Source organism: Tympanuchus pallidicinctus, unplaced genomic scaffold, assembly GCF_026119805.1.
Source record: "Tympanuchus pallidicinctus isolate F22 unplaced genomic scaffold, pur_lepc_1.0 scaffold42, whole genome shotgun sequence".
In the NCBI taxonomy this organism is placed as follows: domain Eukaryota; kingdom Metazoa; phylum Chordata; class Aves; order Galliformes; family Phasianidae; genus Tympanuchus; species Tympanuchus pallidicinctus.
The window spans coordinates 746,434-1,034,004 of NW_026294761.1; the positions used below are offsets into that span (position 1 = coordinate 746,434).

A 287,571-nucleotide genomic window follows, 5' to 3' on the forward strand; every position below is an offset into this window, starting at 1 on the left:
TTTTTTTACTTCCAAGATATAAATAACTGTTTAGCCATGGCTTTTCCCCCCTCAGTTGTTCTCTGTAATATGCAAATCAACCTGCTTTTCCCCCCACCCCCATCAAAACAGCATGCACCCAGGTGCGTTAAATCAGAGATAACAGACGCAGACCCTTTTTGCAGCTGGTAACTTGCAGAACAGAAGGAGAAAGGAACCATAGATGGTTGCCTGAATTCAGCCCATCTCAAACCAGCAGGGCTCACAGAAATGATCTCATTTGCACAGTTCTTAGTCTAAATCTCAAACTAAAACCACACCTTTCCTTTGGCTGTTTTACAGGCAGCACATCCTGCAAAAGCAAAAACACACCCTGTGAGGGCTTCAAAACCCAATTTCATGCTTGGCTTTTACCTTCATTGAGCAAACACCCCCAATACTCTGCTCTAATTGCAATCAGGTTCTGCTGAAACACTCTAAAGTTCATCAAGGTTGTGGCTGATATCTATGAGCATTTCACATTGAGTTCTTTCACTCAACAGTAAGTGAAATTTCAGTTGTTCTACAACCTCTCAAGAAGGAAAGGAGCCCAAGCATCCTAGGAGAACCAACTGAAAAGGAGGGTGACCCAGCTACCAGAGTCAGGTTTTTTTTTTTTTTCCCAGATGCTTTTTAATCGGGAAACTCACTTCAATGAACAAATTCCATTAAACACCACAGTAAGATCAGGCAAAGAATCACACCGCTCAGATAAACTCTGAGGAAAGCCATTGTAGGAAGAAAACAAGCATTATCACTGCTATCTACAGCTTTTCTTTAACACAAAGCAATACTTTATCCCATACACAGAGCACAAAGCTAGCCCCAGGGCGACACCCCCATAAAGCACCCTCAACAACAGGCAGTGCATGGCTTCTACCTTTAGCAATCAAAATTATAATTATCAGATCATAAAAGCAAAGAAAAGACAAAAATAAGAAAATCCTTTCAGAGAACTCACCCTCTGCAGACCCGGTGCCAACTGACCAGTGCTGAGGAGGGAGCAGGCTGTAAATAGGGCTGATGAGCAGCACCTGAGCCCAGCCAGCCCCGCAGCTCAACAGTTCCCCTCCCTTGTGAAACAGGTGTGTTTGGGCTGATCACACAAACGTTTGTGCAGGGAAAGGTATTTTGCTTTCTGAACTTCGGCGTATCTGGAGTTACGGTCACTTCTGTTGTGAAGGGGAATGCTTGTGAACTTTTGGAGTCCATTTGGGGTTCATCACAGTCATTTAATCACTGCGCTATTGATTCCTGTGCACGTGTATACATTCCTTTACAAAGTATTGCTCTTTGACCGTGCTAAATGTCTGAAAGGGACAAGGGGACAAGCCAGCGTGTCCCAGCTTTCCTTCTCTCTGTGCGCTGTGCCTGCTGAATCTTTGGATTGCAAAGATTGGCTGTGCTGAGGTGTGGTTTTTGAGCAGCACTTTACAGAGGAAGTGCACGCCCTTGGCAGTCATGAAAGTCTGATTTCTCTACTTGTTTATTTCTTTGCTTGCCTTCAGCACGTCTAGCAAGTAATTGTGAAAGGAAAGCTCTCCCAGAATTGGAAGCTCTATGATATTTGAAAGCTGCATATATGTGTGTATGTTTGTATAGAACAAACAACAAGAAAGCAACAAAAGATCATATTTGCTTACTTCTCTGGAGAGATTAACTGAAGTCCTGCAAGTTAACAGCAAAAAACCATGAAGAGTTAGAAGAGGATAAATGGAAGGGAAAGTAGGAATGGTTTAGGTGTGCAGACTTTTTCCTCTGCTGAAGAGAGGAAATGAAATTGGTTCCTCTGTTTTGATTCTTCCTTGATTATGAGGGCACAAATGTTATGAATTCCTTGTCCCCACCTGCTGGTAGCAGAGCATTATGTATTTCCTAGGCAGGACTGTAGAAGATGTTTGAAATGGAAAACCAAGCGGTACGGTGATGTGAAGGAAGGGGAAATTTGAGATAGATCGAGGAGTTTGCTGAAGTGCAGCTTTGGCTGAAGCAGGTAAGATGCATGTGGCACTTGGGCTTAATCGTGAGTCAGGCAGGCTATTTTCCACAGTGACTTGCAGCTGCCCTGAATGAAAGCAGGAAATTGCATTTTTGCTATTTATAAACTGTGAGACTGAAATAACATGCATACTGTATGCCTCTCCCAAACCCCATCTGTAGGGTTTTATGTATCTCATAACCCCCAGTAGATTTTGCTTTTCATATCTTGCAAGGGCACTCTTATTGTACCAACTCATATTGTGGTTCAGTATAATTGCACCATTATCTTCCATTGTATTAAGTTGGAGAAGTTATCTTTTGGGTCGTAGCTCCTGTGGAGCTCAAGCTGAAGTCCTTCCTTTTATTTCAAGTAGAAGGAGCCAAGGATTTTGGAACCTCTGCTTCCTCTGCACTGACTTTGTTACCAGTGTAACCATGAACGACAGATATAAAATCCTAACGGCTACAACTTGCTTACAGGGCTTAGTGCTCCTGGACTAATTCATGCTTTGTAACTTCTTGTATATCAGAAATGCAGTATAAAAACAAAGTGCAGCCTCCTGTGAAGTCAGTGCAGTAATGATTCTCTCAAGTCACCCAGTCTGCGTGTAACTCAGCATGAAAATGTTTCAACGAGTCTGTGACGTTGCAAGACAAATGCTGGCAATAAAAGTGAATGGGTCTTTTCCCATTCTAAATGTGGGTTATTCCACCAGCTAAAGATCAATAACAGATTTGGCATCATGCTGCAAACAAACATTCAACTTTGGTTGGCATTACAGTAAGATGTACACATACAGACTGTGTACCTTGTGTAAGGAGCACAGCTTGGATTGCAAGCAAGATCCTATATTTTGTAGCATTGCTGTTCATTGTTATTTCCCAAATGAGTCCCCTATGAGAGTTTACAATGAAGCATGAGTTGTTGCCCAAGTGAGTTGTTCAAATAGATTATGGCTTGTAAAATTCCCCAAGTTGAGCACTGCTAACTAGAGACTCCGGTGCTGCACTGCTAACCAGCTGGGAAAAAACTGCAGTTCCTACCAGATATTGTGAAGTTCAGCTTTTCAGGGCAGAGAAATTCCCACAGGGATGGGAAAAGCTATGGCTGATGAGCACATCCATAAAAATAATTTAAAAAGTGCTTGTGATTGTATCGAGATAATGGCAGGAAATAAAAAAGGTTTCATGCACTGAACACTGCAGTATATTTAATCAAAATGTTTTGCCAAAATGGCATCGTAACTAAAAGCTTGCTCTGGCATTTTGGAGTTCGTGCAGTGGGACCTCTCCTGTGCTGTCATATGTAGCAATCAGCTCTATAGCCTGTGCAAATCTCATGCCCTTCCATGTCAGACACTTTTTCCCTGTTGAGAGGAAGCTTGTTAAGACTGATGTCTCCAAAGAAATTGGGAAAAGGACACAGTTTTCCCCACAATGCCGCATCCTCAGATCCCCCAAAATGCTCAAACCTGCTTTGCAAAGCAATGAAAAGACAGCTAACTGTCCATTAAACAGAATGTAACCTGAACATTCTGCTTGTAAATGGAATAAAATGGGAGAAAGTGTCTAAGGGAAGGGGTTACAAAGTAATGCTTCAGGACACAAAAAGAGCAAGCAGAACAGCCCAGCAGCTGAACATGCAGCTCCAAGAGTGTCAGCTGATCTAACCAGCACGGTGCAGTCCTTTCTCAGATGTTGCTTGCGAGCAAGAGCCCTTAATCTGACTTCTTTTCGTCCTACAGAATCCTTGTAAGAGAAGGCTAAAAGTTGCCTATGGTCTTTTGTTTATTTTTTCCCTTCTCTATTTGACAGCATCCAGTTTCAAACAAAATGGCCAGAGAGCTCTCGGCCCAGGGCTCTCATGCACTGCCCGACAGGACAAGCAGCGCGCAGCCATGAGGCTGTGGCTCGGTGCACCTTTAAACCAGTTAGATCAAATCAGAGTCCAGAAAGAAGTGATTACCTCCCTTCACTTAAACATCTATTCTTTCTTAATAAAGTATCTCAGGCATTAAGTTTCAGGCCCGGTGTTTTCAGGGATATACGGGTTATTTCCAAGCCGAGCTATTACTAGTGAATGCGGTGACATTAATATGAGTAAATGCAGGAAAAAGGATGAAATAAAACATATCCTATTGAAGGAAATGAGAGCTCCTTAAGAAAGAAAAACACACATAGGAAAGACGTGGGCATATCAGGATACAAATGGGACACTGGGGAGTGCCGGATTCCACAAGCATGATGTTATTGAAGTGTTTGATACCAGAGTAAGCACCTGCAGATATGAATTACATCCTTGTTCAGACCACTAACATCGGAGTACTGACATCTCAGGAAGTGCTTATGTTATATTTCAAATCCCACTGCCAACTGCATAAATATCAAATAAATCAATCATAGATATAAAAGACATTATCTTAAGGACTTTAAAAAGCTGAACAAGCCACCTCTCTTCTGAAAGCAGCACCGCCCTTAAATCATTGGGGCTTTTCCTGTCAGTCACACCTGAACAGCAATAACATTAATGCTGTTGACCATCAAACATTAACTACTTCACCTCTGTACCCACAGATAGAATCGGTATAGAAATAGTTAAAAACAGCAGCAGTTCACTGATAGCGACTGAGTGGCTGGCACGCTTTCCATAGCCTGCAAGAGGTGGAGAACCTCCCATTGCACACATGCAGAAACTGAGGCACAAAGCTATGAAGCGAGCTGGCCGGTATCAAAGAGCTCCAGAATGTCACGAGCAGAACAAGTGCAGAACTCAGTCCTTGTAATGCTTATCACAGGGACAGAGCAGAGCAGACAGAAAATGCAACGTAGAAGTGTTTTTGAGACAGAAGCACATTTTGTCCCATGCAAGTAAATATCAGATCAAAAGAGAGTTAAAACACAACTGCAGAGTTAATCTCACTTTAAAGAAATCTTGCCATCCAACTGAAAGCATCCATTTTGTGTTGAAAAACGGAGGTCTTGTGAGTCCTAATACATTTTAAAAAGAATGGAAAATGTACAAATATTGAAATATACACAGGGAAATTAATTTGGTTTTTAATAACTCTTCACATTTTAATAAGATTTTACTTGTGTTAAGGAGTTCTGGATTTTAAGTATGCCTTTCATTTTAAGAGCTTCCTCATAAGTTCTTATTAGATTAATTTGTTATTTTTCTTCGCTTGCCATGGGAGTCTTAATTACTATTGCTCCAAATGCAGCTACCATCCATCTTAATCAAGCTGGGACTATTTGGCCATACTGCTAAATCATCTGGTGCAAGCAGTTTTGAGAAGTTTGTTCTGCAGTGAAAAGATGGCTGAGAAGGGAAGCACGAGTAAATGTATCTTTTCACTTCTTGTTAACAGCAGCAGGAAGATTAAGTGACCATCCTACTAAAAAGTCCTAACAGTTCAGAATTGCTAAGCGATGTATTAAGAGGCACATTCTGGGAGACGCTGCAAAGGACAGTTGTTGAATTGGAATGAGTTTGTGCATTAAAACTAAAGTGTTGTAGAACCTAAATGTCATTACTGGTGATAATTTTACTCCAGCTCCTAAGGACACACATTCTCCGCAAGAAGCTAATTGCCAATCAGAAACATTGGTAGGATCTCTATCTTGCATGGATTTCGTGGGGAAATGCAGCAGCTCTCCTCCTACCTCATGGCTGCTTATGCTGTGCAAGGGACCAAAATCTATTTTCAGAGCAGCACCCACATTAGAGAATGCTAACATGACTTGTCACTTGCTCCAGAGATGGCATAAGTCTTGCAAACCAAGTACCCCCATCTGCTGCATTAGAGAGCTTGGATGCAGTGGGAATTGCCATTGTCAGAAGTAGGCACCGTTATCAACTTTGCTACATTCATCAGATGGCAGAAATGAGTCATCTACATTTACATCAAGGTTTGGGACTACAGGGCAAAGCACTGATGCTAAAATCACAGCCTTTTTATATTAGAAAACAGTATCAGTGGTACGTGCTCACCTGGAGCACGCTGCAGCCAACATGAGCATGTCCATTGATTTCAGTTTATCTCCTTTTCCAATCATACATTATCTACTGTATGACTTCATAACCGGAATCCAGCACACACAATAATTAGTGTGTGTATGATTACATAATTCCAATCTATTTTGGCAGAAGAATTTTACAATCCCATGCCAATTTCCAGTCATCAGTTTTACTACCAGTCCCTTAGCAGCTGGACCAGCTTAATGGTCCTCCTTGTTAGGAACAGCTAAAGTCTGCTCGTTCTTTGGGCTTTGTTTTAATGAGAAAAAAAAACATAGTTTAGAAAGCACAGATATCAAACAGGAACAGAGAAAGCATTTCCAGGGCTTGACCTTCCCTTTAGCCCCTTACAGCTATAGAGTATCACATCATTTGAGAGGGAGGATAGAAATTTAATTAAGCTCTTACTCCTTTTTGATTCCTAAGGAGTGATTGAAGGTGTCTGACAAAAGGCTCAGGACACAAAAATCATCTTTTTGTCCATCAGCCAAATCCGGGGTAGCAGAACATGTTTTACCATGGGAACATGACTCAGAAGTATTGCCTCCTTTCTAGCTCAGCTCTATGCACCATTTGGGCCACTCATGAACCACCAGCGTGCCCTGCCCTGGGGCATGTTTGTTTAGGAAGTTATTCTGGTAATACCTGCCTTCTAAGTTTCATTACGTGAGTATGCGTTTTCAGACCCTGAAATGCAACTGTATGAACTAAAGAGGAAGAAATTGAAAGCTTCCTAATCAAACTTGCACCTTGAGTAGGCTTTTAGATGCTTAATTTGTCTGAAAAACAAAATGCAGACCTTTATGAAACTGCAGGCTTACCAGGTTTCAAAGAACAGTTCTATGGAGTACAACTGCTGTATTTTAAAAAATCTGTTGATTTGCATCACTAAATATGAGGAGTACGTTCCTTCTTGTGCTATTTTCATTTGATAAAGGAAACCGTATCAAGTGCCTCCATCTCTGATGCAGAACCATCCTGTGCACAAGAGGTAACACAAAACTGTTCCAGCTCAGACGTTGTTCACAAGGCTGCCTTCCCACAAATCCACCCAAATCCCTCCATCCTCCGCTCTTCTCAGTGGTTCCTCTCATTTTAATCCTGAAACAAAAACTAAATCCGAAGTTTCCACGGAAAATATCGTAATTAAGATTTCGTTAACAGTTTGCATACAAGACAAATGCTCCTTTACCCAGCACTGCTGTCAAAAATGAGACGTTCTCTTATCAGAGTTCAGTTCACAAGATACAATAAGGGGAAAAAAAATAAAACCCTGTAATGACAAAAACAAAGCAGTTTCAAGTTTCTTTAAAAAAGCCTAACCACCCCCTACCCTCTCTGTTCAGCTGCAGCAAGGTGAAAGGCTAAATGTGGACAGAATGGTAATATGTAAGCGGTTTCTAAGCTTTCTGGTGGGAATACTTAACAGCATAAGTATGTTTCCCCTGGAGACCTTCTCCACCATTTGGTCCAATTTCTTACTCCAAGAACTGAACCAATTCATGATGTAATGCTCTAGGGAAAACATTCCTCTCAAAAAAGAGTATCTTCCTAGGGAGAAGTTTGAAGAAAACATCTTAATATTGTTTAAACAGCTTTTGGCACAGTCATACTACTTGCACTGCATTCAATGCTGAAAGCAGAGAAAAGCACACTAAAAATAAGGAAATGGAAAGTTTTAGGATTTAGTTTAAGACTTCTCTTCAACTACCACCTCAAGCTTCCAGCTCTTGCTGATCCTTAACGGAATGAGAAAAAAGACATTTTCAGGAGCAGAGGTTTTCTTTGTAATAAAAGAGGAACAATTTGTAGCTTTGGCTATTCTGTGTGTTAGCGTGAAACCACATAATTAATTCTGTCTGTGGCCTTATCATTTGCTTTAACTCCTGTACAAGAGTGCAATCCCAAGGCACTTAACACCAAAGCTCTGGTTGTGCCTTAAACTTTTTGTGGCTCTACTCGGAGGCACTATGTTACAGGCTCTGGAAGTTCCTAGAAGCAATGCTTCCATTTGCTGTCTTGTGTATACACGTATTTTCCATCCTACAACTGCATTGCTTCCCTTTTTGGACCATTGCTCTGCAAACCAACTTGTCACATTCCAAACCAGGGACAGCGGAGCGCTGTGAAACAGGAAAACTCAGCAAGGTACAACAGATGTCTATCTACTGCGAGAAGCAAGCAGCAGGAATGATGCAAGAGACCAAAGTACATTTAAGGTTTATATCCTCTAGCTTATATTATGCACTGCTCAGCATTAAGCTATATGTACCTTACGTACTGGTTATATAAACCTCACAAAACTTTCCTTGCCAAACGTGCCATGAGTACTCACAATTTTTTTTCTTGAGGGGAGCATGAAAGGACCTTTTTATTAATCATAAATTAATGTTAGTAACCACATAATTCCTTTTTCTCAATAGTACCTGTGAAGACACTGAGCATCTCCAAGTCATACTTCAAACAGGAATTCCAAAACTCTGTATTACTGACCTTCTGAGGATGGCACTGAGCACATTTGTTTGTCCAAATATTTGTATAAGGTTGGCAAATTATTTATGACAGAGTGAAGCACGACTTCAAAAGTATCTTCAGTATAACTCAGTTGCTGTAATGCTGATATTAGATTTCTATTTTTCATCCTGTCGCTACAATACTGGCAAATAAATGGAAAAAAAAAACAAAGCAAGGAAACTGAGTAACACTTAATTCAAAACCAGCATAAAAATCAAACCCTGACCTCAGAAGGACCAAAAAGCACAATCTTCCAATTCTGAGCTCATTTAATTTACTACATCATCAGGTCTTTCAAAGAACGACCACCATTTGTCCCAGCAAAATCTCTTCAGGTTTTGAGATACCTTGTTTGTATCTTCAAAGATTTCACCATAATGATTTTGAAAGTGAGGGCCATTTATCTACTTAAAAACCTTTGGAGTTTTGTATTTCATTTGCACAAAGGGATTTTTGCTTGGAGGGTGGGATTGTGAAGAACAGAAGATTTGTTTGCAGGGCTGGCAGGGAGCTGTTGTCCAGGTGTGGTGTCTGCTTTAATAGTTTATGCTTTCAGTTCTTCATTGTTACCATACCTGAAGGCCTCTGGGCATAGGTGTCTAAATTTAAAATTATTATTATTAATAATAAATACGGTTGCTCAAGCTGTAAAACACGTTGCACAACGTGAATTATCTCAGTAACACACAGCAAGGTCTTCACTGAACTGATTGGCAGTGCCAAAAACCAGCAGTAAGCCTCCACCATAAAGAGGGTATTTAAACTAAACTTTAGTGGAGTTGGAAGCCAGTCCATAGCAGGTTTCTGTCAAGAGGTTTTACTGCTGGTTTGCTGGGTCTCATGTTTGTAGAATTTTCAGTTTCTTGGTAGACCCTAAACTTTTAAAGCCTTGAATCACAGCTATTTATCACCCATCAGGGAGCTACATAAAGTGTGTTTTCCTTCAGAATGACTATTTTCTTTTTTTTTCCTTTCTTAAACCCTCATTTAAAAAAAAAAAAAAGAGAGACAAGAATATTTTTTAACATTTACAATATCTCCCAACCAACAAGGATTCTAAAAAACTAAACAGTATGAACTGCAAAAATTAATGCCACCTGCAAGCTGTAAATATGTGTATTATTTAATTTTTTTCCAAGTATTTTCTTTGGCTGCTACATTCAGCTGAACAAGGCCTAAAAATTGTCAAACTGAATTCTTGTTTAAGAGTAGAGCTCTAACTACTGCCAGTTTGAGTGAAACACACATCCAGGTTTAGGGAATATGTTTTGTTTGTTTTGGCTGCAGCACAGGGTAGAACATTTTCCATCCCATCCGAATGCAGTCAAAAAGGTTTTGAAATATTGCACAATAAAAGCCATTCATTATATCTGTCTCCTCTCCCTTCCAAAAACAAAAATGGCTGACCAGTTCCAAATCTGTGCAGGGGGCAGGAAGATGGGAGTCAAGGGGTCACTGGAAATAACCCAAGACTAACACCAGGTTTTTCAGGTTTGAGTTAGAGAATATGTTCCATACCCTCATTCCCAGTGCACATAGGTTTTTCTTCTTCTCCCTGCAAAGCTTGGTTAAAGTAGTTAATTGCTCTGTTATGCACAATTTACAGGACTTAATTACAAAACTAATACATTAGCCTTTTTGTCTATAAGTTAAAGGCACAACTTCATCTTTTCCACAGGGACACAGCAGAGTGAGACCTCACCTTACTGCAAGTTAAAACTGTGATTTGCACTATTTACCTCCTGATCTTAGAAGGGTGCAATCTGAAGGAATATTCAGCCACACACTGCAGTTGTTTTCCAAGTTATTTCCATTGTTTACATACCTGTTAGCTTGAAAATGAAATTTCTTCCACTGCCCACTCCTGTTCCTATGTGCTTAAGCTATACTTGGCATACCTCACTGGCTTTATTTTTTTTCTTCTTCCTCTCTCCATCTCCTTGCATGTAGATCTACTTTGTTTACTTCTTTGTGCGTAGGTCAGCTCATCACTAATTACTTCCCTGGTCTTAGTGAATTGTGAGTGCTAGAGGATGCAGAGCTGGAAAGAAAAGCTACAGCACGAAATTCTAAAGAACCACACAGTTATCACAATTAAATGACTATAAAATAGCAACATTTACATGCAGCACAGAGGCGTTTCAATATCCACTTTATCAAATTGGTCAGAAGCAAGGAGAGAAAAATAAACCAAAGCCACGAAGCTTTATTTACAATTATTTTAAAATACAGCTTATCAGTAAATCAGAAAAATGGCACAAGTTGTTCTCACTGTTTACTTTCCCTGCCTACAGTAACTACCAAGTTGAGAAAGTTGTTTTAATCCTGTTAAATCACACGTGAGAAAACTTGAAAATATAGTCTGCATTTTTGTAACCGATTCTTAAGTATGGCAAAATATTAGCATAAAATGATGACTGGGAAAGAATAACATAAAGACACTGCTCTTTCACTTTAAAGTTTTCTGCAGGAAGGGGTGGAACACCTCCCCTACAAAGACAAGCTGAGAGCTGGGGCTGCGCAGCATGGAGCAGAGAAGGCTCTGGGGAGAGCTGATAGCAGCCTTCCAGTATCCAAAAGGGCTGTGAGAACCAAGGGGGCAGACTAGCAGGGTCTGCAGTGACACAGCAAGGGCAGATGGTTTCAAACTACAAGAGAGGAGATTTAGAATGGATATGAGGAAGTTTTTAAAATAAGGGCAGTGAGGCATTGGCACAGGCTGCTCACAGAAGTGGTGGATGTGGGGACACCTGAGGTCAGGGGATGGGCTCTGAGCACTGATGCAGCTGCAGGTGTCCCTGTGCACTGCAGGGGAGTTGGACTCGATGACCTTTAAGGGTCCTTTTTAACTCAAATGATTCTATGAAAACATGTGTATTACTGTTCTTTGCATTCCTGACTCACTAACATAATGCAAATTTAAGAAAAGACCATCCCAAATGTGATGTACTTCTTGCTAGCTCCTGCATAGTCAGCTATCTACAAACACATGAAGACTGTGCTTCATAGGACAGAGTAAACAAAAGCAATATGATTACTTTTACTTATTAGTGACATCATAATTACATTGGACTGGCAAGATAATCAGCCTTTCTAGGACTCACCACTTGTTCTGTTAATCAGACCGTGATCGATTCATGGCAATCAGCTGAATACAGTTCCCTGGCAGTATCTACTCAGAGCTACTTGAAGCCATTTCATGTCTATGCTATGCAAAATGCAAGGGTGGTGAATACTGTGAAATACAAAATGGCCTTTTATAATAACCCTCTCTTCCTTTGGAAAAACAGGGAGAACAAATGAGAGCTGAAAGAGACTGTCCAACACCATAGATTTCTTTATAGTGCTGCAATAGCTGAAAACTAGAACTACACAGTTAAAACATCTTGCACACAATATACCTACAATTAAATTGCTATATCCTTACTCAGAAATACAGGCAAGAGACCAGCCTGGAAAGGACTTCTGCTCGCTGGATAAGGACTGCAAAGTTGTTGGTCCTTCAAAGACTAATGGTAACTCAGAACAGCACTGTTCACTCTGTGGTCCACACTTCTGTGTAACACCACAGCCATCAAATCATAGGTTCCACAATTGTTGGGGTCTGTAGAGATGGTTTGCCTCAGAAGAGCAAATCATATGAGAGCTGAATGTTTAAAATACTAGAGGACCGTTTCATTACCTTACTTGAAGGGCTCTTCCCTGATTCCCCAGTTAGTTCCCTTGCTACACAGCCCTCAAAGTCAGCAAATCTACTCCCTATTCCATGACAAATTCTGGCTCAGACCTTCTTCATATTAGCCAGTCTCAATTCACTTTGTAACCCTAATCTCTAGCAATCAGCAAACACAGCCAGAAGGGACCTTGAGAGCCTGTCCAGGCCCCATCCTTACCCCAAGGAAGTATCGTATGTCATTTCAGACAGATATTTGTTTAAACTGTTCATAAAAGCCTCCAGTGATAAAAAGATTCCACAGCTTCCCAAGGCAATCTACTATCTCTGGTGCTGGAGCTTCCTCTTGCTGCTTAACCAGATTTTTTTTTTTTCTCCCTTATTTAAAAACATTTATTGTACCATTTGGTAGTGACAAAGAACCAACCATTAACCTCCACCACGCTTCTGCATAACTGAAGACTTGCCTCCTCTCAAGTCCCCTCCATATTAAACCCAGTTACTGTAACCTCTTATTTTCTGCAGGTTCCAACCTCACCTTCATGTGAAGCAAACTGCCATTGAGTACGTGGCATCCAACTCTTTATTGACCATGTTGTGCCAGGAGGCAAATCCCAGCTTTGTTTTTCTCCTTACCCTGGCTCTTCTACTTCTGATTTTATTTACATTTCACATCTGAAGTGCACTTAACACATCCACCCAAGGAACCTCAGGGGAGAATACACTTCCACTGCTGCTGTGAGTGATGCATAGGACAGCAGCCCCACAAGAAGTGTGTTCTAGGCAGATTAAGCCCTCTACTATCATCCATGCTAATTTACTGCCTCTCCCTCCAGGATATCTCAATGCTTGACCTGTTTAAGGCAGATCTTTAATCTGACATCCACAGCCTCAAAAGGTTTGCCTTGCTGTGTGATTTAACAGCTAGACCTTAAAATTTCTGCTGCAACTCTAGAGAGCAATGCTGCATTTTAAAGTGCTATATGATTTCCACATGTAAAGTCATATCTGAATACAGTACCTAAGTGTTTCACTTCTCTGGTATTGACTAATTTCAGTGCTTAGTTTGTTATTTTGATTTTTCTGAACGTTAAATGGTAGCAGTTATTATTACTTAGTTCTGATGTCACACAGCATCTGTTCAAAGACTTTATACATTACATTTTCAAATTAATTCAGCTATGACCACAAAACTCATGTCAGAGTGCCCTCTCCTGGTAAGCCAAAATCCTGCTATCACAGCAAAGCAGCCCAAGTAACCGTGGCCATCTCTATTCCAAGCCTAAAAATTGCACTGTGACACAAATACAAAGCCCGAAATAAAACATCAGGGAGTCTGTTTTGACAACTTCAGTAATGTTTCTATACAAGTACAAGATGAACAGCATTTAATTAGTGAAGTTTCTTTCACGTTGCTTTAGGAGTTCTTGTCTCAGGAAAAGCTGATGATGTCTGTAGAGAAAAGTAAAACATGCATAAAAATGAAACTGTTCTGTTTGCTTTCCAGCTTTACAGAAGCAGCCAAGTTCATGAAATATTTTATTCCATCTCAATAATGGTAAAAACAAGGTCACAGAAGAGACCATTTTCAGCAGGAAGCTCTATTTACTCAAAGGTGACACAGGTATTTCACTGGGGCTGACAGAACAGAATGAGAAATGAAAGCAACATCAAGTATTTAAACAGGACCTGCAGTTACCATTTCTTATTTTTACACTGCTCAAACCAGAAGTACTGAAACAATAAGATGACAGGTCAGCTGAGTATTATGCAGTGTATGCACAGCACACACACAGGATTTTAAGGGCCAAGAAATGAAAAATCAGTTCTAAGTTACTCAAAATATTAATAAGGAAATAACAAGTAACAATTTAGGTGAAATAGAGAATTAGTATCTTATTTCTAGTCAAACTCACAAAAAGAACATAAGAATCTAATACTGACCTTCACTTAAGAAAATGAGAGGCAGCTGAAACCTCACTACGTGGTAATGCTATTTTGAAGAGGTATGTTCATTTCTTCAGAGTATTCTTGGCTACTGCTGTCTCTCCTATATACAGAATTTGTTGTGCTCCTTTTCCTGGTTTGAGACCAAGTTCTTGTTTCTTGAGGTGTGGATACACAAATGCTTTTCCTCCTCCTTCTGCAAGGACCACCAGCAACATGAACAGATTCACTGTTCTCCTTCCCTGATGCTGCAAACTGGATGAGATTTTCTTGATGGTGAGTATTCTCAGATTCTGTCAGGACAGATGTGCTTTTTCTTCTCCTGGTTTTACAGGCAGGAGCTAGCAGAGAAGGGTTCTGCAGAATCTCATTGGTTATTTCAATCCATGCAAGTCCTTCAATTTCTGCATCTTTCTGTAGTCTCATGCTGCGTCTCACCCGACTTGTTTCACTGCTCATACTTGACTTTCTTCTCAAGGGCTTTTTTAAGGAGTTACTTTTGAGCTGTGGAGCAGATAAAACTTCTTCAACATCAAAAGAAAACTGAAGGTCCTCTCCAGCCATTTCAAAATGAGACTTTTCAGTAGGAGGAATATTCACAGTACTGCTACTACTTCTTCTTGGTGGTCTACCTCTTGAAGACCTTTTAGGTGGACACTCAGTTCTTTGGAGAGTCTCATGTACATCAGTGTCCTCTTGGTTTGGAAATTCTAGCTCTGACAGCCACTCTTCCTTCTTTGGGAAATCTCCCTGTAATTTCTCATGTTCTATCAAGAAATCACTTTCTGTTTTCCCTTTTAAACATGCAGTCTCTTCAGCTTGCTGGAAATATGTATTGAGAACATCATTTGTGTCTGGCACATTTGGAAACTGCAAAGAAAAAAAATTAGAGGCAAAAATAATCCATACAAAATGTGTTTCAAACAGCTGATAATTAAACGAGCGCTCTAGATTTCCTCACTAAGTTGAGTCATTCTCAAAAATAAAAGCTAAACAACTAAAAAAAAAATAATCCAAATTCATGGAACCCCACACGTTGGAAAGAACCTGCTCCAAAGAGGAGTGCAGGTTATGCTGCTTGAGGCCTTTTCAGCCAAGTTCAGAATGACACCTTGCAAGGATGCAGATTCCATGATCTTTCCAGGCATCCTCTTTCAGTGTTTGACCATTAACAGCTAATTTTTTTTTTTTTTAAATATAACAAAACCAAGCACAAGACTTACTTTCTAGCACTAACATTAAGCAGATCAGAAACAGACTTCAGATCACCTGAAACACTGTATTGCTGGGGCTGCCTTCTTCCACAGCACCCAGTTCCTCAGAGCTTGGATACGCATGAACAACAGGGATGATTTTCTCTCTCAGTCTTTCAGTCACTTGCTCCTGTTGAACATTATGAACATCCCTGGGTGTGGAAAAAAGATCTAAAAATACAAGGAATGATACATGGTTACTTGGCTCCAGTTGTGAGTGCACGATTTCTGAAGTATTACAATAAAAAGTTTCTAGTATTTTACCACATAGAAGGCTACTAAATAAGCATTCCACATAAACAGCATTAAAAAAAGCTCCCCAGAAAGCTACTGCACATCATGTTCCTATTTGTCAGTATTCAGTGAAAGTACAGAATCTTTTTTTGTGGTGATCTTTTCACTGGAGCCCTGTAACAGTTAAATTTATGCAGCTGGAGACTAATAATGTATTAGATGCTTTGGACTCTGCTTTATTTATTTCCACTTCATTTTACTCCAGAAGCCATTAAAAGTGAAAAATGCATACTGGGCTCTTTATCTGTGCACAGAACTGTTTTGTAAATAGCTATGAAATAAAAGCAAAGGAATGACTAAGGCAAAATAAGACTAAAGAACACATCACCTGGAAAATATGCAATTGTCTTTGGTGAATTTGGAGATGAGGAAGAAGAGAAAACTTCTGGAATCTCAAGGATAGGACTCAGAAGAGGTTTCTTTGAAGCCATTTCTCTTTCCCCATATAAAGATTTCTTCACTTTTCTCTTTCTTCTTTTCCCAAAGGTTGCACGTTTTGTTTTCTGAAGAGATCAAGAGGACCACAATGCAAATATAAGGATCCTTTTGGAAAACACCACAAAGTAATTTGCACCATTACTGCATTTTATGGAAAATAATTATCTCCCTACAAATTATGCCCTGGTTGTTCTGCTCTCTTCATATTAATCTGAAAACTACAATATGAAGAATTATTTCTCCAATGAGATCTGATTTTTGACTTCACCAAATTAAGAAATCAAGGAGTTTTTCAGATCAAAACTTTCTATTTCCAGTTTTATTTGCTCTCCTTTCCAACACACAAAAGGCTCAAATACTTCAGAGGCCTCACACCTTTGTAACTCTTAAAGCAAATTGAAACACAACTGGGCAAGTTCAAAGAATTATCAGCTGTGTGCAGTTGACAAGAGAACCACAAGCTGAAGTCTCAAAAGTTGTGCTCTTCCTTTCTGAAGTGCCTTCTTTACCCTACAAGCACTGAAAGCCTGCCAGTCAGCCCAAACAATACGGGGTGATGGTAAGTCAAGGAAAACAAGAGACAGACATGGTGAGGAAAGTATTGGCAGCAACAGGAAACAAAAACATCCTTTAGAAAATCTCTAACATAAACATCAAAATAACCACGGAAAACATACAAGAAAGAAGACTGATTGTGTGAGATGTTGGGACAGAGAAATAAAGGCAGCATTCACCAATGTCACTGGGCTGTCACTTACTTGCTTCTTTTTGGCAGCAGAGGCAGTCACACTCTTTGGTCGTTGCAGTTCATTCTTCCTTGGATTTTTAACGTCTTTAGCATTCTTAGTGCTGGTTGTTCTGGAGATGCTACAGTCAGTCCCCTCGGAAATGGTGCTGTACTGTTAAGAGTAGGAATTTTAAGTTATTGGGGTGAATTAAGTGCATGCTTGTTTTCTCAAGAAAGGAACACCGTGCAACAGCCCTAAGAAGCCCTCTGTGACTACGTGTCAGTGGCTGAAGCCCTTGATCCCATGACAACCTATGGATATCTCTCTTCCAACTTTGCCAACTCTTTGGAAAAGTTCCTGCAACAGTTAACAGAAATAGCAAACTTAAGCATCAGATTGTAATCCAAGCTGCTTCTAATAACTGAAAATCCACTTCCTGTCAAAAATGAGATTTCCTTTGCTGCACCAAGTGGAGATATTTCCATCTACCTGGGTATCTATAATTCTCATATCTGAGGACGCAAAAGCTCTGATGTACTTCAACAGATATGCAAAAATATCCTTGTTGGAAGAAGTAGAGAAAACAAAACCCCACCACTGAAGAACCTCACCTTCCTTTTAGTAGAGGAACGAGTCGTTTTCATGTCTGATTTGTCAGTTTCTGTTTCTATACATTAAGAAAATAAGAATATTGGTTCAGATCAACAGAAGTCAACGATATTTTGAGAAAATTATTCACACCATTTTAACACTATGCACAGCATGTTTAGATCTTAGCCTTGAGTAAGATTTTGTGCACAAAAAGTTATCAAACATGGCAAGATTAAAAAAAACCAACTTGTTTTACAAAGTAGATCAGAACAGAACAAAACAATACTCAGTAACAAAATAATTAACACCAAGTTTTCTTTGAGACACAAAATTACAAATATCCTCCTCTATTTTCTTACAGCTTTGCTCACTATTTTAAAACCATCAGTACCACAATATCATAAATCCAGATAGTAAGCCCAGTTATTTGAAGCAGTAAGCCTGATTAGATCGGCCTCTTGTGCGGAAAAACACCAGCTCAAATAATGTCCAGTTAATCTAAACACTAGGCAAACTCTGGTAGCTACTGCAATGACCTTTACAGGAAAGGAAGAGCATTTAACTTCAGGCACAATACATCCCATGTAGAGCAAACAAACAAAAAAAACCAATACAATCGTGTCATCTCTCAGTTTTCAGGTACAGAAAGATGTAGAATCTAATGACAAAAATACAACTCAAGGTTACCTTTTGTATTTTCAACAGGTAAGAGCTTTTCTGAAACAACAGAGCCCTCCTGTACCTCCTGAGGAGGCTCAATACATTCCTGTAAGATAAAGGAAAAAAAGGTAATACGTTGAACACTTAAAGAGCTGTGAGAAGCTGTTGGTGCAGTTGTAAAGAAAACGAAAGCTTACATCACTGCAATCGAAGTTTGGCTGAGTTAATGGCTCCTCTGTGAGCCCTGCCCTCGTGCAAGGGCTGCCACGTGCTGACCCCGAGCGGCAGACCGGCGTCGATCCTTTGCGCAATGGAGTATTTGCAGGCAAAGTTTTATCAAATATTTCTGGGCTGAGATCTTCTCCAAAAGTCACTTTTTTCTTCTTCGTCCTTCTGGGGCTGCACTGTTCAGTTCTCTCCACTGCAATAAAATACAGTGACTGCTTAGCAGGCTTAAAGCAGAGCTTTCACAGAACAGAGACTTTTCAAGGCCTTTTTGCAGGTCTTAACATTCCCTTTAATAATCACCACCAACCAAACAGCAAAATATTGCCCTTAGACATCAATTCTACAGGAACTTTTAGTTTAGCATTACTATAATATCAAGAAATGAGGAAAAAAGAAAATAGAAGTCTAGAAAACACCAGCTATCTCTCAAGTTGTATCTGGTAACTGTAAAATCTCATGAATAACAGGATTTTTTGCAATATTGGTATCAATATCACTATTTTTTATATTAAATATTTTCTGAAGTGTATTTTTTTTCCTCTTGGTAACTTCATTTTCTACTTCACACCATACATTACCACTTACGAGCTACTTCAGTGGTGGTTAATCCATAATACCCTTCAGATCTTGCAAATCTTCCAATTTACAGAACAGCAGTGGAAGAAAAAAAGAAAAACAAAAAAGAAACCTGAATCAAACCTGTTTGCAGCGCCTCACAGATGTGATCAGAGAGTGTAAAAGATTCACCTCCTCCTCTGTGAGCAGCATTGTTTGAACATTCCTATCAAATGTGATAAGAGAACCTATTAAGTACCATTTAAGGACTGTCCTTTCTCATATCAAAAGCGACAATAACTCCCTCTGAAGGCAAACTTTATAATCAGCATAAGAAGAAAGCTTCAAACCGACCACAATACAAACAGAGAATCACTGATAACCATCTCCAGTGCATACAAATAGTCAGGAAGCATCTTAAAACACGAATCAATCCCACTGCCATGCGATTTAATTAACCAACCTTCACGCAGTCCATCAGTTGCTTCACTGGTGTTTTCTTCAGCACAGACCGCAGCTGGGAGCCGCTCGCTGTGGATTCCGTTAACGAAGCAGCCCTCGTTTGGAGCGGTGTGACAGGCGGCTCGCTTCCATCATATATCCCCACAGCCAGTTCTTCTGCAAAATTAACCTTTTTCCTGCTCTGATGTGGTACGACATTACTTCTGATTTCTTTACTGATACGGTCAGGACTGAAATCTTTAAAGCAAGTATATAAGAAAATTAAAGACTGAAGTAAAACTGAGAAGCCTTCAGCATTAGCTCCATGAAGAGCAGTGTACACCCTTCCACAGTGGCTGTCAACTACATTCAGTGTCTCAAGAAAAATCCATTCTCTGAATTTTTGCTGCTGTTGTGCCATATTTACATTCACATTTTGAGCAATTTATGAAATAAAAATGTGAAAATTGAGCATTACATGAAGATTTCTAGGGAGGATTTCTCTGCCTAGGAGTCTCTCACTCCCCTCTGCTTCACAAACACAAAATGCTCAAATGTATTTTTCCTTAAGAACGGCCCAAACAACAAAATTAAGGGCTGAATGGACTGCAATATGAAGTAATTTTTTTCCCTGTCATTATATGCTCCGTTAGCTTTTATCTCAAACTTATTTCAGGTTTCTGCTGCATTAAAAATTGTAGCCAAGATGATGAGCATGGAGCAAGTGCTTGTCAAACATCTCTTTAGATACATTCTAATTGTTTTTCTTTCTTTAATAAGAATATAACAAGATAGTAATAGTGATGAGTCCTCTTACCACGGCTTGTTTCTAAGATATCTCTAATTAGAACAGCCTCCGAATACTCGATAGGACCGCCTTGCTTATAAGTCTGTTCCTAGAGAAGTTACAAGAACAGAAAGATGATACAAATAAGCACATACATGATAAGGCAGAGGTCAAGCTGATCTGCTGAGTTTCGTGAAGCTCTTTACAAAACTGACATTTCTGACATCTGTGTTTGCCAAATGTGTGAATTCAACGTGCCACACAGTGACACAGCTGTGGACTCACAAGGAATTTACACATATTTAAATTTTACTAATAGCATAACATGAGCCTTCTTTGTAATTATCAGAATAACCTTGCTGCTTACAGCATTCCCACCATCCATAACACAGCATCTAACCAGATTTTGCTTCCCTCCACAAGGCAAATTCTTCCAAGGCAGATTTGCTGTGCAGTTTACTTTCTTTGCCCACACGTGGATAAATACCTTTGAAAGAGAAGCTGGTTCAGTGACATCGGGCTCTAAAGACAAGATGGTGCATAACCTCCTACCAGACTTATTGCTATTGCTCAAGTTTTCTTTCAAATTTTCTTTGAAATCAGCTCCATTGCAGTCAGACATGAAAGCTTCGCTCTTCTGATCCAGACTGTGTTCTTTTGTGACAGGTGCTTTGTTCTGAGCTACTGTGATTAAAAATAAACCACAATTTCAGATTATTCTGTTCATGCTATTTTTCTGTTTCTTCACACACGCACAGAAGATTAAAGAAGGTATTTTTTGAATTAGTAAAAAAAAAATTAAAAAAAAAAAAACCATGAAATTTTTACTTCTACTTTGAAAATAACATTAGCAAATCTTCAAAAAATAAAAAAGTTCTATAAATGTTATCAAGACCAGCATAGAATCACAGCAGTACAGCCTTCTCACAGTTGCCACAGCATTGCCCTGACTTGCTTTTGCAATATGTACTTTTTAAATTAGGAAATAAGGAAATTCACAGTAATGGAACCCAATTTCTAAATGTATCTAAAAGCTGTTGAACAGAAGATTTCACATCACATTGAAGACAGGTAAGAGTTACAATCAAGAAAACCTCAAGCCAAGCAAAAACTCCCAAACCATCATCAGCTCTCACAAAAGAAAACATTTTCAGTGTCGTTTAATATTTATTGGCTGAAATGAAGCCCTAACATTTAAATCAATGAACTTACAGCAGCCATCTTCCCGAAGAGCAGCAGATACTTGTGAGAGTCCAGAGAAACCCGTCTTCCCTTCAGCCTCTTGAACTGACTTAAAAGTTCTTTGAAAGATATCCATTTTGCTCCTCAGTGACCTGGCAGACTGACAAGGACTAGCCTGCTAAAAGAAAAATCAGTGTCAGCAGACACTTTTTCCAAGATGACAAGCAATTTTTTCAGTTCTTATTCATACCTTTGACATAAAGCACACTCAGGGAAGAAGCAAGTATTTTATCTCAGTGCTGCTTTACTCATATGGTCAAAAAAGGAACAGCATCAAGAAATTTGTTGTTCTCTTTTCTAATCTGTCCCCTAAGGCTATTTCCAGAATTTATTTACTGCGAGTCTGTGTTGGTTTGAATTAAAAACAAGCCTGACTTCAAATTAAACAAAAAAAGAAAAAAGAAACATCACTGATGTTAGTATTTACTTAAACCTGAACCGTCCGAGTTTAATTTGCCAGATATTTAAGTGTGGTGAATGCAGATAAATGAAGGTTATGGTAAGTGAAAATAGACAAAAAAGATTCCAGACTCTACAGAAACAAAACCAGCATCAAATTCCTGTTTTAAAATAAGGTGTCCAAGGAAAATGAACAAAATAAGGCCACAGTTATTTCTTCTACTGATCCCTTCCTTGGATTTTATTTTCTTTCTGCCAGCAGGTGTTAAATTGGAAGACTTGCATATTGATCCCTAGGGGAATTAAAATAATGCATTAGACACTTGAGAACGACCCTCACCTGTGCAAAATCTTCTTTTTGCCTGTTGCTTTTCTGCTGGGCAAGATATTGAATGAGGCTATTGTTTTCTGGAGACCCTCGGGCTCCAATGGCTGATCTTCGTCTCAGCTTTAGTGCAGCTGGAGACTTGGCTGAAACAGAGACAGGAGGGAAAAAAATACAGTGAAGATGCACAGCAGAACATTGTTTTAATGTTGGGTTTTTTTTAAAGAGTGTTTTATATTTATTTATGGAAACAACCTCATTAGCTGCTCGGCTCAGAAAACTGAACTCAGAAGCTTTTGAGAATCACAGAATCACCGAGGGTGGAAAAGACTGACAAGATCATCCAGTCAAGCCCTTCTCTTTCATGTTGTTCTTCAATCAAGTCCCTGAAAACAGATTCTAAAACTGCGTACAACAGAAAAATAAGACCTGGGCCTCTGTTTTTCCAGGTAAGAAAATAAGAAAGAATAAAAAGCAACCATACCGTATACCAATAGAGAATCTGAAGTGGTTTTTTTTTGTTTTTCAATTGCGAATTTAGAAACACAAACAATACTTGCAGGGCTCACCTGACTACTCCCATATTAAACTCACTGACAGCTGATCACCAGGACAGAAGAAAAGTAAAACAGAATTAGAGCAAATAGGGAATGAAGTCAAATTCCTACTGTTGGACTTACTCTAACTCAGCTGGTCACCATGAACCTGACTGAACTCGGAAGCTTTTGATAAGGGATTGGGCTGGACGGTCCTCAGAGAACAACAGACAGCACTGATCACTCCAGCCTTGCCTTACCTATAGATCCATTAACAAAGCTTTCTGGAGTAATCCCAAAATCAGCAGTCGTTACAGTTGCAAAATCAACACTTATCCTCCTCTGTTTCTCCGATAATCCACGGTACGATTTTTCTTCTGCTTTGACTCTTGCAGGCGTCGAGTAGCACTCATCTCCCAGAGGCACGGGTCTACCTGAAACATTCTCCTTGCCGCTCAGTGGCCAGGCAGCTTCACCAACCACAGCCCTTTTTGGAGTATCAGGGGGGCACTCTGTGCCCTGACGGCTCTCAGCATCCCCTGCATCAAGGTGCGATCCCCGCTCTCTCCCATTGCTTACATTCTCTTTCTCAGATGCCATTTAGGCTTTAGGCTCAGTCACTTTGCAAAGCTTCCACTCTTCTGACTGGGATCTCTTCCTTCACTGCAGGATTTCTGCTCTCATTGCTGTCAGCTTCCAGCACAGCATCTATCACCTCTGACCACAACGAGTCTTAAGCCTAAAAAACCGCCGACTTGCTCTTTGTTCTCCTACAAAGGCAGCTCCCTGTCAAAAAAGACAAGAAGTTTTAAGCTATTTGATAAGGAAAAGAGTCCTCTGACGATGTGAAATGACTGCAGAGCCAGGAATTCCCCGACGGGGGAACAGGGAAAGCCTTCAGCCCAGAGCACACAGAAACGGCCAAGGAAACAGGGCCGTGCTTTACTTCAAACGTACAAATCCCGCGTTTAAACACGCGTTTTAAACGCAATCACATCTCAATTTACAACAAGTACGAGCAGTTTAAAGGGGAGGGGAGGCTGTTTAGGACGCTCACATATTTCGCACTCGGTTTCTCAGATTTTAAAGCTCAGGGAAACGGGCCGGGAGCTTTCGTTTCCACAGCAGCCCACGCGGCGACGCGTTCGGTTCCACGGGCAGACGAGGCAGCGCAGGGCGGAGCGGCAACACGGGGCATTTTATTCCCGCACCCCCTCAGAGCTTCCCGCTCCCCTCACCACAGCCCCCGCTCCCCTCAGCCGCCCTCAGCTGCCCTCCGCCCCTTCAGCCGCTCGCGCCTCTCACGTTCAAAGCGCGGCGGCTCACTGACCGTTACTCTCGCGCCGCGGTGCCATTTTGAAAGCAACGGTCGGCGCCGCGAGCCGCATCCGCGTGACAGCGCGCACCAATCGCGGGCAGCGCTCGGCTTCAAGGACCCAACTCCTCCTTTGACTGGCTGTTAGCAGCGCTGTCCCCGCCCTCCAACCCGCCTACCCATCGTTTCCCCGCCCCGCTGGTGGAACGCGTTTCTCATTGGCCGGTGGCTCGGCTGCGATTGGTCTCCGTTCCCGTCGCTTAGGGAGCGCTGCCTTCCGGGTTTGGCGGCAGGAGGAGCGGGGCGCCGCCGGCGCAGCATGAGGCGGGTCACGCTGTTCGTTAACGGCAGTCCCCGGAACGGGAAGGTGAGGGGCGGGGGTTGCGGGCTGCGGGTGGGCTTCGGGAAGCTGCGCGTGGATTTCTGAGGCGTTCTGCTTCCCTCTGCTCGGTTTGGGGCCGGAGGGCTGGTCGCTGCGGCCGCGACTGGGGCGCTGGAGGCAGGGGTTGGGGCCGGGCCGGGGCTCAGGATGTGTGCGGGGCCGCGAGGGAGAGCCCCGAGCTTCTGGCTGCGGCTCTCTGCAGCTCAGCTCTTCTTCAGTGGTGCCGTGCTGATGGAGCCGTGCCCTGAGCAGGTCAGGGATGTGCTGCGGCCTTCCCGTGCTGTGCTTTCTGTTGGACAGCTGGTAAATAATCCTCCTTCCGCTCTGCTCAGAGCTGTGGGGCGGCGTCTGTAGTGAAAGCAATGGGTTTTAAGGCCCAACATTGTTCTGGGATGGCAGCAGCCCCAGTTTGGCTCCCTTCTCCTTGCAGGTGGTGGCTGTGTATGGCACGCTGTCGGATTTGCTGTCTGTGGCGAGCAATAAGCTGGGAATCAAAGCAACCAGTGTTTACAATGGGAAAGGTGGTCTCATCGATGATATTGCTTTGATTAGGTAAGATTGATCCCATAAATGCTGAATCATGGATGGGAGATGGGCATATCTAGCCTGAGAAGACTCCAAGGAGACCTCATGGTGGCCTTTCAGTACTGGAAGGGAGTTTACAAGCAAGAAGGGGACTGACCTCTTACATGCTGTAATAGAACAGAGGGGAACAGCTTTAAACTAAAAGATGAGATCTAGGTTGGGTGTTAGAAGAAGCTGCTTACTCAGAGGGTGGTGATGCTCTGGCAGTGCTGCCCACAGAAACTGGATGCCCCATCCCTGCAGTTATTGGGAGGGCAGGGAAGGGCCTGGACAGCCTGATCTGGGGCAGGGGGATTGGAGCTCCACGGTCTTTAAAGTCCCTTCCTAAGCCGTTCTGTAAATAACAACTGCTTTTCATAAAACCAGATCTTTTCCAGCCTGTATACTCAGTGGAATACTCACCTCAAGGAAAAATAATGCTGCCTACAGAACATCATATTTTGATGAATCTGAATTTGATGCAAGCTGCATTGTGTGCTTTTTAATGTCCCTCTGAGTAGATTCACAAATGCCAGGAAGTCCCAATAGTCTGTTCAGCTCTCGGATGAGACTTTCTGAAAAGGAGACAAACTGGCATGGCTTTGGCTTCATATAACATTAACCCATCAGAGTGGGAAGAAAAGGAACTATCTCATAAAACTAAAGCAGAAGTGATCCCTACCTGGCTGATATGGGTCTCTATCAGTAGCATCTCTAGTGCAGCTGGTAGAATTGCAGTCATCTGGAACCTGCAAAGTTAAGAGAGGGATCGGGTTCTTAATTCTAACTAATGGTATCCGATTGTCATGTACCTGAAACTGATCAGGAGGGGATCCCAATGTCGCTTCGATGAACAAAAAGCTGTTTAATCTTTTTTTTGTTTCTCTTCCCCCTGCCCTATCCCCTTCCAGAGATGATGATGTTCTGTTTGTCTGTGAAGGGGAACCATTCATTGGTAAGCCTCTAATTCTTCAGCCTTCTGTTTACATAGACAGATAGTGACAGGATAGGGGAAAGGGATTTAAACTGAAAGAGGGAAAAATTAGTTTAGATGTTAGGAGGAAATTATCTACTCAGAGGGCAGTGAGGCTCTGGCACTGCTGCCCAGGGGAGCTGTGGGTGCCTCATTCCTGGAGGTGCCCCAAGTGAGGCTGGATGGAACCCTGGATACCCTGATCTGATGATGGCAGTGGCAGGGGATGGGTGAGCTTTGAGGTCCCTCCAACCCAAGCCACTCTATGATTCTATGCTTTCCTTTAGTGTAAGTTTAAACTTAAATTTTCTAGTGTTTTCAGAAACCATATGGAGGATTTGGAAATGTTCACAATTCTCACATCTGCGTTCTTATCACCTGTGTAGATCCTCAGACCGATGCAAGACCTCATGAAGAGCTAACAGGGGCACACACAGACTGGTTAACACTTAATGTTGGAGGTCGATACTTCACCACCACACGGTAAAAATGGGGCTGGTTGAGCTGGGATTAACTTCAGTAAGGTTGCTGTAGCAGTTGGTGTGTGTTCAGGTAGTGAGACTTTGGATGCTCTTGAGAAAGAACAAGAGAAGTCATTTGCTATGGAGTAGGAGACCTTCTGCAGCTTATAATAGGCATTTTTGCCACCATTCTGAAATGAATGCTTAAACAGTTCACATGTGCTAACAGTGGTGAAAAGCCTGAACAGGCCTGCATTTATCCCTGGAACATTTCAGCTAACGAAGTGCTTTGTATTTAAAATACCTTTGATACGCCTTACATCAGAAGTGTGTTTTGTTTTCTCTTCTGAAATTAAATCAGTACAGAGTTGGAATGCATATCACACAGCACTGATTACCTTCTAGGTGCCAAGGAAATGCATTCCCTCCAGCAAATGGGTCTTGTAGCAAAACTTTCCATTTGAAAAATAAAATTGCACTGCCTTTATTTTCTAGGAGTACTTTGGTTAATAAAGAACCTGACAGTATGTTGGCCCACATGTTTAAAGATAAAGGTTAGTATCTCGAAGTAAAACTCACCCTTCAAGCTAACGAGTAGCTGAACAGGTAAAAGGCACTATTAAGTTAACGGTTATTGCTGTGTTAAAGTATTAAAAGTATGTTAAAGCATCAAAGCACAACATACAATCGTCTCATGAATTGAAAATAGAACTCCCACCCAGAGTTGATACTTCAGACTCTTTTTTTTCTAGTTTAGACTTTCCTGACTGTTGCGTTTCACTCGGTTTTGTGAAGGCCAAATGAGATGTGTTTACCAGTCTTAATGCTGCTTTTGCAAGGGTTCTTAGGCACATTGTGAAATGTGTTTTAGCTATTTATAGCAGGATGGATGTAAGGGAGGTTTTCCCCTCCACTCCTGTTTTCCTTCCTTCTTTCTAAGAAATGCCCTTTCATGTGAGAGGCTTCAATCCTGTAACCCCTTGGTGGTAACAATCTGAAACTTGAAGCAAACGCTTTCAGATTTAATTATGTGTATTTTGTGGCAACAGATGCTTGGGGAAATAAGCAAGATCACAGAGGAGCATTCCTAATTGACCGCAGCCCAGAGTATTTTGAGCCTATTTTGAACTACTTGCGTCACGGGCAGCTCATTGTAAACGATGGCATCAATCTGCTCGGTAGGTGTTACCTGTACGACACCTCCTACATTAATATTCTTTAAAGGTCTAACTTTGTCCTGAGGTAAATGTGATAAAATCACTGGGGTTTGTGTCTGCTTATCTAAATGTTTGGTGTTTTACTGTGGAGAATTTATTCTCAAACGGTGCCCTGGATTTGGTATCTTAATATCTGTATTTGAGATTCATTTTTTCTCCTTGACTGGAAGCTCGCTTTTCCTCTGTCCCATTGCAGTGTAATACGATGTGCATGGCTGACAGTTCTATTAGCTCATGCATTTGTTAGGCATTTCCTAAGGTTCAGCAGATGCTCTGTTCATCTGTTGGTTACTGTAGCTAAAAGAGAGTTATGACAAACAGGGGAAGTCAGTTGAATTGGCAGTCTTCTGATAGCAAGGTTGGATTAACCTGAAGCTTATGTTCTTGGCGTGGCTGTGCATTGCCTTTTCCAACAAGGGAAGAGTGGTATCTCATTTAAAGGCTCTGTGTAAATAACAAATAACTGCTTTGTTTTGTTAGGTGTTTTGGAAGAAGCCAGGTTTTTTGGTATCGATTCATTAATTGAACATCTAGAAATAGCTATTAAGGTAACTTGCTTGCTTTTATACATGATGTGCATGTCCTGCTCTTCCAGGCAATACATAATTTAGTCCTATCCGTATTAGCTTCTAAACAACTCTCTCAACAGAACTCACAGCCAGCAGAGGACCACTCTCCTATATCTCGAAAAGAGTTTGTGCGATTCCTGCTGGCAACCCCAACCAAGTCTGAGCTGCGATGCCAGGTGTGGAAATGCAAAGTGTGCCTCGGTCTGTTGTGTTGGTGTCAGGTGCTGGGATGCCCTGCAGCATCATGTGGTGATGTGAAATTCAAGAGTGTGCTTCCCCACCCCTGCCTTCCTCTTTTTAACTGAGCTTTGATTCCAAGCAGCAGAGTAACTTTAGTATGAAATTTGAGTGCAGTGTTTGGGCTGCTTTACTTCAGATCAGTTTGTTGAGCTGTTCTATTTAAATGTAGGATGCACTCTAATAACTGAAGTCAGTGCTTTACAGCTTTGCATTAGCTTTAATCTTATGTAATAGCATAGGTGCTCTTGTTGTGCATGCACGTATCTTTGCATGTAAGAAATGATGCTCTGAACTGTTCTGTATTCAGAGCTGCGCCTTACCTTCTGTGACTTTTGGGGTTGGTTTTGGTTTTAGGGTCTCAATTTCAGCGGAGCAGATCTTTCACGACTAGATCTTCGGTACATCAACTTCAAGATGGCTAACCTAAGCCGCTGCAACCTCGCACATGCCAACTTATGTTGTGCAAATCTTGAAAGAGCTGACCTCTCTGGTTCGGTGCTCGATGTAAGAATTGTGCTGTGGAAGGTTTGGGCTGTCCTCTTATCTTAAGAGGAATTAGGATAAGTTGGGGAGAGGGGAGGAGAAGGAGGGTGTGGAACAGCAGGTAATTCCAACCTGTTGTCCCAATGAAGTAACGCCAAGTTCTTACACTGCCTTGAAACAGTAAGGCTGTTGTGCTTTAGTAGATTCACTTCCTAAACATAAATGAAGGCTACAGTCTGACTACTTCTGGCGTTGTTCAGTTCTGCACTTGCATGAATTTCACTGATGCATTTATCTCTATCAGTGTGCAAACCTCCAGGGGGTGAAGATGTTGTGTTCCAATGCAGAAGGAGCATCTCTAAAAGGGTGCAATTTTGAAGACCCATCAGGCATTAAAGCTAATTTGGAAGGTAAGAGGTTTTTGTGTGTTAAGTATTTCTTGGAAACTGAGTTGCATGTGTTTTAAGATCCATATGTTATGTACAAGATTGAGCTGTGGTTTGCACAATTCATCTTTACATTAGAAGAGCTATATATGTACATAAGACTGAGTGCAACTGCAGAATCATTACATGTAGATACCAATTTACATGGCACTGAAAAAGCATTTCTCTGGAACTGTTCTTCCTTTGTAAAAGTACTTTTGTGTTCCAGGTGCTAACCTGAAAGGTGTTGACATGGAAGGCAGTCAAATGACAGGAATTAATCTCAGAGTTGCAACACTGAAAAATGCCAAACTAAAGAACTGTAATCTTAGAGGAGCAACTTTAGCAGGAACTGATTTGGAAGTGAGTTACAATTGCTTTTATAAGCTAAATGGTCAACTGATAGAATTCTGGGGATTGCTGGCATTTGGCAAAACCAAATCCAGTTGTTACTGTGAAAAGCAGTCACTGCCTTACTGTAGTTTTAGTTGTATCTTGTGACAAAGTAAGGACGTTGAAGTTACAGAAGCATATGTGGCTTCTGCATAAATGCATTAAAAGTTTTGAACCCTGAGTTCTGTGTGCATTCAACTAATACTCGATCTCTTTTACCCTTTAGAACTGTGATCTTTCAGGTTGTGATCTACAAGAAGCTAATTTGAGGGGATCTAACGTGAAAGGAGCTATTTTTGAAGAGATGCTGACACCTTTGCACATGTCTCAGAGCGTCAGATAAGGAAGAGAACATGCTAAAGACAAAGGAGTCAAAACATGGTGACTTTCTTCATGTCCTCCCCTCATTAAGTTAGAAGCATTGGTTATTAGACAACTTATATTTGCAGTAGTGCCTAAGTAAACTATTTTGATTGCTTTTTGGGGAGGGAGCTTTAACTGAAAAGGTAGAAATAGATAAATGCTGTTTCTACCTCTGAAAACAGAGTGAGGAAGTGGACTGGTTCTAGGATCAGCATGCGTGGCTTTTTGTTGACAAACATTGCCTCACTTTGGAATTCATTTTAATTTATAAAGCACAATATATGCAATTCTATTTATTAAATCTGTAGCTGCAATATGAATAGAAGATGTTTTTCATGTATAGTAGCATCAAAGATCAGGTTTACAGTTAGACTAACTGTAAATACACTAGTTTCTTCATTCATGCACAGTACATTAAGTGGAATGTGGTTTAGGTAATGTCCACACGATGTTTTCAGGTACTACGTTGAAAACAGTAGTTAACTGTCATCATAGGTAATATATTGCCTTGTAGTAGTTAGGATTCAGGTATAGAACAGCTTTATTATCTTCTAAATGTGCTGTGGAAGCTGCTTCCACTGAAGGGATCTGCATACACAGCAGATCTGGTTATAACAAAACCATCCTTGTTTAAAACTGGGATTGCATTTTTAATCTTTTCCAAATTAGCACACGATTGCACTATCAACTACAGCTGCTAAGGAAACATTCTCTTGCTTTCAAATGTCCTGTCCATTCCCAACCTGGAGTACCTGTACGTTTTCTTTGTTCTTGGTGGGGGATTAAATGGACATAGGAGAATCCAATCCACTGTCACCAGAGATGAGCGCTGCAGCCATAGCACCCACTCCTTTCTCCCCTGCCATGCCTCCAGTATATGAGTAAATGGCACTTGTTTCCCTTCCATGTACTATGCAAATACTGTTGTACACTGCATCCTTGACCACATGGGCAAAATCCTTTCCCCAGCCAGATGTCAGTATACCACTTTGGGCCTGCTTAAAAGTGGCTGTGAAAGCCTCTGTGGATGGGTGGAGTGCCCTTTCCACAGCTGCTTTACATGTGAGTCAAATATGGAATTACGTGACTTCTGGAGTGCAGAAAGTCTCACAGCACTTCTTTAGGTGGTGATGCACTTCGTCTCATAAGCTGTTTCCACTGCAGTATCAAGCTGAGTTCTCATCTAATGTTTATTTTGTACACAATCAAAAAGCACATAACCTATACCAAAAAAGGTGCATCAAGAACTCTTACCTCAGACGCTTCTTTACAGTACCCCAAAGTTGAAACTAACATTGAATCTATGAAAATAGAACTGTTACTGAAGTCCAGAACAGATGTATCCTAACACAGAACACGATCTGTTAGCAGTGGTTTGAGTCCCAGTTACTTTGGTGCGTTGTCTCTTACATGCAGTGCAGAATTTCCCATCCTCTGAAGTTGTATTTGTTGTCTCAGTGGTTGCTATGAAAATGCTGCTTTGCCATCAGTCTAGAAAGATTAGTTTAGGAACAGTTTATGATGTGTTTGGGGAAGTGTGGGATTCTTATCAAGTTGAGTTTGATGATACTCAGGCATATCATGTGAACTTCCAGGACTCAAAATCCTACAGCCCTGTGGTTCCGAATTGGGATTTCTTTTCTGGATTCCCTGGCCTCTTTAATTTGGCTCTAGGATAACACCCTATCCTTGGTCAAAAACATCCATAGGGAAATGCTTTGTGATTTTTGGAGTCCTGTCTCCCACCTCATCACTTTCACTGATTGATGTGTTGCAGAAAGAAGATTCCTAGGGCTAGAGAAACAAATGAATTATTTTTCTTTATCATATTTTGTAGCTAGAAGTAAAATATTGTATGGGAAAATATATTTTCATAATCACTGTGTATAAAATATATTTGAACTTTCACTGAAGTACTATGTTTTAAATAATCACTGCATGGGGCATCATTCATTTGCAGATGAATTTAAGGTACCTCTTTTGCTATGACAGAGCTGTACGAACAGCCTCCAGTGGCGTATTCAGAACATGCAGGTTCCAGCCTAATTCAAATTGCATTAATAAAAATGGGAAATACACAGGTGTCTTTGTCTTACTTAATTTCACTTAGAAGGACAAGAAGTTAGAAAAGACAGCTGACGTGCAAAACCCTGCTCTACTCTTTGATTTGTTCTGACTGAAGCTCTCCCAGACCTTGGATCAGCCTTCCACGTGGGCTCCACCTCTGCCACAATCGGAGTCCTTTGCTGGTTTCCTTTACGTGGGGCTGTGGAAATATTTGTGGGCAACCAGAACCAGCTGTAGTCTTCTCCCCAGCCTCCCACCTCCTTTATGTAACTTGGGCCCAGAGTTGAACATGAGACGAGAACAGTTTGCTCACCACTGTGCTTCCTTCTGCTGTGCTGCAGGAGCAGCTCTAAGGAGCCCCACTGAGGAGCACAGCTGCTGGCAGCCAGCGAAGGCAGGTTGGCAGACTTGGCTTCAGATGGTGGGTGAATAAGAGGTGCAATTACCTGGCTAAGCAGGCCCCTTCCCTTCTTTAAATGCTATCTTTCAGGATGAGCAAAATCTTCCATTTCAATTTAATGTTAATTTCTGCTAGGAAGAGCAGGGAAGGAAGCAGTCATAAAACAGAAAATCTCCCTTCTCAAGTGATCTGCCTACGCTAAGGTAACCTTTCTCCCACTGAAACCAACTATTTTCACAGCTTGATCAGTTTATCAGCTGAACTGCTGCTGGCTCCTCTTGCTGTGAGTAGGAGCATTACAGCAGGAAGAATTGCTCTTTGCTGCAGTCACTAAATCCTCCTTCAACTATTTACTTATTAAATTACATTTAATCCATTAATTTCAAAGAGGTCACAGGGGCAGGAAGAGAGGATGTTTAAACACCACTAAACATGATACACCCAATTGCACATAAACCAGTGCAGAGCAAGTCGGAACAGTGGCCAGGTGGATAAAAAAAACCAGGTTTCTGCCATCAAAATTATTGAATTTGACTTCTGAATGCAGATGGCGACCACGACCTCTTCAAAAGCTGCAGTGCATGAAGTCTCAACAAAAAGCTCCATAAGCGTTAATGCCTAACTTCACACACCCATGTATGTGTGCATCTGTATAGACACATATATCCATATGAACAGGATTCTCCATTACATGTATACAGAGGGTCCTATTCAAGCAAGAGAGCCCCTTCCTCAGCACTCACAACCTCATCATCGAGTCTATTTGATCCATTTAGTACTGCTTTGCATTTTGTAGAGCACAGAACACGAAGGCATTTTATTTAAGCATTAAGGACTTGCAGAAGAGCATGCAAAATGCCACGTGCTGGTGCAACCTCTTGTTTATGCACTGAAGGTCTGTTTCCTTCTGATACAGACAGAATAAACTGAATTCCTCATCCATTTCAACTCCTGTAAGGAACTCTTCAGAAAATCAAACCCACAGAAGAGCTTTTGCTTATTGCTAAAAAACCAGAAGCCACTGAAAGACCGTCTGTTTATTTTCCATGGGGCAACAGCAGCCAGCTAGGTTTGAACATCAGGTTTACAGCCTCTTAAAAGGAAAGCTGTAACTTTCATGGCTCTAAGAGAAAACAGCTGTAGGTAACAGCTACACCCAGCTGCTCCAATTATGTGCTTTACTTCTTTAGTACACGACAGCAACTTTAAGAACAAAATTGCAGTCCGTAGGATAGAATGAGGCAGCGTTACCTGCTGTGAAGGGTTTGGTGGTGGGGTGGCTGGATATAAAGGGAGACAAGAAGCCAACTCACAGGACATTTTCCAGCAGGGAAGCGTTGGAGCAGTTCTGCAGCCTCTCTCTGCAAGCAGGTAATGTACTTGAACAGCCATGTCCATTTCAACTTTTCAGTCCTTACAGATGCTTGCACTGGAAGGAACTTGCATTAGAAGGCACTGCAAAGAGCACTTCTTAGAACAGAAACTGGCTACACCAAACCTGTCTGTCAAATATCAACATGGATTTTCACTGAACCTTCGAGGTCCAGGGGTTCCTAAAGCTCTGAAAGGGCGCTCAAAAATCCTAATTTAGATCTCTATCCAAATGTCTCAGATGTCAAATCTCTTTGTGATGAGTTGATCCATGCTCTGAGGGGCTCAGAACCCAGCTGTGACCCACGCGTAGGCACAGTGCCACCGGGGTGATTCTGTAAGATAAAAATTGAGCTGTGATGATGCAGGATCGGAAATATGCTTTGTTCTCTCATCGCAGAATGGAGAAGTCCAGGAAGATCCTGGCTGGTGTCCTCCTGTTTACCACGTCTGTGGCAATCTGCTTGGCTCAACACTGGTCTTATGGCCTGCAACCAGGAGGAAAAAGGAATGCCGAAAATCTGGTGGAATCATTTCGAGAGGTAAGTTCAGGACTGTAAAACAGCTCTTGCTTTTGCTCCGATCCCTTTTCTGTACTAGATGCAAGCAAAAAGCCTCGTGGCACTACCAGAGGTGACAGACTATACAGGAGTCTCTCTCTCAGCACACTGGTGTGCATTATACAACACACGTGTAGACTTTGTGTCAAGTAGGAACTGGGGAGCAGACCGTGCTGTGGTGGTACAGCGACAGAGAGCCTTGCGCACACAGCAGTGCTTCTGTGACAGACAGAAAGCTTCGTCAGTTTGCTCTAAAGGAGGGATGGAAGCCTGATTCCAGGTCAAACCTGACTTCACCACCCCTTGTTTGAGCTGCCCTTCTGATCAGCTGCTTTGTGACAACATCCATCCATCTCCATGAGAATGTGGCAATGGCAGCTGGTGCGGGATTCGATGGCAAGTGCTTCACTGAAGGACTCAAACCACAGAGCAGATGGGAAAGGTTCTGTCCACCAATGGCTTTTCTGATGCTTTCTAATATTTCACACGTACTCCCTTGTAACCACAATTCCAACATTCTACAGCTGTTATAGCAAGTGTAACATGTAGGAAAGAAGTAAACGCAACTGTGCAGTAGAAACTTTGGCTTTAACCTGGGGAGATTTGCCTTCGGAGAAGAATCTGTTTTCATGAAGGCTGTGTTTATTCCCCATTCAGATTGCAAATGAAATGGAAAATCTTGGGGAAGCACAGAAGGTTGAATGCCCTGGATCATACCAGCATCCCAGGCTGAGCAATCTGAAGGAAACCGTGGTAAGTAGCGTGGTTTTTCTCTAATTGCTGTGGGAAAATCTCAGACCAGTCCAGGCTGGCAAAGCACGGGGTGCAGGGGTGCGAGTGGTGGGGTAGAAGAGGCAGGAAAGCTTAGTTCACATGTGGCAACCCCAGCTTTGCATCACTCTCAGTATGTCCAAGTTATGGTGCTAGAATATGACCACATTAATCCTGATGCTCCTGCTGTAACTATGTCATTACTTACTGAATTAAAACCAAAATAAAGTCAAGCACGTACTTCCTTCATACAAATGTAGGCAGCATTCGCAGATGCTTAACTTCAAAGGCACGCTTTGCCAGCTGAAGGATTGAGCCATATGGAAGTGCTGCTCCCAAGGTCCCTGGACTGGGAAATGTATTTTCCATTAGATGCTCTAATGCAGTGACAGCAGAGACTTCACATACACACGATCTGCCACAGAAACAACACTCTCAAGCAGAAGAGTGTTCTTCAAACAATACAGCAGCACCTTGACCTGCCCAGATGGTCCTCACTTTCTGGGAAATATCTCTGAGTTGTCCTAAAGTTGCAACTCTCCCTCTACAATTAATATTTGAAGCCCAAACAAAAAAATTTCAATTACATAACTCTCGCCTCTGAATACACGCTCAAGCACACGCCTGGCATACCTTGTTCCTGTGGTATAAACTGAAATGTGTGGCTTTCTTACTTCTAGCTGCTTAATGATGCTGAAAACAAATTAAAGCTTTTCCAGATGTAGGTTTTCCAATGTTAACACACTGCTGAAGTTGACACAGGAGCATTATGCAATGAGAGGGAAGGTGTCAGGAAACGAACCAGCCCATGGAAACAGCTTTGCAGGTTGCCTTCATCACTTCCTGGAGCTGCCAGTAGTGAGGACAGAAATACAATGAGCTGAGATACAAAAGGGAAAGAATAATATACCGAGAACTTCCACCCAAAACACCTTGGGCTCTCAGTTCCAAGGGAACAACATAAATAGATGCACAAATAAGAGACCAGGTCGAGCAGGATGTGACACAGGAGTTCTGTTTCCATTCAAAAAGAACTAATGTATACAGAGATGGGAACGGGACAACTGTCCCACCCTGTAACACTTCTGCAAGCACAGCTTTCTTCCCCTTGGTATCTTGGCCAGCTGCTTAAGTTGACGGACACATTTTGCATAGTGATGCTTTGTGTAAATTCATGCCAAAATGGAGTGTTCTGCAGCTGCTGGGCTGCCCTCTAAGAGCTGCTGTGGCGATGGGCCCCCTAACAGATGTAAAGCTGGTCACGCACTTTGGGATGAAAAGGGCTATTCTAAGTGTCAGTTACATTATACTGCATGATCAGATCCATGGGCAGGTGGCAGAGAGATCACGTCGGGTCAGATTTATGTCATTCTAATCCTCCTTCCAATGGAGACCTCAGTAGGAATATGTTAGCATCTGAGCAGGCTTTAAAATTCCATCATCAAAGTTCTTTCTTCTCTTTTAAAATAATATATGGTGTGTGCTTACAGGCAAGCCTGATCGAAGGAGAAGCCAGAAGAAAGAAGATTTAAATCCACAAAGGCAACAACACTCCCAGAATAAAATTTCAAAGCAATGTTGAAAACAGTTCCTCCTGCCTCTGCTTTGATTGCAATACGTGAATAAATACTGTGAAATCAGTGGGGAATAGTGGAGGATACCACTGTCCAGCTGACTTGCTTGTAGGTAAAAGAAAACACGTTGCAGTCCAGTGGAGGGGAATCAGCTCTGTGGGGTCGGCTCTGCATTCCATAATGACCGCTTTTGTCTGGGCATTGCCTGATCTCAACAGTAGTACAACTTCATTACGAATTACAAATAATTTTACTGCTGGAATGGAATTCTGCTCACACATCAGTAGACCACACATGAAAGACTTCTGTATGCTTCATTTTTTTTTTACTGGTTCACACATAAAAACTACATTTATATTAAAAAGGTATTTACAAACTTTACAATAGTTAATGCATTAAAAAAAAAAAAAATTATACACCTTGCTTTACAGTGAATCCTATGCCATTTACCCAGAGAGATGCAGCCTCCTTTCCCCACGTTTAGTTCCTACCCTTCCTTCAGAGCCAGTTTAAAAGCCATACTTTCTGCTGCTTCAACTGCAGAGGATGAAAAGAGGAAAAAAGGATTTGCAGTCTGTAGAGGTGGCTGTTTCCTAACTAAACCATCACACGCAGCATCTCTAAATGTTAACAAGGACGTGTCACACAACACCCATGTTCTCCTGAACTCAAAACAAACACGTCCTGTGGTTCCTCATGTCATTAAAATCTCTACAATACCAACAGGGAACGACTACATCCATTGACACCATGGATGCTGGGGTTGTACCACGCCAGGAACCTCACTCAGCTCCAACTGGGATATCCATCCTCACATCAAAACCAGTTAAATACACTCTGCAATGCACTGTGAAGATTAATGAGAACATGAACAGGAGCAGAATCGGGTGAACCTCACGTGCTTCTGAACAGCCCACCTCCTACTGCGCAAGAAATGAAATCACATCCATGTGTGGTTTGATTTTCCTGACTGAGTCCCAGGAAAAGCTCATGCCATTCCACTGGATAATGTACTCTGCAGTGGTAAACATAAGATAGAGAAGTTTTTAATTAAAAGAAACAAAAAAAAATAATAATGGTAGCCAGTAGTAGTCAGGAATGTTTTTACATTTGAGAAAAAGGTTACAGTTAAGTTATAGACATTTCAAAACTTCTTATTTCCATTTACAATTATAAAAATAAATAAGGAGAGGAAATCCGAGCCATTATCACTGCAAGTTCAACCTGCTGCTCGTGGGCTGCACAGCGTGGTGGGGGCTGGACACAGGTTCTCAACAACTGCTACATGCACACGATGGCATTTCTGCTGCTGCAGATCACAGAGCTGTTCTCAGTGGAATCGGTGTCCTTTCCTAATCCAATAATCCACTGAAATGGAAAGCTGTCTGATTCTCTCTTCCCTGATGCGGATTAGAGCCTGTAACATTTTTGAAGGAATTTATCACAGCGTGACGAGTTTTAATTACAAGCTCCAGAAAGCAAGTGTTGAGCATATTTCTCCAAAGGGAAAAAAAAAGATCCTCTCTGTGACTTGAAATTCCCCACTAGCTGTGGACAGCGTGGATCTGAGATGGGATTCGGATCTCGTCTCCTCCGCAGGCTGCACATGGAACTCGATCTCATCCCAAGCAAGGAGCTGGGCACAAATGCCACCGTTTGCTTTCACTTCTGCTGCGTGGAGATCGCCATTAGGGATCAGTCTTGGACTCCTATTTTCAGTCCTATGCTTTCAATGACATTGAGTGATGCGAAACACTGATTCTCATCTTGAAAATGAGTTAGTGAGATATTAAACAGTCTCTGAAGGTTAAATATCAGAACTTGTAGCAAAGAGCAGAACATTTTCGTTAAAAAAAGTTTTAAAATCAGAGGTCTGGTAGAATTTTGCACTAAATTCTCCTTAATTAAAACCAGCCAGGCCCTGTGCTTACACCCTTAAATGCCCAATTGCTTTTAAAAACCCAACACGGAGGACAATGCTGTTTTCCAAAACTGGCCCAAACAAAGGCTCACGTCACTCGGGCACAGCACAGAAATCCCATCTGTAGCTCTGTGGAGGCTCTGCTGACTTGTATCAGGTAAGAACAGAACTCTTCACAATCAGTAATACTGACTGGCAGGCAGAACCAAACATCCTCAAGTTCAGAAGCATTGCATAAAGGGACACCGAGGAACTATTCCCAAGGTCAGGCTTCCCCCAGGCCTTTCTGCATGGACCAGCTTCCTGCTGCAGGAAAAATACCCACTGGCTGCACAAGGTACATCTCCAAGTTCAAGTTAATAAAACAGATCAGAAAAGCAGGCAATTATGACTCAAATGCCATTTAGAATCGAATCGACCAAACCAGATCACTGTGCTGTCAGCCCATGAGAAGCCACTAGCTGGGCTTCCTGCTGCCTTACCAAAGGAGTTAAAAGCAAACCTCCTTTGGAAAGGAAAAGCACCTCAGAATGAGGGAACAGGCAGATACAAAGGCAAGGCACTGAATTACAAAAGGTGGTGTTAAGGTATAGGTTTCTATCACTCACACCTCACCCTACCTGAAGACAAAAGTTCTTGTTCAAGGGAAGAGCTTCAGAGGATCCTTCAGTTTGTGCAACAGCAGCAGAAGGGAGATACTGCTTACAAGAGGGAGAAGTGGACAAAAATGAAGGATGAGAAAACCCTGTGGTGTTCCAGTCAGGCAGCATCTGTGGTCAGGAATGTAACACAGAGCTGACAAGTCCTACACACACAGCAGAGGCACTGAAACATGCTCAGGTTGTCCAGAAAGGTTTCAAAGATTTCCCCTGAGAAGGCAACAGCCCAGAAGACAATTGCATGTGAGCTGCTGTGAGCACAACTGTGACTGCAGTGCAACTTCCCCGACGTCTCCATCCTGCTGTGATGGGAATCCGATCTGACCCTTTAATGAGTGCAATCTGTTTGCAGAGCCATACACACAGCAAAATAAATGCAGCTCCTGCAGGTTTCCTTAACTGGAGTCACACTGAAGGCAAAGGAACACATAAGAACAAGCAAAAGGGCAACTTTGGTCCTCAAAGCCAGAATAGGGTTTCTTTCTTTTTATCTGAAAATCAGTTTAAACCTAATTAAAGCCTATCTCAAACAACTTGAGTTTTTCAGTAAGGCAATAAAACTCACATAAGTCACGTGAGCAGAAGATTGGTGCAGTGGGCTGTAAGAAAAGAAACAAGCCACAGCAAAACAAAACAAAAAAATGGTATCTTGTGAGCAACATCCCCAGCAGGGATTTAAATGCATCTCCATAAATTATACCCAATAATCAGGAGCTTAATGACAGTGACAGGTAACAAGCAATATTGTTCGCTGGATGAAATAAATGTGGCACCAAGTGGCAGCGACAACTCTGGGGGGGTGTATCAGAAATAATTATGCTGCTTGAAAAGGTAACAGTGATGTTCCTCACAAGCAATGAGTTCTGAAATGGAGAGTTTAGGAAGGTCCTGCTCCACACAGCAAGAACGGGTTGCTGAAGCTATTGCTGGGATGATCAAGGTAATTCTGTGCTAGAACAGTGCTGAAATGCACGCTGCAAGACAACTTTCAATCAAACTTCCTTCCAGCTTAAGCACTGCACAAAACCCATCTGGGCCACATGGAGTAAAGATATTTGTGCTCCATCTGAGCTGAGGAAAGGCAGGAATTTTTAAAGGTTAAAACCCAAGATCAGGACATTTTTCTTCTTTAGAATAAATAAAATGAAAAGACTTGTTGACATCCTGAGAGAGCAGGAAATAAATAACTAAGAGAGAATAATTAAGCAGATTAATAACATACTTATAAATAACATAATTATCTTGTTCTCCAAGGCAAAAAAAGCTACAGAGCTGTAATAATCCAAGCAACAGGAAGCGTGGTGGTTGATTGTCAAGTCTTCCACAAATCCCAGGTCCAAGTGGTTCCTTAAAGTCTAGTGGCTGTGAACAACTCAGACCAAGGGAGGCTACAAAACAAAGTGCAAGTATTGCCCTAAATGGGGTGGGGGAGAGGGAGGATGATATTTATTTCTATTTGTGAGGATCTGGTCAGCCAAAGTAAGTGTTACAGTACACACTCCATCCTCCCCAAGTTGCTGGTATCAATACAGTGCTGGTATCAACACAACCTCCATTCATTCTAAGACATTCACAGGAGAAAAGTCACTTTCTACACCCTATTTAAAAAGCATGAAGACGAAGCCTTTGTCCCAGGTGCAAAATAAAGTAAGCAACACAACAAAGGAAGGGATATCAGCTGCTCCGTAGTGTTAAAACCAGAACCAACAGTGAAACTATGATTAAGTACTGGCAAACCTAAACTCTCCACTGGGAGTGAGCAACTGCCACCACTTGAGCAGAAATGGGGAAGGCAGAACGTCTGCACTTCATCTTCAATACATATGATGAGTAGCAGAAAAGAGGTTTCTTATCCTGCTCACAATGCTCAGGTCTCTGCCTGCAATCACGAATCTTAAGAGACCACACATCACACACCAACACCTGACGCTGCACGGCTGCGATCCGTCTCACTTCATGCAAATCAGGGCTTGACTACAGCAACAGGAGGAGGGATTTGTGCTTTAGCATAAAGCTGGAATGAACCCATGTGAAAATACTGCAGAACACATCTCATACTGGCGTGGTTTACCTCGGTGAAGCACTGGCTTCAAATCACTACTGTGATAGTTTTACATTAGGAATGAGCCGCTGAAATTGCATCAGCGAAAAAATTCAGGACAGACAAGGCTAATATAAGAATTCCAGTAGGCTGACTTCTTCCCTTCTGTAATTAGTGTCTCATTATTGGAAAAGTAAATCAGAGGTTGGGAATATAGTTACTCTCAGAGTTCCTTTTGCTATTTTCCAGGGAGAACTTCAGTGGAAGTAAATGGAATGGCAACTGAGATCAATAGTCTTTAGGGTAGAAAACCCCAGCACGTCAGTGAAGAGAAAGCAGCCATCTCTCTCTAGGTACTTGCTGTTAAACAAGCAAGTCTATAATCCTCACTGCAATCCTTGCTCTGATGAGAGGACACTGGATTTTCTGGTTTTTGGGGGCGGAGGGGGAGGTTTGGATTCACGTCTGCTCGGTAGTGGTGGAGCAACCTGAGAAGATAAAATGAAGACACACAGGAAAAACAAACCATTACCAGGCAAGTAAAGACATTTGGCTTGACCAAACAGAAGCAAAGCAAAAACTCCTGTGCTTCTTGATTGTTCTTTCAGGATCACATCTCTGAATTCATCCTTTCAGTTCTTCATGCCATCAATGAAAGGGCAAAGAAGGACACATCCCCCAGAGGTAACAAAACAGACATGTTTTAGTTGTTAGAGAAATCTTTAGCCGTTAAATATGCTTTGCTTGCTTCAGACCCACAGCCTGACCAAGCCAGTTATTTGCCCAGTGTCCCAAGTTTTATCAGTAAAATGGAAATAAACCCATTTCTCGGGGTTTCAGGATTCAACCATCTTTATCTTGCTGGCTTGACCTCCCAGTGAATTGCACCACACACCAAAGGGATGTAAAATGCTTCCAAATCAGAATGGTGCAACTAACTCCATAAACAGAAAGTTCTGCTAAAACAAGCCACAGAATTCCTGCCCAATTGTGGAATTCTTGCACAAAACCACTCAAAATGGGTCCTTTCAAGTTGTCCCTTTGCATATCCTGGAAACACACGAAAAATGAAGGCCAGGTGAAGAAGAAACTCCTGTGGTTCACCCCTTGTTTAGCTGAAAGCACCAAGATTTCATGATTATTTTAACCAAATGAGGACACGCTCAACTTTACATGAACAGCAAAAGGAGCCAAACGCCTCAGAAAACACTTCTACAATCTCTCTTTACAGCCCTTCAAATCCATCCATTTGGCTATAAGCCAAGGTCAACGTTGTGAGCCAGAGCATGTTAGTAATTAGTTTTCTTACAATACTCAAGGGAAGGGGGCTCTTTCATTAATCCTCTTGAACCAGCAACTCCCACAGGGCTGGCACATTTCCGCCATCCACACCACCTACATCAGTTCCAATGCCCCTTCTGAGAAAAAGAGTCTATTTGCAAATGAAGCAGAAAACATCCCACTTATCCCACATTTCAAAACTTGATGCCATTGTCAATGAGAAATAAATGATCAACTGCTGCACTGTCATTCTGTGATGTGGAAGTAACGTATTTGGGAAGTGTCATCACTCTTCAAATTCACTACTTTTGGTGAAAATCCTTATCTTGTTACTTAGGTACTCCACAATTGTCAGTAGCACTGGGAAAGACATTGCTGTCAGGGCTCCAAAAGGAACTGTGCTGCACAGTGGTAAGCAACTACTCTCATTATCAGAAGCAGCAACATTTCAGGAGCTGGTGAAATGGTTTTGAAATAACTGTGTCCACTGGATGTCTCCAATGCTGATTATCTGACATTTTTGCCTGGCTGAGGCATTTTACTCAAGGTTGAAGCTCTGCTTTGAGTTTCAGATATGTTGCTTTTCTTACGATAAAAAACCTTCCCAAGAGGGGATGTTTCTCTTCGAAGACCTAAGAATGCCATAAATAAGAAACTAAAAGGACAGACATCCCTGAGATGAGGCACAAATCCAGAACAGGAACCAATCGGAAGAGATTAAGTGCCCTTGTGCCAATTATGGATGAAGCAAGGAGTGGGATACATCCCCAGATGGCCACAGAAGAGCCCCACACAAGAGCAGAAGACTCAACTATGCTACATAACCTTGTTCTTACATAATCCTTTGAATATTTAATAGGTGTGAGTTATGCATAGGCATATAGTGAAAACGTTTTGACTACAAACAGAAGCCAGTGTAAAGATTCGGGGTGCTTGACTTATTCTGTGCAAGGCATGGGGTGGAATATCTCCACAAATCCATCTCTGGCAGTATGTAAACCAGATTACTGTACTATTTTACATGTTGATCATGTTTTGGAAACTCTTCCCTTCCCCATCCCACACAGTTTGCCTAATCAGGGATAGCACAGTCACCACCTGAAAATGGGGGCGTATTTGACAGCACTCTCTCAAAACTTCTTATTCTTCCGTGGTTTCAGGGGGTGAATCAGAAAAACGACTAGACAAGTTCCAAGCAGCACCATCTGAGAAGCAGCTTGGAAAATTTCACTGGTGTCTTTCTCAAATGCTGCCTTCCAGAGAAACGTCAGCTCTCATTTCCTTACCTCCACAGAGTTCCTTGGGTTGCTATTCTCATAGGGTTTGCTCTTGGGAGGAGGTGGGGGTGGGGTGCTCTGCAGGCTAGCAGCTGGCAATCCATCCGACTGCAATGAGGGAAAACCTAGAAGAAGAGTAAGACAAGACATTAAAGTAGGAGGAAAAGGAGTGGGAGAATGAATTGACCATGTATTTGTTCTAGCAGCCAAATCTGAAAAGAGATGTCAAAGTAGAATCAAAGTTTTATCTCAAAATGCCCCAAAGGATTCCATCTCCATCAAATGAATCTAAGCTTATGTGAAAAATGCATGCCTGAGAGAACAGAAAATTGAATCCATTATCACATCTGCAATGTTCACTGGGGTTTCCTTTCAGCCAGGGCCTCAACCTGAGAATTCACTTTGATTTTAACTCCAGTTGATGGGGTAGATAAGTACTGAAATTTCAGAAGAATTCTTGGGAAGCTGTCCTGCTACTAATGGCAATTAAAACTGCGTGCCATGAGGTTTTGTATTCCTTTCACAGATCTCTATTTACGTAGTATTTCTACTTTTGTTTGTGTTCCTGGTTCTCTCCTCCCTACTCCCTTACCCCAATAAGTACTTTTTGTTTTAAACCTCCCATACAGGTTTTATCTCTTCACTTTGTTATTCAGAAACATTGGATTCTGAATTTATATCCACATAAGAAGAAGATCCTACATACGATTTTCTATCCATTTAAGAAACAGAGCAGTGGTAGAGTGAGAAACTTCACACCAAGAACAGCAGGAAACCAGCAGTGGTGAGAATACAGCTGCATTTTTACCTTGGTCATTTATTCATATGTTGCTTCATTTATTCATATGTTGCATATGAATTAATGACACTGCCTAGCGGAGGTAACTGCTAATTACTCAGTTTGTTAATTCTTCAAGATGAACTCTTCCTACAAGTGCAACATTACCTAGGTGAGTGCCCAAGCTGCAGAGCAGTATCTCCTTTAAAATGTTTAACAAAGCCTGCAGGGTTGTGCTATTCAGCCAGAGATCTGCTCAGAAGCCAAATAAAACCACCAAGCAGCATCGATGCAGTTCCCTTCAGTGGATTCACTTCAGGTGTTCCAGTAGCACGTGTTGTCACCATCCCACTTGATTTACTTCCCTCTTCCCCTCCCCAGTGAGGTTACATTAACCCATACGGCTCAATTGCTGTATTACAGAACTTACTGTGGGTTCTCGGGGTTTTGGGAGTGATGGGAGGTGGGCTGAGAGGCGTCGGCTGCTGGAGAGAAGAACTCTGAAGCAAAGTCAGCTTGTTGTCTCCTAACTGAAGACTCTTTGGCCTTTGAGCTTTTCCTGACGTGCTCTGCTTAAAACAAAGAATAAACAAAGCCTTTAGGAGTCAGCAAAGTTGCTGCACACGTATCAGATCATCAGACCTGTCACAAAGGCACCAAGATGCTCCAGGAGAGCTGTGTGTAAGAGAGAAAGGTGCATTCAGGTGAAACCACAGCTCTGGCTAAGCCATGTCAAAAGGCATCCACTGTGCTCCTGTGACACGTTCAGAATTCTCTGGGACCTCAGGAAACGGGTAGCAGTATTAAACTGTTTTTAATGACATCAATATATACAGTAAATAAGGAAGATGCCAGGGAAGGAAACCTACAGCCAGTTGGAAGAGGAGCTGGCACCCAGCATCTTTGAGGACCTCTTCCCAAAGCCTTGACTGTTAAATGGCTGTAATGACATCCACGTACTGATGCCAAGGGGTAAAATGAGCCACTCCAACTGTCCCAAGTGCTACAGCTGTGCAGGGGTCCTTAGGTGGGCAACCAAACACCACACTCAGCTTGGTGGTAACTGCAGTGATAGGTGGTGCTTTGGCCAGCTTGACTCAGAGTGCCTCCAATTAGCAAACCGGCCTCCTCACAATGCTATTAATTAAAAGTGTCAGTAAGACAAGAGACATCAAAAGCTTCATTCGGCCATCTGAATTCCACCTCAATCCCAGTGCCCCGGTTTCCTAACAGCACTGCATGCCTGAACACAGAAGCAGCCCAAAGGACATTCCAGCCAAGTAGACAAAGGTGAAATTTATTCTTTCTGAACATGGGCTGCAGAGTCCTGAACTTATTCAAGCCTCTTTAAATATTATTTATTGCTTTACAGAGAAGGCTGTCATGCTTACACATGTAATTAAACTCACTGAACTCCTGGAGATCAATTCTCACTGAGCAATTCTCACTGCACATTAAGGAGTGCACATTGGTGTGCAATGAATATAAAATGAACAGAGCCCAAAGCTGCTGGACATACAGTGAGCCTTTGGTTCCCTCTGGCTTTCTGGCTCCCACACAGCTTATTCAAGAGCTGCATAAAATCACTCTGCCTGATTCCTGTGCTGCACTACGCAGACATGGAACAAACTAGCTATTAAAAAAAGCTTTCTGTATACTTTGCAACGTTCTTCAGCAGGAGTATAACCCTTAACTGCTCATATACTTCAGTGAGCTTATCACACATGCAACATGCCCTCAGAGAGCTGGTGAGAAGGGCGGGTGGGTGTTCTGGTTTGCATCTCTTAGCTCTCTGCAAAGCAAAGTCTTGCACACACATGCCTTACTGTCCCAGGGAAGCAGTCAATAAAACAGGCTTTCTGCCAGAAACTTTCCATCTAGCTTTACTTAATGAAGCAATCAGCAGCTGACCTCACGATTTGTGGGTTAAACCCATTTAATTCAACAGCACCATTTCCAAAGGCAGAGGGCCAGGCCTTCGGAATCACTAATATTTACAATCCCGGATTTTCCTATCAACACCAAATGGCAAGATTCTAGAACCACGCTTCCCCTTCTTCAGAAATATGCTGGCAGCATCACTCAGATTTGATGAGAATTCCTCATTCTATAGCAACAACCATCCGTGCCAGATCCAGCTGAGATCTGGTCAAGGAAAGGGAATCAGAAGAGCTGATGGGTTTTTATTATTTATACAACTTGTGTTATGTCAAATCACTGTCACTGAGCCACCAGCTTAAATACCAACACGCCTCATTGCTGCACACTCTCTGACAGTGCAACACAGTCTTAGCTGTAGGGGTATAATTCTCTTTTATTCCTGTTTTGCAAAAACTTTTCTCATGGAATAAACACTCCTGCTCTCATGCAGGAGGTCTGGAGCACAGTGCAGACTTGGAAAACCTGTTTCTCAAAGCGCCAAGCTAATGACCTAACTAGCATACCATCTTTTTTCATCTCCCCAAAGTACCAAACTGATGCAGTACATTTGATTTGTGCAGTGATGCTGACTGACAGCAGCTGAACATCTGGCTTACCAGCTGCATTTTTGTGTGGGCTAGCAATATCTGCTTGCTCCAATACAAACAGAACAATTCTACACAGCTCTGAGTGTACTGGAGTCCTCCATCTCCTAGAAGAAATGAGAGAACTGAGATGAAACATCAGTGCCACATACTTCCAGTTTTTGTACTTTAAGTCAAACTGCAGTTTGGTCTGTGACACAAATATTCCAAATAAAAAAGCAGGAATTACTCAGATGACCAAGCTTTTGGTATTTGAACCCCTCCCATTATTTAATGAAGTTCCCAATGACAAACATGGCTGAAATGGAAACACAAATCTCCTGCTGGGATTTTATTACTGCTATTCTTCTCTTGTTGTTGCATTACCATTTTGGAAGTCAGTTCCATTTCTGGCTCCTTCTCCACAATAACTTGGGACTTGCTGATACTCCATTCCTTCCGCTTCAGTTTACAAATCCTGTTATCACCATCTTCTTTCACGGGCAGTTCTTCAGCTCTGGAAGCTGTTGATATTCTTCTCTCCAACAGAGGCTCCAGAATAGATCTTCAGCCCAAAGGAGTGAAAAAACACAAAATATTACTCCATCATCAGACATTCCATGTGCTGTCAAAAAGCCATTCTCTCTTATTTTGCAGAACAGATTACCATGAAAAACTGAACTAGGACCACGGAATTTTCAGCAAAATTTGTTCTCCTCAGTTGCTTGAGCAATTTTGAGTTTTATTCTTTTTCTAAAGGCAGAGTGCAATCCACTGGCAGAGGGAGCCAGACAGGCATTTTATGATTAAACCTGCCGTTCATTTTAAGAGTAACTAATTCATACAACGACAGAACGGCCTGGGTTGGAAGGGACCCCAACGATCACCAAGTTTCAGCCCCCAGCCACAGGCAGAGCCACCAACCTCCAGGTCTGCTACTAGAGCAGGTTCTTCTAATTACAAAATTAGAAGTTAGACAAATCTCATCTTCTGAAAGAAACAAACCCACTCTAGCAAAGGCATCTCCCTGCGCAAAGGCTGACTACTCACCCATCTGAACCTGGCCTGGAGGAAGTGCTATCAGATGACGTGGAAGATGTAGAGACCACAGAAGAGGCCACAGATGTGACAGAGAGCCGTCTCAGCGTGGAAGACATGATGTAGGGCAACACGACAGAGCCTGACCTGCTTGGTTTCCTTTCGGTCAGGGAGGGAGGCTGCAGAGAAACACATCCACGACAAATCACACAAGGCGAACTCAGAAGCTGTATGGGCAGAGTTGTGTTTCTTCGAGGCAAAACATCAGACTGTGCTTACCAAAGTTATTACACCGTACTGCTTCTCCACCTTCTTCTTCAGCTCTTTGAAGCAGGCTGTCAGTCTGTCGTGCAGAGGCTTCAGCTGCTCTGTCAGCTTCTCGCCATGGATTCTTATTCCCTCTGCTAACAATGGCATCTGAGAGCAGGAACAACAAAGGGAAATGAAAGGGCAAATCTGATCTCCTGCTCCAGCAAGAAATCTTCTATGCATGTCATACAGATACAAGCAAAGGACTTGAATCAGTATGTTTTAAGTTTGCACAGGAGAAAAAAGCAGTCAAAGTACACAGTTACTGACTCATAACTTGTGATACTACAATAACCTGGCAGTCTATTTAATTATGTGTGTGTATTACCAAGAAATGTGAACCCCATCTACACCAATGGTTCCCTCTTCCATACTCAGATCCCATATTCTGCTTTGGAAAATAAGGCACGTTAAACATCCAGGCATCACAACTCAGCTTCAGAGCTGTGTGAGTGTGAAGCAGCTTTAACTGCACTCTGCTGTAACAGAGGTACACACAAATTGGTCTGTGGGGCCATTTACAGATCTGCAAATTTAGGGCAATTTTTCACTGCTATGCAGATGAAAACAGACAACTTTCAATGGTCAGACTGAGAAAACATTAGGCCTAATGACTTCAGGAAAAGTTAAAAAAAAACGCTTTGTAAGTTTACATGAAACATCCTAGGCCACAGTTTTAGAATATAACTGCTCTTAAAATAAAAATAAATTCTTCACATACAGAGATTGCTCTCAGAGTATCTAGTTGCATTTTCTCCCTTCAAAAACAAAGCTGGAAAAACACCTGCACTCATACATAGTGCATCTCTATCTTTGCCTACGTGGTACCTGTAGAGCAATCAATTGCTTAAGCAGTTCAATTTTATCTTGATCTTCAGGATGCTCTTGAAGATATTTCTCTGTGAAAAAGGCCTGAAACAAAGGGAGAAGATGATTTAGACATGATGCTGTTTGCAGAGCCAGCTCTTCAATGAAGATTTCATTGTATTGTCAGTGAAAATCCTAAGTTACAAAACTCCCCTCTGCTGGTATTGGCTTGAATAATCAAAGCTATATTACTTGCCACCCAAACACGAGCAGCAGAATCAGCCTCAGTGTGTGTTCTCTGTTTTTAGCACTCAGTGACCACAGTACACAAAGATATGCAAATAACTGGAGTCTCAGGAAAGTGAACAGGACAGTGTTCCCGATGGATTCCTTGAGATCTAGCATTTAAGTCCCAACGTACAACACTTCACGTGGGATTTGCTACGAAGAGTCAGTAGAAATAAGACTGCAGAGATGCTGACTCGTAGTTCAGCACCCTTAGTCCACACTTCCCATGCATCTACCTTCAGACCAACAGAATCTGGCAATGGTTTAAAAGCTGAACAAACACATATAGACTTCCCTCAACTGAAATCTTAAAACTGTGCCAACTCACACTATGTGCTGCAGAGCATCGCCCTGAAATGTATCACAGTTCCCAGTCAGAAGAATTTCATTTTTCTTTTCCTAGATAAAATCCCTAATAATTTTTCACTTGGTTTCAAAACACTCTCTCTGGTCTATTTCAGCCTTTGCATGCGTTTCTAAGTTCTGCACTCCATTAACTGGACTGCATGCACAAGTGTTTGCAGGGCTAGAGGTAGGATTCGGCGTAGGATGTCAAGAGGAGGTGAGCCATGAAGGGATGGCTGGGTAAGTCCCAATGGATTTTTCTTGAAAGTGTTTAATTATTGCAAGAAGGCACATGTTAAAAATGCAGACTTTGGCTTTTGGCTACAAAGAAACAATTAAAACTTAAGTTTTCAGCCGCCCACAAAAGCCGAATGTTCTGCAGTGATCTCCAGTTGAAATAGGAAAATGTGAACCAGAAATGAGTATTTCCAGATGTGGTTACAGATACTTTGTGTTTCCTAGTTTTAGCTGCTTTCCCACTTTTGTAATTCTAAACTTTATGTCAACCTTAATTCATGAAATGGGAGGATTCAGGGCCAAATTCACCACTGGTGAAGCATGCAGCTCCAGTTATACCCCAGATATTTCAGACCCTCTCCTATTCAACTTTTTCACTTCATTTTGTGTGACTGCAACACGTTTGAGAAGAATTAAACATCTTTTAACACCATCCATTCAGTGCAGTGAAATAAGCAATGCATTTCTTGCTTGGGAGATCATAGCTAAATATTGGGAATAAACAGCTTAAGTGAACATCACAGAAGGAAGGAACACACACCATGTCAACTGAATAACTGAATAAACATGGATGAGAAACATTCCCTCTCCTTTTTTTCTTCTTTTTCCCCCTGAAATACCTGCTCTTTTCTGCGACGCTGTAATGAGAGATGATTTGCTGGGCAGAAAAATCTTCACTTACCTTTCCATTCTGTATTAATGGAGAAATGTTAGCTATTTGGCTTCTGTTTCTTGCACTGCCAAGCACCTCACCAGGCTCCCACAAGGTAGGGCCACATTGTTACCACCAATGTAAATATGGCCTCAAAGAGGAGGACTACTCCTTAACTCAGCAGCAGTACACATCACTGAAACTTAACACTGAAACACCCAACACTACATCCGAGTAACTGCTGAAAACTCCACCTTGATGTCCCATGCTTCAATCCAGACCTCCAACACTGAGGAAGTCAAACTGAGCTACCAATAAATGTGGAAAAGACCTTTTCATAGTTGGTGTATCCCCCCATGACCGCCGGGTCCACAATCCCATTGAGGAGCATGGAGAGAGGATGCACAGGAAGGCTCCGGTCCCAGACGTGCTGTTGGACAATGTTGCTGATTTTCTCATTGGTGAGCTCCATCGTTTCTATGGCGTTCTCCAATGGGCTGATCTCTTCCTGGGAGAAAGCAGAAGACAAATGACTGGTGTGCCCTGCCACTGGTGGAACAGCCAGTCCTGAGTGTGGCAAGACTTCATTCCACGAAAGATCACAGAGGGTGAAAAACATTCTGTGTGCAGAACTCACCGTTGAAACCTGTCTGACTTCAAACCACTTGAGGATGCCTGGAAATGAATATGCTGTCGTGTAGGTTGTCCTTTCTATCCACATAGTCTAGAAGGAAAAAATTACAAGACGTAAAGAAAACATTGGTCTTGCAATTCAATCCTCTTCTGCACTACAGCCTGGAACGTGGGCTTCCAGCACTAAGCTGGCAAGATTTACACATTCATTTTCACTGACTGGGGTTTTGGCAACAAATGGTATCAACACAGGCAGCAGAAGGCAGTTGTCTTCCACATAAACCACTACTAGAGGCACAATTATGGTACATTTAGCCAGAGCTGCATGCAATATGCCCAACCACTGCATGTGAGCCACAGAATGCCTCACAGACAGCAAGGAAATAAGCTATTCATCTAAAAAGTTGGCCTGAAGTTGATTCTTCATAGTCAAATGTTGGCCTCGTTAAGGACAGCTACATCACCCACAGGCAATAGCAGGCACCAGCAGACACCAGACCACACTCCGTAGAATGTTATGGCTAAAAAACACAGTATTTGTGGATCCTACATCAAGGATTTGAGCACAGGTACAGAATACCTCAATATATCCCATTATCTTTGCATAAAGATCGCAACCAACGTGAACCGTAACCCTTTGCTCCTCCTACACCTTGACAGCCAAACTCTATTGCCACAGGTGAAAGAAAAATGGTTACAGTGCTGTTCCAAACGCTGCTGGCAGAATAAGCAAATGCACAAAGCAGTTCACATATAGCACTGACAACTGAGGCAGCCTGTACTAAAACTAAAGGACTCACAGCAAATTCGTTCTCTGGGTCCTTTTCTCCTTTTCTGAATGGTCGTGAGTGTGTGAACTGCTGTACCTCGTTTGCTCTGTAGTAGCTACAAAGAAGCAGAGACAATAGTGAGTTTTCTCACCACCCATCTTCCTCGCATCACCATTCTCCTGTTGCCCTCAAAAATAATTAAGTTTAGACTGGAACAGGATACGAGTTTACAAGAGACAAAAACACACTCCATCTTGTGACTGCACTGAGAAAAATACAGAGGATATGTTGAGAGAAAAGAAATTACTTTAAGATCTGCTCAGGAACAGGTTTGTCTTTATAATGAGGTGGCAGGTTCATCACAGGCTTCACTATAAAGCACTGCACATCTGAGATGCTACAGTTAAGGATGAAAAATTCTTTAGGGAAAAGAGAAAGGGGGAGAAAAGTGTCCTTTCTGTTTTCATGAAACATCAGATTTCTCAATAATTCCCTGTGCTCTTGTCATGTTTGAAGAGAAATACTTGGTGTTGATCAACAATAACAGAATTCATATTGCTTGTTGTGGTCAGTATGCTACCCACAAACTAAAAGTCCTGAAAAAGATAAGGGCTAAATAAATGCTTCCAGCAAGCTAAATTCCCCTGGTGAAATCCATGGGAAACCTGGGTGCTAAAGATTTCTATCTTAAGGACAGGAGAACAGGATTGTGTATAAGGTCCTGTAATGCATGCATCCATCTCTTCCCTCTACCTGCCCAATTATTCTTCCAGGACAGTAAAAATCTGTATGGAAAAGTGAAGTACAGAGAGTTTGGCTCACATTAACAGACCATTTCTGCCAATCCTACTCTGAAGAGGCAATATTTTACTGGTGGGTAGGGTAGCCCCTTACATCCTTTATTCCACCATGGATATTTCTATATGGTATTCTAAAAGCGAAGGCAAGGTCATTCTGCCCGCTTTGAAGAGCCAGCTGGATATTTGCCAAGCCTGACCAAAACCACACAGCTACAGTTGATCAAGCACTGAGCCCAAGCTAATATACTCCTTCTCTCAGGAGAGCTTATTAGCTTGGGCTTTATGCCATTGCTGAGCATTCTATACAGCTTCTAGCTCCAGACTGGTGGAAGAGTGGCCAGTTTGTGTGTGTAGGCATTCCCTGAGATGGTGAACAGCTTAATTAGCTCCAGTACACTGTTATGAAACAACCAAAGGAAGCACAGGGCATTATATCATATAAGTGCAGGGGAATAGATTTCAAGCAAAAGTTAAAAAGAGCCCGAGACCAAGGAGGTTTCCAGCATAAAACCAAACAAACATGAAATTAAAACTAACTACAGAACCTTCAAGCCCTGCCTAATATAACAGTGATTTGGGCACTCAAACCTCTCATCTTTTCAGATGGTGTTTGTAAGAGTCCGAGAAGAACCTGTACCACATCCAAGCTATGCAGCTGCTCCCCTTTACGATGGGGCCATGCCAAAGACCCGGAACCAAACACCCCCAAACTTCCAGGAGAGTTCAGATCTGGATCCAAATCTTGCAGTTCAGGTTCATCTCGAGCCAAAACCATTAGAACAAACACAAACAGATGCAAAGGAAGTAGCTGAAACAAAGCAGCAACAGAGAAGGCATTTTTTGATACCAAGTTTGGCCTTGAATGAATTTTAATTTCCTATGTGGATTGAGTGCTTGGCAGGCTTAGTGCAAGGGAAGCATCTGGTATCACTACTTGAGTTGCGCCTTTGTACACAGAGTTTTAAGGCCAAAGCAGACCATCAGATTCTCTAGCTTGGCCCGTACAACACAGGCCAGAAGCCTAGCAGCTTGGTGTTCACTAACATGTGTCTTCCAGGAGCATATCTGACACAGACTAGAAGTTACAAACAGAAGAGTTTGAAGCATCTTCACTCAATTGCACTTGGGCAAGCTCAGAAGAGAAGGAAGATCTTATGCCCAGCAGCATTCTGTTCAACCAGCACAAAGGAATAAGAAAAAGGAGGGCTGCTCACCCAACAGCTTTCATCAGAATAAAGAAATCATTTTATGTTTCCTACAAAGCAATTTATAGGAGGAAAAAAAAAACAAACAGGCATTTCAAAAAAGCTTGTGAACTGCAAGCAAGAAGACAGCATACCTCCCTCCTCCCACCTTCACTGCCTGTAATTTATGTCTTCCACCTGGACGCACCAAGTGGATCACACACACAGCAATCAGCACTGCCTGCTTGAGAGATGGGTACAAGAAATCCTTCCCTGCAACATGCAAAGCTCTCACTCCAACAGCAACTCATTTAATTCTCACAGTACCAAGTCATCTCCTGTCTAAGGTGACCACTACAGTTTTGGATCATCTTATTTTCATGCACCTGCTCCAAGGTTCTCCTGGAATAGCAAATCCCTCGCTTACTGATCTGTTGTTTAGTAATTCTATAATTCCAGGAAGGAGACAGATGTGTGTCAAAGCATTTTAGAACCAAAAGATACACTGTTTAGGAGAAGATTTGATCTCCTCTCCTGGAGGGGCAGTGCTGGTCATCTTCTCAGCGCTAGGAAACTGGGTGAGGAGCTTCAGGTTGAAGTCTTCCCTCCGTTCATACTCCTTGCCACGGTAGATAAAAATTTTGTTCTATGGGCAGCAGAAAAAAAAACACTCAGAATTAACATCAAAAGCACCGAGAAAGAGCTTTCCAAACATGCATCAAGAGGTGACAGAGGTTTAGATGGAAGATTTCCTTCTAGCTTAACAGTAGAAACATATGAAATGTAAATGTTCCCTGATTTTAAGTAATAGTTGGGAAAATGTTCTAGTATGCTGCACCCTGCCCATCTGACTCACTTTGGCTGGGTTCTCCTGTTACAGTTAGCACACATCCAGCAGTGCTCAGCAGCAATCTCAAACAGGAAGCATCTCTGCATTTTAATTCTTCTGCGTGGGACCACACTCTCACTAATGTGCTTGAGCAATGCAACGAGCCCTGTCCTTAAAACAAAGTTCAGACTAAAAAGAGATGGGCAAGCTCTTTACAAGCTGCACATTTTCTAACAGCAACAATAATTCTGAAGTAGCTTATAGGATACTAATACCAAAGGTAGACTCTGTTTAAGCTCATACGTCAACACAACAGCGATCTAACAGACCCAACTGCATTACAGCAACTTTAATAAAGCAGTTAATTAAAAAAAAAATTTAAAAAATCAGACTCTAACTTGTCTTTTTTTCTATGCTGAACAGTTTTGAAATACTTCAGGGGTTCCTATCTCTCAGTAGCATTCAAAGGACAAAAAGAGTTTGGCATCTGAATCCCCCTGGGGGAGTTCTGGATTTTAGGGTACCCACAACTCCAGATGTTGAGTACTGAACAACTCTTACCCGGAGGAAAGAGGGGAAACCCTGACCGTAGTATCCAACTGCAAAGTACTCTGGTTGAGGTCTCATTGCCTTCATAATGTTTTCATAAAAAGTAGCTCGTTTTTTCTGAAAAAGAAAAGTCAGCATTTTCACTCTGGAGAGCTCAGTGACATTGGCAGGCTGCAGCTCGCATTCCCAGTGACAAGAGCTGATCTACCAGCTCTCCCCTACAGAACACTTCCTACCATTTCTTTTTTCCTTACAGACAATATTTATCCATTTACTTGGTTAAATATTTGGTCTGCCTGGGCCACAATCAACTCTGTCTCCCGGTCTGCAGAACAATGCCATGTTTTTTGGGATTCCAGAAGGATACTTGGAATCTTTCACCAGTGCAACACAAATTAAAAGTAAACATATTCCAAAGCTGAGCAGACACAAATGGTGACAAATGTCAGAGAACTGGCAGAAATAATATCGGGCAGATGATTCTCATATGAAAAGACATAAAGACCATCTGGTTACATTCCTAGCAATTAGAAAAAGTCATTCAGAACCAAGGCCATTCTATAGGCCTGCGCTGATGCACAGCAATTTTACAGCAGGAATGAGAAGGCAATGAATTTATGGAGCCTGATAACACGCTATGCAAACGTTAGCTTATTTGATTAACATTAAGGATGCTAAACATCTTCACACAATATTGTCATGCTAATTGCAAGGTCAAAACCACATACTGTTAAAGACAGAAAACATTCAAGAAAACATTCTTCTAAAACACCCTATGGTTTTGGAAAGGTCAATATGTTAGTTTGCTCTTGACATAATTCTATCTGGGGCTTATCTTGCTCAATGATATTAATTTAAGCAATTAGCAGCCTGCAAAAAATAGAGGGAAAAGTTCTTACCAAGACATTACTGAGTCCCTCGTAATCGAAAACCTTGTTTTCATACATGTCAGCCAACTCTTTGCTTAGCTGAATGGCTTTTTCCCACATCTCCAAGAAAGATGAAGGGAGGGAAGTAGGGGAAGAAGAGCACAAAGAAAAGATTCAGTTAAAAGCATTCACCACCACAGGCAAGTCACACAAAAATTCAGCTGACTTTAATGCACGCAGCAGTTTAATGCACTGCCAATGTTCTCTTCGACTCCACGTTGTACATTTTTTGCAATGACTGCCACAGTCACAGCTTTTCACATTTGTCAGTCAGTAAATTAGAGAAGCCCATGTGTTCTCCTCCTGCACTGCATTATCCATTCACCAGGCTTCCCTGGGTCTGTCTCATTTAGACTTCATAGAACCATCCACCCAAAAGACAACTGACACAAGTTTGCTATCAGCCAGATAAACCACATTTATTGCAATGCAAAAAAAAAAAAAAACTAAAAACAACCACCATACCAGTAACAAAAGCCACCAGCCAGGAAAAGAAAGGAAAATACCTCTGGTTTTCTCATCTAGACAGTATTGAGAATAGGACTAATTTTACAACTAGTTAGTTCCCTTCAACTAACAAGGGAACAGGACTGAAACACATGAGACAAACAGGTTTGCTGCTCATGCCAAAGCTTGGTTTGTTTAAAAGCCAGGCCTTAATCATCACGGCTTGTTATTCCCATTGCAAACAACTTCTGGCAGCTATTTTCACCAATTTAAGCACCACTGAACCCCCAGAACACCACAGAAACTCACCTTGCCCCTGTCAAAGAAGGAGATAATTTCTTGGTAGAGCTTCTCCTTCAGTTCCTGTTGTGAGTAGACGTAGTAGCTGTCCCTCTGCAGCAGATGAGGGACACATGGCTTCTCAGACCACTAGCATAGAGGAAAACAGGCAAAGCTGAAAGAACTGGAATATATGCAGACGAATAAATCTTCACATTGGACACACTAACCTACTGCATGGATGCACTCATGACAAACCAGTCATCAATGCTAAGAGAGGACAAGAAAGTTCTGCAATGATGTTAAGTCCCAATATATCTGCAAAAAGTGTGAGATTGTGGCTTAAGGTCCCAGACTGAGACACTAAGTGAACTTGTCTGCTCTTTTACTTCACATCTTCCATAGATTAACTGAAGTTGACTTAAATCCAAATTGCAGTGACATGCTAATGCACTTACTGTTCACACAGAAGTGGAAGAAACAGTACCTTGACATGGGCATTTCCACCCAGCTCTCTACAGTTTACTGTTCACCAAATGCATGCAATAGATCGATGCTAATAATACTTTTGCATTTAGCTGCTACGTAATTTGCAACATTAGGAAGCTCCTTAGCAACCAGTGGAACCTAACTTTTGCAAAGTCTCTTTAAGAACAAATAGAAGAAGGAGAAAAAAAGTGTGCATTCTTTATTCTGCATGCACTTCCTCTAAAACCCACCCTCTGATAAAGGAAACTAAAACTGCCTTCAGTGCATTACCTGGAGCAGCTCTGCATGGAGGAGGAGGGTGTTTGCGGCCTCAGTGAAGTTCTCACAGTCCGTGTGCAGATCCCGGAGTTTATACAGGTATCTAAATGAATGAAAAGCAATTGTTACCTTATGTGATGGACTGCTTTGTAAGTGTGATGAAAAACGAGGAAGTAAAGGCTTCTGTGCAGGTCTATGGAAGGAGTCAGCCTACCTGATATAAATGTCCTCTCGTTTCTTCTCTTTGTAAAAATTCTGCCAAAAAGTAGAGAAAGAAACAGTGCATGGATCTGCATAATCATTGCTAGACAAGTAACTTATGGATCAATCTCAGATTTCAAAAATGTTTGCTATCACTTTGCCACTAAGAGGTACATACGCCTCAAATCCCCCTGACATAAGACGGAGCTAAAAAAGGGGCTAAGGGAAAAACAGAAAGCAACTCGTCCAAAGGTACACAATTATTCATCACAGTGGAGCAGGGAATGAAGCTCACATCTCCCAAGCTATCAGCTAGTCATTTTTCCTGCCCATATTTCAGGACCTCAGGTTACCATATAAGCAAGGCACAGACACGATTTGCTTTTGGGTTATATACCTATGTTTTATAGCTGCCAATAGATGGTAGCCTGATTTGGACCCACAATTACCCAAAAGGAACAGAAAATATTATTTAAAATCCTAAAAAAATTATTTTAGTGGCCTCTTACTTGATGGTTTTCTTCCTAGAGACCAACAAAGAAATTACTCGTCCAGTGAATTACTCTGCATGGCAAACTGAGCACCCAATCCACCCCAGGACCACAACACAAAAGCCAGGTCACTAAAGCTGCACCCCACCCAAACCCAGCCTTCCCATACCAGCACGTTGACAGTGCAGCTCATGCGGTTCTCCTTGCTTTCATCATGCATGATTGTTCTGTAGTCCAGCAGGTTCTCCAACAAGCTGCTGACCAGCCAAGCAAACTTTTCTCCAGAAGCAGAGAGATATTTATGCTTCCGACAGTGCTCCAGGAGGCTGCAGACAAAATCCAATGAGATGAAAGGCAACATGTCCAGGTCAGATATCCAAATTGGACGGGTCAAAGCTCATCTTGTCAAGCTCTACTCTTGGTGCTTCAAGGCCCTGACTGGGTTAGCTCTGAGCCTGGGTGGACTGACCCCAGGGTGTCACTGGCCCTCCTGGCCACAAGGAAGTCAACCTGTTGTCCACTGGGACACCCAGGCCCTTTTCCCCATCGAGTTCCTCTCCAGCAGCTCGGCCCCTGACCTGTACTGATGCATACAGTTATTCCTCCCCAGGTAAGACTCTATACTTGCTCACGTTGAACCTCAGCAGCTTTGTCTCTGCCCAACCCTCTAGTCTGTCCTGGTCTTGCTGAATGATGGTGTGTCAGTCACTCTTTCCAGCTTTGCATCATCAGCAAACCTGCTGAGGGTGGACTCCATCCCTTCATGCAGGTCGTTGATGTGGATGTTGAACGAGATCCAATCCAGCACCAACTCCTGGGGAACACCACTAGTTACAGGCTTCCAACTGGACTAGGAGCCACTGATTACATTAGGCTTTCTGTTTCTTTGCTTTAAGAAAATAGCCAGCTACACTGTAAACAAAGAGCCTCCATCTTCACTATAAAACTTACAGTTTCTCCAGCAAAATTTTGTACTGTTCATCCCCTCGGCCGCCCTCAACTTCCTGGTCCAGTCTGGTTATTAACTCGTTTTCAAACTGAAAAGGCAAAAAAAACCTGTTAAGTGGACAGCAGCTCCATAAGGCATGATCAGCAATGCTTGTGGCTGGTGCTCTGAACTACCATTATGCACTGGTTTTACAAGCCAAGCTAGAGAATGCTTTCACTGTTAACCAGAACAAAAATGCTAAGAAGACAAGGATTGAGCAGGGAGATACGAGTTCTCCCCTTCTCATCCCACAAACACTGGAAACTGATGCTCTGGGTAGTGCCTTCCCTTCTTCCCCATCAATCAGCAGTTCAGTTTTGCCATGAAGGAAAAGTAACTTTAATGACCAGCTATAGATGATAATGATGATTCACTCACCCTAAATAAACTGCTCTACTACCACCAGTTAAGGGCCAGTCACCAACCTCTGATCAACATAAAAGCTGTGACTGCTAATTGAAGCAACTTCTTATGCAACAAGAATAAGCCATGAAGATACGCTCTGCTACATAAAGCAAGTCAAGTACATAGCTTTAGCTATAAGTCAATTACTGAGGTATAAAACATTCCTGTTCCAAAAGATGAAGAATATCACAAATTTTACATACAGAAAATCCATGCCAAATAACCAGTTTCCTTCTACTGATTCCAAAAACCCCTGAGACCCTGGGGCCAACCATGCCAAACACTGATGACCTCAAGGGAAGAAAGATCCCAACACACACAGTGAAGCTGGGGTCTGCACTGGACAGAGTTTGGTGCTCAGGGAGATGCACATCACATCTGACAACAATCTGAAATGCCAAGGTGGCTGCCTCTTGGATGGATGTCTCCTATCCATCTCCAGGGAGAAGTCTGTCTACAGCATAACTAGAGGGTCCCCCGTCTGCCAGCTGAGACGTTAAGGTCTGATATCCCCAGAGGAAAAATGGAAGAAAAAGACCTTTGAAACTGCAGAGATAAGTTAACTTTAGTCCTAAAGAGAAGACCCTCTTTTTCTTCCTTTCTGTCTGGTGCTTTCTCAGTAGCAACAAAAGGGAACTTCCAGAGGAATTAGCACAGGGTTGGAACTCAGAGAACAAGTCCTGTTCCCTGCTCTGTCCTTTGACTTGCACAGCCTCAAGTAAAAGCAAATTGTGTCTGTGCTCTGTGTAACTGTTCCCCATTTCATAATGAGAGAAACAGCACTCACAACCCTTCCCATCTGCAAATACATAAAGATACTAAAACAGAGGAGTTTATTAACTATTAAAGACATGCAAGGTAAAACCACTTAATAATTACTTCCAAAGTGTTTAGCACAATGTTTGTGTGTTTGGTGGTTTGGATTTTTTTTTTTGTAGTTTTGTTTTCTTCTGGTTTGTTCGGTTTTGTTCAAATATTTCTCTTCTCCTTCTTGCCCAATGCACAGTAGAACATTTGCCCTTAACATATGGGGCTCCCTTACCATATGAAAGTTTCTGTTCCCACTGAAGTTGTACTCGCACTGCATCATATCAAAGAAGATGGGAATGGTAGCTTTCCGCAGCTCAGGCTCTGGGACCAAAGTTACCTCCAGGATTGGCCCCACCATTGCTGGAATGAACTTTATTTTGTGGGGACCTGCAAGAAAGGTGATGTCAGATACATCCTAACAGAACATGGTTGCTTGAAGTCATGTGATGCATGGATGTTCAAATGTGCAAAGCATTACTCAAATAAAATAAATACCATAGAACTCTGACATTTCAATTAGAAGGCATTTTTGTTGGTAATATTTTGTCATTCATGTGCTGCAGCTCCAACTCCAACACTCAAAAACAGTCCAAAAAAAGAGAACAGGACTGAATTGCATGAATAATGCGTATCACAAGGCTCCCTGGGAAATTCTCCTCCTGGCATTCATATGGTAGAACTTCCTTTGTTATGTTTTAAGGAATGTCTTGAAGATCATCTCATCAGTGGACGCCAAAAAGGATCAGCTTTTGAAGGTCACTCAGTGAAAAAGGAAAAGGAACTCTGTCCTTTTGAACAGCTGGACTTAGATGTATTTCCCCACATTAAATACAAAAAGCTTATATGAAGAAATAAGCTATAAGAAATCCAGCTTAACAGCTTGAACAAAGATAATTTCTTAAATGGAACTCACCCAGATTATACCACATATCCCTTATTTTGAAGCCAATTTCTTTCCTCATGTCCCCGTACCTAGAAAGAAGCAGAAGAAAAAGATGAAGGCCTATTTATTGAAGTTACCTCTGCAAAGCTGATGCCTAAAAATAAAAAGGTCTGGCAACTTTTTAAGTGTAAACTCACTTCTTGATAATTTTGCTGCGCTTGGCTTGTGAGAAGGTCTCCAGCTGGAGGGATTCGTGAGTGAGAAAGGCCACTGCCAAATGGAAATAGTTATTCCAGAGCTGTGGAAGAGAAACAAGTCCAAAATAGGAGAAGGAAAAGCTGCAAAGGAAAAGCAGCAAACAAAACAACAGAGACACACAGGTCCAAATGCTGTGGATCTCACAGTTAACGAGGAAGGTTACCAACAAATAAGTGCAGTAGCACAGATGAGTCTGTCTTGGCCAACACAGAATCTTAGGTTGAAAGAGACCCCATAGCAACTTAAAATCTACCACCCCTTTTACCTTGGACTTTCCAGCCTAAGGAAGTGACAATAAGTGACATCCCATAGTATTTTAACCAGTCAAGCACAATTCAGCTTTAGCCAACAGACCACTCAGCTTGACCTTATAAATCCTATAGCAGTTGCATTGGTTTGTGCTCACTGCTGCACTAACCACTGCTCTGTAATTCAGAATGCAGTGACTCAGTTGACTCTACAGACATTTTCCACTGGCAGCAGTGGGATTTGCTTGCTCTCCATGCCCCTCAGGAAATGCTGATGTCCAAAAGAAAATCAAGAAACAACAGAACTGTTACCTGGAGTTCAAAATTTGTTTGATCCAGGAAGAAGCGGTTGAGCACAGAGGTAAACTGGTTCACTGCCCGAAGGAAAACCCTGAAAGAGGTAAAAATATCAAAGAAAAGGTGACTTTTGGAGGAAAAAAAAAAAAAGTAATGCTGTATTCTGGGTTTACATGTCTCCTAAAGATAAGCTCAGTTGAAAAGAGCACATGTCTCCAAATGAGATTTGGGAAGAAATTCTTTTGCAGTAAAGAGACACTGAGGAGAAGCTATTCCTCTGTTTCTAACCTCGGCTGGAGGCAGATGAAGAAACAAAACACATTTTGGCTCAGTCTGTATGAATGCAGTGCTGTTCCAGATGATTCCTCCTCCAGAGCTCAGCCTACCCTCAACACTGATGCATTCAAATAATTTGTCACCTCCAAGTCCTCCTCCACACTGCAGCCCTATGACAAACTTCGTATCACAGGACAGAAATGAATCTGGATTTGCAGGCCAGCACACTGAATCTGTGAGCATGGAACCACCCTCCTTTCAGAAGGAAGATGACTCCAAATCAGACTTAAAATGGCAGCACTTCATACCTGCTCTGCATCATGTTCATGACCATCCAGTCAGATGCATAGACGTTTTTTCCAATCAAGTCCTTAAACATAATGAATGTTTCCATCAGGAAGTCCTGTTGGAAAAATAAAAAGCACAGGTTGAAATGAGAAGCCTTTTTATTTGCACAGAAGTATAGGGAAATGTAAGCATTTGCAACTGCAGTGATTAACTACTGCATTGATTACCTATCTATACCCTGTACCTCCTAAGAAGGATCTCTCATTGCAGGAATATATTCCAATAACTAAATTATTTCTGACATCTCATCCATTCCATTGCAGAAGGAGATCAGGTTCTGCGAAATTATTCCTGTTTAATTAAATCTACCTTTACTGTTCCAAATTAAGCCATGCTGTAATGAGTTCTGGTGCACAAGATGGATTGAAAAGGCAAAACCAACATTTGAGCACTTGTATCCAGAAGCCTGAATAACAGCAGCACAGCAGCTCTATGCAGTACCTTCTATAAAGATGGAAACCCAGAACTTATTTTTTGTTTCTCCAACCATGTCTTATTTTAGAAATGCTGTTACAAAGAGGTAATTAGCAGAGCTTCAGATGCATGGGTTAGCATATTATCATAGTAAAGATACAGTCTGCACAAGTGTCAATCTGCCCCCAACAATGTCAGCACACCTGAAGTCCTTGACAAGGCAAGGATAAGAAAAAAGGAGAAAGACAGGATGAGTGAAAGGAGATATATATATCAATAATATTGATCTCTCTGTATTGTGGTCTCTACAGACAAAAATGCTAACTGTGGAAATTTAAATAGATTCTGTTCTCTGCAAAGACAGATCAGCATTCAAAAACAGAGGGACACAAAGGTGACACAAGAAATCACCACCTTGCAAAGAACACCACCCAAAAAAAAATCATTCTGTGAGGTTGAACAGCTTGCTCTGTAGAATTGGCAAGCAATTTGGATGTGATGAGAGAAATGGGCATTTGGTGCTGCCTCAGTGAAAACCCTCCAGGCGTTATTAAATCAGAGCTTGACTGAAAGGTCTGGGCTTGTCCAGGGGCACCTTGAGGATATGAATTAACTTATTTGTGTTAAACCAACCAAGTCATGATGCTACGCCAGGGCTGAAAAGGAACAAAGCATGTAAAAATCAACAGTAAGCAACAGAAAGCAAGAGAAACAATTATTGCAATACCAAAAATAATGCAACTTTGTATTGGCATTAACAACTCGCACATCATCACAAATGGAGACTTGCTTCTGTAGAATTCTGAGATTCAGGAATTGTAAGTTGGTATTTTGGATCAATACCTCTTTAAATTATATTCAGGCAGCTTTAATAATTACATAAATTCCCTCTCCTGATATGTCTCTGTGCAGAAGCTGTACATAAACACACAGAAACATACAAGAAATACTCCATTTCAAGCAGAAGATGCAGAGCTGAAAGGGCCAAACAAGATGCACCTTGATTTCTGTTTTCTAATGAACTCTTCATAAAATATATTTGCAAAATATATTAAAAGCAGCTCTAAAACTAGATGCTGGATGCTCCTATTGACTATCAGCCCCGTGGGTGCAGAAGTGACAGAAATGTGCATGTCCTGTAGGTGGCTATGTTGCTCAACAGATTGCAAGCAATTCCAGCTGCACAGGGAACCAAAGCATCACCTTCCCATCCAAAATGAATTACAGCCCTTTTTGTGTGGGTTTTGATGTATCTTTTACAGGAAGAACACAACTCCTGGCTCCTTCCCAGGCAGTATCTCAATAAGCAAGCACCTTAAGTTGCAAAATTAGGAGCACAAAGACACGTTGTGCTATGGAGACTTGAATAAATCCTGCTTTTGGTTCTGACTTCTCCTAGAGCAGTTGGCTGACAAGCCTAGTCAGAACAGTTGGTTCTGAAGTCCTCAAAAACCAAAACTCCCCCCCAAAATCAAAGCCTGATGTGCCCCCTGGTTTTATACTGAAAGTCTCTGAGAAGACGAATTGTACACAGATGTAACAGGGAGAGAACTACTTCCACTGCCACCCACTAAAGCAAGACATTCTGGTTTAAATTAGAATTCAGTTTTAGGGTTTTAGCTATTATCCCATAGGACTTCATTAACAGAAGGCCTCCTGGTTTTCAGAAATTAATGCAGATATATTTTGAAAATTGCTGGCTTTTCTTTAGATGCACTTGAAAGCTTTCTAGTCTCTTAATTAAGCTGGGAGGTGGGATGAACTAAAAAGAAGTAGATAAAGAAACAATCAAAAAGTCACACAGTGAGAACATCTTCATTCTCTCCTTTGGTTCCTGACCTTTTACTTGCAGGGACCTGAAAAGTTATTAAACATGTTTTTATCAATGCTACCAATGCTAATATCTCAGACTTAAGTCTCAGCAACATCCATACCCATACCCATACCCAACTGCTCACGTCCAGCAGCGGTGATGTGAAAATATCCCCACTGGCTGTAGCTCTAGGAACACAGAAGTCATTGCTGATGAATGCATTCTCATCACTCTACAATGAATACAGTAACTTGAAATGACCTTTCAGAAGGAGAAAATAATTCCTCATGGACTAAGCTAATCCCTTAGCCAAGCTGACTTACAATAATGTCCTGCCTGGTTTTGAAAGTATTGATGTAATGGTTGTAGTGGTAGTCATCCATCTGCCTCAGGATGGCTGTCATGCAGGCCACAAAAATACCCTAGAATATAAAAAACCAAAACATTTGATTATTTTTCTGTATTAAGCCCCAAAGCTCAAAGTGCAGCACGTGGCTCCAGGGTTCCACCCAATCAAATATCACTAGGCCCAATGCTGCACATATAGGTCTGTCCTGGCACTGTGTGTCTGGCTGCTTTCTCCTCTCCCTCATTCAGTTCAATTCCTAATTTTCAAGAATTAAGTCAGAGTACAGCTTTCTTTTACACCCAGGGATCACAGTTTGCAAGAAAAACACATCCTCTAAACATCAGAATGAATATTTATGTATGTGTGTGTGTACATATATATGAATCACTACATTTTTAGTTGATCATATCCATCTGTAATTCCCACGGCTGACATGCTGGTAATAGCAACAACCTGAACTTAAACCTATGAAATGGCTGTCTATGCTTGCCCTTAATCTTTCCATCTTTCTACACACTTATACACAGTGCAAATCAGGACATAAAGCTTCCTACACTTTTAAGATGCAACACAGTAACCACAATTCCCATTTAGAGATGCCAAATCCTTCAGCACTTAGTCCTTTTTAGCAAAGGTGGCAAAAGAGCATTTTCTTCTGAGCAGAGATTCCTCGTGCATTAGAAAATGGGCTGAAACCAAATTCTCTGTGCATGGGGCCCAAAGGAACTCAGAATCACAGCCAACTGTGACTCAGCTGATCTGCGGCTGGAATGGAACCATCTGAGTCCCAGCACCCATCCACAGACAGCGAGCAGAAGCCATGCTGGAGCGGCACAGGAAGTGACGATTTCACAAACCACCCTACACACCGAAACCTCCCAGGAGAATAAATTCCAATATTACAGAGGGGAATGTAGTAAACGAAGGAAGGAAAGGGCTCTCACAATGTGTGGAGACTGTCTGTTCATTCCTATCACCGTGCGGTTGATTCTCCTCAGCAGGCGTTCCATGATCTGCTGGATGTGCTTGGCTGTGGGCCCCTGGGGGTGTTCAAAAAGGAAAATCAGACTATTTTCTACATATACTGTCCTATAGAGAGCTCCCTGACGTGGGAGGACTGCCCCAGCAGTGCTTAATTGCTATCTGAGGATGCAAAGAAGATGACTTACTACACAGCAACAGCTGATTTGAGTACTGTTGGTATAGACTTAGAGAAGAGGTAACAGCACAGTTCATCTGTTCCAGCTTCACTGGCTCATCCCAGCACAGCTGAGCTGAACAATTTTATTTGACATTTGTCCCTTCATTTCAAATTACTCTTTTCAAAGCAACTTAGAATTAATTCCCATGACTCATAGGGTGCATAACTGTACTCCCCAACTGAATGACCATTGTTTCTATTCAGTGAGAAACCAAATACTCAAATCAGTGGCTCTGTAATAATCCACCAAGCCACCAAAGTAACTGAGAACTGCATTTTGGTTCCTAGGAAGGAAAGAACTTTTCTTTGTACACAGCAATAACCACCAATTCAATCTCTGCATGACCTCTTTTTGGACACAGCTACTTTGTGTGAAGAGATTGAAAAAAAAAATACAGAGCAACACAATAAAATTTCTATAAGCATTGGGGTTTTTTTTGAGGAGTTAGGGAAAAGACAGAATTAACCTTAATTTGCACCCTTGAGAGATCATGCTCACCACATCTTTCCTATCCAGCACTTCCAGAATGCTGCTCAGTAGCTGTGAGCTGGCCTCGTGGTCGGGCTTGTTTGAGTTGTCATCCAACTGGCCGCTCAGCTGGTCTATCAGCAGAGGGAGAAGAGCATCTCTGCATTCTGAAAATGAAACACAGCACCATATCTTGTTGGTTCTTCAGCAGTCCATATAAACAAGTAGCACACTGCAGCTTTCTGCTCTTAACTTTAGCTCTGACACCAAAACATACACTTTAACCCACTCTGACAGACTAAGAGAGACAAATAATCCATAATGGTATGTGTTACACCAAACAGGTCACACTCTTCCTTGATTTTTAAACCAACATGCTCCATCAGGATCTCACCATAGTTAACACTGCATAAACACTGAACTTGAAACTGAAAAGTTTCAAGTTCTGGAGCCACTAAGGCGAGGAATATTTCTGCAGATGGATTTAATTGTGGACTACTGCTGATGATTGATTTAAATGCGTAAATGTGAAAGACATTTTTGTTTGCAAAGGTGCACAGCTCCACAAAGAAACCACTGACCTCCATTCACTACTCACCAGGCTGCTTAAACAGGTCACTCTCAACAATCTTGGTCATGCAGTTCAGCTTCTGTCGAACCAACTGGTTGTCAGGAATACTCTGGATGAAGTTGCCGAAGAGGTTGCTAACATGCAAACCACAGAGCAAACAGAACATCAGCATTTTTCACCCAGCGTGTTTCCATCCACACTTACACTGCCCTGCACCTGGGCAAGTTGAGCAGTTTTGCCCCTGTGCTGAATTGTTATTTTCTTATTAACTTGTTTTCTACAAACTTAGCAAAGCAATCAGTAGAACTGAACAGCACTCAAAAACTGCAGGCAAAAGGCTCTGAAAGTAAAGTTTGCAATAAACATGCCATAAAAGCTTGTAAATAGGAGGTACTGTACATCCTCCATTGCCAGGGTAAAATAATCATACAAAATGAAAGCAGAATTTTGCTCTGCTGAAGCCTAAGACACTGCTAGGCACAATGGCACATCCTTCCAGATGCCCCTTTCATGACAAATGATGACTCATGTTAATCTTAAGACTCCATTAAATTAAATTCCATGTACATTTGCTGTCTGTCTGCTGTTGAGAGCAAATTATCCATGTCAGAACAAGGAAGCATGAAAGGGAGGTTCCTGGTAAAGCTACGAACGCCAAAGAACAGAAGTTCACAGTGTCATGAATTTCTTGAAATAATACAATTTTTGTTTTGTTTTCTGACCAAGGTTGTGTCACACATTTCAGTCTACTTCAGAAGCAATCATTAAGAATTGGAAACTTGCACATTTCCACACATGGCTCTCCAGTCCTTAAATTTGGATTAGAACAGATTCTCAAAGCTCCTAAGAAAAAGCAATTGAATGGCATAGACTGCTTTGAAGTAATCTGAGTTCCTCCAGAGCCCTGGAAGGAGCTTCCTATGAAATCACGCCCTGCACACATGAGCACATCGTAATCAGAGCAGCTGTTTTAGGAAAGTTTCTTATTTTTTTCCCCAACAGATGAGTTGAGTTTGGAGGACAAACTTCATTTGCTTACCTGAGTTGAACAGGGTCAAAGACTAGTTTGACATCATTGATGATGCTTGGCAAATACTTTAAAGCTGCACCCTGCAAGAAAATGAGAGACAGAAAGCACACATTGAAACCGAGTGAGATTGGGCAGTTCATTCTGGAAGGGTGTAAAGCCTCAACAGCAATGCCCATGGCTCATGTGGCAAATCTAGTTCTGTCAAGAGCAAATACGCAGACACCTGCAAAGATCTGGCTTGACATCAAATCTATGCATCCAAAAAGCCTCCAGCAACTACACAACTGCAGCACAGAGTGGAAAAAGTGAAGGAGGAAGAATTCAGAGCCAAGTTGGTTGGATTTTTTTGCAAACATCCTGCAGTTCCAGGGATTAAGCTCCTTCAGCACGTCCACACACAGAGGAATATGTTAAACAGTTCCCACAATGTGGCTTTTATAGATTCTATAGCATCCAAGCACCTGGGTGCAACCGTAACCAAAGGCCTCTGGGTGATGCTTCATGGCTGCTGCCAGCAGGAACTCTGCTTATCATAAAATCAAAGCTGGACTTCAAATGACCCAAATACTCACTCGAAGTCTAGAATCAATCTTTCCTTTAAGCATAGAAAGGCATATAGTTAGAAGAACTGAAATAAACCATCTAGAGGACTCACTTTGCCAATTTAGCCAGGCTTACTGCACAGTTGCTCTGCTCCTCCTTGGAGCCCAAACACAAGGTACATAATCCAGTCCAGGCCATAAAAACAAGCAAATATACAACCTAAGATACTTTTAGGAACCATCTGCTTTTTCAGTACCTTCATTTCAGGATTATGTTCATTTCTGTAGTGGTGTAACATTTGCATCACCATCACTTGGCACTTGCGGTTGAAGAGCCTTTCATGCTATGCTATGTTACATCTTGGTTGTTAGCTTTCATCCTAGCAGTTGCTGTAGGGTTTTCAGCAAGAATCTCACATCTTCATTTGATAAATTTTATGGTTTAAATGCCTTTTTTCCTTTCACATTCAGCATTGCAACAGATATTCTGAAGATTCTGGTGTGATTCATCTGCATGGGATTATGCACCTCAAAGCTTGACCCTTTTTCTGCCTTCCCAAATGTATCAGTTGATGTAATAAAAGGCATTAGCTCTTCCTGCAAATTATGCATACCTTAATCTTGACAGCCTCCTCTAAAGGACGGTCCATGAGGACATTGAAGGAGAAGAACAGCTTGCGTATTGCATCATTAAATTCATCACCATCTTCACTTTTCCCATAAAACCTATAAAAAACAGAAAGCAATGTAGTTACACACGTAAATCTAGGCTAGCAGAGTCACAGCAGCTGAAATATCATTTTATAGTTCGGAAGAACATCTTATAGTTATCTGTTCTACAAAGAAATGAGTGCAAAAATGGCATTTGGGATTCTGAGTTACCATAGGAGTAATTTCCTGATGAAATCTGTAACAGAAAAGCTGCATTTCTCTAGTTGCCAATGCCTCAAAATCCACTTGGTTTCCAAGAATCAAGTCGCTCATTTCTGTCTTTAAATGAGTTTCAACAAAACTGAAGAGTATTCTCTCCAGTGATACTGACTGGAAGCACTGACTTCCATGAAGAGACACAGTGAAGATGGCAGTGACAAAGCTCACCTCAGGTACAATATTCTCGACTGAACGATGAATCGGAAGAGGTATTTCAAGGCTTTCAGAGCAGCAAACAGCAATTCTGTCTTGCTGGAGTCATCAGCATTTCCCACGTAACAGTTCAGCACTTTAGTGAGTTTCCTTTGGAGAATCAAAAAGGGGAATAAATAAAGACAGAGTTAAATTTCTGTGCATGTTCAGCTTCGTTATTCCAGAGAGGACCTACATCTAACAATCCCAAAGCAGAAGCTATTCTTTACAGCTTATTTTCTTCTGAAGCTTTTGGCTTCCTTGGGTGCCACGTTTTTATGACCAGCTCCATGGATGAACCACGGCTGCCACGTCTACCTACAAATCCCAGTTGTATTTTTCTTATTCCCTAAAATAAAGGAATCAGGGATTTGGAAAACCTATTTTGAAGTGGACTGACATCTTCTGCATGTGTCAGCTTTCTGCTACACAGAGCTCAAAGTGCTTCTCAAGCAACACTAAAGTTGCACAACACTTATTCACTATCCAGTCTCTCCTGAATTAAAGGATGGGAATCTTACTGTCCTTCAACCAAAATCCTCTTCATTAAACAACTCCCAGCACTCCAAGTGGTGTGTGAGCAATAGATAAGTATATGACAGCTTTTGCACTTGCTCTACTTCCACACTACCAGCATCCAGCTTTGAAGTTCAAAAATGCAACTGCTATGGGAAAACAAAATTACTCCCATCATCCTCAGCTGCATTTCTGAACGTGAAGCACTGCAAATTTGTTCTACGTAGTTCCAGCAGCAGCAATACCTATTAGATCAGGCTTTTAATGAATTTATCCTCTTTGATCAATTCCCCTGTCCCTGCAGTGACTTACAATGACATCTTCCATACAGACTGACTGCAAGAAGCCTTTTTTTGATAGGAAAGCAGGCTGATAAACACAAAGACCCTTTTGTAACACACACACGCACAAAATAAAAATAAAGTGTGAGTGCTGCAGGTCAAAAGACAGTCTGAATCACACGCTCTTAATGCAGCATTTGCCAAGCCAGCAGCATCTTGCAGAAAAGAATTCTGACAACGGAAACTTTTAACAAAGTAAAAAAGCTAACTGCAGGGTTTTTTAATTTCCTGGAAGCAGAGAAGAACAGGACAAAAAACAATCATCTGGGGTCTATGCTGTTGTGACCACATTAGTTTAATTCACTGTCAGTATCAGAGAGATGCTGCCTGGAGGTCAGTCTGTAGGTTTGTGGTTACCAATACTTACACGTATGCGAGAGTTGCACTGAAGTGTTTGTAAATGTAAGTTTCAAGTACAGGGTTGAAATGCTGGAACTTTATGTCTCCAATCAAAGAAATAATAAATACCTGCAAAAAAAAAATTAAGGAGAGAGATGATACAGAGATGCACAATCTTCAACTAACTGCAACACAACTTAGTCTCCAATCATGTCACTGGTTTTTGTTGATTTCTTTTTCTAATAACATCGATGGAAAAAGTCACTCACCAGTGCATCAAACACAAGGAAGTCATAGGTTTCATTTTCTGACATTTCCATCATTATGTTGAAAAGTGCATCAAGAGTGTCTTGCAAAAACTAGAGGAATGAATAGCAAAAGTGTCAGAAAGGAGCACTGGAACACTGCACAGGAGTCTGTTCTTTTGGATCATGGTTCCCCTCCAGCCCAGCTCAGTTAAACTGCATACACAAAAGACCATTTTTAAAGGGATCTTATGTTCATTCCTTATGTTCATTCACATGCTGCTCATGATGATCATCCTATTCTCAGCTGTAAGAAAAGATCCTCCTTGCTCTTATCACCTCTGATTGTCCCCACTTCATTTCTGTCTACTGCTTTTTTAACTGGCCATTATTCTGCAGCTAGAACAACAATTATCCCTAGCCCACACAAGGAGCTCTTGGGTACAACACAGTGATAATCCTTCAAAGTATCTGCACAACAAGGAGACTCAAATCTCTATGTATACCTTTACAATTTCTCCTCCTTCCACCTCCATTAACTTCCTGAGGTTGTGGGCAATGTTCTGAGAGTTGGAACGCCAGTTCAACAAACCCAGCAGGTCAACTAGCAAGGACAGAACATCAGCAATTAGAAACAGATTACAACAACACAGCTGACTTAATGGCTGTAGAATAGTACAGAATAAGTACTAGAGGTTATTTTTAGAATCAGCTTACAAGGAAAAGTCACACCGTGTTGTGCAGAAAATTACCTCGATGTGGCTCTTTTGTCTTGGCAAGAAAGTCAGCTTTGCTATTAATGGAAAACCTTGATGTACTTTGATAACATAAAGCATTCAGTAGACAATTCTGCAGGAGTCTCATTCACTCAGGAGAAGACACCTCAAACCAGGACATTTACAAGAGTACATGACTTTTCTTGTGCTCTGCTCTGTGTTTGCTTTAGAGCAGGAACTCTAAAGCAAATAAAGGCAATGCTGGTGCCAACAATGCTGGGACTGGGCTGTCGCTGATGTGTGAAGCAGCAAGATTAAAGTTAAAGCAGTATGCTCACATGTGCCACAATGCCATAGACATCTGCAGAAAGAAATGGCCCTTTTAAATTCAAATGCACAGCATGAAATACCACTGGGAGGCTAACAAAGACCTACCATTCTGGGTGAGTTTGGTAGAGCAGATTAAAGTGGCTATCTGGAAGCTGTCTTTTGTACTGTCTTTGTTGGGTGTAAAGTTGGCTAGATGGTGCAGACTCTTCCCTGAGGGGGTCTCCTTCTCCTCCATTTCCACTTTTGTATAAGGAAGAGTCAAATAGCACTTTGCATCTTCCATTTTCTTGTTATCACCCTGTTGGTTGACCACAAGAAAGAGGAGGGTTATCTCACACACCGAGCACTTCTCTGAACTCTTGCAGTTCTCATCTGCAGATACATTATCCACATAAACACTTAAACACAGGGACGGCCACAGAAGGCTTTCAACACACTTTCATGTCTGTGGTCATTTACTTGCATTGTTTGGACTTCTAACTTTAAGGAATAGAAGTTGCCTGCCTCCTGCCAATAAACTCAGCTCTTTGAGAGAGTGAATCAAGCCACACACTGTAGGAGTTCAACCCACCCCATCCCACTGTAGCTTTCTACAGCAATGCATTAGCTTCTTCCTCTTACTGTGATGAAAGGCACCATATCTCTCTCCCTGTCACACACTGATCTTCTAAATGAGGTGCTCACCAGGCCTGTTTGCTGCTTGCTGTCCAGTGAACAACGGGAGAAGAAAAGCATTGTACACACACTAGTATGTACCAGATTTGTGCCCAAGTCAGAAAACCAATCCCTTAAAGCTGTATTGATAACTTACAAAAACAGGCTACTCTGCCATCATCCCGAAAGGAATCATTTAACATTCCCACAATGATACAGCAGTGTTTACATTGCTTAGAAAAACATAAAGTAAGTCAAAAGAAACACTTTCATTAATTACACCAAAGTGAGGCCAGCAAATGCCAGAGCTACCTTATAAATAATCAAGTTGTGTTTGCCATCCTGTAGCGTTGTTCCGTCTGCATTCATCAGTTTCACAAAGCCCATGCCAAAAGCTCTCTCAGACTTATCCCTTGCTATAAGTATAAAGAAAAAAAATGTATTAGGAATTATCTTAATTATGTCCATGCTGTTCATAATTCATGAAGCATCTTTATTTAGCACCATCACAAGATAATGTGTTGGAGGTAGAATGCTTCATGATCCACAGCAGAAAGCTCATCTCAGGGCACTTGGCTGATATGTGCAATTACAGAAAAAGCTTCCTCTCTGAATCAATCTTCCTTCTCCACGCAATTTCAGTGGCTAGTTTTTTGATAGATGGACAAACACAATGTGCACACAGATTTTGGTAGGGATTTTCAAACTGACATGTGACTATGGATGCAGAAGCGTGTCACTGCATTTCTCAACTGCCTTAAAAGATTTCTTCCAAGAGACCAGTTTGACTTTAATGATCCTGTTTCACGTGGTTCTGAAGAAGTCTGCCGAAGTTTTGGCTCTAAATTTCTCATATGCCTTTCACCAGTGTAATCAGAAAACCTCCTGTAAGATCATTAGACTGAATGGGACTTAACTGTGTGAAGGTCTCAAAAGAAATTAAAAAGACAGCTATACACAGAGAAGCACTGACAAAAGTCTTCCAAGGGGGCTAATGCTCTGCTCCCTATTTAACTCCAGTTTTAGAACAAAACCAGCACTTAATCTTTTATTAAGGCTATAAAAAGCTTCAATGACTTGTCTTTGCTTCCAATGACATCCCAATGTTGGAAACAAGCAGAATGCAAACTGGTACAGCACTGCAGAAACTCAAAAATCTCAATGAGTAGGAAAAGGGCAGTGCTCTGTTGGGCTTCTCTTTGAACACTTACATTCCTGCGATGATCGATGACGAAAAGTGAATCTTAAGTGGCAACGACTGACTTCCTCTATTGCAATGGATACCTACAAATGATGGGACATCATCATCAATTTACAGGACATTATAGTTTTAAATTAGTTTTATAACAATTTTAATTAATTGATTTTAAATCAGGTCCTTTTTCCACGCAAAGAAGCAAGATTATAAATTATGCACTCTTACCTTTACAGTTTCATACCAGTATGGTTGCTTGACTTGATAATAAACAACAGACTTATACTCAGAGACACCTTCGTAACCAGCACCAGGATGGATAGCTTTCTTTGGGAAAAAAAAATGAGGGTGGGGGGGAAAAGAAAAGGTGAGGTCTAGAATGAAAGACAGGAAGCATTTGGGGTTGAAAATTTTCAAAGCATAGAGCTTGTGGAGTTGCTCAAAATCCATGCTTTCCAACCAAGGGATCTGTGTCACTTCATTTTTTACTCACATTTGATAATAACATAGAAAATTAGTGACTTCAAATTACTCATTGAGATCACCTCTAATCTCTCTTGTTCAGTATCATGCAGTCCTTGCTCACAAATTGAAGAATGAAAAAGATCCTATGCACCAGAGCTACCACTATCCAAATGAGCAGCTCTGTTCTCCTCTGCAAAGGCCATCATACCTCTTGGAGATTGCCATCCTCGTCATGTACAGACATGGTGACTTCTACATTCTTAGGAGTCTTCTTCTTCCCTTTGTCAAACTCTCCTTGTATCAGAGTGACATAGATATCATTTCGAACATCACCTAAAATCCACAGCACTCAATGAGTTCTTTTTACTGTATGGAGAGTCATAGAAGTTCCCCAGGTAATATCTAACATCATAGGGTAACACATCATCCTTTTCCTCTTCATAGCTATTGACAGCAGCTAATTCATGGCACCCAACATCACACCATTTCATCTTCATTTCCAATTGTAGAGAAGTTTTTACAACGTACCACTGTATTTTTATTTTCAGAGACCTCTGCCTTTATGCAACACCTTTTTAAATGCAGTGAGCTGTGTAGGTCTAAAGTAGTTCTGAATGGATAAAGCAAAGCAGGGTCAGAACTGTAAGCAACAAAATTATCTTTTCAACTAAAGACAGATCTTCCTCCAAGGAGGACTGATGCTATCATTTTTCAATATTTCTCAAAGAAGGCATTTTCACACAAAAAAAATTGGACATCACCTTGAAATATCACGAAAAGTAAAAACAAACTGGCTTTAAGCCATCTTTGAAATAAACCTGTTCATGGCAGAAACTCCAGAATTTCACATGTCTCTTCTACTCCACAGAAAAGTGGAAGAATATGGGACCTACCAGGAAGAATTATCTCAGGAAATCCCATTTTGCGAGCCACAGCAGTGGATCTGTCTACAAGGTGGGAAAAATCCTTCTGAACTTGTGCTAGGTCACCAGGAAGCAGCTTCAGGGAGACCCACAGACCTAAAAAAAGGAAGGGTAACATTTGCTCACTGGGGTAAAAACCAGACATACAAGAGCAGGAGAATCCAGTACAAAGTACCTGGAATACGCAGTCAGTCATGTTCACTTAAAAATATTTTATGCCCACAATTGATAAAACAAAATAAAATGACATAAGTTGCAAGCATCAGCTAGAAAAGGAGGGTATATTTTCACTCAAGTAAGAACAGATCCTATTTTTAATCTCTCTAGCTCCCAAAGTGCTGGGGTGGCAGCCACTGGTACAAAGAACAATGGTTTAGCTTGGTGAAGGTAGCAAACTCCAGTAACCATCGATCTCTGGACTTTCATGAGCCATTTACTTTCCTCTGTAAGCAAGAGGAACCTTTCCCCACACCAGCTTTTCACGTCCTGCCTGACTGCTGTACCTTGCCCTTTATGATTCACTTCCTTTGCAGCGATGACTTTGTTGAAGACAGAAGTGAGGGGCTCATTTTCTCCAATCACATGGGAAGTTATCAGCGGGGACATAATTAGCTGTCGCTGTCTGATGTATGTTTCCATGGCAATCCTGAGAAGAACAACAACAGACTGGGAAGTGGATAAACTAACATCACCATGTGCTCTGCGAGACAAGGGCTGGCCAACAGCTAACTGTTTTCCAAGTAGTGTAATTACTTCTAAATTAAGACTTTTTCTTCACCTGCCTAAACCCAACTGAAAAAAAACATCTGAACTCTCATCACTGCTAGTCTAGGATTAGGATAAATAATTTGTCCCTAGTTAAAAGCTCTGTGAATACATCTGTAGCATGCTGAACCAGCAGCCTTAAGGACAACCACAAAGGCAGCCAGTTCTACTTTGCTCCTTTTTCCATCCACAGACTGCCTTGTAGAGCAGCTATGGCTATGGGGAACCACGCAGCTCAGTAGGTGGAGTCTTTTGCTCCCATTAGATGAACTGAGCTCTGTCTTCATCTGGGCCTCAGAGCTGCCCCCAGGAGATTATGTTCATTAACCAGCCTTAAATTAACATGACTAATGACACCACAGGGGTGTTGAACATCTCCCTGCCAAACACACCTAGCGAGCCTGGATGTGGAACCAGATTACACTCCTGTTCTCACACCATCAACAACGAACTAAAGCATATAAACATCCCCACAGACTCCCCATCCCTGCAGAGGTAAAAAGATTTGGGTCTAAACTCAATCTGATTATAAGAAAAGAAAAACAGGGTTAAAAAAAAAAAAAGGAGACTCATGTTATTCTGCAAATTAAAATACATCCTTTTTTGCAGTCTTGCAGGTGCTAAAATGGTAGAGACATACAACAGTCTCCCCTGAAAATATCTTGCAACAACATAAGCTACACCAAATGGATCACTATATTTAGGACAGTAATAAGCTGAGTCTACCCAAACAAGCTCCGTTCTAATTACTGTAATGTGCTGAGAAAGTGAGCAATGGGAGAGCAGGCAGAACACACACAAGTTTTAACATTTCAGAAATGCACATCACAATGGGGCCTGAATTTCTTTTCCAGGAAGAGGGAGAAATCTCTTTATAACTCTTTTCTGACTCACCCTGAAAAGCTACAGGCTGGCAATGCCCAGGGAGCCACACAAGCTGACAAGGAGCAATGATCCCTGCCTGCTCAGGTGCTCCCCAAAACCTTGCCTCACTTCCATGACAATTTTTAAGGTCACATCCCCCAGACTCACATTATTTTGCTCTCTGCTCTTCTTTCCTCCTTCATATAATATGAATATCCACCAACTCCAGCAGCACTGCTAAGACTCCCTGAGTAACTTACTGTATAGACATGTAAATCCAGGGGAACAAAAGCATCAGAGGACCAACAAAAATCTTTTCCTGCAAAAAGCTGACTACTGCCATTAGCTAATCTATTTGTAGAGACCTTGGTCAGCTGCCAGGCTGCCGTACAAATTTGTCCTTCTCCGAAGGACAAGTGCCTTAAAAGAGCCAGATATGTGATGAACTCCAAAGTATGATACTTACTGCTGAAATGGAATAAAATGTTGCTTTTCCTCATCGTCCACCTTCCCATGTATGATATCTGTTATGTCCATCACTGAAACAACACAAACCCAACACACAGTTCTGCCAAGTGCCAAAAGAGAACACAGAGAGAGCTCTCCCTATCAGAATGGAAACAAAAGCTGCTTGTTTCAGTCCAAGACCACTCGTGACAGCAATGCAGAAGGCCACTCTCATCCTTTTAACTTTTTAACAAGCATATTTTTATTGGTGCTTAAGTCAGCACATGGGAGTGAATGTGAATATACGATACAAAAAAAAAACAACCACAGCTGGGATTCAGGCATTTGGAGACAAAAAAAAAAAACAACACCTCTCCAAATGTTTAGGTTTCAAATGCTGATTATTTTGAAATTGTTTTCCCCAGGGACCTCAAGCAAGGCTCTTCACAAGCCATCACAGCAACTGAACAGGAATTGGATGTCTCATTCACCAAAGCTCCTTTGAAAAAAATCCATCTTTATCCTATTAGTTGTGGGGAGCAAATCCCTCTTCTTCAAACATCTGAAAAGTCCACTGTACTGACAGCAGTGTGTTATCTATTCAGATGGAGACAAGCCAAAAAGCAAGCACTGACAGCGTGTCACCTTCACGTATGTGACTGAAAGATCTCAAAGGAGTATCAAGCAGCTCAGCATCATATTCTCAGTCCTCAAGAGATGCTGACATGAAAGAGTTAACAGGTTTGCTGGCATACAGCCTATGTTTCCTAATTCACCTCCCAAGCACTGGACCACGCTCTTCTCTCCTGTGTCTGAATTTGCCATACCTGCCACACCAAAGGGCCTCCGGAGTCCACACGTGTGTTTCTTCCCATCTTTCAGCTCCATATGCCCCACTCTCACAATCTGACACACCAAGCTGATTTTCGGCCTGATCAAATCCGAACTGCTTAAATCCTGGAAGTTATTTAAAATAAAGTTACATCAATCTGCTCTATAAACAGGGGAGAAGAGGACAGAGAGCAAAAAGCTTTTTGCTTTGTTAGACTGTACACATTTAAAAGGAAATTTACTCTTAAAAAAAATACTTCTCAGGAGCATTCCTCTGAGGCTGCCCATGAGATCTTAAGTGCCCATAAAACCAACCTAAATTGCCACTTCCACTAGAAGCAGAGGGGCAAGAAGGGGAAAGAATCCCAAACTCCAATGTCTGCAGCATGGGGAAGAATCTCCAGGATGAAAATACAACAACTTACAGTAAAGACTGCTTGAAGGTTATTTAGCTTCTCAATTTCCTTAGGCATCCCATTACTGCCCCAACGAACAAGGTAATTTTCACTACAAATGAAGCAAAAAAAAGCAAAAATCAACATCTAACATTCCAATTATCCCAGAGTAGTTTGATCTTTTCGGAGTGTTTGAAAAGCTCTGCCAAAATATGCAATGACAACATGATTCTCAAGAGGCTCGTTTCACTGAAGGCAGAAGCCAGGCACAGGGGGAATGGCTACTCTCAGCTGACTGCATCTTCACACCTGATAACTTCAGTGATAGAGATAGATGGTGCCTGACACCTAAACGCCTCCTTATACCTTGTATCCTCCCTGACTGGTACAAGATAGCCAGCTTTTAAGTGTGAACTTGCACTAATTTGACAGAAAACAATATGCATGTATCACATCAAAAGAGAAGCAATGAATCAAATGCCTCAAAACAGTGAAAGAAACAGGGAAATTAAAGAACATAAAAGACACAATCTGGGATTTCACTACTGTATCACAGAAACACCCAGCTTTAAGAAGCAGAGTACAAGTGCTCATGGTCTTCACTTCTTAGCTGAAGTTAAATAATCACCTTTCAAATCACTACTGGAGCAGCAACCAACAGAACTGAAAACACTTCTCTGCTGATTCTTGCTTTCTAACTTGCACTGGCTTCTTCAGAACAACTAAATTGCTCATGTGTACACAAAGAACCCCAACACCCTACCTGATGAATTTGGAGAGGTCAGGGTCATAGAGGCTCATTAAGAGCTCTGCATCTTCTCCAATATTACAGACAAAATTCTTGAAGTTTACATAGAGGCTGTAAGTGTGTGTTGTGTTAAATATTGGCTGCCCTCGGAGTTCCAAATTCTGTTGCAGGGACTGCAAAGAAGAACAGTGCTCCCATTAAAAACAACATAAATCATTTCAGTTCTGCTGCCAAAGTAGCACAATATCCCTAAGAGGAACGTACAAACACAGCAGGTACAAGTTCTGAGAGGAGGGTAAAGCCAGCAGCAAGAGATGTACCTTTTCTTCCTGGATTCTTTCATCAATCCTTTTGGATGCAGTTTCATGGGCCTTGAAAAGAGAGATTGTGCTGGTTTCATCTGGGTCCAAAATGTTCCCATTGTCATCTCGTACAACCAGGTCCAAACCCAGGATCCTGAGTAGCGTGCGAATCAGAGGACAAAAGCAGCAACACAGTATGTAAGAAGCAAAGGTGACTGAGAGAGCACAAATGACAGATCAAGCTGTGGGCTGCACCAGGCTGCCAATATTCATTGATTCTATTCCTTCTAATAATCACATTAATGGTTTTCCCACTCAGAAACAGAACTTCCTCATCCCCCATATCCAGTTTCCCCATTAAAGGGAAAAATAATTAGCCATGTAACTCTGTGCTAAGATGACATCTTGTTCTCACTTACGTGTATTTAACATAAAATGGTAGGTATTTCTATGAAGCTCACGGGTTGTGGCTAATTATTATTCTTTGCCATAAGCTTTCTTCTTAATTGACTTATTTGACCTGAATCAAGTCTGACAGGTAGATAAATGAGTATTGGAGACAATCCCTATTCTGTATAAACCAGCGAAAGATGTAGTTTTGGTGGCCTATAGGACTGTATTGCTCAGTTGCTGATAAAGCAGTTTAGTTCACAACCAGCATCCAAATCCCAGCTCCAGTCAGCCGGGCACAAACTGTGCTCCATGGGAAATGCAGCCATGTGCCAGCATCTCTGCAGAATTAAGACAGGTAAGCTTTGCTGCCAAATTTAAAGAGAATGCTGGCATATGAAGAGCCAACTGCTACATGCCCACCTGTCACATTAATCACGTTCTGATGGGAACAGAAAGCTGCAATCACCTCCTTTCCAAGGCAAAACGTACAGCCTGATTCACTGTTGTTCTTGTGTGCTTCTTTACACCATTTTGTATTAATAGCCACTTACATCCATCCTCAAAACAGTTCCAGAGCCTGCAGTGGGATCTGGGACCCTACCCTGCCCTCTGGATGTAGTTTGGAGTCTACCTGTTGCCATAGTCAATTTTAGCAGTGACTTTCTTCTTGAGTTCAGCCAGCTCATCTTTGGGAAGAGTCCCAGATAGTATCTGTGATCTCCACTCTATCAGGCTGTAAGTCAACTGTTGGACATGACGAAACTGTGTTGTTTTGTTATCCTACAGGAAGAAAAGGGACCATTTAAGCTCATAAATAATAAACTGAAAACTACAACCTCAGATAACTTCCTGAAGTGTACTCATCTGAATCCACCACACAAGCTGCATTTAATTAAAAATATCTGAGCAAAAGGCTTCATATGACACAACAAGATTAAACCATGGGGAAAACTGTCCAGCACTTTGCACTGCCAAGGTTTAAGTGCCTCAAGATTTGAGGTCTGTCACTCTCAGGAAGTGTGACATAGCCTCACATTTTTTATGCATGCTTCCCATTTGTTTCACCTATTTAGATACTAAGATTCTATGGTAAACTCTTTACCTGCAGAAGTCTAACAGTGACACCAAAACAGAAATAATAATGACACTGAAGCCCACATAAGCTTTCTCTTCACACCTTCTACAGCCTAAAGAACACTTCAATCCAATTATTATGCATAAAAAGGAAAATGCAGCAGTATTTGAGATACACTGCCACAGTATTTCAAGGTTCCTTTCCTACTCACCACTAGCTCACACGTGGATTGCTGTGCCCACGCCTGACCTCCAGACAAGAGTCTCATGGAAACCAGAGTAGCTCTGCTGAAACACAATCATCTCCCTGACTGGAGCCTATCAGCAAATAAGGGTGAAGATTATCTGCTCTTCAGAGCACTCGTTTTTGTTTGCGTTTGCACAGAATTCAGACTGCAAAATGCAGTCGTGAATCACACAATGCTTTTAAGCACTAGCAAAGGCAGAATGGCAACAGAGGTTTCTGAAAGTTCTATACACTGGTTGCTCAAAACCCACCAAGGCAGAGATCAACCAAATAATGTAATCAGACCATGTGACTGAAGGAAGCTCCCCAGATATCACCTGCCCAATCTGCCCAGGTATTCATCTGTCTTTGCCAAAGTGGCCGCATTTTTGTTACGAATGCAGCATCTGTAATCATAAAGAGGACATCGAAGCCTGCATTGTGAAGTTTCCTTCTCCCATTTCTACTGTCATCATCTTTGATTAATGAAAATATTTTTTATGCTATTAACTGGTTCCACATCTTAAAAATTAGTTACCCACACCTCCTTCATAGAGCTTCAGATTCCAAGGCTGACAGTGTAATTACAAAGTGGATAGTGATGTGATAATAACCATATTTGCAGCAGAACGTGCCTAGATGAGTAATTAAGCCTTTTAAAGCATCAGCTGTTAGACTGAAGGAGGAAGCCAGGCCCTGTCCTCACTCACCAGCACCCAGTTAGCTGGGCACTACAACAATTCTGACCCACAGCCAGCTGCAAGGGCAGCTCATTTTCAGAAGGAAGGTGCCATAAATCATCTTACATCAGCTCTACTGGGACAAAGTTTATGGTTATGCAGCTCTAAAATGGTGGTTAAGAGTGGGGCTTTTTTTCTACCACCAGCAAGCAGGAACTGGTCAATTGTGTACTGCAGGGACAGTCACCAGCAGCTGACTAATGGCAGCGTGTGGTATCAACTGTTAATGTTTAACTGTGAGCACCAACTGCTCACACACACCTGACAAAGAGGCTCAGTGAAGTTACTGCCCCATTCTGTAAAGGAGGCAGAAGATGAAATGACACCACGTTTGCCCCTTCAGAACAGAAACCCAAAGGCAGCTACGAACTGGGACCCATCTTCCACTGGAGTTGGGTGAAGGTGCTGGGGGAAGCTGGGTTAGTCTACAGTTGATAAAGAGAAGGTACAGCAGGTGTATTTAGGAAAGAAATAAAAGCGCCCTGTTAACCTAAAGTCGCCTAAAGGAATGCAATTCCGGTGAGCTTCTAGAGAAATTCAGAGCAGGCCTCAATTTGGCTGGCTAAACCTGAGTTATCTCTCCAGCTGTTTACTTTTGTTAACTGCTATTAACCAGCCCAAGCTAAAAGTGCCACCCTTTTTTGTATTTGTTTGCAGTAGAGATATACCCGATGGTACAAGATCTGCAGAAAAACACAGAAATTAAGGGGAAATAAAGCGCTGCCAAATAAAGAAATCCTCTGTATTTCCTTTCTGTCCTCAAATATCCCCTTCCTCCTTCAGTGGTGTCCTGTTTCTTTATTCTTCTTTCTCTTAATACATACTGCAAGGGAAAATAAAATAAATCCATCTCAAACCACAACATTTTCCAAGGCTATTTTAAGACTTATGCTGGTTAATCAAAGGAACGCAAAAGATTTCTGCTCGTAGGAAAAAGAGATTCTGAAACAAGTAATGCATTAAAAAAATAAAAGCCTATAAATAAAGCCAGGATCAAAAGTTCTGCTTTCACACAGTAATAATGTCACATACGCTTTCTCATTAAATTAAGAGGGTGGAATGAATTTTTGTGGTTTTGTAGACCACAAACAAAGTATCCTTGTGGCCCTACATTTTCAATAGGAAAGCTTGTTCTGGATACACTGAATGGTTAGAGCTAATTTAAAATAATTCTCTCATCTTAATTAGAGTCTCAGAGCACACACTACCATGCAGGCTGAACTCATTACTGACCAAAGAAAAATCGTTTGACTCTTCTTAGCATGCCTTAACAACCACCTTTGAAAGACAGCGAGTCATTGTGAACACCAGTTTCTCTGTGCAAGAACTTCACCTATCTGAGCAAAACTATAAAATCCATGCACTAACTTGGTTTGACTTTTCTATAGTGATTTATCACATGGCCAGGCCACTAAGCAGATCACCACCCCAGCTCACTTCTCATCCCGTGACTTTTTGGCCCGTAGGCACTCCATGGCAAGGGTGAGCCATTCCATTCAGTACTTACACTATGTCTAGAAAAAGAGCTTCTACTTGTTAAACGTTAAAACAACATGATGGGTTCTCACCTAACTTCACTGAGACATTCTGTCCTCATACAGAAGGCAGGAACCTTCATTCAGGTTGTAAACTGTGACTCGCACACACACGATGCTGAGTGTGACTTGTGCCAGGTCAATGCTGAGAGTCAAGTCTTCATCAGTGCTGCATCACCACCCAATTATTTACGTACAGTGAACACTTTGTAGCATGGATTGAAGCTCCCTTCCCTCGGTGCTTGTAGATCTTATCTAGAGGAGGGCTGAACATTTTCAGCCTTTCTTAAGAGCAGAAATGGACACACAGGTTCCAGCTGCACATATGGAAATAAGAGCCTTTAAAAGACTTGCAAGCTGTCTGCAATTCAACCTGCACGGCACAGCCCTTCTTCCACTTCATCCACCAAACACCAATCACTGAAACAGACTTACCACATATAACTTGTGCCAGATAACTGCCCACTCCCTCAGGGTGGAAGTAAGCTCTTGACCAAGTGGCAATTCACCCGGAATCACTGTTTCATGTTGTCTAAAGATGGAGAACACAGAAAGAGGGTGTTACAATTAATATCCATACCCAGTCATAAAACATCTTTCAGTTGTAAATACATAACTGGAGAAGCAGCCTAGATTTTCATACAATTCACTTATGAATTGTATGAACTCTACATAGTTTCTACATTGTTCCATTGGTTCTCCAACACATCATTATCCATTTTTAATGTGAAAATGATTCCAATTTCTTTCTGTCTTGTTACGTTCAATGGATCCTTTCCAGGAACTCACTGCTAAATGGACAGAAGTTCTCAGCAATCACTGCTTCCAGTGGTAACTTGGCCACATACACTTAAGGAAAAAAAAAAAGAAAAAAGTACTTTCTTAAATCTCTTCCTATTGCAACTGCTATTTTCCTCACACAGTATTCATTGCAGAATCCTTTATAAGAATCAAATGAGGAGTCACTTCCTACAGCGTTTTCCAAGACAGGAAGGAGTCCACACTCCTACTGGCTCCTTGGCTGTGAGCAGGAACACGTTAAGATTTGCAGGATTCCCCAGAGGGCTCCGTGTAACTTGTCTGTCCTGTCTTGCCACTAACTTGTCTAACAGACCTCTTTTATTTTTGCACACAGTATTCTCTTGCCTCTCTGCTCACAGATGTTTTGAGATGTACTATGCTCAGAACAAACGAGATCCAGAAGCCTAGCACAGTCTAGTAACAACACTCATGACAACAACCACTAAAGTTTCTGCTTTCTTTTTAAATGTGTTTTCTTAAAACAACAACAAAATGAAACGGTGTTCCTTTGGTTCTGTTCTCAGAGCACATCTCAAAAAGCTCCAACCTACCCCCGGTCCTTCACAGTTGCCTCTTTTAAGTGGATATACGTTTCTGGGAAAATGCCCTAAAAATAAATAAATAGAATAAGTGAAAGCAAACAACAAATCACACTGTAGCATATGATGTAAGTGCCTTCAACAAAAAAGCAGGGGAAGGGGTAACGAGCACAAGCAGCAGGTATTTGCTGTTTACCCACAACAGAAAGGTGTTAGGTCAGCCAGACAGGGCATACAGGAGAACTCTGCCAGTGTTTAAGCCTTCTGTTTGATGTTAGCACCCCAGCTAAGTTAATCTGTTGCTTCGCTGTGTTGACACTCATCTGCCTGTGCAAAACACCGTAAGGTCTTGCAGACTAGCAGTTGCACCCAATGCACTTGCTACAGAGCGGACTTGTGGTTCTCTGGGAAAGCTCACAGCTCATGACAGCATCTGTAGGAATCCCAAGCTTTAACAGAACTGACCCTTCTAGGAGCATTCACTCCCCTTTAGGGCTGAAAAATGGATTCAGTAAAGGATGTCACCACATGAGAAGAGGCAGGACTCCTATGGGAAAAGAGATTCCACGCATTGTTCAGACTGATTTTGCAAACCTCAAGCAGCCTGGCTGTGATCCACAGGTGTGTTATTTTTGGGATATTTTCTAAGTCAAATTAAAATCCTGATCTCACCATCATATAGTTAGCTCAATCATACAGTTACTGCTGGATGTGTTCATGTCCAAGACTGTAATAATGAAGCAATATGCTAGCATATACAGATATACAACAGTCAACTTCCCCACTTCAAACTGCACTACGCATGCCTACATTGGGGAAGTACCTCATTAACGGGTCTGAAACATTCACCTCAAGGGCATTTATTTCTATTGCTGAGGAAAAGAGGATGTTGGTCAGGAGACCTGCATACAACAGAAATACAGCAGCAGCACAGCCTTTACAGCGCTGGATGGGGTCTGGTGAGGTGCAAAATGAAAATCAGCTACTGACAAGTGAGCTCATACCTTCTTTGATTTATTGCGGAGCGTGTATCCTCGGTACCAGCCTGTCAAAGAGAAACAAAAGCAGTTTTTTTTCCTATCTACAGCAGTTAAGTACACATTGTCATTCTCAGTGCAATCCTACAGCATTTATCTCTTGATCGTGTTCACTCGAGATCTGCTACTGAGCAGACATTTCTGTTGTCTGTGGGAAGCTTGGTCCATAGACAGAAGGCTGCATGAACTGACATCCTCTATTTGAGTTACACTGATTGGGCTGAATACAACATCGGGCCACCCTGTGCTATCCATTTTCAGAGTGACAATCCTTGTTCTGCAAAGCTTATAAATTCCCAACACAGAATTATTGCTTGCAGGATCAGACAGAAGAGCACAGAGGCAAAGACAGCTATGCACACACAGCTCCTATACTGTTCTACTACAGAATGCAAACCTGCATTCTGAAAGTCAAGACACTCAGCAACCCCAAATCTGTTAGCCATGCTCTTGGAGCAACCCTTTTTGATTCCTCTGAATGCAGGTAGAGCCTTAGGAAACTGAAAACACCAATCCTACCTCTTGGAAAACATGAAGGTTAAAGATCATGGTGTTCAGTTATCAAGATAGACATCACCGATCCAAGATGATTATGATCAGTCAGCTGGCACAGGAAGCATCAAAATGGCAAGGAGATTTAAGAGAACAACAGGCAAAGAAGATGCCTTTAAAAAATATATACATTTATTTAAGCAAAGATTCAATTCAGAGTCATGGATCCAGAGTTCTCACTCTTGGAGAACAAACATGGGTTTGCTTTGTTTGCTGACTGCAGTTAGAGGAACAAAGACCTAAACCAGGAACATATTCGATGCAAACTTATTTGCATCAGGGAGAAGAGACTGGTCTGAATCACAGCGTGTGGGCACACATTCCTTCTATCCATGATGTGGCTATTTCCCACTTGCATGAAAGTAAGGATATATATTGCAGATTAGGGAAGATTCAACTCTGAACAGAAATGTACCCTCCTTCGCTCACCACCACTCAAGGGCGAACTTCCAGAGAAAGTGAAGTCTGCCCTGAAGAAAGTCTTCAAAGCTCTGAGGGCAGCAAGTTTCCTTCTCTCAGACTCTGCAGAATGATCCCAATCTTGCAATACTTAGCAAACAGCAGGATAAGTGCTATTTATCTTATTACCAAGTGGAAGAAGTCATTTTTGTACGAAGATCTCTCGCCCTCCTGCAGCCAGACGGCTATCCAGGGAAAGGAGGAAAAACATCACAGTTTCACTCGGCACAGAGGTCTGCACCACAAACTACACCCACGACTTTAATTCACTTCATTGCTGTTAGCTTCTCACCCAGCTCCTCCAGCAGCTGAGCTGCAGCACTGTTATGTCTTGAAGCTATTTGGCCAGCTGGGATTCAGATAACATTTGTTAACACAAAACTGAGCGTGAGCCTCAACCTTGCAGCCTCACTGTTAGAAACAAACTCTGGACTTCTTAAATCCAATTCTCCAAGGCCAGAGCTAGCCAAAATCCCAGATGCAGAAGATAGAGAGCTTTCAAGTGAAGGCTGTTTCACGCACAGATAGCCTTCACTGAACACAGAGACATTCTGACTTCAACCAGGAGGAAAAATGGAAGAATTTTCTAGACAACAGAGCAGGAAGGGAACTGTAGTACAACAGCCCTCTGCTAACTCACAAAGATGCTCCTGTGCAGTCTGACACAGGCAACAATAGGAAGGAGTAAGATTTTCCAAGTCACTGCTACCATTACACAAGAGCCTTTGGACAACCCTGACCCACTTAATTCCCTGCAGAACACACCAAGAGCTGCAGGGATAACTTACACCCGAAAGAAGAACTGAATGAGGCATCCCTGAGCCTTTCTTGCAAAGCCAACATCTTGATTAAAGGGAACTTTATTTTAATTGAGACTTGTGTATCCAGATAAGAGCAGCGATTACAGGAACAAAAACCCACTTTTATTACACTGGAGTTATGTTTCTAAGTAGACATCATTAGCATAAGAAGAAATAGGGAAGTATTCTTTTAAGAACACTAATTCTCAGAAACACAACCTACAAATATCTGGAAACAAAGCAAAAGAGACAGTAAGTCAGCAGAGCTTCCTTCCAAGCAGACTGAGTTCTAAGTTTTTAAGATGAATTATATGGGAAATCAGACCAGTCCCAGAGCAGAGCCACCATCTCAGAGACAATCTGTATTTTTTCTATTGGGTCCACAAATAAATGTGTGGCTCAAATTTTTGGCTTGTGTTTCCAGGAAAAGTATCTAGTAGTTCTGCAGGAATTTCTAAGTCCTCAGCCACAAGCCAGGATGCCACACTGATGGCTCAGCATATGAAAGCAACTCCGATGCATTTGCTTTCTCCAACAATTTACACATCAGTCCTCTCAGGCTGAAGTTTCAAAGTGGGACGTTTCAGGTAAAAAAGGGATCTATTCATTTCCTATTCTTGAATGTCACTCCTGTTGAACAGCTTATTACAGACCAAGCAATAGGGCTGAGCAACAGCCCCCCTATACAAAACAAAGAAATAAAATGCTCCAACATTTTGGATCATGCAAGATGCATCCTTTTCATTACAGCAGTTTTTACTGATAAAGCAGCTCCTAAGTTAGTTGTATTAAGCAGGATATTCACCTCCAGCTCCAAAAATACTCCCCACTTTGACATATATCAGTCTAAAAGCTAAATAGTCTGCTGTGCCACAGGGGAACCAGCTGCCCATTTCCATTGTCACAAAGAGAAACGGAAAGAGAACAAATTGCTCAACAAGCAGCTCGTCATAGCAGTGATACTGAAGAAATTTTGTACGAAGAGTCTCTTCCAAACCGATGCTGCTTATGAAAATGAGCACATTTTTATTTTGGAAAGAGCATTTAGACTTTGGGGAGCGCAGACACAACATTCCAAATGAAGTAGGTACTAGATTGTTCTTTAATTAAATGGCTTCATTCCATTCTTTCATCTACCACCTCCTTTGTGACAGATCAAAGAACTAATTGGGGTTAAAAGTTACTTATTTTTTTTCTTGTTTCAGCTGGATTGGTTCATCACATGACTAGGCACTGGGCCTAGCATAAGGAGGAGCTAAGATAAACAGGTGTGGTGTAAAACCAGGAATGAACTGCCAGAAGGGAAAGCATTTCCTTCTCCAACAGTGCTGCCTTGAGTTGCTGGTGAAATCTTACCTTGACAAACCTCTACCAGGAACAGCAGAGATGTGTATTTTAATACTCTTTAACAAAAAAAAAATAATTCAGCGCATCCAGCAAACGTCACACACCAAGCTTTGTGCATGGGAGATGTATCAGAAGTTCAAAACCTTGATCTGAAGTTTGCACCCTAGAAATGCTGAGTTGTTATATTTAGTTTCGAGAACACAGAGGGTGGTGAGGCACTGGCACAGGTTGCCCAAGGAGGCTGTGGATGCCCCATCCCTGCAGGCATTCAAGGCCAGGCGGGATGTGGCTCTGGGCAGCCTGGGCTGCTGGTTGGTGACCTGCACACAGCAGGGGGTTGAAACCAGATGATCTTTGTGGTCCTTTTCAACCCAGACCATTCTATGATTCTATGAACTACTGAGAAGTAGTAGGGAGTGATTCACAACCTACCTTCGTACATCTCCAAAATGTGAACAGTGTCACCGACCTGCAGGGAGAGCTCCACATCTTGGACAGCATCATAGTTGTAGATTGCTAGAAAGGAAGGAGATGGGAGAGAGTTGAAAAACACATCAGGAAACCTTGAGGTAATCAGATTCTGAGATCTTGTACCTTATCAGCTGTCCAAGGCAGAATAGGATTTTGGAAAAGTGCTCTAAAGTTAGTAAGCTATCCTGTATGTATGGCACACTGTGTGCAGCGTATCTATGTCCAGATTTCATCACTGGCTCCTGCAAGCTTCAGAAATATCCTTCTTACCAGCCCAGGTCAGTCTTTTACCTATAGGAATAAAGGCCCATGACAGCTGCCCAGAGGTCTCTATTACCCCAGGCAGAGGCTTTGGATCAATCAGATAATTGTCATTTTTTATTAGCATTTCACAGGGCTAACTATGACACAGCACTCACAAGCACAGGTAAAACACTATAAATATTCTGTCATAAGCACAAGTGGCACTGTGCTGTATCAAACAATTCAGGCTGTTTGCTACAAATGGGTCTTCCTAGACAAGAACCTCAGCATGAAAACTTGAGATTCTCTGCAAATTTAATCCCTACCAAAGATAAAGCTAATCTGAATGCTTATCGGATTTCCAGCATGAAGAGGATTAAGTCCAGAAGCCCATGCTTCTGAACTGCCTTGTCCCTGGAACTTTCCTTCCACCTGGCAAAGCAGAGCTGACCTCAGAGCTTCCTCAAGGCCTGACAAGGCAAGAAAGCTGAAGCTGAATTTGCTTCCCAACCAATAAAAGTAAAAAGGTGCATAGAGCAGCAAGGAAAGCGCTTTGCTGCTGTTGAATGAATTGATAAATCAAGTCACATTACACCACTCCTTAGCGACATTATCTTATGTATTCAAACAGTGGTGTGTAAGAACAGATGATAAAATCCACGTCTTACACGTAGCAACAGAGCCTTCTCAAATGTACTGCATTTACATCTCTAACTGCTTCTAGAGAGCTTTATCCCAAGAACAGCACAAACTTTTTCAGAGGACTTTGGAGAAATTCATCCGGCTTCAGAGGCTCAGCAGGTGAAGAACACTGCAAATTAAACACACGAACTTGGGCTCCTACGTCAGGCGACTCGCATCGAGCGCCTCTCGGCTCCGTCACGATGAGGTGCATTGCTTCCTGGCCAGGATCCAGCACAAACAAACGACTGTGGTTCACCACGCCGGAAATTATCTCACAGACGGTAACTTTCTTTAAAATACTGTAGCTATAAATAATCCAGGCGAGGCTGGCAGGCTGTGAGAATCCCCTGCAGGACCTGAAATAAACGCAGGTCACAGATGCTCCTACACTGCAAGGGCACTGCGTGCTCATGGTGGCTCCAAGTCATGCTGGCCGTACCCTCCAGCGCCTGCAGAGATCCACGTGTGCAACGTGCAATCTACAACACAGTCATCCAGAGGGCTATGGGTGTGTTACTGGACTTTTGCTCCTACACCATTAATTACTCCAACATCCAGGTTTCCCCTCCCTCCCCACAGCAGAGCTGTGAGCCAAGATAATCAGAACGGACTGCTGAGCTGCATATTCAGTTCAGACACCGAAAGGCCCCAGAAAAGGCCCGAAAGTAGAAACTTCCATCAATATTTTTGCAGAAAAACTTGTATAATGTTGAAGGGCAAAGTCAAACACAAACATACGCAGGAGGAGTTCAGAGTATTCCATTGAGATTTAGCATGTATTGACAGATGCCGAGGTCACAAATTAATTGGAGAGAAGAACTGGTTAACGTTGAATGCAGCTCAGTTAAAAAGAAACCATTCTGCTAGATGCAGCAAATAATTCTGCAAGGATTTGCAGAGGTCAGCTTAAAGTGCAGCGCCCAACCCGAAGGAGACCAAACTCCCCGCAGCTTTGCCTCCTGCTGCAGAAACCCTGCCAAATCACTCCTAGCCCTAAAGCAGGGCTGGATGGGAGAGCTCCAAATCTCCCCCATGTGCAGCAGGAAGTGGTGTGCATCAATAAAACCATTCAGGCTTCCTAGCTGGGGATGCTGCAGTGCTCAGGAGGTGTCGTTCCCCAGGTGGAGTTCAAGCATCAAAGCCTATGGACAGACAATGACAATGCTTCAGCACTGGCAGAGTTAGGAGATTTAAACCACAGCACCTCAGCCAATTTCCAGCTCAGCTGATTGCATTCTGTTCTCTGAAGTTTCCTCCTGTGGTTACAACCAGGCTGCCTCGCTTTCTGTCTTTAAATGCTGTTTGGAATTCTGGTTTCATGGCTGTGCTCCACTTTTTAGGAATGCACACATGCTTATACACACAGGGATTCCCACGTGGGATTTCTAGATGTCCTGGGTTTTTTGGGGACAAACAGACATTATATAAATGCAAGTCTGTATTTTTCCATAAAGTGCCACTCAGCTCTGGACAAAAGCAGTCTGACCAGCAGCAAGTGCCCAACAGAAAGGTGGGCGGGCATCAGAGCAGCCTTTCTTTGGAGAGCACAGACAGCTAATTCAAAAGCCAAGAGCACAAGAAGAGGGAGAAGCAACACAGCTCCCTTCTCCTCAAATAACACAACAGTCACAGCAGAAACAGCCACTGCAGCTTCTTCTCTCCCCCTGCTTCCCATGAAAGCTTTCCCATCCCAACAGACAGCGTCTATAAGCCAAATGAACATGCTTTCACCACCGAACATCAAAGAAAAGCAAGATTTGTAGCATCTCGCTTTGCTAGACTGAATTAAACAAGAACAGAGGGCCAGTGTACATAAGAACTCCTACCCAACAGTTATGTGCAAGGTTATAAAAGACAAATTGCTGGCATATTTTCCCTGGGAGCTTTGCTGTTTGCAACTGATGCTTCCTGCTGCTTCAAGCCAACCCCTCTGAAACAGTCCATCCACAGCTATTTGAACTAGTTAGCCTCTTCTTCATCGTGTGTATTTAATCTGACCCCTTTTCGACTTGAAAGAGAAAGGAAGCAGCACATAACAAACATTGTCATAACATGAAAAAATAGAAATTCTGTATAGAAAAACCTGATGGTGCAGCAAGAAGGGAAGAAATAAGGGACTTCTGCCCCAGAATCTGTAGGAATATTGAACATAAATCTTTTCCCTTCAAGCTAAACTTGCTGAGATTTTGTCCTTTGAAATTCACTTCAGAACAGTAATTGTTCTTTTATTACCCTGAAAGAAAAGCAGCATTGAAGTCTCAACAAATTTATTCTGAGGAAAGAGACAGAGAAAGAAATCATGATCCAGGTAAGAGATACTGGGTGGTTTTAATGATCACTACAGGCAACGTACGGCATTATTTCATTCTTGTGAAGGAGTTTGTTAAACAAAAAGCAAGTTTAAGAATTATTTTCTCCAGCCCTTGCACTGCACTGGCAGGGAAGGGCAGAGCAGCAAAACCTGGCGCTGGTTTGAAGAGGGCAGCTGATAACTTTATGGCCGGTGACAGCAGGCAGAGTTATGCAGGGAGAGATAAGGAGAAGCAATTTTCATGCTGGAGGGCAGAAGGCAGATCCCCAAAACAGAGCGGGAGGAGCTCCACCAGCATTGTGCAACTGGGATGGAGGGCTGGATGTTGGGACACGCTGCTCGGTGCAGGAACATCACCCAGCAGTCATCGCCAGCAACAAGGGCTGCAAAGGAAGCCCTGGAGGCAGCTGGGGCTTTCCAGCATTGCCAGGGCCCCACGTGAAGGCCAGCAGTGAGTTTCTGAAGGCAGAGTTTGATACAGGCCAGCACAGCGTGGGGTTAGGATGGGAAGAGCAGGTTTGGTTTTGTCACTCCTCCAATCGTACGAAGGCACTGCATTAATCACAGCACGTTCCTGAACAGTAAGAAGCCTCAGTGTCATGCATGGGGTGAAAAACCAGGCAAAGCACAATTATACAGATAGTTTTGGCAAATATTTCAGTGAAACACTGTCAGGCTCACTCCCTTCAGCTCGTAACACCAACAGCCATTTGGAGGAAGGTGGCAATGCAGCCAGTGCTACAGACACACCTGCCCTCATTGGAAGAGCCATGTCCTGCAGAGAGTAATTAATATCAACATGTCAGGCAGGTCGTGAGTCACAGAATGGCTTTGGGTTGGAAGGAACCCCCAGGATCATCAAGTTCCAACCCCCTGCCACAGGGGGGACCAACCTCCAGATCTGCTACTGGCCCAGGTTGCCCAGGGCTCCATCCAAGCTGGTCTGGAACACCTCCAGGGATGGGTAGCAGTTGTTCTCTTCTATGTGCAAAGAAACCAAGAAAAAAAAAACCTGAACAGCAAATGCAATTAATCTGAAGATAGCAATTAAAGATGAAAACCAACTATTAGTTCCTTAACCCTTTTTAATCTTAAAACCATAACTCATTTGCAGGACTCCTCTAAAGGGGAAGCTTAGCTATAGCATCTGAAACTAAAATGAAGGAGGCAGAAACTGCAGCATAGCATTTTGTGTACAATTTGTAGTAGAGTAACTTGCTTAAATGCACTGGAAATGTGGATTATTGGCCTGGAAAACACTGCAAGATCTGTTATCTCTCACTTGGCTCAAAATAACCATCCCTCCACCCATTACAAAGACACGATAACAGCTTCCAAATGCCACTTCTCTGAAGCCTGCCCTCACCACTATCTGATAGCAGAGGGCTGTGCCTTGCTTCCTCTGAACAAAGACTCGCATTCAGTGCTGGAGCAATAACCAGACTTCATCTCATTACATCTTTCAACAGAGGAGTCAAAAACTACTGTATGGAAATAGAAGTATGTGCTTTTATGCTGCACCAACCCCGTGTTAAGCAGCAGCATTTAGGCTGGACAGCCCCATTTGGAGAAGCCTGGTATGCTGTCTGTTGCCAAGACATATCCAAAAAAACAGTGGTTTTATTTAAAACCAAGGAACTGTCCAAGGAATTAATTCTTATTGGGAACAAAGGCTTTTTGATGTCGGAGCAAAAACCTTCTTGTAACTGCCCAGGAATTTGTGTCTGAAGAATTGAAAACAGCATAATTAAGATTTATATGTAGTTTGAAAAAATAAAAATAAGAGGATGTGGTTCAACACTGCGAACCACACATATTGTTATGCAAAAAATGACTACTCCTGAACTGGCTGATGTTGACACTCAGCGTTGATTCCGCAAAGTTCTGAGTGAATGCTTAGCAGTTTGGATGCAAACAACTCACAACAATGGCATTATTGGATAGGAATGCTTTCCTTATCAGCCACCATTTGGCTCCAGAGTAAACCATCTCATGAGCCAGAGGTGGGCTCTCAACATGCTGCACGTTTATTGCTCCAGGGTTGACCTCACACACGTGCACACATCTGGAAGGATTTGCACTCATTCATAAAATCATTCTGAGTTAGCTTAAAAATGAGCACTAAAAATCAGCTGAAAAATTAGACAAGATAGATAGCACAGGAGAACATGGCATGACCCAAGCTGAATTCTGTTACTGTTTGTTTCTCTATTATTTCCTTTCTTTTGAGAACTGTTATGATAGCAAGAGGATTCACACGGTCCTCAATGTGCTTCTGACGCTCAGAATTCCATCCTACGATTGTCAAAAACCAAATCCAAAAAAAGATGGCAGCTGCTCACCTGCCAAGCTCAGAAAAATGCCATTCTAAATGCACAGTAGATAAAAAGCATGCTAAGACTAACAATCTAAGGCTTAGCAGAGTCTGCCCTGCACAAATAGCCTCACTGCCAGATTGGGACTGGGAAAGATTTCCTCTTTCAGTCATGCCATCATCAACATTAGGATATTCCTTTCTCTCCCCACCACAGACTGGGGATCATATGCCAGGATCAATGGTTTAATCTCTTAAAAGTCTGCTTTGCAGAAACCCAACTTAACAACCTCAGCCCATGGGAATAGGAATGGCTTCACAAGCATTACACCAGCGTTCCAGCAGGATTATCTAATGGCCTCTTATGGCTTTCAACCTCACCGACTAAAACCACACTCCATACCACAACAATACTCTGCAGCAAGTGGCAGATCCAAAGACAAATTAGCCCATGGATTTTAATTAGAGCTCCTTAGTAGCTTCAGATCAGACAAACTGAGATAACTCAGAACCGCTGAAGCAAAGGACATACAAATATAAAGAAAAAAGAAATAAGCTCCATCTTTTTATGTCTACAGAATTACTGTTACTCATCTTTTCGATTATTTGTAGTAAATTGTTTACACCACAGTAGCTGCCTGAAAATAAAGAAGATTCTGTTCTTGTGGTACATCTATACTGCAATCAAGGACAGAGATATAAATCCAGAACATAATGCTTATTTGGATATCAAGCAATAATGTCATCTCAGCATAAGCTGTTCTGCCCACTGCAGCTGCTTCTGTGACCCGAACCACACTGATACCCCCAGCTACACTGGAAAGACTTCAGAGTCAGTTTTCAGATGAACAGTGACTTTTCTGGGCTTACTTTTCTATCAGTGGCTAGGAGAGAGACTCCAAAGCATTGGTTAAAGCATTATGACATGCTAGATCAGTGTGTGCAGATATAACACTGCAACAGCACGTCTGTGTCCATTGGAACAAGTGCATGCAGGAGCAGCCAACCTACTCACATCCAAGTGCATACAGATGACCACGCAGTTTGTTGGGTCTGGAAGGTGTTCCATGACTTTGTGGTTCAAAACCAGCTGCCAGAAGTTCTTTGCTCATTCATCAAGCCAGCTATCCTTCAGTTAACAAGGCAGAAAAGAAGCCAATGACACCAAGATGCCATTTTAATCTGAGCGGTACTCAGTTCTGAAAGGTGCAACAACAGCTGCCAATGTTGTAATTACTGCTGCACTACAGAGAAATCTCAGATCCCAGAGCTATCAAAGCTGCACCTTCCACCAGCTCTCACTTCACAGAACACATCTACCTGGTGTGTTAATTATTACTATTTTTTTTTTTTTTTTTTAACCAAGATACACATTCAACTGCTTTCATGGCAGCAACCTTCCCAAGATGCAGGACGCAAGACAGGACTGCTGCTTTTCATCTGGTTCAGGAACCAGACACCAAAGGACAGGTGCCCTATAGATCTTAGTGTTAAAGGGTGCTCACTATTTCTCCAAGGTCACATCTTCTGAGCCCTGCAGGTTTATTGCACTTCTTTGAGCCACAGGACCTGGCCTGAAAGATCCTCAAAACGTATCAAATCATAGCCTTGTCCTTTCGAGCAATCATTATAACCTTGCTTCATCTCTTAGGGGACCACAGAAATCAGGAGTTTTGCCACTGACTTGAACTGCACCAGAGTCTGGTTTACAAAGGTATCACAAGAGTTCCATATAACCAGAATCCTTCAACTTCGCAACTTCCATTCAGACACAGAAATTAGAGTAACTTCTGAAACAAACTTTTCAAGCAGATGTGTAGAAACAGAAACAAAATCCCAACACCAAAGCCATCCCTTGATAAATGGGACCACTCAGCTAATTCCCAACTTGAAAGCGTGAGGCACTTTCAAAAGAATTAAGTGAATTTGCCACCGGCTTTAAATTACTGTCCTAGATCTTACTGGGCAAAACATCAAAGGAAAGAAAAAGAGAACTTGGAAATACTACTGTACAGAATGCAGTGTTGCTATCTAATGAGTTTTCACTGTATGCATAACTTCCAGAGGGAGTGAGGACAGAGATGAGAGGAGGACTAATGAGTAAAACACTTGAGCACGGAGTCCAAGTGTGCCTACAGGCTCATCCTCACCATAAAGTTCACCTGAGTTAAAACTTCAGGATTGCATCTTGCTGGCATCACACCTCCACACAGCGATTCTGAATTGAAGCTGAGAAACCCACAGGGAGAATAAAGCTAAAGGATTCCATTCCACCAGCTGCAAACCCAGCTCATCAGGAAGATAGACAGAGATTTGTGTATGAGTGTTCCCAGGCTGCTGATAATTTCCTCTTCCCATCCATGAGCTCAGAAAGAGACAGACGAGCTCTGCCACAATTTGCATGAGATGAATTCATAGCACGGCTTGACCCTCTCTATTTCAAGAGAGAGGAGATGCTGCCAAAAGCCTCTCTGCTGCCAGCAGACAGCACCTCAGTGCAAACTCCCCTGAGCTAAGTCATGCTGGCAGGGCTAACACAAGAAGTGTTTCTAATAGGGATACCCATAGGGATTTCAGTTGGCCTCTGTACCTTCAGCATTTCCCATTCCACGTGGATCTCTCTCTCATGGATGCCTGTGGTCTCACTGATTCACATCTGCAGAACGACCCAGAGCCCACGCAGGGAACTGAGGTGGCACGGTGAGATACACAGCTCCTCATTGCCAGAGAGCTTCCACCACAAGCATTTTCACCTTGCCACGTGTCTCAGGTAACAAGCAAAGGGAAAACAGACCATAACTACACAGCACAAGTTGCAAGGAGATAAACAGTTTGGAATCAGGTACAGCAGCCTTCCGTTCATTTTCTTACGTTATTTTTTTCCTGCACATTAAGCTGCATCTCTAGGCAGCCCGAAGGTCCCATTACACTGTCAGAGCAATTTAAGTGCTGCAAGAATAAGGGCTAATTCCTTCTCTCACCTATTCTTAATGCGAGCTAATTACTGGTATGAAGAGCAAACAAACAAAAAACACTCTTTCCAAGCAAACTGGCCACTATTCATGACATTCTGAAACCATATTAGAACTATATAGCTGAAGCTGAACTGCTTTATCACTAAGGAGAATTAAGGTTCCAAGCTTCCCAAGAGCATGGAATTATCACTATTCCTACTGGGTCTCTGTGAACATTTTGGCCAGATTCAGCACTTTCCAAACCAACGTCCATTTTTATTGTAGCAACACCTCCAAAAATTTGAGTGTAAGAAGTGGCTGAAGACTCTCCATGGAACAATCACAGCTTGTTTTACATCCATCCTGACAACGTGCCAGACACCTTTCCAAGAGGTTCCAGAGGCTGCCAGAACAAGTCATCCTTCAAACAGCATTCTGTCCTCCACTCCTGGGAGATCCTTCTAGGAGGTACAATCTGTACCAAAAAGACATTCATTATCATTTAGGCTGAAAAACTGTATTTGCAACTGACCCAACGAGCACTCAGCTTCTTCAGTCTTTGAACTGTCTGCCTAGCAAGCTGTCCAGCAATTCCTATTTATGTTTTGCAGTTCTATTAGCACAGTTTTCTTGATAAATGGACCAAAATTAATTACATTATATTAGGTATTCTACAATAAATGAGATGCAGTGCATGTGAAAGTACAGCTCTCATGTGGTAGTGAGGGATAAATGCATTTATGTCTTCAGACTGAGGTGCATTTACACCTGGCCACGTTTGCATCTAACCATGGCAGCTTATACAGGATCCTTCCCAAAAAGCACTGACCTCAAACTGTCCTATCAGTCAAGTTAAGTACGAGTTAATTGGCAATAGAAAAGCTGATTTAAATTAAAGGAACTTTGGCAAACTTCCGTTGCGCATCTTTTAGCTTTCTAATGACACAGGAAGATTATTTTCCCTCTATTTCTTCCTGATCGATAAGCTCTTGGTTGAAGCTTTTTCAATTTATGAATTTGTCTTAACTTTTTTTTTTAAATTGCCTTAGCTCCTAACTGCATTTGTGCCAGCAAATACAGCCCCATAGCAAAAGACCTGCAAGAATATGCAAGAGACCAGTGTGAAATACAGAACCACTCACACAATCACCTCGAGTGGATGCAGATACCTACAGCCTGCTGACACCTCTGAATAATTAGGCTTGCACCTAATTAATAGGAGACGGCTCAGCAAAAGCCCCTGAAGGCAAGTGGCCATTTGGGATGCCTCACAAGAGCAGATCTGGAGGTTTGTCATTGTTAAGCTCAAGGCTTGCAGTCACATTTTAGGCTTGATATCAAAGAACTGAAGCACCCCAAAGTCACAAGATGCTTGCAGAAATATCACACCTACTTTTCAAAGTAAGAACAAGGCAAGGAATGGTTATAAGTCTTGTTCTTGTCAGCAGTGCCTTTGAAGTCCACAGGATTAGTTTCACAGGGAGCTACATAGGAAACAGTAATCACTGAAAGCAAGAGAAGGCAGACTCAGGCTAACATGGATCAACAAAAAAGAGCAAGGACCCTGGGAGCAAGAAGCCGTACAGTCAACTCACACACCAAATAAACTTCACACACAGCAGCTAAATTGAGAAACTAAATTAAAAGCATCCATTCTTCTACACGTAGCTGAGCTGTTCTGTTGGGGTAACTCAGAATTTCTACCAAGCTGGAGCAAAACTTAAAAATATGCCAACATGAAAAACAAATCTCAGGAGAGAGCTCAAGGCTCTCCCAGAATCTTCTATATAAAGACTTCCCATGCACTGGATGTGCATGTAGGCTCCTCTTTTACTGACTGAGCAGAGAGGAAGTTCCTTTCAGAGCCATGCAGAGGAGAAGAATGCCCGTACAAACAAATCTCAAAGCACACAAGTTTATTTTTTGTTGAGTGAAAGCCACTGGAAGGCTGTCGCTACACAGTGCAGAAATCAGGAAGGACAGCGTGAGAATGCTGAGCCTGAGAGCTCGTAAGAAAAGTTGTTAAAATCGCTGCAAATCTGCTTGTTAGCAAATAGTGCAGTGCGCTTTGCTGAATGAGGCTGAATGAAACAGAAGAGGATGACATCGTCCTCGTGGCAATGAGCAGCCCTTCAACTCTGCTTGAGTTTACTGCTAACTGATTAGCCTACAACAAAATAAGCCTTCAACTGAAGAATGATACTCATGCAGGGGTTCGCAATAATTTAAATGTTTTGTTCCTCTTCCTTCTCCCTTCGAAAGCAACATCTCACATGCAGCTGATGTGTAGCAGTTCTGAATTTCTACTTTAAGATCCTTAAGCACACTTTCCTGCAAAAGGTAACAGAGTTTTCCTTCATCTGGGCTATTTCTATGTGCATCTTCCTGGAGCCCTTCTCTCTGTGGGACACCACAGAGCGTACCTAAAACTCTGCAGCAGTCTGCAGATAGGGCAGCATGCAGCAAGTTGAAACAAATATGACATCTGCTCTAATTTGACGTGAAGTAGCACAATCAGCAGTGCAACTCCTGTGATCACAGGCTGTATTTCAAGACTACTTTGTGGAAGATATATGAAGTTTGAACACGAAGCCAATACCGGATGGCCAAATGCATCAGAAGTGATCACAAATCAAACCATTAGTAAGAAAATCTTCTGCACCACTCTCTCTTCCTCCCTGATCCTCTGTGTTTCTGCTCACATAAATCACAACCGTAGCTGGCAGGCACTGGTTTACATTTGAAAAATTACTGCCATTCCTAAGACATGACGCAGCCAATTGTAACTCAACCACCACATGGTATTTCAACAGAGTAAATACTTTTTTGCAGCAAGAGCAGTCCTATGTGCTGCTCCTTACAGCAGGGAGAAATATAATGAGTTTAAAAGGTCACCGATAACTACTAGGGGTAATTACCTGTCAGTTTACCCAAAAAATCTATTTGATGCCCCCCCCTAAATAAAAGATGATAGATTGCAGATGAAAGGCTGCTATTTGTGCCTGTAACAGGTAGTTTCTATTGGTAACATGGCTAGGGTATTTCAATCATAGCAAACTGGTTTCCTTTGGAACTGGGTCAAAACAAGCCATCCTCTCTCAAAGAGCCACCCATGAGTGCAGAGTTGAAATGCAACACAGAAACCCCTGGAATGGGATGTGAAGAGGCAGAGAAAGCTTGGGAAATAAAGCTGCTCCAATGTTCACGAGTCTTTTTCTTGCCTCTAAAATGCACCAGATGAGCCCAAATACTTTCTGCAGAGCTGCAGAACTGCTTTGCTCCATCAGCTCCCCTCCAACCCAACGTTTCCTAAATAAAACATTATGATTTAGCTCTGAGTCTAAAGATTACAAAAATACACTGAATTCATTGATACACCTCACTGACCAGTGAAGTTTTTGCAGGCTCATAATAATATATTCAGTTACACGTTTAACAGTTTGAGAAGACCACAGGCAGCAAATAATGCTTTTGGTTTCTCCGGCCCTTTGTAGGCAGAACAACACACATTGTGGCTTTCAGACTTCTGCTACAAGCTCTATATTTGCTGCTGGCTTGAACCATTTGGTGGCATGCGGAGTGAATGCTCCATGAGAGCCTCCAGCTGCAGAGGATCAGATGTGATAACCTGCCCAGTCCTCCCCCAGCCCCAGCATGCGAGCTCTATGGAGCAGCTCCTATTGCAAAACCAGAGTGCATACACATTTCAATAGACAGCCACAGCACTGCATGCAAGTGCAAGCCACCAACAAACTCCAGCTGGTTTCTCACTCTGGAAGACCATGTGAAGAACAGACACCTACCCAAGCCAACCACAGAACCGTACACAGCACTTCTCATCCTGTTTGTTCACACAGGTGACATGGAAAGCCTACGTACCTCATGCACTGTTACAGTCATCTGGAAACTGTTCTGGCTAGAAACTCAGCACTTTTTCTTTCTGAACTGGTTTTGAACTGGCTCAGTTCCCTGCGCTGGCTTACACCAGCACTGCTCCTTTTCTTCACACTGTTATTGCACGAGGTAGGAATCAGAAAAAGGGGTGCAGTGGCTTTTTCTGATAGCAGCCTGGATTTATACCAGAATAGAATAGTTAATGATTCCACAGACTCCAAACTCTCTCATATTTGGTGCTGAAGCCATCAGTACATTTTTTTTTCTCCAGTCCTCAAAGAACACTTTCATGTTAAGAGCAGATGATAACTAAAGAAAGAATTGCTTTTAGAACTGAAGTGCAATACTTAAGCTGAAGCTCATGCAATCCCGCGTTACAGCCAGCAGGAAAAAACAATTACGTTGTGGATTCCCTAAGTTAATGATTTTAAAACAAGCAGAAAACTGAAGCTGAAAACTGGGGCGTCATTCCGATATCCTTTCCTGCAACACAAAAAGTTGGCACGAAAGGCACTCTGCAGTGACAACTGTTTTAAAGAAGCCCCACTCCACAAACAGGCTATTTCATTTCATTTGGAGCAGACCATCCAACTTCAGCATCTTTCCTTCCCAAACCAGAGGTGAAGGACACTGCAAGGAAGCTTAATGAAACCCCATAAATCCCACTGCTTCAAGAGGCATAATGCTGCCCATCAGACCCTCAGCAGCATCTTCACCCCTTTACAAAGCTGAAGCTCCCAAACCCAGATCTGTTATTGGGTTGAAAATTCATTGGGAGTGAGGAGCTGTGAGTCATTTGCATCTCATGTATGTTTCCCTTTAGGATGCTGTGATTTCCAATTTTGATGTTTTCCAACCTCTCTGCTGCCTGCAGCTTCAAACTCAGTCCATACATCATCTGTATCAATGGTGCTAAAGGCAGTCTCTGGGCTTAACCAACTGAGAACAAAACTCCTGGAGGGCAGCAAACCCATCTGAACCCACAAGTAACAGATCTGTAGACTGATGCAGATGATCAACTATTCTGAACTGCAAACATTAGGCACATGGCACTGAATCACACGTTAACTTCTTGGAATTTCTTTGTGTTTTGGTATGATTTACAGGGTTGTGTTTTTCAGTATTAGTTTCCAAAGCACAGCTTGGTAACAATCACAGTATGTGTCTGTTGTTTCTAAAATCAGTGAACCTTCTGTATTCATACTTTACGGCCACCAACCCTCCCCCCTAGCAGCGAATGGAAGTTCTTACCCACACCCCTATGTTTTCCAGACAGAAGTGGACCTTTTCCATCTCATGGGATCACAGAATCACAGAATGGCCTGGGTTGAAAAGGACCACAGCGCTCATCTGGTTCCAACCCCCTGCTGTGTGCAGGGTCACCAACCACCAGAGCAGGCTGCCCAGAGCCACATCCAGCCTGGCCTTGAATGCCTGCAGGGATGGGGCATCACAGCCTCCTTAAAGGCCCTACAAAACAGCCATATACACCCCTAACCTATCTATGATGAGCAGACCCTACTTTTATTTCTGACAGTCAAATTGAGCACAGAAGCAAAGAGGATTGGCATCTGGGTGCAACTCTTCAGCACAGCACAGGGCACAACCGTAGAAGGGAAAGTGACAAGTCTGAGAATACCAAATTGACAGAATTAAGATTCATTAACACCACGTATCAAGCACTGCCTGACAAAGTTTGTCGCTGCATAAATAATTCTGCTTGCTGCCTGTGGGTTAACCCTATCAGCTGTGTTATGAAATAAAGGCAATGAACTCCACACCAGTTGGGCCCATGAACGCATTCAGGGACATAAGGACCAGCTGGCAAAGACACAGACCTACACGGAGAACTTCCTACCAGCACATCTTATGGTTGGTAACATAAGGGAAGAGGTAGTTTGTTCTCCACCCTGCTTACTCACCAGCCAATGCCCTTTGTGGAGAGGAGCTTTCATAATCAGCAGTTGGCTCAGACCAACAACACAGAAAAATCACCCTGGAAGCAAGAAGAAATGTTGACGAGAGGAGTGCCTCTGATTCATCCTCCTGCCCAAGGCCATTCTTCAGGTAGAAGAGCCTCAGAAAGGTATGTTTTAAAAACAACAACAAAAACAACACAAATAAAACACATCTCGCTCAGCCATTCAGATTACAATTCTATATGTGCTTGATTATAATACCAATATTTTTCAACCCTGACGTCCAGAGTAATCTCACCAAGTCATACGCGTGCTCTCCCACATACAAACAGGCTGTTCCCTACCCAGAAAGAAACAAAGTTCAGGCTGTAGGATATTCCACACCCTCACTGATACCTCGATAAGATTGCGCTGCATGCAGTTCCTCTGAACTTACTTAGCCAAACTGAACCCGCAGTCCTTGCAGAGCCACCTGGAAATAATTCACTTCAAGCTCAATGTGCAAACGTGCAGGACGGGGTTCCTCCCTCTTCAGCTCACAGACTGAACAAGCAACCTCATAGGATCTGAGGGAATCGACCCTTCTGCATGCTTGCAATCAAAAACTCTCCTTGCATCAGTTGTGGAATGCACCGGGCACAAACGATCACCCTTCGTTAAAAGATCTATAAGAGCTGAAATCGACTATAAGGGATTGTTTCTGTCATTAGTGGTTTCCTGCCTTCTGTTCCACGCCCAAAGCTTGCAATCGAGCTCAAAATTGTGTGGTTTTCAATTTGTCACGCTCTCACGAAATCGGGAACTTGTCTGTGGGTTTGCTTCCTCCTAAGGAAAACGGAGCCAGCATTCAGACATCCCCTGTGAGCCCCATGAGGAGGGCAGGGCAGCAGGCACAAGGTGTCATCCCAGCAGGGATGTTTCCGATCCTGACTTACAACCTTCTTAACCTGTCATCGCAGCTTCCACGCGCATCTCCTTTCGGGGAGCGCAGCTCCGTTCGTCGTCTGCCGCTGTTACAGCGCTGCAGAGCCTCAATCACAAAGGTCAGCGCTGAGCGCAGCTCCCCGGGCTGCAGCCGAAGGCGCACCATTGCCTCTATTCGCGCGGGTCCAAAGACTGCAAACGCGCAACTTGAAAGAGGAGAGGCTGAAATAAGCATCCAAAGGAGGAGAAAAGAGAGAGGGGCTGCGGCGGGAGCAAAGCGCCGCGCGGGAGCCGCGACACGGGAGGGGAACGGGGCGGGGGTCCGGGCGGGCACTCACCGACCCCGTACTTCTCCCGCTTGGTGGGGATCCAGCGGGCCATGCCGGCGGCCGCTTCCCCGACGGCTCGGCTCAGAGCGGCCGTTCGCCCTCCGCCCCTCCGCGCCGCCTCAGCCCGGGCCGCTCCGCCATGCTACGGAACTTCCCGACAGCCGCTCTCAACTTTGCAGCCTCCCCGCTGCGCCGAGCGGAGCTGAGCCGAGCGGCTCGGAGGAGGGGAGAAGCGAGGGGAGGCGGATCGGATGGGCTGTGCTCGGCCCGCCCCGCCCCGCCCCGCCCCGGCTGCGCTCCGGTGCTGATGCTGCCAGGCTCCCAGTCGAGTGTTTTAATATCAAACCCTAAATCAGTAAGAAAAAAAAAAAAAAGGCTGTTTTAAAAGAATTCAAAGCATCTGGGGAACAAATAAATAAAAGCGGTCACGGGGCTGCGCTTTGCAAAAAACAAAAACAGAAACCAAACACACAAAAAAACCCGGTGTTCTTGTTTGAGTTGGCACCTGATGATGTCAGCCTGCACTGAAGTGCGGTGAGCTGGGACGTGATAAAGTGCTTAAAAGTGGCGACAGGGAGAGAGAAGCTGTGTGCCTGCCCGGATCCTGCTGTGCAGGTCTGGGGTTCTGACCTGAACCAGACTGGCCGGCATCCAAAGCTGTGCTGTCTGTGCTGCGTCTCAGCACCACCCACTGCCGACAGCCTCAGCAGCACCACTGAGAATCGCACCGTCATTTCTAAGCCGGGGGTGCAGTGAGAATGTCCCGGTCCATACGGGATCCTTACATCTCCTTGGGAAGTAACGAGACCTCATCTCTGCCTTTGCAGCGTGCCTGGCAGGTGATGAAAACTGTAAGCGTTCTGAGTACCTGAAAACTCAACCACCTGTTTCATTGCACTGAAACATGAAAATCCAGGGAGATCAGCTTTTTTCATTACTTTACATTACAAGTCAGAAGCACTGGGGATAGCTCTTGTGCTCAGCTGCTGCACTGCCCTGGGCAGATCACTTCATGTGAGCCCCACATGCATCCCTTGTGCATCTTCAGAGCAGCTTCCCATACATACTTCTCCCATCTATGCTTCTACTGAATTTAATTTGCCTTCATCTTCACTGGCGCCTGTAAGTGGTAGAGAAATATAAATAATAATTAATTACTAGTAATTTGCACTCTCCAACAAATAACCTTGATCCTTGCCAGCCCAGCATAAGTACACTTGATATCATTACACGCCATAGTACCAACATACAACATTTTCATAATACCTGCTGATCTGGTCAGATGCTCAGCCCATGCACAGCACATTACTCATCCAGCTGTGATGCACTGCAATGTTACCCTCACTAAAAAGGCAAACCCTGCCTTGCAGTGACGTGCTTTGCTCCCAAGGGATGCTCACAACAGGACTGACCTGCTCCCAGCTATGCTTCTGAGCCACCAAACATTGTAACACTGCAGCTTAGAGGTTGAATGTGGACTCTTTCAATACCTGCACAGCACCTGAAGCTTCCACAGAGAATGTCAGTAGAAATTGGAACTGGTTAACTCATTTGTTTTTCATAAGCTTCCACAGAGAATGTCAGTAGAAATTGGAACTGGTTAACTCATTTGTTTTTCATAAAAATCTAACTAAACTCAGCCACCTGTGCATCAGATGCTGTACTGAGATGTACTTGAAGCCCTTGCTCTAACCCATAAAAGCCTGTAGTTGCTCGAGCTGAAGATTCAGTAATGCCACTGAATGTAGTCCCATAGAGATTCCATGGGGAGCTGAATGCTGACAGGAATTGCACAGTGCTGCCCAGCTCAGGGGCACCTGACAACTTCTTAAAGTTTGGAGAAGGTATATTGAGATATTTTACAAATCCTTTGCAAATTCTGGAAGATTCACTTGTTCCTTATATAAGGTTAATGCTGCAACCACTCCAGACCTTAATACAAAGAGCAATGCAATAATGCTATCAAGGCAGTCAAAGGGGTGGTAGTTGTTCTGAGCCCCTCTGCTCTGATACCAGACTGTCTGGATGAGGCTGTTTGCTCTTTTAGCAATGCCTGAAGTGTTCTTCATGTAAAAGCTTCAGTACTTCAAGCCAAACATTCCTCACATCATAACACCCAAAGTTAGTTAAAATTACTCTCTTTAGAAAGAGGGGAAAAAAAATCTCTTTCCTTGCTGGTAAACTTTGCTTCCTTTCCTTTTTCCTTATGCTATTCCTAATGGCTTTCCATAGCATCACACCAAATAAAGCAGCAGCTTGATGAGTGTCTCATAGATGACCAGGGAGGGACTGTGGAAAGTGGCCGGATCTGAGGCCAGAACAGCAAAGTGTTAGGAAGACAGGGGCATGAGTTTTCAAAAGAAGACCCACATTGTGGCTGCCAAGGCCTTTGGCTGGAGGTTCTCTAATGGAGAGTCTGACTGCCTAAAAGCTTCATTTTACTGTAAGATTCCTGTTGATAGAGTTAAGCTGACTGAACTGAGCAGTATTTTCCAGCCCAGGTAAAGCAAATTCTTGGCAGCAAATGAAAAACAGAGCAAAACATGAAAGACAGACAAGCAGCAACTAGAATAGCTGGAGATAGTTGAATGATTTGTTAAATACAATGATTTGCAAGTGTTGGGGGCACAGGGAACAGGAAGCTGCAGCTTCCACTGAAAGTAGCTTTTGTTGAGGAAAGGCTTTTATTAATCTTATTTCATCAAATATTTTTCTTTTATCTTTCAGTGCTTATGTGCTGCTTAAGCAGGGATGTTAATGGCAAAGTCTGGACCCTGTTCTTCTCTGCCCCTAATGACAGCAAGGTAGATAATTAAATTATCATCAGGTTTACAGCAGAGATTATCTCTCTTTACATAAATCCCACCTCAAACCCACAAGATTGATGTCATGTTACAGCATTTATGTACATTATGGACAGCATGTACATGTCAAATTTGGGGGCAATTTGGGTGACCAGGATTCACAGGCATTCATAGGCACTGAGAATGTTGTATTACTTTCACATTCCACAGTTGCCATTTATCTGACAGCTGTAAATCCTTTCTCTAAACTGAGCATTTCAGAACTTGAAGTTAGAAAGAACCCTGCATCCTACAAGCATTTCTGAAGCATTGCCTAAATGCATCTCTTGCTTTGTGCATAATTAGAGATGAAGAAATGTAATTCTAGTGCCCTCCTATGTTCCAAGTAAGAACTTCAATAGCTGAAGAATGTGCTGACCTTCACTGGATGAATGGAAACGGCAATGGAAAGCTTTTCCTATGGTAACACTTAGAATCCAGGCAGGTGACTGCAATAGTTCTCATCTTGCTGGATTCTGTGCATAGATAAAGAAAAAGGTGGCACTTGGATCAAGCAGCTCACACTGTAATTTTAGCAAAAGAAGAGAAGCAGTGGAGAAAATAATAAAACTCTTGTTCAGGACAGTTGTACGTGCACGACCACACAGCAAAAAACCCTTCTACCACAATTCAAGCCCTCCACCTGATGAATGATCAGGTATAGATCAGAAATGGGCCCTCATTTTCCAATCACCAGCAGAAGTCATAAATTAAAAACAACAGAGGAATATATAGGAATTAAAAGCAACAGAGGAATATATGCAATTAAATATTGTACACTACAATAGAAGCTTTTCTCTATCTGCCTGTACATGTTTTATCATGCAATAGTGTTTTGTTTTATCTGAAGATCTCGCAGCCCAGATATATGTATGTGTAGCTGACTATTTCACTGCATATTTCGTTACCCAAATAAGGCAAATGCTTGTATAACAATACTAGCTTGCATTATCACACTGTCATTTTGTTCATTTTGCTCATTTTGTTGTTCCGTTAAAGCAACAGTGATATTTCTAAGCAACTTTTCAACAAAACCACTGATTTCACCAATTATGTTTTTTCTGGATTGTTCTCTACCAACACAGCTGTGAGAAAGTGCAAGCATTCCTTATCTACACTGAGGTTTACAGCTGCCAGTACCCATCCTTTGATTATCACATAGAACTAAGGTACAACAAACTCATACAGAAATGTCCTCTCCGATTTAGGAGTAAAGAAAAAGCAAGATCTGCTCTTCTGCAAATACAGTTTGTTTTGTCTTCCTGCAGCAATGGAAGGAAACACTTCCTTCAGTGGAAAAAATACACAGCAGCTCTATGAGCAGCCCATTGACCCAAGGTCTGATGTGAATGGGTGTTCCCTGTCTCTGTTTTATTTATACACAGCACAAATCACTTCTTAAGGAGGGCATACAGTATTTGTTTGTAGAAGGCAGAGTAGCAAACTCCGTGGGAGATAAAAACTGTCATCTTGCATGATATTTTGGGTTGACAAATGAGGAGAAGAGTGGGTAAGCAATGTTTCTGAGAGACACTATAGAGAAGATGCTATGTAAAGTTATGGCTTTTGTCTAAAAATCCCAGAAGTAATGATGGAGTTTCCTTTTCCAAAACTGATGCATGTCTTGGGGACAGATTTGTAAAGGTGTTCAGATGCTTAATGACATGAAAGGTGTCTAGTAGGAATTTGAAAGTATCTCAGATGCTAAATCCTGTGGAGTAAGTTTGGAGTCTTGGAGGGGTCAAGAGGACTTGACTTCTCCTTAGCAGCAGCAGCTGGCATGACCAGCAGCCCCAGCGTGGGACAAGTCTGAAGCCACAAAGTTATGCAGTTCCACTGGATTTCCTCCACGCCACCCCTGCATTTCTTCAGTCCTGATGGTCAGAGCTGTTGATTTTGGTAGTTATGCACTACTGAGCTGCAGTAACACAGCACTGTGTAGCATAATGGTTCACTAGACAGGCTTATCACTTTTTTCTCAGGAGGAATTCCAGATGAAAAGTAATCATCTCTGTTTCATGATTTGGTGCAAAAAATTCCAAAGCCATCTGAGTACTGAAACCTGACTCTTTTTCAATTAGACAGGAATGGGGACTGTAACAACCCTTAGGCAGCTTTGGAAAAGTCTGCCTTGATGTATCCCTAGGTCAGCTGAACAGGTTCTGAGTAATCAGTTAGTTGCTGTTTCCATTTTAATAGCTTTGTATTTTTATGTCTGAGTTTATTACAATTTCAAAGCAGTTTCCCTACTCCTCCTCCATCTGTCTCTTAGTAAGGATTGATAGAAGAATCTTCCCATCTACTCTGCATTTTCTCCAGATGGTAATCTCTTCCTTTGTTCAGACACGAATCCTACCCATGCAAATCAAAGGACCAATCATGCAATCAACTTCTACAATTGCTGCAAAACTCCAGTGAAGCAAAATACGCCAAGGAAAGTGCAAATGTTAATAGGATGTCTGTAACACTTAAGAGTATCTCCACTGCTGTATGATGCACGGAAACATTTTCACTTACCTGCACCAATACAAGCAGGCCAAAACCTTACTCCTGTAGGTTCAGTTAAGTCCCACATTCAATGTTCCTGATATAAAATGCAAGGAGATATGGTACCACAAAGCGTGCAGCATTCAGAGATCTGGCTTTAAAACTGCTTCTAGCTATCTTCATCATCTGTAATTCACCTGAGCCCATTTACTGCTGCCACGTGCACTGAGAAAGAGCCCTGTGGGCCAGCATTAAATTCTGCTTTTCAGCTCAGGAATGAGCTACTGTTGGAAGCCTCGTTAGTAACTCATTCCGTGGACATGATCTTTGGTGGATGTAAATCAGCACAGCTTCATTGAAATCAATTGCCTTGTTTGCTTTTCACGCTTCATGCTCCAAATGTTGATCTCAACAATGACAGATAGAGTTGTGACATTCAAATGTTGGTCTCAGCAATGACAAATAGCGTTGTGACATTAACTTCAGTTGGAGATCACCTGACTGCTATGTTTCAACTTGGGGTAACAAGACCTTTCCCAACAGCTGCATATTAAATTGTTTTATCTTGCTTTCAAACTCCTTTTAAAAAGATTAGCAGAAAGCATAGGTAAAGGTTATCTTGCTGTTCCCTTTCTCAGAAAGATTGCTGCATGTTTGATGAAAGGTTTTGCAAGCCAGTGGCCCCAGGTAAAATCTCAATCAAAATTGCTAGACTTAAATTTGTGGTTATTTCTAGGGAATAACAGAACAAGCAAGTTTGACAGAAATAGACTTCAAGCTTTTATTGCAAAATCTGTGAAGATAAAGATCTCTGTAACCTTGTTCTGTCAACAATGGATCTGAAGAGCTATGTGTTACCTAAATGGAGCCTGCCATAAAACTGTGAGCAATGTCAGCACGTTTAAGGAAACAGCAGAACACTTTATCAGCTGATAGAAGCAAGCAGTCCTTCACCAATGTTGGTGCTTCTTTGCATGAGCTGATGTTGTGCCAGAGGGGAAGATGCAGATCTTCAGTGCGTGACTGAAACGGGACAGAAACTTCCACTAGAAACGGTCATTATGAACTCATGTGACTGGTTTGGTATTTCATCAGAGATGGAGAGAGAAGGAAATTTGTCTTCGTGTCCCAGTCTTGTACCCAGTTACATTCTGGGTTATTGAGAACTCCCTCAGCTGCTGATGGAGCATACTCTGCATACTCCCATACTCTGCTTTGGCCGTTTTATTTTACCCATTAGCTATTTTATGACAAGAAAAATTGAGGCTGGAGGAGGAACTCTATCAAATGAAGAACGATGAATTTCACAGCTGGTAGGTTCATTTATACTCCTGTCTCACACTGGTACTGGTCTACCAAAAAGCCATGAACTGCTAACTCTTCTTTCATCTAGTTGCTGGTTTCTACACAGCTAAATGGTCATACGGCTATATTTTCAACTGCCTATTCATTATTATATTGTGACAGTTATTCACTTTCTACCATTGTTTTGAATGGTTTGGAACTGTGATAAGAGAGCACAGAGTTTTGCTAGATTTGAAACAGAAAAAAAGCATCCACAGGGCAATATTTGCTTTAAGACACCATTTCACACTGTGAATATTTCTGGGCTCCTTCCTTCTATCTGACTGAATAATTGCTGTGGAGACAAATGTTTTGTAGAAACGTATAGCTGATAAATATTTAATTCCAAGGCTAACATACTGTGGGGTTTGTTGTGCTATATTGTTCCTATTTACTATAGAAAATTAAACCAGTTTTATCATCGGTGAGATTAAACAGAGCTCACTTGATTTCAGGATGGAAGAACAAACACATTGCTGCTGCTGTTGTGGCACAATTCACCCACCCATAAGAGACACTTCATTGCAATAGATGAGAGGATAAAAGATTACTGAATCTATAATTACTCCATTTACAAAGCATGGAACAGCAAGGAAAGCTGTGATGAAATTTGGTTTTAGCACTCTACATAGATAGAAAGAGATTTTGCAACACTTGAGTTGAAAGATGAAGTACAACGATGGATGTATTTGGGTCAACTGGCAGTCTGGGATCTCAGACATTTACTCTGCTTATTTACACCAGTAGGAAAAACTCAGCCTGCTTTCATTCTATTCCTGCTTCTTTCCTACCACGTAGGCCAGAACTCTCAACTGGGGTCACTATGGCACAAGTGCAATAGAACAGGAGCTACCAAGAGGCTGGCAAACTCTCATTTTGTATTTTACTTTTGTTCCAGTGATCCCAGTCCTCCCTCCTCTTTGTGCTCATGTGAAAGATTAAAAGGAGGAAGTGCTGGCAGGCATTTTCATTAAGAATCACTGGCTAATTCCAAAGTGGCTATTAGTAGAAGCCCTCTTGCAATGCCTGTGGTATCTATCCATCACAGATGAATCATGGATATCGACTATTTTATATTTTAATGCAACTCTTACATCTTTAATGTCTGAAGAGCTTGTTCCCGAAAGTGTCCTCAGCAGGGAGCTGTGTGGCCAGATTTAATCAAAATATTCAGGGCTGGAAATGAGCTTCCAATAATTCTTCGGACTCGTGAGCAAATGTCATATTTCTCTTCAGCAGACTGCAATCGATAATTCCTTGCATAAAAGCAATACTCCTCCTTCCTCTGCTCCTGGGAAGTCTCTATGTTGTGTGTTATCACAAGTGTCAGCTTACATTCCACTTCTCCCAGCTGTGACAATACTGCCTTCTTCCTCTGCCTTTCATGAAAGGGGCACGGAGCCTCAACACAGTTCTGCCAGTAACATTCACAGACACCTTCTGTTGTCTCAGTGCTCAAAGGCATGAGGTTAATTCTAACACAGGGTCCAATAGATTGTTTCATCCCTTCAGAGGAGCGAAACTATTACAGCTGTTGGGAGGGAAAAGAATCTCAGCTTAGAACTGAGGGCAGCAGAGATCATAAATCCCTAAGAATGGGGATTAATGACAGATGTATCAAAGATGAAGAAAAAACTAAGTGCCAAAATCAAAGGAAAGCACTGGGATAGAGGGAGGGGGGCTTTAGAAATCGTTTCTTTTAAAAGGTCTGAGCATACAGCACTCACAGGAGTTGATATGCGGCACAAAAAGAGATCCACAAACGTTTCATCTCGAGAGAAGTCCTCAGGGTTACCGCAGTCCCCTTTGCAAGTAGATGCTGTTACATATTTGAAACGCTAGATGCCACCAAGAGATCAACATGGGGCACAGTTTGCTCTGCAGAGCTCTCAGCCCTCAGACCCCTTTGTGACAAAGCTACAGCTCACCTGGGGGCAATGGCCTGCTCCCTTTGCAGGAGAAAAAGAAAAGCAGTTGAAAACTGCTCCACAAATGTATTTTGCACAACTGATGAATCAGGATGCAGGATTTCAGTTTCTGCAATATTGCTTCCTACCAAATTACTTGCCTAGCTCAAGTATTTCTGCAGCAAAGACGAGATTTCTAACTTCTGCATGAAAAACTACCTCCTCCAGCACACAGAAATGACACGAGATGTAACTGACTGACAGTTCTACTCTCAGTATTTACTGTGTGAAAACAAAAAGGGCATTTGTAGAATCAAGATCTTTAAGGATTTCTTATAGACAAGCACATCAACTTCAACCATCTTTGCTTTTCAAAGCCTGAACAGGCAGTTCAAAACTCAAACAATGATTACGTGATTCCTACAAAGCAAATTGAAGATAAACCTCAGAGCAATGCAACAAATACCTTCTGCATACTTCTCTGTAAACTACACCATCCTCATTGTATTTTGAGCACCCTGCTTGCCTATTTTTCAAAAACTTCATGTTCCAAGTCACTGTGGGAGCAGCACAGCCGGTGAGGTGTGATAGTGCCAACTGGCTGAGCAGTGACTCAGTGCAGCACATTCTCTACGGGTCCTACAGAAAATGGGAACCATTGCCTTGCACGGGATGGTTTTGTGCACTGTGGAAGACAGCAGTTCTGCCACTTTGCTACGCACAGCAGTTGGCAGCAGCTGGCAAGGAGTCACTTGTTTCAGTAGGAAACAGCTCCTGCTGTGCTCAGACCCGTGCCCTCAGCATGCACCACGCTGCCACTGCCAGCACTGCCTGTGGCCCCCTCCCAAGCTGGGCTCAGCACCTCATTGGCGTTTCTCTCTGCAGGCGATTTAAGACAGACTGTCCCTGCAACAGCATAATGCAGCTCACGCCCAAGGAGAACACAGTGACAAGGCACTATTTCTGCTGCTCTGTGCCTGGGCTGACGTCAGATCACTGTTGCCAGGCATTCAGGGTATGTGAGCTGCCTGTGGCAAAGCAAAAGCAACCAACCAAGCAAAAGAAAATAAAATTACTTGCTGGCAAATGGTAACTCTCCGTAGTAGATCAGAAAAAGCCCCGTCTTCCTATTATTCTGGATTTTAATTAGTGAGTTTAGTGTAGAAATCATATGGGAACAGATTGCCAACACACTGCCCAAACTGTCTTCTCTAACACAGAGGTCTAAAAACACTAATTTGTTAATCAAAACGGCACGGTAAGAAAGGGAGGAAGACTTGATTGTATTATTTCTTTACTGACATTGAAGACTAATCTTAGCAAGACAACATCTGATCCACTGCCAACTCTCATGGTGAAGGATTAAACACTGCAGGACTCCAGAATCAGACCTATATTCTTTTATGCAGTAGCACAAGTAGAGAGATCACAGATGATGGCCTTTAGCCCAGACCGCAGCATAACAAATAAAAGAAAAAAACTGCACAAAAAAGATGGAGTCTTTTGTCCTTAAGAGCATTTTGTGTGTGTGTGCTTACGTGCAATCTATAATTACTTGTCTAAAGTCTGCATGAGAAAACAAATGAGAGCGCTGGATCTCAGCTGCTGTCAGTCAGTCCCACTCTGCTGCCTTCAGTGACATGCTGACACCTCTCAGGGCTTTGAACGTTTCTCCATATTAAGACATAAATCCACCAATTAAGCAGCCAGCTCCAACTCTATTCAGTTTGGTGATTCAGCTATTTGGTTTCAGTGAGTACCAGATGGGACGGCTGATTCAGAGGTAGCAGTTCAATATATTGTTTGAGGGAAGGAAAGCAGAAGCAGATTTGATTTGCAATTTGACGAAGCCATCCCTGGCCCCACCAACCTGGCAATGTTTGTTTCAGCACTGCAGGGAACAGGCAGATCTCCTGGTGAGGCACACCATTGTTTTCCCTGGGCTCTCTGCATTCCTTCTTCTAAGAAGGAAAATTCATAGTGCTTTACCTTCTGCTTGGCTACTTCCAGTTTTTGCCTACTTAGGAAAAATTCAGTTAGGTTCCATTGCAAACCATAAAGTACACTGTAGGGAACAATTTCTCAGTTAGCTACAGCCCCCATTCTGAGTGGGATCTGCTCTCATACTCTCATTTCAGTCAGTAGGCTTACTTCCCTAAACAAGTATTCCAATCTTATTAACAGCACTGCTTAATAGCACAGTACAATTAGCCAGTAAATCTCTACTGACAGGAAGAGAACAGCATTTCTATTACTTGATCTCAGATGTGATACAGATTACTTGATACAGACATTATACCCCCCTTATAACTCAGAGGAAGGAATGCAGGACAAATGTGGATCACCTTGAGTGTTATCGAAAAAAAAAGCCAGCACAGTGAGTCCTGGCAGAGTCCACATGAGATTCAAATAGGGTATATACCTAGAAATGTTCCAGATTTCTATTTACGTCAGTTTTGGCAAGTTTCCTTCTCTGAAATTACATAAGATTAATGCATTCACATGATGTATTGTCTCATCATTCAAGGCTGCCACAATCTTGTATTAGTATCATCTTTCCTTTTCTCCATCTATCACCACAGGACTAGTGTTTTAGAGGCCAACAGATAAGGTCCCTTCCAGCTCACCAGTTTTGCACATTTGCTTTCAGACTCCATCTCTGGTTTGTGAGGAATTGGTCATAAACAAAGCACCTGCTACTACCTTCTGGTCTTAGCTGTGCTGTAGGGTCAGTACCCAGTGTATTAACTACTGAGCCATTTTTTCTATCAGCCAACAGTTTTAAGCTGAGAACATTCCTAAATCTGTTCCTGATAGTTACAGTGAGTTTTAAGGCTTTGGAAGAATCCATGCTGTTATCCCAACTTCAAGCCTTCGTATTTCTGCTTCAGAGGTGATGTTTTAGCTCTGGTCCCACCTGCTGCAGAACACTGCATTCCCTGGAAAGGATCGTTTGGAAGCTGCCTGTTTCGATCAGGCAGGGCTGCTGCCGTCCTGCGGATTGACGCTTGGTGGCACTCCAGTTCAGGTAAGAGAAAGTAGAGAGAGAGATGAATCAGCAGCATTTCACTGCTCCTATGGCTGATGCACTGTGTCATCTAAAGGGGTTTGCGCTGTTCCGGAGGTAACATTGCTCAATGAGCTTTGAAGTCTGGCTCTGCACTTCCTCTGGAAATATATGTGCTCCCTAACTCTAAGTGAAATGCTAGCCACTCCGTGTTCTGCAATCTCCTCTGAAGTCTCTGCAGGACTTCAAATAGAGAACTCTCACGACATTGGAGGAGATTAAACAAGTGCTATCTCATTTTCAGTGCCAGAAGTACTGTGAATTCTTCACAGATGAGCAGAAATTATGCCTGCTGCTTTATAATTACAGAGGCTGGTCTTGCAAACTGTCCTTAATATTAACAAGAAGCCTGATTAGTTTTTGGTGGACTCCACATATTCTGCAGGAGCCCATGCATACAAATGTGTTAACAGCATGAGTCTGTTGGAATACACAAGTTGCTACTAAAATGATAGCCTCAATTATTTAAGATTTGGTTAAATATCACCTTTTGATTTCAATGCACAAAATAGCTGACACTGCTTCGACTCGGTAGAAAAAAGACCAAGTCATAGATGCACATTATGATCAGAAGTTCAATTATAAGGATTAGATCTGAGTGTGAAACCACAAGTACATTTAGTGACATTGGAACTCTTCTTATAGCAACACCATATGCCAGAGAAGTAATAAATTACAAGGTAGTTTTAAAAAGTCTTCTTTAAACACAAAAATAGCTGCGAACACTAAGTTGGTAATAGACAAATTCACAGGTTTTAAATATGATACTTCTGTCCTAGATGGATGTTTATATATAACGGGAGCAAGCACTCAGGAGACTACAGAAAGCTTTATACAATGTGCAATGACTTTGCATGTGGCTCTGGACCTGCCCAGTACAGTCAGCACTGCAGTCCCAAAGGCAGAGGACACATTTCAAGATCTTTTAATCCTCTAACACCTGCTTCTCAACACTTTAAGAAGCCTTTTATGAGGTACCTTTTAGCAGGTAAAATGAGTTTGAGGGACTGTTAAAAATCTCAGGAATATTCAATAGCCTAATAATCTCCTTTATGTAAGTGCCAAGTTGATCCAGAAACATTCAGCAACTGCTGCAAAACACATTTGATGACTACATGTAGTTGCTAACAGCGTAAGATACACCGTGTGCCCAAATCCCTCCTAGCCCCTTTCTATATGCAACAGAACCTTTAAACACACCAAAAGCTCAGAATCACTGACAAAAGTTTTTGGTTTAAGCAATGGGTGGCAGAGCTGGGGATGTGTGCTACACCACGGTTCCCACCCTTCATGGGCTACTGGTCAGCTTCAGATCAACAGCCATCCTTGTTCTATCTCCAATTATCATAAAATAAGGAGAGTTAACAAAGACAGACAGAGCCCAAATTGAACCTCACTGCAGCAGAGACTGCAGCAAGTGGATTAGACACACCCTATTAAAGATGCAGTACATCATTTCTGCCCTTCAAGCTTACTTTATCCCCTTTGCTGCAATGCTGTCGGCAAACACAAAGCTTAACCCTTCTCTGGGCAAAGAAAAGCAGGCATTAAACTTTGTGGTGTTCAAGCTAAAAGCACCAGAACATGAAGGATCTATATTCACCTACCTCAGAATCTCAATATGTTTGTATATAAAAGCATCTGTAAAGAATATTTTGGTTTGTTACTTTTCACATAGCAAGTGTTTGCTGCAGAGGAACAGGGCTTGCAAATGCCTGCCTGAGAATCCTAATTGCTGGATGTTCACTGCAAAGATCCACTACAAGGCTTGCATGACAGTGCAGTTTTCCCCAGTCCATCTGATTTATATGGCAAACTTAAGCATGGGTTCCACCCAAATTCTTTGGTTAAACTTGGTTGAAATTTATATTTTCAAGTCACTGAAAAAAAATAAACTGCATTTTTTGGTGGAAGATTGGCTATTTGTAAATTCAGGTCAACCCTCAGCAAACAGTTCAGCCGGAGCAATGAAGGAAAAGTAGAACCTTACTGAAGCTGGAGCACAGAAATATTTTCTAAACAAACTCCTTAAAATCTTCATTTCACAGCTGACCTGAATTTCTTCCAACATCAAAATTTTGTCTGCCAAACAAATCCATCTATTACATCTTTGTCTCTTCTTCCTTGATGCTGACTAAAATTCCTATGCAAGGATTTAAGGAAATCCAGAGAAAATATTTTGTAGTTCACCAATTCTAGGTTGTCTGTCACTGGCCTTCAAAGGAGCTGCTGTAGGCAATAAATTGGAGCAGTCCCAGAGGTCAGACCTATTTGAATTTGGGAAGAGCCAAGCCAGCATTATCCTCTCTACCCTGTGAAGGGCAGCCCAGATTCTGAGCCTGAGAGCACACAGTGAGAAATCCATAGGACTTTGTTAGTGACAAAGCAGAATGGACAAGAGGGTTGTGCTGCACAAACACTTGCCTTGCCGTTCTGTTTCAGAGCCTACATTTCTTCCTTCCTTCCACCCCTTACCTAACTACATTAACAGTCCAATCACCTGAGGCTGCTGGGGGAAAAACAAAATGAAGTGTAGCACCATTCAGAGGAAAGCAGTGATGCTCCTTTTAGAGAGCATTCAACTAAAGGAACAAAGAAGAAATGTCACATGAAAACACAAACAAGAATGGCAATGGGGCATTATGTGTAAGCCACACATACCTCACAAAAGTGTGCTTTTGTATTCACATCAATGCCTCAAGCTCCCAGTAATAGAAATGAAAAGCTGTCAGTAGCTTCTCAGTGCTCTCACTTGTCTGGAAGAGCTCCACAGGTGATATCTACTGTCTCACTGCTGACAGCTGAAGCACCAAATCTCTTGTTTCAAACAGAATGAAAATAAAGTACAGTGCTCTCTGTTTAGTGGGTGGGTCTGATTCTCCTTTTACACTCAGTTAATTTAGTAATGATTCAACCTAGCCAGTGGAATCAGTGGTGGTTATACAGACATAGGAGAGGGAGAGAGATTCAAAGCAGTGTCAGGTAAGGCTGCTGTACAGTTTTTATACCTATATTTAGAGATGCCTTTCACAATAACTGGCAATGACAGCAAGCCTTTGTCTACTAACAGAGATAATTGGTTGTAGGACTTTATGCTGTAGAATGGAATAGTGCAAGCAAAATAACAGAAAGTTCCATGTAGAACAGGGGAGGACATGAGCACTTGATATTTTCTTAAAGGTTCTGTGTTACTGGACAGGGCTGGAGAAAGCTAAATGGACCAGAAATTAGTTTCTTCATTCTGTTGACACTATAAAAAATAGTATCCTTAATTTCTGCTGGCTAAAGATGCTCTCTTATTTTGTTCCATGTCAGTTGCTGATTGGATACCTGAAAAGCTGGCTTCTGTTACCCAATAATTGGCTTCTCATCCAGTATGATTTGGGGGCTAACCACTAGAAATTCTGGTCATTTTGCCTTTAACAAGAATGAGGTCTACATGAACAGATCTAAGGCTTGAAGGTAAGAGACCTAGAGGCCAACTAGACCTAGAGGTTTGTTTAATGAGCTTTGGGAGTACAACAGGTTAGGAAGGAACTACTGGTCACCTGAGTTAAAAGCAACTTCTGCATGCTTTGACCTGGTGAATTTCAGAATTCAACCCCAACACCAGGATATGTTTTGCAAGCTGCACCTTCTGTTTGGCTCTCAACCCAGTTTTTCACCACCAATCCTTATCTTAAGCTTAAGTAACAGAATTTATGACTACATGCCTTAGAATTCTCTTGGATGTGATTAGCTGCTGTGTCAAAGATGATGCATAGTTATTCTTTCAAGACCAGGGAAGCTCTGGTACTAATTCATTTAAGGTACTGTAAATTATGCCAGCAAGAAGCACAGAGGCACTGGCATTAAAGAAATAAAGTCCAGATATCCCTGATGCTACTCACCATGTGTTGTCTGCCATTCCTGAATGTATCCTTGGTGCTTTCCAATGCTGAACTGAAGTCTCAGACATGCAAGCTCTAAGGCACCTCAGTGTTTTTCATTTTTATCCTAGTTCTAAAAATAAAATAAAATAATCCCAAATTACTTGACATAACATACATCAAATTTAAATGAGAACAATTCAGGATGAGATCTGATAGTGTACTGAAGTGAGTGGTACAGAAAAGAGTATGTACCATATAAGATAAATATCATGATACAGAATGGGGTAGAGAAAGTGAATCTGCTTGTAACAAACAAAGTATTTTCTGTTGTTGTTCTTTGGTAAAGGAATAAAAGACATCTGAAGGCAAAGAACTCAGCTTGGAAGAGACCTTATTGCCCAATCATAAATAGGAATAACATGCAGCAACTTTGGACTTTTTACCCTCAAAATAAACACTCAAAACTGAAAGATTTGTAACTTGGTTGTGAAGAGTATCTAAACCAAACCTGAAGTGTCTAAAGCTAGCACCACTACAGCACGTGTGTAAGGGGAGAGAGAAAAGGGAGAACAGGAAGGAGAGCAGTTATTTTCCAGAAGAATAGTTGCTTGGTTTATTGACATGCTTGATACATAAGGTCAATTTGTTGGCTGTTATCTGTAAACACACAACAGAATCATGTTTGCTGTCACTGCTGACTGCTAGACAACTGACACTGACATTTCTGCAGACATCCCACTGCTGGACTCAACTAAAGTGACAAAAAGATAAGGCCAAATCCCTCTTGACCCTATTCACGCTCTGACTAAAATAGAAGCCAACAAGATTTAGCCCATAGTGATGCAATGGAAAGCACAGCAATGACAGCAGAGCAGCAAGGTCCCAGGCTGTAGCAAGTGAGGATTTGCTCAAACACAACAACTGTAGGCACAAAAATAAAGGAAAGAGGCTGCTTTCCTTCAGAAGGCCTCAGGTGTGCAGAGACCTCCAGCAAGATCCTCTTATCTCCACTGCCAACCCTTAAATGAGGGCTGGATCCTGGCTCCAGCCCTTCAGGTAATTGCACTGCGTGCACCTGAGCTCCCCTGGGTTGATCCTGCCTTCCCACCAGGTGCTCCATCGCTGGTGCAAGCTGTGACTTAGCTGTGATTTCTGCTACAGTGACTAAAAACTGAAATCCTCTGGGATGGTTCTTATTCTGAAAACATTACTCACAGTGGCCCTGTGGTCTATGAACAGATATCCCTACCATTTAAAAGTAATGAAAAACATCCGGGCTGAAAAACGATGTCTGCTGGAACACGGTGATTCAAAGCAAATGAAGCTGAGAATATGTTAGCAGCCTGATAAGACAGGCCTGTTCCACTCAATAGCTTTTTCTTTCATGTTTGTTAACCTCCTTGATTCTAAAATAAAAATTCATCACAGCTTCAGTCATCACAGAGTCATCTCCACACAACCATTTCTGCCACTGCTTTGCATTTCAGAAGAACACATTTGTTGCAAATGTGAAAGAGTAGAATATAGAAAGTGTTAAGTGTAAGAAAGTGTAAGGACACAGGTGTGAAGAAATAAGCACTGCTGAGCACTGAAACAGTATAGAATATACAGATATTTAGGATAGAAGGTTAGTTTAATATGTGTGGTCCTCAGGCACTGCTGTTACTGACATAAAAGCATTGGCGTAGTCGCTCAAAGTTCCCCAAATATTTATGACCCTTCCATAGTGCAGTAGAGTGGTGCACAGAGACATTTTCAGTTCCACAGCAAGTTTTGTTCCTTGCTGAACTTACAAACATAAATATTCTTGATTGGGCAGAACTGTTGAAAAAGCCCTCAGTACCTGTAATGATTGAGGCAGGTTTGTGTAAGGACCTAATCAAAAGTCTACAGAAATCAATAAGAAGAGTCCCACTTTAGCTAATTTAGGCTCATACAATGTGTTAGGACAGGCTGCTGAAAAGATGGAGTTAAACAATTATGGGGAAGATGAGATCCAGCACTAGAACCTGCTTTCCTATATGGATCAAGCATTATGTTGTGAGGTTGTAAGGCAGCATAGCAGCATCAGTTAATGGATAACTCATAGTAACAACTTCAGATTGGCCTTCCTTACAGCACTGTGCCACCTGGGGCAAGACCTCCATAATTATTTGCTTATCTTATCAGTGTAAAACATAATCTCAATGAAAATCTTGTGCACTTCCTCCTACAAATCCTTCATAAAGCTTTATTTTGCACATCCAGGGAAAGAGATAATCATAATTATGGCACTTTAGGAGATGCACCAAACTGCTCCCCTCCATCAAAACTGCAATGGGTGCAACACTGCTTGCAGCTAGTCCCTTCAGGAGAGGAATTGGGCAAAACAATAATTTAATCATTCATGCTGGTGCATACTGTAACAATTTGCCCAATGACATCATCCCAAAAAGTTGAGCTACAGTGCGCTTTTGTGATGTGAAATTCTATTCGCCTGAGACAAAGAACAGAACAGAAAAGCTGTGGTTGTGGCAGCCACATCGCATAGGAAGGTGTTGAAACAACTGTCCTCTAGAGAAAGATGGAGCAGGAAGGGCCCCTTTTAAAGCCAGAGAGCATAGATGCAGGGAGATGGTTTTATTTTTAAATCACTTTTGCATGCAAAAATCACAGCTTGCAGCCACATCTGCTGAGTCCACGTTAGCTACTGCCCCTGTAACATGATCTGCAGGCTTGTAAAAACCACCCATTGATTAGCAGCAGGACAGCAGGACGTGATTTTGTTTTATTTATGCCTGGAGCATCACAATCAATAAACACTGGCAAAAATCAGGGGGAAAAAAGCAGCAGTAATCTAATAGCAAAGGCGACTTCTGTGCATGATACCATTAATCAAATCAGCTTTTACAACTACCTAGGATGAAATTTAACCTTAAATGTGACTCCAAGTCACTTAGTAAGACTGCAAGTAATTATGTTCTAGATAGCTTCCTTCTTGATGGGTTATTTCTGCTGTGGAGGTACAATGAAGTCTTGTCCTGAGCCAGCAAACATGAGAAGAGATACCCAATGCCTCATGAAGTGAAAGCAAAATAATGTAATTAGAGCAGTCTAAACAGAGCTGAAACTCCCCTAAAAAGCTTTTGAAGGAAACAGTATAACCAAAGAGCTAGAAAAAGGGTCCAATTGGGTTTTATTCCTAGTTTTTGGAAATTAAGGGCTAATTAGAGCAGCCTCAGGACACTTTGATTATGGTTTTACTTTCTGGGCAGGAAGGTAGACCAGTAATTAGGCCACTACATGGGAGAAGAGTACTGAAAGTCAGGACATCTGAGGGATAATTCACAAGATGTAACTGTAGAGCAGTCATTTTAGAGCAGAGGAGAAAGATGCTCTAACACCAGCCCACCTTTCTGTAAAGTGCTAACATGGGCACGTGCAAGTGTTCTTACTGGTGGCTTTTTACCTCTTAAGGGGAATAGTAAAGCTGTATGCTAATATTAGCCAGTGTCTGATACTGGGCATTATTTTCCTGTCTTTCCAATCAGTGGCAAAACTCCTGCTGGATGCAAAGGTAGCAGATTGGGCTCATTAAATTTTGAGTAAATTCGCAGCAGCAAGCTCTGCATGACCTCCTCTCCAGCTATTGTTCATGCTGTAATCAGGCATATCCATCACACAGCTTTGCATCTGTCTGCGTCCTCTTTCCTTTACCTAACCCTCTTCCCTCAGTCCACATGAACAATGGGTGTGATGACCCTATAGGTCTCTTCCATACGAGCAAACTGCATTTGGGAATATGCCTTTGTTCATAACTTATAGTGTGGACATGACTGAGGTTAGCATATGGCATTTGCTAATGGTCCTTCCTATTCCACATTTCTCATAGGCTGATAACTTAATAGAGATGTCTCTACCCCTTAACAAATCAAATTAAAAATGTTGTAGCAGCTGCATATGTTAGAATCTACAAGCTCTTTAGTAGCCTACTTAATTATAGGGTATTATTTTAGCCAGTAATAAAGAGTGCACAAGCAAAGATGTGCAGAATTTGGGGCTATGCCTGATAAACCACCTGCTTTCAACAATATCACTATATATAAAAGTCAAATGCACATACTTTGTGAATGTAGATATGTACCCATCTCTTATTTTTCACTAGAACCAGTAGTAAGGCACCACAGGAAAAGGGCATTTTAGGGTAAAAATGTTGATATAAAACTGGACTAAATTCAAGTTTCCACTCTCCTGGGGACATCCTCAGAAAATCTCTTAAAGCCACAACTACAAAGATCTTTGGGACTACAAAACTGCTAGAAGGTGCTTTGTGGAACTCAGAGGACTGCAGAACCACATTATGTGATTAACTCTTTGGTATTTATGTGTACCATTCACATGTGCTAAACAGGGGTAATGGTGTGCCAGCCATCCCCTTAGAGGTGATGAGGATGCATGCACTAATGTTTTGTGCAGTTCACATAATGTATGAACAGGAGCCAGCTGGTTCACACCAATGAACTGTTCACTGACTACTTTACATTCTTTAAAGTCAGGCTTATGCTTAATACCTCTTTAAACTAGTACGTAGCTGATGGGTTTTCCAAGCTATTCTGCCAATAGAACACCAAATTCACTGAGATGTGAAAAAAAACATACCTGCTACACCCAATAGATCCACTGTGATGGGCTATGGCATATTTCCTCATGCTGCAATTTCATCTAATGCATCTCATGCAGGAGATCCATGTAGGTGCACAGTCATAGAGTGATAGAATGATTTGGGTTGGAAGAGACCTTCAAGATCATCTAGTTCCAACCACCCTGCTATAGGCAGGGACACCTCCCCTCATGATAGCTTACAATCAGTTCTACCTGCTGATGCATCTGCTTTATACCTAATTTTACCTTGGTCTATAAATGAAGCACATACTCATGCATTTTTCCCTCTTCAAAACTGCCAGGACAAAGAAATTGCATAAATAATTCACAGCATGCTGCAAGAAAAGCAGGAAAGCTACAGCACTTACCTATCATCTGAGTTGCAGCACTGGTCCAATGATGTGCCTTCTAAGTGAACTGCCTTGAAGAACGCTGTGGTTGGAACAATCTCATTGGGAAAGCCAGCAGTTGTAGAACCTGAGGCGACCTATCTGAAATAAACAATCATGCTGAGTCTTTCTTTGTATTTATTTGTTGATATGACAACAGCAGATTGAAAGATTTAACCAAAGCCTCAAATGAGTGCCCAACTTCTGTGGGAAGTGATGTACCTGTGTCTGCCACAGACTCCTGCCACGCTGCCACCTTTGCCTCTGAAGTTCACAGATTCCAAGCTGAGCTTGGAGCAAGGCAGCAGGTAATAGGCAACATCCTGCAGATAGCCTTAGACATTAATGAGTCTTGTCTAACAAGCAGATGGACTCTGTGCTGTTTGTTCTGTTTCCCTCCCAGTGAAGTCATTTCATGTAATAAAAAGTTATTTCCAAATTCTTGTCCTAGTTCCAGACCTCCAATTCCATAAGTGTGAAGGTCAGGGTGCTAAAGGGGCTCCTGATGAGGCCCATTGTGACTCCCCGGCCCATGAGGCAGATTGTGAGCTGTGTGTGAGCCCTTTAAAACATGATGCAGCCAAACCTTGCAAATCTAATCTGCACTGGTGACTGCAGCAAGGGCTCAGATGGCAGATATTTATTCCAATTATTCATAGGATGGCAAGCCAATTTTGTGCCTTGTTAAGTAAATTAGTCCTTTAATAAGGTAGGTTTACATGTCTGGTGTAGTAGCTAGGGGAAATAAGAGTTTTCATCTTGAACATAATCATTCCAAATACTGACAGACTACAGGAAAGACACAGCTAAGTATTCTTCATTTGAATGTTCTTAAACCACGACTCAGGTAGGACAATTCAACTTTCTTCTGAAGCTACCCAATTAGTATTCCTGGTGCATCTTGAGATCTGCAGATGAAAAGCTCCAGAATAAGACAATGTTTTATGCTGTTAGTCAGTCAAACACAGAAACACACACAGAAATTAAATTGCTGGAAAAGCCTTGATGCTTCTCCTCCCCCTTCCTTTTCTTTATCCTTTAATTCTGTTTCTTTGATAAACTATTACATTTCAAGAGCCGGGTCTTTAATGCTCCTTTTGTGCACTACGAATGATCTGCCCATTAGCTATCAGAGAAGATTCATAGGCAACAATTCCAAATGTTCTAAATCAGTTTACTAGGATCAGAGACTTTGCTAAGTGTGGGAGGAAGACAGAGACACACAGTGAAGGGAAGACCTGCAGTGCTGCTACACACACTCCTTATTAACGTGAGTAATCCCCTAAAAGCTATTCCAGAGAGATACTGAAGCCTGATGAAACAGACGTTCAGGCAGACAGATACTTCTGTCTATATAAATAACTTCATGAAAACTGCAGAACTCAACAAAAAAAAGATTTCCTAATTCCAAGTGTCTGCTTTAATCCTCTCGTCTTCCTCCACATAAGATGACTTATTCATTGTGTAACATCTGCACACTCCTCAAGATTTGCAGCTAGGAACAGCTGAGCTGAAAATAGATTTGAGAAAGGAAACAATAATTATGTGAGCAGGTTCTGAAATACAGGATGAAAAAAACCAAGTTTTTCCTGCATCTGACAAGCACAGTTCCCAAGAACTGCAGAGCTCAGAAATGCATTGAAGTTATCACTAGCAAATTACCCCCAGAAATCATGCTCCCAGATATGATAGCATTAGGATACGATGGGATTTACAGCAGGTTTGCCTCAAGGCCAGCTGGCTAGATTTACATTTGTGGCTAGCAGTGAACTAAAATTAATGCTGGAGTTAAAAGCAGAAGGGACAAATGATCAAGATATTTATTTTGTGTAGGTGATGAACACTGCTGCTTTCAAGGATCTGTTATAAGACTACGGTTAGATTTCAGACTGGGAAGAATCAACGAGCCAGAGTTATTGTGGGGCTGCCTACAACTGGAAGGAGCAGGAGTTGGCATTCAATAGTTAAACAGTGGAGTGTTTTTTTCTTGCATGTATGTCAATATTTTATACATTTTAAAATTAGCATGATCACCATGGGAAAAAGAAATAGAAAACCTAATGCTAATCCATGCAGAAATTGAATTGCATGCTGTCCAGAGCACTAAACACTAAAGGAGAATAAGTGTATCTATATATATACAGGTATATTTGTGCGTTTCTACAAGTGATCTGGAAATATTTATTATCATATTTAAAAGGCTTCTTTGCAACAGACACAATTGAAATAAAGCCCATCATCATTTAATTTCAAGGTCCTGCTTTAAAATGTGGGAAGACTGCAGGGCTTCTAAAGCAAAAGTTAATTTAAAAAAAAATTACATATAGGAGTTCTGAACAAATGAAAACAGGATTTTACAATCGGAAGTATGAGCTAATCTTAAGAAATAAGTAGTGCTACTATCTCTGTAATAACATGAAGGAGGTAAGATTACAGGAGAGTTCAATGAGGAGCTGTAAGGCACAAAGCAATGAATCATCATTCGCTGATGAGAAAGCTTAGTCAAACAAGTAGATAGATTTTGAGACCAGGACCTTTCATTTAATGGATTCCAGTCACTGCAGATGTTACCTGCCACCAGCAGTTGGAAAGGGAAGTTTTTTCTATGCAAGCTCATAGCAATCAGACAGCACCCTCTTCTCCCCACGCCCCTACCTCAGTGCAGCAGGGACTCAAGGCTCACCTTCCTGCAGAGCAGCTTCCCCAGAGCTGCACGCTGGGAGCTCTGCAGTTTCACTGAGATGCTCTGGAGCAATCCCTAAGGAAACAAAGGCTAAAGGAACATCATGCATAGCAGACACGAGAAAGTAGTGTTACAGAGGACTTTACTGCTTGCAAAAAATATATAGATGTCATATCTCCTCTCTACCCCAGCCTTTTTTCCAAGAAATGTCTGCTCGATAGATAACCAGTGCTGACTTAAAGCCCAGGGCTCCCCTAAAGAAGAAAACTGCTGCTGCATTCTCTGTATTCAACAAATATTCTTGCTGTCCTCTGGAGGAACATAAAGATCCACTACCAAAGGAAAAAATATATTCAGCATCTCTTTATGGTGGCTACACGTATTTCTTTCTTTGTTTGTTTAAAAGCAATGTCTTTCTTTGATTGGGACCCAGAAAAGAAAATAAAAAGAGGGAGAGAAAAAAGTCAGGCTGGAGGGGAAAAAAAAAGCCTGCCCTGTCTCCAGCAGTTTCACTGCGGTGAGGAGGAAGGATTGGAAGTTCAAACCAACAGGAGCAGCGCTGCAGGAGTGACTCAGCATCCTCCTGCGGCAGAGGGGAGCGTGGCAGCAGTCACCGCCCTTCCCTTTAAGCTGCAGGAGACCGCAGCCAAGCCAGACCCACTTCCACGGAGAGCTGATCCACTCCTGCCTGGCAATAAACAACTACAGGCATCACAGCCTCCCCCCCATTGCCTTCCCTGAGCACCCATGGGATCCCATTCCCTTGCGTGTGCACCAGAGAGCATCAAAGCTGCCGTGCCCCAGTCCTTATCTTCCCACTGCAGTCAGGAGATGCCACCGTGTTCCCTCAGAGCTGCAGAAAAGCTATTAACTCCCACTCTGCCACGTTCACCTCCTACTCACTGGGAGCAGCAGAGCAGCTGATTGCTCTTCCTCTCCCGCACCCCGTCTGATTCTCACATAGCTGTAAACCACCGCCTTCAATAACTTGCACGGGATGGAAAAGGAACAAAAGGGCCAAAGAGTGTTACATATACAGACCCACCTGACTGAAGCTGCTCTCCTGCAGGAGGTGTGTAAGCAAGGTGCGCGTGGGAAAGGAATCTCGTGCTTTATTTCAGTTGCTTGGTGAGGAAGGTCAGTTGCAGGCAGAGAAATTAACCCCCATCACACAGCCTGGAGTTGGAAATAGCCCTTCCCACTCGCACCGCAGACGTGGGCTCAGCTCCTGCAATCTGGACTCACTGGGAAAAGCACTCTGTGTCCACAAACGCTACCTTGCAAGGAATGCAGCACCTGGCAAAGGCCATGGGAAGCAAAGAAGAGACCTGTGAATGGTACAGAGCCCACTCAGCTGCTTCTCAGCCATTTGCTCACTTCCTACTAGCTTTGTCCTGGCTGACACGCACCCTACCTTTCTATTCCTGATTTAACGCCTTCCTCACAGATGTTCATTTCTAGGGAGGGGTAAATAGATGCCCCTCACGGCCCAATTTCACCCCAAACCTTTTCTCAGAGTATTTTAGCAATACCACCCCTGGGAGAAAATTATTCTAAACCCCTGGGTACTCCCATCACCTGCCCCATCTTGTTGTATCATTTCTAGCTACTTTGGGGAGAGTTTTACATAGTATCAAGCACAAACACTAGCTTTTGGGGGGAGGTTTGTGTGCAGTAAAGCCAGTGACAACTACTGTTATTTGTGTAAAAGTTGGTGCAGAGCTGCCATCGCTCCTGAATAGGAAAGAGAAGATCTGCTCTTTCCAGTTCTTTTCTTGCAGCAGTCAGGCTTATGTCCAGAGGGAGCCTGGGCCGTGGTGGCTCCTCCTCTATGCGGGACTCTCCTCCTCTCTCCCTCCCTTCTCTTGGAAAGTTGGTGCAGTACTGAACTTCTGCCAGAAACCGGATCTGCTGCAGAAGCAGCAGCTCCCCAGCAGGAGCAGAGGAGAGGCAGTGAGTAATGCTTTCTCGAAGCTCCGCTCCAATCACTTGCACAGCAGCCACTCAATCACTTTCGTCCCTTCCTTCACCTCCCTGCTCATAGCTGGGCTCTGCCAGTACAGAAATCTCACTTCAGACAGCAGTGCAGGATCCCACCACCACACCCCTGCAGTGACGTGCAGAGGGCACCGCCAAGGGCCAGTCAACAGAGGCTGCTCCCTCCTTTCCCATTTGCAAAAATCCTCCCGTGTCCCATCCTTCCCCATGGATGTGCAGAGAAACTTCACTTAACGCCTTAAGTTGCAGCTGCCTCTGCTATCCCTGACACAGCAATCTCAGGTCCTTTATGTCACCTCATGCAGGCAGATTCCTTGAAGAGCCCAGGAAAAAAAGTTTCCGTTCCCTTTCAGTCCCTTCCTCAACCCTAAATTACAGCTCCACGGGGGTAATTTCCCAGCAAGAGGATCTGACAGAGCTCCAAACACAGGGGTTGACCCCCAGGGAACTGCAAATCCAGAATTAACCCTTCCTTCAGGCATTTTCCCATCTCGCTGTGCACAGCACTTTCAGTCCAGTGCAGGCTGCTCTGAGGCATGACAAGCCTCCTGAAGGAATGATTTAGGTCAGATAATACGGATAGTAACTCTGCCCCTCAAGGCAAGCCCTAGATGCAGTTTGTCTTGGCCAGCCTAAATGAAATCTGCAATGCGTTTTTCTCTGAGCACAGCAGTAGCAAACCCAGGAGGACTGAACTCAATCGGCCGCCTCCCATCTCACTGCTCGGTCTGCACTAACATAACTCCTTCCTTTCTCCTTCCTCCCCCCTCACTCATCCACACACACGTACTGAAGGGGTCAGCCCAGAAGTGCACCTTCCCCTCTCTGACTGCGTTGTACCTACAGACAGAGCCATTGTTTTCTGCTGGCTGCGCAGTGCTGGAGGAGCAGCTGTTTCCAGGGATGCGAGCTGACACAGGCTTCTCTTAGCAAAACACACAGAGCCACAGCATCTAAACAGCGTCTGACCTCCGGACTTAACCTCCCGTTCTTAACCTAAACATCAGATGTTCCTGTATCTAAAGATCATAGTAATTGCAGGAAGAAGCCAGCTGGTTCCACTTCTCTCCTGACATTAGTAGAAATGAGCCCTGCCATGCTCACAAATCATTTTAACAAATGGAATTGAAGGCACATCCCAGGCACACGGAGCTACACGTCCCTAACGTTGATAGAACAGAATCAGACATTGTGGATTACGTGACAATTTAACAAAAGGAACTAATGAAAAACTGCAAAGGCTGTTAGAAAGAACAAAGTATCTTTTCCTGAAATTGGAAAAAGTAGCTTGAAACCTTTTTCCCAAAAGCACAAGTCACTCTGCCCCTGTGCCCTCAGGCAGAGAATCCCTTTGTCAATTGAAAGGTTCTAGGAATTCTACTTCCAAACAGGTTGGGTTTGCAATGCCTGAACTGATCCAACCGTGGCAACTCATGAGCTAGCAAGAAAAACACTTGCTTTGGTAGCTTAGCAAATCACATATTTGATACGAGATTGTAGCAAACCATTCTCTCTCTCTTTTTTTTTTTTTTTTGTTTGTTCTTTTTTTTTCTTTTTTCTTTTTTTTTTTTTTTTTTTTGTTTCTTGTTTACATCCATTTTATTATTTTGATACCAACCTACCAGAAAAAGAGCACTATTCAAGGACATACAACCATTAATTAGATGTGCTGCAGGTCAAAGAGCTCAAACCAACTCTCAGCTTTCCCAAAGGTCATCAGATCACAACACAGGAGAATCCATTCCTAAAACCCTTCACTGCAAACAAAAGGGTTTCACCCTGCTACCCAACTCTATCACTCTGTAATGCAGCCTGCTGTACTGAAAGGTGAAACGTGACCTTTCATGTTTGGCTGCAGTATTTGAAATATCCCTGTTAGAGCTTCACAAACATCCTCTTATAGATTCTACCAACAGAAGTAGAGAAATGCGAGATAAAAGGATCTGGCTGCCTCATCTTTCCTAATACCCTGTCTACTCAAAGCTATTTCTACAACATCATCAAGTGCTTTATCCAACCTTATAATAAATGGCCAAGTTACTCTCCTCGAAAAGCAAAGTTAATACCATTTCTAGTCGGTTCTGACAGCCTTGTTTGTGAATCAGCAGACCCTTGAAGATTTATCTCTTATCTTACCCCGGAGATCCAGAAACTGCACTCCTTTGAGCTGCAGCAGGAATTTCATCTGAATTGCAATGCACCTGCTAGGGAAGCCAAATAATTCACTGGTTAAACACCAGGGCTCATAGAAGTGCACATCTCACCAGTCCTGCCGTCAGACATCAAGCAGGCTACCACTTAAAAGGTAACACTTGTAACCATCTGCTCAACAGCCACAGCAATCCTTTGAGATTTTGGGAGGATTCAAACAAATGACTGAGTAGCCTTTGGCAATGTCAAACTCAGCTATGATGCCAAGTGCTTCTGGGGCTGTTTCAAGAACACGTTTCTGTGATACAAAAGTAAAAGCTGTGCTGAAAGTTGTCAGTAACCTGAGGGTCTGAGATCAGGTCCAGATCTGCAGCAAAAAGTAGGCAACAAACTCCCCTGGTAACAATGAAATATAGAGAGAACTACCTTGGGAACAGGATTGGATAGGGCAAAAGAATGAAAAGAATTAAGGAATTTATATTAAAGAAACTAGAAAAATGTGATATGATTAAGCCAACTGAGAAGAGTCAGCAAAGTGATTCATGTAAACATTCTGCAGGTGCTGAGAAGGCATAAACAAGAACAGCTACATTTAGCTCTCCAGTTTTCACTAGTCTCAGGAAGGCCAAGGAGGTTATTATGTAAGAGAACAGATATTTCAGAGCATCACAGATCCTGATCTGAGGTGAGGATGACAGAATACCCAGAGGCAGAAGGCATTGCTTACTACCTGCACAAGGCTCCCCGAAGTGCCTCAGCATGCGCTTGCTCTTGCTACTAACAGAAAACTGAGACTGTTCTCAGGCTGGGTATGTTCTCCTACACCAAGAGACTAACTGTATTTTAGTGCTCTTTATCACAGAAGGAGGTGGCTGTCACATAACATGATAGCTTTTCAGATACAGCAATGTGAGAGATGTCTGGGAACTTGTCACAGCTCCAAACCTGGAATAATTACCTCTGTATCACTCAGGAATGGAAGACCCCGAGACTTGCCTCCGACTCACAGAGTTTCTCTTTTTACTCCTCCATATTCAAAAAGAAAAGTTAACAGCAGTTTCAATGGTAGCAGAAAGCTTCTATTTATCTGAAAAAAAATTGGTAGATATAAAACCAGTAACTTCTTATCTGCCCTTAAGTATTATAATCAAGAACACTTGAATCCTCACTGCTAATATGTGCCACGAGAGCCTTACGGGCACTGTCATCCAGGCAGTTTAATTTACAAATAGTCCTGCATTAGAGTGCTGCAGAGCCATTTTCTCTCTAGGAGCAGAGCCAGAGATTAAACCTCTGCAGACCTCTGCAAACGTTTCAGCGAAGCCATATTAGCGTAAAACTGGAGCAGTGGGATGCATTCCATATTCCATCAAACAGGTGCATGCCCTTGACTATCATCCTTGATTATCAAAGGCAGTACCAAGAATGTGATTCATGCAAGAACTGATGTAGGAAATTGGGTGTACTGGCTGCAGAAGTTCAGTCATTTTTATTCATGTGCTTCAGCTCGCTGCTGTGAAGCTGAAGCAGAGGACACACTGCAGTACAACAGTCAGACACTTTTATGGCTCACTTTCCATCTGTGTTTTATGGTCAGCTGCATGTGCCAGACTACTAAATAATGGCATGCTTATGTCTTGCTAAGAAATGCTTGCGCATATGTGCGTGGAAAGATTATATAAGTATGAAAAGGTAGGAGTGCATTTGCTTATACCCTACATAAATCTTATTACTACCTATGTGGTAAGGAGAAAAACCTCCCAAAAGTTCAAAAATAAATGAGCTATAGGGGATGAATTTCTCAACTGCTCATTGAGATTCCTGATCAGTTGAAGCACACATCCTGGTAAGGAGGAATACAGACTATGCTTGAGTTCACACAAACCATAGACATAAGATACTGCCTCTTAATTTTGCTTGCAGGTCACAAATAAACACTGATTTTGTCTCCCTTTTCATTTTTATTGTCCTGCATACTGGAAAGTTTTTGGAAGGAAAGAGGGCATATGGCTGCCTTGTGAGCCTTTCATATACTCTTAACGGCATAGGAAATGCAGACTCTTCTTTGCACTGTATCACTAATCAAGCATAAGCAGAAAACATCACTGTGTAACAGCACAGGGATGTAAAGGTTTGTATGCTTACATATTCAGCAGCTTCTACAGCAATAACCAACGTACTCATCTACTTCCGCAAGAATCCTAAAAACTGAATTTTTTCTAAGGAGCTGAGCCCAAATTCCTTTGGGATTCATTGGGAATTTGGCATTTAGAGATATGTGGAACTCCTATTTGAATCATGATGCTCAGGATATATTAGATTCTTACACTGTTCTCAGCCAGCTCGCACACATGCATTTTAATTCAATATTAGCTTAAGAAAGAATTGGGTAAAAACAGTGATTCAAAAACAGCAACAACTGAAAACTATTAAAATGTTCTTTACAATGTCACTGTAATGTGGGGAAAAATATTTCCAAGACAATTTTAAAACAAGCAAGAAGAGACTTAGAAAAGTACTGGGTAGGAAAAACACAATAGAAGTTACAAATGTCAGCTAGATAAAGAGACAGACATTGATTCCATTGCTCTCTTCCAACCCCAGCACATTACTGCCATGGAATACCTGTGCAGAGGAAATAGATGGGCACCTACAGTATACTGCATAATCTGACTGATTCCAATCCTGCACACTGCAGGGTAAATGGGATGTTACAACCATTAAGGCTGAGTTAATACTGATGAGCACAGACTCAGAAATTCACACCAAATCACGCGAGGGGCAAAAAGGAATCTGCTGCAATTCATCAGAAGTTTATTTATCTGAGAAATGTCTGCGATTATTCTTTCATATTTTATGGCATCATAAAACAATACTTTTCAGCTGACAGCTTTAAGACAGGTGAAATCATTCACAACAAAACAACACGATTGAAAAGATGGAGCTCAGCTCCTCAGCTAGCCTAAGCTGTCAGGGCTTCAGGGACAGTGATGGGCCATTGCCAATGCAGGCAAGCTCCTAACATGGCCCTCAGCTAGGAGTCTAGCCCCTCACTTCTCATGTTGTTGGCAAAGGGCCCATTCAATGCAATGAGGTGCTATAAAGGAGTAAATAATCTCTTTTTGAATGGGCTGTACTGCTGCACGTTGTTCTGCAGCTGGCACGGTAGTCTTCTTACTTCTCCAGTAACTTTTTGTTATTCACACTTAATTCCTGCAATCAAACCAAAGTAGATCACCTACGTAGCTGACTCTGGGAATTAAGAACTAACTCTTGAAACTGCAGGAGGGAATCGGATTTTATAGTCCTGAATCCAAAGAGTAAACAAAGCTAATGAATCTTCTAATGAAGGATTCACTGATAGAGCTCAGCTGGCTTGTTGTTTCCTCTAGTCCTTGTAATCAAGAGGCAGAACAAACTCAAAGTGAGCAAATTAATATTACTGTGTGCAGCAAAACAGAATTGCTGTGATAATAAGATAATGTAAAGCTGCTCAGGCACTTACTGTAGTGGCGCAAACAAAGCGAATAGCAGTTCAAAAGAAATAAATACTCTGTGACTTTCAGATCCTATATTCCAGTCCTTGGGATCAAAATTCCTTATGGACTTCAACAATTCATGTTGGTGTTGTCTCATTTCAAAAGGGCTATTTAGAATATAGGAAGCAGATTTTCAAAAATGTCATACAATAGTGATTTTCAAGTGTGTTCAGCTTACGGTCAAAGATTCAAAATACCTCAGAGATGTAGAAATTGCAGCACAGGTGGAAATAAAGCCCAGAGAAAATTAGTTGAGGTTCCCATTCATCCTCACAAAGGGGACAAAAGAGAGAAGTAGTTATAAACAAACAAAGAAACACATTGTAGGAAAACAGAAATCCTCAATCAGATTTTTCTTACTCAGGAGCTTCAGTGAGAATTCTCTTATTCAGTTTTTACAGCAGAGCTCTCTGCGCTGAGATCAATAAAAGGACCCATAGGGACAGCTCAGCAGAATGCATGCTTTACTGCAATCCCTCAGCAGGAAGGTACTGGCACAAAACATGAACTGCTACAGTGGACCTTTTCCAGCTCTTTCCCTTCTCCTTCAAAACTGCTCTGATCAATCTTATCAATTAAAAAAACCAACCGATGAAACATGGTGTCAGTGCTAACGTGTGGAATTTTGGATTCGCAACAAAATTGAGAAAACAAGTTTCTTAATCACACTTTGCCACGTGTAATATCTCTCAGCTGCCTGCTTTGTGAAAATAGGTACCATGCACCCAACAAGCTCTCACCCTCTCATTTTACATTGCAGTGTGCAGCGTCTCATGTTACACATCAGAGCTATGAAGCTTCTGTAGTGGGAATGCCTGATTCTCTACTTTCCAAGTTGTGCTTTTAAAGAACAGAAAAAAAATAAAAGGATAAGCAAGGTATTTGTTTTTCTGGCTCATGAACATGCAGTTCTTGTGCAAATTCAAGTGGAGCAGACCAAACTCGTTTTATGTTTCCAAAACAGGACCAGGTGCAGACAAGGCACGTTGCTTCTCCCATCTATCACAACCCCAATCACACCTGCTAGATTTTCTACTGGAGAAGCCAATCTTTGATACAAATAAGCAAAAGACAAACCCCATTGGGTTTCAATGCCTGAGTGTTTTCCAGTACAGGAGAATTCTTCACTGACTCTGCTTGCACTCAGCTTATTCCCTGATACTCATGAGGTCCTACCACAGGAGAAAGTTTGGCCCTAGACCTGAACTTTTCCTGGCTTCATGCTTGTAGGAAAGGGAATTTTGCCAACAGTGATGTGCTGTTCCGGAGACATTTGCTTTTGCTTATGCAGCAATAGTAAATGATTGCACAGCTGCCATTTTATCATATTGAATAATACAGAAATGATATTAATGGCAATCCACTCTCATTTAGGTCAGCCAATACAGGGGAGGTTTTCAAGGGATGAACCTGGCCTTACAATTCTTCTTTCTAAAGTTTGTAGTAGATGAAATAATGAGACTCACACCTAATTAAAACAGCAAGACAGCAGCTGTAGGTGACTTCAGCAGATGGAAATACAGGTTATGCTAGCAGCTGGGTGATTCAGCTCATCTTCAGTGACTGCCTGTCTACTTTTTTTTCAAAGCAGTCTTAAACGGACAAGGTACACAGCAAAAAGGAATAAAAGAGAGACAAAGAGAGCACAAAAACCAGAATCAACGTTAATAACTCCGTGCCTGAAAATTTGAATTTCCAAGGTAGGATGCAATGAGCATTGGTTTTCCCTTCATGATAGTAACAAAATCTCATCCTTACCTCTGAGTCACGCTGAAATTCAACACTACAGGGCTGCCTGCAGACATGGCTTCACATCTTGGCATTGCTGGAGAAGATGAAGGGGTTTTCCATCATTTTCCCTCTCTAAAATTATATTAGAAAGACATACAAATAAGAATAATAACGGACTACAACTACAACCCTTATTGTCCTGGGATATTGAGTGAAGGGGTTTTAGAAGCTGAGGTATGTTCATTTATTAATACATAGCATAGCAATCGATACTATTAATAATTAAATCTTATGCTCAAATTGAATTTGGAAGAGAGTAACGAGTATCCCATAACTATTTGTTATTTCAGAAGCTCACTGAATTTCCAACCAAACCTACTGTGAATCTTCCCATCTGCTATGGTGCCTACATTGCTCATTTATTTCTCCACGTGCTCTGCAGTCTACACAAACTGCCTCTCTGGGGGCAAAAGTGAAAAATAACCACCCAGTTAAAGTTACAATTTATTAGCACATAAAACCATACCTGTGCAGCTGTGCCCTGCATATTTAATACCTGAAAAATGGCAAGCTGTTCTAATATGCATGAATGTAGCTGCTATGGAATGGTTTTTTCGAATCAAACTTAAGTAGAAGCCTCACTCGCAACACTTGTAAAATGAGAGCAATTCCATCCATCTTCATGGGGACATTTTAGATTTGCAAAACAACTCAGATTTACTGTGAAAGAGCAATGAGTGAGCTTTTATTTGCTCTTTGCATACTTGATTCCATCAAGCATGAGCTCAAATGAAAGAGATGATAGCTTTCTGCCTTTGATGGACCATTGCTTTTCACAGCTTAATACCCCTCATCTTTAAGTACACTGTAACCTATGGAAGTGACACCAAACAACAGGTAATATTCTGAGAGCACTACAAGACAGAAGGAAAAACGATGAAACCAAGGTCTTTCTCCTTTCTTTAGGGAGCAAGAAAACTTTTTTTGCAGTACTTCCTTCTAGTAAACTTTGCTTCAGCATTTACTCCTTCCTTAAGCAAAACATGGAAAGAAAATGTTTTGTACTAAAATTAGCCCTTGTGACTCAGAGAGACAACACAGCAACACCTTTTGCAGCACCCATAGAAATATTTGGGCCAGATTTCCCTATTTTACCATTCAGATGCAAACTCTGCTATGTTAATACTGTTTTATTTTAATTAACAGCAGCTCATTACCTGGGCCAGGGGTAGCTGCGATGGAGCTGTGCAGCTTTAGTCTCTGCTGTAGACAGAGCATGCCAAATATTCAGTCCTTATGGTCCAAGCCTCGGGCAGATTTGCCTCTGTGAGTATTTCAAGGGACGAAGCAAAGCTAGATAACCAGGAATCAGCACGTTTTGCTGGTACAACAAACCTCATACTGTGTTTTCTTTCACCATTAGCTGGTCTTAGGAACCACCGGTAACGAGGCACGTGGTGAGGACAGAGGGAGAAGGCTGACCCTCGCTATAACTGCAAACGTACAGGGGAAAGGAAGGAGAAACGGGCTATTCATACACACATTCGGGGGTTTCTGAGGTACAAGAGGGGGTTGCGGTGACGGTCTAATATCGCGGTCCGAGGTCGGGCTTTGTAACCCCGGGTCTCCGTCAGAGCGGCGCGAAGGGGAGAATAGAGAGAAAATGGCGGCACGGCTCTGAGGGAGGCGGCACAGGGCAGGTGTGGGGCGAGCGCGAGGGAGCTGCCAGGTGAAGGAAGCCCCAGAGAGCATGCAGACAGCTCAGCCCTGTCCCTGGGGAGCACCGGACCGAACAAACCATCCCGGAGCATCGCAGACACCCACCAACACCACAGCCGCGCCCGCGGCGCTCCGCCCCGGCCCCGCCCAGCGGCCGTTCCTCCCACCCTCCCCGCCCATAAATAGCGGCGCTCGGGCGGCGCCGATCTGCAGAGCCCTCGCCGAGCCCCCCGCAGTCATGAGCTCGTACGGCTACGACCCGTTCTTCCCCTCCTACAAGCGGCGCTATGCCGACAGCCCGCGGCTGCACGTCTCCGCGATGCGGAGCGGCGGTTACAGCTCGGCGCGCTCGGCGTATTCTAGCCTCTCCGCGCCCGTCTCCTCCGTGTCGGTGCGCCGCAGCTACGCCGCCTCCAGCGCTTCGGGTTCCCTCCTGCACTCCGTGGACAGCCTCGACCTGAGCCAGGTGGCCGCCATCAGCAACGACCTCAAGTCGATCCGCAGCCAGGAGCGGGCCCAGCTGCAGGACCTGAATGACCGCTTCGCCTGCTTCATCGAGCGGGTGCACGAGCTGGAGCAGCAGAACAAAGTGCTGGAGGCGGAGCTGCTGGTGCTGCGGCAGAAGCACGCCGAGCCGTCCCGCTTCAGAGCCCTCTACGAGCAGGAGATCCGCGAGCTGCGCTTGGCCGCTGAGGAGGCGACGAGCGAGAAGCAGGCGCTGCAGGGCGAGAGGGAGAGCCTGGAGGAGACCCTGAGGGGGCTGCAGGCTCGCTACGAAGAGGAGGTGCTGAGCCGCGAGGACGCCGAGGCCCGGCTGCTGGAGGTGCGCAAAGGGGCGGACGAGGCGGCTCTGGCGCGGGCGGAGCTGGAGAAGCGCGTGGACAGCCTGCTGGACGAGCTGGCCTTCCTGAAGAAGGTGCACGAGGAGGAGCTGGCCGAGCTGCAGGCTCAGATCCAGTACGCGCACCTGTCGGTGGAGATGGACGTGTCGGCCAAACCCGACCTGTCGGCCGCGCTGCGCGACATCCGCGCGCAGTACGAGAAGCTGGCGGCGCGCAACATGCAGAACGCCGAGGAATGGTTCCGCAGCCGCTTCACCGTGCTCAGCGAAAGCGCCGCCAAGAACACCGACGCCGTCCGCGCCGCCAAGGACGAGGTGTCCGAGAGCCGCCGGCTGCTCAAGGCCAAGACGCTGGAAATCGAGGCCACCCGCGGCATGAACGAGGCGCTGGAGAAGCAGCTGCAGGAGCTGGAGGAGAAACAGAGCGCCGACATCTCCGCGCTGCAGGTGGGCGGGTGGGGGGCGGGGGGATGCGGCCACGTAGCTTTATCTCGTGGCATCGTGCCGCTTTATGTTTGTAGACCGTAAGGTTGCTGCTATAAACCGGCTTAGAAATAGCCTGAAAGGTAGAAAAAGCATAAGGGGGAAAGCACGAGCGTCAGAACCGGCAGCAAAACAAAGCCTGACACACAGCCTTAGTCCTTAAATAAGAGAATTAGTACAAATTCACTTAAAATATCCCGGTAATGCTGGGGATAGATGTTAAAAATAAAGTGAAGCGTGCACAGCTCATGGATGCTTTGGTGCTTAAGTAATCAATAATCAAAATTGGCTTGAAAATACTCTTAGTGGTAGAGAGAGCATAAGGGGAATGCATAGATGTCTGAAATAAAGTGAGGCATGTGCGGCTTGTGGATGCTTCAGTCCTCAAACAAGAGTAGCAGTGGATTCACTTAAGGTTAGAAAAAGCACAGATGTCAAATAATGGAGCATGCACAGCTCATGAATGGTTTAGCCCTTAAATCATAGGAAGTCTTATTCTTTAGATGATGGGAATAAAGCTATTGATAGAGATGCAGGGGTGGAAGGTGTCATTGAGGTGGGCATTGCTAAGTGGTGCTGCTTTGTGCAGTTTGGAATTTGGAGCTGTTCTCCTATCGACAGGAAGGTGAAATGATGAGGGTGCTGAAGTTGCTTGCAAGCAAGGACATTGTTGCTAGACAAAGGTCTTTGCATTACTGTGTTCTTCCTTCCAACAGGATACAATCAACAAACTAGAGAATGAATTGAGAACCACAAAGAGTGAAATGGCTCGGTACCTAAAGGAATACCAGGATCTGCTCAACGTGAAAATGGCCCTGGACATTGAGATTGCTGCATACAGGTATGATGGGGATGTGTCATAACATGGGTCAGGTTCTCCTTTCTATGGTTACTCCTACTTAGCCTTCCTCTAGCAGAGAGTGCAGAATTTAATCAGATTTTCTCATTGGCTTTCTGTTTGGAAGAAGCAGAGCTTTTAAGGTAACAGCTTGTGTTAAGCAAAATCTGTGCTGCATAGCAAACATGAGCATCATACTGTGCATATATATGCATACAGAATTAGGAACTCAGCTGTGTAAGTGTGTTTGTACCTAGGAGTTCAGAAATCTATTCACTCTAAAATGCTTTTATATCATTAAGACTTGTTAATACAGGTGGCTTTATTCTCAGAACTAGAAATCCCTTAGATACTTTTAACAACGGGGTTTCTTTCTAACTCACGAACTGTGTCTTGCTAAGCCAAGAATTGCTTTTAAATAGCAAAAAAAAATAATCATCCCTGATACCAGTAGCAAATGGTTTCTATGAGTGCCACAAAGGTAATACTAAAGGTGGCTATAAACGTTGTCTTGCAGTTAACTGTGGCACAGAGCTGTTACATCCATACTGTTCTTTGGAACAATATAGGTTATCAGAACACATCTATATCTATATTTGTTGTAGAAACCTAATCCTAGGGGTGTTTTCCCCATTATTTCTCCCAGTGGGAATTATTAATTTCTAAGTAATATGCATCTCTGAAGCTTTAAAATTCTCCCTAGAAGATCAGGCTGCTACTGCTATACCATTACTGGGGTTATATTTGCGCTCCCAAGCATGCAGTCTCCAGGGCTTGTGCTGCTCAAAGCATATTGGCCCATAATTGAGTCTGCTGAATGCTGCAGCGTAGCTAATGCATCTGCTTGCTTTTTTTTCTGCTAGGAAACTGCTGGAAGGTGAAGAGACCCGACTCAGTTTCACCAGTGTTGGAAGCATCACCAGTGGCTACACCCAGACTGCCCCCACCTTCGGCAGGTCTGCCTACAGCGGGCTGCAGTCCACCTCCTACTTGATGACAACCCGATCCTTCCCCACATACTACTCCAGTCATGTCCAGGAAGAACAGATTGAAATAGAGGAAACAATTGAGGCTGCTAAGGCAGGAGAAGCCAAGGCAGCCCCTGCAGAGGAAGGTGAGGAGGAAGAGAAAGAGGAAGGTGAGGAGGAAGAAGCAGGAGGTGAAGAGGCTGAAGAAGAGGAGGAAGGTACTTACAGCTTCTTTCAAAGCCTTCTCTTCCATGCTTCACCCTGCTTATATAGGGGTAAAACCCCAAAATTCTGTGTTAGCTCTAATGAGTAGAACTCTCTCACTATCCCTTCATAAACAAAGATTGGAGAGATGAAGCCCATGGTATTTGAGCAAGAACAGCTGAATTTAGATCAGAAGGCAAGGTAAATGTTCAGTAGCAGACATTATAGAGGTGATTGTATTCCTTTGGAAACTGCTGGTTGTTTCCATTCTGTCTTTCTAAGAGAGATGAGAGTACATTAAAAGCAGGTAATGCTGTATTCATCTGGCAGCAAGCAATGTTCAGCTGTTACAGGTATCCTTGTAAGAAAAGAAAGAAAAATCCTGAAATGCTATCGGAGTGCCTGGAAAAATGGGGCCATTAGCTGATCTCTGTGGGCGTAAACATGGGCTCAACAGGCAGCACTTTCTGTAGCCTGGTAGTTTTCCTGCTTTCTTAACCAGTTAAGCCAGTTAATTGCTGCCACCCTATTTATTTAATAAACTCATTTTTAAAGGATAAAATATAAAGGAATGTTGTGTAGCTCTGGCTTTAGACATATCAGATAAGCATTGTTTACCACTGAAATATTCCACAAATTAGTTAACATTACAGTAAAGCAATGGCTGAAGAGCCAACTGGAGAGCAATAGCAAAAGCTGTTGTTGAACTGAAATATTTAGATAAGGCTTAAACAATAAGCCTACAGTTAATTAGTATTTCTCAGGACTGATTTTTCAAAAGAGTTAAATGAAATGTTTAACTCAATCTGAAATCTGGGGTAAGCTAGTTGTGTGGGTTTGTCTGTCACCTTTATGTGTCCTAGATAGGTCCCTGCTTTCATACAGAAATCCACTGCTAGCCCCATCAAGCTTAGGTTGGCTGTCATCTGCATGCATGGGGATGAAGGGTGCAGGTATGCTGGCTTGTGTGGAAGTGGAGCTGGGAGCTGATCTGAAGCAGTGTAGGAGATGTGGAATTTTTTTTTGCCTTTGAAAGGTGCTAAGGAAGAATCAGAAGAAGGCAAAGAAGGTGAGGAGGAGGAAGGAGAAGAAACAGCAGCTGAAGATGGAGAGGAGTCTCAGGAAACTGCTGAGGAAACTGGAGAGGAGGAGAAGGAAGAGAAAGAAGCAGCAGGAAAGGAAGAAACTGAAGTGAAGAAAAAGGCTTGAATTCCAGGCAGCCTGGCTCTCATCAAGTTAAACTATGATTGACTGAGCTAAAATTGCAGTCTCACATATTTATTTCAGTGACCACTGAGGTTTAAAGTTAATGATCTATGATGTTTCTCTCTATGTGGAGTATCAGTATGCTGCTTGCAGAGCACTCACTGGCTTGCTCCCTGAGTGCTGCATGGTCTACACGTATGAATTCAGGGGTTATGTCCTACTTGGGTGATTCAGAATCATTACATTAAAAAAGGGGGGCAAAAAATAAGTCATGGGAATGAAAGTTATCTCTAATGTGCATTAAAAATAACTATGGAAACCTTGGGTGGGTAAAATAATGGAGGCTTCAATAAGTACGTGCAATAAAGCTAGTCAATAAAGTTACAAAAATGCTTACACAGATTCCTTGTGTGTGTGTTCTATCAGTAATGCATTTAATATTGATAAAGTGATGTACTGTGCTTATCTTCCATACCTGCTTATTGGGATGGGTTCTGTCCCATGCTGATACGCTTGGAGGGCTGCTGTGTGGAGCAATGCTGCGTGCATTAACTCCTCTACAGGAAATTGCCAGGGGCTCTTAAGGTTTTTGACAATGAACCAAAGAAAGGTGTGAGAAACCTGTGATCAGACACAAAAAAGGAACAGCAGGAAGAGCAGCAAGGCCTGGCAGTTCAAAACAATGTCAAGTTTGAACCCATTTAGCATCAGATAGCTGAAGGTGATACATGCAATGGAAATTCATGCCAAAAGTAATCACTGGGCCGATGCTAAAATTAAACCGTTGTTAATTTTCTTACAGTCAGAAGCCAGGTTAAAAGAAGTGCAAGCTTGTACACTTCCCACAGTCCTGTTCAGCTGGATGGATTTTTGCATGAAATCTTGGGGTCCTCACTGCCTCCAGGTAGCGAGTGCTTCCAGTGCCACAGATGAGAAATTGGGCAGCAGGGCTGGTGGGAAGCTCTGCATTGCTGCTCCTTGGCACGCAGTGCCTTGCAGCTCAGCAGCACAGCGCTGTGTGTGAGAGGTGGCACTTGGAAGTGCTCTGTCAGAAAATGCTGAGGGTGGCACTTCAGGAAGAGAGAATCTGCTCCACAGAGTGAAAGCATGTTATGTGCCAGATTGGAGCGCGTTGAAGCCAAACCACTGCCAAATAGATCAGCATATATCAGAGCTACTGCCCCGTCCCTCCCTTCATCCAAGCACTCAGAGCTCCTCCTGACTTTGTAATATCTGATATTTTTTCAATTTCTCATCTTTTCCTATGCATAAACCCCTTTTGCTCTCAGTTTTTTGCATCCCTCTTGCTCCTGGGAAGCAGCACGTCTGCAGATTGCCAAATCTCAGCTGCTAGGGATGCTCTCAAGCAGCACGTTCAGAGGCATGGCAACAAACACAGCTCTCCCTGCAGTGCATCTCATCCTGCGTTATTTTTAATGCGTTACAGCTGAAGGAGAGATCTCTCTCACACAGGAGATGTGTGAGTCACAGCACAGCAATGAGCTGCAGAGGGCTGTGTCCGCAGTGGCAACCCAGCTGGTTTGTTAGCCCTGTCCTGCCTTGTGCTAAGGTAAACTGGTGCAGGGAAGGTGGAAACGTGCATTTTCCTGCCGAGATGCTCTAGGGGTTATGGAGATCCTGCTGGCAGTGCTTGTTTTTTTACCTTAGAAAATCCAGGAGCTCACTTTGACGCAATGCAGTAGAAGCAGGCAGAGGGAGGCACAGAAACTTTAACCCAAGTTGCAGCTGCAATAAAGCAGCAGGGCTGTCCTTGTGCATTCCCTGGTTGCTCAGGCAGGTTGGGGCTGGGTCAGATTGAGTTCCTGTTGCAGAGGAGGCAAACACAAGAAGGTCCTAAATGCTTCTCCTCTTGACACACACTTACCCCCCTTCTACTTGGCAAGAAAGGAAAACTTGCACAGATTCAATATCCAGATTCTAAGATTACTTCCCAGCAATTTAGTCATTGGCACTTTATCATTTGCTTCCTTGCTGGATGAACTGAGAGCACAGCTTAATGCTGAGCAGAGAACAGCCGCTCAGCGCATGGTAAAAGCACAGACCCTGAAGTGCGGAGAAAATTCCAGTGCCTGACTCAGCATCCTGGCAAAAGCAACCCAGTTGGGTTTCATAACTCTCCCTGCTTTGTTTCTGCCTGGATTTTCATTCTGGGATGCTGAAAGTGCCACAATCATAGCTCCCAACAACCCCGTATGATACCAAGCTCCCACCCTAGAGCCCTCTATTCCCAAAGCCATTGGGTGGCCCACCCAAAGTCAGACTCACATCTTCACACGTATCTTCTGTTCATTGTTTTTTCCCCTCCCAGAGCCTTTTGTACTGGTTAATGAACTCCTGTGTCTGAAAATAATTAATCCCCTCAGTGGTTATTCACAGCCTCAACAAGTAATTGTTGCAGTACAGGCAAACAGCACATATTTATGCATCTCTGCCCTGGAATTATGCTATCTTTCAAAACTGTTTGATTGCAGATGTCAGTAGACAAAACCTCTTGGCAAAATTAAATATTAATTGGATCTTATAGTTTTATAAATATTTAGAAATGTGCTAATGGGTTGCTTATTTCCCCTAGGATTGGGTGGAAACATTTGCAGTGGGCGATTGGCCAAATTAATGAATTTATATGTTAGGGAACAACACAGACAACAGTCCTTAGGTTCTGTCCTTGTAATATCCTACCAGAACTGAAGGGAAAGCCTAACATAAAAAACCCAACCCAGCTCAGGATCCCACCTGCACCTGTGTGAGCCCACGTTTGTTGTGTGTGCCTGAGTCTCCCACTGATGTCAGAATGTAATTAATGGTGCCAGATGACCCAACTTTGGATGCTGGAGATGCCCAACTTTCACTGAGATTTGGTGACATTTCAGCAGATCCTGGCAGCACTGTTGGCAGGTGAGTGTGATTGTGGTTGTTAGCATCTTATTCCTAAAGGTAAGGTTATTGGTTATTTTATGTCCATATACCCACGTAACTTTCACAACAAAGCTTGCTACAGAGAAACTGCCATCTAATTTGCCAGCTCTGCTGTAATTAAACATCACTCAAGCTGCAATCTGTTGAGCACAGATTTCCATTATTGATATCAGCAGGAGAAGCATTCATTGCTTTGCTGCGCAAAGGCATTCATGTTGATTTGAAAGACTTATCTGCTGTGGATTTTGTGCATTTTCTCCAGTGAAGAACATGAGTAAGACTTCCAATTAAAATCTACTTGATCTTCCATTATTAGCAGAACAAAGAATTGGCAGGCATATGGAAAGCATTGATTTTGATCAGATTTTCCCTATTAGCCTTCAGATTTCAGGACGATTCATTTGCTGAACCCAGGCTGCTGAAAAAATGATTTGCACTTCTTTGCTATACGTGGCATGTAAAACAGTGCATGAAAACAGTAAATGCAATATTACCCCTTGAATAAAAGAGATTATCTCCCCAGTCTGGAGTCACAGCCATCCTTTTTCCTTTTGTCTCCGTTGTTTTCCATACATTGGGATTTTTAAGGGCCTGTCAGTAGGCTTTCCTCTTAATGAAGGCAGCCTACAAGTGGCAGTAGACATAGGCCACAGTTTTAAAGACCTTCCCATTGGAAATGAAAAATAATGCCCTCATTTGGTTTTATCCCCCAGTTCCACCAGGCGTTACCCGAGCCCCAGTTCAGACTCAGGAATAATTTCCTTTCTACAGCTATTTTTAAATGGACAAATTTGTAATTAAAAAAAAAAGTTGGTGATATTTTTGATACCCAAAGCAGTGTCACCTATGGGACACTTTCCTTTTCCAGGAATTTGCTCTCAATTTCAGAACGTTGTGTTTAGAAACAGATTTCACCTGTGGATCATTTGAGAGAGGGAGGTTATAAGAACATTCCCATATAATTAAGGAAAGAGACAAAAATTAACGCCAAATCCCCCATCTTTTGATGAATTCAGCATCTGGGTCAGGATGACTTAGTTGAGCAAAGACCCACTAAGCCACAGATGAGTGTCGTAAAAGATATTATGACCAATCATGGTCCACAGACAGGCCATCATCATAGGGAAGCCAAGGAACAATCTGGAAATTGCTCCATTTTTATGGCTCTCCTAAAACATGGAGACAAATGCAGAGCTCAGTGTATCTTGGATTGCCTAGATAAGCAGTGTTAGCAGCCATGGCTTGAAGACCTTTCCTCCGCTATCCATGGGGACTGCAACCCCACTGAGCACCTAAAGGCCAACCTGTAGAGCTCAACAGATTCCCCTTTACTCTACAAAACAGAGGATGCATTGCTTAAACCAGATTAACTATTTGTGTCACTTAACCCTGTTACAGGACATTTCTAGAAGGAGAAATCAAGAGAAGGGAAGCCTCAAGCAACTCTTCAGCCCACACCAGGAGAAGCTCCCAATCCCTAAAGGAACAGCATCGGTTGGAAGAGAAGCACCACACAAGCCAGGTTTTCATATTGACCTTTATTGAGCAAGAACTGCTGTGACGGTTTTACATCAAACAACAAAAGGTTGCGTACTGTGCATGTCAACTAGGTTCTCCCATGAGCAAAAGTCCACCCTAATTGCACCAGTGAGGTAAACATAATTACTTATAAGTAGCTTTTTTTTTTTTTTTTTAAAATTATTATTAAGGCTAGGAGAGTTCTGGTTCTCATGAATATTCTAGTACTGTTTTCTGTTTGGTTTTGGCTCAGTTGGTTCTTTGCATAATACATCTTAAGTCATTTCTCAGATAAGTCCCTCCAACAGCTCAGGAAATTCAAAAGGTTCCTTTGCACATTTCAACTCATGCACTATTATTAGTATTTTATTTTTTATTTTTATTTTTATTTTTGTTCCCCAAGCTCTGTGGAGGGAGCACATCTTGAGCCTGCATGCATTCCCCCCCCCTCCCCTATATTGCACAAAAAAGTAAAATACTGTGTGTCTGGAGCCTCCATGAGAGAACCCGTTCTGCTTTAAAGCCGTCACTCACATGCATTTTGCAGCTGTCATATGGCTTAACCTTTTGCACCGACCCAAGCTCTTTGATTTTTTTTTTTTTTAATTTAGCTATAACTGAGTTTAATTCACTCTTTAATCTCTTTTACTACAGCATGTGAAGTAACTTTCTCCACTTTCTTAGTGGACACCAATTTCTCCTCAAAGCTCTCTTCGTGTTCCTCCACCTTCTGAGTGACCGTCACCGACTTTGTGATGTAGGTGGTTGTACTGTCCCCTCCTTCACTTGTGATTTTCTCTGCTTTTTTGGTTACTACAACTTTCTCACCCTTCTCGTCGACAGGGCTCACGTCGAGGCCATTGGTGACAACGCCCTTCTCTTCCTCCTCAGCCTCCTTCTCCTTGGCCTCATCCTTCTTCTCCTCCACTTCGCCATTCACCGCAATGTCTTCTTTCCTGGCTTCCTTCGACACCTCCACCTCAGCAGTGACTTTTGTTACCTTTGTGACAGTGACGCTCTCCTCCACCACGGCCTTTTCATCTTTGAGAGGGGAGGACGGCTTCTCTGGAGAACGAGGCTTCTCCGGCTTCTCAGGAGTGCGGGGCTTCTCCGGCGTCGCCGGCTTTTCGGGGCTGGCTGGTTTCTCTGGGGTTCGGGGCTTCTCTGGGCTCGCTGGTTTCTCTGGGCTCACCACTTTCTCTGGGGTTGTTGGTTTTTCTGGGGAGCGGAGCTTCTCCGGGCTGACCGCTTTCTCTGGGGTTGATGGTTTCTCCGGAGACGCCGGCTTCTCTGGGGAGGTCACCTTCGGTGTCGCGGGCTTCTCTGGGGATGCTGCCTTCTCCTCCTCTTTGGCTGCCTTCTCAGCAGCTTTCTCTGCTTTCTGATCCTTTCCTACCTCTGCTCCTTTCTGGACAGCCTTGGCTTGCTCTGTTGCAGGGGATTTAGGGGGGGATTTCGGGGGAGACTTTGCCGGAGGTGTTTTCACTTTTTCTACCTTTGCACCAGCCTCTTCAGCTTTGCCCTTGGCTTCAGCTTCTTCTTCAGCCTCCTCCCCTTCTTCCTTTTCCTCTATTTCTTCCTTTTCAGAGCCTCCTTCTTCTGCAGCATCTGATTTTGCAGCTTCTTCCTCCTCTGCTTCTTCTTCCTCCTTCTCTTCTTCTTCAGCTGCCTGTTCTGCAGCCTTCTCAGAAACAGCTTCTTCCTCTACAGCTTCTCCTTCTTCTGCCTTTTCCTCCTCCTGAGCCTTTGCTGCCATTTCTTCTGCGATAGCTGTGAGGGCATCTTCCATTTCAGACTTCTCATCCTCTACTTTTGTCTCTTCGATGATTTCTTCTACGAATTTGTGCTGGACCTTCAGCTTTGGTGGCTCGATTTTGGTTTTCTGTATTTTAGTGGATGCTATTGTGACTGATGGCTGTCTATGTGTGAATATGGGTCCAGTGATGCTTCCAGAGAAGGCACTGAATCTTGTCTCCTCGCCCTCCAGCAGCTTCCTAAGGGAATCAGGAAGAAGAAAGAAAATGAGCATAGAAACCCAACCTAGGGGACAGCATTCCCCTCTGTCAGCAGGATGAGCTCAGCGCGTGTAGAATATGCTAGAGCAGACCAGCATCATCCATCGCTCACAGTCCGAGATCTGCTTTTCTCCAGTCAGCTCTTTTGGTAAATTCTCATTGAGCAAGCATCTTTGGGCTTGCTTTGCATGTAGCAAGCATATCACCTTTAGCTGAGCAGTTGAGATTCATCCTTAGAATCAAAGACAGTGACTAACTTCACAGGACGCATCACGACTCAGGTGAACTGAGAATGGAGTGGACCCAAACAGAACACTGCTGCTGAGATTTTCAAAGCCAACTAAACATACATCCTAGCTCACTGTGGGCACCCACCTCTCTGTATGGCTCAAAGCAGGAGGCTGCAGAGCAATACAAGTGATACTAGGCAGCAAAGAGCTGCAGAGCCTGTGATGCCTGTTTGCCTCAACAGCCTCAAGTTTACAGGGATCCAAAAGCAGCTTTGTGTTTTGACTATTTTTATATTCAAATGCATGTTTTTCCATCTAAGCCTCTGACCCAGAAACATCAGCAGTTCTGATGAGGGTTCTGAAGTGACACTGGGAGACCAAAAACCTGCCAGGTGATGGCAATAGCACACAGCTTTTCTGCTCCAGATCAGAGTGTGTGACAAAGGAAAGTTGAGCAAGAAAAGCGAAAGTGTTTGTGACAAGCAGATTAGCACTGCCTGCTTAAACCATGATCAAGCAAACAGCATCTCTCTCAAGTGAGAAAAAGGAATGAAAGTGACAAGCACTGCTTGCATGGCATATGCAAAGTATCAGGAATTAAAAATAAACTCGTCTACTGCAGAACAGGCACAGGATGCAGCACTGAGGTGCACTGTGCACACAGGGAGTTCTGCACCGTCAGAGAGGATGGGCTCCTTCTGGCTTTTCAGACACTTTTCAGTCTGTGCATTCTGAAAGGGCTGCAGTACTTCAGTCAAGCTCTAATTTGGCTCGTGTTCAATGCATACAGATACTTCTCGCTGGTGGTAAAGCATCTCAGAGCAGCCTCTGCAGTGCTATTAATATTCCAGACATGCCCACAACGATCCCCCTGTACCTGTATGCAGCAATTTCGATATCCAGGGCCATCTTGACATTGAGGAGATCCTGGTACTCCCTCAAATGACGCGCCATCTCCCACTTCGTTCCTCTGAGCTCATTTTCCAGCTGATGGATCGTGTCCTGCAGCCGAGACAGAACAGACCACCGTGACAAAGACATACAGAAAGGGAACGGGGAAAAAAGAAAGTTGCAGCGCGACTTTCCCGAAGTCCTTCCCACCCACTGGGCGGCAGCAGCGGATTGGGACCGCACCCCCGGCTTCCCCCCCCCGCCCGCATCCCGCAGCCCACATCCCGCAGCCCCCAGCCCACCCCCCGCAGCACCTGGTAAGTGGTCAGGTCGTTGTTGTGACGCTCCTCAATGTCGCTCAGCTGCCGCTCCAGCGATTCCTTGGTGCCGCGCACCGACTCCAGCTCGATGCTCTTGGACTGCAGCTGCCGCCGGTACTCGGCGATCTCCTCCTTGGCGGATCGGATGGCCTCCTTGTTCTGCTCGGCCGCCTCTGTCAGCTTGGCGTAGCGGCACTTGAACCACTCCTCGGCCTGGTGCATGTTGTGGTCGGACTGGCACTCCAGCTGAGCGCGGATCTCCTTCAGCGCCGTGGTCAGGTCGGTCTTCAGGTAGTCCTTCCTCTCCACCGTGGCGTGGGACGCCTGCAGCTGGGCCAGCAGCTCGGCCACCTCCTCCTCGTGGTTGCCCCGCAGGAAGGCCACCTCGTCCTGCAGCGACTGCACCTTCTTGTCCAGCTCCGCCCGCATCAGCGAGGCCTCCTCCATCTCCTTGCGCAGGGCGCGGATGGTGGCCTCCGTCTCGTCGCGCAGCCGCGCCTCATCCTCGAAGCGCTCCCGCAGCCGCTGGATGTCCTCCTCGATGTGCTCCGAGTCCAGCTGGATCTGCGCCTTCTCGTGGCTCACCTGCTCCAGGGCCCCGCGCAGCTCCCGCAGCTCCTGCTCGTAGGCGTCCCCCAGCTGAGCCCTCCCGGCGTGCTTCTGCCGCAGCGCCGCCAGCTCCGCCTCGATCTCCTTGTTCTGCTGCTCCAGGTAATGCACCTTCTCGATGTACCCCGCGAAACGGTCGTTCAGCCCCTGCAGCTGCTCCTTCTCGTTGGAGCGGCTCAGCTTCAGCTCGGCCGCCCCGTTCAGCAGCGAGGACTGACTCACGTCGAGGCTCTCTGCGGAGCTCAGCACGGTGGAGCCGTAAGCGGTCCGCGGAGCGCCGAGGTTGGTGCGTTTGTAGGACGAGGACACGGTGCTGCCGGAGCCCCGCGACCACGACTGCGAGCGGAAGCCGCTGGACGGGGATGCGCTGGCCCGGCTGTACGTGGCGCGGGTCTCGGTCATCACCCTGCGGTACGAGGGGTTGCCCAAGGGCTCCATGGTGTAGCTCATGGCGGGGGCACTCGGGGGATGGCGGGCGGGAGCGCAGCGCTGCTCTGGCCGCCGCCGCCCCTTTTATAGCCCCGCCGGGCGGCTCCGGGGCGGCCCCGCACACGTGTGCGAGGATGTGTCCGCCCCCGGCCCTTCCTCAGCTCCGCCCCTCAGCTCCGCCTTCCCTTCCGCTCCTCCCTCATTCCATCCCATCCTTTCCCGGCCCCCGCTCCCTGCTCCCGACTCCCCGACCCCCGCTCCCCCTTCCTCTGCACCCTCTTTCGTCTACACTCCTTCCCCCCTTCACCCTTTCCCTCCTTCCCGCTGTTTCCCATTCCCTATTCCCCATCCTCTTTCCTTTCTCTATTCTCTTTCTCCTCTTCCCACCTTCTTGTCTCTTTCTCCCTTCTTCCCTTCTCCGTGTTTCTTCACATATGCCTCATTTCCCTTCTCCCCTCTCCTTCCTTTAAATCTTCACTTTCTTTCCTATTTTCCCTTTCCTTTCCTTTCCTTTCCTTTCCTTTCCTTTCCTTTCCTTTCCTTTCCTTTCCTTTCCTTTCCTTTCCTTTCCTTTCCTTTCCTTTCCTTTCCTTTCCTTTCCTTTCCTTTCCTTTCCTTTCCTTTCCTTTCCTTTCCTTTCCTTTCTTTTCCTTTCCTTTCTTTTTCCTTTCTTTTTCCTTTCTTTTTCCTTTCTTTTCGTTCCTGTTCTTTCTTTCTCCGCCCCCGCAGAGGCCATGGCGGAGCGCAGCGCGGTGCCGCCCGCGATCAGCGGAGCCCGCAGGGTAGGGCCGGGGCCGGGATCGGGGTTTCAGAACCACGGACAGCTCCCGCGGGGCTCCGCCGTTGGCCCCGGGCGGGGGGTTGAGTTGAGGCCCCAAGGCGGCCCCCCACCCCCCCAGCCCCCCCTCGTCTCCCCCCACCAAATCCCCCTCCCCAGTTTCCCCCCCTCAGGCAGTAGCTGACATTTGAAGGTCAAGAAAGTGTCCGGGGAAGGGAGACTGCGTGGGCAGCTGGCGGCTTTGCAGCACTGCATACGTTATGGAGTAGGGGCTGCAGGCGGGGCAGTGCTGGGAAGGCTCCCTGCAGTCCTGGCTCTTGGTTCTTTCTCGCTTTCATCCGCTCTTTTCCTCCCCCCTGCTGCACGTTTCCCCGTAACGCTTGTGTGCATTGCTTAGAAATAATTTCCCCTACTTTGAAACATTGCTAAGAACAGTGTTTACACGGTGCAGACTTTCTGTGAGCTGCACACGGTGACTTGCACTATCTGACAGCCTGACTGTGAACTCCTCGTGGATGGATCAGCTACACGGGCAATGGATCAGTAAACTGGAAAATAAATGAGACGGATAAATAAATAAATAAATTGCTGGTGCTGGAAAAAGCACTGCACTGCTGCAGCTCCATTGCAGTGCAAAGCTGAGGGGGTTTGGGTTTAACTCCTCGTTTGGGAAGGTGCTGAAAACATACGTCTGCCTGCGTTCAGCAATCTGAGTTTTTAAGGCGATTTGCTAAGGGACAAAATCTTTCCCCCAAATTCTCTTTCGGCACACGCAGCTCGTGGTGCTGCTGCTGCTGCTGCGGAGAGTTGGGGAACTCCGAGGGACAGGGTTAAACTTTGCAAACCACATGGAGAGTCGGACCTCTGCTGGCTCATTAATATGATGCTGTCATAGGACTGCAGCACTGCAGTCGGTGGAGAAGTCAGAACTATGCGAGGTTTCTGCTGGGCTGTATTTGCAGGCATGGGCAGCCAGATCTGCTGTGTAATCTCTCTGGAGCTTTATATGGCAAACGGAGAGAGAAGGTTTTCTGATAATGAAAGCAATCAAGGATTCTAAATCTGTCCCATTAATTTTGGTAGTTTTCTCCATAGGCAAACAGCATCCCTTTTGATTTGCATGGAAGTCAAAACAAAAATGCTGTCTATTATGGCATTGCATTCTCTTTCATTTTAGAGGAAAAGATAAGTTATGAGCTGGTTTATTGCTCTTTTTTCCACTGATAAGAAAATATACAGAGGGGGAGGGCAGAGCCTGCTTTTATACATAGATAAAACTTACAGGAGAAGCAAACATATGGTTAACAGAAGTGCTTGGCAATTTTTATTATCCTTTTAATGCTCTGAAAACAAATTAATGGAGTTGAACAGTGAGTTAAGGAGGGGCATCTGAACTTAGTGACAGAATTCCCTTTAATTAAATACATTGAGGCATGGACTCTTCTAAATCCATCTACCCTGTATGCAAAGTGAATTGTTGCTTTATAATCAAGCAGTGATAGCACTGGATTTATTTACTGCATACTGAAATCCAAGCAGTGCAATCTTTTATAGGATACAATAATATTCGTGCTATTGACTGCCTTAAAAACGAAGCTATTCAGATGAGAAAAGCTTTTACGCATGCAGCATTCACAGGCATGTAGAGAAATCCTGAGACACGAGACATGGCTTTCACTGAAATACATTCTTGTCATATGCATTTATGGTCAGAATGAGCTGCAGGTGGGCTGTGCTCCTGCTCTGTGATCCTGAAGGTGATCTGAAGGTTAGAATGAGTCAGGGAAACCAGCTGAAAAGATTGGATCGCTTCTGATGAGCACCCAACTCCTCTTTACCCGCATCCCTTTTGGAGGTTTTCAAATGAAGACGAACATTTCTGCTCATGGAGAACTTTCTGCCTCCAAGTTTAAAGAGAGCTGCTGCTCTGGGGCAAACAGCAACACAGTGGAACGAGGCATGGGAGGAGCAGGCACTGCTCAGAGCTGGGCATGGGCCAAATCGATTCTCATCTTTATTACACACTTCTGACAAACCTGCAGTAAAGAAATACTATAGAAGGATGGCACTGAGTTCTGCAGGTTCCTTAAAGTGAGGGAAATGTAGCACAGGAGGTGGAGCTGCACAGCAGCCTGGCTGCTTCCAGATAAAGAGGTTTAAAATGTACTCAGCGACAATGGACCAACTTCGATGGCTTTTAAAAAGTGATAAAATCAGACAAAGGGTTTTTATTTTTTTTATGGAGAGACAACCAGATGAAGAGCTCTGGGGAGATCATCCAATGGAGATGGGTGGAACTATCAAAAATATTTACCAGTTTAAAGACATTTTCTCTTGGTGAGTGGCTGCCTGTTTGTAATAAAGTCAGACTTAAGCTTAAGCTCAAGAAATTTAAGCCTAAATAAACATCAGTGACATTCAACAAAGGTGTAACTTCAGTAGGAATTGTGTCAAGAGAAGGAAGAATACAGCAATGGGAGTTTGGTCCCCTCTACATCCCATAGCAGAGGGCAAAGACAGTCAGTGTGACTCTCACTTCTGCCAATCTGTATCAGCAGAAGACCTGGCACCTTGTCTGATCACCATAAACTGTGAATAAATAATGGCCCAGGTAATCAGCTGCCATAAATTGGTCCCATTCCAGCACTGTCAACAGAACAAGGACGCCTCAGCCTGGCTGAGGATGCCCTGATAACATTTATACACAGACAGCTTTAGGAGAAAACATTTAGATTTATGCAACAAGGGCCTGATCCCATATATATCGTATATATATGTTGCTGGATACCTTCAGTCTCACCCATGCAATGAAGGGGGTGCAATGGGATCCATGCAATGCAAAAGGGATGAAACAAAAAGGACTCAACTGTGGGCATTTTGCTTTAGCACATCTCAGTCTCTCTGGACGTGGGGATGAGCAGAGCCCAAGCGATGCAGCGGGTGCTGTTTGGTAACTCAGCACAGCACAAAGCACAGAGCTTTGAAAAATTTATACCTGTTTTCCTTCTGCTGTGCATTGGACTTTCTCAAGGCAGAGCTCCAAGGCAGCAGGGTTTGCCTAACGCCATCCCACTTTACGTTGTTCTTCAGACAGTGGTCTCATTTCAGAGCCTTCAATCAAACATTTCCAGGTGCTTGCAGTATTTTCTTCATGCAAGAACTCATTGTGTTGCATCTGAAGGTAATAAATTCCTGAAAGCACAGTCCTACAGCAACATTTACATTCACTTTATGGAGATTCCTTATAAATTTCTGCAGATCATCATTAAGCTCATTGCTGCTATTCCCTTTCCTGTATTTATTTGCTGCAAGAGCAGTTATACTTACAGAGCTGATTTTCACTCCATGTCAATACCAAGAGGATCTCACAGCTAGGAGCTTCAGTAATTTACTGACTTAAAACATGCAAACTTCAAAACGTTTTTCATCAGTGTTTTCCTCGCATTTTGAAAACACTGCACTGCACATCTTGATTCCCACCAGACAATTATTTGTAGATTCCCATAGCAGAAAAAACAAAATGTGACAAAGCAGAAATAAAATTGTCTGGAACAGCTTTTTTAGGTAGAAAGTCTGGAGGTGAAAGTTAATGACATAATCCACAGTGAATGTGTGCCTTTGACAGAAAGGGAATGAGGTGACAACGCTGAGCCTCATTTTCCCTCCTGGTGTTCTTCTACAGCATCAGCAGAACAGAATGACCCCCACTGCTATGGCTCTGTTGTGATGCACAGTGAGGTAAATGGATTTGGGTCCAGATGGGCCATCAGCTGCAGCAAATGTCCAGCCCAGCCTCCAATGAGACCAAACACGGTATTATATCCCCCAAAAAAGAGTCTGGAACAGAGAAGCATTGTCAGAGTTTGCATGGTTAAAAACAAACACCAGTGGGGCGCTGCAAAACTATTTGAGAGAACTGGAGTGGGTGGGGAGAACACGATGGGTGAGCTGGGGAACCACTGCACTGTGCCCAGGGCTTGGAGAGCTGCAGCACTTGACGTCACAACTGAGGTCCATCAGCTTCACTTGCCTGTCTGCTTGTAATTCAGACCACTTCTTGATCCCATGCTGAACTCCATGCTGAGCTTCACATGTGATGTCTCTGTAAAGCTGTGGCTCTGATAGGAACTGGATGAGGAACTGCAGTCTGCAATAACCTGCTGCCTGCAGTGGTAACTTGGAGTTACAGATAGCAGGAAGGCAGAGGAATGAGATGGGGAGTATCTGCTGATGTTTCTAATCAATAAGAAGGAAATGGTTGCTCTCAGGCTCTCCTATCTGTATTCAAAGCATTAAATCACCCAATTCTGCCTTCTGATCCAGGCCCACAACAGCCCCAAGGATGTGAAGGATCAGCTCTGCGCTGCAGCCCAGGTGAAGAAAAACTCCATTTTAATTGGCTTAGATGGAAAGCAAAGGAAATAACTCATCTTTGTTCCCTCGGCACTTCTGTGCTCATTGCTTCATGGCTCGTTGGTCATTTTTCCTCTGTGTATTGTTATTCTCTGACACATCAAACCGATCCGCCCTGAAAGTCGCCATACAGAAAATAGCACAGGTCAGGGGAGCAGCCTTTTGGTGATGGAGTGATCAAAAATAGCTCTTCCTACCTAGTTTTGAGAGGCTTTTTCCTAGCCTCCCCTTTCTAAAAATATCCCTTTGAAAGGTCTCCGTTGCTTCCTCCTGCAGGTACTTTTCCTGAGGCCGTGCACAGCGTAAGGCAGAACCATTTCCAGGGTGTCAGATTAAAGGGTGATGCTCTGAGTGCGTGGTCACCCCTCTGCAGGCAATCACTGGGCTAAATATGGCAGCTGTTCCAGTTTGTTTGTGGCATTGGCTCCTTTGTATGCATTTGGGTTTACGTCCTGTGTTTTATCAGCTTTTGCTTCAGTACTTTCTGTGCAAAAAGCAATCGCTGTATCCTGCTTCCCCTCCGTGACATTTGACTTTTCTTTCTTTTATTGACTTGTGCACTTAAATATGGATGATTCTCATGTTAAAAATAAAAAAAACCTGATGCAAGAAAACACGTTCTCCCTGCTATTCTAATTTGTATCTAGGTTAATTGCTTTCCTGGTGGATGTTTAATTGATTCACATAGAGAAACCCAATGGAAAGCTGTATGACGTTGACGACTCTTTATAACTGCAGTGACTCCCTTTTCTTTTTAATTAGTCCTAAAGAAGGAAGCTACCTGGTGGAAGGCTACGGAGATCTCCTCGGGGTGATGTTTTGGCCTTTTCTTGCTTAGATTCTGTACATAACTGGTTTTTGTTTTTTTTTTTATGCAAACCTCTACAGTGAACGTTGAGCAGAGATGGAGTGGTTTTTCAGGTAAGGACTTTTTATAGCAAAATGAAGAAATAAGGGACCATGAAAGTGGCCTTGATTGGAGGTCTTACCTCGTGCAAGGGCTTCATGGGGGAAAATCTGAGAATTTCATGCTCTGAATTATCCATTTGTCTGAGGAGCCGTCCAGTGATTCTACTTTCCATCTAATTACAAGAGCATGTTGGTATTTTACCTCTTCACACTCATTGCCATGAGTCCTGTTTGGCTTTCTGGCCTAACCAAATGCCTGTAGCCACTGAATATTGCTGGGACCACACCGTAATCTGCAAATGTACAACTGCACAAGGGCGTCACTTAAACTTCACTTACACGAGGGCTGCTGTAGCAATGGGAGCAGCTCTTATTTGTTGTGCACATTTCACTGCATCCCCTTTTGAAACTGATCTCCAACCATGAACTGAGAACGCTGCCCGGTCCTTTCATGGTAGAAATGTGCACTGTGCATATCGAATTCCTGATCTCTCTTTGAATTTAATAAGGAATTATGGGGACAGGCGTGCTTTGTAAGGTATTCCTTCCATTTTTAAGACTGCATACAGAAATCTGAGCTGCTTTTTGGCCAGAACGTCAGCTCAATTTCTCCAGCCGTATAACATCTGAAGAATATTCTCAGAAGAAATATCTATAAGCTGATTAGGAGGGGAGCAATAAATACAAATTGAATCGAATCATGCAGACACTTGCAGGAGGAAAATCAATAATTTTAGTAATGCATTTTGCAAACTCATTTTATTGTTAAAAAAAATACGTATATGTCTATATATAGCTCCTTAGAAGTCTTGATGAAGCAATCCTCCTTCTTGTCTCAAGGTTCTCAGCTGCACTGAAGCTCTGAAGTTTTTAAGCAGATTTTAATGCAGAATATACACACAAGGTGGACCAGAGGTGCCCATCCAAAGGTGCACTGCCCCGTCCAAAGGGATAGAGCACAAGAGAGATTTTATAGGGAGCTGTGCGTGGAAAGTCTGAAATGATTTCATAATGTGATTTAAACATGAAAAAAAAAAAAAAAAGGTAATTTTTAGTGTTTTAGTGTTGTATTTTTTTGTTGTATTTTTTTTGGTCATTCGTGACTGCTTTGGATGATCAATCATTTGATTATATCCATGACTGTGGATTTGCGGTAAGACAGGAGATTGTTTTCAATTTGGGATGGAAGAAAAGGTCTTCGAATACATGGTTTTCTAAATTCAGCAGTATAAAATGTAATTATATATTCACTGGGAGAATTACATTCGTTGGAGTCCTGGAGCATTTCATTGCTCCGTCGTTTCTGCTCTGTGTGTATTTGAATGCTCATCTATCTGCACATTCCCCATGCTGACTTCTTTTCTTTCTCTCCCCCCATTGCAGGTGAGTGTGAGAAGGACCTGCAGGTGTAGAAAAGATATCAGTGTACAGAAACTCAAATGAATGTCAGCAATGCTGTGCTGCAAGACCACGACATGCAGACTTGGTAGAATTTGCAGCATTGCTTTTTATTTTTGTTTTATTTTCAATTTTAAGATTAGTCTTATATCTGCACTAAGTGGCTCCATCACAATTAAATGCATTTAGAAAATACTTTCATAAAAGAATCTGAGTTATCACCTATGAATTTCAAGTTCTGTCAATTTACAGCATCATCCCTTGAATGGCTCCTTGTGTGGCCATTGCAGGTTAGGTCTGAATTTTCTCAATGTACTCAAATGTACATTTTAGAATTAAAGAACAAAGCAAACAAAACTCCCCCATCTGATCTCCTAACCTGATTTTCTTTAATAGCCAATGGGAATTATTTAATGGTTGCGGAGCCCAAGAGGATGCTTTATCTAATAACCCCACCTCTTCTGATATGCCATAGTCTGTTCTCATCCCTTCCCCCATGTCACTGCCTTGAAGTGACCCTTCACTCATTATACCAGTGGCCACGATGGCAGCAAGCAGTTCCAGTGACTTACACTGCTTTTTTCCTACTGATTTTTCCTTTTTCAAAGCAGTGCCCTCTTCTACTGATAGTAGAACCTGCAGTTCTGTAGGTGCTGCTGTTCCCTTGTTCCTATGTTGAGAAATGTCAAAATGGTGAGCTGGGGATCCTGCCTGCCCATGGTAACATTTTTCAGCTTTTCCATGGTCTCTGGAGCCAGCAGCTCTCTTCTTTGTCCTTAGAGTGGCATTGATTGCTGATGTCAGCTGTACATCGCTTGTGCTTTGAGTGGAATTCAATGGGAGTTTCCTTAAGGTTGGGCTTGGGCAGCCAGCAAGATTTCACTGGGCTTTAATGATCTTGTCCAAGGTAGAAACCCATTGATGAAGCTCACCTCTGGTTCAACAGACCTTGCACTGCCATAGATCATTCTCCTTAACTATCTTCCCCCCAGCCAACAGCTTATTCCGAATGAAACAGTCTATCCTGGTATCTCAGCCATGGGGAATCCAGGCATTTTCCATACACTTTGTGTATTAGGGAGCAGTGGTACCTGCATGCTGTAGCTGCTTGGTTGCAGCACATCAGGCTGTAACTTAGATTACTTGTGCAACTCCTTCCATCTGTGCAATCAGCACTGTTTGTACAACACAGACACAAACTGCGGAATGTTTTCCATGTGCATGCAGAGCCAGTGAGCCTGCTTTCAATCTTCATCCGTGAGCAGTTATTTCAATAACTGCAGTTCTTGCTAATAATCGTTATCCCAGCAAGGAAGTGGCATGGCCTGCATGGTGGTCAGTCAGGACTCTGCATCTGGGCCACCTGGAAGAGCAGAGCTGCGGCTGCATCGTTCCATCTGGCTGTGCTCCTGTTCCTGCCTAATGAATACAGAGATAATGAGACTAATGAAACTGTCCTCATCACAATGCACTTGAGATGCACTGATGAGAATTGCTAGATTAAAGGCAGGCCTTCTTATCATCTCTCAGTAATGAGAGCAACTCATGGATGAAGCTCTCTCCTTCTGCCTCGGTCTCATCTCTAGCCCCACAACAAAGCAGGTTTTACTGGCGGTGCCATGGGGTGTCCATTGAATGAGGGCTGTTATGGACATAGACTGATGCTGTCAGCTCTTCCCGTCTTAGGGAAAAAAAAGTTTGCTGGGCATCCATTGGATTTGTGAAATAAAGTTGGTATTTAAAAACACCTTTTTCCTTTCCTGAATATTTCGGTACAATTATTCCATCATCAGCACTCTGCTCCCACCAGAAATAGGGCTGAACAGACCTTTTATTACTCCACACAGAAAGTTGTGGCTATTGCAGATTCTTACTCAAGGGGAAGGTGATCCAGCTGCCTCCAGCCCAGGGAGATCACTGCTCCATTTTCTGCACTGCCAGCAGTGATTGCTGCCCCTGGGGCTGCTGAGATAATAACTCTACTGTGCAGCATTCGGCTCAGCAATTTGTTTACTCGTGTGGTGCATTTATTAGATTTAAATCTTCTCCATCTCTTTGCTAAACTCTAATTACAGCAATATTTAAAAACGTCGCTGTGAGTTTCGTGGTTTTGGAAACTTTTGCAAGGGGGGAATGAGCAAATTTGTTGGGTTGAGTTTTTAGCACATTTCCATCTTAAGCCAAAACCACCCTTTCAGGTCTCGGGTTTTAATTAATTCAACTAATTGTTCAAACAGGTCTGTAAATCAAAAGGTGCGATATGAACACTTCTGTCAAGATGAAAAGCTGTAATGAAAAATTAATGATTCTCATCAGCTGCCTGGCTTCTCTGATGCTTTGTCCTGACGCAGGCTGGTTGCAAGGAGAAATAACTCTGGGACTCACGCCAAGCTGCTTTGTCCAGAAGGAGCCTCATTACATTTTGAGACGGTCAGCTTGGTTGGTTTCCCACCCAACGCTCTGCTCACTGCCTTCAGCTCCTGGCTGGTGACTGACCTTGCGCAACTTCATTCTTGCACCAAATCCTCTTTATAAGAACAGCTTGATGACAGTGTTTGATTTTTGTCTGAATGCACCCAGCTTCTCTCCCAAAAAACTGTGGAGCTGCATTCTCTAACCCCATACCTGTTGTCATTAGCAGGAGAGAAGCCGATGATGGCTGGTGCTGCTTTAAACATTGCCCCATGCAAGGCCCTCTTTTTTTTTTTTTGTTTATACTTACTGAAAAATAGTTGGATTCTTTTTGGATGATCATTTCTCACCATTTTTCTGCATTACCTCTTCAGAAGTGGAGAATCATAGAAGCCTGTTGGCTGAGAAATACCTCCATGATCATTAAGTCCAGCTAGAATCATTAAGGTTGGGAATGACCTCCATGACCATCTAGTCCAGCCACCAACCCATCCCCACTCATAGAATCATTAATGTTGGAGAAGTTCTCCAAGATTCCCAGGTCCAACCCCAGCCCACCCCCACCATGCCCACTAATTGCATCCCTCAGTGCCACATCTCTGTGGTTCTACAGGGGAGTGACTCCCTGTTGCCCTTGGCAATGAGCTCCAATTCTTGACCCATTCAAGCACCTGGCATATTGCATTGCTTTGTACTTGGGTTGGGTGGTTTTAGAGCAAACTGAGTGGTTGAAAAGCAGAAATTAAAGTGTTCTCCAGAGCCAGACCTGCCTGAGTCAGCACGAGCTGGGCTGGAGTGTTCCTTCCAAAAATCCCAGCTACTGCTTGATGAATTAAACATGTCCCAGCCTTCTCTTCATCAGGGAGCTCACCACTATTCTGCTTTCTAGGCTTTTTTTTGTTGTTGTTCCATCCACAAAATGTAGACAGAAACTGGGAAACCCTTGGTGTGCAGCTTATGAATGCTGAGGTTCTTCTGATTTCCGAGGAAAGGCAGCAGAGTGCAGAGGTGTGCATGTTCTTAGATCCTGGTTGCAGGAGGGGATTTTCTCCTTTTCAGCCTAAAGAAAAGATGGAACACTGCTGAGCTGCACAGGAGAGGTGCATCAGATGTGTGAGCATCAGACGTCAATAGGAAGAGAGGTGTGGAGGATGTTCTGGGTGATAATGGATGTGTCTGAGTGATAATGGGCTTGGAGCATGATTAATGGTAATGGATAGCATTTATATGTTATGCAAGGAACATGTTCTGAAAGATATGAAAATAGGGTACTTTTTTAAGATACTGAGTTTTAAGCTCTGAGGACAAGACACAGGAACTACTGTGCAGTTATTTCATGCATTTTATCTATGGAAAAGCTCTGCTAATTAGAAGCTTATGAGGACTGGGAATTCTGTGGCCAGTTTTATTGCCATCATGACAAATGTATGACATTCCATCCACTTGGCAGTATCCTCAGGCTGATATGGCAAAATAACAATTCTTAATTTGGTTTCGGTGCATCGAAATCCAGCAGCAGAGTTCAGATAAGACAAATAAAACTGAAGAGTTCTGCAGGGGGTGTGAAAACCCAGGAAGGAGATTGCAGCCCATGGGGGTTGAAGAACAGCAGAGAAGCTCTTCTCCAGGCTCTGATGACTCTGATGGCTCTGATGGCAGATAGGGATGCTCCTGGGGCTGGAAATCTCAGATGCATTTGTTAACCTGGAAACATCATTTTCCCATGCACAGTAAGGTTACAATTCTTCAGAGCGATTGTGTGCAATGCTGCTGCCCTTGCTGGCTTTGCACCTCTGGATATTTATAGATGATGAACTACATGTCATGTTACTGCTCTGGTAACAAGACAAGGAGAGAAACATCTGTGTCTGCACCACGAAATAGTTGCAGTATGCTGCACACTGCTTTTTGTTTGCCTTGATTTGTGCTCCTTTGGTATACATGTATTGATGCTCACTGTATACTTCCCACTGAAAATCTCTTGGCTTGCAACTTGCCATGAATATTCATCAACCACATTCGAGACAACTTCCCTACTATGGCAAATATTTCATTACCTTTAATTCTGCTGTCTCGTGATTTATTTATTTTTTCCAAAAGAAAAAAGGCCGTAGAGTCTTGTGAGAATATTTTGAGAGAAGAGTTTCATTGCTGAATTCTTCAGAACTTCAGTTGCATTGAGTTTTGGTGGGAAAAGCTCAGGTGCATTTGTATCACTTCTCAAGGGGTTGTGTGCTGGCCTCAAGGGTCTATATTTATTGATGGAAGGGCTGAACAATAGGGCTATAGAGAATTATTTTGTTATAGTTAAGGATACAGGCACTGAGTTGTGTCTACAAGAGTTTTCACTGCCTTGCTACTGCACTGCAGCCACAGCACTGCATTCCCTCCTCCCTTCAGCTGAGCTGACACAAGATGCAGAGCTCAACACACAGGGGAAGATCACTGATGAGCTGCCATTAGTATGCATGGAAATTAACGTGTGACACAAATAAATGAAGGCTGAAGTGGTCCAGGAAAAGCCAGCAAGATGAGTAACAACCAAGGGCTTTTTTCTGTGGTGGCTGAATCTGACTCCTCAGACCTTTCGCCTCCCTTTTGATGGTTCCCATTAGGTTTCTGACCATCAGCATTTTACAGTCCCCTTCTGCATTGACCCAAAAGACCAAAGCTTGAGATGGGATTAATAATAGCTCAGATCCAGCCCCATCTGCATTAGATGACTTCAGCTTTGCAGAGCCAATGCTAATTAAGCCCCTGGACCCAGCACTGTTAATGGCACAGCTTCCTTGATGTATTCTGAACAGAATTAGCTGAAGTGTTGTAGTGGGTGACTTGTCCCCAAGGGCTGCAGGGCATGGAACCGAAGGGGAGGTGTTGTGTCCCAGATTCTGCCTCCTCATTTCAGTTCTGTATGCTTCCCTTTGGGCAGGGGACAGCCTTTCTGTCTTACCTCTCTGAAAACACAGAGATGCTCTTGCAGGGGATGTCACTACTCACCCAGAGACCTTTCCTTTCCTTTTGCTTTGATACTTGATTGCTCTGATGCATCAGCACTCAATTTCTCTCCTTCCTGCCTGCCTTCTCTCTCCTCTCTGGTTATCACCACTCTTTTTGCTTGCTTGCTGACTTTCTCTCCTATCTCTACAGCAGTGCCCAAAGCTCAGTGGACCTCTGCACTATTGCTGTGAAAAGCATCGCATTCACACAACACAACCATACTTATACACCACTCACAATGTGAATTAAACACTCACCAAGAGCCCAGACTCCCCCTAATGATCCCAGTAACCCTCTGCACCCCCCAGTTTGTAGACATGTCACTGGGAAGCAATGTGGTGCAGTGTGACCATGCCCAGAGCAGCTCAGGCAGGGATGCTGCTCCCCAGCATTTTTCATGAATCATCCTCAAAAAGATTTAAAGGGGAAGCAGAAGGGGTCAGTAACTTTATGCCTCTTCCACAGATGGAGACACTGAGCCAAGAGAAGAATGAGAATTAGAAAAACAGGACTTAATGAGTCTCGAGCCCTGCCCGTTAGGAAACACTTCCATCTGTTCTACAGGGAATCAGCCACTGATATTCTACCAGATAAGCTGTTCCCACCTCTTTTGTCAGTGCTGGCATATTTACAGTACTTTGCTGGCACATCCCTTGGGAATTACAGGCAGATCCTCTCCAGCATAGTGGGAACAGGCGCATCACACTCCGTGTTCCTGTCTAGAGGCTGCTGGCAAACCTCGACTTGGAGTCAATCAAGGCAGGATTTTATAACCACTTCTACCCCCACCCCTTCTCACATCCCTTATTTGCATCCTTCAAAGCAGGATGATTCACATGGTATAGTAACCTACATTTGGCTTGGCACCACTTAGGGGCTATATATAGAGGACAGAGTCACCCTGCTCCTCCTCGTTGATCCTTTTTGCTTTTTTCCAGGCATGCCCATGGTTCAGAGGGAGCTGGGAGGTTAAAAGAGCCATCTGATGTTGGGTTTGGTTCAGGTCTGCTCCAGGGCTAAGGTCGGGTTGGTGCCTTTCGTGGCATCCATAGCTATGGAAGAGCTCTGAGTGCACCCTGAGTGCTCTCCCTGCAGCAGCCGTCTCTCTCTGAGCTGTTTCAGATAGAGAGCATAAAAATATGGGCAGGCAGCATTGCAGCACTCTGCAGTGGGGAGCAGGCAGTCAGTTCCCACTGGCAGATGTTGGTGTTTGTGTATTTCTGTGTGGGTGTAATGGCTGTTATCATCTGCACCCCAAGCAGCACCACACTGTCCACAGAAGTGTGCCTTATTTTATTTATTTTTTTAATTCAGTTTCTCCTTTCACATAAGCAGGAGCCTTTGTTTCAGCAGCTTCCTAGTGGGAAATAGTGCCCTATGTGCCCTGATAGAAAATAACCCATTGACAGCACCAGAGGGAAAGCCCAGCTGATCTCCCCCTTGATCCCTCCCCAAAACTTGGCCTCTCTATTCCCAGGTCAACATGCAGGGGACAGCAGCTGTGAGCTTTACCAACACAGCTGCGACATTCCATGGACCAGTAGCTCTGGGACCCCACCTGCAGCATCCTCACATGCATCCCAATGAAAGCATCTCTGGGGATGGGGTGAGGGGCATCTCCAGTCCTCCATCTGCTCATCAATCAATGCAGCGTGGCTGGGAGGCTCTTGATGAGAAAAATATTGGGAAGGTGAGGTTTCGCTAATGGCAAGCACAGTACTACAAGGGGAATTCAGCCTCTGGCTTTTAGCTGGGTGATTCTCATGTCAGACAAGGGGCAAAGACAGGATGAAGTTTGAATGTAAGAGCGGCATCTGTTGGATTTTCCATATTTTTGACAGCTCTTCTTGCACTGTTACACCAACCCCCAAAGGGAGAATGGGGAATGTTGCAGCCTGTCCTGCAGACCCTCAGCCCAAGCACCCCACAGTGGCCCCTCTCACAAGGGTTCCATTTCCCACATCAGACTCTAGCTTTGGGAAATCTTTGCCATGTACTGCTCATGCTTTTAATACAAAGGATCAAAGGAGCTGGAGGGAGAATGCAAAGGCTGCTCACAGCTTGCTTGCCTTTCTCTGCAATCACCTGTCAAAAGATGGATGGATCTGCTTTCAGGACATCAAACTCCAGTTAGGGAGGGGGAGATTTTGTTCTCCATCCTGCTTGATGTGTACTTTGGGATCCTGCACAAACCTAAACTCCCTGTTTGCAAAATGCAGATACCAGTAACTCTCCTTAGGGAGTTCCCAGGAGGAGCAATGCATTAGGCAGTGTTGAACCCCAGACGCCCTGCTTGGTTCATAATGAGTCCTCTGTGCACAGCGTTATGGTACATCTCATTCCTGTAGAACTGAAATATTAGAGTGTGTGAAAGGGCCAAAGCTTGCTTTCCTGCCTGCAATGTTTTATTGCTTGCTGGAGCAGACTCTCCCCATCTCCCATTAATCAGAAATGTCTGAATCATCTGCAGCCTGCTGACCACAACGAAAAGCCCAACTGCGGGGCCGGCACCGGGGCTGATGAACTTTGTCTGCAAGCACACAGTGGGGAGGGTCCTCATGCAGCACAAATCAATGGCTGGCAGGGTAGGGAGAGGATGAAACAGGCACCAGATTGAAAGCAAAACAAAACAAAGGGTTTCTGCCTCCTTCTTGCAATCTACAACCCAGCTTGTCCTGTGCTGTCCCCACCCCAAATGCTGAGATATCTTGGGAGGTCAAACCCCTTCCATTGTAGAAGCAGCTGTGCAGGAGCTGGAGGTCAGTGATTGCGACCATTGCTCCCACTGGAAAAAGCAATGCCACCAACTTATTGATTGACTGCACAGTTTTATGGGCAAAACTCAACGCTATTCCCTGCTGGTATTGATTTTGATGCCTGGAGCAGATGGGCACAGCAGGCAAGGTTTGGGGATGAATGCATGTCACAGAGAGGCGATAGCAGGGGAACCCCCATGTGTTTAGGCTCAGAATCCCTGAAAGCATCCATTTGTGCAGAGCTGCTGCTGGCAGCAGATGCTGAGCTGCCACACATCAGCGTCAGCTGGCAAATCTGTCGTGGTTTCGAGGACTTCCCAGTTTCCAGGGGAAGACCAAGCCCACATGGGATCACTCCCTGCGAGCTGCCAGCCTCAGCAGGATCGCAGTTTGGGACTGAGCAGCATCCTTTCATCACCACCAGACCTCACCCAGGGGCAAACCTCCCCTCAGCATGGCCTGTGTTGGGAGCAAAGCTCAGCAAAACATCGCTTTTATTAAAGGTTCCACTTGCTCTTCAGGCACACTGCCCTTTCCGAGCACTGCTGCTGCATTGATGTATTATTCTCATTCTCCCTCCTGCCCTGCCACTTTGCTGGCAGGGTGTTTTCTTTACTGGGCAACACTTGGTGAGAAAGCGGGGCTTGGATGTGCATCAGCGCTCGTTAATCAAACGAGTTCAGCTGCTGCCGTGCTGCAGCCTTGTGGCTCTTTGCCTTCTGCTTTCTTTTATTGGAGAGGCAGAGCATTGGGGACCTTCTGGGATGGGGGCAAAGACAGCGTGTGTGATGGGACCACCCCCCCACCAAGGACACTGCAGAAAGGGAGCACAGGAGCAAGCAGGATCTTCCTTTGAAATGTGCTGAGCTGTAAGGCAGGTTTTCCCTTTTAAAGAGACAAACACAAGAAATGCACCTTAATGGCAAAGAAATGCAGCTTTCTCTTTCTGTAAGATTAAATGCTTTCGTGTAATTGTGCATTAACCTTTGATCCTGCATTAGGCTGCTGCCGCCTTGCACCCTCGATGCTTTTAAGCCAGGATTGCAATTAGCCAAAGTGGCTCCTGACAGCCTTCCAGGCAACCTCCAGGGCTGTGCTCCCTGGGGGAGGAGGGTGGGGGGGTGGATCATCACTCCTGTTTCTGGGGGCTGGCAGAGGGGCTCCTTCCCTGCAGGCTGACCATAAGTGGGGGCTGTTTTGTGCAGGGAGGGTTCAGTGTGGCTTTTGGCCCAAAGAGCTTCCTGCTCACATGCGTTTCTTTGCTGCCCTCCCACTCCCACAATTAGATTACAGCGGTGCAGGGACCCTCCCCTGGGTCTGATGTACAGCAGGGATATTTATAGGAAAAGCTTTTTAATAGCCTGAGTTGAAAAATCCGGTTTGAAGCAAGCCCATCCCCAGGTAATTAAATAACCCAGCAATGATTGAGAGTATTGATCGGGCACTTGAGCATCCTCCCTCCTCTGTATATGAGAAGTGAATTGGAGTGAAACATTCTGGGTGAAATATCCCAAATTCTCCATTCAAAATATGTTTTCTTTCCTTATGCTTATTATAAACTCCATTTACAGGAAAGCACTGAAGTCACCCCAGAATGGCTTTTCTCTTTTTTCCTCTGCAGACCGATGCCAACTAAGAATGAAAACAAAATGTCACTGCAAAGGACTGACTGCAAATGCCAGTTTCCATGCAGTTATTTCCCAAGCTAAATTCCCTGTCTGTTACATATTAGAGTCCATATCCCTTGGTAATCAAAATGTTGATTTGGTAATAAATGTTAATCACCAGAACTGATATTCAACTTTTTAATTACATGGCCTCGTGTAGAAGGAATCTCTATCACTGTCTATAGAGAAGTACATCTCTATCAGCATACAGCACAGCTTAAACACTCCATTTCATATTATTTAGGTCGCACATTTGCATAGGATAACACATCAATGCAAACCTCTTTTGTCAAGAAACTCTGTGCCTGGTCCAGGGACGTCTGACATCATTAAGAGTTTTCATACATATTTATGCAAGTTGGATTCAGCCTTTGGCACAGGGATACAGCACAGAGAAATAAATGCGTTTGGAAAATGAGCAACCTAATTTTGGTGCTGGTTGTTGAGAATATAGAGATTACCTATCACTAAAAGATGTGCTCTGTGCTTTGAAGGCTGCATCTGTTGTTTTATGTCACACGTTAAAAAAAAAGGGAAATGTATGAAAGCCACTGCTGTGCTGCTTTGGTCTCTGGGGCTCCGACAGAAAGGAGCTTCTTGAGGGGATTCTGCCTGCTGTCCTAACAAAGAGATCAGAACCTGTTTGTGCCGGGTTTTGTGCTCCTTCATTTTCTTTTGTATGCAAAAATTGCTCTGATTTGCCACGTGGGAAGGCAGGGTCAGAGGTGCCTTGAACTCCAGTGAGAAGAATTGCTCGGTCCTTGCATCCTTTGCCTGGGCGATGTAATGGGGACGGCTGCTGTTCAATCACAGGCGCTGTTTACCTCGGGAAGATCCTGAAGGTCAAACTGCAGCTTTTTGTGCTGCTTTTTTCCTTTTTTTCTTTTTCTTTTCGTAAAGCCAGAAATGAGCAGATCTCACCAGGACCATACATCCTTGGGATTGTTGGCAGCATGGATGGGATGCTTCCAAAGGTTTCCCACTTGTCCCCTGTTGCTGTCCAACACCTCGCAGTCTGTATGCATCCCATTCGTCATGCAAGAGCAGAAAGAAATTTGATATCCAGCGCCTGTCCTGAAATAATGAATCATAGAATGGTTTGAGTTGGAAGGGACACTTAAAGGCCATCAGGTCAGACTCCCTGCACTGAACAGGGACACCCACAGCTCCATCAGTGCTCAGGGCTCCACCTCTTTCACTCTGTCTCCACTGAAGGGGCATCCACTGCCTCCCTGAGCAACCTGTGCCGGCGCCCCACCACTCATATTTTAAAAAGCTTCTTTATATCCAATCTAAACCTCCCCTCTTTTAGTCTGAAGTCATTTCCCCTTGCTCAGAACCTGCTAAAGAGCCTGTGCCCTTCCTTCTTACATCATCCCTTTAGGAACTGAAGGGTCGCTGCCATGAAAGAGTCCTAGCAGTGCTTGGCATCTGTGGCTGGTGCTCAGGCACTGTCTGCATTGTTTCCAGCTTATTAGCTGACCGTAGGGAGGAACATCACCTCCTTGTGCATCAGCTGTTCTGTTTCAAGCACTCAATCATATTAGTAAAACGGTTTGGGACTGAGAGCTGTGACAGCTCCTGTCAGCAGTGTGGGATTGCTGGATGCTGCAGTGGAAGGCTGTGATTTCCTAACCAGACCCCATCGGATTTTCTGCTTCTTAATTTGTTCGCTTAAATTCCTTGCTGTTAAAATCAGCTTTGTTAACAATGTGACTTTCAGCTGGAATTAGAATTTTAATTGACAGGCGGCCACTTAGTGGTTTGTAGTATTTGGTAAACCTCACAATTAGCCATTTGTCCCCTGATGTTTCAGTGATTATAAGAGGAGAGAAATGTTGGCTCTCCAACCAACCATCACACAAGTGATTAATGGAGCATCAGCCTTGCTCTTCTATGGAGGCTTGATGGGAATAGGAGAGTGCTTATTGTCTTCCTGAAATGAAGTCGGAGGTAAAAGTGCTGTGAGATGTTTTGGCAATTTGCTCTTATCTTGTCTGATGTGTTGAGTTCAGGAGACAAATAAAAAGCAGCTGGACGTATTTTGGTACACACAATACGTTTTGGAAATTGAGCTGTAAGAGGGAGCATCGAGGGTTAGACACTGATGTCTTGATCCTCAGGAGGCAAAAATTCAAGCTGGGATTTCTTGCTGAACCATCTGCAAAATTACCTCTGAGTCATGGCACGATGATCCGTACCTGACCCGTGCTGCCACCTAATTTCCATGTGGCCTTTTCCTGCAGCCTTCTAGCATGTCAGCTGCATTCAGGGGCTGCAGCCACCCACAGTGGGCCTTTTCCTGATGGAAGTTTGAGAGATTATAGCATAAAATGGGAAGAAAGTTATTCTGTTTTAATGCAAGGCAGTGAAGGGTAAGAAAACACATACAGACACATTGAGACTTCACAATCAAGAGCTTTTTAGAGGTGATGAGTCTGGCCAGAAGTTGGTCTGCATTTGCAGAGCACCCAGCACAACCCAGTGAGCCCAGTAACAATCGTGGCCATCGAACAGCAGGCAACTGGGAACCAAAGTGGAGGTGGAGTCACCATTCCTGGAGTTACTCAAGAAATGTGAAGAAGCACTGCTTAGGGACAGGACAGAAGGCAACACTGGTGGCAGGCGGACAGTTGGAATGGATGATTTTAGAGGTCTTTTCCAACCTTCACGATTCTGTGATTCAAAAGAATGAGTCCTCAACAGGCTTCAACCTAAGGACGGCGTCGTACAAAACCTCACATAAGTCACGTGCTGAGGGATGCTGGCCTGGGAGCATTAATTTCATCCTCTGTGAGCAAACCTATTGAGGGAAAAGGTTCGTTTTCACAGTCGCTTTCCCAGCTGTAACTGTGCTCTTACTGCTGTGGAAATTTACCTCGCAGGGTTCGATTCACAGCAATTTTGGAAGCTTGTATATTAATTTGCTTCTATTAATACCATTCACTGCCCCGCTGCCATTTGTGTGATGGACAAATCTGCAAGTCACAGATGGAGAAATATCAGAAAGGAGAAAGAATAATATGAGCCCAATTTCATCCCACACAAACCCAATTGGACAGCTGGAAGAAGAGCACTTCCTTAAGCTGTTCAAGACGAAATAAAAGCACACTTAGAGTCACTGGGGTACTTTTGGGTGGAAGCAGGGCCAGATCAGTGATCCCATGCACAGCAACACAAAGCTTGCCAGAAAGTCTTTGCACTTTATCATTCTGGGTGACTTTGACTTACATTTCAGTGTTTTAAAGACTCAGACTCTTCCTAATTTAATGGAGAAGCCTTGGTTGTCTGTTCCATGGTGAACTGACTCTGTACAGCTGTATTCATCCGCTTGAAATGCAAACATTTCATGTCATGACTCTGGAAATGCAAATGAGGATAAAGAAACGTTCACTTCTATTCTATTTATACTGTTTTTATCCAGAGAGCCCCAATCCTTTATTTTAACGTCAGCCTTCCCTGTCTGCCAAGATTCAGCTTTCAGTTCTGAGTGGATTTGCTTGTTTTATCCAGGTTATAATTCCACAAGAAAGCAGCATCATAAAAGAAAACGTGACAACCTCTACTTCAGCACCGAAATGAAAAGAGATTTACGAAGCCTGTATTACTTTGTATATACTCCATATATTTTGCTTTCTAAACTAATCAGAAAGAAATAAAACAGAGTCAGCCAAAGTCTCCACTGTTTATTTATTTGTATGAATGTCATTTCCCAAATGTAACTTTTTTTATCCCTCTCTTGTTTGGTCTTGCTTAAAATACAATGCGTTCCGACTGAACCATGAAAGCTTAAACAAAAGCGATTAGAGAAGGAGCAGAGAACAAAGCCCACTTCTGAGAAGGTTCAGATCATAAATGATCTCCTGACCTTGAAAACAACCCTGCTCCAGGAGCAGAATTCAAATTTGGATTCTAACTAAGCAGCACCAAGGACGTCTGCATTTTAAAGCATTTCAAAGTGCTCATATAAAGTCCTTGATATTCGTTATGGATTTACTTTGCAGCAGAAGAGCTGCAGTTCCCTCTTCAGCTGAACGATGATGATTTTGAGCAGCTGGTGCAAGATGTTTCTCATCCATCTTATGTTACCACCTGCCTTTATGCTTGTACTTCTTTATTGAGGTTGCTTGGAGAAGCTGTGGATGCCCCATTCCTGGAGGTGCCCAAAGCCAGGTTGGATGGGCCCTGATCTGGTGGGTGGCAACCAGCCCTGGGCAGGGGGGTTGAAACTGGATGATCTTTAAGGTCCCTTCCAACCTCAGTCATTCTATAATTCTTGCTAACCCCACCCGACCAGTGCTGTTCCTCCCACCCAATCTTGCTCAGCTATATTCTGCTCAGGGGTATTTAATCCCCTGCATGGCAATGGCAGCAGCCTCTGCTGAGCAATCCTGAGATGTGAGGGATTGCTGGGTGTTAATTAAGCTTTCCTCCTTAGGTCACTGGCGAAATGCTGTCTGTTTTAACTCGGCTTCTTCTTTCTTTACAAAGACAGAAATCAAACATCTAGAAATGAAAAGACGGTGCAAGAAAGATACAATAATCGATCAAATCCTTTTCAAGGCAGGAATGACTGACTCTAAGGGACACTGAGAAAACAGAAGCAACTTCCTTCCTAGATTAAAGGTGAAGTGAGAGGATCTCATTAGCATATTTTAATGAGCTGCTGCCCTTTTGGCTGACAGACAGTGACTTCCACGCGTGTGGATCACCTTGTTGGGAAGAGGATTGGCTTCAGCTCCTTTGTACTGCTGGGAGCTCTCGTGCTGCAGATGGAGCCTTGCTGTGCCCAAAGGTGGGAGCTGTAAGCTTCTGAAAACGTGTTAATGTAATCACAGCAGGCTTCAGAGCAGGAGGAGCGAGGCAGAAAGATCTGAGTAAGCATAGTCATTGGATTTGGGACTGAATCCCACTTTCCTACAGCTTCGTCTTGCCATCGCCCTGAAAGAGCAGCTGTCAGGTTTAAGAGTGCTGATAGCTTTGTGAAGATGCTTTGTCAGCCCCTGGTGCACATCTCGGGTGAGACATCCGGAAGGTTGAATAAAATCACTTTCACTCATCACACAGTGCTTTCTTACCTGCTCTGAATCTCCTTTCAATAACTTATTGCAGAAGTGCTTGGTGTGGCTTCCTGCTCAATATCCCAGAGAGATATTAAAAAGTAGCCCTGGAAGATAAGGGGTGGTGATTGTGGGAGCTTGAATGGGTCCTACAAGAGACTTTCAGTCCACTGAAAATAAAAGTTTGCTGGCACAAAAGCAACATGCCTATCCAGAGATCTATTCTATTCCATCAGTTTAAGATTATAATCATCAAAGGTTTGTTTCATAAATCTATTTCAAGACATTACTTCAAGCGGGGAAGTGATTATTAATATTACATATATACATTTCTGGAGCCAAGAGCCCAAGGATTGCTTTGCTGCCATGACAAAGGGCATCTTCTGCAGCTTCTTCAAAGGATCCAAACTACAGGCTCCTGCCACACACTCTGGTTATGCACACTGTTCTAGGGAAGCTTGCTTAAAATTAACTTGCCTTCCCTTGTGCCAATGGGATAACTTGCAATGCTTTCAGTTTATAAACAGTTTTAACATCAGTTGAAAGTAAAAGCCACGACCGTGGTCACAACCAATGGATATAACTCTTCAGCAAGGCCACCTGGGGGGATGTTACAGTCATGATATGCTTTGAGGTGTTGGCCCTCCAGAACAGCTTTACTGCTGGCACTGCAATTTAGTGCTCCCTGTTATCTAAGTAGTCGATCAAAAGCTTTATGTCAGGAAGAATTAGTAGCTAGGCAAAAAGAACCTAAAAATCTCAGGCTTGAGGCAGGCTGATAAATGATGTGTTTTTATTTCTGAATCATCCATCAGTTTGTTTTCTGGATCATAGTGACGTAGAGGATGGATGAGTTGTTTCTCTCAGCTTGCTTGACTTAGCATGTGCAAAACACTCATGTACAGGTGCTGGGCTCTGCTCTCAAATGTGCCCCCACCCAACCTGAGCAATCTGTCCGAGAATTTATACCTACCTGAGTTTTCCCTTCAAGCTGGAACTCCACTGGAGTTTTGGGGTGTACTGGTGAGATACATATTTTTAGATGCTTTTTTAATGCACTATTGGATCACAAAAGCACATGAGCTGCCAACATCTAACAAGGTTACAGTGTAGTAAGGGGCTTAAATGCAAACCTGACCAACAACAGGGATGAGAGCTTTCATAAGCCAACAGAAAAGCGTGTACATTGCTCAGTACTACTCAACATGGTGAATGGCACAACAGTCTCAACTATTCCTTTTGGTGAAAGTACATGCAAAATTTGGCATGTGTGCTAATTGTTGAGTGATGAGATGAACGTACCAGTGCATGAGGCAGAGTGCTTTCAGTTCATTGCTTGCTTCAGCTGTCTTACAACTGATGTCTTCATTTGACGTGGCCCTCAGGAAGGATTTCTTTAATTCACTTACAGACCTTGAAGTGTAAAATTGATCTTTTCAGGCTGTTTCTGTAACTTCTCAGCAAACAGATGCTTCTTCCCCAAGGAAGGGCTTTTATATACTTAGCTTTTATATACTTAGATTAAAGGTATGTAGAGTTACAGAAACTCTTCAGTCAGCGGTCTAAAGGATGAGTCTTGAAATATGACTGTTTCTTGCTTATTAGGTAAGGAATGCATTAATTTTAAGTCAAGCAGAAAGCATTCAGTTGTGATGTTTATCTCAAGCAGTGCTGTATCTGGATGCTGTTAGGTGATTCAGTTATCTTCCTGCCCTCTACTCGCAAACCGAGTTCAAACGCAGTATAAGGGAGCAAATCCCAGTCAATTTGTTATGGGACTATTTTACAAAGGTTATTTGTGGAACTGCTGGTTTTTGGCTTGTTGGAACAGGAAGCATTGCATTGTTTTGTGCATTCTGGAATCTTGGAGCACGTTATATTTCTTTCTGAACAACTTCAGGAGAAGCACAGCCCTAAATCTCTGTAAGGGACTCATCAATGTCTGCTCATTTGGAAGAAACTTGTTAATGCTGAAGACAAGACAGATAATGTAATATGGTTCATTAATTATAGTAATTATGTTTGAGCTGCAATGCATTTCTAATTATAAAATGCAACTCAAACACGAAGCTTTTATGTCAGGGTACAAATGAAGTTCTCAAAGTCCCAGACACTCCAGTGCAAACAGTGGTGCTTCAGGCTTTCATCACATTTGGGCACTCAATTCTCCACTGAAAGGCTTAATCTTATCCATCAGAAACTCCAAATATGGACAGGATGCCCTCGACAACCTTGTACTAAAGCAGGGTCTTGTATGGGCTTGAGTGATGGCACAGAAATAAGTATTTGATGGAATAAATCCATACTGCCAGAACACAATGTGTGTTGGTTTTTTTTGTTTCTGGATGGATTTGATATTTTCTTTTGCAGGAGCAGTGTGAGTGGCATGTATAAGCAGCAGGAAAACACTAGACAGCGGGATAATTCCACAAGGAAAGAGAAAGAAGGGCAAATCAACTCATGTATTTTAATTGCACTTCTGAAAGATGCCTCACCATGGAAATGGATAGCACGTCAATAATGAAACAACAGAAATGAACCCAGCATTGCAAGCAACTTTGCCCTTTGCTAATTAACAAATCTGCTAGAAAATGCCAGGCAGACATTGTTCAAGGGACTTCGTGTTGCTGTCACCCAGAGATGTCAGCAAGTCAATGCAGAGTTAAACACTGGCTGTGTAGATAAAGCAGAACTGGAAGGTTACTCATATGGATGTGACTGTAGCCTCCTGGAGACTGTAATAAAAACAAGAGTTCTTAGCTACACCAGTAGGATGATGTTTGGCTCTGTTTTGACTTCTTCCTTTACTTCCAGGAAGCTGTTAGGCTAATTAAAGGCTGTGTGAACTCAGCTGTGATTTGAATCATACAGGAGAGTGGTTTGCTTGAACTTCTTCATGAAGATCGGGGGTTTGGTGTGGTCCGTATCTGTAACATAGCTTGCTTGTTCTCTGGCCTCTGTAGACAGCATCCTTACATGACAGCTCCAAAAGTCATCGAAGCCTGTCTGTAAGCAGCAGGCAACTGCAAATACTTCCATAAAGGCACAGATAGAAACAATGAGCCTCTCAAAGCCCACAGATGGAAAGGAAACTGGAAGGTGGCTGGCCTTGGATGAGGTATTTTTAATATTATGCAGGTTTTCCTTGAAATACTATAATGTGTGGAATCCCATACATACTGAGGTCCTCAGAAGAGCTCCCCCTTGAAAAACCCTTCCCGAAGTCTGGTGATGGCTTTCAGTCACTGCAAAAGCCAAGCTCTTAAATGTGATCAGATGCTTGGCAGGCAAAATTTGTCTGTAAAATGTGTGAACTGCAAAAACTAATTAAGTTACCAGATCCTGAAGTCTTAAGTTCCACTCAAAGCTTGACGGCTTTTAATAACCAAGACTTTGTTTCAGATTTTCTATGAAATCAATCAATGCCAACATTCAGCTAATGCAGGAAAAAGGGGAAAAGATGTACTGGGAGAAGTTACAGCGAATGTTCTTCCGTATCTTAGCCGCCAAAGAAATACACAGATGATTGCATATCTGTTCTGAATACAGCAAGAGCAATAAAAAACCCTTCAAATATTTGGGGGATGGAATGGTATTTGTAGCAGTAGTTCTTTGTGCCTTGATGATTCTTCCTTGGGAAACAACAAAGGAATGTTTAATGTTCTTCTTGGTTAAAAGTCTAACTCAGAATCTTTGGGATTTCTGTTCTGCATTTGATGCATAAACTGAGAGCTGGTCACTAAAACCTGAATATTTGAAAGTATTGCACATCCCTTAGGTCTTGGGGACCACAGTTCAGACACCTCTGACAGAGTTGTGGACTTGCTGGCAACACATGGATAGGATTTGCTGTTTGCTGTCCCTACTAATGTAACTGTTGTAGCAAAACCCCAAAGAAGAGTGAACAAAGTCCTGACTGCAAAATTCACTCATGGTGTGCGTAAACTGGGAGCATTCGGGAGACAAAAGGATGGGATGTGGCAGAACTGCATTTGCTTCTAGTGAGGAATGAAAGATGTATTATCAAAAATGGTTTTTCTTTGTCCCACGTAACTACAATAAAATGTTCAGGCCGCAGAACCATGAAAAGAAATTCATTTCATGGACTTTGCAAGGAATTACGATGAGATTTCTAGCTAATGGCCTTTGACAGACAGAAAGGGTAATAGAAATGCAACTGTATTCTCAAAGAAGCAACAAAATGAGGTTTTTAAATGATAAACTTTGTCACACTGAAGCTATTTGTTTTGCAGAAGAAGCAGTTTGTGACTGAGCAGGAAAGGGAACCGAGGAGGTCAGGGGAGCAAACCTCAAAGAGCAAAGCAATTAGGGGACACCAACCTCAATTTAGCGTTGCTATTACTATCACCCTTTCCAAAAGCAATCAGTATCTGTACAAAGATGCAGCTCATTAGTATCTGGTGCTGCCCTACTGCTAAACTTCTCGTTAGCTTATACCTCACACTCTTGACCACTATCTGTAACAAAACAAACTGGGCTACCATGCAGTAGGTTGAGTGCAAAGTGAGTTGCACAGCTTGCAGCAGGAATAAACCACAGTGGAGTCATTGGATTGGAAGGTTGAGTATCGGTCAGCAGGAAATAAGAGCAAGTTTGGTGCGCTTTTTACAGGTCACCTCAAGGCTGTCAAGATCAGGTTTTGCTCTAACCAGACACACTAGCTGCCACTCAATTGATCTGTGTCTGATGCAGGGGAAATAAAAGCCTCGGAAAGCAATACTGAGGAGCAGGAAAAGAAAATTATATGTATATATATATATAATGTACATTTAAGGTGATAGAGGCAAATGGTGCCTCTGGGAATTAGTTTTCAAGAGAAATGCCAAAATTGCTGACACGAAATGCATGACCTTTTCCTGCCACAGCAACAAGAAACTAACAATAACCATTGGATTACCAGGTAGAATTAAGAAGGAAAAAATAGAAAGGTGCTAAATGGCGAACATCAGCGAGGGACCCAATTTTGTGCTTCTGTGAAGTGAAAAATAATTTCGTAATTGTTTTCCAGTGAATGCTTAGAGACCAATATTCTGCAAAGCTCTGCATGGACTGGACCACTATTATTCAGAGTCTTTGCAGAGAGCTCAGCAATGCAACAGCTGTGTTCTGGGTGATGCAGACCTGATAAATCTTCAGAATGAGTATACAATTTACAGGAAGGAAAAATAAACCTTTTGAACCACAAGATGAAGACAAAGCCCGTTACTAAACATAGCTCTGGTTGTGAAAGGATAATTTGATTTGCAGAAATGTACTGAGGTGGGGAACTGCAAACTGAATATAAAGTAACATAACAGGGTACGCATCAGCAGCATGCATACAGAACAGCAGAACAGGAGGATGAAGACAGGCACTAGAGAGCTGCAAGCTTCCAAGAAACAGAATTAGCTTGAAGTCAGAGTATTTGTTTCATCAAGATGGCAGCAGCCACGGGAGGCAGCTGAATTTCACATGTTTTCATCTGTAGAGAACGTCTCTCACCTCTTCTTTACCCCAAGGTATCACCATTTTTCACTGCCTGAGTGTCTAAAGCAACACCACATGTCCCAGTGGAGCTGTACTTAATTCACGCCTGCTGAAGTGGTATGCTTAGAATTCTTACGTGACCCAAAGGCTGGAACCAGGTGGATTTCAGCAGTGATGCTGTTCTAGCTGAAGGAGCTTTGCATGTCCTGTATCATAGAATCATAGAATCATGGACTATACCAAGCTGGAAGGGACTAATAAGGATCAGTGAGTCCAACTCCTGGCTCCACACCATAAGACTGATCTGATTTAGCTTCCAAGGAGAACTCATTAAAACTAATATGAGTCAAACTCTTTTTTGTGACCACATTTTATTCATAGCTTCTACAGATTTTAGATGTGAGATTGGCATCATCACCACGAAGCTGGATTGATGCTCCTGCTCTACTAACAGCTGCTCATTGATTTCAGACATCCACAGCATTCAAGTAAACAAATGCACTGCATTTTTAGCCTTGCACATTAATTGTAAAAGCCTGGGTTCATGTAAAAGATGAAAGATGAAGACTGAGAAGGCTACTAGTGCACTTTGAAATGCACCAGGCAGGAAGACACACACGCAGCCTCTACAAAAATGTAAAATTTAAATTATTTTTTTTTAAACAACAACCATAGTGGTACTTTTTGGATACAGCCAACTTTCAGCTACAAATATCTTCCAAAATGCGTGTCTTTTTTTTGCAAAATCACTGCAGCATTTGACAATGCTGGTCCTAAACACTCTGCTTACTCAACGTTTTGAAGTTGCTACAGCAAACTAAGAGTGATGAATGCTCTTTAGAGATGCCACGGATTGCTGTAGGGAAAATCAGGGGCTCAGATGGGAATAAATCTTGCTTTATTGTCTTTGTAGCAGAATGTATCTTTTAAAAGTACAGAGAAGAAGACAACTAAAAATTGGTCAGGAAAAGATAACCTCAGTTGAGAATAACAAAAATGAAAGCGCATATTAAAGTCACTGAGGTAATGCATTGAGCCAGAAATTTTAAAAGAAATACAACTTAATATTCTATCACTTTAGGACAGAACAATTTTTTCTTCTGATAGTGGAATCCATCTTAAGACTTTTTGAATTTGGAAGATTTAATGCTAGGAATCCTTTTTTTCTTTTTCCAACTGAATTTTGGTGTATTTGGTGGGTATTAAATGATGAACAGTGCTAAGGTGCCAGGTATCTGCCAACCAATCTCTCCTGGATCTGGAAACATAATTGCTGCTGAGACAAAAAATGATTGAAAACCACTTGAACCATTCAAAGCCCGACTGAGGCACAGACATGTATTCTGGTTCTTTGTTCTCACAATGACTGCATATCCATTGAAGTCAGATTAAACAGCCAGCATTACTCAACACTTGAAAGACTGGATGGCATTCATGGGGCACTTGGATTGTTCTTAAGAAATGACTAGAATTTCAAGCCCTCAGCTGCTCTACTGCAAACTGATGCTGTCCCAACTTTTGCAAGCTTAATGAAACACAGTGTCCTTTTAACCAGAAAAGAAAGCGAGAAGAATCAGGTGTCCTCATTCTGTAAAGAAGTAGAGCTGATATTCCAGAGGCTTTGCAAGGACTGTGTTTTACACGGATGCAGTTCCCCAGATAATGGAGCATACCTGTATGTACTGTTCAAACAGTCTTAAAGAAAAGGCACATGTAAAGGTCGGTTGTGACCCAGATTTTTCTTTGATAGCTCTTCACTCAGGAGAAAGCCATCGGCCCTGCTAGCATTATTAATGCCCAGCAAAAGAGATGCAAGAAATGACTGATTACTGACTTTTCCCCTCATCCTTACAGGCAATTTCCCCACTGCTCACACAAGTAACTCCTGTGTCCTCACATCTGCCTTGAACACTGCTGAGTTCTGAGTGATGAAATTGGCCATTGAGGGTCTGATGCTCAGTTTAGGAGGCACAGATTAGGGAAGTTCTGCTGAGGTGCACTGATTTGTGACTGTGCTGTTGTTGGAAATCTAACAGCACTGAAACCAGCAGCACAGAGATTTATACCAGTTTGGATTCTACTGCTTTTTTTGCTTCTTTTCAGAATTGGGCTCTCATATGGATTTGTATGAAAGACTTTTCTAAGTGATCCCTACAGTACAACCTAAATCACTGTAGCATCTTTATCTGGTAGATGCTGTAGATGCTATCATCCCCTTTCCTGCACACTGCCCACCTCATCACGTGCAATTGGATGCTTATATAGTGCACAGCTGACTCAGTTAGTGGGGTTCTGATCTGGCTGGGAGATCCCATAGGTGTGTGATGGATGATGAGGATAAAAAGCATGGAAATACAGAACAGTGATCTTGAAAAATGTGATTTCAGATTTTGTTAGGTGGCATAAAGATGATTTTGTTACAACTAACCAAAAAGGATAACTAAAATAGAAACAAATTACATAAAAATCCCATAAAGGCCATTTTAAAGCACATCTATTGAAAGGCTTTTTTTTTTCTTTTCCTGTGTAGAATTTGGTGCAAAAGCCTTTATAATTTTTTCCACTTTGTAAAAAATAAGTCTCCAGGGCACAGCAGTGCCAGAAAACCAGACTTTCTTATTAGAGCCATAAAACTTCACCCATCTAAACTCAATTGCTTATCTGAAACAGCTGAAATTCAGCCTTAGAGCAAATTTTTTCCCAGTGTTATACACTTACTGCAACTTAGTTATAAAGGACTGGGTGCTATCTATCCCTAGCTGTGCCCAAATGCATTTATTTACTTGCTCCCTTCTCTACCTTTCATTCTGGCTATAATTGCAGATATAATTTGAAGAGTATCATTAAATGGAAGATGATGTTATTGCTGTTGTAGGTAAAACTTTTAGTAGAAGTAAATATCTTGGAGAGCCCTTCATTCGTATGCCGCCTGGTGTTGGTTCTAAAAATACGAGAAAATAAAGTGATAATTTATCCAATTCCTGTTGATCCTGGAATGCCTAAGAGGTTTTTTAATAACAGAAATAAAACAGATTGAAATGCGTTCCACCACCTACTAAGTTTGATGGGTTTGTTCATCTCTAGGATAAATCAGCAAAGGACTTGTATAAGCAAGGTATTGGTGCTGGCAGCTTGCAAAAAAACCCACAATATAAGAGGATTAATGTGCTTCTAAATTTGTTTTGAAAACGACATGCACATTAAACTGATCAACTCAGCTGCAGAGTTCTTGTCCAAAGGGCTCTGCAGTCCAATAATCGCATAGAAGATTTTCCTAGAGATCTTAACCAATGGCAGACAGAAAAGGGGGAACAAAGAGAAGGGCTGGGTATGAGAAGGATTACTGCAGTCCTTCGCTTCTGGGAATGGCCATCCACTGTCTGGGGATCTGGATCTCTCTTCTGTAGGATGCTTGTCAATGGATGCTGCACCTTCAGGCCGGACGTAAAAAGGGGTACACAACTCAGGGGTTGGTACTGGGACCTGTCCTGTTTAATATCTTTACAGATCATCTAGATGAGGGAATTGGGTGCACCCTCGGTTCGTTTGCAGATGACACCACGCTGGGGCCATCTTAATCCATGCTACAGGTCAGGTTTATGTGCAGAACATTGAAGATATGCTCAGGACTGCGCTCCCCACAGTTCACTGAGCAAAGGAAGCTTCTTTCTCGTGGCATTAGGCTGCCCTTGCCAACAGACATCTACCCGAAGGGGAATCTCTGCTCCAGGACCCCTCCTCACACCTCAGTGTTCACAGAACTGTTTATTGCACTTCCTTTTCTCTCACGCTTGCATGTTTTTGCTTAAATATGCTTTCACAGCAGCTTCTGGCCTACAGCCAGCAGCCGCCCTGGACCCTCCTCACAAAGGCCTCTGCTGCCAACACCTCACGTGAGCATTAATTAGCAAAGCGGAGACGTATCTGAAAGCTTTACTACGAGTACAGGAGCAATGGTTTTGTCAGGCACGGTGGTGAAGGGTGCAACAAGATGGCTGCATCCCACAGTCAGGCCCTGGCAGAACTCCTCACAGCAGGGCAGTGGGTGGGATAACGACAAGCCACCTCATTAATGACCACTCAGTCCCTCTGTGCCCACTCTTGCAATCCAGCCCTTTTGTTTTCTGTAATAATACAGTGCCGCTCTGGCTATAGAGCCAGGCAAGGTAGCAGCTAAGCTCTCTTCACCAAACCCCTAAGCCTGGTGTTGTCCATCCTGCCAAAGTTGCTTTATTTATAATCAATAAGACACTCCTTAATTCATCAGGCGTTCATTAAACCACTTACAAAGCATGCTACTGCATTTCAGATTCAGTTTGGTGACTTATTCCAAGATGGCTGCAGGTAGATGAGGCACCTCAGAGGTTTCTGTTTTACCAGAAAACATTCTTCTGCTGATTGACCTCCCCCAATTACTTTCATTTCACAGAATAAGTGGGCCTGTAATTTGAAAAACAAGTTATATAAATACTATCAGCGTATCTGTTTTGAGTGTTTTATGAACTGAGGTGCTAAGGGTCAGAGCCTCAGCTGCTGTAAATTAACTCTCCTGCACTGAGGCCCAATGATTACACCCACCTGGAAGTAATAAAGAGCAATTTAAAGCAAGTAAAAGGGGAGGTTGAGGGCTCCTCTCATTTGTTTGGCCTGTTTGCTGGCTCTTACTCAGGTTGGTTTTTAGAATTATTGTTTTATGTATATATTTTTTTCCCTTGAGCATCGCTCTTTGTGAGGGGGTGGCTAGGGAAGCCTTTAAGATGGATTGCAGCTCCTATCCTTTCTGCTTTGGGTAACTGCTCTTGTTGTGTTGCTGGTTACAAGAGATAGAAAAGTAAGCTATTCTCTGCTTTAGAACTGAGGGAAATGGTGTTGCTATCCCTGGAAGTTCTCAAGAAAAGGGCTGATCTGGTTGAGTGGGGATGGTGGTGATGGGCTGGACTTGGATTTGATGGCTGTCTTTTATAACCTTAATAGTTTTATAATTTGGCATTGTATGGTTTATCCAACCTTACTGAGTTTCTGTTTATTCCCCAGTATCTCTGGAGTACTTAACACTTGCGGATGCTGCTGAAAAGTGCTGATCTACAAGTGGACCAGGTATGAAATAAAGAAAAGCACTAAAATGCTCTTTCAGCCTTACCCCAGACTGTCTGCAGCCAGACTGTGATTGCTCTCTCTTTGGTTTTTGTGAACTGCAGCTCAATAATGTTCTTGAGGACACTGTGGTGTAAGGCATAATTTCTCTTCTTGTCTGCTGAGTTTATTTATTCTTACTGCTGCAGTTAAACCCTGAAGGTGTTTTTAGATGTGAACTTGTTGGGAGCATTCTGATCCTGGAGGAATATGTATCACTTGTCTAAAAAAGTGCTGATAGAATTCTGCAGGAGGTGCAGAACAGCACTGAGCAGGTGTCTGGCCCGAGGGGTACCCAGAGAGAGGCGATGATGCAGGCACGCTGAGCTGTGCTTTGGTGCTTTAATTAGGTACAGGAAGGAAGATGAGTAAAAACCCATTGTTATTCTATTCGGAGCTCAGATTTGCTAACGTAGCACAGCCTACACTTCTGAGTCACTGGTCTCTGCTGTGCAGAGGACTTCCTTCCCAACAGAGCTACTTGACTCGAAGTCCAAGAGGAGCATTTCTAGGGCTGCTCAATAGGCAGCTGCCATCTCATCTTCCTTGCCTCTTCCTTTCCTCTAGACAGCTTGTCATTAGATTTCATGAGGCAGGCAGCGAGGAAGAGAGGTTGTCAACCAGTACAGACTTCTTTCATTAATCTCTTGATGTTTTTAAAGGCATATGAGATAGGAACATTACAATTAGAAGGTCCTGGGTCATGTAATGTGTGTAAGTCAGCCAAACTGGCAGTGTTTTTGTTCCATGCCCTACTTGGTTCAGCAAGAGGTATTTTTACAATATTGCAAAGGTGTCTATCTGGCATCCTGAGCTGGCTGCCTGCCTGCATGGCTGTTGGGAGCTTGTCGGAAGAGTTACTCCATTGCAGGAGGGTGAAGCTGTGAAAGGGAGCAGCTGTGCCTCTGTAAGTGAGCAGAATCTGTGACTTCAGACTCCTTTTGTGTGGAGGACAATTTCAGTGTGGGCATGTCTAGCAGGCTGGTGCTGTGAATCTCCTTTCTTAGGAAGAAGGCTTAGTGCCTGACACTTCTTGCAGTGTCTGTCTGGGCCTCCTGTGCTTTCAAAATATTTTTCCTGATTCTAGGAGCTAAGGCACAACTGGTATAATTGGCATTGCCTTGTATGCCAGTAGGCCACTTGGTACCAGCTGAATAGGACTGACAGCTCCAGTGCTCTTGCTGGTTAGTTCAAATAGTATTTGGGAAGAAAACAGAAACATACCTTCAAGCAGTGATCAAAGGCCTGAAGACTGGAGTAATAGGAAGGCTGAGGTGATGTGATGTAGGAAAGGGAATATTTCCTTCTGGTTTTTGTGGCAGGAATTCTTATTTGTACCTTGTCAATAGTAAATCAGCAGCTTGATCAGACTCAATGTGGTAATAGTTTAGTTAGTCTTACCACTAGCTGCACCTCTAGGGCTGATTCTTCTCACAACTGCCTTAGAAAATGGAAATCACTCTACCAGGCTGCAGCAATTTAAATTTCATCAGAATCCATCATGTTTCCACACCATGGTACGGGCTAGCTGAACTGAATGTCATGTGTACAATTACAGAACAGACTACTATAACAACCTGAAGGAAATGCACCATTCTCTAATAGGGCTGGACAAGGCTTCATTAGGTTGGTTATTGGAATGATTTGAAATTCAATCTTTGCTCCAGGGGATTAGAGAACTGATTATGATACCGCAATAATATCTTCTTGCCAGAGATCTGAGAGTGCTCAATGAATGCTTGTTATGCCTCTTGTGTGGAAGGTGAGAATAGCTGCTTTTTGAAATGGGAAAAGCAGTGGGCAATGTGGCTATGACGGGCAAAGGGGGGTGGGTCTCCCTTAATGAAGTCCAGTCCCTTGGTGTAGTTCCTTTGTTCTGAAGGATTTCTGGCTCAGCACAATTAACAGCACTCGTATCCTTGGGGCACAGCTTCCTGTGCACTGACTGACAGCCATTTCAGGGGCTGCTCTGCAGAGTCGCTGTCACTGTGTTTACCACTGCTCTACATGGTGTGCTTTGTGAGAAAGGATTGGACTAAAACTATAGTAAGAGGAGAACTTGGCTGGTTGCTTCTTGTGGTTATTACTCAGAAAGCAAAATTGAATTTCATATATCTGTTTTGTTTGCTTTTCCCTTTGGCACTGTATTTTGGGTGGCTAAGCAACATCCTTTGGAATATTTTCTTGCTAGCACACAGGAGATTTTTCTCTACCAAAGTTACATTGGATTTGGTAGCAAATATTTCTTTGTGTGGGCAGAGTAGTTTTAGCTGTGTGTATGCAGTGTGGAACAGGGAGTGAGAAACTTGACTGATTTGGTCTCCTAATACCTTTGAGGACCTGGGCAAGAATGTGAGTGCTGTTGTCAAAGGAGATGAAATAACCTGAGGTATATGATTTCAAGTCAGATTCTCAACTGTATGGGGTGTTTTGAACTGATAAAATATCCAGGAAGTCTGAGATAGGCAAGATTGCACAGGACTGGGAAGGTGACCATAATACCACCTCTGTCTTCAGTATATCTGATGCAGAGAGCCAAGAATTTCTGGCTTTCAAGACCCCAAAGTGTATTGGATACAGAAATGACTACTGTATTCCCAGCCCAGTTTTCTTCTTAGGAGGAAGACAGCTCTTTCTGTTGGAGCTGGAAATGTTGTATTGACATGAAAATGTAATTCTTACTCAGCCTTGTGTATTCAGTCACTGATAAGGATGAATCTTGAACCAAGCCAGAATTATTGTTATTGATTATGAATATTTTGAGTACTTGTTTCTAGCAGTTTAATAAGCACAGGTATATAACAGCTGCTCCCAGCCAATAAATCTCCTTGGGGAAACCATTCAGTTGGTGTGAAATAAGACCAATCTTCTCCTCAGTGCTAATTTCAGTAGTTTATATTCAATGAACCTGCTCTTGTGTGGCCCTCAAAAATGGGATCTATATAATATTATCAGTGTCATCTCAGCCTTTTCTCTGCTCCTGCAGGTGAGCTGAAATTAAATACTAATTAATGCTAACAATAGACTGCAGCTGTCTCACTGTGAGTTTCTATGCTAACCAACTAATATTGTTGAGATAAAAGGTGTCTGTCCCTTGCCCCTTGCCACCATGTCACAAATGGGCCCTTAGCATGGGATTTTGGATAGGAGCTATGCTATACTTGTCATTCTGCTCATTCATCTCCATGGACAGGAGGTTAATTTGGATAGCCAAGAGATTAAATGCAGATTCTTGGATATGTTTGAAGGCCTGCTCTGGCACTGGAAATACCCTAGCTGCTGCCAGCACTGTTGCTTGCCATTTCTTTCACTCTGTTCTTAGTATGCAGAGCACAATTCAGCAGGTATGGAAGGCTGTTAGGGGGTAATGTTCATGAGAAGCTGAGCACCCACAAGCCTTGTGACAGCGTCTCCCCCAGCAGAATGGCTTTTTGGCCATATGCTTGTCCTTGGCTATGGTACAAGTGGCTGAAAGGCAGCCACAGAGAGGAGCTGACAAGTCTGTAGGGATGCATGGAGAGGAGCATAGGGGAGAACTAACACAGCTATCCAAGAAGTGATTTAACTTCTGGCATACCATTTTTTTTCTCCTTATTAAGTGTCAGTCTTCGAGAAGGCAATTTGTCTCTAGGGGAGAGTGATAAGGGTCACAAGTTTCCTTAATGTGCACTGTCCATGGAATGGATTAAGTCCTTGTATGGAGTTTTTAAGTCCAATAACCAGGACTAGATTTCTAGTCCTCTTTTCCCAGATAACTGAAAGTCTCATTAATTGGGAAACTTTGGGTATGAAACAAATGCTTGGAGAACATCAAACCCATAAAACAAGCAACGCTGGAATCAAAGCACCAGTTATCTGCTCTGCTGGAAACTTCCTTTGTGATCCAAAGCAGCTTAAATCCAGGTCTCCAAAATGAGCAGAGGTTCCTCTTCCACGGCTTTCAATGCTACTGTGGTGCACATGCAGCTTTGGTTTTAGGGGCATTACCTCTTTGGTATAAAAACCCTGAGGTCAGTGGTAACTCAGAGCCAAGGCAGTTTGATGGCTGTGAGCTTTAGTTGCTTTGCGCTGTATCTATAAAATGGAGTTTGTAGCTTTCTGCTCCTCCCACTCGTGATCCTCTGACCTGCTCAGCCTCTCCTTCCTGGAGGAGTGCAATTGTTTCCATGGGTGCCAGAGTCGTTCTCAGCAGTTCAACGCGAGAACGTCCGCATTGTGATGGTAATTGATCTTCAGTTCTCTCCAGTGCAATGGAGGGCAGAGACCCGCCGGTCCTCAGGTTGCAGCAGCAGCAACTGAAGGCTTGGGCACTGAAATATCCTTGTGTAGGAAGACTTGTCAGAGCCGTGCAACCAGGAGGTAAGTTTTACATGCCAAGGTCAGCAACAACTTTTGGGTAAAAAGGAACTGGAAATAGAAGCCGTGTTAGACTGGACTGTTGCTATTACATAATGCATTGCAGCAGCATGACTCTACAGTTCTCTTACAGCACTCTGCTGGTTACTATGTTTTATTACCCTGTGAATGCCAGGATTTGGAGATAGGGTTTTATCGATTGCTGTTGCAGCAAGCTGATGTTCAGCCAGTTGAAAATGGTTTCAAAGAAAGCTTATTATGCTGTTTTGTACGTTTTGGATTTAGTTCAGTGTGGATTTCTTTTCCTGGACCTCTAAATCTGATCCCAGTCTGGCGTGCTCTGTGATGGGTCCAAATGTAGCAAGAGACCTTAAGTTGATTGGTGTCAAGGAACACATAAATAAAGCAAAGCTCTTTTTACAGCAGAAGATAAAGGAATCTGGTGTGACACAATGCACAAACTACTGGAGACGGTGGACAAAATGTTGACATGGCAATTTCTAGATGTTCAAATTGAGCTCAGAGTGAGAACACTGCACAAATAGAATCAAATCCATGGAGCACAGCATTTGTAGTGGCTTGGGGAAGTGCAGGAGCTGAAATCTGAAGCTCTGAAGTGAGTCAAAGCTACCACTGCATTTGTGAGGGTATGAAGCAGGGAGGGGTTTCTTGCTTTGTGTCCTCTGCATACCCAACAGAGTTCAGAATTTTACTTAGTGCTATTGAACATTTCTTCTGTGGTCAGCAATTACTTGTGTGCCACAAATGAGATTTAAACACAAGGCAAAAAGCTCCCCACCATCACACGCTGCCAATTTGAGAACGTGCCAGGCTTTCCAGGCAGTAGACTGAAATTCAAGTGGTTTTCGTTACCCGTGTTTGCAGATAACATAAACAATAGCTAACAAGTCTCACAAAATGGAAGAGATTTGTGGAATTGCGGATGGTTTTCTCAAATTCACAGTCTCTCTCATTTGTTTTCATGAGGCATGAAAGGAAGTGTGAAGTGAGAAGAATGGAGGCTTTCTGTAAGAAAGCATTTCTGGTTGCAGATGAAAACTATGTCTATTTTCAGATTGTGGGTTTTGTTTCAGCACTTTGTGGTGCTACATATGAAATGCAGAGTTCACAGCTACTTGTGGGTCTGGATTCAAAATTTCACTGAATTCATTGGAGAGTGCTAGAGAATGTGAACATAAAGATGTTAATTTTTCCCCAAGAAAAGAGTGAAATCTTGCAAAACCTGTGAGGTTGTGTATGTTTTTCTGATTGAGGAAATTAAGAAAAAAAAAAAAAATACAGTGACAGCAGCAGGGCCTCAAAAGATGCTAGAATTTGTCTTCATCTCAAGTATAGCAACAGTGGAGAAGTCTGTACCCACTTGCTTATTAAGTGGCTTTTCCCCTTGCTCAGGCAGGCAAAAGGATTCAGAGACAATGTGGAAAATGCTGTTGTGAGTCCTGTTAGTTGCTTCCTGTAATATTCTTCCTGCTAATACCAGTAAATTCTGCATCTCCATTCAGTGACGTGACTTTCAGCTCTGCTTGACCTGGCACTTTGGAAGGGGCCGTGGTGTCGCTGGTGTTCCTTCCTCTTAGTTTCACTGTGTGTACAGTAGGACTAAAGTTACTGCTATGCGTTTCCTGAAGTCTACAATTATCAGCTATATAAGTGATAAAAAATGGACAATTCATGTAATTATGTAGGAGTATTGCCTAATTAAATGATTATACCTCTTCTAAAGATGGAGTATTTGCATAAACATAAAAGGAAAGCTGCACTGAATATCCAAGTCTGAGCTGGGTGAAACAGCTGCAGGCTACTTGCACACCTGTGCTTCTTAAAGGCAGTTTTTGGTGTTTAAAATATTGTCAACGTGGGATAAAGAAGGGAGAATTGGGAACATGTATGTTTCCACCCCAGAGGCAGAAATGCTGATCCCCACTCCAACAGGATTGCTGCCAAAACAGCTCGGCTGATCTACATTTTATCTGCAGTGCATCAATAGTCTGTGCTGCCCTTTTCTGGCATTACCCTCATTGCGTGTGCGTAGATGCAACCTCACCAGCCCACCTCAATGAAATGCTGCAGTCATCTGTAACTCTTGGATTGCTGTGCATTAGTCAACTGATGCTTTTCTGCGTTGAAACTGCTGTGTCCTGGAGTAACTAAATTGCAGGAAGATTTTCTCATTGGGGTTGTCTGAAAATTGCTATAGCTGTGAGGAAACTGTAGAAACATTAAGATGGAATATACCAACAAGGAAACCCTCAAGGTTTTGATGAGTCCTTGATTTGCACTGTAAGACCAGCAGCATGTTTTACATGATTATAGGGGTAAATACAAACCTTGGGTTTCTTGCTTGCATGCGCATCAAACCTGCTGCATTTTGAATGCGTTGCACTTGTGTTTTGTGCGAGGTGTATCTGCACTGCTCTTGGCAGGTGGGAAGGCAGCACAAACTCATGGGCCAAGATTTATTGCATGCTTTTGCTGTTCAGAAACCTTGAACCAGAGTGGGAAAATACTCAGCCCCTCTCTGACCAAGACTCCTCTTCTGCCTTTTGCAGAACTCAGCATCCTTTCAGAAAACACCTTTAGTGTAAAGGCAATTTCATTTGAAAGACACGACCAGAAATCCTACCTTGGGCTGTAGTGGTAGGAAAGACTAATATTAAAGAGAGGACATAACCAGTATTGTTTCCCTTGGCCAAAGGCAATTTGCAGGTAGATGGGTCTGTTATAAATTATGCTCGTTTAATATAACAACTGTTGAAAGCACAGAATGTAAATGCTGAATTTAATGTCTTGGGTGAATTGGAAACAGTTACATATTATCTGTACCTAACAGGGGCATAACCTAAGGTGGTGTAAATTGTTCTTTGCGTAGATGCTTCTCTACTTCATACTGTTGGAACTTTTTTTGCATTTTAAGTCTGAATTCTCTTCTTTTGTGTGTATTGGTGGTTAGTTATGACAGTGGTATTTCCAAAAAGCTGCTGGTGAAATAAATGATCTGTTTGCTTACCATCTTCCCATGGAAAATATCCCATGGTTTCCTTGCTGTACAGCTCTCGGATCTTCAGAAGTCTTGAGTATTTCAAAGCCAAGCTGAAATTAATGGCAAAGAGCCCTAAAAATGGGCAGTGCTGGAGGCTATTAAGAATCATAATGTTACCTATCTTCTAAAATCTGTGTTTTGCACAGTTAACTTTTTTGTCTGACTGGAAGACTTAATGACAGACTTGAAGCTTGTTCATTAGCTATCTCTGGAGATGGAAGAAACAGTGATTTAGCAAGACTTGGGGGGAGGGGGTAAAGTAGCAATAAATTTAAACATTGTCTAGGTTTCAATTTCATATTGTGGTGGTAATGGAATATTAATGCACTAATCAATATGCTGAATTAATGCCAAATTCCCAGTTAGACTTTAAGCTCTGCAAACCTTAACCCTGCTTCTCTTCTCTTAAGAAAGCAATAAGGCTTGGTGGAAGGGGGATCTTTAACATCTTGTTGGTGGTGAAGAATTGTTTTCTTCAGAATTTTGCAGGAAAGAAGCATTTTGTGGATGCTACGTGGCAAAGAAAACTTTGCCCTGTTGAATTCAGAGCCTTAGCCATGTATCTCTCCACACAAATCACTCTGATTGATGCTGGCAGTGCAATATCATTTTGCTCTCATTTTGATTAAATGAAGCACATCTGAGCAAGGCACGAAGCGGCTTTAATAAGAATGGGTGGAGGACTGAGCCTTCATGCATGGCTTCCAATCCTGTCTTATGCTGAAAGCAGTTCATGTTGGGCCAAGATGCCCATTTTTGGCAGTCGGGCTCATCATTGCTTTAAGTGCTTAACTGTTTATGACTAAACTGCTCCTCTGTTTTGTCCCTAAGTGGGAGCAAAGGAGGTAAAGCAGCATACCAGACAGTGGGTAGAAATTATGCAAACTGTCTAGTCTGAAATCTCCAGAATGGCTTGAGAGGCTGTTGTGCAAGTAGTCTTACTTGGGTTGCTGGCATGACGTCTGGTTTATACGGTCCTGGCATACAACTTGAACACAAGGGCATTATTTGAGCTGTTAGAAGTTTGCCCTGTATATACAAACAAACTGTATCAACAATCTGTATCACACGTGGGCTGTGCTTACTGTATGGGTGCCTTGATGTAGGTCCTTCTTCAAGACCATCTCCTTCCTCTGCACTCTCCTTTTTAACCTCAAGCACTGAGAGATGCACTTCAGTGAGGGACGTTTCTGGAGCTTTCCCAGCCCAGCTTATCCTTCTGGGGAGCTCAGGCTGATTTTAGCTTTATATCTCAGGTGGATCCCTTAAACTGCAGGAAAACCTTGAATTGGGACAGTAGATGGCACTCTATCAATCCTCATAACATATCGTGCTGGGCATGGAAGGAGCTGGAAGCAAAAGTGTGTGTTTTAGGTGTTAGAAAGCGGTGCAGGTGAGGAGTGATTCATTCAGTGCTGTCTCTCATCTGGATGAGAAGCCATGTCTGCTCTGGTAGAGAACCAGTAACAGGGATCAATGCTCCTGCTCTCAGAACAGTGCTTTCTCTGCAGTGCTTCTCTGTGTTCAGGGCAGTGAGTTTAAAAGCCCTCAGCAGTGTGATCTGATGTGTGACAGTGGCATTTCAGCTCTTTTCTGTGACAATCACACAAATATGCATCGTTTAAGAGGTCCTGCACAGTGCTCTCAGCATGCTTTGTACATCCATGCCTTTCTCTGTTGATTTGGCATTTGTTCTCAGCCATGTATCTGAGGTGTATAACTGAAATGCTGCTGTGCAGATTATGGCAACTATTTTCCCTTGATGCTATTTATGAAAATGCTGCAAAGGGGAAAAAATCTGAAGCAGAACTTAAGAGATTTGGAGTAACTAGATAGAATTATAGAGATTAAAAGCATCTTATCGACAAAAAAGATGAATATTAATCAGCAGCTCTGCAACACACTGGGGCTGAGATGTTCTGGGGGTTTTGGAGACTTCTCAGCTGAGGCAAACTGGCATCAGTGAAACGTTTCTCATTGGAAGGTGAGAATATCAGGGTTTTCTGCCATATGTTTGGGAGTTAATTTTGCGTACTCTGATGGGGTTGCCAGAGAAAATTCCTCTGAGAGACTGAAAAGCTGAAAGAAGTAGAAACACAGCCAATGTCTTCTCTGGAAGGTGATAATATATGGTCACCTGGCTCGAGGAATGGAATTTAGCTAATGAGAACAAAAGCTTTGCCTGTCAGTGACCTTCAGGGACAGAATGAAGGTGATGCGATGTCCCAAACACTTTGTTAGCACTGTGCAAAGCAGCTTGCCACAAATTCCCTGTGTTAGTGAGAGCTGTATGAGTGTCCCTCATAAATTCTCTGCTTCCATTGAAATTTGCAGTGTAGATCAGCTTGTTCAGCCTCAGCCCTTCTATCACCTATGATCAGTTGTCCAAACATATTCACCATTTTGTGCTTATAGTGTAGTTTCACTGGATATGCTGAAGGCAATTGGGCAATTGTTGCTATGCTTATGTTTTTTTTTTTTTTATATTTGCACTACATATTCAGGTAATGTATGAAGGTGTAAAAACACATTTAGGGCAGATTTTGAGTGTATTTCATCTTGTTCCTGTTTTACATTTAGATTGTTTCTTGACAGACAGCAGATGGCTGTTAATTCTTGAGAGCATTTGTTTCACTGTAACTCCTGATAAAATTACCAACTTGATGAACTGCAATATCTGTCACTTCAAGATGCCCTAAAATGCTGTGTGGAGCATTTACCTTGGGTAAAATGAGTGGCCTGGTAGGAATTGCCCTATTGATCCAAGTGGTGCTCCTGCAAGTCCAATACCCTTGCTGTGACTGCGGTCACTCTGTGCTGCTTCAGCAAGAAATGGAAAAAGCCCTTTGAGAAATATCTGTACGAGGGATTACTCTCAGGGCAATCTGCTCCCTTACCTATTCGACTTTGGAGGCAGGCAGGGTTTATGTCCACTCTAAAACATAATCAATGAGTGGCTGCTCGTTGCTGGACTGAGGCGTTCAGTCAACGTCTGAAGCTACGCAGGGAAGAGCAGTGGTGAAACCCAAGGGCACTGCGATCAAATCATTGATTGTAAGGGTGAGGACTGCAGCAATCTGCTGTGTGAGCACAATTGGTCCAGTGTAAGAATTTCTTAATTCCTACAATGCATTATCTTTTTTTTTTTTATAAAAAAAACCCAACCATTTAATTGCAGTATACTTTTCCCTAGACATAAATATAGTTATTCATTATTTACGTAGTGGCCTGTTTAAATGGAAGTGTGTCTGTGCTGAAGGAATTAACTAGCACACCCTTTCATAATGAAGGTTAAACTGGCTTCTGATGAGCAGTGTGGAGTCATGAAGTTTTACAAATGCATTGTAGAGGGATGGTCTTTGTTGGGAGGTTGGAGGGATGCTGCATAAGCTTAACTCTTACTGAAAGCTGCTTCATATACATCCATCCTGTGCTGCTGATCATGTGTATCCCTATAGATGCTGAGTCCTCTTCATAAGGGGGGGGGGACTGTAAGAAAAGAATAAGATCAGCAATGTTTGTATCTAAATTGTGTTCATTTTTCCTAATGGAAGTGTAATGGCAGGTTGTTGTGAGGAAGCTCTCCTGGAGGGGTGTGCATGTAATACAAAAACTAAAATATGTATGTGAATCTATGCTGTTATTGCAGAGTAGAGCTGAACAAACAACCTCATCTGAAAACTGAAACCAGGGTGATCTGGCCAAAAACAGTTTTGAAGGAGACTTGACTAACATTCTTCTGTTCAGCTTGAATTTCCAAGGGGAGTTTAATATACATGAGCTGTTGATTTCTGAAGCTTAGATCTCCATGTAGGCTGAGAAAGTTTGGCTTTAGCATGGAGATGCTCATAACAATCTCTCCTAGTGGCAATATCTCTGAATGAGAGCTCTTGCTCTTGGAAGTTGAGCATCAAGGATGTGGTGGAGAAGGTCTCAATTGCAAGCTGCTCCCTCAGGTTGCTCCGTCATTTTAAGAAATGGATTTGGATCTTGAATGAGTCGTCCCCATTTTCTGTCTGTTTTGCTCAATACTAATCACCCTAAATCTAAGGCATGTTTCACCCAGTTCAGTACATCTTTCTTGCTACGCTACACTTGAGAATACTTTTTTTGTATTTGTTGGCTTATTGTTACAATGAGATGGTTGTAAAATGGTGATGCATGGATGTCTGAAGTGTAGTAAATCTGCAGTTTAATGTATCAGCTTATGGGTATTCCTGGCCAGGTTCTGCTTTACTTGCACCTTTTGCATTATTGATAAGAAAAGCTTAGCATTGCATATTAAAAACAGAGGAAGGAAGGCTTAACTGCAGAAAGGTTGGAGTCAGCTGAAAATAAATGTGACTTTACAGCGCAGAGTGGCGATTCCACCATTTCAGTGCTCCAGTCTGTTGGTTTTATGTGGTGTGATCTGAATGCTGCAGGAGGAGTGCAGTCAGACTTCAGAGACGTATAAAGTTTAAAAATAAAATTAAAAAAAAATAATACAAAGAGCAAAGTTCAGGAGGATCAGCAAGATCCTCATCATGGTGCTAAATAAATGGCTTTGCCTGGAAGCATCACCAGTTGGCACTTTGCCTCGTTAAATCTCGCGCATGTTTGAGAGCTGACAAAACAATACCTTTTAAGCTATCACAAATGGGCTTATTTCCTGGAACAGAAAATAGATTCTTTAAAGCCGTGTAAAAACTGTCGTGTGTAGGCTGGGAGATGATTAGTGCAGGGTAACTGTGTTCTTACATGCCCAGAAATAAAAAGAGAATCTCTTCTTGCTGATTTTATACTATGCTGCTGAACAAAACCTGGTTCAGTGGAATGCCTTACAAGCATCTAATAGCTGCTTTAAGCTGAGCCCCATTTTTCTAGTCTTATTCAGTGCCTCTGTGGCATTGTGTTGCTCTCTGCACTGAGATGGGTATCCCTTAGCCAATTAAAGCAGTTGTACATGAAAAGCAAAGTTGCACATAAAGACATCTCTTGCTTTCCTTGCGTCCTGTTCTCTTTAGTAATACTTTGTCAGACTGGATAAAGCTTTCATGAGTTATTTCTTAAAGCTCAAATTCACTTTAAAGTTACTTTTGTTATGTAAGTACAAAAGGGATTTTTTTTCAAAGGCCTCGGGTAGCATTTTGGTGCTCAGTTTTCCTTTGGTGAATGTTTGTACCTGTAAGAACTTAAATATTTTCTCAGTCCCTCACTGACTTTATTGAATTTTGGTGAAAAATGCCTGAATTCTTTCTGCATCTTTGACAGTCTATTCTTTAAAATATTGATAACACCCAGAGAGATTCAGCTCTAAAATTCCTTGCGTGTGAAGTTTGGATGTTTTGTACAGCTTAGAGTAGGTAAAGACAGAGCACAGTTCTAATAGTGAACATCCTTTTGCATGTTTTTACCTTAGTAAAAGTGGCTTACCCAAAACTTGTCAAGACCAAGCCAGCATCCTGCTCTCAATGGTGTAAGAGCATTGCAGGGTAACTTCAAGCTCTCAATATCAACCATCTTCCACATGTTTACATTGGTCCCATTACTTCCACTTCGTGCATTATGAGCTGGAGAGATGCAATTGATTCCCTGTGTTAAATCACTTTTGTCATTAGACAATTTTTGCTTCAAAATTCTCATGCTGGTTGTAGGCAGTGGGCAAGGTCTTCTGTGCTGTTCTTGGGTTCTTTCCCAGCAGCTTTTCTTGACCTTTAGGAGGAGGAGACTTGCTTGGTCTGCGTGTTCCCAACCAACACAAAGAGGCCAATTATTGTAGTGGCTTTGTGGATAAAAGCATTTACCATTTTCAAGGCTGGAGTGAGGCCAAGGAACTCATTTCATCTATCAGAGCCTTTCATTGGGAATTGATGTTCAGGGTACAGCCTGGTGCAGGTGGAGAGCAGGCTTCTGGGCAATTTCTGCAAGGACGTGAAGGTCAAATTGTGTGGTATGGAAGGAGACTTGATAGCTGATCAGTTATCACACTGCCAACAGGCTGTTCATCAGTAACTGATGGTGAGCAGTACCTGCTTCTTAGCACCCATAGCTCACATAATACAAAGCCTCACTGCAGGTCCTGTGGCTCCTGACCATGGAGCAGAGCTGTGGCTTTGAGGCAGCTCTTGTAGCCATAGAAATGCTCACTTGCACAAAATTCAAAGCTGAGATGAACTTATTAAACATTTATTAAATGTCATGCCTCTCAGGAGCTCTCAGGAGAACGGCTGAGGAAGGCCATAAATATTATATTTTAACTGGATTCAGAAAAATGATATATTTAGTCAAGACAGCAATCATGTAGGTGAAACCGATCACACAATAGTGGCAAAATGCTGCCTTGCCCAAACAAGCCATCACGCTGCAGATCTCTCAAAGTCACTGTGAAAGTTGTAATGCACAAAATCGTGCTGAAATGCAGGGTTCTCCCATGGATTTAGCAGGCTGTCTGACTGGCATACAGAATTGGTGCCAAAGGTGATTAATTTTATCAGCATGTAGCTGTTTGGATATTAGAGCATGAGGTACAGAGAGGGTGCTGATGGATACAGAGCTGTTAGTTATTTGGGACTGATCTCAGCCCAGTGAAGCAGGAGCTCATTGTTCTGTCTGGAGTTTTAACTACATTGTATACAGTTATGAATGATAGTGTTGAAAATTAAATACTGCATTAGGAGTCCTTGGCTGTAGTGAATCTGTCACTCATTTGCTTAAAGATAAGCATGTGCTCAATGCCTTTACAACTTCAGGGTGTCTCGTTATCTCTCATGCTCTTCTTAGCTATGATTTGTGAAGGACAAGAGCCTTCCAAAGAGCAAATATGTAACCCATCGGTGAAGGCGTATTTGAAGTCGTGTCTCTTTCCAATTCACAGAGGAGATGACTTGTTTTTGCCCCTAGTCATAGAGCCCTGGCTGTTCAGCTGACGTTGTAGCAGAACATGCTGTTATTTTTGTCAGGCCAAGCCATGGGTATCAGCCAAAAATCAGTGGTTGTGCAAGCACAGCAGCCTCTACATTACAGCAGGGGTAGTATTTAATTTTCTCTAATAAAGGCTTGCATGGCACAGAAGTAGAGGAGAACACAGCTGTGCTCACAGCTTCCTTGGAGCTGCCCTCAAACCCCTGCAAATCAATAAACAGATTATACACACTGCTGACCCTCCTCTGTGGTTAATAATCACAGACAAAGGCAGAGCTTTTATGCCTTTGTGTTTTCAGACGGATGCCTGTCTGCTGATTGGGTGAGACAGCTTCTCAAGTGTATGAAGCTCATCAAATGCAGCTGAAATTCAGATTTGCAGGCAGATGACTCATTGGAGATGGGTCTGGCCTCAGCTGTGCGTTCTGAGCATCAGTCACATCTGATGCATGACAGCAAGGAAGGGAATTCTTGATATTAATCTTGAGACTCAAGAGTACTGATTTTTACATGCACTGTGCTCTTGAATAAGCTGTTCCTTTTTCCTTTCCTGTGTTATCCAGGACTGCTGTAAAGCAACAGTCAATGTCTGTCCGGTAAAACCCTCAAGAAAGGTAGATGGCTGTAGATCAATGATGTGTTTTTAAGCCTTGAGTATGTAAGCAGCAAGAGATGTAACTTAATCTTGAATATTGTCTTGTTTCTTCTGGCAAAAGGGAAAAAAAATCAAAGGAGAATACATCAGAGCTATGTGGTCTTGCAAGACAGCAGTATATACTTAATTAAAAAGAAAAATCTTTTATATTAAATCAGAAAAAAGAAAACTTTGTGGGAAGAGAAGACATAAAAGTTCTCTTCTGGCATGACTCACTCTCAGCAGTAGCTGCACAGGGAAATCACACAGTGTTGAGAGCTGGCTCAGTGAAACACCCTGTGCTTAACTTTATGACCTCCTGAATCCCAAAGAATTGAAGTATAGGCATGTCAAGCAGGACAGTTTTTTCCTTTGTAATACTCAGAGTGGGAATGCATCTAGAGTTTGAGCAAGTAGGATCTGTTTCTACGTGATTTTTTTTTTTCTGGGTTGTATTTCCTGCTGTAGAGCCAGTTGGAAAATGTCCCTCTTATTAGCAGAGGAGATGGTCATGGATGTAGCAAGAAAATTGGCCTGTTTTCAAGTCAGTATAGCAGTAGGTATCATATCTGAATGTCTGTCACACTTCTGTAGGCAGTACAGTAAATTGGAAGAAGAAATTAAACATCCCTAGGACTATGAATGATGTCTCAACCAGTTGAAATGAGTCTCTTAAGCTGATGTTGGCCGAGAACAAGGAGGCTGATGTTTCTTGTTTCCTTATCTACTCTGCAGTGGTCAGCACAGTATAGCTCTGTGGTGCCTTGACGTCATGACTGATCCATCCATTTCCTGCACTTCTCATCTCAGAATGAATTATAGAGGGACTTGTGCCGTAGCCACTGGTACACAACAGATGAAGCAGGGACTTGGTGCATGTGGAAGCCTCCTGTTTTTCTTTAATACGTTTCAGGGCCAAACTTTAGCTGGCAGAAGCAAATGCAGTTCTGCTATGCTGCAGTATTACACCCATTTATGCGTGCCTAAAAACAAACCTTTGGCTCGTATAATGACACTTGGGGAAGTGAAAACATGGCAGCAAAGATGAGAGGGAGTCATTTAGGGGACGTGAGCAGCTCTTGGTTTTTGTTGTATAGCTGAGGACATATTCCAAAAAATAGCTGAAGTCATAATAATTTAATTAATGCACTCGTTAATTGCATTTGGAAAGTAATTTTGGAGACATGTGGAGCACAGAAGGAGAAAGAGGGAAGCTTATAAAAATGCATGAAGAGCCAAGGTTGCAGAAGAAGAATAGCTTATTAAGAAAAGCAGAGTCACCCTATGGTGTTTTATGAAGGAATGTATGTTGCTGTGTCCTTTAGAGGTGATTTGTTATATGATTATAAGCAGTTCTATCCCAGTACAGCTGAAAGGCAGGGTATATGCTCTTCAATCACATTTTTGAATGTACAGCCCCTTTTACTAAATATTAACCTGCAGTGCAAATAGTTATATAGCATGTCCTGTGGTAAACTGGCTCTGCAGTATTAAATGAATTGTTCGAACCTTCTAATTACAATGAATGGAGGAGTTATGCAATTTATTTCTTGTGGGAATCGGGGCTGAGCTAGAGATGGTTAAATCTTCAGGATGAACTCGTGAGAATTTACAGCCTGCTCATTCATTGCATGCTAGAATTCTGCATCTCTTCTCCAAATAGGTGTCCTGTCCCCCCCTGCTGCCACTCTTGGGGTTGGCACTGCCCTTGCCACCCCCCTCTGCCAATGCAAGTCTTGGTTGGAAGTTCATCTTGCACAAGGGAGAGGTGGATCATGGTACCTCCTATACCTGGTGTGGAAGCACAGGATGCCAAGCATCTCAGCTGCAACCAAGTCCTGCAGTGAAGCATTCCTCCTACATCTGTGAGCCGGTGGGCTCACAGTGGGACCCTGCAGAGAATAGGAGATAGGAGTTTTCCAATATTCTTCAACAAAAAGTCAGAGTTGACTGTCTGAGCTAAGTGAATTAAGGTTAGATCCACGGATGCCCTTGGTTCGGATGAACCACTTAAAAATATTAATATAGGTTTTGCAGAAGCAGCTAAACTTTAGTGTTTTTCACTGTGGAGACCTGCTACGCTGATTTATTTCATTCCATCATCAGAGAAATGAAAATCTTCTCCCAAAATAATAATTGTAATCTACAGTGTACTGATGTGTGAGGCAGTATCAGCCTGGATTTGCTGACCTTCAGACAATGGAACTTTTGAAGCTTAACAACACATGCAGTGTCCCTAGAGAGACACTTGGTAATGAGGGTTGAGAGGGGAATGGGGGTTTTGCAGCCAAAAATACATGGGGCAGAACATAGTGGATGCATCACCATTTGGGTTTATGCTCCAAATCTGCCCTTCTGTGTGTGACTGAGAAGTGATGACGTGGCATTCTGCTCTCCTCAGTGCATAGCTGGTGGAATGAATTGCCTGTTTGGAAGAAATCCTGCCACTGTTAATAAATAGTGAAGGTGCATTAGTAACTGAGAGATGTATTTCTCATATTCTACACACTTTACTTACTTTCAGCTGCGTTGTATTGTGCTGTCATCTTCTTTCCTGCAAAATACGAGTGAACTGAAGCCAGACCCCTGAAAGTCCTAATTCAAAAGGAGCTTTAACACACTTACAGCTGTGTGTTTACAAGGGGGAGAGAGTGAGAATGAAACCATCCTGACATCCTTTCCATCCTGGGCTCTTTCCTTTGCAGTTTAACCAGTGTTAAGAGGAGAGGCTTTAATGATAGAAAACACTGTTTACAGAATATTTGCTTTCCAGACACTTACAATTTCCTACTGAATACAAGTGGTGAGTCCTGAGCAATTCCTCCTAATTCTCTTTCAAATGGAAAACACTCTAAGCAAAAAAATAATAATAATAATAATTCATCTGCTTTGTGGTTTAGGTCACAAATAATTACTGCTTTAAACGATGCTATTGTAGTTACTTTTCACACTGAATAATGTGTCCTTTGGATTTGATTATATGTTGCATTTATAACATTTAAAATGTCATTAATTTTGAGCTGCAGCCAATTGTTTTCTAATTTCATTTCACTCTGCGTGGCTGCAGAAATGCAGTGATTGCTTCTTTCAGTGAATGTTGCGGATTACATTTTCCTACACAAAGACATTCCCATTAATTTTATCGCTTAATCCTGTAAAGCTTTTGTATGAAAGTACTCTTGGTTCTGACTCCTGGATTCCTGGAGCAAGATTTAATTGAGATGGTGACAGTGGGAAGTTGTGGGAGTGCAATGGGAGTTCACTCCTGTACTTCCCATGCTGTTACTTCTGTAACTTCAGAATGTGAGAGCATCAACTCCAGTTAAGAAGCTTCATTTCAAAGTGTTCTTTCATCAGAAGTTATTTTAGTTATCCTTCTTCAGAATGTCCTCTTTTAAATTTTCAAGTACTGAAGAGCATTGCTGTGGTAACGAATGGGATGTTTCAGAATGGGGATGTTTTGAGCAAATCTTCCTTTTGTTTTTGAAATAAAAATGCTCTCTTTCTTGCCACAGCCCCTCCTCCCTCTGCCTGGATCTGAAGGTAGTGAATAAGGATGAATGATGAATTCAGCTATCCTGATTAACTGTTGTCTCTAATTAAAAATTATTCTGGTGGTTCCAGGGGAGATGTTGCATTTAGTTTCAGCATTTGAGGGACCCTTGGAGTAACTCGGTATCATCTACACCACTCCAATGAATGAGGAGGGTTTCCTGCATTAGCATCAGCCTAGCCTGAGGACAGTCATTTCTCCATCTCTAAGAGGCTTGCTTTTGTGTCTCTGTACATGATATAATTATATCTCCATTAACTCTACGGGGATGTCTTATTTAGGTCAAGATGTCAGAGATGATGTATAGCTCAGCTAGCTCCCAGGCTTTTCCTTAGGATTCTTACAAATCTTTTGATCAAAAAAGCAGTAGCTTTCCAATGGAAAAGTAATCTTTTGGGAAGTCTGATGAAAGTATATGGCTTTCTGTAGCTGGCAGGGATGTGGCTCCTGCCATATTTGGCTGCCTTTGATTTCTTACCCTGAGGAAGCAGGTACCAACTGCAGAAGCCTTGTCCTGATGCTGCTGTTGCCACTGTGAGGTGCCTCCCATCCTTTGCTTAATCCTGGCTCTGTTGGATCATTCCAAAGGGTGGCGATGCTGGGAAACAGCCGTTGTGATGATCTACAAAGGTGTGAGAGAAGAAATGAAATGAACATGAGAAGGGGAGATGGATTTTGAGGTTGGTAGCTTGTTGGTTGGTGGTGTGGTGGTTTTTTTGGTGAATTTAATCAGGGTTAGGGTTTAATTCACTTGGGTTGAATGAGCTTGATTGTGCTTTCTCCAGCATGATGCTACTTGAAGAGAGATGAATGCAGATTTTTGGGATGTTGCTGTGGGCCCAGACCTCAGCACAGTCACGCAGGCTGGGTTTGCAGCTGTTAGTGTAGCACCACAGCAGCCAGGCTTCAGATTCAGGTGGCACCAGATGCTCTGTTAGACAGGATGGTTCATTGGGAAGGAGCACTGGAAGCTGAAACACTTGCTTGGAGTGCGGAGAAATAATCCCGTTTTAAGCCCAACAGATAAAACCCAACAAAACATCCCACACTGCCAATTGCTCACTTCTCTTGAGAGAGAGCATATCCAAGGCTTTACAAGTAGAAACCAAGTCAAGAGCTTAGCTTGTTAAATGCAGTCACATGTTATTTCCACAATGGAGTGGATTTGGGCTCATCCTAAAATGTCAGTATAGGTTATTTTGACCACAGATCTGATCTGAATCTATCTCCTTTGTGCTACAGATGCAGTATACAGCCATTTTAATTAAGCACCCATCTCCGTAATCAAATGCTTGGCTTCTGGAGATGTCACCTTGTGTAACTTGATTAGATCTTCTGCTGGAGGATGGAATCAATTTTTCTTCTAGTTGTTTGCTAAGAGGTTTTTTATTAATAACACAAATGGAAATTTAACTTGGAAGGTCTCCTCCTTTTATAGATCTGGTTCTTCTTGCCAAGTCTATGTTCTTGGCTCTGCTGCTGACTCAGTGATGACTTTGATGGCTCATTCTGGGCCCTAGCTTTTCCCACATCATTTTCTTGTGCCAGATCGTCATCTGTGGAATGCAAGCAGTTCTTTCCTAAACTCATAATCCCTTCACTACCATTAAGTATCCCAGTCTTACGGCAGTGAGGGCTGCATCTTGATGGGATTTATACTCCAAGATTTGCTTAATCAAGAGCTCAGGTTATACAAAGTCAAACCAGAGGAGAACAGACAAATGCTCTTCTAAAGCAAACTTTGATGTTTTGAAAGCAAGCAGGGTTTTCTAGGGTAAAATCAGGCTTGTCTGGATTAAGTGGCTCTGGCACATTGCGTGACTGCCTCTTTCTAGAGCTCTCACTCATTTATGCAGTAAAACATTTATGTTTTACAGCATCAGGGCATGTTTGTATATGTGGAGTAAAACTGCTCAGGTAGAAAATGGTTCTGTGGGCTTCTGTCCCCTGTAGACAGCAGATCTGCCTGCAGATGCTCAGCACCAACACTTGAAATGTCTGCATTTGGTGGCTGCTCAGCACCAGGGATGTATAATTGATAGGGATGTGTCCTTGCTGCTGGCTTCCAGTGAGGCTCCCATAGGTTAATGCATTACTCTTACCAGGCCATAGGGACTTGGTTTGTGTGCATGTGTGGGTTATGTGGGGTAAATCTGTAGCTTCAGCTATTCCATGAGAGGCTTTTCCTGCAGTGGATGTGAGGAAGCTTGCTTGATTTCACTGGGGAGGAAAGTAATTTTCTTTACCTATAGGAGAGACTGGAGGAGTGAAAATGCCATGGTTGATATCCTAAGGAATCACTCCTGATCTTTCGTGGTTTGTTCTGTGCCAATGTCTCTGTTCTGGGGAAGAAGTGGGGTGGGGTTTTGTCATTCTCTGACTTTGAAACAAAGCAGATGCAGGAAATCAGGGTAGGTGGTGAGTGATTACATGGGGACATCACAGAAAAGCAGGTTAGCTGGTGCTCGTCTGGCCAGTGCCAGCTGTCATGGTGAAGCCAGGCTGCCTTTGACAAGTATCATTCATGCTAGTTCAGTGGAGGTTGGGAATATTTAATGGAATTTACTAATTTGATCAGCAGTGGAAACTGCTACTCAGTGGAGAAAGAAAATGGATTCCCTGAAGACCAGAGTGCAGCAATACCTAATTATCTCATGCTAGCTGTTGCCCTCTATGCCCACATGTCTTCAATCATTCTCATTTAGATCTAGCACCACAAGGATTTGTCATCTAATAATTTGCTTTACTTGTAGCCATTTCCTTTTGATAAAGCAAGTGTCAGGTGGCTGTTCTGGGGCATTTTGTTGATGATCTGATCATTGGAAGAAAAAAATGTTAAAGTTTCTGCATTGATTAAATTAACATAAAGGGAAAGTTGCATGTGTTGCCATAAATTAACCAATTAGTTTTTTTTTTTTTTTGGTTACTACTGCTGTAGAGATCTGTCAGAGCCCATTGTTTAATCCTTTGCCAATACTTTGGCTTAGGAATAATATCTGTTTGTCACTTTTGTCAACATACAGACCCACAAGTTCTAATGATAGCCAAGGATGGGCATAGATGTAAGAGTGGAGGATGCCACACTTGGAAACTTTTTTGCTCACCCGAGTGTTGCAAGGAAGCGTTACCTGACAGCAATTGCTGTGTTTAAGAAACGCATCCTCCTTCTCTTCCTCACTATTTCAAGAAGTAATTGTAGCTTTCTTATTATGGTCAGATGTGAAGCTTTGCATAAGTCGTGAATCTTAATTTGAGATGTTGATTTTCCATACTTAAAAACCTACACGGGGATGTGCGTGTACAGGGAATGAATCATAAATAGTTATGCTTTCTACATCTCTTTATCACGTCTGAGAGCTGAAAGCAAATGTAATCAATCAAATTTACTGCTAAAATGTGGCAGGCAGTTACATTAGGGAATTAATGGTAGATTCCTGGAGATGCTCTGAAACAAAAGGCAGTGAAGGGCTTGGTTCAAAAGTGCTGCTGTAGGAATTCTTGCTGGATGGTGTCTGCAGTGATGTGTAGGAACAAGTCACAGCAGAGTGGTGCCCTTCAGGTCATGTCAAATGAAGACTTAAGATGATGTGTTGAGAGACAAAGCAATGCCAGATTTTCTCTTTAGGTTGTGTGGTGGTTTTTCATTTTTTTAACAATCTGATGAGCTGATCTGCATATGCCCCAGAGGAGAGGCAAAATAACGGGAAGCTTTTGGCCAAGGTTATAGATAACAATCTACTTCAATTAGAAGGTGAATGGATAAGAAAATCCATTAGAAGTTGTAATCAGTCACACTCCATGTGCCTTGCTTATAGTCCAGGATACATCTGATATATACTGTGTAAAATAGAAGCAAAATTGGTACTGGTGCACAGGTAAGCTTGTATTTTTCTTCTGCTTTGGACTTGCCTAGAGTGAAAACTGTTGTACCACAATTTTTCAGAGTAATCTCAAGGGATTTTCATGTTCTTCTTACAACTAAGTTATTTCTCTTGTTGCAGTTTTCTGTTCTGTAGTCTAAACGTACCAATGTTTCACTTTTGGCTCTTCTCTTGGATCTCAGCGTCCACTGGCCTCTTCCCCTGTGGATGTCTGATGTCCAGCAAAATAAGAATTTGCTCACTGGCTGAGGATTTGGGGTGAGGATTTTGTATTTCTGAGGAATGTTTAGTAGTTTTTAGCAGCCTCTCTGAGATGATCTCACATTCACCTCTCAAAACCCATTGCTGCATATCCACAGTGCAAATCCCCCCTTAATCATTCTGCCTGTATAACCAATCCCTAAAGTGTATATTTTCAGACAGATAAAGAATATTTACCCTTTTATTTCAGTGGAAGCCATGATGTTGCATCCTATTCAGCAACACCACCCGAGATCTGTCTCCTGTATTTTGTCCTTCCTCTCTCATCACCTTTTGCAGAAGATCCCAGTGCAAAGTGTTCCTTTCATTCTGTAGTGACAACTCAAATGAATTCCCCTGCAAAAGGCATTGGTCTGGTGTTTACTTAGGGAAATTGCAAACCTGTAGGCTTTAATAATGCACAAGATTTGTTGCATTATAATCCCTGGTGTAATTGTTATAATAAATAGATATTATAGATAAGCATATGCTGTAAATAAATGACTTCTGGGTTTAATTTCATTTGGCTGTGGGGTGAAAAATGCTGTGAATATTTTTATCCTGTGACTTACATTAGTTTCAGATATAAAAAGGCCATTTTTCAACTACATAAAAGCCTAAATTGGAGGCACAAATCTCACCTTGTAGTGACTTGAATGTCACCATCCCGTGAATGTCCATTTTTACGTGTCTACAGCCTTAATCCGAAAGGTGCATTAACTGCAGAACGGACAACCTACACTTCTATTTTTCATCTGCTTGGAACTCAGCATGTGGGTTTCAGACCAATTACAGCTAATTGACGCTGTCCCACTGAAGTCAATGTAGCTCTGCCAATTAATGCTAACAAATTCTTAGGATCACGTCTATTTTATTTAATCCAAACCATTGTCTTGCAGGTGGTGCTTAATTCTTAAGCAAAACATCACTGTGAATTGCACACCACCAGCTGTGTAGGTACTTCTGGGTTACCCACCAGCCCTGAGCCCTGGGAGTAATGCTGGGCGACTCAAAAGCTTCTCTTATCGTTGAGATATCCCTATAGCTCACATCCCTATGAGGTATTCCTATATCTGATATCCCTATGGCTCGTAAGGTCCCATAGGGCTTACCATTGGGATACCTCAATGATAAGAAAAGCTTTTGAGTCTTGGTCCCATAACTTAAGGTTAGGGAGTGCCATTGGATATTCCAGCGTCTGCTTTACTTTTCAGTGCGTTAGTTCAACACTTCACATAGATCAGTGCTGCCAACACAGGTTTCTGAGTGGCATAAGCTGCAGTGAAATACTTTTTAGTAAGTGGGCTAAATCCTGCTATTGTGGGCTGGGAGGAAGAAAAAGATTCCAGGAAACTAACTGAAGGGTTTGTAATAGGAGTTTGAAATCAGACTCAGGCTGTTGTTCCCTTGAGTTAGGGAGATGTTTCACTTCATCATTAGTGATCTCAGGAAGTGTTAATTCATGTGATGTGGCTTTTGTGGGAAGCATCTGTGCTTTCTGCAGCATGCAAATTAAAAAACAATGAAAAACCTGAAAGAATTTATAAGCTCAGGGGAAGGGTACTAAAGGGGACTCAGGCTTGGATCGATGCTATAAAAATTGTATGAAGCTTTGCTGATGGCTGAGTGTAAATCTCCTGTCTCCCTACCTATGCTCTTACATCTCACAGCTAAATATAGACGAGCATTTCCTTGGCTGGCGTCAGTCTGCTGAGCACCAGGGATGTTGATCAGCTTACACCAGCAGATTGCTGCTTAGTGATGGAAGCAGCAAACCAGAAGTGAGCCAGGTTTGAGTTGTTTTGCTGAAGACGTGGCCTGCAGCACAGGTTGGCATCTCCTGTGGTTTGGCCCTGTGCATTTTGCCACAGAATCTACAGTTGCACAGTGTTGTATCTGCATTTATGTTCTGAAAGGCTGCACTACTTATGAAGACAACGCTTAAAAGTTTTCTGACAAAAATGCTTTCTTGCATCATGATATTTATCTGTAAATTAACATGTGGCCTGTAAAGCAAAAGCAAAGAGGAAAGATACGAAAAACCAGGCATTTATCTTCCGTAATTGTGATGTCCACACTGATATTGAGTTACTGTATGTATCAAGCTAATTGCTGTAATGAATGGATAATAATCCTATAGCAGCCTGAGAGATGGCACGATGGCATACTGAGCTCGCTGTAGTTTGTCATACTTTAGTCATCAACTAAATACAGATTAATGAAATGCAATACAGCTCTCTATTATGAATGCTTTTATTGAAATAATATGAATCAGCTATTTACAAAACGTTTCCTGCATTAGTTCCCTGTGTAGGGGCAACTGAGTGCCTGGAATAAAAGCATGGGTTTTCAATTCCAGTGTGGCTCTGTGCATAGATAAATAACCATTAGGACATGGAAGAATGATCAGTCCTGGGTGAAAACCCACTTGTGCATCTGATTTGTTGCTTCCCTTGTGCAGACAAACAGACCTTCAGGCACTGAATGTTGTTTTGTATGTAATTTGATTAAGGTGGGCATTTCCTTCCTGGCAGCTCTGCCTTGAAGCAAGGGAGCCGATGGCCCATGTAGCTAATATGCTGCTTAAATCTGCACTTCAGTGCTATGTGCAATAAATGGAGCAAAAAGTGCTTGGCTGCTGAGTCAGGATGAGCCAAAATGGTGTGAAGTTGTCTCTCTTCCTTTGATTTGCTGAATGCAGGCTTTTGCTTGCATCTGTCACATAAACAGGACGTGCATTTTCTGACAGGGTGAGCCAAAAGCTGTTAGAAATCACCAGTCTGGGGTTACCACTGCTGCGCTTCTCTATGCAGTTGTGTAGGGATGGAGTACATGGGAGCTGAGCTACAACCATGGCATGTTGCTTTGGTGTGAGTGGCAGCGCTGTGTGTAGTGCAGTGAAGTCTGTTCTGCAAAGCGCAGAGGAGCTGATAATGAAAATCGCCATTTATTTCCTCGAGACACTTTGGGTCTGTCTGAAGTCAGTATGAAAATAAAGGCGAAAGCTCTAAGTGCTGTTTTCCCTTGGGGGATTGAATGTGGTTTATTCCTTTCCTGTACATGAACATCAGAGCAGAGTGCAGCAGACAATGTTATCTGAGAGTCTGTGGTGCTTTGCTTTGTACTTACTGCTTAGGTCCTGGTGTGATTATACTTTTATTACTGTCTGACTAACAGGAAATGTATGTTTAGTGGGTACATATCCAGGAACAGAGTTTGTGTTTTTGCTGTTTTGTTGTATATTAGGGTATGAAAAAACCTCAGGGAGCAGATACTGGAAAAGGAAAAGGTTCAGAGAAGCAAATCCCCAAGCCATCTCCAAGGTGCAGTAGCTACAAACGCTCCTGTTACTCTTGTAGGATCCAGCCCTGCAGAGCTCTGTCAAAGCTTTGAGGAAACCTTGGCAGCTACATAAAATGCATCTCTAATTTCTACCCTTAGGGCTGTGAGCCTGTCACCGAATTGCATGTGGCTCTGCAGTACAGAAATTGTGTGCAGAAGGTTTAATATCACTGCAGAGGGTTAAGTGTGATGTAGAACTCAGCTGCAGTACTGCCCAGATGCTGCTGTGATCCCTATTCCAAACAGGGCTATGTCCAAATCCAGAGCAAATCACTGGCAGCTGCTGCAGTGACTCCAGCTTTGCAGCATCAAGCTGCATCAGAGGGAGCATCCCTTCCTCTGCAAGGGCAAAGCCCAGTACTAAAGAAGTGTGAAATTCTGTAGTGCACAGAGGGCTTGGTCTGCAGTAGTGCATGGCACCAAAACAGCTCCAACTGCTGCTGGCTGGGGCCACTTCCACTTGTGGCTTGGGTCCTGCTGGGCTCTTCACCCCCACGCCGTGGGCTCTGCTGTGTTGTGCAGTCAAGGAGGGCTCTGAAGCAGCAGAAATTGAACTGCCCGGTGTGATTTTCTTGCTGACTTGTTCGTCTGGCCTCCTGCTGCTCCTTGTGTTATTTTTAAATCTTCACAGTGTAGTGGTGGTGGAGGAAAGGCTGCCTTAATTACTGCAGATAAAATAAATCAGGGAAATCTCATTGCAAATGCAGGGAGACGAGACATGCCTAACTACATCTCCCTGAGTCATCCTGCCAATAAGGCTATTAATTTTAGTCTGAGGGAACAGGCTGCATATTCAGAGGCACTGTTAAGAGGTATTGCAGGCTTTCAGATCTATGGGGTGCTTGTTCCCATGCTGATGGCTGGAAGGATCCAGCCAGGTGATGTAATGCTCGCCTGGATGAGAGCTGCCGAAACCAAGAGGCCGTGCATGGAAAGATTCCCAGCTGGATGATCTTGAACCCTGTTTTCCTTTGTGGTGAGACTGAGGGAAGTAGGCTGTCATGTGCATTTCTATAGGGTACCAATTTATAAGATGCTTTTATTGTAAAGAAATACAGTCCTTCTAGGACCCCTTGGCGTTCTGCTTATTAAGGTGTGCAAGCAAATAAACTATAGGCAGTATAACTTGATGACTAGAGCACTGACCTTAGGAGGGAACCTTGTGTTTGTTCCCAGCTCTACCACTTGGGTAAGTCACCTTTCTCATTACGTTAGCTTTCATCCTTTCTCTCTCCCTCTGAGATCATTGTAAAAACTCCCAGAGACTCAGCAGTGGTCCTCAGCTGTGTCCTTGAGATCTGGCGCTTGCTCTGTCCGAAGTGTGAAGGGATGCGTCTGAGGTCATTCATAATTAATTTGGTCTGTGACCAGCCTTGGTCTAATGCATTCCAATCTCCTGCTTTGTAGCTTTGACATTATTAGCCAACAGAAGGGATGATACATCTGCCAAGAGGGGCTCTAAATGTTTTATGTACCTGAAGTCTAGGACCAGAAAAAGGAAAAAGCAATCTAGGGTGGGAGGCACAAGGATGGGAGGAAGCTGGTTGTGTTAGCGTGGGGAATGCATTGGCTGCTTTGGGAGATGTTAATGCTTCCAGTGAGGACAGTGAAAGCCTGAAGTCCTCTGCACTGTGCAAGATCAGATTCAAACGTGGGGATGATTGAGACATTGAGTTCTTTAAATAAAAATTAAATGGTCTTTTTAAAAAGACTGCAGTACACTTGGGGGTGGGAAATGTGAGCATAGATTATTGTTTTCCTCTCGGTCTGCCCAGTTATTTTCCCCACACATCGAATGAGTGATTGGCCAATCTCTTCTGTAGTGAAGCAAAGACCCTGTGACAATAGGCTGTACTGAACAGCAGTGTTCCTGCATTGCTTTGTGTTTACTTGTTGCTGTGAAGGAGTGTTTTCTGGTGTTTACTCTGTTATTACTCTGTTACTCTGGATTTCTTTCTCTGCTTGTGCTTTGTTTTCAGAAAAAAAAACAACAATGCAAAGTAGATTTGTATGCAGTAAAAAACAAAGCAGTGGTAGAATTTACTTGGAGCACAAAGGCAACGTGGTGTCAGACCATTAGTTATTATAATTAGCGCTGCACAGTTATTAAGGCTGTGCATTCTTGCCAAGAAACTCTCATGGGTTTCTCATCGGTCCTGAGTGTCAGCAAAGTGATGTTCTGTCTGGTGAAATGAGCTCGGTGCCCAGTGCTGTGTCTGCAATGGTGCAAATCAGTGCTGGGCTCAGTGGGGTGTAATGCTGGTGGGAAAGTAACAGGGTTTGCACAGCCTTGGAACACCACAGGTTTGCCACAGAGCTGGAACACCTGCCCAGGAGCTAAGATACGGGAGCTTGCTATTGCCCAAGCAAGGAAGAGCAAACTGCTTACCTGACTGCTGTGTCTGCTGGCAATGCCTTTGTGCTGGGCAGCTGAGTGTCCATAGAGGGCTGCAGGAACTTCATTCAGTGGCTTTTGAAAGCAGTGGGACTTTGTGCTGACAAGTTGTTATGCCTGCAATCGTGGATGCTTGTGGTACAGTGACTGCTTCCATTTCACTCCAAGTGCAGAAGGTTCAGGGAAGGGCTATGAAGCAAACCAAGGAGATGGACTCAAGTTTTTCCCACAGAGTACATAAATTGTGCAGGTAAAATCCTGCTGCCTTAACCTGGGAAAACAAAGGACAAGAACAGAGACAAATCTCTTTACAGAATGGAGGCAGATATGTGGGGGGTGATAAAGGAGTGCTTTTAAGACCAGCAAGTGAAGCTGGCAAAACAAGAACAGGCAAGAACCTTTTGCCAAATCTGCCAAATGGTTGGTAGGTTTGATCTGATGAGTCAGGTGTATTGTGTAGGTGGGACACTGAGAATCCAGGTGAGATGGTAGAAGAATGTTTATAAATGGGGAGGAAACATTGGACCCCAGGCTGAGTGCTCCATTCGTTTCCATGCCGCAGAGCACAGATTTGAGCTGATCACAGAAGCAAAACCAAATATTATTCCTTCTCTTAATTTCCCAGGTCTGTGCTCCTACATACAGTGTTTCTATAGCCCCTATCTGTTTTAAACAAACAAAACCCCAGCAAGTGGAAAAAATTCAGTGTAAAAGCGCTCTGTGCCAGATTAGGCCTGGTTTGCAGAAATCAGACATAGGCACGTGTATGGAATTGTTTTAAAAAGCAGCCTACATAAGACAGGTCTGATTTAAGTCACTTTCCCCAAGACACAGCAGACCCGGAGCTCTTGGGCTGAGCCATGTGGTTATATCTTTAAATCTCTTCCTTCAACAGAAGGTTTTTCCCCATATAGAAAACCCCACCCATATCTCTGCAGTATCTGCAGCGTGAATTAAGAAGTCCATGGGGACATCTAGGTCAGCATGAGCAGATCTGACATCAGCCTGCAGATTATGCCCATTACCAACAGTGCTGCAGTTGTTTTTCTTGCCTCTCTTTGCACTAAAATAAAATCATCCTCAAATGGCAGTTCTAAGAAATGTTAAGCTGCCTCTGTGGATGCTCTTGTCAAAATGCCATTCACTGCACCAGAAGCACCTCCTATACCTTGTGTGTAGAGAATGTATAAATCCAATAATGGGTATTTGCTAATGCGGTGTTAATTGGGAATCAGAAACATGGCAGAGATGTGAAAGAGAGGAGGCTGAAAGCTGATGATGGTGCAAAGAGGAAAAATGGAACTGTTATTTGATAGTAAGAGCTCACAGCAGAACTGATGGCTGGACTCAGCTCGGTTGCATTGCTGTCTGATGAGATGTGCTCTGCTGAGCTGCTGCATCTGCTTCTATGAATGAATTTGTCCCAGACTGACAAATCTATGTAAAAATCCCTCTTCTGTGTTTGCTGTCAGGAAGCACTGCCTATGTAACCCCCTCCCCCTGTGTCTATATACTAAGATCTCGTTATGAATTCTTCAATTTCCTGTGCTTTTTGCAACCTCGGGGTCTGTCTCTTCTATCGTGCTATTTTTATAACATTCTAATTATACTGACCTTAGGAAATAGGAATAATTCCACTAGGATAAAACCAAACTCAAGTTCCCTGATTCTGAGCCCAGTTATATTTCAGCATAATTCAATGGAATTAACCTTAATTTACTACTTCATACCTTGGGACAAAACTTATCCCTAAAGATAAGTTAATAAAGCAGTAGGAATAGAAGCATTCACTAGCAGCTTGCTTTGAAGTGAGGGGGAAGCCTTAAAGATGTCTATATTCCATATGGAATGGGAACTTATGTTGTACTTCAACTGTAGATCATCCAAAAATGGAGTGAGGTTGAGGTTGGATGAGGCAGCTTATTGCTTAGCGTAGCTGACAGGCTGGGATGGGATGGGGGGAAGGAAGGTGGTCAGTGGAAATGCAGCTCATCTTTGAGGTCCAAGTCATGCTTTCTATTACAAGAAATTCTTTTTTTCCTCTCCTGGGAGCTTTAATGTAGGTAGCATTTCCCTTCTAATGCAAAATCATTTCGCAGTATGGAAGGTTTACAGGAGATGTGTCAGGGTTATACCCCACCTTTCACATGATCTCACCTTATGAATGTGTCCCTGAACCTGCCTGCATTCCCAGTGACCTTGTGTGTTTGAGCCAATAAGCACCACCTGGAAACTGGAGCGTGTTCACATACAGGCTTCACTTCAGCCTGTGATGGAATGGCGTTATCTTATCACTGCATTATCAATTATCTGGTAGTAGTTGTGTCCCTTCCTGCTGATACGTAAAGATTAGCAGAGCCAGATTTAAGCTGCTCTGCTGATAGTGGGATAAATAATGAATCAAAAAGGATGGGATGGCTTTTTCTTAACCAAAGGCCACTCCTGGACATGGTGCTTTTTCATCACTGGAGTGATGGCACGCTTGGACTGCTGGCCGGGGGGCACTTTGTTCCTCTGCAGAGTCCCATTAGTTTCCTATGGGCATAACAGTCTGTCTCTGAGGGCTCAGTGCAGGCTTTGTCTTCTGCTGGAGATAACAGAATACTTTCTTTTATTATTTTCCTGAATTGAACACCTTCCAACGCTTGAATGCGGTAAAAATGACATTTAGAGAACAAATTGGGGCATAATTCTGAGTTATGAAGTATATTGGCATAGAAAGCCGGAAAGCTGTGTGGATGGAATTCAAAAGAAAAAGTCCCCCTAAAACCCATAACCTTGTTCTAGAAGTACTTGTAAATTTCTCTACTTTATAATTGTGGTGCACTGCATTTATTCTCATTTCTTTGTCTTCTGAAAATTCTACTTGGGCATGACAAAGATATGAAAGATCAGCTAGAGAATCACCTTAATGCCTTTTTTTCCTTCCCTTTTTTTCTGATGATGGAGCAGGAAGGGGAGGTAAGCAGAAGCCTTGAGTGTGATTGTAAAAATAAAGTTTTCTTTGCAATGCTTTGCCCACTACGTGCCAGTAACCAACAGAGAGTTGGTTCTCTCTGCCTCCCTTGCTGCTGTCAGACTTCCCTCTGGATCAGATAAGTGATCTGTGACTTTGAGTTGGCTAGTACACTGTTGGGCTAAACATGTCCTAAAAGGTCTTCTGTGTTCAAGCCCCGGGAGGGGATTTGAAGCCTGGCAGGTCAGCTGATGAGGAAATGTTAATTTAGTCTCTCTTGTCCCTACAAATTGTATTTTGCAAAGATGAGTTGCAGTAGGTACTGAAAATTGACATTTCAAAGCATTTGCAAGCAGGGCTCCTTGTTTGCAGGTGTGTCCTCAGCATCCTGGGTACACAGGTGGTATAAAGCAGCCATCTCTTCCCAGGATCTTGAAGGCTTATGTGCTTGACCTCCCTCTTGAGCTGGTATGAGGAATTGTAACTCAGAGCTCAGTGAGCCAGCAAAGAAAACTTACACCTAGAGCTGCTGTGGAGTTGGAACTAGAGAATTTTTGAGATCCATACCAAGCCATTCTGTGATTTCCAACCCCACTCACTGCAAAGCAAAAACAACTGTAAAGCTTAGAAATAGAAAATACAGCAGAGGAATCCCAAATTCTGTACGAGCTTAGTGTTGTCTCCCCAGGCTGTACTCCAGCTCCCAGTGGTTTAACTGTTTTTCTTCAGGAACTGTTGAGCAGAAAGTAGACAGTTTGATGTTAAAAATGGAGCCTGGAATCTGTGAGACTCCTCTCTGGCAAAGAAATGAGCAGCGCTCATGAAATGTCACTTAAAAAGGCAAGCAATGCAGGAGGTGCTTGAAATGTGCTGGGTTACAGTCCAAAGGACAGTATGATGTCCCAGACCCTGAGGACTGATATATAAATGTGGGAGGTGTGCCCAGTTGAGGTAATGTGGTTATCTCTTCCATATTCCCAAGAGGCTGCGCTGATGCTTTGCAGGCAGACAAAGGAAATTGTGCTAAATGACAGCATCCAGCTGTGGCTGCTATTACTTTAGTCATTCAAAAGTGCTTTTTTTTTCCTGCAACTCCCCATTGCAAGCAGAATGACTTTGAGCATGTGATTTATTTGCATTTTTAGAGGTGAAAATAATTCATTGTGGATCAAAATATCAAGCAGTGAGACCCCAGCTGAGCTCACAACTGCGTGAACACGGTCCCTGCCCCAAGAGACCTGCAGGACTGAGCAGACAGAGAGGTTTAAGGTAAATGCAACATGGCATGCAGGGGTAGAGTCCAGGGCTTCTGCTTTTGTCCAAGGCAGAAGCAAAGCTCCGTCAATCTCAGGTTGGCTGATTGTTTTGGAAGTGACATTAATTAGTGTTTACACTGTGCTTTGATTTCATCACTGCAGCACCTGTAATGAGTGTGCTCTGCTGAAACAGCTGATGTCAAGCTTGGCCTCTGTGTTCTGGGTTCAAGGACAATATCAAATTATCTTAAAACAGTGCTGCCATCTCAATTGCTTTTGGATGCCATGTTGAAGGCATGGCAATGTGAGCCTTATTCATCTTTTGAACTTAATATATTATCCATCTAAAAGTCTGAGGCAACGTTTAGGCAGTGATGGGGAAGTAGTTCCATTGATGCTGATTGTCTGGGCTAGTATTCCTGGTTTAGCAATTATTAGAGCTTAAAATAAGACTTTAAGGATCTGGATCCTTGAGCATGATTCATGCACGCAGTCATTGTTTTAATGATATCTTTTAGATTGCAACCTGATTAATTTCAATCTAGTCAAAATCCAAGGTCAGGAAGAAACTTCATGTGACAGAAAAGAAAGTGATGTGAAGGGATTTAGTTGCAATTCATCAAGGCTAAATGCCTGCTAGAATTCATACATTTTTCTGTGAACAGTAGTGCTACATCTGTTACAAAATGTTGGGGACAATCTGTAGAATATGAATTGGCAAGAACCACCGTGCTATAGCTGATATTCCTTGGCTATTGATGGATTAGCTGAGCTTATAACTTTTCACTTTCTGGCTGACTTTCAGATCTTTCTTAATCGACACAGGCCTAGCTGCTCTCCCATTAGTTGGGCTTGGCTGGCATGACTCAATTATACCAATGCAGGGTGGTGGAGAGCCAAGCCCATGGAAACCCATCTCCAGCAGCAAGGCAGCGTGCTGGGGATGCGTTTTGCTGACATTCAGCCTTTGCTGCAGAGATCGATGGAAGTCACTTGCAGAGAAAGTCAGGCTGCCTGGAACTGGGTGTTCTTTCCAGACAAATATTGCCTCATTAAGGAAGTAAATGGTGATAACATCTTTGCCTTTGAATGAGATTAAGTCCTGACTTTTTTTTTTTTCTTGCTTTTCTGATAAGATTGGAAAATATCCAGGAAAGTGCTGAATTCCTTTGTGACCTGAGCAAGTTTATCTTTGGAGCATCGTAATAATGTACTGAATGAACACTTTCTCTCTGACTGCATGAGTATGTGACCTGCTGCTTTTTGCAATTCTGCATTTTTCCAATAGGATCTTCCACTGGTCCCCCTGAAGATGAGGGAAGTCAGGGTGGTTTGTGATGTGAGATATTTCGTGAAACCACTGAGCTACTGCAGTTAAATTGGTTTATTTGGAATGAGGACATCTGTGTGTGTGTGTGCAGGGCAGCTGATGAGCTCAGGAGTCCAACACTGACACATAAACATCCAGCTCCTTGGTTTGTCTCAATGGGCGAAGCTTTGATCCCTGTATAATGGTTGGAACTAGATGATCTTTGCTTCTTTCCAACCCAGCCATTCTTCCCTCTTGAAGGTCCCTTCCAACCCAGCCATTCTACATTTCTATAATTGGACTAGGGAAAGAACTAGTGCTGAAAAAACCTCGTGGTGGATTGGAGACCCCAGTGGTTGCAATTAAATTGATGCATAAGGAGCCCAAAGGCGTTGTGCAAACTGAGTTCTCCCCTAAAGTGTTGGAAGATGAAAGCAGGGAGTGGGGGGGGGGGGGAAATCTGTGTTTAGTTTAAGGAGATATTAGAAATGCTGTGCTGTCTTATGATGTGCTTGGTATAATTATTAATTGCCTGATTAAGTGTTTGATGTTCTTCAGAGCCAAGTTATCAACATGTTCAACATTCATTTTGCTTGTACTGCTTTATGCAACTTTCATGCCCCATAAAACGCATGTTAAGTACTAAGGATGTTTAATAATGTTTTCACTAGGGCATGACTGTAAAAACTCCCTTAGGCTGAAGAAAGGTGAGAAATAGCGATGGTTAAGCTTAATTTGGCAGGTTGGGTGACAGAACAGGCCAGCTGCTATCTTTGAAAAGATCTTGAAACAATATAGGCAAATGGTGAAGGAGTTTTTATTTACATTGTCAGTGGCACAGATTTTAACTGGCATCAAAGTAGTGATTGATTTTAGTTTTATTAGGGTATGATATAAATTATTACACTAATTGTAATGAATGAAGTGAAAGGCTCTGGTAGGAATGAGAAACCTGATTCAGTAGGAGCAGATCTCAGTTATCTGTTCTCTTGTGCCTTGCACTGCCTTTGATAGCAGGAGTAATTTCTCTGGCCACTTCAGGATGTGTGTATTCATACATGTGCTTAGCATTGGCAGATGTTAAGTGGGTAACAAATGGGATACAGCTTCCTTTAAACTGCTCATTGACAAAATGAGATGGGCAAGATTCTCTGCTTGAGAATCTGAGGAATGTAGTTAAAAGCTTAAAGCAACATTGTTTGAGATTATTGCTGCAATTTTATGGGCCAATGGAAAGCAAAAAGTCTATTTCTCATACCCTGCTACTCGGTATAGTAAATCAATAAATAACTAATGGCAGTCATTTTAACTTCATTGCTAATGGACTGTTGTCCTATTATTAAATGTGAGCAAATTGAAAGTCTAACGAGACTAGAGGAAAAATGATCTCGGATGGTGGTTACCTCAGAACTTCCAGGAAATCTCAAATACAATTGAGGACTGTTTGAGTTAAATACTCATAATGCAATCCAAACATATCAAGAACAACTGGAAAGAAGAGCTTGAACTTGTAACAGTTCTTTATGGCAGAAAAGTAATTCAGAGCTATGAGCTGATCTTTCTTGAAGTCATGCAGAGGGCAGCTGCTGGTGGGAGTGAGAATGGGAAATGGCCCTGAAGGTGACCAAGGAGATATTAAAATGGAAAGTAAATAAAATGAATTGCAAAATGCTGAAACGTGTTTATTTTGTAGTTTCAGCTGGGAATGTAGTTTGCTTTCATTTCTGGCCATAACTTGATTTTTCAGCCTTGCTGTTAACCCTTGTTCTAACATGCCTGTCCCTTTCAGTGTTGATGGAGCTATGCTGTAGTTTACTCTGTAAATATTCTAAGCCTTTGTAATATTTTATAAATGTCCCTGATGTATTTTCTGCCTACCAAAATGACCTGCAGAAGGGGAGCGTTAATCAATGGATATCTGTGCTTGGTATTTTGTTGCCCATCTCTCTGAAGCAAAACTGTCTGTAAAGGCTGCAGGCCAATTCCCTTGAATGGAGCTGATGTAGCTGACTCACCTCCCAGTTTCAATGTCTTGGTTTGTTGTAGAGGGAGAACTGCCTCAAAACCCACTCAGCTTAAATGTTTTCTGATGCTGAGACTCTTTGAGTTCTTCCCCAGCTCTTGACTAGAAACGATATGGAAAGTCATTTAACTTGTCCACGTCTTCAAAACGTTACTCATCTCTGCAAAGAAAGCTTGTCCATTCCACTCTCTTCTGTGTACTTTTGCCCTTAGAAGGGAAGCTGTTAATCTCTTAAGAAGGGGAAAAAAGCCAACATAACAAAATTCACCATTGATGTTTGCAGGCTTGCTGCCACCCTCATCAGTGAGGTCGCGTCTATTTATCCCAGTAGCTCAATTCATCTCTGAGCTTCAGTCTTCATTCTCCTTCCTAGCAGGGATGACTGCTGTTCCTGCTCTGCTGCTGTCAAAGCAACTGTTGTGTGCACAGCACAATGCAGTGCCAAAGATAGCTGAGTTTGCATTGAAAAAGGATCCTCACTGGTTGCGTGTGGTTTCTCCAGAGTATGATTGCTTCTGATACCCACTGTAACTCTGTTCAAATCAAATAACTCGATTTTCTGCTTAGCACTGTAGTGGAGGTGTACTTGCAGCCCGTATCAGCTAAACCCATATTTTGGCTAGTGAAATACCTCTGCATTCACATTGATACAGACTTGGAGGTTGGTATTTAGTTAGCAGATATAGTTGCATTTATAACGAAGTCAGTGTACAGGAGAATTAAAGAGGGAGTGGTACATGACTTCATTGCCTTGAACGTGTTAATTCAGCTTTGCACGGCGACTTTAACAAACTGCCAGATTGCTTACAAGTGAGAGAACTCCTATGGAATAACTTAATCTATTTGACAGTGTTGCAGTATGCAATGATTTTGTTCCTGCAGCTGAGGCTTCATCTTGCCACAGTGCCAGTGATTATTATTCATCTCTTCCCGTGCATAAGGCCAGACCTTCTGTCTAACACAGATCCCTGCAACCTTCAAGAGCTTGTCAAGAGTACCCAAAAGTAGGACAGAGCTGAGTGATGGCCTAGTAATGTGTTGCAACATTTGGTTTCAGTTTCCTGCCAGTCTAAATTGCAGTCCCAATGTATAAACATCTCTGTGCAGGCTTAGTAGCAAAGTGTCACCGTTTAGCTTCATGCAAATGGCGCAGTAGTTTCTAGGAGCTTGGAGCAGATGTCATCGCTGGGGTGATTCTTACAGTAATTTGGTTTCAAGACGGAAAGCTCACGTGCCAGAGGGAATAACTCATGAGGTTTGTAGGCAGCTTTGGCCTTGCTAGCTTGTCATGCATGGACTGAGATGTCTAAGCTTCAGGTAGTTCTAGCTCAATAAATGAAGTTTATTACTCTGGTTCTTATTGATTTTGAGATTCTCAGTGGTGCAATGGCAAAGATTTTCCAAGTTTCTTAATGTGGCCTTCAGGTGATGTTCTTTTACTTTACAGGAATGCCTTTCATAGTAGAATATGACAGCATTAGTGTACTTAAAGCATTCTATAACATTTACTTACCCATTATATTTATAAATAAGTTTGGATGTTAAATGATCTAATCAGCAAAATTAGAACATGAATACTTGAATTCTTTCTGCTGAGCTGAAAAGAAACCTGAGCTCCAGATAGCATTTCCTTATCTGGATCGTGCTTCAGACAAACTCTGTTCATGGGTGCAACTGGTTCTGGGTGTTCAGAACTGGTTTGCTTCTCAATATCATCAATTGCATTAAAATGATGTTTATTTTTGCTGGGAGGCTGAAGCATTTTGGTTAGGTCTCTTTTGAACTAAGACATCAAACACAGCAGTGTCGCAGGAGTGGGTCACAAGCTGAGATGTTTGCCATGTACTGGAGCAGCAGAGCACGAGGCAGCTGGCACTGGGCAAAGGGAAGGATAAGTACCAGAAAGTACCCAAGTGCCACAACTTGCTTGTGCCTTTTCTGAGCACACGTCCTCTTTCCTAAAACAAATGTGGCACTTCTCACTGACTATAATTGCAGTTTCTCTTTGCTCAGTGCTGGGCCAAAGTTTGAAAATCTAGGGTTCAGTGCAATAGCTCCAGTCCATGCCCACCCTCGTTCTGTGAGCTGGTCTTTAATGCTGCATGCGTTTTTGCTGAAGCTGACAACATTCACAACAGCCCATTCTGTCAGGTATCAAGAGGAAAATGATAAAAACCACCCAGAGGATCAATGACATGTTGATGTAATGGCACTCAGCTGCTCCTACACTCAGCCAAAGTGATGGCAAGGGAACTTGTAACCAGCTTGACAGGAAGAGCTGTAGTGGATTGACCCCAGCCAGACCATCAGTGTGCCTGACAGTAAACATCCATCTGAAAACTCAGAAGTCAGAGGGCAGCTGTGAGCCCTGAAGTCTCTGCAAAAGGCAGGGAAATGGGATCAGTACCTGAGGGTTACAAATGCTGGCATGCAGATGGCTCCTGTTTTTGGTGTTCATGGCATCTTTGAGCACTGTTCCTACTGGGTTGCTACTGAGCATGGTGCCAGTGCAACTGGTAAATAGTGATGTCAACGTGGTGCACAAATAAAAGAGGCTGAAATTTAAGTAGAGTCAGTGTCCAGAGACACTCGTGTACAAATCAGGTGTTTTGCAGCACATGAGATCACACTGTGCTGTTGCCACAGAACTTGTTCATACGGGAGGATTCCATGCCCTGTGTGGAGCACGTGATGTTCGTTTATTGGTGTTCAAGAAATGTTTAATGTTGTACTAAGGGATGTGGTTTAGTGAAAAACATTGGTGATGGGTGGATGGTTGGACTTGGATCATCTTGGAGGCATTTTCCAACCTTGGTGGTTCTGTGATTCAATCCCTGCTTAGTGAAGAATGTTCAGAAGGTTAAATGTTGGTTTTTGTCTTACAGATTTCACTGTTCTTACGTGTTCTGGAATATACAGTACAGCTGGCTTCATACGTTTTAAATTATTTTTGTGTGTTTTTCAGAATTAATACTTGATCACTGTTAACCTCTCATTAAAATGCATTGCTTCTAAATCCCATTACGAGTACTTATAATCAAACAGACAACTTGAGTTGCAGGCAGCAATTTAGTGAGTTATAGCAAGGATTCAGCTGCAATGCAGAAGGGAACTTAGTGTGGAGAAGGGAGATCCATGATTTGATGCATTATTCAGAGGTAATTTGCATTGAACTGTCTTCCTATATCTACAATGCAGAGTGCTTTACATCAATGCAGGGTTTGGCACCAGCAGGTTTCTTACTGCTCACCTTCCCCTTTTCCTTCTGGGAGGGGGAGATGCTGTTCTGTGTATCTGAGTACAGTAAGTAGCTGAAGAAGGTCAGACTGTGAAAACGTGACATAATTTGTCCTTTCAGTGCCAGGGACAAATGCTGATGCCATCACTTAGCAAGTGGATTGCTGTACCTCTGCCTTGTTGAGGCGGAGTGGGAGAAATGCAGCAGGGTGAAGGGGATCTGTGAGTGGGTGAGAAAAGATGCTCCTTAATTAAAAGCTGAATCCACGCTAAGATGTTATGCTGTGTTCAGAAGCTTTAAATTAAGCTAGCCAGGCAAAGCAGTCCAGACAGTTCACATGCTACAGGTTACCTTCTTGTTGTAAGGCTTTTTAACCATGGCTGAATAGAAAAAGGCTTGCAGCAAAACTGCTGCCAATTAAGTTGGTCTCCTAAATAGGAATGTTAAGAAACATCGCCACTTGTCAGCTGTGTCTGCATGCCTTAGATTGATGCTTAAAACAAAACAAATGTTATGGGGAAAATAAGCCTGCTGTGTTTATCTGTGTAATTCTTCATCTTTCACTCTGTGCTGTGAAATCGAGTCCCATAAATTCTCCAGATGAAGTAATCAGAGTGTGGTTCCACTTAATCCATCTGTTATTTTTAACCTTGACACGAAGATTCTTGATGCTGCTTTTCTCCCTGTTTCTGTTAGTTTTCCTTAATTGCTTCTCTTGGCAGCAGCACATTTCAGCTGTCCCAGTGCAATCTTCAATACCCTCTGGGAATGTTCCAACAAAGGTTTCTGCAGAGTCAGCTTTTCTCAAAATAAAGCAGATACTGAGGTTAACATAAGAGTGCACGCCTTGAGGTCACATTGTATTTTTTTCCCCTACTTATAGGAAGGACAAGATTGCCTTGATATCCTCTCTTTCCCTGGATACCTCAAAATGAAACTTACCTTAGACATTAAAAGGTTTCTTGCTTATTTCGAACCTAGTTTTTAAGTTGAAATACTCTTATATTCTTCAAATTTCAGCCAGAGCTCTGAATTGTATGATGACAAAAAAAAAGCTGTTGTCATTTTGTCCTGACCCATATGATTATTTTTGTTGAAAATCTTGCTTTAAGAAGGGAATGGAGGATGAACCACAACCTATGAGCAGCACAGACATCTCGAGCTCTGCCACAAATACACGCTTGAGCAAGATGGATTCTTTGAAGTGAAGCAGCCTGCTGCTCTCCACTACTTGCTGTGGAAGGATTCCCATCAGTTGTGCTGCCTTGAGACGTTCATAAAGAGGCTGAAGGTGTTGGGTTTAAGCAGGGGATGTTTCATCTCTGAGCTGCAGCAGCCTGAGATGCATGTGACCCTCCTGCAACAGGCATTTTGTTAAAGACAGATCTGAAGATTCATAGGGCACACGTTCAGCCAATTTGTTACAGGTGTGAGATATGAGAGCAATTCTGCTGTTGCCTCATTTCAATGAAGCACTGACAATTAGTCTCTGGCATAGGTGCAGTTCAACATCTCTGCCTTTGTCAAAGTTCCTTGATTATGGGGTTTCTTGGGTACTGATTTTTTTTTTCCAGACGAGGGAATGTCATCAATACTTTGTTTGAAAGCTGATCTTACAGAAAATTACCCCTTTAATGTCACAGAATTACCCCCTAGGCGGCTTGTTGGCATTTCACTGATGGTTTGAAAGGTTGTGTTGCTGTGCAGGTCAGCATTTCTCCAAACATCTGACCTTACTGACACAGCACACTCCTGCCTATGCCTGCAGGTGAGCACAGCACTGTATGAACACCCAACTCTGCATTTCTTTCTTGCAAAGCGAAGGTTTTTCTCAGGGGCTGATGGTAGTAGCTCTAAATCAAACTCAGAAAGCAAACAGCAGCCTCCTTGTTGATAGCAGATGTTTAGCTTTGGGAACAGACTGCTTTGTGCAGGCCTAAGGACCAAGAATTTGAGACTGTATGGGAAAAGTGAGGAAACTGCCTTGTGAGCACAGACTTGATCTCTAGAGGTCCCTTCCAACCCCTCCAATTCTGTGATTCTGTGAAACCTGAGTTCTTACAACTTCCTATTTTGCCTTTGACAACTGCTGCCCTGGTGACTTTGGGAAGATCATGTAAAGCTGCAGCCTTCCAGATGGGGAAAAGTGAGGCTGTAACTCTGAACTCCAATATGCTGACTGTGCAGGGCTATTTGGAGGATTAATTAATGCTTCCAAAGTACTTTGCAAATCCCAGGTGCAGGTCAGACAATACAAATGCAAGCAATTGTCTGATTCCTTCAGTATGTGCTACTTGATGCTGAGCTGTTCTTTGGCAGCAATGCATGGTGCCATGATGCACAGTGGTTTCTATTTCCATCTTCACACCCAGTTTACACTCCTGTTTATAGGATGTAAGCAAGAGTGCAGGACCCAGAGCAGTTTTGGCAGCTTCCCCTCACCGAGTCATCACTTAATCTGTGCAGCAGCCTCTGGAAATTGGGTTCCAGCTTGCATGTGAAGAAGCCCACATTGCTATTGCATGTGGTAGAAGCAATGGTGGGGCATTTTATTTCTCAGAGTGGGAATCTGGAAATTGGGATTAAAATCCTTATATTACTGTTTTGAGTTTCCATGGTGGGATACAGCAGACAACTCCGTAGATAATAGCATCCTTCTGAAGAGGTTGTGCATGGCAGGATGCAAGGGCAAGGCTTAACTGAAGGGAGGCAGATGTTGTAGGGTAAAATTATGGACATAAGGTTGGAAAAGATCATGAAAGGCAACCCCAACCCATCCCCACCGTGCCTTCTAACCCTGTCCCTCACTGCCACGCATCCACACCTATTGAATGTCTCGAGGGATGTTCTTCTCTATGGAATATCCAGGAGGTTTTCTATGCACTGTGGAATCGCACTTCATCTTGCAGCAGCTCTATCATCCTTAGGCCAAGGAACAGCCTTGTATAATGGCTGCTGCTGTACTAGTTGGAAGAGCTCTGTGAAGAGGGCTGGCTGGCAGGTTCCCATGCAAATCATGTTTTTAAACAGCAAATCACTTGTCAAGTAAATGGAAGCTGGCACAAATTATTCTTGTTCACATATAAAAACTGATTTTCAGAGATTAAAAACTATAACATGAGTGTGATGTGCTCTGAATTCTTAATTCATACGGTTTGGATTTTTTTTTTTTTTTTTTTTGGTGAACTGATGAGGGAAGATATCTGGGTGTGTTGTGGTTTTTTTTTGGCAAGGAGTGAAGGCTTACGTTAAACCTGCAAGAAGTCTGACTTTTTATTTTCCCCTCCAAAGAGTGGGAGCAGCCAAAGGAGAGATCTTGGAGAGAGGTCACAGCTTGCACGCTTCTGTCTGCTGAAACAAGCATCTCTTACCCATTGCACAGCTCTGCAATGTTTTGGTGGGTCAAAGCTCCTAGAATTAGGTGCAGATATTGTTTAGGTTGTGGAGACAAAAAAGCATGTAGAAAAGGAGGTATGTGATTCAGGAGGAGTTTTCTGTTGTGTGGACACCCTCAGCCCCAGCAAAAATGTTTTACATCAGTCACTTCTCTGCAGCCTGAGGAATGGATCCTTGTATGCCCTGAGATTAATTGCTCAAACCACAGGTATAGTCTAAGGTAAATTATTTTCTGTATACCTTAACTATGGCTATTAAAACCAACATAACAAAGTTAGGGACTGCTACAGCCATCCATTCCATACCACTTGCACAGCCATCTCAAGAAATTCTTGAAGCCATGCACTGCACATCAACCTGTTGATGTAGATTTTATAAGTATTGTAGCATTTTTTTTAATCTGAAACAATTTGTTTTCTTTCTACTGTTTGCAGAATAATCCCCCCCCCGCACACTTTGAATTATGAATTTCCCTTCATTTTGCATGTCCTTTCAAAGTTCTTTCTGAAGATGGGGTTTTGGATATATTTTTTCAGGAGTCCGTGTTCCCACCTGCTAATGTGTTTAATATAAATTTACTGCCTGTCCTTGCTGATTACATTATGCATTCTGCAGTGATGGACTTCTTAATAAAGTGAATATGGGAGACAGATTTGATAAAAGACATGCCACGTATAATGAAGTTCAATGAAAATAAAAGCTTTTGGTTTTGGTGCCCTGCCCATTAACTTAAGTGTGATTGTATTTATTGTCTGTCAGACAGCTCAACAGGAGCTTAGTCAGAAAATGCAATTTTAGTGTAAAGAAAGGGAAGGTGGGGAGGGAAATAGGGTTTGTGAGCAGTGGGCTGTTGGCACAGACTGCCTGGGGAGCTGATGGAGACACTGACCGTGGAGGTGTTCAAGAACCATAAAGCACTGATGTGCTTTAGAGCAGTTACAGGCAGGAGTTGGCCAAGACGTTGGCCTCAGTTGGGCTAGATGACCTTAGTGGCCTTTCCAACCTTAATGATTCTGTGATCTGCAAAGCAAATCCTAGCTGAAAGGGATGGGAAAAGCCATTAATGGCAACAGCAGCCAACTGGGAAAGGAGCAACGTTAGCAGTTCCAGCCAGGGTCTTGTGTCTCCCAAGCTTAGAGACAGGACACACTGCAGCACCCACGCCTTGCAGCAGGGTTGAGCACCAGCAGCTCTCACTTCACAGCAGAAGAGTGGTCCAAATCCCAGCTTTTGCAAAACCTCCCACTTTCTGCCTTCCCCTGCAGCTGCTGAGATACGGTTTGCATCAACACAGTTTGCTAAACATGTCAAAATCGATCTGAGTGAAAGATGCTCTGCAACGTAAGGATGGATTCCTCCACCCTACATTATGTTGTGACTTTCCTAACGAGGCACAGTGTGGAAGATCGACAGGCCAAACGTTACCACCTCTTTTTTCATATTGAGTAGCACTTTCTAACAGGTTTATTCCTGGTGTGAAGAGGCAACTGCTGGTCCATGAATATCTTAAAAACTAATACCGGAGCTTCTGCATTGCTCCCACGCACCGTGGTGCACTTTGCAGATGCTCAGAATTTGCTTTTTTTTCCCCTCTTTCAGTTTGGGGTAATTTGGCACGTATCTCACAAACATCCGTGCTGCTCGGCGCATTTCAAATAAGCAATGAGAAGACTCTTCTGATTGCTGTGTTTCTAGTGATGGCAGTGATTTTGTAAGTGAGTCTGACTCCATGTCAGGATGGCTTTAAAAGCAGGGAAAGGGTAATATGAAGAAGGAGGAGGTAAAATTCCTAATATCATCATAGAATGGTTTGGTTTGGAAGGGGTGTTTAAGATCATCCAGTTCTTTCTCCCCTGCTATAGGCAGGAGCACCTCCCAGTTAAACAGATTGCTCAAAGCAATTCAAGGGAAACCAGATGATGTTACTTTGGTGTGAACTGGAGCTCCTTTTTGTACTGATAGTGAAATCTTGTGTTAAGTTTAAAGAGTTTTGGGTCCAATTTTATCAGTGTAAGGGAGAAATCTGTCTGTGTGGTGCATGCAGACCCACTATGGAAGAGCCCAAGCCTGGAACCCACATTTTTCCCTTCCCAGTGCATCTGGGGCAGCACAAGGTGTTTTAATTCACCGGTTTTACACTAAAAAAAGAAGGAGCAATTCCACCAGGCTACCTAAGGTTCCCTGTCCTCATTTGTAGAGCTTTTTCTGCCTGCACTCTGCTGTGGGTCATTAATATTTCAGGTATATTTCCCATCCGGCTACATGCCTGCAGCACACAGCTGATTCTAGCATGAAAAATTCACAGCAAATTACAGCTCTCTGATGGTTGCTGGGTGATTTGGGGTCCTGCTGTGCTTTGTCTCTTCCTCTTGTCCTTTCTGGGTGTCCCCTCACCCTTTTTGGATGGTGGTCTGCTGCAGTGTGTTGGGACCTGTGCAGGGTTATTTGTGTCATTCATAGGGATTCTCAAAATGATATTAGCAAAAATGATATTAGAGAGGTGGTTATGTGAGAATTGTTTTATAAATGCTTTAGTCATCCTTATGGTTCCCTTCCAATGTGGGATTTTCTATGATTCTTGTCGTCATAGCATTAAATGAACCAATATAGGAGCTGTTGTGTGAGCTAATCTATATGCTCAAAAAAGGAGAATAGGAAAGACACAGACATGTGGCATCAAAGGCTCAGAATGTGGCCCTTGTGGGTTCAGCTCAACGTGGTGTTGAGCATCTCCTCTGCAGCCAACTGAAATTTGAGAGACAGTCAAGGAGAGGAAAGGGGAACTGGTGTCCTCATTTCAAACACGTGGAGATAAAGCATGGGGAACTTAAGGCTGGAACTGAGTTTCCAGGTGAGTGAGCTTAATGTACCGGGTGCACAGAAGATGCTAAACCCTTCTGAAAAGCCAGCTCTTGACTACAGATGTTAAGTGCCGAGAAATCTGACCAGTGGCCTGGGAGTTGATCCCTTGGCACCTTCTGAGAGGCAAAGAGGGAGTCTTGCCATGAGATCTGGCTGTAAACCAGAAGTGAAGGCGCTGTATGTAGAAAGTGGAGAGGTGTGGACTTGTAACAGATGCCTACAGCGAAGTACGTAGGTGCTCAGTTGGCATTTCTGCATCTGTTTCAATACCTTGACAGTAACTGTGTTTTTCTGTTTTCTGTTCAAGTCATCTCATGGGTTTTCTACTGTTACAAAGCCTTATTGTGGAGCAGGGCTGGGCAGCAGGGCTTTTTGGATGAAAGTTGTAAAGCATCTTTAGCAATTCATTGCAGCACTTGCACGGGAAGTATTCACTGATGGGATTCAGGGACACATCTGTGGCAGCTGCAAAATGGACATGGAAAATACATTACTCTGGTGCACTTCAGGACATGAAAAAATAGATTGCGTGTATGGCAGAAGAGCGTTTCATTTCCTCCTACACGCACGAACACGCGTAACAGGCTTTTTCTGAGCTGAGAGCACCCAAGCTTTGTCCCCACCTGTACAGAGACTTCAGTCTTTCACAATGTTTTTTGACTGCTGAGGAGAGGAAAGTGCTGTTTTTGAAGTCCAGTTAAGTCGTATTATTCCTCCTGTTTATCCTCCTGCTTGGTTCTCTGTGCTCAGAGCTATTTTAGTGGGTACATGACCAACATTACCCTCTGGTCCTGGGTATCAGCCTACATCAGTCCCATGGAAACTGCTCTCTCCTTTTTAATAGCTCTTGCAGACACATCTATCAATCTTTCAACCTCTGCTTTTTTTTTCCCTAGACCTTCAAAAGGCCAGGGCCATGCGTTATGCAGAATTATTTATGGATTAATGTCAGTAACAGCCCATTAATATCTGTGCCACTGTTCTAAAGATGGCTTTAAAGTGATCCAGGAGCCGTGGCAATTGCTGGCGACCCAGCAGACATCCCTGCTCCTTCCCCAGGGCCTCCCATTTCCTCAGCACCAGAGGAAGATCAGAAGCTTCCAGCAGTGAGATGTTGGGAAGTTATCAATAAAGTGATGATTAAAGGCTGGCATTTCTCAGCCTTTGGTAAATAATAGTAAGTAGCTGATGGCTGAGGTTCACATTTACTGATATTATCAGTCAGTGACAAATGACGTTGTATCAAAAGACATTCATTTCATAGCACTGGAGAGACATTATCCCAGCTGGGTGGTGGATAGTAGGGTCTGCATTTTGAGGTCTTTCAGCTAGGAAATCTGCAGTGTTTCCATGAATCTTGTCTGATTTGCATGCCGGTAGATTCAGCCTGCAGCCTTTCATTCACTGACTGTGGTGGTGGTAATGATTTATGCAATGCTATGAGGCTATCAAAAATCTACTATAAGGAAGCAAAAAAAAAAAAAAAAAATCAATTAACGTGCTGCTGATGGTGTCACGTTTGCAGGGTTGGGCTGAGGCAATTTATTAGTTGCCTGGTGCCTCTGTGTCTGAAAATGTGAACATGCTTCAGTCTCCCCACTCTTCCTGGCAGATGATGTCCTTGCTAATGTGTCTGAATCCATAGCTCAAGGTCAGAGGATGCAGTATATTCAGAATTGATTTGTTTGAGGTGATAGCTGTCATCTGATAGCCAGCAAGGGAAGCTTCATCTCCGTGCCCCATTGCCCTCTAATGGCTGGTGCTGCACTTGCACAGCAAAGTGAACGACAAAAAGGGCCAAATAGGGGATGCTGAGGAATATGATGTGTTACGATAGTCCAGTGTGTGTTTATTGCCAGTAGACTCCAAATTGTTTGTAATGAAGATTGCTTTGAGGGGTGCAAAGAGCAAAAGGGAGGGGAAATGGCGGTGGGTGGTGAATCCAGAGGTGAGAGAGGATCAGAAAAGAACTTTCGTGTTCCTCGTGGAGATGGAGTGCTTGCTCATACGATGCATACACACGTGTATGTGCATGCAGGAAGGTAGAAAACATAACTTGCATCTCTGCTTGTTCACTGATTTTCCTGTGCCAAAGGTCCCCCTGTATCCTGCTACATGATGCTAGCAGATGGGCTTCTGTACGTGTGTATGGCAAAACAAGCTGAGCAAGGGATGCTTAACCAGGAATAATGAGACAGCTGGACCAGCTATGGCAATTCAGGATGACTGAAGATGCCTTTGAACACTTTCCTCCTGCAGTAGAGTCTTTCTGACAGTAGATGTCACATTTGCACAATGGAACACTGAGCTGCTGTGTGGGGCTGGGACAGATTGGACTATTCTCTTTCAGTCTTGTGGGTGCTGAGGTCATGAGAAGCCGTAAATTATAGAATCATTTGAATCGGAAGGGACTTTTAAAGGCCATCAGGTCCAACTCTGCAATGAACAGGGACACCCACAGCTTGATCAAGTGCTCAGAGCCCTGTCCACCCTGACCTTGGGCGTCTCCAGGGATTAGGCATCCACCACCCACCACCTCTCTGGGCAACCTGCTCCTGTACTTCACTGCCCTCATCACAAAAAGCTTTTTCATTATATCCAGTCTCCCGTCTTCTAGTTTGAAACCACTTTCCATCATCCTATTGTAATCTGCTAAAGAATGAGTCCTCTTCTCCCTTATAGCCCCCCTTTAGATACTGAAAGTCCAGCTTTACTGGTTAACAGGCAGGGCTTTGCAATACTTTATGGTCTTTTGGGTCCAAATTATAAGTTTTTGGGAGTTGGCACTGTTCTAAATGATCCCATGTGTATTTATACAAATGATGATTGTTTAATTGGAGGCACATCATAGAATTGTAAGATGGGTTGGAAGGGAACTCAGAGATCATCTAGTTTTCCAATATAATACTTTTAATATAGAAAACATTGTAAATACATTAATTACAGTTCATTTTAAAAAGTTCTAAATCTTTATATTACAGTCAAATATGGATAGATTAAAATCCATTTCTGCCTAAATAAGAGAACAGTTATCTAAAGTGGAAAAAGCCACATTCTTCCAAAACTACCTCAGGCCTCAAACTGAAGATGGTAATTTCATGATATCTGTGTTTTACAGGGCCTGTGGTAACTGGTAATGTCAAAGCATACCTAGCCTAAAAGAAGAAATTGGTTATTTTACATGCATTTCATGCTCTCTGAGGCTCAGGTTTATGCAATAGTCCCAGTATGTGCTGGTCAGAACCAAACCCAGTTGAAAGCATGCACAGTGCTGGCCAGATGCCCCAGATTTTGGTAGTTTGGCAGCCGTGAGCTCTTCTTTAGCCACTGTGCCCCAAGGCTGCAAGCTGCCTTCTTATGAGGGACAGCAAAATCTATTTGGAAAACCAAAGGAGTGCTTTGATTTTGATCCTGACCCAAACACAAATCCAGTTCAAACTGGAACCTCCATCAAGTCTTGAGTACTTTGCAACTGGGGCAATTTTTTTCCACCCCTTCTCTTCTTCTTTTTTTTTTTTTTATTCCTTGAAAAACACTTCTGTGTGCTTTAACTTAAAAAATATTGACGCCAACCACACAAATGATAACAGTGCCAATGGTAACAATAGCATCAGTGCCAGCACCCACACAGCATTATTAACATCAATGCCAACAGCAACATGCAGATCTATGCCAACAGGCCAAGAGTGTCAACACTGCTGATGCCAACAGACCAGAACGAATGAAGAACCCCTCAGTACCAAACCAGTGTGCAAAGCCTCACTGCTGCAACGTGGTTCCACAATAACAAACCCCTGTGCCCAGCCCAGTGCTCATTAGCAACTTTACAATAACAGGTCGTGGTGCAGGAGCAATTAAATGAAAACACGGAGCTGTGTATATCCTGGAAGGGAGAAATATTTAGATATTTCTGGAGCTGAGGGGTGAAAAGAAATAATGATTAAAGATTTTGTTGACTGCTTTTCCAAGTTTCTCTGTCCAAGTGCAATGGTGGCAGCTGGAGCTCCTTTGGAACTGGCATGGGCTGAGCTCTGGGAGTGCTGCAGGCAGCAGGAGGTTGAGTCCTGCGTGCTTCGCTTCTGAGCACAACTTATCTATTCAACAGAGAAATCCTGTGTAACAGGTAACCTAAGGATTAATGAAAGGATCTGATCCGTATGGATCCTTCCAGAATCGACGTGTTCACTTCGTAATTGTATTATTTCAAGGTTCCTTCGGGCCTCAAGGCTGTAAGCTCTTCTCCAGAGGGCTGGCAGGATTTTTCTGGGTCCAGAGCTTGCAGTGTACATATGAAGCAGGAATCTGGTGCTGCAGAGAGGGTTGGCAAAGATCCGGAGATGTATCCTAGTTTGCAGAATTTGCATCCTATGCTTTTTCTCTGACCTTTTCAGGTCTGTTTTGGAGAAAAGCAGTGAAGAGGCAGCTGAGGAGCTGGGGTGCGTCCAGCAGCTGTCATAGTGTGCTCCATCCATACCTCAGTGCAAGCAGTGATTCTGCTTTGTTTCCTTCCTGACAGCAGCTTGATGTCATCACCAAAGAGTTCCTCACTGTTTGAAAACCAAAGTTTTCCTTTCAAAGCAGCTGTCAGTAAGCTGTTCTGTTTCACAGAGAACAGGAAAAGTGGAGAATCAGAGGACAAACCAAGTGCCCCGCAGCATTCCATGAGCCCTCCTGCAGGAGCTTCAGACCCTGGGGTTAATGGGAGGTTTCAAAGCCTGTATGAAAAAATAATTAAACAAATAGCTGTGTCCCATTCAACAAATTGCATCCTGAGAGAACTGCTGTTCGTGTTGGAGCTCAGGTTACCTTTGGTGGAGGTGGAGGTTTGCCTTTGGGAACAGGGAGACAAGCAGGTTTTTTCTCTGGTGCCTGTAACAAAAATGTAATGTCAGTGCCATTGTGCTTCCCTGTCTGAGCAGCTGCCAGTGCAGTTATCTCATATATTTACTAAAGTGTTTTCTTAGTGGAAGAGCTAGGGGCAAGTCAGGTTAATCTGTCCACACACAGTAACAAATACATGAGGGATGTAGATATCTCGTTTCAGAAGAGCTCTGAGCTATTCTAAATGTGTAAATTCATGTGCATCAAGTGTCTGTGCTCAAATAGACTGCTTAAGGGGCTGAAGTTGTCACGTGCTCAAGGTACATGCTGAGGAATGCATCTCTAAAGACAGGGAGATATAAAGGCTTTTATAATTAAGCAGATGCTTTTCTTTTTCCAGTCCTCATCCATCATTTTTCACGCAAGCAATTAGGTTGCTAAATACAGAAATGGTTTCTACACCCTCACATCAGGGGTGGGCAGGAGGCTGAAACATTTGTGGGGGTTATTTTGCTGAATAAGGATTCTTTGGGACTGTAAATGACAAATAAGTTCTTCTGATCTCCAAATATTGTTTAAGAACTCAAAACGTGCGTGTGTAGTGATGGAGACCCTCTCACAGGTACCACCCTTTGTGCCTCCCAGATCTGCATGTTGTAAGGAGAGCTGTGAACACTGTGGATGTGTTGGCATCCCTGGCGCAGGTTAAGAATATCATGTACAATTTAGAGTTACAATTTAGAGCACTCCTACCCTAAAGAAGTTTGATTGCTTTGGTGGGTTAATGGTTGGACTACTGATCTTGGTGGTCTTTTCCAATCTTAACAGTTCAGCGCTTCTGTGAACATCTGTGATTTCTTTAACCACAGTCAGAAACTGAAAATAGTATTTGGCATCTGCTGTTTGTCTGCAGCTTAGATGAAAGATGTGGAAAAATTGCAAGGTTATACTTACAAACATGTCTTGTGTGTGAGAAAGGGCTGGTTTGGTGCCAGGGACAGGAGGTGGGGGACCTTTTGGCCTTATGATAGGCTGTAAAAGAGGAGAGTAGAATACAGGTTTACCCTATATACATATTTTGTATTTGCATATTCAGTGGGAACGTGTGAGCTTGTGTTTGTATATATGAAGTTCATCGGTAGAAGTAAATGGATGCACTCATTTCAGAATTAGATGAGGGATGCTTTACTCTGCTCGGCCCTGAGAACTTACAGGGCTTTATAGCTGCAATGCAATGGTTCTCAGCCTTTGGGATCAGCTTGGCATTGCAGGTCTCCACTTTCACACTGGCACAAGCTGTCCAGGGATGTAAGGGAGTCACCATCCCTGGGGATGTTTGTACTGTGGAGATGTGGCACTGAAGGACATGGTGAAGATGGGTTCAGGTTGGACTTGGTGTTCTTAGAGATCTTTTCCAACCTTTCTGATTCTCTGTGATGTCCCATGTGCTGCGTTCCCCAAACCCAACATCAGAAAATAAGAATATCTCCAGAATCACTTACGCTCCGAAGCTGTGGTTTGTTCTCCTGTGGTGGAGGTACAGGAAGGAGAAGCTTCTTATCATTAATCTGAAACAGGGAACAGTAAAGTCTAGTGGAGAGCTCATCTTGTGCACTGCCTTTGCGCCCTTTACTGCAGACAGATCAGTCAGGGGCAGACTTAGTGCCACATGCTTCACTTGCTCCCTTCCCCATGCTGGGGTTCTACAGCACACTCCTCTTAGCACTACACAACTGCTTTGAAGCCATCCTGCACATGTGGCACAATTCACCCCTCATTTCAATCTTGGGGAGGCTGTAGTGACCCAGCATCGCCCTGCTCTTACCTTCTGAGTGGGTACTGCCAAGGCAGGGTGCTCTCTTTGTTCTTGGTCCACAAAGACTTGATTGGTGGCTCCAGGTCCCCTTCTGGTATGGCTGCTATGTGAATATGTATATAATATATATATAAATTCTAAATTCATATAAAACATACTTGCTGAAGTTGAGTGCTTGCCTTAATCCCATTATTCTAGTATAAAGCTCAGGGAAGTGGCAGAATCACCATCCCTGGAGGCGTTCAAGAGATGTGGCACTGAGGGACATGGTCAGTGAGCATAGTGGGGTTGGGTGGAGAGCTCTTTGCCCACCTGTATGATTCTATGAAAGCCATTTTTAATTACTGTAGGATTAATCTTGAGCACTAGTTTTAAGACTCTCCTGGCTTCAGTAGAGCTCTCACACCAACTTCCTTGCTTCTCCAGAGTTTTCTTCACCTTCTTTGAAAACCCCAGCTTAAATTGCTTGGGTTTAGTTTACCCCTTTCTCAATAGAGTAAATATTTTACCTCTTCTTGAATACTCGGAAGCGGAAGAGCAATATTGCTGCAATTACAATCACAGTGAGGGCAACCAGCGCACCAGCAACGATTGCAAAACCTGTCAGGAAGACAGAACACAAATTGCTTTCTCTTAGAAGATGCACACAGATGAACTCCTGAACGCTGGCAGAGTACAACCCGCAGTCACACATCCATGCACAGAAGTCATAGCCCTAGGTGTGCAGTTTTGCAAGTTAAGGCTGTTTCGCTGGAGCTTAAGGTCTCGTTTCAGTCAGTTGATGGCAGTGTTCTCCATGTGAGGCCGTGCAGTACTTACTGGTGACTGTGGATGAGCTGTCGCAGTTCGGTGGTGCCCATCCTTCTTCACACTGGCACTGCATCTCATGGTCACAAACCTAGGGAAGCACAAAGCCAGGAGTAGATTCAGGATGAGTGCAGATAACATAGAAACATTTCAGCAGCTGTGGATGCAGGACAGGTGCAGGAAACCCATCTCATTTCACGTGGACTAAGATTTAGCACTGGCTGTGGCACTTTTGCACAGAATGAATGAAAGATTAACTGTGATACTGCATTAGAATGACAAGGAATCTGTGTCCATCTCCTGTGATCTTAAAAATATGGATACCATATCAAATAGAATTTGGTTTCCTAAAACTTTAGCAAGTTCTGACTTGGCAACTTTTTGCAAATTCTTGTCCTTATGACTTAAATGGAATCAACAACAGTGTCTGTAGTTGGCATGAACTGTTTGTTCCTAAGTTAATAGCTGGTATCTTACAGCATGTCCAGGGCACTTGGCAGAGCAGTCGCTTGATCTAAAGACATCTTCAGCATAGACACATTCTCCATTGCTGCATACCTGCAACATGCAAGGCCAATGTCACAAAAGAGATTTACAGCTTTCAGAACATGCAGAGCTTGCACAATTATTGCACGAAGAGATGAAGAGCGAAAAGAGGCATAGAAAAGTATGCTAATCACTTAGACCTACATCAGGAGATGTAGATGAGATGTGGATATAATTTTTAATTTGACCTTTGGATATTTTATAGCAAGATACAGTGGCAAAGATGTAGAGATGTCACTGGTTGCCAATCATTTGCAATTCTTCATTCTTTTTCTCCCCTGAAAACCTCTTTCAGGTAGAAATATTGCAAGGAATTTGGATGTAATCCCCAGTGATGCCTAACACATTCATTATAGAAATTATTAAAAATCATTTGTACAATCTTTTAACCTTCCAGTACAAAGGCAATATTTCTTCTGCCACGTATGTTTTTGTCAGTGAAAAAAAGAGTGAAATGGCAATGAAATGCAAGGAACTCAGAAGCACAGGAGCTCCTGTTTGCTTTGCTCCTAGTTTCTGCTAGACGTAGGGCAGAAGGCACAGCAAGTCAGATCAGTGGAAGTTCAATGTCCACTTCGATCTTCCTTGTCTAAAGTCCTTCTTGTTTGGCTAATGATGTAAGCAAGACTGAAAGAGGGAAGAAACAGGGACACGTTGGTTTTTTTCCTCTACTGACCATGCCATCCCCACACTTGGTTCCATTGAGGATCATCCCTAAATCTGTATCTCCATTCCTAGGAAAGCTTGCTTTGCAGGACTCAAAGGTCACCAGGCTGCCATAGGTGGGCATCTCCTGCCCCCCAGAGCAGTACAGCTTCCCACACATGATGTCTCTGGAAGGAAAACAAGGGCCATTAGAACAATGCACAGCAAAGGTATCCAGGCTGCTCTGTTCTCCAGCCTGGATTTCAGTGGCTGTATATGAACTCCATAGAAAGAACTGCAGGTATGTTTTGCTTTGTGGTGTTTTTAGATCAGTTTCTGAGTGGCAAGTTCTTAACTCCTCTTGAGTTCTTTAGAAAACCCATAATAACTTACAGAAATTAGCTGAGCTGTTCTCAGTTGTGGAGGTTTATCAGAAGTTCAACTTCCCTATTCAAAATCCTTTCCTTGCCCTTGGCTGCATGTACATGCAAGCAATCTTACACACATGCACAAGCAGACTGATCTCGAGACAATTTGCATCACTGCTTTCCCTGGGCAGGAGTTCTCTTTGGAAATTGGTTTTAGAAGTGCATTTACTTCAGTATTCCAACTGAATAAGAAAAAAAGGACTTGCAGACTTAGGCGCCATCTACAATAGCTGCACTCTTTTTCCATCTCTGAGTTTGAATGGCAATGGTCTCTCTTCCCAAGTTCTGGCAAATTCTGTAACAGTGCTTACTTCTTTTTACACGGGACGTGACTGCCTCGTTCTTTTCTGCAGTATCCATAATACACCCCCTTCTCATTCATCCGGTAACAGGACGCTGCCCCGTCAGTAGCCTCTGTTAAAGAGGAAAACAAGAAGAGCAATAACACAAAGAGCTTAGGAGAGAAGTTAGGATTAGTTTAGGTTAGTCTGTTAGTATTGCATTTCATTCATCTATTTAGGAAATGGACTTCCTCAGTGAAGTTACCCATGAGCTTAAATGAGTCCCTGGCACTTTGTGCATTAATCCTGCAGTGTTAATGTGTGCATTCAGCAGCACCTGTCCTGTGTGTTCTCTATCCATCACAAACCTTGCTTAGGAGAGGGGACACAGTCAGGTTGAGGAGGATGGTAAGCCTTCCAAACCATGCAGACATACCAAATTTGGACAGCAGTTTGAAACTCAGGCACTTCCTCATTCTGTCATGCAAATATCAGCTCTGTTTCAAGATTACCTTAAAACCATGGTGCGAAAGAGGAACCAGCCTACCACTTCACATTTCCCTAGAGGTCAGGTGCTAATAATCATTTACATAGAAATAGAAAATCAATAAACTACACTATGAGCTAGATCTGGGTTCTCTTGCCACGCTGTTCCGTATTTCTAGCAGGCATTTGGTGGTTTGCTAGCAGACAAAGCCTGCCTTGTCTCTCTCTATACAACCTTATATTTTCAGTGACAGCTTGTACTTACGTGGTCCAAAAGCAGCTCTGCATTGGCTTTCTCGGGTGGGACAGATTCCCATGTAGCAAAAGCCTTCACCATTGTTGCAAGGATGTCCGTTCATACGGAATCGATCCGATGGGCAATTCCCAGAATAACCAGTGCACATCTCAGGCAGGTCGCAGTCATCCTTGGCTTCCCGACACACAGCTCCTGCACTTTTGTACTGAATTGGAGGAAAGCAATGCTTCACTTGACGTAACAATTACAACGCTGTGCCAGTATTTACACGTACTGAGGACTGATTCTGTTGTGAAATGCATTACTGCTTTCACAAAGGCAGAAAACCTCAGCACACCTCAGTGATAGAAGCCGAGATGGGGTTTTTACCTGGCAGTCCTCGCAGCAGTCTCCGTGTGCACACATGGAGCCAGCTGTCAGCTTGCACGTCTCTGGGTCGCAGCAGGCATTTGTGCACTCCTGGGATAGAACAGACTGTCAGGGCTCTGTACGGTGCTCCAAACTTCAGTCCCTCTGCATGGCATTCCCAGCAACCCACTGCTTACTGGGAGAGGGAAGGGTATCTGGGATCTGTCTTTGCTTCTATGAAAACCATTGTCATTAGAACACAATGCACGTGAAGATCTCCAAACATGGTCATCAAAGCGCTGACCAGAGCGTACAGGGAACTGACTTATTTCTGACTTATTTCCTCTCTGGCACTTTTGTATCTGTGCTTCTTCCCTGTTCTCAGTTCCTTCAGTGATACAACCCCATATGATGTGCCCTCATCTTCCCTGCGCTTTGTAGGGACGTCCAGATTGCAGACCAGCGGTTTGATGGCTGCAGTTTCTACGGAAGTATTTCAGCTAGATTTAAACAGACTGCCTCAGAAAACAGCCTGAAAACAACCAGTTTCCTCTTCCAAGTATTGTTTTATCCCCAGTTGGGCAGATACCTCTGAAGTCCCGCAGTCACATTCCTCTCCTTTTTCCACAAAGCCATTGCCACATGATGAAGGTGCTATGATGGCATTTATATCTGGGATGTTAGTTAGACATTTTGGCATGTCATTCAACATGTATTTCTCAAAATCTTGGAGGCTGCAGGAGCTGAATTTCTTAGGGATGATAGAACTGTTTTGAGAAAGCAAGAGGACTTGGGTTATGGTTGTTGTAGACAAGGAGAAGCAACAGTTATCCCAGAATAACTAAAGATTGTGCTTTTGGGGTTATCCATCTAGAAGTAACATAGAAGAGCCTCAAATTGGAAGTAGGATGCTCACCACACTCTGGAATTTCTTCAGTTTACTTTTTTTAAAAATATAATTTAAAGGGGATAATCTTAAAGGACAAAAATATCAAATAATCATAAAAGTTAGAAAGACCACTAAGGTCATCCAGTCCAACCATCTATTGACCTTCACTACTATGCCCACTAAATAGAAACAACTATAACAATCTGTTTTGGAAACTGGCAGCTTATACAGAGCCCTTCATTCTCAGATGCAGAGTGTTAATGTGCTCACCCGCTTTCCCAGACTCTTACCTAACAGTATCTGTCATGACACAGACTCGGGAATGACACGTGCAGTCTTTGGTGTCGTGACTCATGCCAAGGTTGTGTCCCATTTCGTGTGCCATGGTAGCTCCAACTGCAATCTCACTTCTGCTATGATCCTGTGGAAATAAGGACAACGTATTACTTCTGTGAGCATTGTAGAGCACGTAGGAACATCAAAGAAATCAAGTGGCTGAGAAGTAGAACAGCTCTTCAAGTGATGATATTCTCATCATACATAATCTGATAGTGTTGGTCAATCCATGCATGCATCTATTCCACAATTCCCCACTCAAAACAAAAAACTTTTTGGACACAAAATCACTTAATTTTCTCTCTGACTCTATAAGTGTCTGGTGCTCCACGTAAAGATGTCTGAGTTTGGGTTACCTAACAGTCAACATCAAATACCACACTTCACGTGTGCTTTTGTTGCCTTCTGCACATCATTTAAAATAAAGCCTGTGACTTCTACAGCCTAATGAAACAATGTATGAACCAGACGAAGAACTGGAAATGTTATAAGCCCAATAATTTTCATTAATAGAATCATTAATCATTAAGGTTGGAAAAGACCACTAAGCCCAACAAGTCCAACCATAAACCTATCCTCACCATACCCAAATAATCATAAAGGTTGGAAAAGCCCGCTAATCTTCTCAACCCAAATGTTCTTTGCTGGTTGAGTGAGAACCAGAAAAGCTTTTAAAAATGAGATAAACAAGAATAAATCAGACCTGGATAATACCTGCAGAATATACATCACTGCAAATGGATTTTATAAAAGCTAATCCAATCGTTGTCCCCTCCAAGTCGTGCCCTCTGTAAGGAAGAAGAAAGACAGCACAAAACACAGTGATATTACCATGGAGCAGACCTGAAGTCAGCATTTGCTTTACTAACCAAGCAGAATCTCAAAGTATATATTCACTTCCAGCTCTGCTTTTCATCCTTGATTTAATACAGTGTTTGAAGATAGGCTTAAGAGCAGTGCAAACCAAAAAACAACTAAATACACTTTTTTTTTTTTTTTTTAACCTGAACTACATTGCCATTCATGAGACCCGAGCACCTGGTTCAGTGCAGATTGCTTGATGAAATGCTTGGGTGAGTGAAAACCAATGAATGTGAGCCAGAATAGCGGAGTAAATGCTGGTTGGGTTTGATGATCTGCATTTCCCAGCTGCCTTTAAGTTTCATGCCACGACTCTTTGTGTTGTTAGCCTACACTGCATTATGACCAGAGCAGGAAAAGCAGCGATACGTACGTAATTAGCTGAGCATTGTCGTTCCTTTTCCTCTTTAATAAATCTGAGCTCCTCCACTTTGAGAAGCTGTCCAGAGTCGATCCTGCAATAGGACTCAAGGAGCATTTATCGTTGTCTGTCCAGATTTCTAGGCCAATTAGAGCCACGTAAATATTGATGGCCTTATAAACCTGCAGCAGAGAAACCGTTTTGCTGTAAAACAAAGTACTTCACAAAGACTTCCTCAACAGACAGTCATCTGCATGATTGGTTTCCTGTTGTTGGTTCAATATGGACCCCTCCAAACTTGATTTAAGAAGTTGCGACAAAACAAAAGACAAAACTTGAAGTCTTATTTCCCTCCACCCAGAAAAATGGCTTTAAAGTACTTGGAAAATCCAAATTTTGGAGGAAATTTAAACTGTGGGAGAATGAAGAATCAGTTCATTCTTTTTGAAGTATTTCAATCCCTGACTGTAAGAGATGATAAGAAAATAAGATGCAAGTCTTCCCTCAATACTAATTTAACTTATATTTCCTGCCTGAAGGCAAACAACAGAGTGATATGGGCAGATTTGCTTGAAAATGACAGTACGGTTTTCATGCTTTTCTACATGTTATAGTAAAAATATATAAAGTTCATAAAAGAAGAAGTGTAAATCACATCTAATTAATTTTTTCTCTTCTGTATTTATTCTTACCGTGTTGATGAAATTGACTATTCCAAATATCCTTTGTCTCACAGTATTAACATCTTTGTTGTACTTCTTATACTGAAAAATCAAGTACATGATGTCAGGAATAAGAGGAAAAAGAAGTGGTTTGTCAGAAAAGAGATATCCCCACAGAAGTTGGCAATGTCAACTGGTCTGGCCTTATCTGTTGTATTTATTGTTTTATCAGACCATCAAGTGCAGAGCCTGGAGGAATTGGGCTGCAGCTGGGACTGCTTTTTGTCCCAGTGCTGTAGTTGTGGTAGGAGCCCAGAACGAACAGCACTGACCTCAGTCTCATGAGGAAAATGTTAGTTCAGTACCCACCATAATATTGTCTGCAACTACGTAAACTTCCAGGTATTTCTTTGCCTTCAGGTACGCCTTCATCTAGAGAGAAGATAAATTTTGGTGACTTTTAAGGCTTGTTTCAGTCTCATTCTTAGCAGTTTCCTATCAGTGTATTCATTACTGGGGCCTTTGTCTCGCTAAGTAATTTGAAATGGGACTGTCTCATTTTAAAACAAAGGTAGGCCAGATATTTAGATGATTAAAAATGCACACGGACACATGAAGGAGGGCTTAACTCAGATGGCAGCTCCAAAGGCTCAGATCTGAGATCTTGCACTGGTCGATTAATTTTTGGTTACACTCCACTGCTTGCAATTGCTTCTGTCCCAGAGGTGCCAGCAGACAGTGGGACTTTGGCCACTCGCCCTGTGCTGCAGCCTCAGCTTCTTTTCTGCTGTGTACTTACTTCTGGGCTATTGCTGGATTTGAAGATGTTATTGATGGGGTCACTTGCATTCACTTCCCAGCTGCTGTTGACTACTCCACAGGTTTTGATGGACTCGTCTTCCACAAACTCATAGACTGCATGCTTCTCTCTGTCCGACGTTCCCAAGGGTTCAATCAGGTACTTCTGCCCACGGGTCTCAAAATACCCACTGTGAACATTTTCTTTAGGTTAGACTTTTGAATCCATGGGACTGAGACAGCAATATTGTCTTTAACAGGGCACGTAGAGACTATTGCACACCCCAATGCAATCGTATAATTATTACAGTTGGAAAAGACCTCAAAGATCATCAACCCTCAACCCATCACCACTTTGCCCACAGTGGAGCATGGCTTGGCAGCATGCAGGCAGGAATTGAAGCTGCTGGGTTGGGGATGGTCTTTAAGGTCCCTTCCAACCCAAGCCATTCTGTGACTCCATTCTGTGAATGGGAAGCTCATCAGGTGAGGTCTCTTGAGCAGGTGACCATTAATCAAAAGGAAACTGGATTAAGAATGAATTAGTTTTACATTTGGGAGTTTTCTGCTTGTAAAGTGAAATCCAGCTTCAGTGGCGAGTTCAAAGATAGGCTTTCATCTTTAATTCAGGTCTGTTCCCTCATAAGCATACGAGAACAAAAGATAGCACCTATTTATTTACAACCTGATTCTATTTGAACTGGAAAACTTATCCTCATGCATATTCTGATATCAGTACCCTTTGCAAACTGAACCTCCACCTTACCTTAAACCTCTACAGGCACTGATGCTTGCTGTTGAGCCAGCCTCATCCTGAATGTAACCTTCATAGTAACAGTGATCCTGTTTAGAAACGGAAAAATACATTTTTAAATTGATTTCTAGAGACAAAATACACCAGTTAGAGTGCTACAATTCCCTATGCTACATGAGGAGGTCTCCAAATGGGGGAGACTCTTAAAATGAAAAAAGCTGGTGGCCATTTCTATGTTTGCTGCAGTTCCATTGTCGTTATTCTTCAATACAAAGCAACCCAAGTGTTGGTAAATCCAGTCATGGTGGGTTCTGATTCATACAGAGCATTGCATGAAAATAAGACTATTTGCTGCTCAAAATGAAGCATAAACTGATGTACTCTGATAAATTAAGTCCATACTTAATTCCTTTTGCAGCCAAAAAATCAAAGTGTTATTGCATAGTTATTGCAGCTCCCTTTGCTGCTAATCACCCCATGAAAAATTAATATTAGACTTTGTATTCTAAATTGCATGTGTTAAAACAGGGAGTGTGACGTTGGAAAGCTTCAGCTGAGGGCTTTGTTGAAGATAAAACTGGAGGGCAGACAATTAATTAAAAAAAAAAATTAAAATGTAACAGCCATTTCCTTTGAGTCTGAATAAGTGATTGGTCATGGCTCAGAGGAACCACCTGGAGTAACCTGCAGTGCGTTTGCTCTGAGTGTGGGCGACGAGGTGAGGCAGAGGAAATCTGTGCTTATCTGAATCCGTGATCTCACTGAGATTAGATGTGAAAGCGAGGCACTGAGCTGCACAGAATGAGCAAAGTCAGGAGGGTGGGAGGGGGGGAGGTTGTTCTGTCCTGCCTCCACTCCCTGTCCTGACAAAGAGAGAAACTCAGCTCAGGTGTGTGTTCATCAGCTGAGAGGTGGAAATTGCCAAAGGCTGATTTGTGTTATTAGTTCATGCACCCACGAACCTCATACAGAACTCAGTGAAGGGAAATAAACCTTTTTATTGATTGATTACCTTGATCTGGGGACTCGTGGTTATCTGCTGGCCGTCGTCTGAGTAAACTGTTTCGGTATAGTCCCCAGCTAACAGATGCCTGCAAAGATTAAAGAACAGTTATTATTCAAATAATTGCAGTCATCTAAAAATGAGACGATTGTGTAACGAGTGAAGCACTTAAGGAATTCAGATGATTACTCAGGTTATGATTAGTATCAAAAGACAAAGGCAGAAAAGCACCTGGGTGGGGAATTCTGCCTGTGTGTAGTTCTTACTCAAAAGGACTTTTCTAAAATAAGAAATCAATTAATGCCTACTTATTTCATTAGTATGAAGTAATCTCCTGGTAGATCTGAAAGTGAATACATGACGATACATGTGGCATTGATTCTGTTTTGCCCTCCCATTTGTGTAGATGTTTCCACCACTCCACAGTGGTACAGTTGTGCTCTCTTCCCAGCTCACCCCCCTGGTTATAATGGTGAAGAGATGGTCAATGGGAAAGCAGCCTCGTCTGCTCCTACATGCACGTGGCTTGTGCACACAGAGACACATTATAGTATGTAGTTATCGTGAGCTGATTATAGTACCACTGCATTTACATAGCCATTAGAAAAGCACTTATTACAGCAGGCTCGTTTGATACCACGTTAAATGTTGTGGTGCAGCCAGCAAGCAGAAAATTATAGCTGGTTTTGTGTATTTCACTACTGAAAGTTCAGCATTTTTTTTTTTTCCCCACTTTTGGAAGAGCTTATCGAGCTCCATTTCCATGGATTTTGCTCTTGTACTTCTCTATAGCTTCTACCAAAACAGAACAAATGAGCATAACCCAGGGACTACCCTTAGAGAAGAAAACATCTGAAACATAATGAAGGTATTACTCATTCTGTCAATTTAGCCATCTTGGGAAAAACAGGACAACAGTCATAGAATCACAGAGTCATGGAATCATTAAGGTTGTAAAACACCACTAAGATCAACAAGACCAACACCAACCAACCCCCATCACACCATAGAATCATGGAAGCAGTAAGGTTGGAGAAGGCCTCTTAGATCAGCATGTCCAACCATTGACCATCCCCACCATGCCTACTAAACCACGTCAAAATCAGCAGTGCAGGCCAGTCATTCTATCACTATAGCATATATAGTTATTTCACACTACCAAAACAGTGAAAATATCCTCATCTTACAGGGGCTTAAGTTGCTTTTATCCTGCATGCTTTAGAGAGCCACATACAGTGAGGAAAAATACAGTGAGGAGTTTAAGGAAAAGATTGCATTGAACATACTTATTTTTTTGTAGGTGCAATATGACTTCCTCTCCGTTGGCTTTGATTCCATACTCCAATGTATCTTCGTATTTTGTCTGTAAACAGATTTAAGAGTTAGAATATGGACTTTTATAACTTCTGGCCTCACTGTGAGTTAGATTGCAGTTGAGTTGCCAGCTGCATTCTTTTCTTTTGCTTTCCACCAAAAATAAGCACTCTGGCAGTTATAGAATAACCAGATTATTTTCTTTCATATTTTTTGGGTAGAGGACCAAATCTAACTTTCTCCATTTCCCAGTAAATAAAAAGCAAAAGTTCTGTATTGTAATACCTTTCCTTTGCTTCTTTCTAAATCTCTTTTATGTACTGTGTGCAGTTTCCGAGGATAAACTATTTCATATTGCTCAACTCCAGGTAATTTCTTGCTTGCATTTCCTAGGGAGAAACAGATGCATATTTATGAAATCACACTATTAACTTATTAAACACCATATTTCATGTCTGCCAAGACTATTCTTTTGGGCTCTGAAGCCACTCAATTCTGATCTGTTCTCTGTCATGGCATGTGCTCATCTGCTCTTAAGCAGCCCCCCACAATGTGACATAATGTTTATCACAGTCTGGGTTTTAGCTGAGTTGCCATCCTTGGTAATATTATAGAATGGAATCCCTGAGGCTCAAAAAGACCTTGAGATCTCCAAGTCCAACCTCACCATACCCACCAGCTAAGTCCCTCAGTGCCACATCTCTGCAGTTCTTGATCACCTCTAAGGATGGTAACTCCACCACATCCCTGGGCAACCCTTAAATGAGGTTTTGGAAGGGGTGGATCCTGGCTCCAGCCCTTCCAGTCACTCAGGTGCATTGCATTGCTCCCCTGGTTTGGCCCTGCCTTCCCACCAGGTGCTCAAGCACTGCTTCAGGCTGCGAATTACCATTTCCACTGCACTGGCCTACAAGTTAAGACTGCCTCTGTGTAAGCAAATAAACTCACACAGTTCCTCACAGGTCTGGAAGAAGCCTAGATTTCTCCTTTAGAAAGCTTTCAAGCTAATCTTCTCACTTAAACACTTCCCAGCAGTGCTTCAATAGACACAGTGCTGATGAACACTGTTCCATTCTGTTGTGTGCTTCAAGGCATGAGTGAGTAAGGACAAAAAGTTAATTAGCAGCACGATTTGCAGGGATGGTCAGCACACACTGCATCATTTGAAGTTATTGACAGCAGCTGGCATGCAGCATGTGGGGAAAACAGGGCTCTACAAGGGATGTGCTGCTTTCCAACAAGGCAACAGGAGGTCTGTTTGCTCCATAAACTCTTTAATCTCCTACAAAGGGTCACTTCACCTGAATGGAGCATTCTTGAAGGTTGAAGCACAAGAGTTTGCATTTAAAAACAACACTAATAAAGAGAGAGTGAAACTTTTGTTTTAATGATCTGCCTCAAGGCCAAAGTTTTACAACAGTAGGGCGTCTGATTACTGCAATTTTCTGTAATCTTTAATCTCTGCAACAACGCAGTACATCCTCATGCAGATTGTCCCAGTAAAATAGATAGATTCATTCAACTTAACTCATTTATTTGATTCAGCCCTTTCAAAAAGTAATTGCAGAATAAACCTGGCTGTATCAGAACAAAACTGTGTGCTGTAGAGGACGCCATGTTATAAAGGTAATAAACTCATGAGCTTGCAGTATGCTCTTATGCACTGATCTAAGTAATATTGTATGCCTCTCAGAACTGAGTCTCTGATGGAGACTCTTTGCAGGACTGTCTGTAGCCCAGGCAGCTCAAGCCTAGCTGGATTTGAGTAAAGTCCCAGAACTAAACTTCTCTTTCCCTTGCAGAGGGATGCAAGAAGCATTTCAAAGCTAACAAGCCAGCTTTGTTCTGGAACAAATAGTTTCTTAGAGGCATTATTTTAATCAGCTCGCTATATTGTCTTTCTTTCATCCATTGTCCTAAGTCAGTAAGCCTAAGCCTTAAGAAAGAAGGAAATTCCTTGGGCTTTCTGTAATAGCTAGAAAAATTGCTAATAAAGAACAAATAGTTAAGTAATTTTCCAGGAGCATAACCCAGGACGACATGTGGTGAGGAATTCATTGGTAATGAAGATTTACTTTTGTCGAGGAACAAACTAAACTATTCACACCTCAAGCATTAAGACTGCACATGTTTTCAGATACCTTTGCAACCAGTGCAATCAGAAAGACACCTGTCAGAGAACAAGCTGCCTGTCTAATGATGCGTACAAAACCTGTGCCAAGCTCTGAAGGGATCTGTTCCCTGTTGACATGAATTGAATGAAACAGTGCACGTGGGAAAGAAATGTGCAGTGCATTAAGGTTAAATCGTATGAACTTCTCAACTCATAACCTGCAGTAAGGCACAGATAGTAAAAGTGGTAACTATTTTAAGTGCAGGTAATAGAATTAATTGAATTCAAATACAGGTCTTTTCTTTGTGGCCAAAACACTGTCATGTACTTTGTCCAGTTGGGTCAGTTCTCTGATCACTTGCAGGCGAAATGCTTTCTTAACTGGCTCACAGAACTGACCTGTTTGTGGTCTCCAGCCAATCTATCGAGTTTTCACACGAGTCAGTATTTCCCTAACCAGATAATGTCTTTGAATGGAAAGGGAAAAGGAAACAAACTCCTAACTTCAGTGATTCAGATTTTCTTCAACGGCTTTAATTCAGTGGTCTTTGTTATTATCTGCAAGCTAATAATTAAAAATTTATAAAAGCTATACAAAGTTATCTAAGATTATCCTTATAACCATTAAAAAAGGATAGGGAAGGGAAGGGAAGGGAAGGGAAGGGAAGGGAAGGGAAGGGAAGGGAAGGGAAGGGAAGGAGAAAAAACATACCTTGTTGGAGAAAACATAGCAAAACAACAAAAATGAGAATGACGTTATTCATCTCAGTTGCAGTTGTCTATCAGTGGATTCCTTGCCCTAGGAAAGCTGAGTTCCCGTCTCTGTGCTTTGAGCAGTTCCGTCTTGTGCAGTGAGTGAGAGGGAGTGAGTTGTGCTGCTTATTCTTGTTCCTATATGAGGAAGTGTTTACTAAAGGTGTTGCACAATATTCAAGTCACAGAGTTACAGCAAGCGGAAGTTCCTGCTGCACAGTTAATATCACAGGAGTTGTGATGGATCACTTCTTCTTTATTAGTTCCCTGGAACTGCTCATCCAAAGGGAAGATGCGAGACTGGAGTGGTGCTGATGTTGTCTTTTTATAGTCTGGATGGTGAAAAGCTAAAATAGGAGCAAGTGCTCACGATACAGGACATGGTGTGGCATGACACCCTGTAGTGATTGTGGTTTTTTCTGCTCAGGGACAGAACCTGGCAAGCAGGGGGCACTGCTGGTGGCTGAAGGAATGGGAAATTTGCAGGAGGTTCAGGATGAAGCAGGTGCTGAGGCTGCAGGTACAGATGTTTTGGTTTCTGCTGATTGCCTCTTAGTCTGTGCAGAATGGGAGAGTTCAGAGCGCCAGTAAAGGTAATTCTGTGACTGTGAATCATATCTGTATTACAAACATTAAATGTGCCCTGTTCTGCTTCTTCTATTTGTATTAGTAATGTTTGCTTTGGGGTTTATGTGACAGACATCTGACTAAAGTGGGCTGTAGTCGAGTGAGAAATCAAGGTGGTTTCTGTCAAATCCTGTTCTAAATGTCTGTGCTAGGAACTAATCACACAGGTTGAATAATAGGGAGAATTTCTTCTCTGAAAGAGTGGTTGGGCATCAGCACAGGCTGCCCAGGGAGGTTGTGGAGTCACTGCCCCTGGAGGTGCTCCATAACCATGGAGATGTGGCACTGAGGGACGTGGGCATGGTGAGAGCAGTTGAAGTTGGACTTGGTGATCTTGGAGGTCTTTTCCTTTTTGTGATTCTAACATTCTATAATTTAACATTGAATTTGGAATCTGTAAATTTGTACTTTCTCCTTAGAATAAGAACACCTGGTAAATCTCAAGATGTTGCCAACAAATAGCCTCTGAGCTTACTGTAGGGATAGAACCAATTAAGAACAATTTAAGTCCAATGCTGATTGAAATAAATGTGTAGATCTGTCTATTTAATAGTAAAACTTGATTCTAAGACAAGAGCCTGGTTATTTGCTTCTCTTTATTTTGTTTAGCCTTTACAGTGAGGTAAAGTGATTGCATAATAGATGTTAATTGCTGCTGAATAGGAGGAGGAGAAGAGTTTATTGGCAGGAAGATGGGCTGAGAGAGGAAAAGGACATCTGTTTGCTAGAGCCCTGCTAACAAGGCTCAATCCTCTACTGTAGGAAACGGGAATTCTGTTGAGTTGTAGCAACACTGTCATAATTCAGGTCAATATTCACCCTTTTTCTCCCTTTTCTAGACATCTCCGTGGCTGCTTCCTGATACTCCTGGAACAGGAGTGACTTGGTATCAGTGTTGGTGGCAATGTCTTCAGGGTTCTGTAGCTTGGAGACACAGTGAGCTTAGTTTGCTTGAAGGGAAGCCACATTCCATGCCAAAGCATGTCATCAACCAAGTTATGAAAGAGTGCTTCAGGCACAGAATTCACGTCCAATTGTTTGGCCATAGCCTCAACAAGGTGCATGTCAGTTGCAGTAAGCATCACAGAGGGTCTGTGTAATTTAATTGGTAATTCTTACTTACTATCTGCTTGATTAAAGACAGCAAGTGGAAAAGGGTCGTGCGAATCCCTCCCACGTGAGATTAAAGTGAGTATTAAAAGTAAAATGATGGTCGTGTTGGGGCACTAGGCTGAGCTCTGCTGCTGCCTTGTCCTCAATCTAGGTCACTTTGAACTAGGTCTGCAAACACGTTAATGTACTTAGCGGAATTTTCAGGAGTCTATAAACAGTGTAGGTGTCTGTTTCATCTGCACTTCAATAGATGCATGTTCAACCACAGCACTAAGGAACACCCATACAACCCCTGCAGCTGGAGATTAGCAGCTGAGAGACATTTCTCTTCCCCATATCTCCATCTGCTCCATTCTGCTTTTGCCCCATCTAACCCCTTGCTTCAGCAAACAGCCCTGCTTCTTAGCACAGAGCAGCGTCCACATCCTGTTCCTACTGGGAGAGCTTTCAGGGAAGGAATGTGGTATTTCACACTCACTGCCACAGGACCAACCATGGCCCTATTGCTTTAGCTAAACTCGTAACCTGCCTTCCGCCTTCCACCATTTTGTTCTCCCAGAGCTTCAACCCAAGCCAGCTTACAGATTATATTTCTCAGACATACAAACAGAACCATGTGGCTTTTGCATCTGCATTCCAGCCCTGTGCTGCTGTTTGCTCCCTCTGTCTATTCGCAGTGGCATTCCAGTCTCCCCACAACCTCTCTGTGCCAGCCCAGGCTCTTCCCCTCCATCTCCAGAGCTGATCCAAAACCCATTGAAGTCAACAGAAGACCTTCTATTGCTTTCCAGGGCCTTTGGATCAGCTTTACAATTCCTCCTTAAAACCTACTCTTTACATAAAGCATTTTCTTATGCTCTCTTGTGTCACACATTCCCAAGGTGAATTATCCTCCTTTTCCTCAGCTTTTAGCATTTTGTCCTTTCTTTCTGGGTTCTGTTGAAGGACATAATCAAAAAGCTGCCTTAGGACATAATCAGATTAGGCTGCTAATCAGAGTAGCTGGAAAAATTTCCTCCCTTCCAACTGACATGCAGCACTTGGCTAAGGTTGTAGGTTAACATAAAGCAAAATGCCTTCACTTAAATTGTAACTGAAACTAACACAGCGTCAGCTGAGTTATTTCTTAAGAAGCTCTAGTTGGATCACCAACTTTCATCTGATGCATCACTGCAAACTTCTTACATCTCCATCATCCTCTGTGCTTTGGAGAAGTTCATAGACATACATGGTATGCTCCAAGCATCACGTTTCTTCCTTCCTTTTTTTTTCTTTTTTTCAAAATAAGTGATGCAAAAAACGTTACTTCACCTTCCTTCTTTATCTTTGTTAGCTGCATTTTGCCTAATTCTTCTGCATCAGCATAATGTAATATGTAAAGCAGCAACCTAAGGCAGACAGTAGACAGCCAAGTCAAGGTACAGGAACTTCCAGTATGTTTCTCAAGATGAAGTAACTGTTCATAATTTCACAGCATGATGTAAGGTGCTTTTCCTGAAGGTTGGTACTTCTCAAAAAGTACACATCCCCATGGCTGTGCCATGTGTTGTGCAGTTGTATGTATGTGTATGAGCTGCTTAATGCCCTCCATCTGCACTGCATGAGTGACAATGCAGATTGTTGTGAATTAAGCACTGCGGTCTTCATTCCTTTTGTTTTTTTGTATTGTTTATACTTGTAATATGTGAAGTCTGGCTCCATTTTTCCAGGGTTTTGGGGAATCTTGCATGTTACAGCACTGTTCTTGCAGGGATCCATATGGGGCTTTGCACAAGGGCAGTGGGTGGGTGAGTTCCTAGAACTGAGTTCTAGAAAGAAGATCTCCCCCAAGGCTGTGGGTAGACTTACTAAGCTGTTTTAAACCTCTGAAAGGCCATGACTGAATGTCTGTGTGTAAGAATGAATGCTCACTTCAGACTTCCACCAGCCACATCTCCTTTCTGCTCATCCATCCTTTCGTCCTTCACCCCGTGTTGCCGATGCCTTGCACCTGCCTGCCCTGCCACAATCAAGCCTTTCAGTTCAGTGCTTTCAATCCTGGGGAATTTGGAGAGAGTTGGCAAGACACATGGCTTTATTCTGGCAAACAAATAAAGGGGAAGCAGAACTATTTTATCTGGATGACCTGTCACGGTGCCTCCAGTCTGATGGACTCCAGTTGCTTCCCACACACATAGAGTACATAGTGAACATTTTATTGAGTCATCTCATCCCTCCACTTGAGGCAGAAACTTGAACAAAGAAGCAACTGTCCAACCTGAGCTACCTTGGTAGCAGGAGATTTTTCCTGGCGTAGGGGAGCTGATGTAGTTACTGACAAAAAGCTCCCAGTGTGGACATGGCTGTCCACCAACCAAGCTGTGCAGAGCAAAGGTGCCTTCTGCTTGAGTGAAACAAGCTCAACGGGTGCAAGTATGGCTGTGCCCACATCAGGATGCCATGTCTGGCATGGCCGTTTTTTCTATATCACATCTTTATGTGATATAGACGATGTGTTTCAAGTAGTGTAGGCTTTAATAGCAAATGCAGTTCATCTATCTATAGCCAAATCCTTCTTGACTCAGGCTGCTGTCTCTAAAAATGTTGTGTTTTGTTCATTTTTAATAGCTGCCTTTTGCCTCTTAAGGCCTGATCCTAAAAAGATCGTCCCCCAAAGCACCTTTGGGTTGCTCTGACTTCTAGCAAGCAAATTTTCCAAGACTGCTGGGAAAGGAGACTGGTGAGAAGGAGAGCTGTCACATGCAAGTTGCATACCATCTTCTGATGGCTTCCTCATGGAAGTACTTGCTGTAATGAATGCATCACAAAATGACATTCGCCTTTTGTTTCCTGTGCTTACCGCTTCCCTGTTTTTGGCGTGAGTCTCAGCCCAAGAAATGACAATGGTGGCATTGTGTTTCTCCCTCAGCTAACCCTGGAGCGTTGGGAAAGACTGTCTGCTTACACAACACCTCTGCCCCCTCTCCTCCCAACCACAGTCTTCTGTAATTGTCTATAGCCTTGTTAATCTTTTTTTTAGGCTGTGATGTAGCAAGAGGCATTGGCTGTGAGTGACCCCAGATATTCTTTCACAATATCCTTGCAAGGTGAATATTTTCCCATCTTACAGGTGGGAAAAACTGAGCTATACAAATTGGACTGTTTTCTGCGAGTGTCCATCAGGTTTGGTGGTAATCTTCAGGACCAGATGAACACCTCTGGGACCCCATGAAACTGAGCTGCAATGTCTCAGGGAACAGGGACACTATTTACACTCTGGGTGAGATATCTTGTCAGCTGTACTTTTTGTACTGTTTTTATGTGAACGAATATAATGAAAGTAGCAAAGCACAAAAACCCAACAGATGAGTTGGAGCATCTGTTGACATTTTGACTACAGGGGATTGCAATCATAGAATCGTAAAATTGTTAAGGTTGGAAAAGATTTGTAGATTCCCAAGTCTGACCTCAGCCCATCCCCACCATGCCCATAGAGTCATGGAATCATTGTGGTTGGAAAAGACCTCCAAGATCACCAAACGGAACCCCAATCCACTCCATCGTGCCCGCTAACCATGACCCTCAGTGCTACATCTCCAGGGTTCTTGAACATTTCCAGAGACAGTGACTCCATCACCTCACTGGGCAGCCCATTCCAGTGCTTCAACAGGAGCTCTTTTCCAGCCTTAATGATTCTATGATTCCATACGGTGCAAGAAGAGAGGATGGTGCCAAAAGCCCTCTGCGCTGTATGAGGATGCATCATCCTTCTAAGAAGGGAGAGCCACATCTAACAATAGCAAGATGGTAGGAAATATAAATGTCTGTTCAGCAGGTCTTCGTCCTGGTAGGCAGGAGGCACACAGTGCCTGCCAGCTCAGCAGGTTTCATGAAGAGTCTGAGTACACTCGTTGTTTTTCATAAAATCTTGATCCCTGGAGTCATGTGAATAGATCACAGTTTCATTTTTCACTCATTATTTTCCTTAAAAAGAAAGCAGTTTTCTGGGTCTCGGGGATCTGTAGAAATGTTTGAAAACATGAAGCTAGGCAACGTAAAACTGAGAAAGCAAATAAAAAGAACTCCAAATGCCTTTTTCTTTATTCCCATGTTGGTGAGTTTGTTGGCTGTTTTTTAGGCCTGACCAATGCTTTTGGATGCTTGAAGCTGGCCATCTGGAGTCCTGATCTGAGCTCTGAGTTCTCCCCTTTTCCCAAAGATGTTGAGAACCATAAAAAGCCGAAAGATGAATTAAAGCATATATTTAATCATACCTTATATATCAGATACTGCTTGGAACTGTTTGAGACTAAGGACTCAAGGTCTCTGGAAAGTCTTTAGTGGAATGAAGATCTGATTTCAGACCCCCTAAGGGTCGTGGAGACATCAGTCTCAACAGGAGAGTTCCTAGCTCCAAACTGCAGTTCAGTAAACAGGGATCTCAGCCCCCCAGCTGGCTTCTTTTTATGATCATTTTGCATGCTCTGTGTTTCTCCTGCCATCCTCTGCATGCCCATGAGAACACTAAACACAGCGGAGAGAGAGCAAAGGCAAAGGCTGGTATGGCTGTACAGCCCAGCCTGGCTGCTTACTTCACGTGCTATAGTCTTCCATCAGATAAGCCTGTGGCCTTGTGGTGGAACATTTCCAAGCACAAATCAGCCAGAAAACGTGAGATCATAGGCTTGGAGACAAACAGCAAACCTCTCAGGTTCCTTCTGTCCCAGATATGTAACTACTCCATCAAGTCACATGGTGGGGAACTGGCTGTGATTCCCATGCAGAAATTGCCTTCTGGTTTCCTCCTGCTCCAGGGTGTGCCTCTGACCCGAAGGCATGTTTTCATACCTCAGGGCACAAGAGGGATGCAAGGGACAAACAGTCAAGCCCCATAAGTGACACTTCTGGTGAAGTAGTACGCTGACTAAATCCTATGTTCCCTCTCCACATCTTTGAAGGAAACAACAGGTCACCTCATTGACCTCACCTGTCCGTGCTCGGTGCACAAACATTTGCGTTTTTCTCTTCTTTTTTCTAAGCTGGAACATGTCCAGTTTTTAATTGATATCATCCAGCCAAAACTTATTTACCCCCTTTTCCTGCTTTCTGTGTGACTTTTGGCCTGTCTGGCTATTTTAACTGGAGATGAAGGAAAGACTGATTTAAAATTACGTTTGTACAGGAGAAGTTTTTAGCAGTCCTGTTTAAAAAGTACGTTTGCTGAGTGCCAACCCAAACATACACAGGTACATTAAATTGAAAAGGTTCTTTCAAATTATTACCTGCAAAAGGTAATATTCTGAAAATTTAATCAAGTAAAACAAATTTCCAAATGCCTTTAATTGAAAGTTAGTGCACTTTCAGAATGCTGTACATTTATTAGCTGAGCGTTTTCTATCTGCAGATCCAAACTTTCCAGCTATTGTTGCTGGTGTCATGCTCAGAAAAAAAAGTCTTAATAATAAGAGAACTAACTTAGTAAAATAGTTTGTAAGGAATTCAGAAAGCAGCAACAGTGTGAGCTTCAGCTTAGCACAGCTCAGCAACTCTGCATGAAATGTTTCAGGTTCAGCATGGCAGTAGTTCCAAGGTTAATGCCAACAGGCAGTTGCTGAAGAACGGCTCTTGTCGTGGTCCTGCATTATCACAGCTCCCAGCTTTGGTTGGCATTTGGTGGGCTGCCACTCTTCCTCGCCTCTTGAGAACGATGAGTGCATTTTGCTGGAGAGCTCTGCCTCTTCCCTGTGTTCAGTCTGCTGCCAGCACCTACATGGAGCCATTTATGGAGCCATTGAATGGCTTCATAGCTCCAACGATGGACATCCAGCACATGTCTTCCACACACAGCCACTGTTGGTCTTGCAGTCTTTGGGTGCAGAGCTCATGTGATCATGAAGGGAGAAAGACTAAAACAAACAAATCACGTACAAGAAAATCCCTTAAATTCTGCTGGCTATTTGACCAAGTGGCTCCTCGGCCCTATAAATATTAGCATTTAGATTTGTGTGTATGTATGTGTAGAAAAGGGAGGAGGGGAACATGCAGACGTATAGAGGAGATTATAAAATCTTTAAGTAAATAACCCGTGTGATCCCTGCTTTTGTGTGTGTGGCAATTTCTCCAGTGGTGTGAGTTAAACATTTCCAAGTTCCTTTCTTAAAATAAGTTTGGTGGACATTTTGGAGCTCTGATCTGATGCCTAGGAAAATTAATGTGTTTTTTTTTTTCCTCTCTCTCTCTTTGTTTTCAAACATAAGAATTTGGGAAGGGCACAGTAACCTTCAAGCTTGTTAAAATACTAACCTGGAGCCAGATTCTGTTATTCTATTTCATTTTAAGTTTCATAAAACTTTGGGGAATTCTTTTTTTTTTTAAATTGTTTTCTTCTCAGCATCCTGGCCTTGCTCATTTCTGTGCAAAAAGTGCCACAATGCCCCAAGAAGAATTGATTTTGCAGTATTTCCAAGCTCACTATTGCCATGAAATAGTAAAACTTGATGAGAAATACATGTTAAAAGATTTCTAGAGTGGAATGATTGGGGATGCAATTGCCCAAGTATTCTCTTCATTAAACATCCTAAGTTTTAAGGACTTTTGTCAGTTAAGAACAGAGTGAGAAACTGAATAAATGATCTCTGTGTTTATTCATGTAAAGACACTGCTTTACAAAAGATTCAGAATGAATGCAGAAGGGATGTGAATAAAAATGGGAAAACGGCATGAAATCACATTTTATTGAACTGCAGTGTATTCTTACTCTCTTCTGTATAAACCTCTATGGACTTATTCAGTCATTGCACCCTTCAATCTGTTTGGATTGACATCCAAAGAAGGGTCAGTCTGGAGGAGCTGGAGGGGATGAAACAAAGAGTGATGTGGTTTGATGGGCATCGTGGTGTTGGGTTGATGGTTGGAGCTGATGGTCTTAGAGGTCTTTTCCAGCTTTAATGAGTCTATAATTCTACAGAAAGACCTTGGGATTTTTAGGTACCCAGCCTTCCATCTCTCTCTGCAAAAGCCAAATACATGATTTCAAATACATTTCTTTAAGAGTCTATTTTTTTCAGTAATTTTTGGAGATTTTTCTAATTACTGCTAAAAGAAGAAGTTTGGCATGAGAAACAGCTCCTGCAGCAATGTCTGTCTGGTGCAAACCAGAATCTCAAAGGGCATTTCTGCTCAGAGGGAGCAATTTTGAATTGAACTGGGATCTGGCCTTTGTCTGCTATTGCTCTTCGACCATGCAGGATTATGTATTGGCAAAAAACCAAAGAGCCCAGGGCTAGTCACCTACTTCTAATCTCATATAATAATAATCTTTTTGTTGGTGTCGCTGGCTAATTTTATATAATCCTATATTCTGGCAATCCACCTTTATTTTGTGGAAAGTCTTTAGCAGAACGAGTGCTGTCATGCACCTTGCAAAATGCTATGTTCAATGTCCCCATTAGTAACTGCAGCATTTAAACAAAAGCTTCCGTGTGCTTTGCTTGCGGTGACATTTGGAAGGTATAAAGATGTGGCAGCCCAGCCCATAAACAAAGTAAAGCAGGAACATTGCTGGGGCGAAATCTTCTAACCCTGCTTAGGGCAGAAAATCGCCTGCAAATGTTGGTTCATGTTGCACTGTTGATCATTTTTACCCACTGCCATCTTGTGAAGGCAGAACTGGCCAGGACACTGGAGCAGGTTGCCCACAGAGGTGGTGGATGCCCCATTCCTAAAGACATTCAAGGTCAGCCTGGATGGGGCTCTGAACAACCTGATTGGGCTGCAGATGTCCCTGTTGGAACTGGACCAGATGGAATGGGACCAAATGGTCCCTTCCAACTCCGTTCTAGGATTCTGTGATTCTATCCTACAGTCCCATAGAGTACTGGTAGGGACCAGCAGATGAAGGACAGAAGACATGAAGCTCACCAGTCTTGTAGACCTTCTGGTGTCTTCTTTTTCATGGCAAAAAGGTTTTACTATCAATTCTCACCTCGGACTGCCAGCCAGCTTCTGATGGGAGGAAGAAATCGGGAGCCAGGTCACTAAGACAACTGCCAAGATAACAGCTTATTCAAACAGTGCTGTTTATTCTGCAATTTATTCAGTAAATTGGCTTGTCCGAATGAAATTTGATGGGAAATTATTCCGGACATGGAACATAGCTTACATGGCAGCTGCCATGTATCTCCCTATGCAAATCAAAGCATATTTGATCCTTCGAATATGTTATTTATAAAACTGAAGTCTACTTAGCACATTTTAGCACATTTCAGAAAATCTGTCCTGCTGATGAATGCCTTGAAAGCAAATTTCTAGGATGCAGTGTCTGCCAAAACTTGAGGCTATGAGATCTCAGCCACATTGCTGTTACTTGTGCTCATCAGTCTCATCGCATTCGTGATCACAAAGATTCCGATAGGAAATTAAAATTCTGCCATAGGTGTTGGTGATTTGATAAGAAATTAGAATCCTGCCATTTTGGTGTGAAGGCAGTGAGGATGTCAGGATCTCGAACTTCAGTTTAGTCCCCAGAACTGTGCTCTATTTAAATTTAAACCTGATGACTTTGCGCTTCCAGGGCTTTGGATAAGAGGGAGGCTGAGTGTGGAGCATGGAGCCGTACAAGAGCTTCTTGTCCTTACAAATACTGCCCAGAGGTACACCTGCCTGCGTGGTAACAGCAGTCCCTATGCAAGTCAAGCAGCTCTGGACTTTGAAATCCATTTCTGGCTGGGGTGCATTTCCTGACCATTTCCTTCCAACTGCTTGCTCACCACAATGCACGTATACATGAACACACCTTTCCTCACTTATTCATTTGCACAGTGCTCTGCTTCTCAGACAAACTAAGCCTCTTTGCACCGCTCTGTTTACAAGACGAAATCAAGTGAGCATAAATCACAATAATTTCTTCCTTAGCTCTGCATTAATAACAGCCACTGCCGCAGTGGGTTACAGGGAATGTAGTGTAAGTGAGCTCTGGGGACTTCAGGTGCACAGAGACGAGTGGCTGCCTATGCATGTTGAGGTAGAGGTGTAAATCTTGATGTAGAGAGATCTAACTTTTAGGATAAGAAGACTTAACAGAGATTTTCTTCTCCTTCTGTTCAGGAACGTATGTTTGATCTCATGTTTTATGATAACTTTCTATGAGCACTTATGGACTTCTCAATTGTGGGACCACGTTTTGAGCCAAGAGCAAGACAACAGGTTTCACCAATGGTTTCAACGTTGTTCCATTGGGGACACTCTAAATGTGATCTTGTGTTACCACACTTCACCTTTTTGCTTGCTTTTGCTGTGAACACCAAAATGCTCACACTGACCTCCTTCATTCAGTAGAGGACTCAGTCCTCTGCACTCAGTCTGCTCATTAAAGCTCTGATTCTTCAGAGAATCCATGAGAATACAGTGCCAAGGAAACAGAAATCAGGTTGTCATGACCTGGAAAAGAGAGGAGAGGGACTTCTTGGAGTGCTTCCCTCCCCACAAAGTGACAGTAGGATTGTAGGCTTCTCAGTCACACATCACTCATAGGACTCCTGCCCTCAGAACCTACGGGGTTTTGGAATTTCAGTGAAACTCCAGCACTGTAGGGAGGTGCAGTTTTGCAAAACTGAGATTTACGCCCCGTTTTGAGACTCTTGAAAGATGCTGCAACTTGCCTTTCATGTATGATTTTCTTCAGTATGGAACACAGCAAATAAATGCAGAGAGGGAAAGTGGAGACTGAGAATTAGGAGTGACTGAAGAGTGTGAACAAAGCCAGTTCCCTGCTCTCTATGGCCTAAACATTTTTATAAAGTACTTGAGATAAGGATTTATTGCCAAGCACTCTGTCAGGCTGTACTTTGCCAGGTTTCACGTCGCTGACTAATGCAGTTTAGCTGTTACGAGCCAATGACTTTACATTTACGTCATCAAAGCACTCAGACCAGAGAAGTGTGGAGGGATTAATGTTTGGGAAAAAAAAAATAAAAAAATTCAATGGAAGACCTTCTGAAAAGGAAAGGACACTTTTGTTTTACTTCACTTTCCTAAGTTGTCTTTATTCACATCCTCTCTTCATGCACACTCCAAACCCCCAATGTGGAGCAGCTGAGCAGGATAACTTGTGGTGACATGGAACAAGGGATGCCAGCTGTGTCCCCATGAGACCCGCTGGTTCCTCTTGAATGGTGACAATGAATTGGGTTTTGAATAAGACTTTCACACCCTTTCAAAGTCAGCAGTTATTATGGGATAAAGAATCTTGTTTATTCCATTCTCACACCTTAGGCAATTGCCTTTTGCTTCCTCATTTTGGGTGTCTTGCGGCTGCTGGGGGAGCAGAAAGCAGTTTGATAGGTACGTGTAATTCTCTTTTTGGCCATCCTGTTGCTAGTGAAGATTTTCAGCTGAAAATTCATCTTTTTTTTTTTTTTTTTTTTTTTTTTAAATGGAGAAAATATCATTCTCAGTGTTTATTATGCTCAGGTGTGCCCTCAGTTCTCAAAAGATGCCGCTCTTTTACCCTTGTGTATTATGTTTTCTGATGCTTTCACAAAAGTACATTTCCATTCACACCTCACTCTTCCCTCTCCCATTGGTTCTGACGCTAAACTCCACCGGTGCCACCATTAGCAAGACTGCAAATAATAAAAAGCATCAGGAAACGCTCTGTGACTCCTGAAAATAGAATAATCAGGGGAGAGGAAGGATGTGGGAGGAGAAGGAAGATGTGAGAGAGACTTTCAGAGCTTTTCCTGAGACTTTGGATTGTTATCTTTAAAAAAAAAATTAAAAAAAATATCCTCCAAAGCAAAAGACGAGAGCAGCTACTCAGATCTACGGCAGCGTTTCCATTTCTCTGGGATGAGTCATTCGGGAGATGATATTTGTGCCCCCAGGTTTAGAGACAAGTGAATCAGTGCTGTTCTCTGTTCAGAGGACTCCAGCACCTGGGGCCCTCCCCGTTCTGCTTGGCACCAGCTGCGTTTTGGAAACTGAGCACAGCTGATGTTAGATAAGTTTCTTCTGAACTTCCCGGTGTGCTCCTGAGTTTCACGTTACTGATGAATACTTAAAGCATTCTTAAAAGGTCACATCTCATTAAGGTATTTCCAGCAGAGGGAGATGGATCCATTCACTAAGGGCAAAATTGTGACTGTTACATGAGAGCAGAACTGAAATAGGTTTGTGGGGAATGGATTTTACCTTAAAGCATCTGAAGTATATCCATGAGTTTTGATATAAACTTCAAGTAAATGTAGCAGAAGTCTTTCCTCTCTGAAATAAAAGCCATTGCTATTATTTCAGAGAATATTCCCTCTGTGCCATTGGCTCTGTGGTAATACAAGACTCCTGCAGGTAACTGCTAAGTTTTACTTGGGACATTATCATAGAATATGTCAAGTTGGAAGGGGCACATAAGGATCATTGAGTCCAACTCCTTATGGGGACAGGTGATGTGGTTGGGAGGTGAGGCTTGGAGCTTCTGCTCTTGGAGGTGGCCTGAAAATCTCTCTTTGTATGGCTACAACTACACAGTGTAGGTATGAGAGCTGGGTTCATGTTGCCTTGCCTTCTGTGTAACTGCTCTTCATAGTGTGCACGCGATGTCAATGAGTTGTGTTGTTTTAACAGCAGCTTTGCACTAACACAGGCTCTCAGTTACACTTTAGATCCCATTTCTCATTGTGCCAGAAAGGTTTGGGCAGCCTCAAAGCCATCACAGAGGCAAGGTAAATCTGTGTCATTTGGTTGAATCCATTCAGGGGAATGTTCCCCTTGCTCAGGCAAAGAATATGAGTATACCTTGTCAGCATTGGAGCCAGTACTTCTCTGCTGTGTGATGCTGCCATCCAGAGCTCATTGCAGAAAGGTGCATTTGGAGAAGACACTCCGCCAGTTCCAGCCATGCAAGGTAAAAGGCAATAAGTAATAAATGCCATAAATAAAGGGTGATGTTCCAAAACAGTTTCAGTATCCAGTGAGAACTGGAAGCTGTGTCTATCGCATCTGGAGCAAGTCTGTTTTCGTTTTGTGTTCAGTCTTTTCTCTCTTCCCCAAGAGTCTGAAATTCAATGAGGAGATGATCGCCTCAAAAGAACCTGCAGGGCCCACAGACAGCACCTCTTAACCCTACTTAATTACTCCTAAGTGACTCTTGGTAGCTCTGTAGAGAATACAGGCGTATCTTTGGCTGCTGACTATTGTCGGGATGTTATCAAAAGCGAAGAGAAGCACAGATCTGTCACTTGTGTTACTGTATAGGCCTTCTGAATTCTACTTTCAAAGAGAGACGTGAGAGTTGCATCCCTAGGAAAATCACATTGTGGCCTTCATTCCAGTCACCACCAGCTGTCAGAACTGTGGCCATTTGTCAGGATACCCTTCTGCACTGGAGAAGGCAGCCATAGCAGGGACATTGGTGGCAGGTTGTGCCCCAGGGCACCTCTGCAAGCTCTTGCAGCAATCCAACATGTTAGGAAGAAACCAACTTCTCCTCCACTCTAGGTTTTCAGGACGCATATTCATATTGCTTCTTCCTTATTCTTCCAGCGTTGTTTTTAAATCTAGGGAGTGGAGATTGTGCTCTTTGTAATTCCTATTCACCCAGAGCACTTAAATTCGTGTTCTGTTCTGCTGCTTCTCCCCACCCCATCCACATGAAAGAATTGGCTTCCACGGATCCTTGGCTGGCATCTGGCATCGGCTCTGTTGAAATCAGTGCAGGTGACCTGAGGATCTTGCCTAGGGCGTTTACTCGGAGCATTACTTGATTGTACTTGCACAAAGAGGCACTTGTGACCTGCAGCGTTACTGAGGCTTGCTGGTTAATTTTAAAACTACTCATCTGGTGTAAGAGAAAGTTCAGCTGCTCTACTGGAGAGCGGGTGAGGCGTGCATGGGGCATGGGGAGCGCAAGAAAACAAATACTGAGAAAATGAGTCATGCAGCTCTTTACTTGAAAGCTCCACACTTCCCTCTAGCAATATTCCAGCTCAAATCCAAGCTATAAATCACTACCTGTGTGAACTCATGGATTACTCATTCGTCATGTGTCCGGCCAAGCTGGGCCAGGCTGTGCTGTTTGAAGTGGTTAACCCCTCGCCGAGGTGGTGGGAGCCATGGAAGCTGCTTTTGTTGCTCTGCTTGGACGTGAGGGAGCTGCACATGAAACCTCAGCCTTGGGTTGATGTGGGGAAGGCAAAGCAGAGCCCTAATGGGGTGTGACAGGCACTGCTGTGCTGGAGCTGTGCAGTGGTGTCTTTGGAGCACAGGTCAGTAATTCCTAACTCAGCTCATGTTCCCGGCATAACAAGACGATCTGGTTTTACGCTTCATTTGCAATTGTAGAGTGATCAGTGCTGTCTCATTTCTCTTCCACTTAAATTGCAAGACACTGCTTGTCACAAGGAGCAGAGTCTGGGTACCCAAAACCACTACCAAGCAGCGTTTCCTAACATCCCCCATGGAGCCATAGTCTGGGAAAACTTGGGAACAGTTCCCTCTTCCCTCCTTCTCTGCAAAGCTAAGCCTTTTTTTAATCTTTTTTGCATAAAAATCTTTGGCTGCTCCTTCTATCTCCCTAAGAGAAATGGCTGTTCAGGTGGGACGGAGCTCCGTGGGCAGGGATGGTTAATGTTGTCCAAAATGTCATGGAAAACCTCCATGAAATGCTGCTTCAGTTCCCATTCCAGGTTGTGGCTTTGTGGAGGGGCTGTTATTTCCCAGCCCCGTATAAATATCCTACAACCTCAGGTGGCATCAGCAATTTGCATTCACTTTCCCCTAAATTCCCTTCCTGGGTATGGAAACCACAAATCTGGAACTGGGCACCGATAACCTCTGTAACAAACCACTGATAGAGTAGGAAAGGGATGAGCTTTGGAGGAAACTCTCCAAAGAAGCCCAGGTTAGAGGTATCGATCTCACACAGCACATGCTGTCAACCTGCACCCTCCTTATTTTTGTGCTTGCAAAAACAAACAAACAAACAAACAAAAAAACAAAACAAAACAAACACACAAAAAAACTATCTGGCAACTGAAACAACGCAAGCAATAAATCCTGGGAAAAAAATAAATAAAAGAACAGTTGTAAGGATTAAGCAATACAGAGACAGAATTAAGTTGTTTTTTCAGGGTTTGCATGATACATTTGCCTTGCAGTGACCTAGAATTTTTGCTCTGTGGGAAACTTTCATAGAAAGGAGCAGGACAGAAACTTTGATTTCTAGTTCTGTGGAGAGGAGCTCCCTTTCCCAGCTGCTGTTTTTGTAAGTAATTAGTAAGAACAGCTAACAAACAGAGTTCGAGTTGACTGCATTCGGTAGTTGGATGGGAAATAAAGCTGGAAGGTACTGAGCTGAACTCACACTGAGAGGTAATAGAGAGTTACACAGTGAAATTCAAAGCCAGTAGACAGTTAACCTGCATTTATCCAGGCAGTGTGGCACTGAGCTGTCTCTTATGTGCTTCAAAACTCTTTGGCTCATTCCTGCAATGGTTCTCGTGTTTTAAAACTGCTCTGTGTCATTTTCATGCTTTATGACATTGCTGGTAGTGCTTAAGCTTAGAAAAATCTCTGCTGGCCAACAGAGCACAGGGCTCAGCCAGGGGCTGTAGCATGAGCTGGTATTGTTCTCTTGTTTCAGTCAGAAGTTTGGACAGATTAGCAATGCTGTGTCCACAGGAGGGAGCCAAATACATTGCTCTCAGCAAAATACCTTTGACTTTGTTGTCTTTATCAGCTGATCCTATACGAAAGGGAGTGAGAACCAATGGGAATGTCTATACATAGTGATGGAGCCTAATGTGTCATTAGAAAGGGAACCCAAACCTGTCCAGATTATCTGAAAAGTTGGTCTTGATGATCTTAGTGGCCTTTTCCAACCTTAATGATTGTATGACTGCATCATGTTGATATGTATCTGAAGGCTGTGCTAACCACTTCTCATGGTGGAGGCACCTCTCATCCTCTTCTTGATTTGACCAGCAGTAGACCTGCTTGAAAGAAACATCTGCTGCAATTTTTTATTTATTTTTTTCTGTTCTAAGACTGAAGTATGGAGGGCTGAGGTTGTTCGTCTCCCTTTTGTTCTGGATACACAATGGCTGTATACAGTGTGGTGACAGCAAAGGGGTCCAAGAGAATGGCATGGAGCTGTGCAAGAGGGGATCAGGAAAAGGTTCTGCACCAGTGAGTAGTGAGCATGGCACAGCCTTTGCATGGCTGGGCATGGAACAAGACATTGAGGCCCTGGAGTGTGTCCAGAGAAGAGCAGTGAAGCTGTGAATGGTCTGGAGCGTCTGTCTTGTCAGTGTGGAGAAGAAGAGGCTCATCAGGGCTTTGTACAGCTCTGTGAAAAGAGGTTGTGGAGAGGTGGCAGTCAGCTCTGCTCCAAGGTAATAGAAACAGGACAAGAGATAATGGCCTGAATTTGCACCAGGGGAGGTTCAGGTTGGATATTAGGCAAAATTTCTTCTCAGAAAGAGCGGTCAGGAACTGGAACAGGCTGCCAAGGGAAGGGTTGGAGTCACCGTCCCTAGAGGTGCTCAAGAACCATGGAGATGTGGCACTAAAGGACATGGTGGAGCTGGATTGGGGTTGGATTTGGGGGATCGTAGCACTGTCCAACCTTAACAATTCTATGATTCTGTGACTCAAAGGCTCCTCAGGCCACTGGTCACAGCCCCAAGCTGCCAGAGCTCAATGAATGGTGTCCAACCCTCAGACATAGGATTTGGGGTTTGGGTGGTCCTGCATGGAATTGAAATTGGACTCAGTGATCCTGGTGGATCCTTTCCACCTCAGGATATTCTGTGATTCTATTTCCCCAAGCCCTATCACAAACCCATCATGGAACCTGGAGAGGAGGAGGCAGTGAATATCTTTAGCAGCAAAAGATTTGGAAAACCTTCTTTAAGGAAGCGGGACCCTTTGCAGAGGCAGTGAATATCCTTGCAGAGAAAGCAGCCTTGGATCTGCAGACTTCTTCCTGCCTTGTTTTCTTTTTCCCCTCTAAACAAAGCTTTGGTATGCAGCCTGTTGCCGAATGAGGAAAACATAAAGAAAAGAAAGCTTTCAACTAACTAAAAATAAACAGCGCTTTTTATAAATATGCTGACAAATTTCACGGATGGGATTTCTTCATCTTCAACTTCATCAGAGACGCTGGGGATAACTTTTCCATATTAAAAATAATTCATTATTTGTGTATTTTTGGTATTTGTTAGATTCCGTGGGTTTTTGAGCTGTTTGCTAACATCTGACATTGTTTTGGGATATGAGGTAGTTTGCACATTTGCTTTTGCTTTGAGACAGAGTGACCTTTCTCAGCTCACTGAGGGCTGCAGCTTGGTTCCTTTTATCTGCATCCCAAAATGGTAACACCAACAGACAACACATCCTGCCAATCCACTGCTCTCATGCAAGAAATGACCTGTTGCTGTTTGTTTGACCTTAACAGAGGTTAAGACTGGGGACTGGAAGCTGGCAAACCTGCTTCTTCCCTTCCTGAGTCGTTGGAAGGCTGTGAGGAACATCAGTGCCATCTCCCCCTGGCACTGCTGTGTAATCCTAGCAAGAGCTAACAAGCAGTGCCAGTTTTCTGTGTGCCCCTTGTGTGGGGGATGCTGGTTAGCAGCAGAATGCTATCTCCCAGCTCTCGATTATCAGCAGTATGGAAACACGGCGTGGCAGCAGGATTCCGGAGAGACAAAACAAAAATGGCATTTCGTACAATTACCTGATCAATGATAACGGAAAAAATGTAGAATATCCAAAGTACCCTCCACAAAAAGGTACAAGAACAAACAATGGCGAAATGCACGGTATATAATTCATAACAGCTACAGGACTGAAAAGAAAACAGTCGTGTCATTTGCAATGTTTTTTCATATGTTAGAAGAATACATTCCTTTCCCCTGTGCTGTAGTTATGAATTTGTCAGAGTTCACGTTTTTCCTCTTATTATTTCTCATTGTTAAAGGTCATCAGGCTTTAAAAATATGGATAGCCTGCGTCTTTGCTCTAATCCATCTAATGTAGTGTATCCAAAGATTAAGTCCCTGGCAGAATAGTGTCAGATGGATCCTCCTCTACCCCCAAGCTGGGTGGAATCTGGTAACATCAGAACCGAGTTTTCTTGAAATACACATTATTATTCACAGTAATTGATTGTGATTCTTGCAGGGGATGGAAGCAGTTGCTTGGCTTTGTCCTGTTATGACACAAACTGTCTTTGCCAAAACAGAGGAGACCAAAATAGCAACCCAAAACTATAAGGTAGAGCTACCAAGCAGGACTCTGTAGCTACAGATGTGGGAGTTGTCTAAAACACGACTGTCACTGATGGATGACTTCAGGAAAAATGCTGTAAATGCATCACATCTTTTCAGTGATGGCCAACGCAGAATCTTTCAGCCACGCTGACGTGTAGACATTGTACTTCTGCTGTGACAAAGAAGGACTTAACTCTAAGGCCACATCCTCCCCAGACATCACAGTCCTACAGGCAGTCATAAATCAGGGCTATCTGTTGAGACCCTCTGGTGGTGGCTGTGCCTTGGAGCTGTTTTCTACTGTTTCTCTTCCAGTCTGGCACCAGTAGTGTTCCACTGTCTGATTCAGCAGACCCAGTGGGGGATAATGGAATGATATTTTGGAAAACGTATGTCCATTGGGGCATCTCAACGAAGGTCAGACTTTCCAAAGTGCTCAAGTCCCATTGTACTGATTCTGTTTGCAGAATTAACCTTTGGATGATAAATCTCTTGTGTCTTAAGTCCCAGAAGTCCTCTGCCTTGTACCCTGATGGAGAAAAAAAGTGTTTGTAACGTGACTGGAATTCTTATTTTTTTTTAGGTCAGTGCAAGCAGTTTATAATTGTTTCAGGTAGCATCTCCTGATTCAAAGCTCTTCTGTATTCTACAACAGTACCAACAGATAACTTTCAACGTGAGTTCAGGGACGACTACATGAATGCAGCATCCATTCCTGTGCTCTCTGTAGGCAATCATTGCTCTGGTTTGAGCTGGTTGAAAAGGGGAATATTGTATTTTCAACCATGGGCTGAATACTCCCTCTGGGACCCTGGCATCTTACTCTGCTAGCTAAATGGAATCTTCCTAATGAAATCTGCTGTCCTTCACTTGTTATTAATCAGCTGTCTGACTCAGAGCTTATAACACTGAGTCTTTACTATGACAACAGATAAAAGTGATAGGCTTGAAAAGAAAGAGCTGAGTAAGAGGAGGAGAGATTTGTGAACCTTTTGGCTAAACTCTTCATTGAGTTGTCCAAGCAACTGTTCAGTATCAGAAGTTTTCAGGGAAATGTGATCTTCTGGCCCACGTGCACAGATAACCCAGCTGAAAGCTAAGGCCAAGGCAAGTGGCAAAGCCAGAATCACATCTTAAAATGCAAAGCAGTCGACTGCAGGTGTCATTGTAAATGTGCAGGTCCTGGAGTCTCCATCTTGTTATGATTTACATGCCCGTGGACTTGGGGAGGGAATCATATTCATACGAATGAGGTCATGTTTGTTATTTGAAGCAAACTAAAGTATGCTGTAATTCATTTGCTTTATTGTTCTGGTTTTTTGTTTGTTGGTGTGTTGTTGGTTTGTTGGTTTTGGTTGGTTTTATTTTTTATTTTATTTTTCCAAGAAAAAGCAAACACTTGCTCTTCTGTGTATAGAAAATAGAACGTCCTGTCCCTTGCAGGAACAACTAGGACAAAGATTAATTTGTGCTTACTCTGTAGAGCCATGGAGCCATGTTGTAGCCACAGCCAGCTCATGGATTAGGAAGGTGTATTGAAGCCCAACAGCTTTTCCCCTCTCTGTGCATCTATCCTGGGACCTTGTTCTGCTTTAAACACAAATTTTGCTGCAGAGTTGGTATAGCTAGTGTGACATTCACACAGCAAGGCTTCTGTCTCTCAAGATTAGCTATGGTTCAGGCTAGAAATGCATCAAAAATTATGTCTCATACATTATGCACTCTGGCAGCTCATAATCTACACTTGCTAATAGAGGAACCTCGTAACTTTGAGGAATAAATATACTTTGCCTAAGGGTTGTTACCACCCAACCCAGTGCTTTTGGGCTCACAAGGACAAAACTTTCCCATTCCCAGTGGACACTGAAGATGACTTAGCAAGAGTCACTCAGAAAATTAGTGGTAGCAACCGGTTACATTTCTTTCCCTCAAAATGATTTCTTAAAGCTCATAGAGCTCCTAGGGAGCGTTTCTTTTGCTCTAGAATTTGGGACTGGGAGAGGGAGAAAGCTGGAAAGTAAATGAGAGAGGAAAGGGTCATTTGGTTGAATTCCCCCGTATAATTTTTATCCTTCTCTGAGGGGTTTAAGTACTTAGAACAAAAAGCTACTGGGGTCCATAATGTGAGATGTAACGATGATCCAAAGCATAAAATAAGAGAGGATTAATTAAATGGAGAATAAAAAGGAAAATAAATGAAGAACTTTTGTGGTTAAGTGCTAGGAGCTTTGGAAAATAATGCTCAAATTAGAAGCATGTGCTCTAGAAAATTACAACATAGGTATTGCAAAAAATGCATTCCTCCCAGAGGATGGGGATGAATTAGGATTCGAAATTATGAAATGAGCTGGGGAAGAGATTGAGCCTCCCACATCAGGAAAACAACGTTTAGATGTAAATCAAATGAAGTTTGCTTAGGTAATTTTAAGGCACAAAACATGAAAGAAAAGTGCTAGTGGAAGTGCTGTGGGCAGTGTGGTATCCACTTACATTAAATGTGAGAGAACAGAGACAGGGCCTTGACATGAAGACTCAAGAGGGCAACTCCTTGGCTAATCAGATCTGTACAGCTTGGAAGCTGAGACATCCACAATTTCTGTTACCTGGGAAGATGCTGTGCTGAAGATAAAATCAACAGGAGCCAGGTGCTTTTCTGCTACCAGGAAAAATAGGGCTGAAATTACTGTGGCCGTTTCTTTGTGTGTTTTCATGGTTGTTCCTTTGGCCTCTTGCGTTCAGCAAACTCCCTACATGTGCACTAACAGGACAAGAGACTTTATGGCTCATGGATCCACGTCCCGTGTCTGGGCAAGGGTCCCTCTTTCTACATGTGGAATAAATGGCCAAGACCATTATGTCCAGATCTGGGACATTCTTCACTAGAATGTGCAGTGAGCTGCAGTGATTTCCCAGCTGGAGAAATAAAGGAAGAGAAAAGAATTCAGAGCTGGAGTCTGGAGATGAAAATCGTTAATTAGAAACTTCTGCATGCAGCTATTTCATCCCTATCCCTATATGCAGAGCTCAAAAGGATGTGAAAGTTTATTTCTGTGCCTCTGTCCAGCATTTCTCTGGTAGTGTTGAGATAGATATTCCGGATATTCTTGCTGTATTGTAACAGCCATATTCCTGAGATATTTTATTTCATTGGCTGGTATGATTTTGTGCTCTGAAGCATTCAGCTCACCCATTGTGCTGCAATATACAACCTTGGAGTGGAATCTTCCTGCAGTGTGTCTTCCAACTGGCTCTTCTAGGAGAGACACAACAACATGAAGTTGAGCCACTTCCCAGCCTTCCCAGAGCCAACTGAGCTCAAATGAACAAGGAACAGAAGGCTGAAAGCTTCATGGATAGGTTTGCTGAATGAATATAGCCTTAAATATGTACAGCACTGGTCCACTGAAGCCAGCAAAACCAGATTTGTGCCAGACCATACATTCTCATCTAAACTAAGTCTCAAAAGTGCAGCTGATGGAGGTTTGTTGAGGAAATGTTGGAGAGAAAAATGGCTGTTCTATAAAGGCAGTAAGGGAAAAAAAAAAAACAACAACAACCAAACAACTAAACTAAAACAACAAAGAAAAAAAGACATAAACCAAAATAAAGGGTAAAAAGAGTGGGAAATGCTCAGAGCACGACTGCTGCTTCAAAGCGTTATGGCTGTCCACAATTGCAACAGCAAAAGCAGAGCTTTGCCACGCTGCTCAGTGGAGCTGATGCCGTGAAAACACAAAGTGCTCTGATGCTGAGCAACTGCCCAGCAAACAGGTGAGGCTGACTTTCAATTACACATTGTTAACACAAACCAAAATGAGGAGCAGTGAACAGGAGTGCTGTTGTTTGCTTAATTTGCACATTCAGAGCTTTTCTTGAATTACACACAGAGCCGATGGTCGGATGTGGTCACACAGGGTGGTTGATGGTTGGCATTCGGGTGTAGGTGTAGAGTCCTTCCAACTCAAACAATTGTATTCTTCTATGATTCTACAAAATTACTGTGGTTCCAGTTCAGTGATGGCTGTTGCCAACACTGACATCACTATTCACCCCACCAATACAAGTCCTGTGCTGCCCACAGGTCTTTCTTTCTTTCCCTGTGGAACTACTTGAAGTTAGATAAAAATGACTTTCATGCAAGAATCTTTGTTGTTTATGCATCATTCCCTGTTTAGTCAGTGAAACATGTTTTTAATTACATTTCCTTTGGAAAAAAAAAAAAAAAGAAAAAAGAAAAAAAAAGATGGAGACATTTTAAATTAAGGGAAAATAAGTTTGTTTGTTTTTGTTTTGTTTGTGAAATGGGGGGTGGTAATGGTGATGAGTGGAGAATACTAAGATGAGAGGAAGATTTCTTTTCAAGTGCAAAGATGATACCAAGTATTGCAGAGCATGCTTAGCTGAGAGTCATAGAGTAATACAGGTGGGAAGGGACCTGGGTGAGTTCCCCAGGTCCCTATGGTTCTGGTTCCATACTGTGCACAGGACGAGATCAAGGATATGCCTGGCTATTTGACTTAGCTGTTGTCTGCACTTCAAGCTTCCTTTGTAATCAGAATTCACTCTTTAGGAAAGTGTATTTCAATCCTGCTGCGTTGGTGTAAATGAATACAGAAGGCAAACAGTAATGGGGGGTCTAGACTGAAAGAACAAGACGGGGGAAAAGGCTAATGAACCCACAAGATCATCACAAAATCACAGAGTAATTAAGGTTTGAAAAGGCCTCTAAAATCACCAAGTCCAATCATCAACCCACCACCACCATGCCCACTGAGATCCATAGAATCATTAAGATTGGAGAAGACCTTTAACTGTCATCACATCCAATTCCAACTCCTCACCGTCGTGCTCACTTAGAATCACAGAATCATTAAGGTTGGAGAAGGCCTCTAAAACATCCAGTCCAACTGTCAGCCATCACCACCATGCCCGCTAAACCCAAGTGTCCCCAGGTGAGAAACTTTATGTGGATGGATATATATCCTGGCCTGATAGTGGAGTCAGCATTGCTGTTCATGACCACCTCAGATATGGGTTTGCTATGGCCAACTTCTCTTGCGGTAGCAAAGTGAATGTTCTCACTGCTGGGTTGGAACTGGCAGCAAATACTGAGGGTATAGCAAGCAATCTGGGTGGAAGGGAGGGAGGAATTTTAAAAAGAATAGAACTCTGGTAGTAGATTTAACGTCTGGATAAACAAAATGCACTTCGCTTTAAATTCTATCCTGGTGAATCCTATCTGGGCTGCTTGAACATTGCCCACAGTACGGCTTCATTATGGGAGAGTCAGAAACGTCACTTTTCTGACATTGGAACCTGGGAAACTAAGGATCTGTTACCTGTGTGTGTCCGATTGCTGGGGTCACAGTCAACTCTGTGCTTTAGTTTTCCACCAAGTTGTTATTTTTGTCTCTCACCCTCTTTTTTCTTCTCATTTAGCAATGACATTTGCATTCCTTTTAGCAAAATACCAAGGTTAAACTATAAATAATTCTGCCCATCAGTTTTAGATTAGGACTAGAGCAGGCACAGATTTACTATAAATGTGTATGTAATGATTGCTGCATGCGCTGCCAGGAAATTGCTACAGTCAGACATTTGAAGAATTAGATTAATGTTTTTTAACGTAATCTGAAGTTGGTTTTGATCGCCAAGTGGTAACTGCTATTAATATCTATGTGAATCCACCTTCTTTCAAGAGAAATGGAGACGTGTAGAAATTTCCTTTCCTGAAACAGAAGAGGTTTGAAACCTGTGCCATCCTCGCATCACTTGAATTTCATGTAGCCTTGAATTCAGGGAGCCAATGCTTATAAAACTGCCTTCTGTTTGCAAGGATTTTATCTTAGGTCACAAACTATAGTTAGTTAATGCAGTTGTATCAATGCACTCTTGCTTTTTGCTAGTGAAAGGGTAGATTTGGTATTTTGGAGGTTCATTTTGTGTGTTTGGAGGGGTGGATGCAGACACCACGTAAGGAAGTTCTTATCTTCCCTCTTCCAAAATGCAGGGATTTATGGGAGGGTGATGGGATGTGTTATCTCACATCATTATAAGAACCAGCTCTAATTTCAATATCAGATTCTCCTTCAAAAGCCCATCGTTAGCCCATTCCATCAGCCCATTTGGCTCAAGTCTGTGTAAAGTAATCCCTGTTGCCCTTTCAAAAGTTCTCAATGTCCAAACTGTGAGATTATTTTCAGTCCCTATGGCTGACATAAAAGCTGGACCTTCTGCTGCCATTTGAAAGGACTGAATGAAATCAGCAGTGAAGTCACAGCGTTGTCTTTTCCTTCTCAGTTGTGTTGTGTTCTGCTCAACAGCTGTAACTGAAGTGAACTCACTGTGATGTAATGGCATAGAGGATCTGTGGGGATGTTGCTTCTCTATTGAGCTGTATGACCCAACCTTTAAATGCCATGTTATCAAGACAATCCACCAACTCAATGCATTAAATTGAACAACATTCCCTGGATACTGTGCATATTTTTTCTTCCGAGAGACACAATATTAATTTTCCTAAGAGTAGCAGTATACCCAGGGGACAAAGCCAGCCCCTCAACAGATGTTGACTCTTTAGCTTTGAGTGGGTTAAAGCATCGTTAATCCTTACAGTGTTCTTGCCTCAGTGTCTTACAGTGAATAGTTTCTCATGGTCTGAGATTCAAGAGTTCTGCTCACTCCAAGTGGTGACTAGAAGCTTTAATTTATGAGCAGCAATGGTGTATCATACTGCATGGCTCTGGCTCCTTCCTTTCATCTGCCCTTCCATAAGCATTCCTACTCCACTACACGGATGACTCAACTCCCTGCAGACTTGCTACCAAATAGCCACAATTTACTCTTTGGCACAGTCAGTGCTCCTTCTCCCACCTTTCTTTGCCCACTTATACACTCACTGAGCAGCTGAGCTGTACTGGAAGCACGTTTGGTAGCCTGCTTCCAGCTCGAGTGGCTGTAGCTGTCCCTGCTCAGTAATTGGAGCCAGATGCATGGAGCACCATGACTTGACCATCGCTGCCTGTATCTGGGTTAATAGCTGAGCAGTGATCCCTTTCTTCTCCACCTACACAAAGACTGTATCTCCTGAGTACATTAATGAACGCAGCACTGTTTAATCCTTGCAAAAGATTCAGACTCATCAGGTGTCTTCACACCCAAAGTACGTAAAATTTGCTGAGAATGCAGATGTTGCATTTGGGTAAGATATCGTGTGTCCTAGAGGAGACACCATTCTCATGAAGGCCTGGACTCTACTCCATGTAATTTATTGCAAACCTAACAGAAAGACAATAAAATTTGTTCACATTTTACATCATGGCTGTAAAACTTCCCTTTTATTTGCTTTAATAACAGCAGATCCTTCAGATAGAGGCATAGAGTTGAAGAAAAGTCTGTGAGATGTTCTCACACTGCCTTATTTTAAGTCTACTGCAGTCTTAGCTTTCTTCACTGTAGGTGGTGGAATATTTTTACACATTCTTACAAAAGATCTGAGTATTTAAATTTTTTCCCAGTGTAATGGGGCCATGTGTAAATTTGTGAATCAATTTCTTAATAAATAGTGCTCTGCATACTGAAAAATCTCGGTGCTAAATTTATGCTTCTACTACTTCTGTTCTTCAGATTCGCCTGACCTCCTTTGGAGTCCAAGGGGTTCTCCTTCCTTCTGTAGTTGCTCTGTTGGCTTCGTGTCCTCCATCTGGTTTGACTGATCAGTGATGTTTGTTTTGTAAAGTGAATTATGATCGCAGTAAGACCTAAACCACATAACTGAATTGCAGCTTTCAGTGCTGTTCCTGAATGTACATGTTTCCTATTGAAGATGCCAACTCTTGAGGAATCTTATTGAGTAGTTAACAGCACCCAGTTACCACTTTACTCCACATCCTTCTAACAAGAGCTGTTGTACAGACAAGGTCAGAGCCATTTCCATGAAGGCAGGAGTTATTGGCTAAGTCAGTGCTTTTCTAGGGAAGATAATAGGCTTCTCCAGGAGGGCTCTGCAGTGCAAGATGGTCTATTTCGAGGCAGATTTTGCTCTGCTCCCCAAGAGTTGGAGGATTCATTACAGCTTCTGCTGCTCTACTCCATCATCTCAAATCAAATGAGACTATTGAAGACTTGGCTGAAGGTTTGTAAAGCCTCGGGACAGAGAAGAAGGCTGAGAACCTAAGAGAGGCCTGAATGCAATAAAAAGGGGTGGTACAACATTAACCAAAGCTGTGGCCATAGGACATGAAATCATGCCCAGAACCAGCCAAACTCCAGATCCTGCATTTTCCAGGCCTATGAGACAATTTTGTTTCAAAAATTATTTCTATTTTTAGCTGCTTTGTATCCTACCCACTAGGAATTGGTTCTGTTTGCTATCAAAAGGAAGAAGATGTACTGTACAATTATGTGCTGGATTCACAGAGGAGCTGTGTTTAAATAATGTCTTCCATACTTTTTATTTTTGATGGATTATTTATCTGCAAACCTTGATTCACATGTTTTGCTTCAGGGTAGCTTGCTTGCATTCTCTGATTGCACTTGATTGCATTCTGTTATGGATGCTCCTGTGCTGTATCTTCTTGTATCTCATCCAGACCCAGTCTTCAACATTGCTATCACAGCCGTGCTATTTTGAGCTACAAAAACACCGCAGTTCATGTTGTGTCTTTGTGAGCATATGCAGGCTCAGTGCTTACAAGTGGGTATTTGTCATAGGGAGCATTGAGGTGGCTGACAGAGTTAAAGGAACACTAACAGTCGATCAACACTTTTGATGAGTTAATCTTGTAAGAAAAATAATTATCTTTTTACTTCCAGCAACGCGTTTATGATCAGAAATAATAAATCAGTCTTGAAGGGACGCGTTCTTAACATGATGTGCATCACTGTCATTAGTGGGCTCACCTTCATTTACTAACCTTATAGATAGAACTGGAATAAAAAGCATGGTGAAAACTTTCAGCAGTTGAAATGACCTCCTGGAATCTGTCCTAAGAGGAGCTGAAATGTTCTCTGTTGAACAGAGCTTGTAAAGAATTCCCCACTTCCGTTGGCTTTGAGGAAGGGAAGTTGTAAATTTGACTTTGGAGTTGTTCAGCTCTGCGACTTTTAAAACATTTACTTAAGATTTTAAAAGAAGGTATTGGTGTGGAGTTATGATGGCTTTTTCATCTACCTGCATGTGTGTGTTTCTTCCTTCTGAGTGCAGAATAAGGAGCAGAGAAGATGCATCATAAAATTATTTTATGTTTTCAAAGCTTTTCCTGTAACAGGAGCACAAAACAGACCTTAAAAACAGAGTCCCCCAAAAGGATCTGCCAAGGAAAAAGCTTTCCATTCATTCAGGATTCAACATATGTTTTTTCATTAATCGGCTCTAACAGCTGACTTTATCTGTGAGCTAATTACCTAGTGGCACTTAATTGAAACCTGAAAAGAGCCCAAGGGGCTAAAAATAATCACAAACCAAAGGCAAACACACCGCTTGTTTGAAATCAACACTGAGCAGCAGAGTGGTTCCTAACGTATACTGTTGATAGCAACGAGGGGTTGAAATCTCACAAGGTGGGAAGTCTCTGCTCTTCAGAGATCATCTGTCCTCGTTGTCTCTTTTTCCTCCACCTCTAAAATAAATGCAGCTTTTTGATGGACCTTTGTTTTAACCAACAGAGCTCACCAAGGTTTTGATTAGTAGCACAACTGAAAGAGCAAAATTAGGAGTGCTGTATATCCACGTTGATGGAGCTGTAGAGTCACGGAATGGATCGGGTTGGAAGTTTTGCTCATCGCCCTCATTTATTAGTAGTAGGGATGGAAAGATGTCAGCCCTCTTAGGCAACGTTTGCTCTGATGAGGAGGATGTGATGAAATTGCTGTCTGACTTGTAAGCTAAAGCAAGAGCTGAATTGCTGAGAAAGGATAAATGTGAATGGCCCTGAACAGTGCCTCTTGTCTGTAACCACACTTAGAGTTGTTTGCTGAGTCCCCCTTGGAGATGTGTATCTCCTTCCGTGGGCACATGCAGCAACAGAGCCAAGGTGGAAATAGCTTTCCCGTTCTGCAAAACTTTTAAAGATTTCAAACGCTTTTGTCTTTCGCAACAGGATAAAACAAATATTTTGAAGTGTTTAATGGAAAAAAAAGCTGAGACGTTCCAAAATAAAAATAGCTCAGTTATTACATCACCTGGGATGTGGAAAACCCACATTTAAATCCCTCTTTTGCCTGAAACATCCAAAGAACTTGAACCCGTGCTGTTTGCATCCGAGGTAAATATTCAAGCTCCTCATGTATAAAACCCATCATGATAAAGCCATCATGCTAGGTATCATTGGACACACAGACTTGTACATGCACTCTCCCAAATAGTATTTGAACAATAATCTGAATGATATCTGAACCCTTCTGTATTGTTGGAGGTATTCATCCTGCAAGCGCTCATGGCACGGTGATGTGCATTGGGTCACCTGGGATAACCTTGGCTGACATTTGGTGCACTGAGCAACCTTAGGGGGCAAAGAAGTTCTGTAAGCAAAAGTCAGATTTTCTGTCTAAAGGGGCCACTGTCATCCATGTGTTTTGTGGTTTATGGTAGGGACAATGTGTGAGTACTTTGGTTGCATGCATGTGCAGCCCAATGGGAACAAAATGTAAGAGTAAGGTTTTTAATCCTATAGAACTCATTACTTCAAAATCACATTTGTTAAAAGACCAGGCAGTGACTGAAGCTTTGGATCCTTAAAACAAAGCTGTCAGAAGATTTGTTTTTTTAAAAAAATTTGTCCAGTTGCCTGGATTGAGGATAAAAGGAACTTCCCTCCTTTATCAGTGCTTGATTTGAGTTTGCTAAAAGGCAGCATTCTCTTTACAGATAGGACATCAAGGACAGAGGGCCAATTTGAGATATTTTCTTTTGTACAGCATCGCTAATTTTATCCTTTGCTCTCAAAATATTAAGCTTTTTAACTTGATCCACAAAGCAGTTAAGGAGCTGAGGGCATGGGATCCAAGCAGGCCTGAATACAAAAACCAGACACCTCACAGAAGGCTCCCAGGGTTTGAAACCTGCAGAACCCATTTATTCCTCTGGAATTTATATTTACACTTTGCCCATCTGCTTTTTGCCCATGAAGGGCATATGAGGACCGTAAGACCCTGCATGTTAAGAATTAGATGTGGTTGTAATACTTTGGGATTTCTCTGTTGACCCACCGCAAAAATAGTAATTGCACCCATACAGCATGGTCCAATCTAGTGGCAGTTAATGGATGGGCCTTGGCCTGTTTCCTTAACTGCCTTTGGTTTTAATTCTTGTTCAATTTCTGAGTCTGGTCTGAGTCTGAAACCTCAAGGTCCTCCTGACTTTTTCCCATTGCCTAGTAATTAGGGAGCTGTATTAGCCAGTATTACTGGAAGGCAATGATTAAATACCCCAGCCCTTTTTGATGCAGAATATATCATCAAGAGAAGAGAAAAGAAAAAAGAGAAAATGTCCTGTTGTCTGGGATGAACATCTTGCCATGTCTGTTGCTTGGAATAGCTCCTTTTTGAATCCCGACCTTGAATGCAGACAAATGGGAGCTTATTTCTGGCAGACTTTTGAGTTCCTGTGTTCCCAAGCAGAACATCCCCTTCTGTGTCCTTAAACACCTCATTGCAGGTTGGAATTTAATGCACACAGAATTTCATCTTGACCATATCAAAATGACTCTTAGCTCTCTTTTGTGCTATGGACCCAGAAATTGTTTGGCTAACATATTGAAGATACAATAAATTGCTGCAAGCTTCTTCTCTGTTATTGCTTCTGGATACAACAGAATGAAATTGCTATCCAGTTTAGAGACTCCATACTCCACAGTGTTAAAAAGTGTAGACTCATAGCATCATAGAACTGTTAAGGTTGGATAAGACCTCTAAGATATGTATTCCAGCTGTCCATTTACTGCCAATATTGCCTACTGAACCACGTCCCTAAGTGCTGGTAGTGTAACAGAGCACCAGGTGTGTGTCTTCCAAAGCAAATCAGCTAGCTCTAGGTCATGTTGGCCTCCGTCCTTTGTTAATTGTTGTTTGTGGATCAGATTTTCATTGCCCGTTTCTCTGCGGGCTGTAAGAATAGCTGGTATCTCAGGCCCAATTCTGTCTGCGTCTGACTCTCTCTATTCAACAATCCAGATGTTTTTTACCATTGGCATTTTCTAAAAACCTAAAACAAATAAATACATGGTCCTATGCCTTCACCCCTGGGATTGAATATTCCCAGAGTGTTCTTACGTGTTTTTCTGTAAAACAACAGCGAGCAGCAAATCGACACAGCCACCGTTGCAGCCTTGTATACGCCAGTGCTTGGGAATTGCAGTCATAACAGCCTGGAGCTGGCATCCTCCCCCCATTGGGACCCTGCCTCAGTGGGCGTCACGCAGCTGATGTAAAGGCACAGTGTGTCAGCCTGGGGCCCCAGCCAGGCTGGATGTGCATCACACAAAGTAAACACCATCACTCCCTGCTCTGCATCATCCCCTTCCCACCACCAATAACCAATATTTACAAATAAGATGATTTGCAGCTCTATCAGTGGAACTTTAAAACAAGCGTTTCCTTGGCAGATTCATTTGAAATACCAAGTGGTTTTATAATGGGAAAAATTAACCAAGAGCTCTAACATTTCTTTTCTGTTGTTGTTTATAATCATGGTCGACAGAAACGTCATCTTGTAATACTTCACCCACTAATCTTGCCACACAATTATTCATACCAGAAGTGGGGCTGGGAGGAAAAAAGGCTTCTGTGATTGTTATATTTTGTAACCTCTTCCTATTTTTAAAAGAAATACAGTCCAGAACCAACCTATATGGGTTTACCTCAACACGACATCATTGAATCATAGAATATCCCAACTTGAAATGGACCCGTAAGGACCATCGTGTCCACCTCATTGCTCCTCAAAACTTGATGCTCTAAGGTTTGGTGTGTGCCTGTAGTTAAAATAGCCTGGGAGCTGCTCAAAATTATGCTCCTAGGGAGTTAATGGTGCCTGGCAGCTTTTTGTTATCCTCTCCAACCATGCTGAGAAGGGACCAGGCTGCTCTCCACCTTCATTCTCTGGTGAATTGTTTTGCATCAGCTGTAGCTTGAGATATGAGTCTGCTCCAAGTCCATCATATACCTGATTGGCTTAGCTTCAGGGGCAGGGCTGGAAAGTTTGAATAGTCTTTTAAATGGTAGCTTACGAGTCACAGAAATGAACTAGGAGATAAGGGTGACTGTTGTACTAAATGCTGTGACCAGAGTGTGACCAGGTTTACCTACTTCTGAGAAGAGTAGAATGAATGGTGTGCTGTTGTGGCCTAATGGTGTGCTCCAGAGGTGACCTTCAGGCTTGAAATTCCGCCATGTAGTGTTCAGTGTTGACTGAATTCCTTCCCAGATTCTCTGCTCCATCCAGTTACTGAGACATAAGGGATGTTAATACACAATGCAGTAGAAACCCAAAGGGTAGCAAGAAGCCTTACACCATAAACTTGGAATATGGTAATGTTAAATTAAGTCCTCAGTTTTCTTTTTCCTTCCTTCGTTGTTTTTTTTTTTTTTTTTAATTCCGTGTCTCATCTGGGACTAATGAGCAGGGTACTAATTAGTGCCAGTGGAAGAAAAGAGCTTAAATGCAAACGTAACCACAAAGAATAGATTGCAATTTCCCAAACAAATTTAAGAGAAGCCAGCGAGTATAGACCAGTTGCTGGAAAGTTGAGCTAAGTTAATTGTGAATTGCTTTGAAGTCAGTGGCTGCCGACAGACATATATACGTAATTCTTTACCACCACATTCTTTAGGAATTTGCATGTGACAAAACAACAAGCTCTTCAAAACATATTTTCTTCCACTTTATTATTGTTTATAAATACCTCCTCAAGTTCCCAGGGAAAATAAACCCTTATCACAACGAGATAAGCAGCGCAGCGCTCAGGTTGGCGAGGTGGGAACAGTGGAGGAGAGGAGCACGCATGAAGAAGTGAAGTCACAAAGCTCATTAGTTGCAGCCCCATTAATATAGCTCATTCCCATGAGTGTCTTTCTACTGAGGAATTCTTGTGGCTGCATTCACAGACGCAGCAGAACGGAGCTTCGAAGCTCGTTGGCCAGCGCTACCTACTGAAGTCTATCATTGACCTTGTGAGCTCAAGGAGAAGAATTGTGCCTTCATATCTCCCTTCAGGGACAGTGGTGGGACTGTCCGCAGAGTCCAAAACATTTGTGTTGTCTCTGAAAACGAAATAATCTCTGTTTTCTGTGCTTTGAGGGTCATTTCTGTGGGATTTGTTGCTTTATACATGCCAGCCTACACCTCTGCAGCTCTTGCAAGCATCCAGGCTCTCACACAAGTCAGTAATTAGTGCTTCTTGCTCCGGGCAACTCTGTGCTTCTGCAGTTTTTTGGCAATTATCAACAGTAGCATCCAGCTATCTGCAGTGGGTTTCAATGTCTGGTGTATAAATCTACTCTGAAATTAAACCAACCATCCACCCTGGAATAAGAAAGGCCAGGGCATTATCTGTGTTGTGTGCAAAGGATGAAGTGTGATGTCTGCAGTGATACAGAACAGCCACAGTCTGCCATGCAACGGCACCAGACAGACATGGCTGGAGCTTTATTAGTGGACAACAAGAAGGCAGGAGAAGGTAATTAAGGGAATCTGGAACAAACTTGCCTGGTAGGAGCTGATGACGTGAAAAAGAAAAGCTGGTCTACTGATGGTCGTCTAAGATGTTAGAGCTATTGAGTTAAAGACTACTAATTCACCATGAGCTGATGGATGCTCTGCCTAATTAGCCCAGCTAAAAAGCTTCTTTGGAATAAATAGATAAGCTTTTGTAAATACTGGGCTGTGTGTGAAATGACTGGCACCTCGATATTGGGGTATAGAGAGAAGGGGCTTGATAAATGATCTCTGTAGGTCACTGTTTTCCCATTCCTTCCTGATTTCAGTGCTTACTTTCTCTGGCACAAAAAAAGAGCAGCAACACATAGGTTGGTAATCTGATGGGCGGATGGCTGGATTAGATTATTTTATTGTCCTTTTCCAACCTTAGTGAGCCTATGAGTCTATGAATTTGAAGGGAAAAAAAAAAAAGGGATAAAACAGTGTGATTTAAAATGGAGAATTGGGGCACTTGAAGCACATTTCAAGCGTTTTGAATATCTTGCTTTGATTAATAGTAAGAGTTTTGTGAATTTGAGTGGAAATTAACATTTCTCAAATAAATTGCTCAAGTTCTCAAAAAAAAAAAACAACCAAGTTCAGTTTGAAAAACTAAAATAAGAAAATTCAAAAATTGTGTTTTTTTAGGCAAAGGAGTTAAATTAAGGCAAGATTTGAAAACAGAAGAGAAACATAATTGAAATGTTTTCCACTCTGTTCCCAAGCCAAATTTCCTAGGTTTTTAACATGAAGGAGACATGGTAAGTGCACGCTGACCCAGGCAATCTGTTATATGAATTCTGAGAAAGAAAAGGACGCTGCCTAGCAAGCAGGGCATTCTTTTTTTTCAATGGAAGAAGGAAGGAGCAGAAAAACCTTCAAAAAAGCAGTTTATTAAGTTTTTATATGCAATTACCTTAAAGTAAGTTGCCAGATGTGC

At 42.8% G+C, this 287,571-nt stretch overlaps 7 protein-coding genes across 14 annotated transcripts; 3 read left to right on the forward strand and 4 right to left on the reverse strand.

Annotated features, from left to right (window-relative positions):
• Window positions 1–10,716: 10,716 nt before the first annotated feature.
• Window positions 10,717–24,041, reverse strand: CDCA2 (cell division cycle associated 2). 5 transcript variants are annotated; one of them, XM_052702005.1, is made up of 16 exons: window positions 23,958–24,041; window positions 22,888–23,413; window positions 22,107–22,237; window positions 21,338–21,485; window positions 20,613–20,809; window positions 20,156–20,234; window positions 19,361–19,596; window positions 19,042–19,123; window positions 18,312–18,535; window positions 18,142–18,220; window positions 17,475–17,530; window positions 16,894–17,034; window positions 16,026–16,200; window positions 15,420–15,574; window positions 14,148–15,020; window positions 10,717–13,655 (listed from the first exon to the last, which is right to left on the reverse strand). In XM_052702005.1, the coding sequence occupies exons 2-15, from the start codon at window positions 23,225–23,227 to the stop codon at window positions 14,184–14,186; spliced, it is 2,880 nt and encodes a 959-aa protein (XP_052557965.1). In that variant the 5' UTR covers window positions 23,228–23,413; window positions 23,958–24,041; the 3' UTR covers window positions 10,717–13,655; window positions 14,148–14,183. The 5 variants fall into 5 exon arrangements, with proteins under 5 accessions (XP_052557965.1, XP_052557966.1, XP_052557968.1 ...); XM_052702006.1 differs by lacking the exon at window positions 23,958–24,041 and adding an exon at window positions 23,933–23,955; XM_052702008.1 differs by lacking the exon at window positions 23,958–24,041 and adding an exon at window positions 23,685–23,920 and having other exon boundaries at window positions 19,361–19,515.
• Window positions 24,042–24,166: 125 nt separating this feature from the next.
• KCTD9 (potassium channel tetramerization domain containing 9) lies at window positions 24,167–32,090 on the forward strand. Its single transcript, XM_052701949.1, has 12 exons — window positions 24,167–24,309; window positions 24,755–24,876; window positions 25,800–25,843; window positions 26,248–26,344; window positions 26,818–26,876; window positions 27,372–27,500; window positions 28,020–28,087; window positions 28,189–28,284; window positions 28,703–28,852; window positions 29,136–29,241; window positions 29,486–29,619; window positions 29,876–32,090. The coding sequence occupies exons 1-12, from the start codon at window positions 24,262–24,264 to the stop codon at window positions 29,990–29,992; spliced, it is 1,170 nt and encodes a 389-aa protein (XP_052557909.1). The 5' UTR covers window positions 24,167–24,261; the 3' UTR covers window positions 29,993–32,090.
• Window positions 32,091–32,196: 106 nt separating this feature from the next.
• Window positions 32,197–36,943, forward strand: GNRH1 (gonadotropin releasing hormone 1). Of its 2 annotated transcripts, XM_052701951.1 has the most exons (4): window positions 32,197–33,850; window positions 34,251–34,392; window positions 35,068–35,163; window positions 36,672–36,943. In XM_052701951.1, exons 2-4 carry the CDS (start codon window positions 34,252–34,254, stop codon window positions 36,711–36,713), a joined length of 279 nt encoding a protein of 92 aa, XP_052557911.1. In that variant the 5' UTR covers window positions 32,197–33,850; window position 34,251; the 3' UTR covers window positions 36,714–36,943. The 2 variants fall into 2 exon arrangements, with proteins under 2 accessions (XP_052557911.1, XP_052557910.1); XM_052701950.1 differs by having other exon boundaries at window positions 32,197–34,392.
• A 43-nt stretch (window positions 36,944–36,986) lies between these two features.
• On the reverse strand, window positions 36,987–106,611 carry DOCK5 (dedicator of cytokinesis 5). Of its 3 annotated transcripts, XM_052701946.1 has the most exons (53): window positions 106,407–106,611; window positions 90,787–90,870; window positions 87,164–87,204; window positions 86,172–86,227; window positions 85,255–85,351; window positions 81,876–82,024; window positions 80,870–81,005; window positions 80,565–80,722; window positions 79,832–79,913; window positions 79,403–79,532; window positions 78,595–78,667; window positions 77,003–77,145; window positions 76,470–76,595; window positions 75,785–75,909; window positions 75,340–75,438; window positions 75,128–75,200; window positions 74,229–74,332; window positions 73,368–73,560; window positions 72,723–72,820; window positions 72,241–72,330; window positions 72,000–72,100; window positions 70,752–70,886; window positions 70,268–70,379; window positions 69,121–69,191; window positions 68,109–68,215; window positions 67,541–67,677; window positions 66,785–66,880; window positions 65,815–65,913; window positions 65,625–65,723; window positions 63,225–63,319; window positions 62,656–62,734; window positions 62,035–62,135; window positions 61,868–61,926; window positions 61,187–61,341; window positions 59,703–59,788; window positions 58,921–59,077; window positions 58,274–58,314; window positions 58,072–58,162; window positions 57,343–57,462; window positions 56,557–56,646; window positions 55,670–55,774; window positions 54,784–54,925; window positions 52,603–52,684; window positions 52,326–52,410; window positions 51,530–51,616; window positions 51,224–51,400; window positions 49,392–49,475; window positions 48,534–48,671; window positions 48,267–48,433; window positions 47,604–47,781; window positions 45,143–45,284; window positions 43,944–44,059; window positions 36,987–41,864 (listed from the first exon to the last, which is right to left on the reverse strand). In XM_052701946.1, the coding sequence occupies exons 1-53, from the start codon at window positions 106,447–106,449 to the stop codon at window positions 41,763–41,765; spliced, it is 5,736 nt and encodes a 1,911-aa protein (XP_052557906.1). In that variant the 5' UTR covers window positions 106,450–106,611; the 3' UTR covers window positions 36,987–41,762. The 3 variants fall into 3 exon arrangements, with proteins under 3 accessions (XP_052557906.1, XP_052557908.1, XP_052557907.1); XM_052701948.1 differs by lacking the exon at window positions 65,625–65,723 and having other exon boundaries at window positions 45,143–45,281; XM_052701947.1 differs by lacking the exon at window positions 65,625–65,723.
• Window positions 106,612–140,965: 34,354 nt separating this feature from the next.
• On the forward strand, window positions 140,966–145,710 carry NEFL (neurofilament light chain). The gene is made up of 4 exons (XM_052702010.1): window positions 140,966–142,056; window positions 142,809–142,933; window positions 143,794–144,116; window positions 145,139–145,710. The coding sequence occupies exons 1-4, from the start codon at window positions 141,007–141,009 to the stop codon at window positions 145,309–145,311; spliced, it is 1,671 nt and encodes a 556-aa protein (XP_052557970.1). The 5' UTR covers window positions 140,966–141,006; the 3' UTR covers window positions 145,312–145,710.
• Window positions 145,711–149,767: 4,057 nt separating this feature from the next.
• Window positions 149,768–154,325, reverse strand: NEFM (neurofilament medium chain). Its single transcript, XM_052702009.1, has 3 exons — window positions 153,214–154,325; window positions 152,886–153,010; window positions 149,768–151,757 (listed from the first exon to the last, which is right to left on the reverse strand). The coding sequence occupies exons 1-3, from the start codon at window positions 154,276–154,278 to the stop codon at window positions 150,392–150,394; spliced, it is 2,556 nt and encodes an 851-aa protein (XP_052557969.1). The 5' UTR covers window positions 154,279–154,325; the 3' UTR covers window positions 149,768–150,391.
• An 81,239-nt stretch (window positions 154,326–235,564) lies between these two features.
• Window positions 235,565–253,093, reverse strand: ADAM28 (ADAM metallopeptidase domain 28). Its single transcript, XM_052702003.1, has 24 exons — window positions 252,913–253,093; window positions 250,373–250,476; window positions 250,060–250,136; window positions 248,783–248,861; window positions 247,783–247,859; window positions 247,018–247,207; window positions 246,588–246,650; window positions 246,249–246,320; window positions 245,569–245,738; window positions 245,038–245,122; window positions 244,289–244,419; window positions 243,699–243,876; window positions 243,131–243,220; window positions 242,771–242,966; window positions 242,050–242,152; window positions 241,342–241,498; window positions 240,597–240,677; window positions 240,132–240,210; window positions 239,822–239,912; window positions 239,322–239,415; window positions 238,999–239,064; window positions 238,451–238,528; window positions 237,482–237,544; window positions 235,565–237,390 (listed from the first exon to the last, which is right to left on the reverse strand). The coding sequence occupies exons 1-24, from the start codon at window positions 252,962–252,964 to the stop codon at window positions 237,358–237,360; spliced, it is 2,409 nt and encodes an 802-aa protein (XP_052557963.1). The 5' UTR covers window positions 252,965–253,093; the 3' UTR covers window positions 235,565–237,357.
• Between the last annotated feature and the right edge of the window lie 34,478 nt (window positions 253,094–287,571).

Bases quoted from the DNA above. Each gene is read 5' to 3' on its own strand.
- DOCK5 (XM_052701946.1), bottom strand. From the start codon at position 106,449: ATGGCCCGCTGGATCCCCACCAAGCGGGAGAAGTACGGGGTCG. The intron at 75,910-76,469 runs GTAGGTCCCATA...TGTGGATTTTAG, and splicing joins TCCTGAGATAATTCTTCCTG to GTGATGTTCGAAATGATATC. The intron at 57,463-58,071 runs GTAATGCACTGA...CCTCTATGCTAG, and splicing joins TCCATGCAGAGCTGCTCCAG to TGGTCTGAGAAGCCATGTGT.
- ADAM28 (XM_052702003.1), bottom strand. From the start codon at position 252,964: ATGAATAACGTCATTCTCATTTTTGTTGTTTTGCTATGTTTTCTCCAA. The intron at 241,499-242,049 runs GTAAGCACTGTT...TTTTCCTTCCAG, and splicing joins CACGTCCCGTGTAAAAAGAA to AGACATCATGTGTGGGAAGC. The intron at 239,913-240,131 runs GTAAGTACTGCA...TCTTCCTGACAG, and splicing joins CAGCTCATCCACAGTCACCA to GTTTTGCAATCGTTGCTGGT.
- KCTD9 (XM_052701949.1), top strand. From the start codon at position 24,262: ATGAGGCGGGTCACGCTGTTCGTTAACGGCAGTCCCCGGAACGGGAAG. The intron at 24,310-24,754 runs GTGAGGGGCGGG...TTCTCCTTGCAG, and splicing joins GCAGTCCCCGGAACGGGAAG to GTGGTGGCTGTGTATGGCAC. The intron at 26,345-26,817 runs GTAAAAATGGGG...TTTATTTTCTAG, and splicing joins CGATACTTCACCACCACACG to GAGTACTTTGGTTAATAAAG.
- CDCA2 (XM_052702005.1), bottom strand. From the start codon at position 23,227: ATGGCATCTGAGAAAGAGAATGTAAGCAATGGGAGAGAGCGGGGATCG. The intron at 20,810-21,337 runs GTAAGTTCATTG...TTTTAATCACAG, and splicing joins TCTTCGGGAAGATGGCTGCT to TAGCTCAGAACAAAGCACCT. The intron at 18,221-18,311 runs GTAAGCTTTCGT...TTTATCTTACAG, and splicing joins CAAACTTCGATTGCAGTGAT to GAATGTATTGAGCCTCCTCA.
- NEFL (XM_052702010.1), top strand. From the start codon at position 141,007: ATGAGCTCGTACGGCTACGACCCGTTCTTCCCCTCCTACAAGCGGCGC. The intron at 142,057-142,808 runs GTGGGCGGGTGG...TCCTTCCAACAG, and splicing joins CCGACATCTCCGCGCTGCAG to GATACAATCAACAAACTAGA. The intron at 144,117-145,138 runs GTACTTACAGCT...TGCCTTTGAAAG, and splicing joins GGCTGAAGAAGAGGAGGAAG to GTGCTAAGGAAGAATCAGAA.
- NEFM (XM_052702009.1), bottom strand. From the start codon at position 154,278: ATGAGCTACACCATGGAGCCCTTGGGCAACCCCTCGTACCGCAGGGTG. The intron at 153,011-153,213 runs GTGCTGCGGGGG...TCTCGGCTGCAG, and splicing joins ACGACCTGACCACTTACCAG to GACACGATCCATCAGCTGGA. The intron at 151,758-152,885 runs GTACAGGGGGAT...TGATTCCCTTAG, and splicing joins ATCGAAATTGCTGCATACAG to GAAGCTGCTGGAGGGCGAGG.
- GNRH1 (XM_052701950.1), top strand. From the start codon at position 34,210: ATGATGCAGGATCGGAAATATGCTTTGTTCTCTCATCGCAGAATGGAG. The intron at 34,393-35,067 runs GTAAGTTCAGGA...TTCCCCATTCAG, and splicing joins TGGTGGAATCATTTCGAGAG to ATTGCAAATGAAATGGAAAA. The intron at 35,164-36,671 runs GTAAGTAGCGTG...GTGTGCTTACAG, and splicing joins GCAATCTGAAGGAAACCGTG to GCAAGCCTGATCGAAGGAGA.